Below are 286,176 nucleotides of genomic sequence, written 5' to 3' on the forward strand. Positions count from 1 at the left end.
AAACATGTGTGTGTTGGAGGAAGAATTTAAGGTTGGACCAGTTTTAGCAGAATCGCCAACACTAAAGTCCAACTTGTTTCCAACACAATTTTCCAATGAACACTACAATTTAGTTTGTTTGTCAAGGGCTATATTATTAAAAGTTTGTTACTATTTCAGTAGCCTTTTAAACAAGATAAATGTTTTTATTTTGTTTCAAACCAAATGAGCAAACCGACCTTAATTAAATTTGAACTAACTGTACCGTTCTTTTATCTAGCTCATCAATACCACAATTTTGGTTGGAGTAGTTTGTTTTCTTTTTGTTTTTTTTACACACGTATTGGTCAATGGCGTGAATTATAGGCATGGTGAGCTGATCACATGGCACAGCTTTAAAGCTTTCAGTAGAATGGCATTTTGTTAAGTGCCCAAGCTACTGCTCTAAAGTGACATTTCTCCTGACTTTCTCCAATGGATAAATCAGTGCTGCAGGTCTTTTATAGTAATTCTCAGAACTGATGATTTTCAGTTTTTGGGTGAATGATATTTTCCCTTCCCCTCAGCATTACAGGCTTCTGTTCTTTATCCACAAAGTTATGAAACACTCACCCACTGTCTCTGTTCCCCCCCAGCCCCCTGTATCAACATTCCCTCACCATTTTTATTTAATCTCTGTTATGAATGGCACCGCACAAGATGTTTTGGTTTACGAGGGCTACAATCTGTTCCAGTGGATTAGGAAAATTCCAGAGTGTAAACCCTCCCTGATGTCTCCTCTTGTATCGTTCATCCCCATCTTTCTCCTCAGGATTATCTGTATCAGAGGAATTTGGAGTGGACTGGACCATCTCCCCAAATAGACCAGACAGCTGTGGAGAGGAGCTGAGCTGAGCTGCCCAGCCTGGATCAAGGGTTCACTGTTAGCAATTTGTGGATGCTCACGAGCCTCTGTGATGCAGTCAGCTTGGCAAAGCAAAACGAAATTTTACATCTGAAAAAAAACATCTTTCATTTACATCTGATCCAGTTAAACATTACTTTAATATCCAGTTAGATACAGCTCTGTTGTTTATAAGCAAGACAGAAATTAGATTCAATGATATAAGGAAATATAAATCACAAACAAGAGAAAAAAAACAACAACATTGCACCAATCTGTAAGTAAGATGCCAGCTTCTCACATTTACACTTTTCATATACCGTCAAATGTATGCAATCAGACTGACGATGTACCTAAAATATTTTTAGAACACATTATAGAGGCCTTACCAGTGTCTAAGGGAAGAAGAGAGCAACACGCGTGACAAAGGCAGGGCGGACAGATCAGAGATGAGCCCAGTCGTTCTGCACCCCTCTATTTAACTGTGCCACCCATTGTCCAGCACCCTCTTTCTTTTTTTTTTTCTACTGGAGGCTATTATTAGGTAAGACCATTTCTCTTTCAGGGCAATCTCGTTCAGTCTGTTTGTCTCTCACAGACACAGCTAAAGCAGAACCAACGACGAAAAGTTTGGAGCCTCACATCCCATGACTGGATGAGCTTGCATGTTAACAATTATTTTAATGATAAAACTACTTACGCTGTCAAAGATGTCAAGAGCACATGTTGTCATGTACAGGAATAGAGTACTAAGATACATAAGAAGCCCCCAAAGTGACACTGAAGGAAAAAATTAAAAAACAAATGTGCTCACCTAATAATTTCTCTCGTGCATGAGAAACTTTCTGTGTTTTTCTTTAGGATCCCCGTAGATACAAAACCGAAATCAAATTTAGTACTTTAAAGGGGCTGTCTCATGCATTTTCCAGGCAAATAATTCCACTTTATAGTAGAATCAAGTAAATGTGTTACCTTCAGTTGCTATAAAATTGCAGTTCAATGTCTTGAAATTGGCCTCCGACTTTTTAAAGTGTAACTAACCCCTCTGAAAGCTAAGCCTGGCCCCTGACTAATTTTGAAAGATTCCAGCATAAAGGGCGCAGCCAAGAGGCACCTACACCTACGCTGCTGTCGGTGGATTTGTATCCACTGAGCATCCGAGACATTCAACAAGGAGTCTGAACCTGCTGAGTCAGTTCTTGAACAGCGATGTAATGTACGAGTACTGACTGGAACAAAGGTTTTGGAGTCTAAGTTTGACTGAGATGTTGTGGTATGGCGTTAAAACAAGCTGTTCATGCCGAAAACCTTCCCCAGTGGTTGAGTTGAATTAAGTAGGTTATTCAAAAACCAGTAGCAAAATTCAAATAGAATACTGATTGCTAGTCACCACAAGTGATTGATGGAAACTGTTTTCACCAGGGGTGGCACAAGCAGCCATCAGGCTTAGGTGAAAAATACTTTTAAAAAAGGGTTTTAAGCAGCTGACATCCAAAACAGCTTTTGGTATTTATTCAGGTCAATGTCTGATATCAAGATACATCTTACTATATTCAATATTCATATTTGATTAAAGGAAAAAAAAAACTACACAAGACAAAAGTAATCTGTTGAGGAGCAAATAATTTTTCAATTTAACATAGGATAGACTGACCTCTAGTGGTCTAACATCGTAACAGAGGCTCATTTTTAAAGCGGAATCCTAGGCAGTCAATTTTTTGACATAGTTGAAAATCCTTTGCCTTAACCAGAGGAGAGTAGAGTAAAAAGGTATTTGGTTAACAGGTTTCTCAAGTACAGACTAATGATCACAACATTTAATCACAACATGTGTATTAAGAAGTTATGTTCAAAATCTGGTTTATTAAAGGCTGTTTTAGTTATAACAATGTTCTTTGTTCAGGGAAGTTAAGAATGTTACTCAAGCAAAAGAAAAAAAGCACAGTGCTGGATAACAACTCCTATTTATATTTTTAGGCAGTTGTAACTATGTAAATATAACTAATTGCTACCCACCTCTGAGCTTAACTTGATGAGTTACTTTATGTAACCGCATGCTAGTGCACATCTTGAACTCCGCAAAGTAAGCAAAGCCTGTGTTAAGGTCTTTAGAAATTTCACAGTGACATGGAAGTACACATTCTCACACACGGTTACTATTTCTAGAAAGCACTGCAAAACTGGCGCCACTGAGCATTTGCGAAAGCCTCGCTGACGTCTTTGTGTGAGTATTTACACCTGTCTCTAAAACAGCCCGACGGCTCATGTGGTTTGGTACAAAGATCCATAAGTGGGTGTCTCCCTGCTTCTCGTCCTGCTCTTCGTCCATCGCTGACGCATGTGGTATGGCTTGCATCGGGGTTTTCCACAGTAACAGGAGTAGTCACAACACAGCCAAGCCTTTATTCCCGGGGAGAAAACACATAAGACACACGCACACACCCACGCACACAAATTTCAAAACTCTTGACTAAATCCCACATGCACAGCAACCCTTAAAGAAACAATAAAAGCCTGTCTCGCAAACAACAGTCTGCGAGTGCTCGGGCCTCGCTGAATTTCATTTTGGGTGTGCTATTGTAGGTGAATATTGTGTGGGTGGGTGTTTGCATGCACATGCCTCTGGCTCACACTGCTCCTCATTAGTCCTGCACACGGCTCTGAACAAAAGGTGTCCACACGCCGACAGACATGCAACTCCACGCTCTGCATTGTTGTGTGTGTGTGTGTGTGTGTCTGTGTGTGTGGACAAATGTGGGGCTTTCTGGAGGCAAAGTTGCTGCCCAACCGGAAACAAATGCGCTTTGAAACGAGTGATCTGACCGTAAAGTGAGTTTTTGTTTAGCGTGAAGAGATTTCTGTCCAGATGTACATACAGTGACTCTTGAAAGTGTAAACATCCATGTTACAATCATAAGGTATAAAAACAAACAAAACAAACAAAAAAAAAACTGGAACAAGAATTAATCATCAATCTTTCAGGAGATAAGATATAAACAACAAAAAGGTTAGATGAATATGACTTAATTGCATTAATTTTATCTAATAGAAGCATGCTTTCATTTCATTTTAGCACAGTCTCCCTATGGCCCACCTTCCATCAGTTACAGATAATCTCATGAAGTTTATTAATCTTCGTATGATTTTTCTGACATTTTCTGAGAAAAGAAGTTTCAAATAATCTTACAGTAGAAAATTACCAATGATCAGAAGAGCACAGATGTTGCTTAGAACTATGATGTTGTGAACTCATTCATTATTAGCGAAAATATGAGCCTGAAATAAAAAAAGAGTATTTTTCCAAAACCGATTGCCGCACCAGACTGAAACCGGTCAGGGAGGACGACGAGAAGACAGTAACACTGAAGGAGCTGCAGCTATTTCCAACAAGTACTGGTTGTGTTCTGGGTCTACATGTTACAACAACCTCTTGTGTTTTCTATATCTGGACAAGGGAGGAAAATTGCAAAACTGCTGTATTCTTTTCCACAGAAAACGTCCAAGGCTGGCTAAAATCTCCCAAAACATTGTGGGAGAATATGTTGTCATCTGAAGAAACCGATCTGGTACCTTTAGACCCATTATGCAAAAAAGTAAGCAGAGAGTCACTAAAACTAATATTAAGTTAAAAATTGGCAGGTGTGTAGACTCCTACCCAAGAGTGAATGCTAAAATTAAATAATAAAAAAAAGTGCTGATTTAATTTTAACAAAATAATATGTTTTGTTTGTAAGCTGAGCTATACAAGAGTAAAAAAAAAAAAAATCAGGTATTTATCCGTCTCAATTCTTTAAATCTCGAAAAGGTGCAATTTCAGCAATGGACCTGTAAAGAAATACATGTAAGAGAAAATGCTTAAGAATGAATTTATTTACATATTTCTAATACTATTCATCAGATCAGCAAACACACTTAAGAGAATCGTCCAAAGGATTCAGGGGGAAAAAAAAAATTCTTCATGTTAAACTTCATGAATGAGTTAAGTCCGTACAAAAAAAAACATTATTCTTCTACTCTAGTGTCAAAATCCTTTAAAGTGACGCTTTAAGTAGCATTTTTGAATCAAGAAGGCACAAAGGGTAAACTATTTTCAAGTTTAACAGTTTCTAATGTTTTTAAATCTTCCAGAAGTCTCTGAATGGTTCATTTATGACAAACAAAAATTACCATCACAGTAAAAACTTCAAACAGTTGTACGTGTTCCTGGTCCTGTTATCCATCGTCACTGTTGGGTCTTCCTCACATCCCAGGATGCTGTGCAGAAAAGAAACAAAACAGAAGATGTGGGAATCCCTCCTCACCTTCTATTAGTCCCAAACGGAGGAGGAAGGGAGTCTGAAAAACAGGGGGGGCGGGGGGGGGAACAACATTTTTAAGAGCTATTACTTAAATTAGATTTTTAACATTCGGGCAGCTGATGATCTGCAAGCGTACGCTCACTTATTTTACACTGTTACCACAGCAACACAGTTAATTTGGGCGCTTGGCTCCAGCGAGCTCGCTTAAGGAAGCGTTGCTGTGGATTCCTGATCTGTGAGCTCATAGTTCAGACTTTCAGACTCTCGGTTCACTTGAGCTTTCAGGCACTGGTTTCAGTATATAACTAGAATGTGACATGAATGTTGAAAACTAAAAAAAAATAAATAAAAACATACATTGTTTTGCCTACATTTTTCTTCATAAGCATAAAAGAAATTGTGTGAACGTGTGTCTCGGTGCGTATGTTTAAAAATACCCCACTGCCTGCTGAGGGAGAGGCAAGCAGATGTTATTCTGGAGTCTTGCATTGCATCGTAATTATGTCCTCGAGTCAGAGTGGTTTGTGTCCTCAGAAGACCGATGACCATAGTAAAAAAAAAAAACAAAACCCACTGAGATCTGTGACTGGGAGTGACTAGAGCAACCATGTCAGGAACTTGGTGAAAGACTGTCAGATATTTGTTACCTTACTCCCAAGTGTCTGAGTGTTTGCATTTGAATAAACAGTTGGATGCATCAGTGTTTGCTGGTTTTCAGGTTGTTGGCAGCAGAACTTTTGCTATTAGGAAGGAGGAAAAAAGAAAACTTTGATTCAACAGCTTCTGATGAAATGAACTCTTTGACCATGAGTGGGTGTGGTGATGTAATGTTACACACATGACACACCTTAATTAGTAGCTCACAGATAGAAATATATTTTAAATATCCTTCGTAACTGGGCACATACCGCAGGGTATTGCTTTGGAAATTCGTTATCAAACACTTCCTTGGATGGAAAATGTAAGAGATGAAAATAAAAAAATAAAAAAATTATATACAGCCTTGATTGTGTTCATGCAATTAAGAATCACACGATAAGTTCAATAACCAACATTTTTATTCATACCTTTTCTATTGATTGTACCTTCCAAAATAAGCCAGAGAAGACTGGAAAACTGTCTTCCGGCTGTATGGAAGATAGAGTCAGGATGCACTGCCCATTGCTCCAGCTGTCACTGTGAACCACTGTTCAGTTACATGAAAATGGGCCAATACATTAACATTGTGTGTGCCCCTTTTTCTAATAGGGCCCTCGGGCAACATGTCATTAAGACTCGTTTAAAAACTCAGTTTGTAAAGCGGTGGTAAGACATGGGTTCCAACTGGAGCCTTCGGGTTCTCGAGCCAAATGTTGCTTTTGGTCTCAATGACTTGATGTAAAAATCAAACCAAAACAGCATAACCATAAGCAACACCCTTGTGCATCATAGAAAACAAAAATAATGATAACGTCCAATTAAAAGACTGCTCCCACCACTTTGTTGACCTTCACCACTGTTGGTCTTACCGTGCAGTCAGAGCACTTCATCCTCCCCGGTGCTGCCCAAGGGCGCCGTGTACAGGTGCCGGGTCCTCCCGGTCCGCAGGGCCTGCTGGTTCTTGTATCGGACCAACGCCAAGGCGATCTCCGCGTTCCACAGCGTGCCTTCCTGCGCGCACCGAAAGTCTATTTCCTTCCCTTTAGCCATGACCACTGTGAAGTAGACCATCTCTCGCTTGTACTCCACGCACTCCACCGTTTCCATGCGTTCAAAGCGCAGCTCCTTAGCTCTGGAGCTCCACGCCGACCCGGGAGCATCACTGCCTCTGGCTTTGTAGCTGAGCAGGCGGAGCCCTTCCTCCGTGAGCACGCAGCGCTTCTTCTTCCACAGCTGGAGAAGCCCGCTGCTGCGCTTCTCCAGCAGCCCATCTCTTATGACTTTCACCGGGAAGGACATGACCTAAACCGCACGAAGAGACTCACGGCGTCTAGTCTTCAGCAGATGAATCCATTCACTTTCAGTTTAAAGCTCCTCACAAAAACATAGCGGCGTCAGACTAGCCTGACTCTGTGGATAATAACAACCTTCTGTTCAGCCTATACGTAGTGTCAGCTCACCGTGCGTGGAGGTTGGCTGGCTGGTCTGCCCAGATATGTTTGGACATGCCCGACTCCACTGTGGACCTTCACCCACTTCAGCTCCAGCACCCCGCCTCCTCGCCGCTGACGGGAAGAGGAGAAGAGATCCGGGCTGTTTGTGAAACTCACTCCTGAGTGATGTGCGTGCGTGAGAGAGTTGTTGTGAATGAACAGTTACACAGGTACGTGGACTCGTCACGCCGCTTCCCTTCCCTTCCGAAATTTTCCCGGTTGATGAAACTTTGAAATGAAAAATACGTCGTTCAGCATGCTGCTAATCATAGCCTTCTCACTTTCTAATCACAGTGTAGGAATACGGACAGGAATGTGAGTGGGACGCTTGAAATTGTTTTGGATTTGTGGAGAGAAAGAAAGAGACGATACGGGACGAAACATGTTTAAATGAACACGGGAAATGCGTCATTCACTTTTTACGTTTTGGAAAAGCTCTATCTACAAAGGAAAGGAAAAAAAGACACGACACATTTTTAATATAAAGGTGCTTTAATGTATGTGTTTCATGTTACAAATTAAACACACTATTGAATACTGCCCAAAAAAAAAGATACATTAACACTTTTTAAAATCATTTTCAATCCAACCATAAAAAACTGGTTCTTTCTGGCATTCCCCACATTATGACAGTAGAGATATATTGTTATTCTCTCATTTTGACAACATACAGAATTCATCTCATGCGATCATCTGAGTAGAATGAGGAGGTCATGACAGTGTTATGAGAAAAATGTATGAAATGTGCAGAAAGCATTTTGTTTAAATGCGAAGACATCCACCCAACCTGGCTGTTTTTATTTGTATTCCTGTGCATGCATATAGTGATAAGCTGTATTTGTTACACTAAGCTGTTTCATTTTTAAGTATAAAATGTACACAGACGGGGAGTATTTTACTGCATTTAATTTCTGAATTTTATTGAAAACCAAACATGTAACTCTGAACCAAAGATAATTCAAAGCATTAGTTCAATCACTGTACAGCCAATATTGAATACCTATAAGGTGTGATGCACAATATCGGCCCTTTCCAAGACTAAATCTTTGGTCCTACTCAAGCTCATTTTATTTCAGGTCCAAAAAGTTGTCATCAACATTTGTATTACAGGCTGGACACTAAAAACAAGGCTTAGGATTAAATAGCGTTTGTGTTTGTGTGGTGATTTTTGTAATGCAGTATCACATTGAAGGATGCATCCTCCATGCAACCTGCCCTGTGCTGGCATAGAAAGCAGCTCGGTACAATGGAGACGTGACTCGGATCTCACTGGGTGTGGGCCAGCGCCCCTGCTCCTAGTCCATACCCAAATCCCTTGGGACCAAAGTTTTTGCCGTAGCAGCCTGTTAGAAACAAAAACAGTGTCATCAGTTTACACTAGATCAGCATCAATTTCAGATCACTGACTAAAGGCTCATAGCAGACTTTTATCTTTGCTTTTTATTGGCACCCCTGGTAAAGGTGAGTATAAAAGCGTTAAAATAAATTAAATTTTCATTTGAGTACAATCAGAGGAGAAACAAAAACAATTAAGAACATTTTTTTTCCTTGGGGGAAAAATAAACTTTGGCACTGTGCTCCTGGAAAATAAAGCAATTTTAAAGATTCATATTTCTGGGATGTTTAACTGAAATGGGGAGAGCGGGCATTTTCAAGGAGGTTTAAGTTATAAGTAAATGAAAACACAAAGTATGAAAATAGGCACCCCAACATTTTTTTTCTATCCTTAATTTCTCGCTGTAATAAATTATTTAGTGTTATTTCAGTTATTCAGTGTGATTCCACATGCAAACGCTCGGGGGCGCTGGTCGCATTGGTGGCATAGAGAAGATTGAGCACACAGAAGAAGAAACCGCGTTACATGCTGAAGGAAGCTCAATGTGTGTCTCTTCTGTATCACAGGTCAGTAAAAATGTATTTTGATGCATATATATTAGTTATCTTTAAAAGTTGAAGAGGTTATTAAATCGAGCATCAACTAATGGGTCACGCCATTCAGTTTGTGGTTAGAACACAGACATTTCTGAAAACTAATTAATGCTAGCGAACTTTCTACGTGTTTTAGCTAGCAGAGGGGCTGAAGGACTGAGTTCACTTAGAATTGATGGGGTTTTACATATTTCCAAATGCTTCTCAAACAAAATATGATATTTTGGTCTCTTTATTTGTAAAATGGATGCTTCTTTATGGGTTATTGCAAAAACCAGAGAAACAATATTGATATCCAGTGAGTAAGTAATGGGTGCCTGTATGTGAAGTTATGTGTCAAACTCCTGCAATCACAGGAGTTTGAAGGGCCGGTGTCCTGAAGGGCCGGTGTCCTGCAACTTTTAGATGTGCCTCTGCTGCACCATACCTGAATAGAGTAATTAGGTCGTTAGCAAGGCTCTGGAGAACTGATCTACATAAAGAGGAGGTAATTAAGCCATTTCACTCCAGTGTTTTGTACCTGTGGCACATCTAAAAACTGCAGGACACCGGCCCTTAAGGACTGGAGTTTGACACCTGTTTATTAAAGGAACATTACACCTTTTCAGTTTAGTACAGTTAAAAGCTAACATTCTTAAATATTAAAGTATATTTAGAGTACAAGTTGTAAAAGCTACTAAAATAGTTAAAAGCACAACACAGTTAAAAATACAATAGGTCTGAGAAACATGGTGTTAAAACACCAACTAAAAAAGCTAATGTGGTTTATAGAATTAAAAGCCATCTGTGAATAGATTTTTTTCATTTGATAAAATTCATAACGTTGAATGGATCATGTTAAAATAATTCTTGTTCTGTTTAAAATAATATCATAGCCATGTACTGAATTTAAGAGTTATCCCTTGCAGTTACTCATTGATACCTGAAGTGTTGCATATAGAATATGTTTATTACACAGAAGAAGATTAAACCTTCCTGTTAGATGCTAAAGGAAGCTAAACTTGTGTTTCATCGTTTCTGTCACAGTGTCACACATTGAGAGAACAATATTTCAACATTACCCTCAGCCCATCCAAGGTTGGCAGGTAACATAACCATGACTATTATTAGTGTTATGTACTTGAAAGTAACTGTCACATTAGTGAGCCCTCTGCTGTTTTATTGTGGTTATTACAACTCAAAGAAAACAAAATGAAATGTGACAATGTATGCTCTGGTAGGGAGCCTCATAATGAGGCAATATTTATATTGCTCTTGGCAATGTTTGACTTTAATTGCTTGTTTAAAGAAGTTCTTGGTTCTGTTTTTGCTGGGGTCAAGCCTGGACTGCACATGCTGCTGCTATGGAAGAAACATAGTCTCATTAGACTCTCACTTTTTGAGACATTGCATTTTGTGACACCGAATTTTTGTCCCGTGAAATTATGCATATGATATTTTTTCCACTTTGTCTGGTGTCTAATTATCAAAGAAGCATAATTAGCAAAAAAATGCCACTGGGCTCAATCTAGTGCTGATTTCTTTGGCTTAGGTAACCAGAAGGTCACCACCACATTTACAGGTGAAATTCAAAATTCATATACATAATTGCACAGGATAAAAATTCAGTGTTATAAATTCAAAATTAGCTATATGAGTTCAAAATTCAGTCTCTAATAAAACTGATGAAGACAGCCTCCGTAACCATGTATGTTTATTTTATTTTTTTATAATAGACTAAAACTCAACCAAGCTGGGATTTCTTGATATGTTCTGCTAGAGTACTGCAATAACCTACTTATAGAACAAAGTCGATCACATGTTGTGAAAATACATAGTGAAAGCCCTACATTTTTTGTCTTGTTTAATCAACTTTTTTTTATAAATGCAGGGCTTTGGTTTATGCCAGAAGATGAATTTTCTCTCTTCCTTCTTTGTTGTTCTTTACTATTGTGAAAAAAACCCAATGCATTGACGTACACCAAGATAGAAATATGTTTGGAATTATTAGTTCAACAATCTCCCTCCTCTGGATATTCTTATGCATCGTTCTTCATGACCAGTCATTTGTCCTTCTCTTCTTTTTGTTAGTTTTTTTTTCTTTTATGAAATCACTGAGCTTGAAAACAGGCTGTATTTAAAGGTAAGGCATAAATCTGCTTCATGTTGCCTTTGATGTCCTGTGAATATTGCTTTTGATAGTAAAAAGCAAAAATGTTCAAAATATCAATTCACTCTTGAACCGTCAGAAAGAAGTCTTCCTTCAGTACCAATATATGGTTAATTTTTTTTACACAAGTATGGTTGATGAGGGAATTTAAAGCTTTGTAATTGTATTTTCTAATTTTGTTGAAGACATGGATTTTACCTTTACAGTAGATTTCTCCATCCTTGTCAGCTAGTGTGGTTGACTCCAGGCTCTTCCCACATGTGGCGCAGGTGAAACACCCAATCTTATGCCAGGACTGGAAATAGGAAAATAATTAATATAAAAATAGTCATTTACTTGCATGTTTCTGCATATGTTAGGTTTTCTTACACTCCCTGCTCCGATCACTTTCTCAGCAGCATAAACAGCCTTGCCACAGCGGGGGCACTTGTCTGACCCTCCGAACTTCTGAGCCATCTTAGAGGGGTTTGCGTTTGTGGTCGGACGATGAGGGGCAGGCCTGATGGAAGAAGAGGACAAAAAACTGTTGATGAAGAGCCTAAAACCGACATCCAGAATTTAATATGTGCATTACTCACGTTTCATGTGTAATACCCAATGATTCTCCTTTGTCCATGCTAAGGGTCCCTGCACCCTGGCCATAGCCATAGCCTTTTGGCCCATACTTCTTGCCGTAGCATGCTTTGCAGTAGACTTCATCCATATGGACCGCAACAGTTGTGCTGTCCAAGTTCTTCCCACACACCACTACACAAATAATAACATTCACAGACAGGCAGAAATGCTTATATTATTGTTTTGCATATTTGTGTGTTTTAAATGTGTTTAGACAGGCCCCTAACTTCTTCCTTATATGGCACAACGTTTCTGAAGAAACATGTCCACATCTAAATTCCATTGCAGGAATGCCTGATAACAAAGTGGGAACACAAATATTGCAAATATCATCTGAAGGCCATGAACCCTCACCGATGGACTGATTTTGCTACTGCAGTTTGAAATCTAAAGTTTAATATCAGTACATGAGACCAAAAGGTAAAAAGACATGCTTTAATTTCTTTTAAGAATTTTGAGGTGTGACTTGCATATTACAAAAAATAAAGGTTTAATCAATTAAATAAATAAGGGAATCAGTTTTGTGGTTTCCATAACTACAATCAGAGGAAACAACAAATAGTGTACTCACTGCACAGGAAGCAGGACTTGTGGAAGCTCCGTTTGTCACACAAGACTTCCTCAGCAAAGTAAACTGTCTTCGAACAGCGGCCACATTTATTTCCTCCTCCCAAAGGCATTCTTGGAAATGAAAGAAAACTGAAAATAAGGTCAACTGGTCGGATTGGGCTCATTAAAAGTTTGTTGAAATTAGTGTCGTATATGGATACCGACAAAAGAGAGAGAGAAAAAAAGACCATATATTGTTTTATAGTGGAAAAACTATCTCAGGTTAATGTTATTGATTTTGCAGAAAGGTCTGGCTGGTTGCTTTATTTTAATTTATTTTCTCAGATAGGTGGCAACAAGCAGATACCTTTAAAGATTGGGCACCTTAATGAATCTTAAAAAATACAAAATTGTTAACTGCTCTCTGTTGGAAAAGAGAATAAACATGATATAAAATGGCTTGTATCTTATATCTATTTCTAAAGGAAATAGTTAATGTCTCAATTTCAATGCCTGTAAAAGGAAATCATCTGTAGAAGCAAAACAGATGGATTGGAGGACTAATAAATTTGACCAAACCATTTTTATTTTATGTAAAGCACATTTAAGCTATACTCGGTTGTCTGTAATTCTGGTTTTATTCAAGACTGTAATTTCATGCCTGCCAGTTTACTGTGGCCTCTGTGAAAGAAAAGCAAACCAGTAATGGAAAGTCTAGGAAAGGTTGTGCTAAATGTGAACAGATGAAAGTTCCTCTGTTGGAAAAGCAGACAAAGTTGGTGTGAGCATTATGTGAACCATTACTTTTTAAGGAATTTCAAAGCTTTTCAGAATGTAAAAGACTCTGGCATCCAGCCTGTTTCCACCCTGAGCTTTTCCCGGCACGACCCTCCCAATCAATCCTTGTGTATCCACTTCCACATTCCTGACTGTGTAAACCCTCCCACCTCTCTGCCCTTGGTTCACATCATGTCCTGACTGACTGGCTTGTTTTACATCCCTCTGCCCTGTTTGTTTATTTCAGAAGGATGTGCCATTGCTCAAATATCACTTCCTTTTCTCTGATCAGTTAAGGGAGCGAAGCTTTTAGTCACTTCCTATAACCCTGAACACACTTCCTGTTCTTTCAGAGCAAGTCATTTCATGATGAACTCTTTTGACCAAACCCAGGACAGTCGGCTCCCAAACTAAGTAGGACTTACAAAATGCTGTTGATTTGAATGTAATTTTATTGCATAGCAAAGCTATATGTGAAAGACTGTTTAATGCCTTGATGTTGATGTTCTATCATTATAAGCATCAAATTATTTTTAGTGGAATTAGTTTACTTACTCTGACAAAGTTTGGCAAGAGCTGCTTTAAACCGCTCTTTGCCATGATCAAAATCATGATATAAATGGCGTATTATTCATTAAATCAAACTTATTGAATAAAATTCAACATATACTAAGGGTAGTTTAGGTAATGTATGCTTTCTTATATAATTTATGATCTTGACTTTTGGCTTTGGGTTCTAAAAAAACACCTCGCAAAATTAGGCACAAATAGGCCCAAGCAGGGAAACAAAATTAGCATTTCAGAATATTAAAACAATAGACGGAGTAATTAAATTGAGCTTCTTTGTGATTTTACAGCAGTTTTATAATGGTAGATTGAGAGGAAGCGGCTAGACGCTTGGACCTCAGACAGGTACCATGGTGCAACAACATTCCAGTTTCTATCCTCTGGATCAGGTTTGCAAGTCATAAGGAGAAGGGGATTCTGCTTTTGAACATGCCAAGAAAGAAGTTAGGTTCAGCTGGAGGTTTCTTCCTTTTTAAAGGGTATTTTTCTTTCCACTGTCGCCACATTCATGCTCATCATTAAGTTTTGGTGCAAGCTATGAAGACCTGATGCAATTAAGTGTCTGCGGTCACCAAATGTGCATTTAAGAAGAGAAATTGCTACGAAGTGGGACATGATGCAGTAGGCTGGGGCCGGGCTTTCTTAGAAAGCTTTTTACCAGCTGGCAAAATAAACTGAACTTGACTGTAATTTTGTATAACTGAAATTGAGTTGAAATTTTTGTGACTTAAATCTGCCTATATGATTGGATTAATTGGAGTATATATTTCTGCTTATAGACTGTATCGGTTTGTTTTGTAAACTAGTTGAGATGGCATTTATTTTTGAATAAGCCCTATAACTAAATTAAGTGAATTACTTACAATTCCAGAATAAAGATCCACTGAAATTCTGAGAACATCATACATGACTACAATATGAGCACTGAGGACTAAAAGTCAACAACCTTCCACTGGGTTTTGTGTCTTACTCCTTAGGACAGACTCTTCCCCTCTTTACAACACATTTGATTTAAACCAATAGATCATTAACAATCCTTTGGTTATCTTGGTGACCTGTTCAGCATGTAATTCAATCATTTGTAACAGGATCTGGTGCAGGGCCACATGTGCAGGTGAACGGATCCAGACAATCAGGGTTGGGAAAGCTGATTTAGAGAATCATGCTGAATTGGAGTACTAGTACATGTTGGTGGTTTAACACTGCAAGTTTAAACATGTAGCTGCACAGTCAGCGGGCGTGGGAGTGCGGACAGCTACAAATCAGGAAGCTTGCTCATAAATTACACGTGGATTCATCTGACTTTTGTGAGATTACTTCCCCTTGCTCCCTGCTTTATGATTTGCAGATATATGTCATAGCTTTCTGTTAGTATTTTCAGTAACCTATAACTTTGATATCTGTTTCCTCTGCTTATTTTCAGTATATCTTAATCATGTTATAGCGAAGACTATGTGACTAGAACCAAACATACATAAGACGATAGATATGTTTGAAAACAAAAAAGAAAAAAGCCTTGCTCACCTAAAGTTGGTAGATGTTGTAGGTCTGAGCCGTAGGATGAAAAGAAGTTGGATGCAGCCCCAGTGCAGGAGGGTGTGTCCAGGAAACCAGTCGTTTAAAGCAGTATGCAGTTACTGCTCTTTTAGTTGAAGAACAAATCTAGGTTATGTGTGTTTTACTGTGTTTCCCAGTAGCGGAAGTCAAATCAAAAAGAAGTTATGTTCTCTTCTTCAATGCTCGTCCAGATGTGCTGAAAGGGAGGAGCTTCAGTTGTTGTGGCTTCAATGTGCAAAGTACTGAGGAAGAGGGACGTTTCTGGGTAACTCGACAAGCGAGAGAGTCAGAGTGAAAGTAGGTGGGATCAGGGGTGATTAGGAGAGGTAGTGGTTTGCCGTGTTTCAAAGAGGAATTTACATTTTCTGTGTTTAAAAAAATTAAAGGTGCTTTAAAAGTGTAAATTATTCTTGTAAATTCCAGTATTTACATCTCAGTATTACAAAAAATTCAGACTGTGTGGTGAGGTTCTCTTAAGAGGCAATGACTTGTAAATATCTGACCTGCATTAGATAACTTTTTGATCATATTCATAGCAAAGGTTTGTGTTGAGATTTTAAAGCTTATTTAAGTGAAGCAATGTTAAAACCAGGTTGCTCAAATATGGATGGGTAGGAATAAGGAAAAGCTCACTCAAGCAACTTAGTATATAATAAAACATTAGCATTTTTCTTATCAAAGGAGGAAATATTTATTACAGATGGATATAGAAATGAAGTATTTTATCTAATATTAGCCATACAAGCAAAAACAAGAAAACTTTAGACAGCAAAAAATGTTAAACGCTGTACACAAACTCAAATAAATTATCTCCAACATTTAATAAACAGCAGAAGGTGAGCTATCAGAACAGACATACATAAAACCTATTTAAGGTTCACTTGCATGTTCAGTGATATGGTCAAATTACAGTACAAATGATAATTCATGAATGTTGACTGCAACAACATAAGAGTTTGATTATACTGGATTTAACTTTATTCTGAAATAACTTCTAAATGATGCAAAAGTCAAGGAAAAATCCAAATATTTGTAGTATTGATGGAAAAAAGAAAACTATTGAAACTGCTTTGCTTGTTTTTTATTTTTATTTTTTAAGAGCGTTTTGGAAGTAAAGGCAGTTTATGTCAAATTTACTACGTCATTAAACAGTCATAAAGGCTCATTAGCAGAACGGCAACTGCTACACTGCCATACATCTGTTTGCTATTTGTGGCATTTAGTGCTGGCTGCTCTGAAAACATGCTGAGCTGATGGATGCTGTCAAACTCTTAATTTGTCTGCTGAAACAAAACATAATCAGGGAACTAAATCACTCCTGAAGCATAGAAAATGTAAAATATATTTCAAAAATCTTTAGTAATCAGAACATAAGTGATAGCGATACTGGATTTTTCCTCTTTAACGTGTGTAAGTGTGAAATATTCACAGTGAAATAAACCATAATTCAAGTTTTACAACTCAAAAGGTCCTAGACTTTCATATCTGCTTAGAAAATGCTTATAAATAAAAAAAATTCAGTAGTATTTATTTTACTTTTGACTTCTGGCTGTGTGTGATTTACAACTTTAAGTTGTGTGATTTACAACTTTAAGTTGTGTGAAGCCAGTCAAAATCTTGGTTTATCCTGTTTTGCTGACACCAAGGTTCAGGCACAGTAGCACCATCTGGTGGTGACAGTACTGTCAAGCATAAAGCTAGAGACTCATTAAGCTGATGGGACCTTTGTAATGGAGGATTACGCTCATAAAGAAAGTCTCTGTTATCACAGAAAACCTTTAAATTAATCTAAAATTAACTAATTTGTCACGTTTGTAAGTTTTTTGTGTTTTGATGTAGATATTTTATTTAGACCACACATGTGAGGCCCCGGGGCTCCAGACAGTCAACATGTTGAAATTGCACCCCCCCGCCCCCTTTTTATTTTTTTCGTCAGTCTGCTCCTCAGTGTGATGGTGACACAAGTGTCCCTTTGTCAAAACAGCGTCTGTCTCAGAGTCGGTCTCTCCCGGGAGGGGACATGCCCTAGGGGACATCAGAAGATTAGCTATGACATTAACTCCCCCACCCTCACCCCTGCATCCAACCCTCCTCAACACACACAAACTGATAGTCACTGCAGACGCTTGCACACCACTACCCATAATCCTCTGTTACAAGTCACTTCCCATTTTCATAAAACACAGGGACAAAGCAACAGATCATGTGAGAGTGTTGTCTTTTTTCGTACTTGTGGTTGCAGAAGTTTTACAGTTTTTATTCATGTGCTTGGAGCTGAAGGAAACAGGAGAGCAGCGCCTGGTGATGATATTAGGATTGATAGGTGAGTAACAAATGGATCATTACCAGCAGAGCATCTCACATTAGTATGAAGAAACATGAGAGGGTAGAGCGAGGAGGTCATGTGTATTGTACAGTATGCATGTTGGGGGAGGGGCCGTTCATTGCGTAGGACCTAGTGTGTTCTGAAAGCAAGCATCACTTCATCATGCCTGGCTGAGCAGCTTTATGTTTATTTGCATAATGGCTTTCAATGAGCAGATACTCCATTATGCTTACGTCTCCATGTTGGGGGCTTATAGACCAAGTAAGAGTCTGATCGATATGTTATCAGTTAGAGAGCTTCAAGACCAGTCAAGCAGGGATGAGCCAACACACAAACACAACTGTAAGCAAAAAGAAAAGGGTTAGAGTCTTAGAAATCATATTTATCAGAAGATGTTGGAAATTGTGCTTTGCAATAGGGATTGCTACCTATTGATTTATTGGATATTATAGCTGCCATTAAATATGCTACATGGGGACCGAGTGCCAGTGTGCAAAACTGAAGCCAGCAAAGCAGAAATATGAGATGGGAGACAATACAGAGTCACAGGGAGGGAGTGAGACACGGAGACCCAGAGCAAAACACAAATGTGGCTTTACACAGAACTATAATTGAAGACAGGAAAAGATCCCACAAGAAAAGAAAATTACAAAATAACTAGGTTTCTCAGAGAGATTGTAAATACAAAGATGTAATTTGGAAGGGCAGTTGTAAAAGCTCATGGGAAGTACAATTTCAAATATTTAAAGTTTTTCGTCTGTGAACGAGATACAGTGGTTACACGGTAGTTTGTTGCTCAAGATCGAAGCGCATTTTCAGTGTCCGGCGACAGGGTCAGAGACTTCAAGCTTTGTCGCCACACAGTCTTTATGAGAAGAAATTTAACATATAGCTTGTAGTCAGTCGATTATGTATGAACTTGTTTGAAAAAACAAACCATATTAAATTCACAAAATCCACAAAATGCTACTGCATTCACACAATCCACAATTTCCTTCCTTTGGTTTCAAGTCCTTTTGAGATCCCAGAGAAAGTGACAAGAGTTTCACCAGACCATCTGAGGAATGGAGTAGCAGAGGGCTGCCCTTGTCCCACTTGTTGCTGCACACTGGCTGTACAGTTGGCTTAAACAACCTCCCTTCACCCAAGAAGCACACGTTCATAAATAAGGAGACATTTTCAAAATGGGAACAAGGAACAGCAGAATTTAAATAGGAGGTGTTGAACAGGGAGTTTACATCTTGTAACAATGACAACTGGAGCGAATGAATGTGCAGCAGTGGTGTGGGAGCATGAGCTGAAGGTCCTAGACAGAATAGTTGGAAATTGCATAGGAATTATGGGAAGCAGGGGTTTAAATGAACTTTGAATGACTTCATAATGAAAAAAAAAAAGAAAACTGGAAATCAGAGACAAGTGCAGCAATCAAGCAGATGGCAAGTACTCTAATTAATGAGCTATTTCAAGCTTGCTTGACTTGTGTTGCTTTATAAAGAATAATTCATTCTTCCCAGTTCGCTCTGCTGTCTGCTGCAGTCCAAAGTCTCTGTGATGCAAATTTCACCGTCTGTACACGTTTCCCAGGTTCCACTTAGGATCTATACAAACATGTGCATGCTGGATAGATTTTTATGACTGCATTAGAGGCACACGCTGACGGAACCAAAACAGTTCCAGTTAGAGGGTGGTAAAAAAAACAAACAAAAAAAACAGCAGATAATAAAAACCACAGGTTAGGTGGTAAACAAAATAGGAAACACAAAAATTTAGCTTATATAAAGGAAATAAAGTGAGGAGAAATCTGCTGTTTTTCAAGAGAGTTGCTAGTTTAGCTCTTGGTAACAAGAAGAATACAAAATCTGCTTTCATATTCTGATGAGACATCTCTGTCTATTGTTTCTTGCTCTTTTCATCTCCTCTGAGAAGACAGCATTCAAATAAGAACATTTATCGCCTCCTATGAGGCGTTGTTGACAACATTGTTCCGCTAAGCTAAAAAGTGGCTCATCATGAGTCATGTGCGTACACAGAGTGGAGCGCAAAGTCCTTAAATATCAGAACAGCCAAAAAGGTCAAATATATTCTGCACAACGAACAGGTTTATTTGAAAACTGCTAAGAAATTTAGCAGATCTTTATTCTATTTTCCTATCAAGATTCTATTTATATATTAAAATAATCAATAGTCTTACTGGTATTCTTAGTTTAACTGCAATAATCGATATGTTTTGTTATGTTAGTACGCCAGCTGATGTTTTATGCTGATGGGGGTACAATGTTTTCCCTGCTCATATCACTTCTCCTTTCTTCCTGGTTGTGTCTCCCTTGTTTCTCATTTGCCCCTCCCTTTCATTAGTAGAGTGGGACAAAACAGAGTGATGGATGGAGAGACTGTCCCTCTCCTCCAGCTTTTCAGTACATAAAGACATCAGGTGTCTAAGTATAATCATGAGTTTGCATCAGCTGATCTCCTTTTAACCCAGTTTGTTGTCTCTCTCTTTCTCTCTTTCTCTTTATTCCCTCTTCAGCAATTAGATCATGAAAATCTGATGATTGGGGTCAGGTTTTTCACATTTCTAGCCACATCTGCTTTAATTATCATATGCTACTCAGACTATTGAGGTTAAATCTGTCTCGCTCACACGCAGACACGAATACGCACGTGCACGCACACACAGCAATACACTCATCCAGCTAATGCACCAGCCTGCCTTTGCTAGCTGGGTTTATATTTCACTGCTGAGAGGGAGGGACTCCAGCCAACAGGTCCATTACTCAGACTGAGGGAGAGAGAGAGACAGATATTGTAATGATGAGAGAGAGGTAGAGGCGGGGACATGGCTGCAGGCGTACTGCGGCAGCAGCGGAGCGGCATGACGTGATAGAAGGTGAGATTATAGACACAAATACACATGTACGCCGGCCAGCCTCACAAAAGTAGACGGAGGCAAAGAAAGGCAGACACTCAGCCAGGCACAAGAAGAGTGAGAGAGGGTAAGTCGAGCCATATCCTCATTTTACTTACTTACACTTCATATCTTTACATTTTTTTTTAGTTAATTTTGATGTTTCGTGGTCTTTCTTGTTTGGTGACAGTGTAAACAGAGATAATTATAAGTTTTCTCTTTTGAGAGTGAATGCGTTCACAGTGGCGTGACTGTCGGGAATAAAGTGAAAAGATGGGAGAAAGCAGTGCTTGGTTGGAAGAAAAGCTGGCGAGTTGGGGGGATTTTATGACCAGGGGTGACTGGATCAGCTTGAGTCAGCATTATAGAGCCCCCATGACTCTGTTCTGTATACTTTGTATGCATGCAGTGGCATAGGTTACTCCCGATGAGCAGTGGTGGGTTTTTGAGATGATGGATATGGCTCACCACTTGGGGTGCCATTGGAGACACAAGGTTATCCATCAGTTGCATCCCAAACAAGTCAATTTTCTGTTGCTTCTTTGCATATCTTGTCAATGAGTAGCACACTCTGAAAACACAGTATGGCCGTACCCAAAAGCAGGCAGTTCTTAATTAAATGGATATTTTACAGTTTTTTTTTTTTTAAATCAAGAATGTAGTTGATTTTTGTAGTTTAAAAATCGTAAAATAAAATAATAAAACAAGTCAAACCTGAAGTGTTTAGATTGTTTAAATTTAAGAAACAGTGTGGGATTTACAAAACATTTATTCTATTGTTGACCTACAAACATGGAACATATTTTGTTTTATATTATGAATTATCTGAACAATATTATTAACCAGTGTGTAAAATGTGAAAAGTGTAACATGATCAAGCTGTAGTTGATTGATTCTACACTAAATATTGGTTTGTGGGTTATTAAAAAGCTACATTTATTGAAAATTCCTTACATAGTGAGAATTAATACAAAACAAGGTCTTACTTTTTTTTTTTTTACTTCCTCATAATTGTGGTATGTCACAGTTTTTTGAATACATTTGGTTGTATTGAGAGGTAATTGTTGGAAAAAGCAGAAGGGTTCTCCATCCATGAAAACAAGAACTTCCACTGCTGAAATAAGTGTTGAATGATGAGTGGATGAAAGGCACCAAATTTGTTTGCAGAAGTAGATGTTTACACTTTGTGTGACCTGGTTGTGTTTCATCCTGTTAAATTTGCGAGTGAATGTTTTGCTTCTCTTTATATGACGAGAAGTGTGCTGTAAATAAATAAGATCTAGTGTGTTTTTTTAGTGGCGTTGGGTGACTATTCATCATTGATCTATGCTTTGTTTTCTGTTGTGTCTTCAAAAAAGTCTGCCAGCAGAACTCATGGATTGTCTTCAACACAACACACCATAAACCAAAAATACTGCTGTGTGTTAGCCTTTATTGAATATGAAAGATAAAGTGTCATCGTGGTTCATTGTTGATCAAATCTCTCCATTTGGGTCACTGAGTCACGATCACATAAACAGACCTCGACTCATTCTTCAGTCCTTTTGTTTTTTTACATCCACAAATTATTATTTTTTTTTATGCCAGCAGATGAGAACATTGATTTCAGACACAAAAGTGACTTTGAAAATGAGTCATCTTGGTATGTTTGCTGGTGATTTGCTGGATTTGTCATTCCTATTTGTCACAGCTTCCTGTGTTGGGGAATGGTGAAGGAGAGTGAACCAATGAGAGAGCAGCGACGAGGATGCAACTGTGATCCAGGAAAAAACAGACCATTGTTCCTGGGAAGTAGAAGAAGTGTGACCTCCCTCCACTTGCCAGCTCTCTCTGCGCTCGGCCCGGCGGCACATCGAGGAACTCGGAAGCCCATTGACAAGTAAGGTATTCATGTGAGACTCAAAGTCTTGTTAATTTTAGCATAAAGGTCTTATTAGGTTTAGGTAGTGTTATTCTTGGAGTTTGGTCACTTTTTCCGAAAGAAAACTCTCAAACCCAAGAACTTTCTTTTCTCTGTTCTTCAGTGGTTCTCATTGTATTCTTCTCACTGCAATTTGTTTTAGTTAATATTTCATTGGACTGTATGTTGATGTGCAAACAATAGTACCTTCTGCAGTCTCAGACTTTGTGACACAGACGAGCACAGAGGCATCGCCAATGTTCTTCATTTCAGACAGAGAGGGCTGTGTTACCACCTCATGTATTGATTTTGTGATGAGTCAGAGAGTGTGCATCACAAGGGGGAGCATGTGTTTGTTTTATTTTATTTTATTTTTTTCTCGTGAGAGCGTATACATGTCTCTTTGATCCAACATACAGTAACTCATTTACGTTGGAGCTCATTGCCATGGCAGACGAGCTGAAACGATGTAGTGTTCTTCTAAAGTTCAAATGTAAGGTCCTGGATGTCAGGCCTGTCATATTTTTCTTGTTTTAAACAAAAGTCATATCTACTGCTGCTCTTTTTTTTCTGAAAAGGTCAAACATGCTCTTAGGCAGGTAATCAATTGAATTATATTTCTTAAGAGGTAATTGAAAAGGACAGAAGCTTAGCAGTGAAGCAAGTCATTTACTGCCTATTGCAATTTCACAGAATATCCAGCAGATGTCAGCACTATACTGACATAAAGAGTTAGGGTTGTTCACTGGTCAGTAGCTAAAAATTATGACAACTCTAAAGGATTATTTAAATAAAAAAAAACCCTGTACAATACTTGTTTATGTTGTTCCTTAATGTGAAGAAATTTTCAATAAATGTTGAGGGAATATAGGTGCTTGTCTAAAAGCAGACATTCAGAGTGCTTCATATGTTTTTAAGGACATTAATTGACAATTTGCAGAATATAATGATGAATCTTGGTGATGGCTAACGTGCGAACTAAACGATGATGAAACAATCTGAGGCTGGCAGGCAGAGAAGGAGGAGAAGAACCATTTCTGCAGTGGCACAGGCTCTGTCAAAGATCGTCAGATACAGAAGACGGCAACGTTTTCTGTTTTCAGGTTTCAGTGTTTTATGACAGGCAAAATACAGAAATCTGGCAATGAGCTGAGTTAACACTGGAGCAGGTATCCTGTACAGTGATGAGATAATAGACTGCAGCTGAGCCAGGTGGTTTCTTGGTGCTGCCATTCCCAAAAAAGCACAAAGATGGATGGGGGGGGAAAATGCAAACTACAACACTAGGAAATTAGTTCTGGACAAAGTAGAAAGCTGTCGGTGATCACATAACGTTTCCCTTAAAAAAATACATTCCAATATGATTACTTTCTCATATATTGATAAAGATTCAGTTGCATGAGGAAGTTGGTGCAATCTTTTCTTTTTCTTTGTCTCTTCCTACATTTTTGCTGAAAACCACATGGACAATTAGAACAATTAAAACCAAACAGTATTTTGTAATTTTGATGGAAGCTATTCTTGGACACCAAAGAGTACTGCATTACAGAAAAATAACATGATTCATCCAGTATTGTATTTTTCTTTACTTACTCATGGTCAGCGCAGGAGCAATCTAATTTTCACAAAAACTGGCAGCAAATAAGTGATTGGTTGGGATAGAAAATGTACAAAATTTACTGGCCTAGTTATTTATTTCACAACAGAAATTACAAGCGATTCAGATGTGTAGGATTTGTGTAACATTTTGATTATTTCCCTTGAAAAGTAAGGGACCGATGCATACATAAATTCTCTACACTTTCTCTCATGAGTTGTGTTGGAATCTGCTCAAGGGTTCACAAAATTTCAATCTTTTAGTCACAAATAGAACGAAAATGTCAGCAGATGAACGGGGCAACTACTAATCCAACAGGATGATTCTGAATGTCTTCAGTAGTAAAAATAAATCTTAAACTTGTAAGCAAAGTATTTTCAGTAAACTGTCTGATAACTAAAACAGATTTCTGATTTTCTCTAATTTATCTTATTGACCTATATCCTCTGTTATAATCTCTCTCTCTCTCTAACTCTCTATCTCATTCACTCACAGCCACGCATGTACAAACATAGTTGATCTAATAGCAGCAGCTGAGCCTCTGCACTGCATGTTGGGCTGATGTACCAGAATGACCCCGCCGTCTCCCCAGGGAAAGGCCAATTTCCATACAGATAGACACAGAGTCAGGCTGCACCTGTGCTCTTGGAAACCCTTGTTGGACTTCTATTAGATGGGGAGAAATTCTGATGCTTGTTAGTGCCGTGCACCTCCCTAGAGGAAAAAGTGAGGAGGGGAGAGAAGGAGAGGGACAGATATAGTTATCTGGGGATCTGGAGAAATGAGAAAATGAGAATGGAGGGGCACATCTGTCTACTGTTACCTCCTGCTTCATCACTGATGATGTCATTAATGTCAATTACCAGTGATATAGGATGACCCAAAAAGAAATAATCCAATTTCTCCAGTTCTTAAATAAAAGTGTCTCAAAGTTTATTCAGAATTTGAGAGTTTCCACAAAAAAGGCTGAAGTGACTGAGAACTGTGCTTGTTTTTGTTGTCCAATATATGACAGTGTAATTAGAGACACACACAGTTAAAAATGCTGTCAAAGCTATAGATCAGTCATTTTGATAATTCTTTATTTTACGAACAAATGCTATCTAAAATCAGATTAAGCACAAATCTATATTCATTTGACTCGGTAGCTGCTCTTTTTACACAACCTCACATTGACTGACCACTAGGTCAGCATTTCGGTGGGTCGTCCAGTGTGCTGCTGAAGTCTCAATCTGAAATGCTTAACGAATAGAGCAGGTTTCCAGACAGAACAGTAGGTCTATTTGTGTTATTGTTTGATGCAGTCTTGTGAAAGTGTTTTGCTAAACTTTCAGTTTCCAAGACTTTTCATGTTGCAACCCTTCTATCCCTCTTACAACTGCTTATCTAGTTAAAGTTTCAACAGCATACAGTGATAACATCTGAAATAGTTCCGTGTGAATTGCAACTCTGTTTCAAAAGATGAGACGGAGGAATTGTCAGAAAAAAATAAAACTGGCTTACTCCATCTGTCAGTGGCACAACACTGATGTTTATGTATCTTATGTTACTCTGAAGACGCTGTCTAGACTGATGAAGATTCACTCACCTCAGAATGCTGGACTCTTACTGAGGCTGAAATGGAAGAACTGTTTGGTCATTTTACTGAGCAATCGCGCTGACTATAGAGTGCTGAAGATTCTGCACATGATGGCCTGGCAATCATTCACCATGGGGAAACAACAGGATTGTAAAGCAAATGGAAAAAACAGCCGACTTCGTCATTAGAGAGTTGCACTCTAAATTTGCAGCCTTCGTAGAAAAACACACAATACATATACCAGGAGCACATCATAAATTATGCACAAACCTAAAATATGTAGTTGAATGAGATTTTTAAAATGTATTGATTTCTTTGCACATGGCCCCGTAAAAAATAAATTTTTTGATTCACCAACAGACTTAGCCAAAAAAAAAAAAAAAACAATGTGAAATTTATCAAAAAGTTTAACTCATGATTTAGTCAAAGTCAAACTTCTTGTCAGGTTAATTTTGATCAGTTGGATCTTTTGTGAAATATTAACATAGTTCAATTACGCGCTAAAGTATAACCAGACCTTCCCAGAAAGGTCTTCTGGCTAATGATTTGGTGTGGAACCCTCCCTTCTGCCCTTTGATTCATCGGCCTTTCATCTCTTTATGCAGGTCGCAATGAGCGGAGGAATCAATGTGAAATCAGCCCCCCGTGGGCCTTCCTCCTCAGGAATCCCCCTCCCCCGCAGCCTTGTGACCAACTCTCCAAAAACAGACTCCCGTCGCCAAGCTTGTGACTTGCCCAGGCCCTCAGTGCAGACCCCAAAACACAGCCCTACACATACACCCACTCACTCTCCCTCACTCCGTCCACGAAACTCCGGTATTCCTGGGCCTTCCTCTTGGGAACGCCTGAAAGACGGGGGCATGAAAAATCAACTCTACCACCGGAGTCATGTGTCACGTTCAGCCTACAGCAGCCCGGTGGTCCAGCGCAGATTACCATCGCCACACTCCAAGGACACATTGGATCTTCAAAAACCTGTTCCATCTCACATCATGCATGATGGGAATCATAACAGAAGAACCATCATTAATAAGAACCAAGCCAACAACCTGCATCCAGCTTTCCGTTTCAGAGGAGGTGAAAACTCCAACACAACTCAGGAAATGAGTCAAAATACGTTGGCAAGAGGAGGAAATCCCCCTAAACAGCAACCAGTCGAAGCCAGCATTGTAAAAAATGGGAACCTTCGGCCCGGTACCGCTCAGTCAGGCTCCAAACACACTTTTAGAAGTCACAGTGGCTCCACAAGTCAGTCAGACGAAGAGATGGGGACTCCAGAGGACAGCAGTTCAGCATCTTCTCCTGATCCTCTCCCACTTCCACTCATCACATTTGCCATGCCAGTAATATCCAGTGTTTATGAACAGGAACACCACCTGCCCAAGGACTCTACAGAGACACACACAACCAGAGTCAACATGGCAGCTGTGGCTCCATTCAGCTACAGGTAACAGAAATTTTTTTTTACGCCTATCACAGCTCACCACCTTGCAAATGTACGGACTCCTTTTAGCTTTTAGACATTTTTTCTGGTTGCAACCACAAACAAGCATATTTTACTGTAATTTTATTTAACAGACAAAAAAAATCTGGAAATTAAAGGAAATATATACCTAACTCGTGCAATCACACAATTTTCACAAATACAAATCTGAACAGTTTGTATAATCTCCTATAGTATTAATTACAGCTACAAGGATTTTGGGGTGGGGCTGCCCAAGTCCAGTCCTGATCAGCTGCTGTCCTGCAACTTCTAGATTCATCCCTTCTCCTATAAACCCAAGTCAAATATATGGATCATTAAGATAGCCTGGCTGAAATACTAAATTAACATTAACAGGTGTCTCGTTCAGCTTGGTTCTTCTACTTTTGTTAAACTTTCGCAGCATTGCAGACAAACGTTAGCGAATGGGTAAAGTTTTAAAATTCAACACAGTCCACACCTACAGGAAGCAACCACTTCTGTATGAAGCTAAGCATAGCAAGGGGCTGGTTTTTACCAGGCTGCTGTTTAGATGGCTCTCGAGAACTGGACTTGGGTACCCCTGTCCTAACTAAGATGATCTCTGCAAACAATGGTTAGTTTTATTTTGGGTTAGTTAAAATAAAGTTGGTTATTTTGGTTAGGCTGAATACCAATGCATATAAAAAATTTTTATATCTCATCACTGTGTTATTAGTTCTCTTTTGCGTCCTCGTGCTCACCATTAGTTCTCTCTGGTTATGAATACATGCTGACTACTACCTGGAAGAATCTAGACCAGACTCAGAGGCTTGTTCAGTCATTTCAGGCTAATTTAATTCAACAGAATCACCTCCAGAGATGCATCATTGTTGTGCTTGCATAAACACACCCTTCCACTTTTCCAAAGCAGAGCCATAGTTATTGTCTTCAGGTCCAGGCCTTACTCAGATTGATGTTCTCACTCAGATGCAGGTTACTGTGATAAGTGATTAAAAATATACATAGATTTTTTATTTATTTATTTATTTATTTTACTTTTTTAGGTTTAAAAAGACTTTCTGTATTTGTATATGTATGTTAAATTGTGGAGGATAATGTGTAAGTATGTTCCTCAGTTGAAAACAATATTTGAGTGTACTGAACTGTTTTGAATGAATTTACATGTTCAGTAACTGAAATGTTCAACGGTTATATGTGTTTGGCAGGCTGAGGATACAGGAGAGCGACTTCTCTCTGGAGGAACTGAGTGACTGCTCATCTGGATCTATTGAAGTCTGCTGTGATGACCTAACAACAGGTTAGAGACATTATTAAAATTATACATTTAGAAATTCAGGACATCAGTATTACGTTTAGGAAACCATGCAGATAATCACACCTACTAATTTCTGTATTAATAAAAATGATCTTGGTTCATAGAAAAGAGTAACTTTCATTTCTATACTGGCAGTCGTCTTGTCTAATATCAAGAGATCAGTTATTAGGATTCATGTCATTATTGGAAGTTTTCCTGTTTTATAAATCCTGTCAGTGTACCGCTATCTACCCGACTCATGCTGCTGGCAATTAAGACATGTATAAAACCTTCTATGAGGTTTCTACCAGCTGGTTGTGAAAAGGGTGTGGGGTGGGGGCTGGTCTTTTGGGCCAGTCATGGTCTTTAAAAAGGCCTCTGGCTGTCTTTGGGCCTTGATTGTGGTCTTGTAATTGGTCCCTAGCAGGCGTTAGAAACAGAACCGAAGTGTTAGTCCTCTGAAGCTGCATTTATACAGAGGGTGGACTGACATCGTAATCACTGTAATTTAGATTGCAGAGGAAGGGAGGGAAATAGGTCGGAGGGTAAAGATTTTAGGCAAGTGGGAGATGGAAAGAGAAGTGCGCAGAGGGACAGCGGATGATGGATCTCATTTTGTTCACAAAGGTCAGAGTGAAAAACGGCACAACTCTGCAGCAGAACGAGCATACAGTTCAGCGCTTTTAAATAGATGTTGTAATTGTTTAAATGGTGGTCCCCACTGAATACGAGTTATTTTCCTTGCAGGTTCTGTTTTCCATATGATTGCATTCACACAGATTCAATCAGAGGTAACATGATCAGCTCGCCTATCTGAGGCTTTAATGAAGATCTGAACATTTAATGTGATTGTGGCACCAGGTGGTCTTTCAATTAGAGCGCAGACCTTCCGACCTTAACTCTCTCCAGAACAGTATTTGAGTGTACATTTGTACCTGTGTATGGAGTGTGTCTGTGTGTTAATGTGCGTCTGTGTGGCAGCACACAGATGGTATTTGAAAAGATAAATGTGATGTGGACTCGGTATCATTTTTCATCTCCCAGCAAGGGAATGGCTTGAACGTCCCTGTGGACATTCTAAAGGTCTGTCAGTCTATAGGAGTGGATATCTCTCTGTTATTCACACGTTGTGCAGACAGAAACAGAAGCTGTGGAGATTATAAGGATACAATTAATTACCAACATCAACAAATCTGTGATAAATATACATAGACAGTGACAATTGTGCAAGCTTACATTTTATGCATTTTTGTACCATGCTGTTAAAGCTCCTGCATAGTCTAACGGATACTGCTTCAGGGATCTACCACTGCCTCTACTCTTGGACAGTTCATAATCCTCTTTGGCCAATCCAATCAAGGGGAGACATATGCCATGTTGGTGTTGGACAGTGATGAGTGGTTTAGTAGCTTTCTGGAGATGATCAGACAAAAGAATGGATAAGACTATTTGCTCACTCATCCCCAGGAGGAGTAATCACTGTTTATGGTTTAATGCCATTCCTCTCACCGTGTTTCATCCAAGCATTGAGCTTTCAGGAGTTCTGTACTCAAACTTCAGCAAAGTCAAAGTTACGACGCATCTAAAGAAGTTGAACCAAAGTTGAAAACATAACACAAATGAAATGTACACAATTTATCCATGCCAGCCATACAAGATGATGATATTGTATCTCTCACTCTTTTTGGCCGTTTTGTCTAGAAGAACCTGTTCACCAATAGATATTGTATGTCACTATGTGTGCCTCTGGATTGATTAATTTCAAACGCATAGCAGTTACTATAATACATTATTTATATAGGCATTTTTGCAAAGCAGCCATGTTGGATGTTTAGGTCAGGTTGCTTTTGCAGTCAGAAATATTAATTCAGCAGGTAATTTTGTGTTATTTCACAGTGGAAAAGGTGACTTCTAAGTGCAAATACTGCAGTGCTCTAATATATCGAGCATGAAAGAAGAGCCTCCCCCAGGGCGGCTTTGGCCCACACTAACTACCAACACATAGCCTCCGCGTCGTCTTATCTCCATTTCTGCTGCTTTCTTCCTGCAACCCTTTCCCCCCAGGGAAAGGTTCCTTATAACAAAGGAAGCAAGGGTTAATGCACAGCTGCATTACAGAACAGGAGATGAAGGAGGAAAGCATGGAGAGAGATGGGTAAATTAAGGAATGGGTGAATGATTACACACACAGGATCTTTCTTGACCTGTGGGATGACTCCCAACCCAGGCAGTCTAATTAAGTTATTCATGTGTGTAACCCCCTCAATTTGGGACACACAGAAAGACACTCAAAAGTGAAATCACAAAGACATCTCTCTGTGTCACATTAATAACCCATGACAAAGCATGTTCACATGCCAGAATATAAACACACACTGTGGATTTGCAACCAATAAATTTCAACGTTTATTTTGATATACACATTTATAATATACTTAAAGATCCCACTGACAAACTGTTGTAACCAGGCAACCATTGCTGGTAGCAGAGCATTATGGGATACCCCAGGAAAGAGTCCTGAGAATGTCGACACTGGGGATTTGGCCAGAGACCATCTCTACAATTTCTTTTTTAAAAATAAACATGTAAGGTACAAATTCTCATCCATCACATACTTCTCTGCATGGCAGCTGATGTTTGTTTTTTTTCCTGCTCTCAGCTGGTGTGTGACTCATGATGAGTTTGTGCCGTCCACCCAGAGGGAGAGAATGTTTTATTTTATTTTTTTTAAACAAGATTAACATTCATGCTGCAGGAGTTGGCTGCTTGTATGACTGATACAGTCTCACTTTTGACACTGAAAGCTGGATTACTGAAATGCTTAAGCTGGTGACTCATGGAGCTCATCATCAGTGGTCAGTGTAACTACTAGACTAGAGATTTGTCACTGCTGGAAAAACCCTCTTTGTTATTCAAGCAACATTATTCTACCCCAAAGGAGGAAGCCACGTACTGTATGCATCAACCAGACCGCTGTTTTAAGTGTTTTGTGTGTAAACAGGACATTAATAACCATGCCGGGGTGTTTGTGTGGTCCAAGAGTGTGTATGTGAGAGCAGTCCCTTGTGTATGTGTGTCAGTGTGCCGTTGTTCTTTGCGTCCTGTGGACCCCCTCTGTTTTGCATGTTCGCGGACACAAGCAAACGTCGGAGGAGAGGTGAGGCATTGAGGCAGGATATCCCTTCTCTGTCTTACGAGCTTCCTTTGGTCCTCTGGCTCACATACTGAGATCCTTCCTCACCAGTTCCCTTCCACATCTCACTCTTACTCATTGCTTTGTTTCTGCGAAGAAAACTCCACTGATGGTGAACATCATAAGACTGAGTGGGAAAATTACACGAATCTTCAATTCACACTGCTTTATTGTAAAACTGAAGGAATATTGCTTTATGTGACGAAGATGGGATCTTGAGTGACATCAACAAACCAAAATGTGTGTCTGACTGTTTAGCAAAGCACCATTGTCAACTATCCCAAACTTTTTCAATGAGATTTTGATCATGGGAACATGTAGACCTCTCCAAAACAGGCATGTGATTGTCCTGGAAGGAGTCAGACAGGCATTTGGAACTGCAGAGTGTCTTGTTGAGAGACCCAGTCATCACTGCCCTTAGTCAAGAAGGAAGAACTCTACAATTTATCCACATATCCAGCTGCAGTCTTGGGACTGCACAGCTCTATTGTTCTTTTGAAGGAAAAATCTCCATTGTCTGCCTGACTATAGTCTTGTTGTCTTTCAACAGAAACTGTTGTGCTCATCCTTATCTCCCGCAGTTGGTGTGCGCAGGACAGGGTGTATTCTGGACAGGTTACCAGTCCATTGCAGGACACCTTCAGGATCATTTTTTAAATTTAATGTCTCACTGCATAAGACTTACTGGCAGCAAAGGTGCCTTGCACCTTTATTCTGAATCTCAACAATCCATGCTCAAAAACAGAAATCTATTTGCCTTTGCCATTAGCATAAACAGAGGAAAAGCTTGGGCAAAAAAATCAGATGAAAACTCTGGACTTAAACGTCCAATCAGTTGATGAACAGCCTGAGTTTAAAAACAGCTTTCAGGCAATTTCCTTGATCCTATTTGTTTATGTATTCACTTCTGGTTCCTTCTTCTACTTTTTACACATTTAAGTTATGATCTATAATTCAACAGCACAAAATGTGAAATTAAAATCCTTCCAGTCCTTTTTCTTTTGATGTGCTGTCTTTTTGATTCTCAAACAGGCTTCTAGCCTCTCAGTCCCCCCCTTTTCTCTCCTCCTTTAAATCCCACAACTTTTTGTTCTCTTATTTGCACACAAAAAGGCAAAACAAAAGCAACGGAGAGGTGGTGGATGACAAAAGTGAGTGGGTGAAAGTGAGAACACATGCCATCTGCTAAGCCTAAATGAGACTCTTTTCTTTTATATTTAGGTTTGAGGCGCTTTGATGCAGTTGCTTCCAAATCTTCTGTACTGCTCTGTCCTCTCAGTACTTTTCCTTTCAAGGCCCAAGGCCTTGTATAACTTTGTAAACATGCGTATAATGAACCATTCAGTGCATCTCAGTGAGTCCTTCTTCACATGACTGCTCTGTTGAAATATAGTGGCGAATTTGTTTCACACTGGTTAAAAATGCTAAGGCAAATATACTCATGCGAAGGAGCGAGCCACTGACCACTTTCTCCACGTCTGCCAGCCTTGCTGTCTCTTTGCCGCTATTTGACCCTGTGCATTCTATCTACTATCTAATTTTACTTGTCAGTCATACCTTTCATTACCTTTTTCCAGTAAATACCTTTAGCCATTTATGGAAATGTTCAAAATATTACGGCAATTTAAAACAAAAGTGTTCACATGCATCGCTCTAAAATATGCTGAGGGTACGAGGCTGCTACATGCTGGATGTCAGGGCTAATATTTAGGACTGGCACTCATTACACTCCGAAACTATTAGCTACTTTGATGTCAGGGCCAGATTGCTCAGGTCTGAGAGGCCGTCTTAGTATATGTGTGTTTGTGTACAGCAGCACTGAAAAGTACTCATGAGCCTGGAACTTTTTCATGTTTTGTCACAATGTAAGCAACGACTATTTCTTATCTGACAGACCAGTATAATGTAGTGTATAGCTGCATGTTTTTCAAAATTGGTTACACTCTGAAAGCTTCGCTTGTATATATTTAGCCGTCTTTAATCTGGTAACCATAAAGCAAATCCAATGTAACCAACGACTTCCAGAGGTTTTCTAATTAGTAAACAGAGTCCATGTGTGTGCAATTTACTGCCCATATGTATCCAGCCGTTTTGTGTAGTTGCTCATTCGAGAACATTAGAGAACAAAACAGCATCAAGAAAACCAAGCAACCAATCAGACGGGTCTGGTTAATACTAGGGTTAGGGTATGAAACGGTACAGGACAGGACTTCGTACGAAAACTTGCATAGCTGCCAACTTAAACTGACAGCTCAGGTGAGGAGAGCATTGTACCTTCCAGTACAATGACAAGAAAAGCATTCTATTCTATTTTATTTTATATTAATTAGGGAAGCAGCAAAGATGGCTGTGGCGTCTCTGAGGGAGATGTGGGGATCCAGAGTCTGATAACATAACAACTCTAAGTCGTGCCCTCCAAAAGAATCTGACAACTATGGTGATAAGAGGAAAAACAGAGTAAAAAGAAAGTCATAAGTAGTCCTCCTTTTAGATTTGTCACAAGACATGTAGGGTAGTATGAGTCCTTTTGCAATGCACTGTATGTGTGTGCTTGTACGGGCACACTTTGAGACTAAGCAGAAAGAAAGTGGAACAATAATCTCTAAGTCTAAATCAACCATATATTAAAGCGATTAGACTGTGGAGCCAGAGAGACGAGTGTTTTTGAACAAACGGGTATCTGTGCACTGCTAATGCAAAACTTTACTTGTGTACATATGTGTGTGTTTGTAAGAGCACCGACTCGTGTCTTTTCCCTGAATGGGTCTGTGCAACACACAGAGCAATCTTGTATGTGGCCACTTGCTTCTCACTAGCCTTAATCCTTCATCAGGGAAGTATAAGAGCTGATGTACAGCACCTAATAGCCTTAAATTACAACCCTCACAAATTCGCCGCACCCCCCACTAGCTCAGAGAGCTCATATAGCTGTCACCGCACAGCCCAGGCTTCACTGTGGCAAAACCACTCCAACATTGGTCCTTTATTAAACCTTGCTACCACTAATTAATGGAATGGCCTCCACACAATAAAACAGCCTCTGTATGCCTACGTCTTCATCCACACTCCTTTACTACACACCCTGACTCAAGGCCAAACGGACTTTAGGCCAGAGAAAAAACAAAACAAAAAAACATGCATTGTAATGTGTTTTTAGTGTTGTTTTGTAGGTTCAGTCCAAACCCGTTTGAACCGTTTTTAAATTAACTCTCTGCTACTGAGGTGAAATGTCAGCAAACAGGCTTGTTTTCACTCTGATTTTGTATTAACCGATTTATGCAAATGCAACAAGAACCAGCTCCTTTTTTGCCGTTTGGGTGCCTGATAAGATCCTGGCTGTAGGCATTGCTACTTGCAGATTGAACAAAGGAACACACCTACCATTAAGCACCAAAGATGTGAATGCTTTGTCCGTTAGATGATCACGATGCACACAGGATGCATTAGTGCTCAAAAATGGACTGCATGCAGATATATACTGATAGTGAGTGCCTTATTATTGACTTACAGATCATTTTGTGCTCCATCAGCATTGTAATAGACATTGTAAAGTACAATGTGTGAAAACACTGTAAATTGTTTCCTGTTTTGTTCTGGTTAACTTTGTTTTAAATTATTTGGCATTTATTATGCTTTCAGGGAAGTATATAGTTTTTAAGGTTATCAGAACATTTGCAAATTGCTTTGAGTATTTTTCTTTCAGTCACAGCATCCACACTGAGGAGAGTTGTTCCCAGTGCAGTCTGGTAGACATATAATGATAGTTTCCATACATAAGCAGACTGGAAAGCATTTGTGAGGCTGTCCTCACCTAGACGAGAAATTGTGTAGAGTGTTAACATGGGCATGTTAACTAGGGTGAAACAAGGTCTGGTGTCCAAGATCTAGTCTTCTCTGTGAAGAGAAAAAAAAATTAGTAGACTGGGGAGGAAGAAAATAATTCGTTCTCTTGTCTGGGTTGGAATGTCTAGAGTAATAAGATGATATGGTGAACACTAACCAATTCCCTCCACTGGAGCTCTTACTTCTCTGGTCCTGTCTCATCAATGTGACACACTTGTGGAAGACACATTCATACACAGGCATGGGGGAATACAGATAAAAACACACACTCTTAGGTTCTCTCTCTCTTTCCCTCAAACACACACACACACACACACACACACACACACACACACACACACACACACAGTTTTTACATCACTGAGGCGATGACTTTGTAATCTTGAGGCATGCACGAAACTGTACGATATCAATTTAATAGCTTGTGTATCTGCATTGGCCGGATGGAGTAGGTGGGGTAAAACGGGAAGTCGGCAAAGATGCAATGAGAGATAAGTGATGTGAGGCAGGTGAGGTAATGTAATGACAAATTCAGTTCTATAAGTTATTAGTTGTGGCTTAGTAAGTCACAGAAATGATCTTAGTTTTTACTTGATTTACATCCAATTACTAATTTCTGGGTCTTTAGCGGCTGGACAATAAACTCCTCATCAAAACGGGTGTTGACGTAGGACAAGGTGAAGGGGAGAATTAATTCTACACAAAACGTTTCATATCTCGTAAAGCCCTCATTGTTTCCCATTCACTGGTGAGCAGCGTAGCACAGCCTCTGCAGTGTATTTTGGAAACGGAGGATGGAGCGGTGAATCAGCCAGTAGGAGGGGAGACCACGCGAGTGACAACATGAAGGAAGGAGGGAAGGAAGCAACGAGGAGGATGAAGGAAAGGAGGGTGAATGAGCTGCCGGGGGAAGAGTGAGCAACGCAGTGAGAGAGGGAGAGGCAGAGGGAGGAGAGAAAGAGGAAGAGGGGGGTGTCGTTGGTGCTGCTGCGACTGTTTCTCCTGTCAGTCGGCTGCTGGTCGCCTGCCGAACAGGAGGTAGTACAGAGCAAGACAGAGGTACCCTGAAGGGACATTGAGGTAGCGTCTGGCCAGGTTTTCATCTGTGTTGCGCAGGCAGTCGTGGATACGCTTGTAGCTAGTGGATTTTGGTGCTGAATAAGGATCTGGAAATCCATGGATTATCATCAGCAGTGAGTACAACTGTCACTCTACTAACCCACTCATCATTTTTAGCAAAGAAGTGAACCCACAGTCTCACACTGCAGGGAGTCTGGCTCACTCAGTCATGACCCTGGGGTAAAAGGGGGCGACAACCAGTCAGCCTTTGTGTCTTTACGCATTTCTTTGTCCCCTTCTTTTCTCTGGTTCCTTTAATCAGCTGGTACGTGTGCATTTCTGAGTGGATGACTGATGCTGTTGCTTTTCTTCCTACAGGAGGGATGCTGGAGGCTAATGTGGCTAACATTAGCATGACGGCTAAGCCCAGAGAGCTGGATCTAAGGTCTGCAGCTGTCTCCTGTCAGGATACTTCAGCCCAGCCCATGGCATCCAGGAAGCCACAGGCTAAGCCCTCTGCATTGCCCCAGGCACCTTCACGTCCTTCAGGGTCAGAGCTCAAAGTGTATCGGCCCAACTCCGGCTCGATCCCTATTCCAATACCTAATCCGTCTGGGCTCCGCAAGCAACGATCACTTGGCAACTTGTGTGTGCTCACCGACGCTGAGAAGAAGCTGCACCTGCACCAATCCCCTCGATGGAACGATGATGCAAGCCGTCATGGAGCAGGGTCAAACAAAGTCGGACAGACCAAGGCAGGTCAAGCAGGTGGCGGGAGACCACCTCTCTCTCGGACACTTTCAAAGTCAGAACAGTCTCTATTCCAGGGTAAGCCCAAATCCTTTGGCTCCCCGGCAGTAGCTTCAAACATGGGTAAGCCGAGTCGAATCCCGGCTCCTGGTAAACCACGGGGACCTTACGCCGAGGTGAAGCCAATCAGTAAAGCCTCCGAAGTGAACCCAGGTACAGACTCTGCCGAACAGCTTCTCAAAGCTAACTCCAATGGAACTGGGAGTGCTGGCACCAATGGCAAGAAACCTGGCGAGAAAGGTAAATCTGGAGCTCAGCTATCGGAGGAAAAGAAGGAGAAGAAGGGGACAGACGGAGAGAATGACAAGAGTTTTCTGAAGGTGGACCCAGAGTTAGTGGTGACTGTTCTTGGAGACCTGGAGCAGCTTCTCTTTAGCCAAATGCTGGGTAAGTGCATTGCAGCTTTACTCTCCACACCTAAACCCGTCCTTTCACCTCCGACTGCATGAACTAGCACAATTCGGCTCCATATCATTGCTGAAGCAAGCATTTCTAGAGAGCTGACATTGTTTTGTTGCGCAGCAGCAGAGTGGTTTGTCCTGGTCTCAACTGACCCAGTGCCACAGTGATCTAGATTTATATTAAACCCTCTCAATAGGTTCTCTCCCTCTCATTTTCAGACTTCAGATGAGCAAATCTGAAGCCTGTGACAGCAAATATCATGCATTATTGTAAGCAGCTTTTAGGAGGCATCGTATCCCTTCATGTCTTCTGGCTCCCACTAAAACCAGCCATTCGTTAATAAATGCCGTGTGAGTGGGACTCGTGGGGTGTGTGTTTTCATTCAGTAAATAAAACGGCTGCACATCGAGCCAGGCTCTGGTCACAGTGGGCCACATATTTAGCTTCGCTGCACCCCTCCCTCAACCCCACCCCTTCCCCGTCCACGTCTATTGATCTCCAGGCCACTGACAGATGGTCACTATCCACCCCACTCCAATGTCCTCCCCCTGTTTCCGAGGGCAACGTGTGGGAGGAGAGAGTGGAATCGTAGCGGGTGGCTGCATGGGCAGGTAGTTGTCTGCCGTGGATGTAAACAAGTTGCGGTCATTCGGATGTGCTGCTTTATCCTAAGCCTTAGCCACTGGAGGTGTACTGTGAGAATAATGACTGTGTTTATCATTATTGCGCTGAACTAAAACCTTTCACCCATTACTCATTTATAGACAGTCTCTGAAATTCTGTGTTGGGCTATTGCTCATTCTCTTTTCATCCATCCCTCTCAGTGGGAGAAGATCGCATCTTAATTTACAGGAAGTGGGGGGAAAGAGAGAGACTAGTGAAGTCTTGACAAAAATTAAAAAAATAATTCTGCTCATTTTCAAACCCTCTGCCATCTTGCCTCTGCATTTCGTCCTTTTCTCTTCAGTAGCTTGTCTCCTGCAGCAGAGCCTAAAATCCCAGCCAGGATGACCTTGCCCCTGCCGGCCTCAGTGTGTTGTTTCTCTGGATGCTGTTTTGTGTGTGGATGCTGCGTACATGTGTGTGACCTTGTTTGCTGTTGTGAAGTTACTGGCGAGACCCTCATTAAGCGGACAGGTAGGGAGGATAAGGTTAAAAAGAGAGAAAATCCTCCACAGCACTGAGCTTAACAAGAGAAAAAGGAAAAGGCAGAACCATTTCACAATGTCAAACAAATGTAGAAAGATTTTTTTTTTAAATGGATAAAAGGCATCAGTGATTTCACTCTAAATTGAGCAATGTGAACTTTAACCAATAACATTTGCTGAATTAACCTACTTAACTTGCTGTTAAAATTTGGCCACTAGGAAATACTGATTATTCATCTGATGTTAAGCTTAACGTTGGAAAGATGTCAAACAATTAACATCTTTCAGATCCGAGCCATTCACATCTGATAGATCAATACTAAAAATTTCATGGGATTATTTGAGTTTTCAAAGGACGAGACCAGGATCACAAAACCAAAGGCGAGTTGCATGTAATCTGGCAGCATTAGCAGACAATTATTTAACTATTTGCTTAAGTTTGCTGGTGTAGTTTTAGCCGACCAATGGCAATAAAAATGTACTTTTACCTCATGGCCTTTTCAGTGCTTTTTGTCACTTTGATAAGAAATAGAACTCTCTCACCATTACGTTTCTCCAAAAGTTTACGTTTAGGATGCACAATGGCATTTAGAGTAAGAAAAACACCATTAATAAGACAAACTATCCTACTGAATAGAAGCAATACCAATTGACCTAAAATTAACGTCTACCAGGAATCTTCCATCAGCGGGTCATTGCTCTCTGCTACGACCTCCAAGAAGGTGGATCACAAAATCACAGCATTTACAGAGGACATTGTGTGCTTGTGTGTGTGCGCAAATGCGTGTTTGCGTGAATTTGCATGTGTGTGCTGAAGAGAGGTTAATCGTAACTTGCCCTGTAGCTTTGCAGCTGTGGGCCCCTCCTTTATCGTATCTGCTTCTCCATTTCCGGCGGGACTCTCGGCTAATTGGGTTCTGTTCTGTCATCGGAAGATAGATTATGGATGCTCAGTGGATCTACACCTTCCATTCTCTATGCAGTCTGACCTCTTATTTCGCTTACTGGGAATATGAATATGCTGGCACAGGATATTTTACTGGAGAAGAAAATTATAACAAACAAATCTGTTACGCTAACTGTTATCCGTAGGGAGTAGAAATCTGCCCGTACTTTTTGCATGTCATATTGTGTGACATCTGGCGACATCCTATGTGACACTGTCCTTTTGAGGTTAGCCTGCAGTAATGGATAAGTATGATGTGGAATGCCAGTGAGGTTGTATAACCAAACACAATCTTCTGTGTATTTAAAAAAAATAAAACTCCCCTCCTAAGCACATTGGAGAAAGACAAAGAAATAACAATCTAAATTTCTTGCAAGGTCAGGATTAGTTTCTGTCATATTTGTTTATCTTTAATCAGACATGTTTTACCACTGGGTGATTAGCAGCTTTTCATTTATTGGATTTAGGGAACTATTTGACTAATCTGTGCACGTGAGGAAGCTTTAGGTTCTGGAGGTCTTTCCTCCAAATCCAGAATGTATTTTAGAATCTTCTGAGAGCAGATTTAGAGTTAAGGCTGGATGTGGAGGATAGAGAGGATGAACACTACTTGTGAAACTCTGCCACCATAATGAATAAACTTGAAATGCTTTAATAGTTATTTTAAAGCTCTGAACCTCAGATGTCTTCCACTAATGACCCTCGTGGTCCAATCCAGCTCCCATAATGAGGCACGATGGAGAGGGTAAAGCTCCCTGAAGCACTAGCCTCTCTCAGCATGGGGCAGGAATAGTTTAGAGCGAATCCCGGCTAAGACACCAACCAAGCTTCCGGATTAAGCCTCACATAAAGATAATGAGAAGATGTAGCTCCCCCTCCCCACCCATTCGCCTAATCACAGATCTATCACCGTGGAAAAGACCATCCATACAGACTGAAATGAATTAAAGCTTAAAGTCATCAGGGCATCTGTTTGGTTGGAGATTTAGGCATTTAGGCAAGTAGGTTAGAAGATTGGAGAACCTCTGGTGATCACATGTGCCTCTAAGTTAAATTTCTCCGTACTCCTTTACAGACTCATAGTAACCAAACAAGTGGTGTGTTGTACATATTTGAATATGTATGTTTGCTAAAAGGGTATTAAACTAAGAAAATATGCAAGTTCTGCTTTTTATTGTGCTGTTTTTCTCTTGGTGAAATGTCCGTCTGAAATTTATATAAAATCAATTCAGTTCAATTCAAGACGCTACAAAAACAAAATGTGACACAAGTTGCACATGGATGCTCAGGAAGCTTCCTCTGTTAACAGAGTGCATGTTTTTTTACACTGACACTGAATTGTGTATCAATTTGTCTGTTTGGTTGATTTTCTTCCCCTGACTCTTATTATGGAAAAATAAGCCCCAGAGAGAAACCAACAAGAGCTTTAACAAGAACACAAATACAGTAGTTTGAAGGGGGTTGCCGGAAAATATTATCAAATCACTGTAGCCTCCTCGGTCCAAAGTACGCTCAGGCATCAATGCAGAATGTGTGCCATGTTCGGTCACACATGCACTCTCCTCCTCTTATTCCTCAGGGGGTTTTTTTTGACCGTGACAGGGTACTTTCCATAGTCAGTTCCTCCATTGTGATTGGAGTGCTGAGTCTCTAATGTGATGCCGGGAGTGGCCGGGGCCATGCGGGGCTGCCCTGGTTCTGCCCCGGGCTTTGCTGAGTGAACGATTCATGGGAGTTGTCCTTTAATAGAGGAGCTGGTGACAACCCAAATAAAAACAAATGCCAACAGGAAAGTGACGAATAAAACATACTTTTCTCTTCCCGTCTTTCTCTTCCTCCCTTTCAAGTTTGATGCGAGTTGACGGCCAGCGGTGTTCTGCCACCAGTCACACAGCAGAGAGGATATTTCTGGCACGAGGGTTTCAGGAAGTGGACAGAGAACATCTTTTAAGCATAACAGAGAAGTTGTTGCCAGGATTATTCATAAATTAAAGGACTGTTTACATGCATGGTAGCATTTATGTTTAGGCTCATTGTCTTTCGTCACTTCAGTAGTGCTGTGTATGTTTGTTTGTGTTTAGATGTGGGTTTAAATGCTCTGTGGTCAGTCTGTAAAGACTTAATGCAGAGACCATTGCATTAGTGTAGTCTACTTCCTGCCATCCTCCTCCTAAATCATATTAGTACTCAGTGTGTTTTTGTCTCATCAGCTCTCACTTCAATAAAAGTTGCACAGCTACAATCCTCTCATTTCTATTGTGCCATGTTGAAAACAGAAAGCTTACATCAGCTGTTATTTTTCCATCTTAAATCCTGAAATTTGTGATTCACTCCTTAAAAGAAAATTCCCTTGAAATGCCTTTCTTTAAAATACCAGGGAAATTAAATTCAGATGTTCCTGAGACAACATTGTGAACAAACTAGTACAAATACTCCAAAAATGTGCTTTGGGAGTTAATAACGTATTTTATGATCATACCAATACCTTACTCTTGCACTTACAATTACTGATTTTTTAAATTTTTATTTGGTAGATCTTTGCTCAGCACAACGTCTACATAAATCCAGTAAAATACTACCTACTAATATGCAAAACCCATTTACACAAAGAGTAGGGGGTTATAATGTGAGGGGTTGTGGTAAATTTATGATCCAAGCAAGCAGTATCAACTACTAGGAAAAGTGTTAAGATCTTGGGTTGTTTTGATGTTTTGATCATTTAATTAATGTTTAACAGGACACAAGATGTCCTGTTAAACATTTCCAACAAATCATCCAGGGGAAACATCAGCCATTAACCATATGCATGTTCCACAATCATATAAGAGAAGATACTATTTTCGAGATGTCTTCAAGTCCAAGTCTTGAGGGTCAGTGTCCTGCAACTTTTAGACATATCTCTATGTCAACACACCTGAGCCAAGTAATGAGATCACTTGCAGAATTCAAGAGAAGTTGACTCCAAATTGAGGTAATTCAACTATTAGATTCAGGTGTGTGGAACCAAAGGCACATCGAAGTCGGCCCGCAAGCCTGGAAGAAGCATAATGCTTTAGGAATGATTCTGTCCAGCAGAAACATGAAGCTAGGTCAAAATTAATTGCATAACTAATTTGATAGATAAAGGGAATCCCTGGGTTCACCTGCCATCAGGACAACAACCCTATAAAGGTCCTTTATAGGACAACAACCCTGCACTGGAAAGGTGCAGGGTTTCCACTTTTCCAGGTGGAATGCACTGAAAAGAACTGTACTGGAAAGGTTTAGATCATTCATGCAATAAAAAACTCCAGACAAAGTCCATGTCTAAATCTGATTGAGAACTTGTGGCAAAATGTAGAACTTGATGTTCCCAGATCCCAATCTAACCGAGCGTGAGACATTTTGTATTGAAGAATGGGGGATAAAAATAAATCTCTGTGGATCCGTGTTGTGTGGAACAAAGGGACTTTACAAAATGGATAACATCAGGAAGAAACATCATGTGAAAACATAGAAACAACATCTCAAGACATCAGCCCGGGAGATAAAAGTTAATTTAAATGTTTTTTTGTTGTTTTTTTTTTCAAATAGATTGTGACACTACCAAACTAGTTACAAAGTAAAGGACAACAAAGTCAGTGTTTCTTTTTTGTTCAGTCAGTTAGTGATGCTTCTCTACATTTCTTCAAAGTTGTAGTCTGATGGGAAAAATATGACTAATACAAAAAAAATAATAATTTTGGTCAGAAATGAATGTACGCAGATCCAAAAATAGCCACTGTGCGATCTACATCTGCTCTGGCACCTGTTATAACATGTTTAGAGATGGTTTCTCCAAATCAAATATTTATCCAAGCATTTTGTTCCCTTGTTTAGTATGTGCATCTGTAACACTTTAGTAGAGACACTGACTTGTTGTCATCACTTCCCACCACCTCGTTAAGAGTCCAGGCGAGTGCAGGCTGTGTGTCTGACATGTGCGAGGAAAGCTGCAGCTGCTTGAAGAGCATTGTGAAAAAAATAGTTCCTCAGGAAGGAACCCTCTTGAACAAAAACACACCCAAACATTGCCACACATCTGCGTGAGCTGGTCAGGTTATAGTATTGTGCTTTTGCATGGATGTGCTTGGAAAAAAGGAAAAAAAAAAGCTTGTAAATAAATGTAGTTGATAATCTCTTTTATTGCAGCACTTGCCTTATGTTAAAAAATGTCTGTTCCTAAACTGACAGTACCATCCTTCGAAGCAACGGCTGCCATAAAGTGTTTACATGTAGTGGCAATGAGCTTTTAATGCAGGACGACTCTTGGCTACTCTTCTAAAAAACAAAAGAGGTGAACAAAATTAATTTCAAATCCTGAAGCACCAAAACAACCCTGGACTATCATTCTTAAAAAATAATGGTGAAAGTTATTTCACTGTGTGATGCGTTTTATTTTGAAATACTGTTTGGTATTTGGTACAGATCTTCCAGAATGTTCTGGTTTAGTCTCATCAGTCCAGAGAATAATTTCCCAAAAGTCATGTCAATTGTCACAATGTCTTTTGGAAAATATGAGAGGGGCCTTTATGATCTCTGGTCACCAATGGTTTTGGTCTTGGAACTTGTTCAAGGATGTCATTTTTGCCCATTCGCTCTAATTCTTTAAGGCTGACCTTAGCCAAGACAAATGAGGCATAGAGTAGCATAGCTTTTTGTGTGTGTGTGTGTGATCTAAGGATGGCATGTTGATGTACTCAAAGTATTTATTTATATATTTTTTTCTCCTTCACTGTTGACTATTGTTCTGTGTTTTGTTCATTTACAAATAGTTGCTACTATTGTGATTTGTTGGTCTCCCAAAACCATAGAAATGATTTTGCAACTGGACTTCGTTCTCATCTGTTCTTGAAATTATTCACACCAGGGGCTGATGTGTTGCTTTCTGAGATCGTTCAGAAATAAGAAGTGCTTTCGGGCAGAGTTTGGTAAGATCCTTATCGTCATTTCATGAAAGTAAACTTGTCTTAAGTCATTTAAAGCCTCCTTATCTTAACTCCTCCCATAAGCGGATAGCACAGTGGGTTTTAAGCAGATAGAGCTGTAGTTAAGAAGATATGCCAAGTGTATTTTAAGTATATATGCTTGTGTTTGTATCCACATTTGGAGAGCTAGGCTTTGGCAGCAATACAACCTGGTCTGAGGAGATTTAGATTTGTAGGTTTAACTTGTGGATTTGCTTTTTTTTTTTTTTTTCCAAATTCAGATTTGTGATCGGGATGTCTCAATTATGACTGCCCAAAACTCTGCAGCTGTGCTTCGAAGGCTCCTGGATAAGGATTTCCAATTTTAAATGGATTCCACATTCACTGGCTCACTGGTGTACTTTCCTTCTCTCGACCATGTACACGCTTAAACCTTCTGTCATGGCAAGACCTTTGCATCATTTATGACCAACAACTGTTTAGATTTAATACACACAGATGCTGCTGTTTGTCCTGATGCACTGATTAGCTGGTCTTGTTGGATATCGGAGGATATCATCAAATGCTCCAATATCCTGTTTCTACATCTTGGTGTAGCAGAGGAACGTCGGTGTGTGTTTCCGTGCGTCGATATGCATTCGGTGTGTGTTTGCTACTCCCCTCCAGATGAGCAGGAATCGCTGTATTTTGTAATGCTTCCTGTTTTGCAAGCTGTCTGAGGTCAGCTGACAGCTGCAGTGCTAGGCAGAGACAAAACAAACAGAAAAGCAGGAAGCATGAATATTTTAGCTATGGTTTTGTCGTACATGGAAAGAAACATATTTAATGAGTGCATCATAGCTGTTTGCTATCATTTTGAAACAGAAATAACACACCAGTTGTTACGTGTCACTGAAGTGGGGTACTGCAATGGCTGTTTTTGTAGCTCACAAACTCTCACTTCCCTTGTGAAAAATTTAAAAAAGTATGTGGAAGGAAGTGCAGGTGCTGCAGAGCGAAGCTGAGCTGCAGCCATCCATCATCCAGTAAGTGCTGCTGTGGCCTGAGGACGGCTGCTGTGACTCTAACATATGTGCACACACACACACAGACAGGACATGGACAGATAACCTCCGGAGGGAAAGAGGGAAAGAATAGAAATGGGGGCCATTACTCATCCTTTCATTCATATTCAACAAAAAAATATCTTTCTGACGAGGGACACACACCCACACACATGTTCTTGCACAGGTAAGAAAATGTCATGCCACTAAAAAAACAAAAAAAGATTAGTTTCACAAGGACAGAAGCCATTAGTACATCTTTGGGGAGTTTGTTTCTAATGGAGAGGAGATTCGAGTCAAACCAGAGGAAGCCAAGTAGGCATTTTCTCGCTTTTACTTTCCCACATGCTCTTTCTGCTAGCCACAAAATGAAATACTTTACCTCTTTTTTCTATTCCCATCTGCTTCACAAATGACACGTCTTCAGTTGGAATGTCCTGATCAAGGCATTTTGTAATAAATGGGATCAGTCTTCCTGAAAAACCCACCTTCCAATACCTGCTGTTGCTAGCATATAACACTAGCCTGAGAGCCATACTGCCATTTTTCCCCGGCCAGTTTTTGAAAACATTAATGTGAACCTAGATTCATTAATGTGCAGCCATGTATTTGTACAATATGTGACGGTGCACAACGTACCAAGGGATAAATGAGCCCTTTGTTTCAAACACAGCAGACTACAATGAAGAGTGCAACCATGTTAAAAACTGAAGTTAAAGTGGACGTCAAAAAACACAGACAGAGATGTCCTTCCGGTGTTTTATGAAATTTGTTTATACGGATTAATTAATGTCATATCCATGTAAAATAAAGAACTTATCATCAAAGTGGCACATTAAAATGTGAGCAACACAGAGAATTTCGCCAGTGTTATTTCTCATTTTGTTGAGTATTCCATACATTTAATAAGACTTTCTATGTATTTTTCCTACACCTGATAATGCTGGAAAATTCATTTTGTTCACAGACAAAAAAATAAAAAATGCTCTCAAAAATTAAATACAGCAGAATGTCTCCCATTATTTCCAATAAAGTTGATGAAGAAAATATTTTTTTTCTTGTAATATTTTTTCTGAAGTCTGCCCTGCACTGCAGCATATTATTAAAAATCAAAGAAAGCTAGTCAATAACTTGGTATTCATTCCTGTTGAAGCATTGCTTCTGTCTTCATTGAAAAACAAAAGAAAACAAAATCTTCATCACGAGTCGTGTTACCTGACAGTTGATATCGCAGACAAATTATATGTTGTCCAAATAGAAATAATTCAAATAAAACAGGCTGATGTACTTCCAAGTAAAAGTGATACGATTCTCTTAATTTTTTTTTCTTTTTTGCCTGAAAGCATTCTTCCATTAGGATGCACAGACAGCCCTGGAGAACCTGCCTGCACTTACAAGGGCACTCTCATTCCAACATGCTGACTCTCATTTCAACAGTCTTGAGTTGTCCATTAAGAAAGGCACCTTAGCAGGTTCCTTAGAGCCTCTGTGGAGCTTTATCTTGTTTATGTGCATGAATCCAGAAGAGACAGGTGGAAACAGTGCCCTAGCACATGCAGACGTGCACAGAAATACTTCCACACAGCAGAGAGAAACTCAGTTTAAACCAGATCAGTGTAAATCATCTGCACCCCAGGGGAGCTGCCAGGATTTGACAGGGATATTTGCATCCCTAATTCTCTCACTGGCACCCTCCCCACCTCGCTCCACATGCCAGCTGGGGCCACCGGGACCAGAGCACGGGCGGGACAGGAAGAGTCTCACAGACATGCAATCACAAACGCACTCGTACGTCTACACAGAGGATCACACACAATAACACAGACCATAGCTAATCAATTTGACAGCATTGTTAAACAAAGCTCCCATTTAGGGTAATTAGAATTGCACAATTAAAGCCCACATGCGTGTGTCACGCTTTGTCTGCGTTTGCGTGCGTTTCAGACGCTTTGTTCCAGATTAATCTCAGTGTGATCACATTATCAACTCTGAACGTCCTTAAGCTGTGAAGAGTTTTTTTTTTTTTTTTGTTTTTCTGAATTTGCACGGTACGAGTCTTTATCACATCCCCACTTTCCATCTGGAAAAAACAAAACAAAAAAACAAATTTTTAGAGTTTTTATGTTTTCCGTCATCTAGTGTCTGTAGTGTGTGTGTATTTGAGTTGCGTGTTTGGATTATAAAGTCATCATCATGTCCTATTTGTTCTTGATGTGCAGCCTGATCAATTTTATTTGTCACTTTTTTTTCTTTGAGAACAAATCAATCCAGTTACATTTGGTCCAAGTATCTATTAGATTGTCTGTAGCTTTGAAAGAGAGGAGGCCAACTAACTATTCATACACAAATGTGTCCATCGGGTAAGTGTGCAGCTGTTGTTGGGATTGACACTTCCAGCACCTCGTTATTTTCCCTCCTCTCTCATTAGGATGACCTCTTACTCTTCTCCTCCTCATTAACCATCTGGGATTCTTCGCAGGAGTGTTATTTAACATTCATTGGGCAAAACATTTTCCTGTTTTAGAGTTGTAGCCTCAAAGTAAATCTTCATCACCTTTGAGTTTGCACTGCACCTGAAAATGTGGCGCGGTCCTTTTCCAAACATTGATCAGGCAGCTAAGAAGAAGCTTGACTCCAGTCAGCTAGCTTGATAGCTAGCTAACATTAGAAATAAATTACCGACGTAAAAATATGGAAAATTAAAATTGATGCTTTAAAATATCTTCTAAGAATGGGGAGAAGATGGCCTTAAAGGGATCCCCTTATTTATTTTGCCATGTGGCATTTTCCTGTGGCTAAGTAATATGTTTTGTTGTGCAGGTTTGGGAGTCAGCTGGCTTGGACTAATAGTCTATTGAACTCAACCTCGGGGATAAACAGACAGCCCTGTATCTGACCTTCATAACACTTCTGTTTCCACCATCTCATTTCACATAAACATACTCTGGAGAGTTGAGGCAAGCAGGGGTGAAGGTTAAACGATGCAGCAGAGGTGTCCTGATTAGTTCCTACCTAAAAGAGATGCTTTTTTTCCCCCTCTGTTGGAAGGGTGTAATAAAGAGAGTGTTGGGTGTCTTGTGATAGTATTAAAATGGAGAAACATTCATAACGATCTTTCATGAAAGAAAAAAAAAGTTATATATGAACATTAGAGCTTTTGCTTTAGAAGTCCTAGCGTTTTGTTATTTTAATGGCTCTACATGTTTGTTTGTTGTTTTTTGTTTTTTTGTTTTTTTTGACATATTATTTTCATCTAATCCATCCCTGCTTGCAGTCTGTTTGAGGACAGGCCCACACACTCCCTCATGTTACTGTAAACCATTCATCTATGTGGTTCTGTTTGAGCAGATTGCAACCGATTTAAAAGGGATGGCACAGAATCCAGTGTGTCTGCTACTGAGGCTATTTGATTATAGATTTTGGTTTAGTCCACCATGGATAGAAGTGGCAGAATGCTCAGACTGTTCAGGGAAAGTGAGATCCATACAGCCATCCAGGCAGATGACAAAGCTGTTTGGTTGGAACTCATATGGGTTAAGGTTTCTCTTCTGTCTTTTTAATCTGTTTCATGATTTGTTTATTTTTGCTCTGCTGTTTAGAAAAATACCTGTTCACACTGCCGGCAAAAGTGTTAATCAATATTGAACGTTTTCACATTTTACATTATAAGACATATTTTGCATGAACATTAAGTTCAACTTTACAATAATAATAATAATAATAATAATAATACACTACTCTGTGTTGGGTTTGTTATAATGTGACAAAATGTGCAAAAGATTCAAGGGAATGAGAACCATTATTACCCATAGAGCTACCTGAGAGTTTTGGTTACGAGGCAGATGTATTAAACATGTCACTGTGTTCAAGGTGTTCCCTTAGGCTGAATAAGAATGTCATATTTGGTGTTATGTCACTCATCCTCTTCATACATGTAATTGGGAGTTTTGCACCCTGACAGATCCAGAGTCTCAAAGGAAAAGGACGGTGCAAAATGTGCTGGACCTTCGTCAGAACCTGGAGGAAACCATGACCAGCCTGAGAGGGGTTCAGCTCAGCCACAGGTCAGCCACTCCAAAATCCCAAAACACACGCACGCACACACGCGCAGATGCACAATCTAATGGGAAAAGAATGCTAAAAATGAAACGCACACACCAGAATCTTTATTGACATTTCAACCATAGTGTTGCATAAGGTGGTGAGCAGCCTGTGGGAACGCAGATCAATATCAGTTTCCCCATTCGACCTACAGCAGTCAGTCTGTCACCCACATCTTGCAATGAGTGTCGTTTGAATTGTTGTTACAAAACAGAATTAATTAAAAGAATGACCTCAAAGCTAGTCTTTCCTTTGAACGGTTGAAAGAATTGTATCTCGACAAGCGTCGATGCTTGGACTGATTGAATTTAAGTGTGTCGGGATGTCCTTTTCCTTCCATTGGTTCCTGTGCCAGTTTCAGTGTTTAATGTGTCCTTGTCCTTCAGAGCTTCCTTTCCATCCGTTCGTCTTTGCATTCCTCCAGTATGCATCCTTTCCCTGTCTCTCAGCGGGAGCACTCCACGTGTAGAGCAGCTCAGCAGATGGTTCCCTGCTGGAATACATTTCCTCTGCCGTTCATATTTTTATTGCACTGTGATAACCTTTAGTCAGCAAATACTGACTTTGCTTTAAGACCCAGAGTCTGCCTCAGAAAGTTTCATGCGCAAATAGGATGTCATATATCCTATGTGAACTGGAGATTTGTATGTATTAAACAAAAGGATTCCCCCGAAAAGCTAATTAGTGCATTTCACATCATTTACCTTCTATTTCGTAAACATGTAACACACAAAAAAGGCTTTTAAAACCCATTCCAACAAGAGGATCGTTGCTTCTTCATGCTTAGCCATGTGGCCTTTCATTCAGAAATGTTTTACAGTATTTTTTACGAGGACGTTTCTGTATCCTGCAGACAAGATTAATTTTAATGCAGCGGGCAAATGCAAATGCCGTGACACAGCGTGAGCGCTTGTAACTTTTAAAATGCTAATTCTCATCATTCTCAGACCAGGCACTAAGTAGTGATGTGCTGTGCCGTACTACTTTGGCACACAGTGAGTTTTTACTGATGCATACAAAATGTTTCCTGGCATAAAATGATTGTGACACAGTGTGCAGTTATCAGTGTTGAGCCATATGAAGGCATGTTTGCTTACAGGAAAACAGCAACAAAAACCTGTCCATTATGCCTCTGCATGTGGAATTATTCTAAGGTGAGCTCAAAGCAAACACATATGCACAGCAGAGTAATCCCTAAGCCTTTTAAAGCCGATACAAAGCATCTTATAGTGAGGTTTGGATGAGAAGGGGATACATCCTCCGTAACGGGAAGAAATCATGAGTTTCTGGTAGGTGGAAGATGTTTATTTTTAAATACAGTGAGTTTCAGCAATATCATAAATGAATTGGTCCATGAAAATCTATCTGAAGAGAAACTGCTTCATTTCCTGGGGAGCTTTCTTTATGCTACGTGAAAGATTCAAAATTTGATGCGAAAATTAACTACAACAATCGAAATACAAAATGTCAGAAGAGATTGCCTAAATCTAAATTATAATGCCTAAATTTTTATGTTGGAGAGAGTAGAGAAAACGGACATGAGTCCAATATCAGTGAGCACGCTGATGACTCAGGTTACCTCTGGCTTTTTCACCTTTAAAGGACCCATATTAGATGTCCAGTAACCTCCAGGTCAAGCATTTGACTCTCAGTTCAGCTGACCACTTGGTTTTGGCACAAACAGCAGTTCAGTCTGGCTTGAAGCAAACAACTGATGCTGTTACTTCTGGCACGGGTCAGTGAAGGTCTAGATCGATAAAAAAATAAAAATAGCTAAAACCTCCTAAATAATGTCACTGGATTAGGCTGAGGCTTAACTCTATAAGCATGCACAGAGGCTATAGCGTCTTATAAAATCTTCACGTACTTTACACAAAACACATGATGCGAGGACTTTTACCTTAGCATTGACCCTTACCTTACCTTCAATCCACATGAGTGGATTACTTGGATAAGAAGGTGCTTAGATCTATGATGTGGACCCCAGGAAGAGTAGCCATTGTTACAGCAATGGCTAGTGGGGATCCAAACAAACAAATAAAAGATCTCCCTCATCTCAGTTCCACAGTGGACTTCATGTCCACAGTACAGTCACATTATCTGACAAAACATCAGCCAATCAAGGTTGCGTACTCACAATGTGTTGGGATGCTGAGCTCTCATCAGGACAGATGAGTAAATTAATCAACTTTTTGACCTTTTTGTTTGTCTCCCATCCAGCAGCTGTGTGGAGGGGACCATCAACTATGACAGCGATGAAGCTGCTGCCTTCTCAATCTCTAGCCTCTCCAACCGCTCCTCTCCTCTGTCGTGGCGCCACGGCCAAGCAAGCCCCCGTCTACAGGCCGGCGACGCCCCATCCACAGGAAGCGCCCCATCTGACGTTCCCCTCCGCCTCAGCCAGACCTCACGCGTCCACCTCATAGAAGACTTGGAGGATTCGGATCCGTCTCTCCTGAAGGGAGATTACCTCAGTGACGGCGATCTTGGGGGCAAGAATCCAAACGATGACTATGAAGACGATGGCGACGACGACGATGACGACGATATTGATGACTTGGAGAACGGGTGAGTGTTTGCTCTGTAGTTTTAAAACCCCGTTTCTAACCGCACCTCTTTGTTTTGACCATAAATAATGAAGCAGGACCATGTAATTCCTGTAACAAATCACAGTCCCACCACCCTCTCTTGCTTGTTTTTCATGTCAGATGTTTCCCCTGCTCAAATTTGAGAGCAGCCCTCTGGCAGCATCAGGGAATGTTGTCACCATTTCCATGGCCCCATGGAGAGATCCTCCCATTATTGAGCTGGCTGGGGTTGCTAACAGGCTTCCACATGGAGCACCCTGCTGAACAAGCTAGAACACAGAAATCTTTAGAAAACTGGTAACTAATTCACATCCACAGTCAGATAAACATGTTCTGACTTAATCTCTAACAAGATTCGGTTGTATTCATTTGTCGTTCTGGATGTTGACTACCATAACATTGTGACCTGAAAAAGTGAACATAAGGTGTTTGTTCAGAGCCTAATCACTAGAACAGGTCACAAGAGGATAAATCACCACGATAGCTGCATATATATGCATATATTGGAACATATATAAGAATAATATCTCCATCAGTACTGCACCAATCAGAGGAAAGCCTGCCAACGTTTCTATGCCTCACGTCTTCTACAATAGACAGAGGTTAAGAGCTTGAAAGGATAAAACAGAATAACTTTACTGTAATACAGTTCACCTTCCTGGTGGCTACTACTTCAGTTTTCTCCTTTGCCTACTAATGATGAAATGCATGATTTGATATTCTGTTCCAGAAATAGTTGGGTCTGAAACATCAAAAAAATTCAAATGGTGAAGAAATGACCAGCACCATTAAATAAAGTCTAGTTCTGTGTTGTAGAAGTCTGAGTAATTGGCTAGCATCCCTTTATAGAAAAAAAAAAAAAAGATTCTTGATAAATGTGAATATTTTCCCTGCAGACTCAAGTTTCATCATGAAGACTGGTGTGACATCTTAGCTTGTTCATGGTGTGTTTGCTGTTCAGAGAAAAGATCCACTTTTTGAGTTCTCCACCAGTCAATCAAAGCCAGTCAAAAAAAATAAAAAATCAAATTTCAGTCACTTTTTAATAATCCACCCATTCGTTCACCATTCAAGAGACAGCAGAAAACACTGGAGAGATCCTCAGTCCATCCCAGGACAACACAGACACACACAGAACAAACAAGCACACACACACACACACACTTTCACTCCTGAGAACAATTAAAAGTAACCACTGGACTGAAGAAGCCAAAGTATCCAAAGAGAAGGCAAAACATACAAACTCCATAGAAAGGCCCCTTGCTGGGTTTTAAACCCACAACTTGCAAACTTTTGCTCCACCATTAAGCCTGCACTTTTAGTCACTACAGAATAAAGACAGTATAGTTTTTGGAGATCTGCTGAAAATGATCTAAGCTGTGCTCCTTCGGTGATCTTTCACTACTTGCTCAAAATGTACGATTCTGCATTTTTCGCACAACTTTAGAAGCAGAGTCATGTTTCAGTGACCGACTCTGAGGACGCCGAACAAAAACACAATATCTCATTGTGAGCTTGGATTCTGGCTGCGTGTTTGTCAGCTGCAGTCAGAGTTCGTCCAAGCAAACTGGGAAAAAAAGAAAAAGCCCCTTACAGGCCACAACTCGACATCTCCACGGTAATCACAAAAATGCACCCCCAGTCACAGTAAAAACAGTTGCGACACACACAGTTTAAACCCCTGTAGAGGTGCTTTGTTGCAGGTCACCAATAAGGTTATACAAAGTTTCTTTGAGGAGGCCAAACCACTAGGCCAATGTTCTACAAGGGAAAGAAAAAGAGTTTGGGACAGAGAAATGTCAAACAACAGCGCTATAAACAGATTGATAGGCCTGTAGACGAAAGGAAAACACATAGACTTTTATCTCTCTTTTTCTTCTATTTAAGGGAAATTTATGACTGAGATTGTCATATATTCGCTTAGAGGGCACTCATCTTTGGTCTAAAGTGCAATATTATTTTATTATAGCAAGTACACTACATATTTATACAACTGGCATTTATTAAAGTCAAAATAGAGTTAGGAATCTGAGCAACTTCCCAAAGTTGTAACTTTCTTTGCATGTTTTACCACAAACATCCACTTCTGAATATATTTGGTTAGTAGTTTGTGCATTTTATTGCTCTCTTGCAAAACCGCACATAAAGAGCTAAATAGCTTCCTAATTTTGCGCCTTAACTCATATATGTTTCCCACTAGAGGGCAGACTGGTGCTGCCGTTCCCCTATTCCCTGATGAGGTCCCTCCTCCCTGACAAATTGTCTGGGTGCATTCCTGTTGAATCCTCTCCATTTTCGCATAATTTCTTGCATATCCTGCTTCATCATGCATTCAGACACCAGCAGCATCGTACACAGGCCACCGTACTCTTCCACATCTCATCTCGGTATATATTATACATAGGATTTCCCTCAATGCATAACTCATTTCCTTGTCAGGGTAATTCATACCTTCTCGCTTTGTGTTGAAAGGGAAATTATATGGAGGGCAAATTATGTGAGTTTGTCAATAAACAGAGCTTTGATTTGACTCTGTATTCACCATGACTCACTAAAGTTAAGACATGACTCACACTCACATGCAGAGGTAAACTTACTGTGACTATAACATGACCGGACTCCGCACAGACCCCATATACTTTCTGACACACAGCCTGAGTCACGATTCCTTCTACCAGTTATTAGTTTCTTTTCTGTTTTTGAAGTCAGGACCTCAACTCTTAAGATGAATTCTTCCTCCATCTGGATCCAGGAACCTTCACAGTCCGTCACGCACTCTTATTCACATACGAGTCATTTTTACCGGGAAACACTGACAGGGTAGAGTATGACAAGATTCCTTTGTTTATGTCTGGGAACTTGAAGGATATTATGTTTAAAAAAATGTACCTTATGTTCACAGTAAAGTATCCCTTATGAATGTGGTGCTTTTGTAAAAGGAAATGCTTAAAAGTCAGAAAATATGTAAGTGCAAGGGAAGCTTTCTTATTCAAACAGAGTAAAAGTGAGCAAACAAAAACAAAAAAGAATAACTATTTTAGGCTTTATGAAGAAAAGTTGTCAACATTTGGTCTCCAGAGTGGATCAGAACTTAAGACAACATATCGGTGAAGCATTTTTATTAGTTATTTCAGGAAGAGCGATATGATCCTCCAGTGCTCATCTAACATATAGATCCGATCGGTAGAATCTAATGCAGTTGAAGATGGCACAAAAAAATTCTGTGTGCAAATTAGACACTGAATGCATTTGGATAGTAACACAGACCTCAAGCCTGATAAAAGGGAAATCTGGAATTGCTCAACACATAGCCACCCAAATTGCTCAGCTGAGTTATACACCACAACCTTTTGGTTTCAGTCCCAGTAACATTCTCTAAAAGCACACTGAGGCACAAGCTTACCTAATCAACTCTTACAGTGTGAACAACATGATCCATTATAAGTTCCTGGCTGGGTGTTTATGGATGAATAATGTTCTGAAAGAGGACGATACAAAGGTTAAAAACCTTAATTCCACAGGAAAACACAGATTTGTTTGATGAACAAGATAACAGTAATTGTCTGTGATTCAGTTTTGCAAACCATGCATGCAGTTTTGTTTCAATGCTCCTGCAAATTGTTTGTAGCATGGCTTGTTAGGGGTGTGGTAGATGTAAACTCACAGATGGTTCACCAACAACAGGCATCAGGAGTTAAGTTTAGTCAAGGCCTAAGATACAGATCATTTATAATGCCTCGAGCAGGAGCCTGACCCATTTTGTAGGGGCGAGACTGGGCGTTCTCTGTTTTTAATGTACCTCATTCATTAGCAGAAATTTCACAGTGTAATGTCACAAAGAATAATCACCAAAATTACTATTTAAAAAAAAAAAAATCTTATGTGGGTGAAGGTGGTTTTGAAATAGCCATTGGCGATGATATTTTGCTTATGTAAGCAATTTGTTTTGTGTATATTTTTTGAAAAGCTGCAAGATTTAGTGATTATTGCTTCCACTGTGACATGACGGCAGGTTTATACTCTGGTTAAACCTCCACTTGCAACACCCTGACTCGAATTCTTAAATAAATATAGGAAAAATAACATGGCACATTAGGTTATCACAAATGAATAAGTGAATGATTTTTGTGTATGAAGCACAGAAAAACAACATTTTCACCAAAATTTCTGAGATTTCCCCACTGCTTAGAGGAGTCCCAGTGACACCAGGCAGGAGCAACTCTCTGTAGGCCCAGGTGTGTCATATGCCACTGAAATCAGCCTTGAGCCCGAAGAACAAAACAAATACAGACCACCTACTGGTGGGGTCATCACCCACCACACACCGCACCCACTGAAATCCACTTGGTTGTAACAAACACTATTGATTTGCAATTGTTGTTGTTCGAGTGCTGATGAGAGACTTTACATACACACATCCAAAGGTCAAATATACCATGAGCATGTGGCTCATTTTCTGCCCCGGTAGCTGCAGACGCTTTAGCTCATGGATGGAAGAGCACTCATCCCCAACACCAGAGAGAAGGAGAGGTTGGTTCACTGCACTAAGTGCCTGAATTATGAGAGCATTTGTTGTGGAGCAAGACAAACATACACATTCAGAGACACAAACACGACTCCCTGAAGCAGAGTCTGGTTGGTGAAGTACGTGCCTGCGGTGCCACATACAGTACTTGGTAGAAATAACAGAACTGAGCTGGTTCATGTTATGTGTCAGCGCTGCACTGTATAGAGAAGTGAAACAGAAATAAGCTTTTTTTTTTTTTTTTAGTCTGCAACTGACGTGTTCCTGGAAATAGTGGTGCCTGGAATAAGTTTAGATATCATCGGCAGGTTATTTCGGCCTTGTGACCAAATGTGATTGAATGTAAATGTTCAAGCTTTTGTAGTTGAGTCTAACTTTTTGTCTTATGTTTAAATCTTACCTTTAGTGTTCTGCACCATATAAAGTCATTGATTCCATTAAACTTGTGTCACATGCACCTGTGGTTGTGTTTGTGTAGGAACAAAGTGTGTTCTTAATATTTCGATACTCTGACCCCACCTACTGGCCAAACAGCAAGACTCTTCTCCCAGACACCGTTGTAAATTTAATGGTCTCACTGGTAATAAGCTGGTGAGAGACTCGCTGCAAACCTGCTCACAGTGTGACTTTCATGTAGGTTTTCTCTCATCTGTGATCTTTGAACTTTGACTCCTTCTGCAGTCAAGTTACAGACCACCTCCCATACAAAAACAGCACAGCCCACTCCCACACTCTGAATGTTATTATAAGTAAGGCTGTAATCAGAGTGTGCCGTTACGACATAGGGCAGTAATCAAATCTTGATCGCATTTAAAATAAAGGCTACACGTGCTTTGAGTTCTTTAAAATGAAGCTGACGTTTCACATAGTGAGATCAAGCTCCTAACCATAACTCTTTGTAACATCTCCCATCAACTCTATTTAAGAAAAGACTATCATTTTGTTTATGGCAGACTGATATCCATGCTTGTGTGCAACTGTCTGTCAGAGGTGGTGCAGTTTGCATGAAATGTTGATGAGAGGCAGACTGGGATGTGGTTCAGGGGGGTAAAGATGGGTTATGTGTCGGATACCTGCTCCTCTGTGGGAACTGTCTGCCTCTGTGTGCCACTCTATTGGCTCTGTCTGCTCCGTGTGGCGTGTAATCAATTACTTTTGCTGTCATTGCTGAAAGAACTCGACTCAATGGGGAAGACCGCGCTGCCTTTGTTCCAGCACGTGTGGACCCAAACAGTAGAGGGAACACCCAGGAAGAACACACACACACACACACACACACACACACACACACACACACACACACACACACACACACACACACAAAGAGAGATACACTAAAAGCTTTTTTTTTTTTTATTAGCCGATTAAAAGAGTCTCACATCATCACTTGCGCGTATAAACAAAGTCATATGGAGATTTCTTTGTCACCGACTATGGCACCCTGCCTTCCATATAAAGCGAGTTCATTTTAAACTGGCTAAGCATGAAAGTAGCACTTTTGCAGCATGATAATGTCACCATATGTAGTTCATATAAAAATGCTGAGTGTGCATTTAACTCTACTGTTCATCTGTCAGACTATTTTTTTTTTTCAGCGATGATGTAACCAGCTCCAGCTATAGCAGCAGGAGGTCTTTGACAAACACTAATGACATTAATCTGTTTGTCTGCTACAGCGGCACACACACACACACACACACACACGCACGCACACACACACACACACACACATTTGTGTTGCTATCTTTGTGGGGACTTTCCATTGACTTCCATTCATTTCTACAGCCTAAACCTTACCTTTACCCTTTTCCTAACCCTAACCATCACATACCTAATCGCAACCCTATCCAAAACTCAATTCATACCTTAGTCCTAACTCTGACCCCTGACCCAAAAACAGGGTTTCCCCTCGTGGGGACCAGGCTCCGGTCCCCACGAGGAGGGATTGGTCCCCACAATGTAGTATATGTCAGGAAAATCGTCCCCACAAGGTATTACAAACAAACGCACACACACACACACGCACGCACACATTGGCACATACACTCAGCCATTTTCTGAAACACTGTTGGTGATTTAATGAAGATTAAGATGTGGGGATTCAGAGGGATGTTCACGATAAGCTATTCATTTGTCCATCATGCGTCCGTGTTCTGCTTTTTCATAACCGAGTTGTAGGTTCAACAGGTGAAGGATGGTAACCTGGATAACCCCTGAAAAAGAGATTTTATTTCAAGTCACTTGCTAGTAAAATAATGGATAAATAACAAATTTTAAAAAATCCCTCTCTCACACTTTAAGCCCATTCTAGGGGGTCCCAGTGGATTCTCAGGCATATTAAGTCACTCAAGTGGATTCTGTATGAGAGTTTCACCTAATGGATCTGACCCTTTGTCTTCACAAACAGACAAACAGGCAAGGTGAAATATAAGACAGCTCTCCGATAATTCCAAGGTTTTATATTTCAGGACATAAAAAAGTCTGGTCCTTACTAGTGCTTAAAATTAGTTGAATATGTCCTCAAAAGAACAATTGTGCATGTCATTGTACACCATGTCATTAAAAGAAGTTTGCGAAGACTAAACACACCTAATGATTCAATACCAGTTGAACCACTTTTGGCAACGACTACGCAAAGAAAACATATGTACCTAAAGAGGAGGCCCTAAAAGAGCTGTGTGTACTCAAAATTCTTTGCCGCCGTTTGTCATTGGCAGACATTTGTTTCAGTAAACCTCTGAGCATTTTGCAGTTTTATTATGTACGTATATGAATTTGTCCTGTTGTGAAACCCAGTTTAAGGAAAACCCCGGTTCTCTCGTTTGCGCTGGATTCTCTGAGGATTCAGAAGCTGGATCTTCCAAGTTCCCAGTCACGCTCGAAATGAGTGTGACATCGTTCCCACATCTGAGCTTCTGAGATTTAAAAATGCATCATTGGTTCTAGAACACACTGAAATTGTTGGAATCTACGATCCCATCGTTCTGATGCACCTGAAAGTTACTCTGGGGTGAAATGCAGCTTTTTTTTTTTCTCTTTTTGTTTTTTTTTTTGCAATTTTCCAAATCCAACACGTAATGCCATGTTTTGCATTTTTTCTAGAGAGAAAGGAGCCTTCCTCTGACAACTTTTCTGATAACATTTATTGTGCTGAGACATGACAAGTTTTGCATTTATTGCTTGAGTGTTTTTTTTAAGTCACTGAGCAGCAGAGATAACATGCTGAGTCATCAATAACTGAGAAGAGTGGAAAGAGATTGCGAATATTTTCCGTTGATGAAGTAGCTTTCTCACAGTATCTCAAACTGTTTAACTGCTTCATAAGACATTGCAATGTCACTGCCTTTAACTTGTATTTATTTTTATTTAAATGAGAAATAACAGAATATGTCACACACTGATTTAGGGGCTGTATTTGACCTTTTCTTAAGAGTTAGTTTTGTGTTATATTATTCATTACATATCAGATGTGTTTCCTTTTTCCTACCGAAATATTAATGTCCACCTTATCTTCTGTCAGTAGTTGGAAGAAGACGTGACTTGTACTCCCTGGATGTATTTAGTTTGACCACATTCCATCTTATGATTGTGAAACGAGCTGTTGAGCAACAAACACGTGTTTTGGACCGCAGCTTGGGAACTGCATTTAAAACTACTCTCACAATTTTATTTGGAAGGCAAGAAAACATTGGAGAAAACTTTGGCTACAAGAAAAAAAATAATGTGCATAAAGATATTTGGACAGCATTTTGTATTCCTTCTCAAAGCTCTGTGTAAAAATATTTTGTCATGGTAGAATGCGTTTTTTTATTATTATTTTACTTTACCTGCCTGTTCTCTGCAAAGGAAGAAAAAAAAGTGTTTTTTTTTTTTTGTTTCTTTTTTTTTCCATTTGAGTCCTAGGAACTGTTGCTTAGGTACCCCCTTTCTTCACCGCTCATGCTGAGCCGTGGTAAATCCTTACGGGGACGCTATGGCATAATCCCCCATAATCCCTGGCTTCCTCTCATGGCAGGGTTTTGAAAAGCGCTAGAGAACTCAAGGACGTCTGCAAGGACAATCTGAGTTTTTGGGAGGCAGAGGGTGTGTGTGTGTGGGGGGGGGGAGTGGGGAGTTCCAGGACCCCCACAAAGTTCAGAAGGATGTGTTTCGGTGTCAACAATCCATGCAAAAGAAAAGAACTACATGGGATGGTGTTGGCGAGTGAGTTCATCTCTTTCATTTTACAGAGGTCAGAATGTCACAGCTTTTGGCCGATGAGTAAACCCGACCCCTTTCCTTGAAGGAAAGAGACGAATCTTCATCTTCCTGGAGCTGTTTTTGATTTGCGTTACTTTCCTTCCTTTCGATGGAATCACACTTGACCTACAGCGGGAGAGGAAAGGGTCCTATGACCTGAAAACAACAGCCGGCAGTGAACATGACACTAAACCAACAAGCTCAGATATGAACCAATGGACCTGACATCATTCAGTCAACAAACTTTTTCATTTGAGTCTCCTCTGAGGGGAACATGTCATGAAGAGCTCTACAAAGAAATTCTGATTGGGGAATTCACACATTACCAATAGCTTTCTGACATTCCTCTCTAAAGTTCGGTCTTTCCGCATGGAGTTCGCAAGTTCTCCTCGTGGGTTCTCTCCAGGTACTCCAGCTTCCTCCCATAGTCCAAAAACACAAGTGTTAAGTCAGTTGATCACTCTAAACGGTTAATTTACTCTAAACAAAATTTAAAAAACATAATTTTCATGTTGCCTTTTTTATATATTCATGTTTGAAGTGTCTTCATTGCGAGTAAAGTAGAACCAAAGTCAGATTCCTTGTTTGTTTCCTACACTTGGCTAGTAAAGATGCTTCTTATTCTCAAAGAACTACCAATACATTGGAGAACTTATTCTAAAAGTTGGCACAGATTTGGTGAAAACTTGATTGCATCTCTTGAGATTTGATCAGAAATTCCTGTGCGATTTCATTCTCACTTTTTTATTTTGACCTAAATCTTGTTTTCAGTGTCAAACTTGTGCTTCTCGTAGTTTATTTATGATCAGGTTCTGTTTCTAAAGGTTTGGTTCCCAAAGTAAAACATATCCTTCCCTACCCAAACCCACTATATACACACACACACACACACACACACACACACACACACACACACACACACACACACACACACACACGCATACACATGTTATACCCTCTTTTTAAGCTTGCGCTCACTGTTTTACACTCTCTTACGTCTATACTGCATTCAGAGAACATGCTGAGTTCATATATAGGGGGTAAATTAAACTCTTCTGTTTACAAAAAAGATCTTTGGAAGCCTTGAAAGCTTTGCATCGAAGCCCCTTTAAATCAGCCCTACCTATGTGCCAACACACGCATGTACACATGCAATTTTAACGGCAAACTCCAAGTCTTGGATTCCTAACAGCAGGGTGTGACGGGGGTGTGTGATGCGCATAAGAATCGCCCCTGCTTTCCTCCCATTGACTCCCACCGTGCTATTCTCTGGAGCCGTTTCAACATTCGTCACACACTTTTCCTTCTGACCCCCTGCCATCATCCTCCCTTCCTGCTCTCCCCATTACATTATTCCTTAATCTTATCCTTTCAAGCATGTGCGGCACTGAAAATTCTCTCGTTAGCAGACTTTAGGTTGAACTGGCTGCAGAAACCTCTTGAGCTGCATTTGAACTTTTTGGGCTTTTTCTCCGTTAGGAAGGAAAGCATCTTTGAAGTCAAGTCCCACCGCTCCTTGTTCTTAACAGAACAAAACCTTTCATGAAGTTATTCTTCCCCTTTCACTCAAAGTAAATAAGGCTCTTTTTGTGGCACTGACATGGAGGGTCCCTCAATCAACCACAAGAGTACTTCTTTAGACACGTAGAGAGAGAGAGAACTCAAAAATACTTTTGGTAGCAGGAACTTTGAAACCACCTTTTAGTGTTCCAACCCTGAGTGTGAAGCTGCAAGAGCTGCTCAGTTTGTAAGAGAGTTTTCTGGCCTGAGTTTGGGGGGGTGGGAGGGAGTTCTGGTTTGTAAAGTGTAGTTGGGCAACATTCATTCCCACAAAGCAAGATGAAGGTTTGTCAGCAAATGTACTCTGGAGCTGTTTAGTGGCAGTAGACTAAACGATTGGCTTAGAGTCTCTCAGAAGTCCTTCTACGGTCATGTCATCCAACCACAATAAAAAGCCCATTGGTAGTTAAATGTTAGAAATACAAAAAGAAATGTTGAATATGCTCTGATGCTGTTTTGAGTGGGACGGTGCTTTTTCAGTGTGCTGGCAGGCACGAGGAAAGGTTTGGCATTCATCACCAACAATATAATCACATTGACAGTCTGTCGGGTCGGGCTCACTCCTACAGGACTCTGCTTTGGTATTTCTGATCCCTGTAAACACAACTTAAGTCAGCTGTGCCATAAGATGGTGTTTTGAAATAGATTGTATTTTTTTCTACCATTTCTTAGGTACGGGGATGGTTTCTTACAGCTCTACAAAAAAAAAATGGAATGCAAGAAAAAAAAAAGACCTCTGGATATCTGTTTGCATATTCCCCCTAAAGAGTTTTCTGTTTCCCTGCATGCCTCTCTGCTTTCAGGTACGTGTGAGCGCCACAAGTCTGCCAAAGTCCTTGTCCAACTAGCTGAAACATGCAGAAAAGTGATATTTTCGACAGCCTGAATGTTTCACACGATCATGGCCTGCTCAAGGCTAAGCGGAATATTTACGGCATGACACGAAGCCTTGAAAATGTCGACTGTAAAAACAGGTTGGCATTATAGCTGATGTGCTGTCCCGTCTTGTATATGGGCGTCTCTGATGCTGTCACGGGTATGACTAGATGAAGCCACGAGGCCTATCACAATAAGACGGTGTCTCAGTGACAGAATGATGTGGCTTTAATTAATAGATCAATCTGTCATGGTATGTATTCACCTTTTCTTGGCTGGCGCAACCTTCAAAGCTCAGTCATATTTGTAGCTATTGGCAGAGCGCAAAACCAGCTGGAGCGTTGGAACAAGCTCAAATCGAGAGATGAAATCCAATGAAAATCCCCACGACACTGAAGTCTGTTTGGCAAACCTTTTCTTACTTTTTATCATTTCTGCAATTCCTAGATGCATACTTTATTGATTACATGCACAAATTAGATCACATTGCAGGTGAAAAATCACAGCAAACTTTTATTCTGCCTTTTTGAAGTGACAGATAAAAACAAGGCATTTTATTTCCACCTTTTCAGCAGTAGGAAACTTTCCAGTGCTAATGTTTGATCCCTTTGCTCACTTAGCTTAGTAATTAAAATCCTTTTTCTTTGCATTCTTGAGAATTTTTTTTTAGATTCTTGGATATTTAAATCTGTTGAGAGCATTGAAACTTACTACATTAATATTTGCAAAAGTAACTTTCAAAGAAATTAAATCGTCATGTCTTTTAAACCCTATCTCTACTATTTGTACACATGTATAAACTGATGCTTTTGCCAATTCTTGCAAAATATCTCAGTCTCAGACTGCATAGAGAGCGTCTCTGAACATCAGTTTGCAGCTCGTTGAACAGCTTCTCGATTAGATTTAGGTTTGAACGTTGACTGCTTGTACAACACATTAAAAACGCTTTGATTTTATACCAAGGATGCACATTATAGCTGTGATATTTTAGGCATTTTAACATATCGTCATATCAGTCCAACCAACAAAGCAAATAAAGATATGGATGCAGTAAAGGACTATAACACCAAAATAAATATTGGATATCAATATTAGCCCAAATTAAAATTTTGCTGCATCCCTATTGTAAGCTCTGTCGCCTTCTTAAAATGTAACAAACTGCAAACAAAACTTCTTTAAACGATGATATTGTTCTTTGCACTTTTTCCATAAAGACCAGATTTGTGGTTGGCACAGCAAATAGGTGTCCAACAAAAAGTTAGCAAATAAAGTTTAAAAGGATTCCTCGCAGAGAAAAAGAGCACCGGGTCAAAAAGAAACTTTTGTCAGTTGTTGTGGAAGTGAAGCTACATGTGTGGATATGAAAAGCTCGAGGTGATGTAGTGAGAATGTTTTTAACTGACTTTGAATGTTAGTCTGGCTGCTGAAGGGATGCGAGCAACAACTTGGCCTGCGATGGGAAGAGTTTTCCAGTTGAATAGATGTGTGTGTGTTTGGGATGAATTTGTACATGTTTTCATTCGGTTTGCAGCTGAGCTCACACGCTGCATGGGAATCTGCAAGTATCTGTCTGTGTGTGTTCCTGGTGTGATAAGAGGGATGAGCTTTCCCAGGTCTGCTGTTTCTTTCATCAGTGGGGGAGTGGGGAGGGGGGGGTGACAGGTTCCCAGGGTCGTAGGGATGACCCTGCCTGTACACTGTCATTACATAGTTACGTCACCAACTAATTATACTGCAAACAGAAACCTTGAAAATGAGCACTAAGGTTTTAGACGGTGAGTGGAGGAAGGCAGCTGTGAAAAAGCCAGATAGCCCTGGATGAGTCCGAGGCAAATAAACAGAGCTGGAGACACAGAGGGCATGTCTGGACGTGAGTCAGAGGTTGAAGTCGAAGCTTGCCAAGCAGACGGAGCGCCGTCCAGCTGGCCTTTCCAGAAACTCGGATCAGAGCTGACGTGAATAAAAGCATTTGCTCGCACTGATTGAAAGACGACTGAAAGTGTGTCAGCATGAATGTTTGTGTGCAGGAAAAGTTTCTGTTTACCTCTCGTATTAACACCAGGCAACGGGAGTGGCAGGAGCTCCATACACCTGCAGTTCAGCATGCCAATGTGCCAGTCACTCTGCAGTCGCTCTGTGTGCCCACCTGGCTCTGCGTGGGACAAGTGAGCAGTAGAATCCCGTCTTTGTTTATCCCACATTTAACATTTAAACAGGGAGATTTAGGGATTTCTTTTTTTTTTTCTTTTTTTTTTTTTTTTTGCCCCCCTCTATGGACATTTTCCAAACTTTCCCTTTCTGTCTCTTGTCTTTCTTGCACTCACCCTTCCTTCTCCTTAATAAAAAGACACTGTTAATTAGCTCCATCTCCCTCCTCCTTCCCGTGCCTCTCTAACTCTTCATTCACTTATTGAACGGAGCCAGCAGACAGGCAGATCTATTCACAGGGGTCCACTCAGTACTGAAAGTGTTTGAACACCACTGGATGTTGGGAAGGGGCCGAGCTCGCGGGAGTGGATACATGATACCCAGACTATTGCTTTGTGATTCTCCTGAAGGCAATACACACTTTGTTACACGAGAAACAATGGAGTCATTTAACCTACGCACTTCATTACGACGTGATTTGAGGTCTCTTTGTGGCACCAATGGTTTGGCTATTAGCCAACACTGGTTCCACATAGCCAGCGACTGCTTAGGAAATATTTCTGTAAAGTTGAAAAGATGCTGAAGTTGCCAGAGAGATTATTCTTTCCCCTGCAAAGCCCACATTATTAAATATTTTATGTGACGATCACTGCAGTTATTTTAAGGACTATATCAGCCTTAAGCAAGCAAGAATATTTCAAATATTTTACAACATAAATTGTATTCACAATTATATATTTGTACAGTCACCACAGAAATTATTCATTCATTTATAATATAACAGTTTATCCTAAAAAAAGAAACAAAAAGAAAAAAAACAAGATGAAAGTTGCTCAGAAAAATGAACATTAAATATGTTGGTTTTGTTTGCTCTCATCAGTAGTGTCCAGTTTGTCCTGATCCTCTTCAAATGTGTACTGTTGTTGTTAAATCTTTTCCTCAAATCCATTCAGTTTTCTCCACACATCAATATTTTACTGTAGCCATGCAGACTATAACTTTTAAAGAACGAATTGAACTTAAAAGTAGTGACTGAAAAGGAAAACCCTGTATATCAATAAATATAACTCTGGTGGCCTTGTGCATGAGATGTTACCAGAGGCATGAAAGCTCTGAAATGAAATAAAACTCACCATATACCATACAACATGCTATATTTGAAGATCACTGTTGATGAAAAGTCTGGCTGGTGTCTTTAGATTTGAAATGACTCCTTGACAAAGCTGCTCTATGTGCAAAATACATCAAATGTGGGATTTCCGAGACAGACAATTACGCAAAATACATAAGAGATTGCCAAATATTTTTGGGGTGTCATAACCAAGGTCTGCGCATACATTTTATGTATTGCGTTATGTTTTAGTAGCTTTTTTACATCTTTTGCAGAATTAAAGTAATAAAGTCGGTTTATGTTAAAGTAGAGTGCAGTTTTCACTGTACCGCAGTACGAATGGGGTCAGCGAGCTGCACAGATTTGAGATTTAGTGTCAACCCGTCATGTCGCTTTCGGGGAATTTGATGACTCTGTGCTTATCCTGTGGCTGGATGCGCGCTGGAAGCTCTGTGCGGTTTTAGCAGCGGGCGCAGCTGCTGGCGATCAGTGAAACGGTGCCGACGGAGGAGAGGAAGAGGAATTTGGGGTGTTGCCTTTTTATCTGTCCTCCCTCTGCCCCTCCTTTCGGTACCGTGAGTGCAAGAGAGAGAGAGAAAGAGAGAGAGGGAGGGAGTGAGTGAGTGAGTGAGTGAGTGGAGGCACTGCGGGTGAGTGTCAGTCAACGCTGCTGACTCTTACAGGCGGTTCCCTGGTTGTCAGTGGAGAGACAGCCCACCGGGTCTCTCTTCCATTAGAGCCACAGAGGCGGGATATGCTGAACGGGAACAAAGCAGCGTGAGAGCTGGATGGTAGCAGAATGAGCGGGCGCGTTTTGAATGGGAAAATGCTGCAGCTGTCGGCTCCGCAGCGCGCAGGGAGGACAATGCACTTTCTGTCAAGGTAAATAGATGCGACCCGCGAGAACGTGTGTGTGTGTGTGTGTGTGTGTGTGTGTGTGTGTGTGTGTGTGTGTGTGTGTGTGTGTGTGTGTGTGTGTGTGTTTGACCGAGTGCTGGAAGGGAAACTAATTTACACATTAGTGACATTGGCTTTTATCCACGCATATGTGAGCCGTGTGAGCGCGGTGAGTGTGCTGCAGAGGTTCCGGCGGAGTCGGTGCGTAAAAATGAGCAGCAGCATGTCTCATTCATAAAACTCCCAACAGCTGCATGCTGGCAGGTTTTGCTATTGTGACTGACGGGATAATTGTGTGACGGTCTTCTAATAAGCATGTGGATGCATGGACGGTTCTTCTGTAGTGCAGTATGTAGATAAATCAAGCAGACATCAGTGCGCAAAGCCACCAGCTCTGTCTTTAATACCATGCTGGCCGGCAGACATCCGAAAGCAGATTACTGCCAACACATTAACACAGTAATCTAAATCATCTAATGATGCTGAAGTGTGCAGAGTGCGCACGCTCTTAAAAATGCGTGTGCACAATGACGGATCCATTGTTTTATTTATTCTAGGATGGCAACTAGTTGCTGATGGTGGTGGGTGCGCGCAGGATCTCCACCAGTTAGTAGACTGTCAGGTATGAGTGGGTGTGTTCGTATTGATCCGCTGCAGAACCGAGCCGCATTCTTCTGAAAGGCTGACCTACATTTCTCTCCCTGCGTCTGCAGTGATTGGGTGAAATATAGCAAGCCTCCTTTTAAATCATCCTGACGCCCACCCTATTACTTAAGAGTATGCATTGGCATATAGAGTGGGCTAATGTAGAGCAGCTTATATGAATAAGCTGTTGATTGGAATGGATAAGAAAATAAAGCGGGGATCATATAGTTGACTGATTGTACAACATAGGAGGAAGGGGAGGATATTATTGATACAGTTTGAAAATTTAGGAGTCGGCTTTGTTCATGTGGGTTAACCCACTGATCACTTGAACCACTTAAAGTCATATGGTACAATTTTAATGCATCATTTTTGACTTTTATATGATAAACCAACATAAAGTGCATAATTGTGAAGTGGAAGTATGACACATGAATGAAATAATGTATCGTTGTACGTCTAGATTTATATTCACAAATATAAATCTGAAAATATAAGAATGCATGGTATTTTTTAAGAAGATGCATGCACTCCACATACCACAAGAGGGAATTTCTTTTTAGAAAATCCTTGAGTTGCTCAAGAGCCTCTTTGTTGCTTTGCTAATTAATGCTCTCCTTGGTAGGTTTGTGAGGAGAGTTTGATGGTTCTGTCCTGGTTTTTTTTGTTGTTGTTCCATTTTTTATTTTCATTGTGGGATGTTGGAACATTAAATAGAACAGTGCTCCATTTAATTTTAAAGCGTGAGATTTTTATAACACTGCAGTAAAATTGTTCACACTTTTATCCCTGCTGTGTTCCTTGGTTTGATGTAGCTGGTTGGTTATTAATGATATCTAACAACCCTCCTTTTTTTTGTTTTATTCATGACAAAATGCAAAAACCTGCATTAATTTCATAGCTATACACTACTTCATTTGTTGCTTAAATGGAGTATAAATTTATAATGGCAAATTATAAATTTCTTCACAAGGCGTAGTTTAATACAGAATGTTAACAAAGCCTTTCAGAGACCTTCAAGCGTCAGCCTGTGCTTCGCCGTGTAGGTTGTTCTTATCTCTGTTTTGGCGCTGGACACGTGTGCTTAAACAGACTGGCTGAAAAAATGGCTGATAAACTGTAAAATAATTGTAATCTGGCACAAAACAAGCATACGCCCTTCAAACTGTCACCAAGTTCTATGAGGGTATGCTTTCGCTCTTATACGTCAGGGTGTCTGCACAGACACACTAAACATGCACCATTACCTAATCATATCAAGCCAACACCGAGATTTGGTTAGCTCAGTTATCATATATTAAGGGCCATCCAACACAAGCTCATTGCGTCGCTTCGTGTGCGACCGCATACATGTGGTGTCATCTGAACGCTAAGCAAACAGCCTGCTCAGCATGAACTACCACATACCCAGAACCACCCACTGTTCACAACCTTAATAACACATTTACAAATGATTTACATCAACAATTCATGTTTTTTCACACCCTAATATGGTATTGTTTATTCAAATGAAAATGTGGCATCATCACTTTAAAAAAGGATCACGACTGATAAATAATGGTGTTGTTAGTAACACTTAGGACTGAAGATCCTCTTAGTCATATTTTCTTCAGCATTTTTTTTTTTTTACATACTGTATGCGAATGCTGCATTGAACTGCATTACAATGAAAAGGTGACTATGAAGCACTTAGCAGATGTAGTGAATAAATCAATGCAAGTAATTATTGTTGGATCAAAAGAAGAATAATCACAAGGCTTCAGCTGTTACATCTGAATATTCCTGAAATCAGGACTCAGACCTGAACCTTCAGAGGTGCATAAACACAATTACAAAGTCGGCCTTCTGTCACCTAACAAACATTTCCAAAACAATGTCTCGGCAAGATCTTGAAACAGTCCATCCATATGTTTAAAATTAGTAGGAATGATGACTGCAACAGTGTCCTCACGGGTCTTCTTAGAAAGTCAGACTGCTGCATCCGATCCAGAACGCTGCTGCTCGTGTTCTTTCTAAAACTAGGAAAATGGAGCTCATCGCCTCTGTCCTAAAGTCCTTACACCAACTGCCTGGAGCTCAGAGAATAGACTTCGACTTACTTTTACCGGTGAATTGAATTTTACCACCCCAAAAAAATTGTTTTTTTGTCAAACTGCTTTCGCAGAACCAGAACCGCACATGGAGAAGCCGCATTTCATGATTTTATTCTCCTCTAAACAAACTTCTAGAAAACTGCAAAACGGCTGGAACCACGAGTCCCTTTAAATCAAGGTTAAAACCCCTTTTGTTTAAAATTGCCTTTCTTTCATGACGAGAACATCATGGTTTCGGTTTGGATTGCAACTTTTTTCATTTTCCTCATTATTTTGCAACTGCAGTGCAATTTATTTTTTGTTTAGTTGTTGTGGGGATGCTTTTATCATGTAAAGCACTTGGAAATGCTTTGTTATTGAAGAGTGCTATGCAAATAAACTTCACTAGAAATAGCTCAAGACAGGGGAAGAGCCAAAGATTTTAGGACACGAGGCATCCTGCGATAGTCTTGCTGTTTTGTGAGTAGGTTTATTTTTGTTACGCTGCCTACGAGATCATTAGGGAGACCTCAGAGTGCTTCAACAGATGCTTGTAACCTGCTTTCATCAGACACATACTCTTCTTATTTTATTGTACACACAGGAGCCGGCGTTCACAGACAGTGTTCATATTTTCATGAGGTTGGACCCTCCTGTGGTTTAGTGTGTTTCTCTGGTAGATCAAAGCCGAAGCAGGAGTGAACGCAGACAACGGTGCACCTTAACTGGCAGTTGGGGATGAGGGGAAAAGCTTTGAGGCGAACATAAACAGTCATGCTGAAAAGTGACCTCAGGATATAAATTTAACTGGACACTAAAGTCCCTCTCATGAAGATTCGGGAAAATGTTAAAAACTCAGAGAATATCTTGCAGTGGAGATGAAGTAAGAGGGTTGCCCAAACTCGATTTGTCGTTCTCTCCTTGGCCGTGCGTGCTTTTGGAGTGGTATGCTTATATGCATCTCCATATGTTGAAGGATTAGGGAGTGGAAACCAAGAATACACTCCCTGGAATGTAAAGTGTATGTTTTGGGTGTCCAGAGGGTAAGGAATGTCTGCTAAGCTCACTTTAAGTGGCCGACGAATGCGCATTTCTTGGGAGGGACAGCAGGTGATGGGTGCACCTCCCGTTCGATACTACATATGTGGTCACATGACACGAACACAGACAAAAACAGACAGTCGCGCAACAAATTGTCTGTGCTTTCACAACCATGAATGTTTTATGTGGGGCCTGCTTTATCTGAGCCTGCAGAGGTAGAAGAGAGTCTCAGCTCCAGTCAATTCAGTCTTTTCTCTTTAGCTAATGTTAGGGCAACCTTTGGCAGGTGCTGGACTTCAAGTTAGATTTGTAGTCTGATATTCTGCCAGTTTATTTGACTCTTTTTTTATGCAGATGTGTCAAGCATTTTCCTCATCAAAATAAAGAGTCATGCATAATTGTTCGATCTCAACTCTAATAAAAATATCTACTTTTTTTTAGTATGATTGATTTTAATATTTGACTTTTAAAGAGATTTCTTGGCACAAGGTCAGTGTATCGCAAACAGCTTTTTAGTTGCTGCCAGTGTGATTTTATCTATTTGGGTAAGTCTGAGTCTGTTAACAACAGAGATGAAGACATTTCCAATTTTACTGACCGTCACCAGAGGCCGGATGGTCATAACCCTCCACCTGAAAAAAAAAAAAAAAAAAAAAAAACTCATTGCTTTTCACAAACATCGCCAAATCATTGGTATCCACGAGCCTCTTTCTTTTCAGCAAAGTTTCCACTCCGAAACAGTTGCAGATAAAAACAAAACAGACCCCATCATATATTCCTTTCTTCGGTTTTGCTCCACTGATTGCCTACGATCTTCCTTTGCGAGCAAAAGTGATTAAAAATGATATTCGAAAAGATTTACAATGTCACAGCAATTCCCAGGATGCTGCATGTTTGCTGTGATGTGCTTCTTATTATTTCCTTTTCCAGTGTTATCATGTTTGTTTTTATCTCCATGTGTTTGCTGCTTGGTTTAAATTGTTGCCAGCTCTGCTACTTCTCTCTTGGTTCTGTTGATTAAAAGGCAGCTGCTCGTGGGAACACTTGTGTTTGTTCTTTAGCACATGTCTCGGACTGTCTTCTGCACAGCTGCTTTAAGTTAACAGCAACCTGGAAGAAATATGCTTTATTCAAAAAATGAAACCTCCCAGTCTGTCTTCTCCTTCCTTTACTCCCTCTTACTTTCTCTTTTTTTCCCCTCCTCCCCTTTTTTCTCTTTTGAACCAAAACATCCGCTCTGCGCCGTTATTTTACATAGCCGTTAAGTCAGCTGACGTATCTGGATGGAGGCCAGAGGTAATTCTATCCCGAGAGCCAACCCCTGTCCCGGGCGTCTGTGTGCCGGTATTCCCCCCTTTGAGCTCCTCCCTGGTTCTTCGGCGTTGAGTTTTGGGCTGAGAAGCTCCCCGCCCTGCAACCCAGACTGAACTACTTATGTAGGTGATTTAAAAGGCCATTCGAAGTTGTCCCAGGAGTGCTGTCCTTCTTCTACTTCCTGCTCTTTAGTGAAGAAGAGAGGAACTTTAGAGATCAGAGGTTAATGGGTTATTATAGATCGTTGCCGGTCTTCTCCTCTAACACTCTTCAGAGTTGTTCAGTTCTCTTTGACTTCTGCTGTTCTTACTTCAGGGTTTCCATCAGTGTGTTGTAAGTTCGGCACGTCACCAGGCTAAGCATTGTGTGTTTATTTATTAAAGTTTTTTTATGCTCCATTAACAGTGACGGGTTAAAGAGTCTCTTTAGTTGTGAATGTGTAGGGAGACTGAGGTCAAGTGTCTTTTTTTTTTTTTTTATCCACTGGAACGCCGTAACCACTGTCTGTCTTTACGTATCTACGCTTTAACAAATTCAGCGAATAAAGTGACAAATCACAGATAGAGGATCAGAACATTTGGACAAATTAATTAGGATGAAACAATTGAAGTGCCAAAAAATCTTAATTAAATCTTTTTGATGTTTGTCTTTTTTAAGACTTTATAACTGGAAGCACGGTGTTGCCGTGCTTAGCAGGTTTTCTGGGTGAAACTCTCTACTTACTTATAACTATCACTGTAAGTTAAGTTTAAAGTGCGTTGTTTGTATTGTGACAGATTTTTAAATCTCTGCACCAGACCTGTTTAGACCAGAAGAGACGTAATCTTCAAACTTTGACCCTGGCTGGCAAGATTAACTACAGGGATCTTAGACCAAGAAGAGATAAAAGAGACGAATTTGCCTTTCAAGGTATCTGCTACTTGCTTCCTCCAGTTTATCCTTTTTTGGCCTTACGATTTGAGAGGATCAAGATGACCCAATGATCAACAGTTGTGCCTTTCTGTTTTTTTTTTTTTTTTTGTTCCAAGCGTGTTGCCTTGTTCAGTATTCCTTAAAAAAGGGTTGAGTTGTTCTGGTGTTGTCAGATGTCCTGCGTCTTGTCATGGAAAACCAGTGGTATAAAGCCAACATAAACAATCTATACAGACTGAGTTGCAAAGAGCTGCAAAGAGACTAAGTCACTAACTCCCTTGCCAAACAAGGTTTTTTTTCCCACCTTTAAGCTGTAGTAGTCCTTTGTTTGTCTGTCTGATCTACAACCCTCCACCATACGGAGAAAACCGCATTTGACTGACCAGGATTTCTGTTAAATCCGGTTTTCCACTCGCAGAAAGCAAATAAGCCTCTGTGGAATGTGTCACCGTCTTTGTGAAGGAAAACCTGGAAGAGTAATGGACCTCAATATTCCTCCATGCACAATCACACCTCGGAGGCAGCTCTCAGTGGAGCAACAAGCGACTTTATCAAAACTGCAATTCTGCTCCGCGTCTTATATCACACACTTCTGACAGCTAATCCAAGCGCAGCGCAGGGCGCAGCAGCAGTTGTGTGTGCTGAACCTTGAGGCCATCGCTGTCAGCCGCAAGCACGTAAAACATAATCTCTTCTCATTGTCCATTTAGGGATGAATCTTCCGTAGTTTCCACGCACACCTCTAGCTGTGGCCACTGGCACGACCTGATCCTGGTGGCAGATGGAATTAACAGTAATTGTGAGCTCATTAACTTCAGCCTGTGCTGTAATCCCCTGTAATACCCAAATACTGCTGGGTGTGTGCATGGGTGTGTGTGCATGCGTATGTGAGTAGACAAAAGGCTGCTAAAACTGCTGCGACGCATTGTTCCATCGCACAATGTGGAAGCACAACAGGGAGGAAGTAATAAATAATACCAAAGAGGAAATCGCTTGTAAACTGAAATGTAGGGATGTATGCACAGTCTTAAATTTAGACTTAATCTGGCATTTAACTGGGCCAGTGATTTACTGTCGATGCATAAAACTACAGTGCGACACAGTGACTGTGTTGGAATTTTAATTAAAAGTATCTCTAATTAACAGAGTTGTTGTTAATTGCCTAGCAAATGCCCCAAGCCTCCAAACAGCATGGCGTCATTTATAAAAAAAAAATCAGTAGGATCGGATTATATCAGCGAGTAAATGTTTGCACAGCATGTGTCGCTGCGATTATTTAGTAGGAAAACAGTATGACTCTAAATGGTGCTGAAATCACATTTGTATGGGTAAATGTCAAATACATTTTTTTACAACATGATTTAAAGCTGCTGGATATCTGAATGAGATCACTGAAGGCTTGTCTTAAAGCTCCGAAGACACAACAGTTTGGAAATTCTTCCCAGTCCATGTACGGTCCTGCAGAGGAAGATTATCCTGTGCAGAAAACCGAATCTTAAAAAACGTTTTTGATCTTAAGGTCATGGAAAGGTTCACATCTCTGACTGGAAATATAATAATGTTACAGTCTGTTACACTTATCCACCAAGGTGATTCACAGATCGGGGTACGTGTGTGTGTGTGTTATTGTTTCCTGGTGATAAGCTGATGAAGCGGTCCAAGCACCCATATTGTTAGCCATCTGTGCACACGGTTGCACCATATTTCACCTCCTTTTTTTTTTTTTTTTTCCAGGTAGCTCATGTGTATTTAAAAATTTGACCAAAGCTTTTGAGCATCAATGTCTTGTTTATTTTTTTTTCTTCTTTCCCAAATCATCTTCAATTTCAGGATGATTGTACTGGTGCAAAAAAATATAAAAATAAAAAAGCAGCAAAATTAGGTGCGGCCGGTCATGACCTCTGCTGCAAATGAGTCATTTAGTTTTTTGTGTGCGCTTAAGTGTGTTTGCATTGCAGTCCCTGTGGCTGTTTGTGAGCATGTAGTCGGTTGGTGTCAGATCCTGTTTTACGTGTCTAGGCTGAAACCGGCAGAGGATGTTGAAGCAGCCGCTTCTCATAGCGACAGTTCACATTTCATTTCTTGTTTTTATTTTTTATGGTTGACCTCGGTTCAGCTAATCTACTTTGCTTTAGGGTTTATCAGACTTTGTGAGCGCCATAAACAGTTGTCCTCAGGCACCTGATGTATGGGAGGATGTAGTGTCCGAAGCGGTGTGGTGAATGTTTGGCTTTCCAAAAAAAGGCTTATTTAATCTCCCTACAGACTGACTAGAGAAATGCCTGCACTACAGATACAACATACCGCATCAGAGCTCCTGTCTTCCATCAGAAACAGATTTAGAAACTTAAAATACTTTAGTAACCTTAACATGCACACCCCCTAGTGCTTTGTTTGGACCGCCCAGTAAAGCCCTATTGGTGCCCTACTTTCCGTTTACCTCAAAAGACCCAACCAGGAGCAACATCTGACTTTGCCATTTTGGGCTCTGCCATGTGTGACACTGGGGGATTTTAATAGAAATGGAAAGTTCCTGTCCTCTGTAGGACTGCAGAGTTTCCATCCATTTACACACGTTCGATTGGAAAGTCACAGGAAAAATATCACCCTGGTTTGAAAGTGTTTAACTCGATGAAAGGACTAAAAGTTGATTCGCGCCAGGTCTGTTTTATTATGTTTAAATAATCCAGAGCCATAAAATCTGCAAATCTTTGACTTGCTTTATTTTGTCATTTCTCCTAACCGACCCTTTCTATCTTCTATTCTTATCTGATCTGGCGTGGTCTGACAAGTTTTACCAAGACCTCTTGCCCGCTCATGATTAGCAATACTGGCATTTCTGCCACCTCCCAGGTTCTCAAACCGTGGTACAGATACCACTGGTGGTACTTTGGTTGCCTTTAGACGTACGTGGAAGTACAATTAATAATCATAATCACCTGTTGACAGCGCTAACTTTCAAATTCGAGTCTTGTTACAGCATAAACACCTTTTTTATTTCCCTTTATACAACAACAAAACAATCAGGAAAAGACCAAGTCGTGCCATAACTGAATTTTAAAATCTTTTTTTAGTATGGTGGTACCTAAAAATTTCATTATTTACTGAGGTGGTACATGATAGACTTTGTGAACCACTCTTCTGTGACATTCATTGTCATTATTAAGTCATTATAGCCTGAGCTGCTATCTGCTTTCAAACCTCTGCTACATATTATCAGAGAAGGTAAATTTGAATATGTTTACTTGTTTCTGAGTGATTTTTGACTGTTCTTTATGTCTTGATGTGGATAAAAAACCCAGACACAGACTAACTTATGGAAACCCCTTTTAAATATCATGCACAAACTGCAGTCTCCTCTGATATAAAGGGAATTTTAATGGTCACAAAATGGTTCCAGGGTTTTCTAAACAGTTAAGGAACAATTTCTGTTCAGTTACTGCTAATGTTTGCTCAGGTTGCAAGCTTATCATCTGAGACTATAAAATCTGCTGTTGGAGGCCTGGCTGTTTTTCAAGCCCCACACATCACAGGCCAACATGCCTTCTCTCTGCCATGTTTTTTTTTTTTTTTTTAATTATCTCAGCTAGAGCTACTGTATTTTATTAACTGTATTTCAATACAATAGGAAAGTCAGACACAGGAATGAGCTCTCACAATAGACAACAAAAAAAAAAACCCTTGCTTCGAGATTTGAACAATTATCTCCACAGAACAAAGACGCTTCTTAATGAATGACAGCCATTCAGCGCAGCAGTAGCTATTTGTCCGTTCTCTTAATGGCTCGTGAAGTCAACAGTGTTTGTGTGGGTGTGGCTGGTCGTTCTTATCTGCAGACTGTACGGGAAACAAAGAAACATCCTTTTTGTAAAAGGATGATATTTTGAATGTGATCAGTACATGTCTTTTATATGTATTTTTAAATAAAATGAAAAAAAAAATGGGTCAATCGTATCCGGAGCAATCAACCTGTTAGCTTTTCATTTAAAGGTGGGATCATATGTTGCAGGCAAAGACTTGTGTGAATCTTTTTCTTATTGTGGCTGTCAGGTGAGCTGATACATGGCAGCAATAACATGCAACTCAACCTAATTGACAATTATTGTATCTTAAATCAAATCAACATTGATTTTCCTTTGTCTCACAGTATTACAGTGACGGGGTTCCATTTTTATTGCCCAGATCCCTTTGCTTTCCTCCCAGCTGTGTTTTGTTTAACTTATGATATATTTAATGCTCTGAAAATGTATAGAATAATACGTGTTTTCAATAAACCTTTAGCGTTATCATTTTTATAAGATGTTTTTTTTTTTCTTCCAGGCATTTAAATTTGAGTTTCTTTGCTGCTTCCATGTAAGGAACAAGTCTTAGCCTAATGGGCTATAAAAATATGACAGGGAAGTTTCTTAAGCAGTGTTTAATGTAAAACTCTCTGCTAAAAAGTTCATACTGATGAATGTGGTGCTAACATTATCTGCCCAGCTGCTGCAGCAAATGAGGAAGATGATGTGGACCTGGAAGACGTTTTTAATACAGAAAGCAGCTCTTCGCTGAGATCACGACATTCGGAGAAAAAAAAAAAGGGGGGAAGTGTGCTTCAAAAACAGCCTATTTTTCCAATGCAGCTCTTTCTCTTTTATACCTTTCTTTTTATACCCTCTTTGCACGCCACTTCGCCCTCGTGTCTGCGTAGTTCATCAGGTTCTTTTAAAACCCAGTCGGTATTTTTATCTCATTTAGTGGAGGACTAAGTAAAGTTAGCTTGCAGTGACTCCACAATGGTTCCACAATCTGCTCTACACTAATGGAAGATTTTTTTTTTTTTTGGTAGAAAATTATAAATTCAGTCATTTCCAAGACACTTTGTGTTAAGATAAACCTGTATAAGAGGCTTTGGACCCTCCACAGTCGACTTCTAAGAGATTTTAATACTATGGTTGAACAGTTCATTCAGTCACGTGAGGAGGTTTGGAGAACTTTTTAAAAAACCGTAACAGACATTGATGTCTTTGTTCCTCTTGGCTCTCAAAATGCATCAACTCCAATTAATTTCTTGTGTTGTAAAGACTCATAAAACAAACATGTAAAGAAATCTCCATCCTTGATTGATTTTTTTTTTCACTGTTAAAGTTAGCACAGTCCCCTTTTTTCTTTTTTCTTCATCACCTACATGATAAATATACTTGGCAGATTCTCTTTATAATATCTGACCCCTGACCTCGCCTCTGTCTTGTGGGCTTCCTGTGTTCACGTCAGTCAGCTTTGTGACACCAAACTCAGCAGAGAAGCCGTTTGATCTGTTTTCCATCAGACGTGAATTATTCAACAAAAAGGGCGCTGGCACTCCAAACCATGCTGGGGAGGCCAATTGCTCTGAGGCCTTTGACAGAATATGGGAAAAAAGACGTGTCAGTAGGAAAACAAGACTGTTTGTCTCACAGCAGTGACTCTTTTTCATTGAAGTAAAATTGAGTCTCAAAACATGTCAAACTAGCTGGTCATTAACAAATTTTTCACTTATATTAAACACAATAAATTGTTTTTAGATGTCACTTAAAGAGTGACATGGCTTTTATGACTACTGTTATAAAATGCTAACATGAAGCATCGTTGTTAGATGCTTTGTTTATTAAAAACACCTCATTGCAGCTAGCTCTACCGCAGTGCTAATGTTGGCTTGTGCAGGAACCGGTGGAGTCACTGTTTTATCTCTGCAATTTTTTTTTATATCCTCTCCACAACTAACACCTAACTCTATTTTTTTAGCATGGGGAACGCAGTTTTTTTTTTTTTTTTTTTTTTTACTCTCTAAGAAACTGCACCTTCACTTCAAGAGTGCAGGCGGTTTGTTTGTTAGCAACCAAAGGGTGGTTGGTGGGTGAAACAGCCTCCCCCTTTTTCCTATGCAAATGAGACTGTCTGGCACTTTAAAACCAACTGTGAGCTGTTCTGGGTAGCTTTTGTGTTGTCTATCGAGATTCTGGGGAAATGGTGTGAAAAAAATTGTTTCAAATTTGTTTATATATCACGTTCCCAATAGCACAACCTGCCTTACAAATGCTTTATAAATGAAGTGATTTAAAAAAAAAACATGCTTCTTCAGTCTATTTGCTTTTCTATCCTTTGAAATAATAGAATAGAAACATCCTTTATTGTCCCTTAGTGGGGAACTCCTGATTTATTTCTGGTGCATTTCCTAAATTTGACCCATTTCTGACTAAAAATGTTAAGACTGGCTTGACGAACATCCATTTCTGTCATAAACCATTGTCTGATCTTTTCTGCGTATAAGATATCCACAGGCTAGACGTGGCCGGCCCGTAGTTCCTCCCCCATCTCCGATCATCCCCGATCAACTCCCCTCCAGGCCACAGTGTGACCCATTCAGGCACCCAACTGGAAGCCCACAGCGCTTTCTCTCCCTCCTTCCTCCCCTCTGCAGCCGGACTGTATATGACCTCATTCTGTTCCAACTGGCTTTACAGTGCAGTTTGTCTTCGGTTCTAAGACCAATTGACCCTTGCAAAACACAGTCCCGCCCCCTGACTTCCTAAATGTGACCTATTTATTGTAAACAAGCTCATTTTAATAAAACCCATCAGTACGTGTTACAACTAAGCCATCCTCTTTGACCCCACTCGATTGTCCCCAAAATCCCCAAAGTCAGTATTCCTAGCTAATATTTGCTGTTGCATTGGTTCGATTGCTGTATTTTAGGGAGGAAAACTGATTCCTCAATCAAAACTTCATAGAAATTGTTGTTTTCTTTTGTAAACAAAAAAGAAATCATAAACTAACCTTAAAAAAAGTTCTAGTTCATTATCAGACTGGATGGGCATAGGCAACAGGTCAGCAGGGGCTCCCACAAGCTTTTGAATTCTCTCACAAAATATAAATCTTAACACATCATATTTCAGTTTAAGCTTAGTTTATTTATATGGCTCCAATTAACGAAAGAAGTCAGCTCAAAGCACTTAGCAAGACAAGCAGATTCAGTTTATATGCAGAAAATAACCAAAACAATTCAGACGTGTGACAGATTTAGATTCAATTAAATGCATTCCAGTTTGTTCTGAATTATTAAACACTGCAGTCAATTTTAGCTTATTATGTCAATCGGTAAGAAATGTGTCTGCTTAAGGAATCCCAGCAAATGACGTCGAGTCATTGACTTTGCTGCAATTTCACCTCCTCATCAAGCAGGTCGCACAGTGGATGACACATTGTTTTTGTTAACATTGCAGTAAAGACTTCCTTTTAACAAGAAGAAAACTTCCAACGCAACCAGAGTCAACGTGACTTGGAGTTGAATGTAAATATTTTTTTCAATAGATTTTTTTTGAAGAACATTTTAGCAATTTGACTGAAGCTTAACTGTCTTGCTTTAACAAATCATCATATGCACATTGTACTAAAATAGCCCCATGAAAATGATCGAGCATGTACAAAATAAATGACGTTAGTAATGGTGCAGTGGCTTATGAGTGACGCATTGTAAGTCGATTCCTAATTATGATTCGGCTTTGGTTCCCAAACTTGCTTGTGTTAGCTCAAGATGCAGCACTGCTGAGGCTCCAGATAACAAAACTGATTCCTAATTCCCAATAAAGTTCTTTATTTTTTATTTATCACTTTGTATAAACACTCACTGGCTGATTTAGTAAGACGATATCCTCAGTATAATCTTTTTTTGAACAGTGGATTGACTTAGGAGCCACAAAACGGTGCTGCATGCGGTCGTGGGTGCAGGCGTCAGTGTGGGCTCCTCAGTGCTATTTTTGAGAGTGTGGGTTGAGATTTTGTCAATAGCGCTCCAAATTTCAGTGCTGCAGATAGTTAACGCAGCATGTAAGCCGGATATGTAGAGCACTCTGCTTTCCAAACGGGGCCTCTGAACACTTACTACCGAGCGAGATATCTGGTATTAAGTGTTAATCAATTAAAGGAAGTGGAGTAGATGTTTTAAAGCTTGTAATTGTTATCACTGATCAGTGTATACAGAAAATCAGAAACATCGTCTCCATTTGATGTCTGGACTGAGGACTCTTTGAAAAAATGTTAATTCTTAATTTGTATGTTTCAGTAAACTCTCCTTTTGTATCCAGTCATCTTGTGAGAATTTCAACAGTGTTACTTCTCCAAAATGTTTCTTTTTTGAAGATGATCCAACATACTTAAATACACAGAACACAGATGTTACCTGACTGCTTTCTTTGCCCTTGTTCTGTGTTTCTCAGTTGGGATGAGAGCAGTTCCATCAGCAGTGGCCTGAGTGACGGCTCAGACAACCTGAGCTCTGAAGAGTTCAACACGAGTCCCACTCTCAACTCCCTCCCTACCACTCCCATTGGCTCACGCAGGAACTCAGCCATGGTGGTAAGAGACACAAACCATCTATCTGATAAAGAGCGACAAGCATTCTGCATGTGTGTTTGTGTCGGTACTGATTGAGCTGCTAATCCACTGAGAGTTACTGATCATGATCTGAGTCCTGTGTAGGAAAAAATAAATAAATAAGAGTAAGGAAAAGGAGAACACTGATTTAGGAGATGCAGCCCATTAAGTAGTCCACAGACACACACACCCTTAATATCTCTGGCATATTTATTGTCCGCATTATCTGCAGCGATCGATGTTTGCTGCGACAGACACTCTGCATGACGGGCAGCCGCATTTTTCCTCATGGTTCCTTTGTAGGGTGCAGCAGTTAGGAGCTGCTAAAGGCATCAAGCTCTTATGTTTAACATTTAGTCATTTTTCTTTCAAGAGCCTGTTAACTCTGATTAATGAGTAGACTTTAATCAGCGCCGATTGCTTTGTAGAAAACTCCATATGAAGCAGCTGCACAGCTTTGAAGCTTTTATTTAAGGGTTCCAAGTTTAGATTTTGCCTAGTCAGCCGGTCTAGACATTGCATTAAACTTGTGTACGCTGCCCTTTTGTCCCAGTGAAATGTTTCAGCTTGTTAAAAACAAATTACATATATCAATCAAATAATGATTTTAGAAAAAAAACATATATTGGAGGGGGTGGGGGTAACTGTATGCTTTTTCATACAGTTTCATACAGGCTGTTTTAGATATAGTTTAAAAGTTAAAAATCTAGAAGAAATCTATATAGTCTGATTATCTGCAGTTAGAAAGCAACAACTGTTTTCTAGATGAAATTATTGTTTTCTAATGTATAGATGCGAAGTAGCTCTGCTGTGGACAACTGTCCTGTTGTCCCCACAAAGTGGAGGATTGAAGTATTTGCTAAGACCCCTGTGGAGCTCCTTGGACCTAAATACGTGTGTGTGTGTTGTCTTAGACCGCCTGATTTAGGTCACACCTCCGCAGTGTGGCGAGTCTGACTAATGTGGTGCGATTTCAGAAGCAGAGAGACAGCGATAGACAGAGGGCGGTAGAAAGAGAGAGGATATATCAGTGTAACCATAGCAACCGCAGCACACGGATGCAGGGAGTGCGAGTCTTTGTCTGTTCGCGTATATACCAAAGGACAGGTCTAGAGCGCAGCCGTCTGTCCGCACACACACCCATGCAGGACCATCTGCACTCCTGCAACCGGGCCAACGAGCCGGAAGAAACTCGGCGCCTCCCACCACGCCTAGGCACAGGAGTCATGGCAACCACTAGACCCCGTGGCATCATCACCATGGCAACCTTGCATCGCATCATTATGCACCCCACAAAGTCTAATACACATGGCTCCTTGTCTCCTCGTCCCCAAATCCATGCGCTGGTCTGTTTGGCCTGTTTTAATTTCCATCTCTAACATAAAACCTTTTAAGGTCAGCAGTGCGATTTCTCTCATTTCGACATGTTTGTTGACAACATACACGTTATAGCAACTTGTATTTCCAGTCCGTCTCCGTATTTGTGCAGTGTTCCTCTCCGTATCTCTCTATCTCTGTGCGTTGTTGATATTTTGCTGCTTGTACAGATAGGCATCTCACAGCTTCTGCTTCAGTCATCAGTTGATGTGTTTGAGGAAATGACAGTGTTTTATCAGCAAGCTGAACATGCAGCACCAGCTCAGGGTTTTCTCTGGTAATATGACTCTGGCTGTGGGTTATGTTGTTTTCATAAAAAAAAAAAAAAAAAAAGGTATTTAGCAATCTGAATCCCGTGGGAATCGCGGGGTGTGTGTGTGTGTGATGTTCTAAACTGACAGACAAACCCTCTCACACACATTCAGAAACTTTCTGATGAATTGTGTAACTGGTTAATCTTCGCACACACACAAAAGCATAGACAGAAACTTGCCTGACTTGATGACGGACCTGATATTTCTTCTCCCTCATTTTTAGCATTGATGTTCTTCCGTTCTGGATTATGTTCAGACCGGACAAGGCTGTCTGGTTTCTTTGTGTAGGACAAAAGTGTTTAACAGTTTCTATGATTTAGTGTTCATGTGTGTGCGTGTCTAATGTTTTGTTGCATTGTTTCTCTTGTAGCTGTCACCCTGCACCGCATTTAGAGACGAATAAACAGAAGATGCAAAAGTATTTAGAGTACAAAGTTGACACATCACTAAATGTTTTTTTTAGCTTGATTGATTTGGATGAGTTATTCTGTTCAGGAGTCATCAAGATGAGTCAGCGAGTCCGGTTAGGGTTCACTCCTCTTTAAGTGGGACTCTAAGCCTATAAAGTGTGGTTTATCTTCTTAAAAACAGCTTGAGTCAATGTCCACCTTTTAAAGAACTTTAGATAAAATGTCTGGGATACATATCCACATATATGTTACATGTTTCGAAACATATTTTGTTCGTGTTTTGTTCATTTTGCACCTGAAACGTAAAAAGAAAGACGTTCGGTGCATATTCAGCACCAGGTTATGGGTCACTCTTTCAAAACGTTTTCTGTGTTTTCAATTTTAATGAATGAGTGCATCCATATCTGCTATTGAGAAAAAAGTTAGTTGATGTGATTTCTCTTACTATCTAAAAAAGACATAGGTAGTCATTTTTAATTTCAAGAATACTTTAGATTTTTCATGAAAACTTCAGTCAATTTTTTTTTTTGTAAATTAGAATGAATTTACAAAAAACTTCACTGGAGCAAAGAAAGAACATATATATTGAATTGGTTGACTGGAATGTGGTTATAGTGGATCAGTTCTTTAATTTTTGTCAAAATAGAAAATGTAAATATGATCTGTTTCTTCAGTGCTGCACACCTTGTCTTTTGTGGGTGTGTGATTCAACAGTTTAGCAGGACAAAAACACACTCACAAGTAAAAGCCTAGTGAAGGTCACAAGTAAATACTGTTTTCTTGTTGTGAGATAATACACATTCCTTTCTCAGACCTTCCTGAGGCAAGTTGCCACTATGCGTGTTTGTGTTTTGCTCTGTAGATGCGCACAGATGCAGAGAAGAGATCTCTGGTGGAAAGCGGTTTGTCTTGGGACTCTGACGACAGCAAGCCCGGTCGCAAAAGCAGCAGCTCCTTCGACACGGGAAGCTTGAAGTCTGAGTCGGCCAACAAGTGGAAAGGAGAGAAGGGTGAGCTGAAGAAACCGCAGACCATCAGTCAGGGACATGGGCTGAAGAAAGGGAGAAACCCACCTGTGGGAGTCACGTCCCCGATCACGCACACCTCCCAGAGCGGCCTCAAAGTAGCAGGTGAGTTCTGGAGCAAATGGCAAAGTAAAATATACTGTTGAATTAACTTGAACAGATGGGCTGATTTCTCCAGCTTTCTGTTAATTCTCCTTTCTTTCTAGCTGTCTTACACCCACACATTTTGCGGACACACTCCCTGTCTTTGTGAGACACATTCACCCGCAGCTGCAGCCCACCCTCTGGGCCAGAAAGTGGTGCCATGTATCAAATGCCCATCACCACCCACACCCATCCTGCCAGCCAAACACACAGCAACAGTGCTTTTTTTTTTTTTTTCCGCCTTATATCCCCTACAATTCCAGCTCTATTTTTGGTGTTGCACAGAGCGAATTTTTAACTTTGAAATCAAGACTTTAGGATATGTGTCTATGCAGTCATCTGAGCTTGTGCCAGCCTTAAAAAGTTTCCCCGTTCACACGCATGAAGAACACAATGGTGGGGATTGTGCAGCTGCCTGTTAAGCACACCATCTGTGTGCTGTTTATGTACGCACACACACACACGCTCACCCAATAGATGAACAAAACAACAGGATACATTAGTAACGATGCTCTGTGCAGTTTGGATGTGCAAACAGCCGTCCCTCTGTGGGACTGTCCTGTGTTTGCGCTGCCAGCTGTTGAAATGAAAGATATGACAAACAAGTGTGCTGGGCCAGCCTGTGATCTGTGTGTGCCAGGCTTTTATTGTTATTGGATGGGAATCTGCCAACATCGCCATTTATTTTACCCCCTACGTTTGAGACAGTAAATATTCAGAAGATGAGGCCAGATAAAAGCAGATTTTTTTTTTTTGCTCACCAGAAGAAGAAAAAAAAAGTAACTTGCAGAAATTTGCAAATTTACCACCATGAGAAAATGAGACGAATCAAAATAGTGTATTCACGGCACAGTTTATGACTGAGGTTTGGCAAAAGTCTTTGTTTCTGTCTGCCATTGATTTGTAAATGTCTTTATCATTACTGAAGAAATGTTAAACAAAAGGGGGAAAAAACTTAGATAATACAAGTTTAGAGTAAATAAAAATACACTTTTCTAGAGATGTTCTTCTTTCAGCTAAATATACATTGATAATTTCACATAGAGAGAGACTTTAAAGCATACTTTGCTTTTGTACTCTGAGAAATGAATGTTGTCAATAAACATATTCATATATTTATATAGATATTTTTGATTAATGTGTGGGTCATGAACAGCTTTATAAGTTCAATAATTCCTGATGAACTCTAAAGCTTCAGCTCTGTCTTCTACTTTGCTAACCAGACTGCAAACTTGCAGGAATCGGTCATATCAGTGCTCAGCTGCTCAACACGAGCCTGAACAATGCTTGTTAAAAACCCTTCAGATAAATGCAGTCTTGCAAAACAGCTCATTAACAATCACGGCAAAGTTTGGAGAAGAGGCCAGCTGTGTTGTTAATAGCAGGATTAGATCTGAATGAGGGTGACGGTTTTGAGTGAAAGACAAGTTAAATATATCGTCACAATATAGCCTGTAAACTCTTTAAAATTGTAGCTTTCTATGTTGAGTCAGTTTGCTTAAAGGTTCAAAATGTCAGTGTTGTGGATGTCGTAAAGAGTCTGGAATACATATGTAACGCAGGCCTTTTCTGTCGGGACATGTAGTAATTCAGGGTCTCTTCTGCTTGAGTCATATAGTTGGGGTGTCTGTGAATCAACCGTCTTTATGCTGAAGCTAATACACACGCCCGGGCTCCGTCTGTGTATTTCACTGCAACTAGTGTGTTCCTTCATTCAAATGTTCTTGGAACAAGTCGCTTTGTGGTTGCACAATGGATTTAGTTTATGACTTGACACATAAACCCAATTTTCCCATTTACATTAGAACTCCAGGAGTAATCTCTTGTCAGTGTCATTATCTGAACACGGGGAACTGTGAGTTTGTGTTGGGATGGGGTGGGGGGTGTGAAAGCTGTTCAAATATGTGTGTATGTATGTGTGTGTGTGTGTGTGTGTGTGTGTGTGTGTGTGTGTGTGTGTGTCTTTTGTGGGTTTCTAAATACTTTTAAATAACTCCAGATGTCCACAGGCTGCATGCTGGCGGGCCTCGTGCAACAGCACTTCTTCGACTCTGTTAACGACTGGTTTATAAACCTCACATAATGACTCCCATTAGATACGAATCATGAGTGTAAGGAGTAAGGACTTTGTGTGGGTGGTGGATACAGAGGAGCCTTCCTGTGTCAAATAGATTATTTTTCTCTGTAACGTCCAAGCAAATCCAATTAATCTGTATGTTGAGAAATGTGAGAAAAGGTATCAAAATCTCCTTCCTTTTACCTGCTTTTTATCACCAAAGGACTTCTCAAGTATAGAATTTTAAGTTAAACTGAGATTTTTTGTTGGTTTTTTTTTTTTCCATACAGACGAGTTACTTTTCCATGCCATGCTGCTCATATTCATCCCAGCACTTCACAGCTGGGACATTTAGAAATGAACTAACTGGAAAGCTGAAACACTTACTGGAAACTGACAACTATTTTAGGTCATCATGATGGAAAAGAGGAGTAACGGTGTGATAACAGTGTGTGTGGCTGTAGCCTGGCCAGCTAGCTAAAGTTCTGCTGAAACAGGGATTCGGCTTTATCAGCAGACAGTCAGACCTTTTAGGGCTTCAGATTAGATATCATGTCCTTTTGTAGAGCGGTTAGTCTCAGTCTTCACACCCAACCTTCTTGATTCTGTTGAAAGTCATCGCTGTTGTTTTTCCAACCGTAGGTTCTGTGAAGTCAGATGGGAAGCCCCTGGATAAATCCCGGCTAGCAGTGAAGGCTTCGGGACTTCAGCGCTCGTCCTCTGATGCGGGTAAAGACCATCGAAATGGCACTGGAAGCGGTGAGCAGCGAAAACCCCCATCTGGCCTGGTCAGGCCTTCAGCTGGTGGGAATTTCGGCTTCAAGAAGACCCCCACGTCTACCAGCAGCACTGCAAACAATCCCAGCACACCCACTGTTGGGAATTCAGGCGTCAGCTCCTTGCCCAGCGGCTCGGCAGCTGTGGGGAAGATTCCCAAAACATCTGGTATTCCCGTTAAGCCATGTACAGGTGGTGGAGGACGTAAGACAAGTCTGGATGTTTCAAACAGTGACCAAAGCGGCTTTCTGTCTTCAAATGCCAGAACCTCTCTTCAGTACCGCTCCCTGCCTCGTCCTGCAAAGACCAGCACCCTGACGCTGACCAGGCCGAGCTCAGCTCGCCCAATGAGCACCACCATGGACACTAGCTCTGGGCTAACAAAGCCTTCAACAACATTGCCGCAGGGCTCTAAGCTCAAGGAACCCGGCTCAGGACTAAGTTCTGGTAAGACTGGAGGACGTGGGATTCCCAGTCCCAGTCCTGTCAACCAAACTGACAGAGAAAAGGAGAAAGAGAGAGCCAAAGCTAAAGCAGTAGTGTCAGACTCTGAGTGTGGAAATGGGCCTTTGAAGGGTAATCCTGCTCAGACCCCTTCAGAGAATGGAGGGAAGCTTCATGGGCTCAGACCGCCCAGCAGTATCAAGGGCGTGGATCTGTCTTCACCCAACACCCAGAGGTATTCATACTCCTGTGCTCTGATTTACTCATCCATTTTTACATGCACTTTAACAAATCGTTACGTAACTGCTGCAACATTATCATTGTCTTTCCATCAGGTTGTCTGGGGTACGCAGTCTGGCAAAGCCTCCATCCATGGCCCAACTCGACAAGCTGAACTCCAATAGTCTGGACATAGATGTTCAGGACGGTCTTCCTCCAAAGATCCCTCCCTACTCTAAGCTCCAAGAACGTTCAAGCTCCCCAGGAATGTCAACGAGCCCCTGTCTGACCCCCAGCCCCGCACCTATACTCAATGTGAACTCCTCAGCCTGCTTTTCCGGCTCCGGCATTGGCCTGGGACCGAGGCAGGTCACTTCTCTCGGTGTTGGCGGGAATGAAGGCAGCACCTCTCCCCTGCTCTACCCTCGCACATCAGGACTACATCGCAGTTTGGAGAGTCTGCCCTTACAGATGAGTCTGGCTCCAGAACCCCAGGAGAGGGATAAAGAGAGGGTGAGGGGCACCTTCGGGAGAAGCACCAATGCCTTAGAGTCTCAAGACAAAGACCGAGAAGTGGACAGAGACCCTCCTTCTAGCTGGAGCTCTGGGAGTAAAGCCTCAATCACACTCAAAGACAGGTCAGTCAACTCCTGCTGAAATATAATCAGTAGATTTGTCATATTCTGTTTTACCTCAAAAAGACTTAATAAAAAAAACCCCCGGCAATCTAGCCCCACCTTCTGGTCAGTTCTGGAAGTGATAGACAAAGAACTCCTATATTCTCAAACTTCATGTTCAAACATCCAAATCATATTTCTGGGTGATGTTAAGAGCCAATGAATAAACAAATCCCTTTTTTAAAACTATTAAACTGGTTTAGTATAGTAGGCAAGATAATTGACCCTTGAGATGCACAATTGTTTTACTGAGAGCCTAATTTTTGAATATAAAACATGAGGAATTTTAACTGAAACATGATTGACTAATGGGTCTTTTTTTTACACAAAGATAAATAAATAAATTGAATGTGAAGTTCAAACTGTGGTAAGACTTACAGAAAATAATCAGTTATAATCTGTAGCAACCTACTGTGAAGAGTTGTGCCCACTCCTGTAAGCCAGTGTCCCACAAAGCCCTTTTACTGTGAACATTGGTGTAAACTGTACACTCACACCCAGATTGTTGAGAAACTCGAGAGCTGTTTGATCAAATCCACTGGTTATACAATTTCACATTTTTACAATTCCATTTATATTTTCTGTGCCACAGACTGGATGGACTACACATTGGATCCAGAGTCTAGACTTTGACACTTGTTGATTTAGGATCTTGTAGAGTACAACTTGAACCACAGGAAATTCAAATGTTTCCATTAACAAATTAAGCAGACAGGTAGCTAGATCCAATGTCCTGTTCATGTAGACGCAGGTGTGAAACTGTGGCAACTGCAAAACACTAGGAAGTTTTTATACCTGTATGTCTTAAGCATGTCCCAATTTGAATTTGAAAATGAACTTTGAAAATGGCTTTTGTTGTTAATCCACTGTTTTGTTTTGTTTTTTTGGTCAAAAGAGAAAATAATAATGAGCAAGGTGCTTAAATATTAGTGAATTTTATTTATTGTTTTTATTTTATTTGTTATTTTTAATAGCCATGGAGTCATTTTTTTCTTCTGTGGAAACCGTTGATATTTTTAAATGAAAAGCCGTAAAAACAAGTAAATTTAACCTGCTACGCACATGTACACATTAACGAGCTGCTGAGACGTTATTACCACAGGCCTGTTATCAGTGCTAAACCAGCAGCTCTGATTGTAGTCATAATTACTGGCTGCCACAAGCTGCCTGCCAGTCGTATTTCGCCTCTTTGTGCCTGTTCCTGAGAGCTCAATAAGTCCCTGCACTGGTGCTCGCATAACGACTTTCTTTCATTTCCACAGTTCCCAGAGAGACAGAAACACACTGCCAAAGAAAGGTTTAAGGTATGTGAGTTCACACACAGAGTTATTCTCTTAAATCCACAGCTTGGTTTATCCCTGTGTTCAGGATCTATACGGACTCTATGGTACAGGCTACTTTATTACTCAGGAGATACCCAATGCTGTTGTGTGGGTGTTTGTAGCCATGCCTTGGTGCAAGGGCGTAGGTTCGGTCTAAGTTTTGGTGGGGACCTTGACCCCCCCCGGCAGCACAGTGAAATGCCCAAGAGCACCGAACATTTTTGAGAAGGGGGGGGAAACCACATTGGCTTAATAACCCCCTCCCCCCAACCATAACCATATCATACATCTTGTGTATACAACCAGATACAGTCATACTCAGCAGATCAGTTCAAGAACACTTTACTTTTTCCTTTACAAAATTCAGCAAACGTTACAAGATCAAAAGAAATATCCTCTGGATACAGCAAACACAATTGCAGATAAGAAGAAATCAATAATAAAATAAAAAAGAAAAAATATTACATAATTAACAGACCTATTCTACCTCACATTCAGTGCTGACCTTACTAAACACCGGACTTTACAACAAATGCGTTGCGTGATAGATATCTAACTTATGGGTCCACTCACTGTACTTACAGCCGACGTAGCGAAATGACTTCTAATGTCTGTCCTTTTCTTTTTTGGTGGCGACATGGTCTCGGAGACTCAGAAGGAGACGCGTGTGCCCAGCTAGCCGCCGCCTTTTGCAGCTAATCAAAGAACGTCCGACGATTCAACTGACTCCCCCTCCCCCCGACAGCACCGTTCCGACACGGTCTCGGAGGCTCATAATAAATGTCAAACTAAGAAGCTTCCGTTCCGCGCACCGCCTGTTGCTGCTAATCAAAGATCGTAGATCCACGTTCTTTGAGCCAATATGGCAAAAATTGGTCGGGACTTTTTCATATCCTGTGAATATTGGTCGGGACATGTCCCTACCGTCCCTACCCAAACCTACGCCCATGCCTTGGTGTGGCTGTGCTGATATGCGATTAGACAATCGAAACAGTGAACTGCACCAGTGTGTCTTCCATCCTGAGCGAAATGTTTTGTGTCTCGAAACGTTTTTATTAAACATTGATTTCCCATAAATGGGGGCATGGGAGTTATTCTTGTAGCCATTTCTTAAACTATTTCTTGTTATTCTGATTTGAACTGCTATTAATACAAATGTGCCTCTGTGTCACATGGTATAATAAACAATTGTTTCTGAATTTGCAGTCTCCCTCCCCCTTAAAAAATGCACATAAATTATAGGTTGGCTTTAACTGGAAAAACAAAAACAAAACAAAACAGTCTTTTGGTGCAGATTATGCTACTACATCAAAAAGTCAGGTTTATTTTAAAGCTTTATCCATATCCTGTTTAGTGGGTTGTAAGGCATCATTTTTGACCATTAAGCACAAAAGCATTTTTATTTGATTCCCAAAAAATGTCATTTTGAAGCTCCAAGCCTTCTCTATCAGCTTTGGGTGGCTGACTTTTTCCGCTCTCGTTTCAGTTTCAGTGGACCCTCTCAGCCCGAGGAGGAAGCAAAAGAGAAAGGAGAGAGGAGACACTCGCATACCGTCCTCAGTATGACGGACTCCCTCACCCTCCCACTGCTGTCCTCACCCACCTCCCTGCCCCGCGCCTCGAAGACCAGTATGGGTCTGTATCAAACACCAGCTAATATTTTGCACCATCTAGCAGGAGCTCCGCGTTATTTTTGACAAATATTTTTTCTATATCTCTGCTGTCACAACAGTGCCCAGCCCCGTAGGCGGACCCAACAGGATGACCCGGTCCAACAGCATCCCGACACAAGACGCCTCCATGGAGCTCTACAGCGCGTCGCCGCTGGGCAGCACCATGTCCCTGGCCGAACGTCCGCGCAGCATGGGGATGGTTCGCTCTGGATCCTTCAGGGACAGGGAGCCCAATGATGAAGGTGAAGCACTAGATTACTTTCGCGGTTTATTTATCAACGTAATCTACGTGCAGCGTTTTCTTAACTTTGTCTCTCTTCACGTTCACTTCCCAGTTCATGGGTCTGTTCTCTCCCTGGCCTCAAACGCCTCGTCGAGCTACTCTTCGGTGAGTGTGGGCAGCGTGCAGAATCAGGTAGATACAGATTAGTTTTTTTTTTTGGTATGAATGTTGGTTTGGAAGGTGGAGGAAGTTATGCTTTTTTTTTTTTTTCTTGCTTCATGCTTTAAACAGCGCACACCTGAGATAATGATCAGTACCTTATTTAGTCTCCTATGCTTTCCTTTCCTCTCCACTTCTCTCCTACCCCCGCTGTCCTCTCTAACTTCTTGACTTTGATTCCCTCCTTCCCGAGGCTGAGGAAAGGATTCAGGGGGAGGTGAGTGTTTTCTTCACAGCCTAGTCACGCTCGCTGTCTCATCTCCTTCTTTTTCCCCTTTCATCCATCAATCCCATCCTTGTCGTTTTTGAGTAAACAAGTCGCCTCATCATTCTTTGGTCACCATCTTTTCATGTATTGAGTAATATGTCAGACACTCTTAAAGTGATGCTTTAAATCATATAATTTAAGGTCTATTTTAATTTTTTTTTTTTTCAACACAGCAAATCCGCATGTTAAGGAGAGAGCTGGAGTCATCGCAGGAGAAGGTTTCCAATCTGACCACACAGCTAACAGCGAATGTATGTATCATGTCTGTTACCGTCTGCCGCATAACTTTCTAGCCTTGTTTTACAAAAAAAAAAAAAAAAAAAAAAAGCATCTTTAGTATCATCTTCGCTGACATTTGGTAACTGGTTCCTTCTGCCTAATGTCAGTCAGCGCTCCGACAGACATTTAGGCATAGCTTTGTACAAAACACGAGTCATCTACGCCTTCCTTTGAGATATGTACAGACCTTGTTAAAACCAGAACAAATGCTCCAAACGCAGAATTTTGGTGAACTGGATAAATGAGATGACTTGTTTTATTATTTTTGCTAGCCTTGCATTACAGAGCAGAACACAATTTTCTCTCCTCTCTTAGGCCATAAAGGAAAAGATTGGAAAAGAGGTGGATATTGCAAAATGGCTTCCCGTTCAACCTTTGTGTCCTTCAACGATTTAAAGGAGAGCAATCTAGCTGAACAATGTCTAAATTATGTTCTGCCGTTTTAGACTTAAAAATTAACGCTGTGCACATATCCTCTCTGTGACAACTACTTAGAAACTTTATTTTAAGATTTTCATCTTTTGTGAACAGGCAAACCTAGTGGCTGCCTTCGAGCAAAGCCTGGCCCTGATGACAGCTCGGCTGCAGAGTCTGTCGATAAGCCATGAACAAAAGGTACCATTCCAGCTGCACTTTCAAACTCAAACACACACAAAACAGATTCCAACACCACACTTATCTAAAGAGCAGCGAGCTTAACGAGCCGGAGCTCCGTGAGGCGACTTTGATCACAGCCTGCAGCAGGAGCTAAATGTGGATTAGAGGCCGGGCAATCGGGAACAAATAGTATGGAAGAAAGATGTGGAAAACGAATAAAAAAAACCCACTTTTTAAGTTGAACAGACGAGCATGCATGTGCACCTGCAGCTCCGGCCCTTCACTCCTGTGTCTAGTTTGGGTTTAAATGAACTCGTCACTGCCTGAGGCTGTGCTTGATATAAGGGCATGCATGAGGAGTCTCTCGGAGATCATCACGCCTTGCTGCTTCTTCTGAAAGTCCGGTCTGTACCGGACCAGAAAAGTCTTTGTTGTAAGTGCCAGTGCAGTGACCTGTGCAGATCAGCATGGAGCTCAGCACCGTCTAACCTTGAGATGGGCCGGGTGGCTCCACTGAGAGCAAAGGGGCCATCAGCTTTAGAAGAAAACAAGCAGAGCAGAAACACTCAGTTCATCTGGAGCCTCTGTCTTATTACTGAAACCTTTGGGGAAGATTACACACAGTCTCATCATGGCTGTCTGACTTTACTTCAGTGTCAATGTAAGCATCGTTTACATCAGCACATTAAACTACCTCTCTGAATTTAAACAACAGAAGTTGCACCAAAATGCTGCAATGTTGGGACAAAACTAAATGTAATATTCATTACTTTGCAAAAAAAAAAAAAAAAAAACATAGCGAGAAATCAGCTGGACCAAATAAAACTTTAAAGTTTTTCCAGGACTTCAGCATAGCTCCACTGATTTGGCGCTTTGTCATTCAGAACACAGATAAAACAAAAATCTGTTGGTGTTTGACTCCTGCACATTCAGACAACTTCGTTAATCCTCGTTGGTAATTCATTTACAGTCCACAATTTAATACATTCACCTCTAACATGCATCCACTAACCAAGACTGGAAACTAATTTTGTCCTCTGAAATATTTGTGCAGGACTCAGAGCTGGTGGAGCTGCGGGAGACGATCGAAGCCCTGAAGACCAGGAATGAAGAAGCGCAGGCCGTCATACACGGAGCCTTAAACAGCCAAGACAACATGAAAGGTTTGTAGATCAACCAGGCAGTCGCTCCATGCATGCCTTTCTCCCTCCTCCGCTTCCTCCTCAAAACTGTTGTGACTAACTTCAAGCTTCCTTTCTTTCAGACCTTCGCATCCGACGTCAGAACTCATGTGAGAGCATCTCCAGTCTGAACAGCTTGACCAGCATGTCGAGCGTGGGCAGCTTGAAAGATCAAGACGCAAAGAAGAAGAAGAAGAAGAGCTGGGTAAGGAGTGGGACTTCAAAAGCGGTGTTTTTTTTTGTTTGTTTTGTTTTTAACTCACAGCTTGTTTTATTTATTTTTTTTGGTGAACTTCATCCTCAAAAAAAAAAAAAAATTAAAAAAAAGACTGAGCAGCATGGTTGACCACTGTCTCCCTCCTTTGTGTTGTGTTATTTGGCCCTTTCAGGTTTTTGAGGTAAGTGTTGTCACCGTGTGATCATACAAACTCCTATAATTTCCGTCCACACAGCATGATGGGTCGTCTGAACTACAGTTCCTTCATCTCTGCTGATTGACTTGCTGCTCTGCAGATCAATGCTCTGGCCCTGATCTTCAACTGTTTCATTAAATCGATGGTTATGAATCAGTCGTGAGAGGCAAGCAGCAGACATGATGTGCATTTAAAATAATTAACCACCGCTCAGATGACTGTCATTAGATGTGCTTAAGTGTGTTTCTCCTCATTTACGTGATTAACTTGAGTCGTATTCTTCGGAATAAATGTGAGAAGTTATTAATTTGATCAACGTGGAAATTATGTCTAGTTACTCAGCAGTTTGCTTATAAAATTAAGCAAAAAAAAATTTAAGGGAATAGTTTGTCATTTTAGAGAAATGGGTTTCCTTTTGAATTTATTTAAGACGCTCAGAGCAGTTAATCAAATCAATCCATTGTCTGTTTTATAATTAAAAGAGTAAAAAATGCAGTACCTGTTTGAGAACCGATCGCTGTGGTGTGGTGTAATTGCCAATTGTCCTTATTCAAAAATTTCCACAGATTTTCTTTGTTTTAGATTCCTTCTTTCAAAATAATAATAAAAAAAATATATAATCTGATTAATTGCAATTTTTAAACCAGTCGCACACACAATCCTTTACAGTCAAACATATTCCTTTGGTGTTTGAAAGCATAGAATATATTGGAAAACTTCGTCAACTTTGTACGTAATGTATAGCAATAACAGGTAATTAAGCAGCATAATCAGCAAATCCCACAGTTTTATCCCATTTTCAACTGAAAGGTGTTTAGATCATTTAAATTTACATCATTAAAACAAGGCTTAAATGTTGTAGGGGTGGCAGTGAAGTAGAAACATTGTTGAGTACCACAAAAGAAGATGGAGTTTCTGTCACAGCCATTCCTTATTGTTGTGTCTTTTAAGTCATCCGAAAAAGTTTGTGGAAGTCTGGCTTTAGCTGCTAATCACATTTTGCATTCTACGACAGATGTGTGGGACGGTGATGTCTACCATCACATTATTTACCCACGAAGGCATTTTTTACTGTGAGAGGGAAACACAGCTGTGTGACTGTGGTATTAGGAGTAAGATTTGTAGAATTCCTTATTTTCAGCTATGTTTTAAAGCTATTTTTCACATGAAAATAGATTAAATTTAAAAAAACGAAAATCCCAAACTGTTGCAAACTATTATATTTCTACAAATTGAAATCATTGATTATATTTGACTTAAGTACAGGCTCATAATATGACATCCAACTCAACGTCATTTGGCTCCGGCTGGAAAACACATTTGAACTTTGTTAGAAGTTTGAGATTCTATTTACAGGTAATCTGGTAATTATTTTGTGAATGTCTACTGCCCCCTACTGTTTCCCCCGAAACGCATACAATTACACAACATTTAAAAACAAAGGTGTTAACAAATTGAAAATGCAAGCACAACTGAGTTTGGTAACTTTACTCACTGTTCTTTTTTTAACTCGAGGATTTTTTTTCTAAAAAAAAAAAAATTCTAAATATAGATAAGGCCAATGGAAAGATATTAATGTCTGGGTTACATGCAGTACATGTGGGGTTTTCCACTGCAGCATCTGAAAAATGACAAACTTGTCCCTTAATGTGAAGCATGTCTGTATTTATTTAACTCTTAACTCTTTTTCAATCCCCAGAGTTATTAAATGTCGTTTCCTGTCTGATTGACTTTCTGCGTTTGCTTCCATGTGTCTGTGCAGCTGAGGAGCTCCTTCAACAAGGCTTTCAGTATCAAAAAAGGCTCCAAAACCTACTCAGACATCGAGGAAATCGCCACCCCCGACTCCTCAGCTCCCAACTCGCCGAAGATGGCTCACGAGGGAGGAGAAGTGGGCGAGGACCTGCCTTCGTCGCTGAAAATGTCAGCATCCGCCACGTCTTCCATGTAAGTAAACATGTAAGCAAACGGGTTTGAAGCAATTTTTTTTAAAAAATGCCTTTGTGGGTTTCTGGTTATGATGTTTCTCTGGTTATTTTGTAGGATCATGGAAACAGTGGAAGAGGGGGACAATGGCGAAAAAGCGGTATCAGAGTTACGGTCTGAACTCTGGGAGAAAGAGAGGAAGCTGACAGACATCCGTCTGGAGGCCTTAAGCTCTGCCCATCAGCTGGAGCAGCTCCGAGAGGCCATGAACAACATGCAGGTTTGCGTTTCAGGAATTCTGCTGGTTGATTTTGTTGTTTTTTGTCTGTATGGTTTGAAGCTAAAACTTAATCTATTTGTGCTCTAGTCCACCGTGGACAACCTAAAGGCAGAAAACGACCACTTGAAAACAGGAAGTAATTTCCCTGTCTCCGGCCCGGGTCCCACCTCCTCCACCTCTCAGCCGTCGGGGCTGGCTTCTCTCCTGGGGCCTTCTGGGAATCCGCCGATGAGCATGTCCCTCACCAAGTCCTTCAGCCTAAGCTTAAATGATTGTAAAGCTCCAGGTAAAGAACAAAAAAGAAACCCCAGTCAACATTCAGCTCTTGCAATTTCTTTGATAATCTAATATAACTGTTTGCTTCTTTCTGTCAGAAGTGTCTTCTTGTGACTTGCTAAGTACGTCGTCTCAGCATGAAGAGGTCTGCGCAAAAGTCCTGGTTCGCACCGGAGACCAAGTGGAGGTAAATTCATAAAAACCCTTCCAACGGCAACAAACACAGATATTATCGGGGTTTTTATTTCAGAGCAATCTGTGCGCTCTTCTGCGTCCTCAGGACAGGAAACAGCTGCAGGAGTTCTGCCTGGGCTCAGTGACAATCAGCCAACGAACTGACTGGACCTGCCTCGACTCCCTCGTTGCTAAGACCTTTCAAGTGAGTCTAAATTTAGCATTTTGCTCGATATTCAACCAAAGGGTTTTGCTCTAAATAATGTAGCTGAGTATTAATGGCGACATTCTTTTCTTTTATTGCTCAGGACTACTTGAGTCAAGTGGACCCGACAGGAAGCCTGGGTTTGACCTGCGACTCTCTGCACATGTACCAGCTGAACCAAGGAGTGCAGAGGACAATAGGGGGGGACGGGCCTCAGGTCTTGCCCCATCAATGCCTCGGCAGTGGCCCAGTTCAAATTTTTGCAACCTTGAAAGGTGAGCAGTACATGTTCTGTGGTTGATTTTTGTTGTTTTTAAATATCGACAAAGACAATTTAAGAATAAGTATAATGGCTGACAACAGGGCTAAAACAGCTGATTGGTTTAAATGTGATGAATGAATTATTAAACATAATCGTCAACTGATTTAGTAGTTTATTAATTGTTTAGTTTACTGACTAATTGCAATAAGAACAAAATATTCAGTAACAGCAGTAATTAAGTCAAAACTGTGGAAAAAAATAAATACATATTTTATTTGAAAAAAAAATTATAATAATTGTCTGTAAATGTATTCTACCCAGAACGTCTCCAGTGGCATAGTTTTAATTTCACCTGGTTAAAATTTGGTAAAAAAAGGAAGAAAAAAAAATCTCCCATTAAGCACATTTCTCTATCCAATTATTAATTGGTTAATCCAAATACATAGATCAGTTCTAACCTGTATTGATAAGTAAAGCAGAGAGGGCTGAGCTTTTAACATGTTGATGGTAGAAGTATATATTTTTTTTATTTTCAGATGTATCCTTTGCTACAAATGATCAAAAGAAATCCTGTCACAGCATTTGAGACAATGAAATGTTTATTTTATTGCTATATTTATTTTAAAAACTGTTGGATTATTTGTATGTTTTATGTATTTCTAGTGTTGTATAAAATAAGCTTAAGTGGATAAATGAAAAATCTACAGAATGTGCCAATTCTTTTAGCGTCAGAATAATCCTCACTTTATTTTTACAGAAATAATCCACAGTTGCTGCCATTCACCATTTCAGCCGGTTTTACGGTAAATGTAAAAACTTCTAAAACTCCACGGGTTCCTTTCCAGGTCTCAGAGAAAAAAGTGTCGATTCGCTGGTGTTTGAGACTCTGATACCGAAGCCCATGATGCTGCACTACATCAGTCTGCTAATGAAGCACAGACGCCTGGTTCTCTCCGGACCCAGCGGGACGGGAAAGACATATCTGGCCCAGCATCTGGCCCACTACCTCCTGCAGCGGAGCCAGATCGACACGTCGGACAGCGACCACGAGTCGTGCGTGTTGGGTCGCTGTGCTGCCGTCACCTTCAACATGCACCGGCAGTCACAGAAGGTAAAACACACCTTTGAGCTATTTTTAACAGCTACGCTCGCTGAAAAATTACACACGTTAGCTTGTTGTTGTCGTCTCGCTTGAGAAATAGTCGTATTTCCTCACATTTGCAGGATTTGCAGTTGTACCTGTCAAATCTGGCAAATCAGATTGACAGAGAGAGCGGAGGAGAGGTGCCACTGGTTGTTGTCATAGACGATATCAGCGATTCGGCAGCCATCACTGAGCTCGTCAACGGAGCCCTCACTTGCAAGTATCACAAATGGTAGGTGCTCGGTTTATCGGACGTAGGATGTTACCGGAGAGCGACGCTGTTTGCTGAAAGTTAAACGTCTCATCTCGGATTGTCTCTTAGTCCTTACATTATTGGAACAACCAATCAGCCTGTGAGGATGACGTCTAATCACGGCCTGCACCTTAGCTTCAGGTGAGCACATGAAATTCACGATATCGCCTCTGGATTTCTGACAGCATGGGTTGCAAAATAAGCATTTCTTTAAAACTTGCAATAGGATGGTTACATTCTCCAATAACGTGGAGCCAGCCAATGGGTTCCTGCTGAGGTATCTGCACCGTAAAGCCGTGGAGGCCCACCAGGAGGAGGAGCGTGACCCGACGCACCGCCAGACACTCCTGCGTGTCCTCGACTGGATCCCTCAGCTCTGGTACCACCTGCACGCCTTCTTGGAGAAACACAGCACCTCAGACTTTCTCATAGGTGAGACAAGGTGTATTCTGGTTTAAACCGGACCTGGTTTTGTTGTTTTATTGAGGAGGGTAAGCAGGGGTTTGACTACACGGATTGCCTCCTGCAGGTCCCTGCTTCTTCCTGTCATGCCCAGTGTCAGTAGCAGAGTTCAGGCAGTGGTTCATTGACCTGTGGAACCACTCCATCATACCGTACCTCCAAGAGGGAGCCAAAGACGGCATCAAGGTGAGCAAACGCTGACTTCCCAAGTGTAAAACTTGCCGTATAGATGTGTAAAAATATAATTCCTGCAACAACAGCCTGTTCTCTGTCTGTCCTCCAAGGTGCATGGTCAGAAAGCAGTGTGGGAGGACCCCGTGGAGTGGGTGAGAGGCACTCTGCCATGGCCAAATGCACAGCAGGACCAGGCCAGGCTCTTTCACCTCCCTCCTCCCAGCATTGGGCTGCCCAGTGAGGAGAAGAAGCCCCCCAAAGATACACCTCCACCCAGCACTCTGGAGTCAGACCCTCTGGTGAGTTAACAGTCCTTACTGCTGCTATAATTACTAATGGAGTAGTTTAGAGACAGGTGAGCCCAAAGGACTCGTAACCCTGACAGGTTTGGATTCATAAGTTTAACCTTAACCTTGAAGACAGGCGTCTCATAAAATATGACAATGTAAAAGCAAAATAAAACACAGGAAAATACTGGTTTTATTTATATTTTATCAAAAATAGCATGTCAAAAATGACATTAAAATGAGTACAAATAAATGCTTTACCCTACCCTGGGATGATCTTGTCTCTTCATCAGACCTTTGACCTTTCTATCAAATAATCTTAAGCAAAAGAATAAATAAAAAAAAACCTTCTTTAAAAATAGAGTAAATTATTTGCATCTACTGTGGTTGCTTTAAAGAATAGACGGTGTGTACATGTTGATGTTATTTTGTAGAAAGATCAATGTGGCTTCAAGAAACTGTGGGAAGGACAATTACACATTTTCTCACAGCTTGCACATTAATTGAAGGTGCTTAACATTATATTTTCACAAAGCTGTTAACCAAACTGATTAGTCAGTGTAGAAAGGCCTCATGCAAAACTAACAAATCATATGTCCTAGTCAAATACTTAAGAGATATTTCACGATGAATTTTACACACGCAAAAGTAAATTTTTGAAAACAACCTTGTCGACTGACGCTTTGATTTTCTCAACCTGCCTCCCAGATGGCCATGTTGCTGAAGCTTCAGGAGTCTGCCAACTATATCGAGTCTCCAGAGAGGGAAGGCTGCCTGGATCCCAGTCTGCAGACTACACTCTGAGCCGATGGCAGCGTGGATCAAAGGAGAGTTTAAAGGACTCTGGAGTGAATATTATAGTGTGCTCAGTGAGCAGCTTCAATTTAAAGCTAGCTGTAAAGATGGGGGTGGGGGGAGGGTTATGAACTAAGGGTTTTCTCTGCCCTGCTTCCGAGGGACTGGGAATACAAACCGACGTCGGAAAGAAAATGTGATGATCAGACATGGTTCTTCCTCTTGCCTTGGTGTCCCAGATTGATTGGGTTTTTGTTTAATCTGCAAGTGCATGGTGAAAGGAAATGTTATGATGCAAAATATTACCTGTAATCCCAACCATCAAGACTCATTTGTTTCCTTTTAATTCTGTTGAAACGACCGTTTTGTTTTTTTGTTTGTTTGGGGTTTTTTTTTTACAGCTACTGGTGCTCACAGGTTTTCGTTGAAGGCAGGCACTTCACTTCAGCCGATTGTGTTAGCGGATTCCCCCCGTGAGTTGGACCGTCACTGGACATAAGGCCAAAATGCACTTTATTTTCTACTTGCGAAAAGGGGACTTGGAGAAAGAGCTTTGTCAGTGAATGTGGTGAAAGAGGGGTTGCCGGTATAGCCAAAAAGTGCAGTTCATGGATAAATCCTGCAGATGGCAGCCTCTGCCAGGTCCTGCCTCATTGGTGGACTTTGTCCTTGCAAAGGTGCTCGCCAGATTACGACACACGTGAAAACGCATTTATGAACATAGCCTTGAATGTTTCTCTACTTTTTTTTTTTTTATAATTTTCTCGCTTACTGTTGATCAGTTTGCCAAGCTGTGGAGATGTAAAAGGAACGTGCATGGATGACTAATGACATGACTCTTCAATTAATCAGTGGCTTAAAGTTGGCAATTTCACAACCGCAGAAGTGAAACACGGACACAAACACAGCTTGTTGATCAAGTTTACCGTCTCTGACTATGCTTGCGTGCAGTATGTTCTCTATTTAGATCACTTTAAAAACACACAGCTGTGTTGCAAAAAAAAAAAAAAAAACAGCTAAAGATGCTGATTTTGTAGGATTTTGTACTCGAGTCACCTTCATCCATCGCCTCACCTACTTTCTGAACAGACAACACACATTTAAAAATGAGAGCTAGTGACAGAAAGGTACGCTGTGTTTGTGACTTCTGGGTTGTTATTCACATATGATCTTGCGAGGGGAAGTGGAGAGCAGCTGTTTTAAAAAAGAAACAAAGCATAAATAGTTTCCTTCCTCTTTTCATTTGTTTTTTTATATCATGAGATTTTATCTGAACTCAAAAAGAAGTCTCCACACACGTATTAAGTTATGAGAATTAAGTTTAAAGTTGTTTGTAATTTTTTTTTTTGTGCACAAATTATGTTAGTAACAGTATTTATTGCTCATATCTTGACTGTTATGAGATAAAGGACGGTGGAGGAGGAGAAGCAAAGTGCTGGTAATGGAGAACTACGTGCTCCCCCACCTCAACCCTGATGTACCTCAGACTGCCATATTTGGTCAACGTTCCCCTGATTCCCTTTGAAGGTGTAAAAGTAAAGACGTGATGCCTAAAAGTCTATCTGTGCCTGAAATACAGTCGGGCCTAAAGCTCCTCTCAAGCTGCTTGCTGCCACCAGGAGGCCTCGGTTTGGAGGAGACGTCCTCTGAACCACTCTGATGTCGCTTTAAAACGGTGACCTGATGTTTGGGTGCTTAGTGGCTTATTGGTCCTGTGGGTGAGCTGTTAGAGAACACGACAGGTATCGGCGTATGAGAATGTGTACCACGACTGGGCTGTTTGTGTGCAATTTGACACAGTTTGACCCCAGAGACTGAGAGACTTGTGGCAAGTGGTGAGATGTGAGAATATTCCTATCATTCGTTGGACCTACTGCAATTCAACCGTATCATAGCAAAGAGTTTTGATAACTGGAAATCTTCCTTTTTTCTTTTTTTCTTTTTTTTTTTTGCCTTTTTTTAACAACAGAAATGTGTTTGTCTTTTTGTTTCGCTTTTCTTAGAATATTTGTAAAGTTTTCTTTCTCTTTTGTACATGAATGACATCACCGTTGTGAACACTGTACATAGCCACTGCATCTGCGACAATCATTGAAGCGAAGAGAGATCAAAGAAAAGCTTTGCCCGTTGATGCAGAAAATGAGCATCCTGTTTTTTCTTTTCTTGTCTTTTTTTTTTGTCTTCCTCCTGCAGGAAGGAGCACTTGGATTAAAAGACTTCATGAAATGTCATGTCTCTATAGTCGCATCAGATTCCATATGTCTATCTTTAAGCACTGGACATAATAAAATCATGTCATTTTTCACACCTTTGACTGTTGGTTGGATGGCTGCACTTTATTACCCACTAGGGGGCGTCACACATTTGTGACTCTTGTTATTTTTTTTACTTTTTCCTATTGTTTTAGAATAAGATGCTAGGTCAGGTTTTCACTTGATTCATTGCATGTGCAGGATTCAAAAACTTTGAACATTTGTACTTTCATGCAGAAAAATAATAAACCAAACACAGTTACGTTAACAGCTTCACAATAAAGTAACCGAACAAAAGCAACTATAAAGCAGCGTAAGTATATGAGAAAAACTAAATCAGGGGGAAAAATGAAGTTCACCCTAAATATTATTCAATTCAATACGTTCTAAATTTTAAAACCACTCCATTATGCTGTTCACAAACAGCCTTGGAAGCATCGGACTGAGCTTGGCACATCCATCTATTTGCTAATTGCTGCTGCCACTAGTTTGAAGGAACCGAGCGGAGAAAGCATAAGGTAGAGGTCCATAGAAATAGGTGGCGCTTTGTGAGTGGAAGTGTTTAGGCACCTCCAATGGCTGCCACAGGAGGCTCAAGGATTTCTCAAACATGAATGAAAGACTCAAAACACAGGTATGTTTTTCACGCAGGAATAACGTGATATTAATCTCACAATAGTTGATTTTACATAATACTGCTCCTTTAAATAACATAATTTTCCAACTTAAATGAAAACCTAGACTCAAAAAGGAGTATATATGTGGATGCATACGGAATTGTATGTGAACTTGAGTTTCCATTTATTTTCTTGGTTTTATGCTGTAGCCTTTCCAGTCTCTTATATGGAAGAAGACGTGCAGACATAAAGATGGGGCTGTGAAGAGGAGGTGGGTGAGGAGATGGGTGGAGTTACCCCACCACCGCGCTCTTCCCCCCCCCCCCCCCACATACTCTAAGTATATATAAATTTCACTGGGGACTCCGTTCCACCCTCATACAGACTCTATCAGTGTGTCAGCAATGCCGAGTAAACCTGCACCTATGAAAAAGCCTCCAGCCAAAAAGGCTGCAGAGAAAGCACCTGAGCCTGCTCCGGAACCTGAACCCGCCCCACCTGCTGAGGCTCCACCTGCTGAGGCTCCAGCCGAGGGGGACGTGGCTCCCGCTGCCCCGACCGACGACAGCCCTACAACTGAGGAAGCTGCTCCAGGTAAAACAAAAACAATAAAAATCCTCCAAGTAGAAGTTAGGGAAAGCCTTATTTGTGTATTATTTTTTTTTTACAATGAAAGTAATAATGCATTTTTGTTCCAACTATATTGTGCAGCTTTTAAGATGTCAAAGGATCTGAACATTCATCTGAACATTGCAACACAAAGTACAAGTGGTTTCGGTCAACATTTTTGGGGGGGTTTCACACAGTAAAATATATTCATTTTTTTCTTGTTCAGCATCAGTTCTCATCACCAAACCTCAGCGGTTATTCTTGACATTGGTGGGTTTCATAGAGTGGCTTATGCAGGATTTGGTTGCTAATCTCATTAAGCATCAGAGTGACAGGGAAACAAAATGTTCCCACATAAACTGTAATGCAGAATGAATGATTACCGAAAGGACAGTAAGACACTGTGTGTCATATTTGTAACATTTTATAGTATCACATTTCATTGTACACATATCCAAAATGCCCACTATTCATCTTTTAGAACAAAAAAATAACAAATGTCTATTCTATTAGAAATTTACTGTGCTTTTATAGATTCAACCATTTCTCTAATGCTCTTGCTGCTGCTTTGCTTCAATAGCTCCAGTTTTGAACAAATGACCAAGAATTTTTTTTTTTAAATTAAAACATGGAATAATTGTCACTAACTGACTTTCTTGAATGGGATTTGAATGCTAGCTGCTGCTCCCATTGCTGAAGACAGTGTTGTGCTTCCTGCTGCAGATGCTCCAATAGATGCTGGTAAACATAAAATATAATCACCTTCATACGCAAAATATGCTTTGTGCAAGAAATAATGATGCAAATGGTCATGTGATTTGTGCTGCATTTAAGTGTACAAGTTTGACATCTGGAGAAGATTTAGAAAGCAGGCTAAGATCTCACTATGTGGAGTAGAGGTTGTTGGTAAACCTTTGGCTTGTTTAATTCCAGCTGCTCCAGCAGAAGTTGCTGCAGTTGAGGAACCAACTAAAGCCCCCACACCCCCTCCTCCTGCAGGTAACCTGACAATACCTGACAACTTGCTGTGCAACAAGTTTTATTATTATTTTTGTGTGTGCGCGTGTGTGTGTTATTCTTGTTTAGACTTCTTGTACTGGAACCCCCATTACTGGCCAAGCTGCTTATGTAGTCTGAAGGTACAAACGCTGAAATATTTGTAACTAGAGACTCCAGAAAGATCTACAAAGGTCAACAATATTCACCCCAATGTCGCCAACTTAGCTACTTTGTCGCTATACAACTCTGGAAAAGTTGTATATGTTTGAGTAAATTGAACATTGTCCTTTGATTCTATGTACTACTGACAACATGATTCTGAAATTCCAAGCAAAAATCTAGTATTTATTAGCAGGAAATCAGAAATGTATAAAGTACTCGGGGACCACTTCTTTATTATTACACATCCACATTTGTAGAATACGGAACAAATCGCGTCCCGTATCCTGTCGTACTGGCTCAGGAGAGCACTCAACTCCTCTGAAAGACTCTGCAGGTCTTCGGATCGCTTTTCAATGCACAGATGTGCCCTTCTCAAGTTCATCCGAAGCCTCAGAAGTCTTTGTTTCAGTGTCTGTCGAGCTACTTCCAGGCAATGCACCTCAGCTCTCATGTCCTCATGTTTAAGCTGTGTGCTTTCTTGCTCTGCACGAAGAGACATGATTTGAGCTTGAAGTGCATCGTTCTCACTTGCTAGCATGTCACAGTTAGCTTGCAAAACCGATTGCCTGGATCTCCTGCCAGGTTTGGAGCACTCGATGGTTCTTCTGAGATCTTCCACCAACTGGTGAAGGTCGTTGTTTTCTATCTCCAATTCGTCAGGGGTCGTGTCGTCAGAACTTTTGTCCGTCGGCAGGCTAGTCTGGTCTTCAGGCTTACATCGATAACAGCCACGGTGTGCCATGTTTTAAATTAAATCAACTGTGTTTTTGAAAAACAGAATAAAACAACAGGACTTTTTCTTCCTACTTTGTTTCCTCGACAATAGAGGGACTGTCCTGTTTCCTGCACCCCAGAGGGAGAGGGTGTGTGTGCGTGTGTCTACTTTGGCTGCTTTCTCACTTTTAGTCCAGCAGTTGAACAGTTTTAGTGGAGTGATGCACTAAAAAATGGTCAGGTATGGAAAAAACAACAACAAAGCAAAACAAAAAACAAACTCAAAGGATTGATGTCTATATATTTCAGCTGCGTCAATCATTTCTGTGATCATAGGTATATAAGGGCAAGTAGTTTACTTTTGCAAACATTTGTGAAAGACAGGGTTGTTCTCGCGAGCTCACTGAAATCCAGAGTAGCACCGACATAATAAATCCGACTAATCGTATCTTTCACAAACCCCTTCACACCTACCACTGAGTGACCGCAGTCATTATGTGGGTCATTAAGTGGATCCTGGTAGGTTCATTAAAAGTGGAACCTATACCACTGCAGTGGTAGGTTCCTGGCAACAAGTTCAGTCGTCTGATTTCTTGGCTATTAAATATCCCACCAGCATCAACTGTGACATTATAACAAGGTGGAAACAAATGGGAATGACAGCAACCCAGCCAGATGCTCAGGTCCATGATGCACAAAGGTTGCCAACTTTATTCAATGTTACCGCAGACATCCAAACTCCATGTTCTTAGCTCAAGACTTCATGACAGCAGCACGATTCATTCCATCACCAGATGCAATGCAGGCACCATGCAGAGATATATAGCATTGTGCCAAGTGCTAACTAGCTTTGTCAAATAAAGCTAGTTAGCTTTAATTAAAATGTGGACATTTTTTTATGCACATTTAACTTACTTTTAAGCAACACATTTATTGCACTCAATGGCTTCATCTTTGTCTCCCAGTTGCAATTTGTCTGTTTGTTTGTAACTAAATACAATTTTTTAGCGATTAAGCTCTAGGGTTTCAAACAAATTGGATATTTGAAAGGACACACTGTAAGAAAAGTAATACTGGCCATGTAAGCATGTTGTGAAAACTGGAAAATTGCTCCCTACAGCTCGTCTTTCTGTCTTTCTAATCCACTTATGCCTCACAGTCCCCAGCAGCGCTCCTCTGGATGTGGCTGTAGATGACGTGAATGACACCAGCCTCACCGTCAAGTGGAAAACACCGGAGAATGTTGGTAGCTCCGGCTTGAGTGGATACACTGTCGAGTACCGCAAGGATGGAAGTAAGTGTACAAAGAGTGTGTGTGTGTGTGTGTGTTTATGCGTGAGGCCGCACCTGTCCCCAGAGTGTCAGGAGGCAGATAAGATTTGTTGCCGGGCCCAGACCGAATACGGCCGACACAAGTTGACCGGCTGTCGCTGTATCCTTTGACACTGCTTTTAGAAGTGCTCCTTTGCTCAGATGACAGCATGCCGTCTAAGGTTTCATCGTGTTGGTTCTTACTGTACCTTCCTCTTGGACAGGTTGTTTGCAGAATTGTGTCAACAGGTGATAAACTAATAAAAGTGTCCAATAAATGTTCAGAAGGAGAACCCAATTTTTGTGGATATATTTCAAAGTGATTTTTGGTGCAATCACCACATAGAACTAGAAGTGAAAATCGACCCATGCTGACGCAGAATATGTTCCTCCGCAGCAACCGACTGGATTGTAGCTAATGCGGAGTTGACCGTGGCTGACCGCTGCTGTATCAGAAACCTGGCAGCCGGAGACCTGCTGCATGTCCGCGTTGTGGCTGTAAACCCAGGTGGCCGCAGTGAACCTGGGCTGCTTCCAGAGCCGGTGCCTATCCGGGAGATTGGCGGTGAGTTACTGGTAGGCTTAGACAATTTACGGTGAAAGAACTTCTTTTTTTTTCTTTTTTTTTTTCATTTGACTCTTTGCAGCTTCACATAAGTTTATTCTATTAGAGAAGAAACGCTAGCTAAATTTAGCTGTTTCTTTTAAACTTTTTTTTTTTTCCCCCTGGACACAATTGTATCATTACAAAATATTTTTTGCACACAGCCACTTTCTTAAGAATTTCCTTGGTGTTTAACTCATTTATGACTTATCTGTTGAGTTTCCTCTGATAGTTGTAACATATGACCTATCCTTAAAATACTCGTGTTGCAAACAGAGAGGCGGTATGAAGTGCCGGCGTCTGATGGGTTGCACAGATGTAAAGACGTAAATCCTACGGGTGCTGACAAGAGCTTTCACTGGTTGTAGATCAAACTGTCACTTGAATGTCCCCGAAAGTAGTTGCATTTTTTATTGATAACGACACTTTTTTAAAATGAATTTAATCAGGAGCAGCAAACTATGATCATCATATCCTAAAGAATGAACACGGTGAAAAAAAAGAAAAGCCTTCATGTGTGAAAAGAAAATAAATTTAAAAAAAAATCCAGATTTATACAAAATTAACACAAATGGATGTGGATGTAAACATCATCCCTGCTGAAAGTGACAAGTGAAAACTCCATCTGCCGAGCTGGGTGGCTGCCGCGGGGGGAGACTCTAGCTTTACGATGGCTGGCACTATCGGTCTCAAGGGTTGATTTATGGTCAGTCTCAGTCAGGCAAAGGAAAACATTTGGGTAATGAGCCTTTTGGCTGCCGTGCCACTCACCAACAGGGCCTCGTCAGTGCAGATTCACAGCCCATTTATTTATGGGACTGCTGCTCTAGCTGTCCTTATATCTCACTTTGGCCTAATGACATCATTCATGCAAAGTAAATAGATTCAGCCTATGCAACAGTTGAGGGGTTTGTCTTTCTAGCAGCATGTGGTCATCTGCAAAAATAGCTGTATTGTTTTTCCAGGATGTTAAGATAAAATGAGAAGGTGATATTTTGCACAAGTGAAACATTTTATTGAAATAGGATTTGACTAAATCTCTAACTAAATTCTCCGATTAATCAACCTGTGTGTGTGTGTGAGGCCGTTTCAAACATTTCCTTAAATCTACATCAGAACTGAAAGGAAACGTGTGTATTTTTAAAAAGTGCTTACTTTGTAAGAGAGGCGACTCTGAACCAGCAGAAGTGCTAATCTTTCCTGAGGTCTTTCCATTTCGCAGAGTGGTACGGTGATAAGGATCAGGACGTATATTGTATTTCATGTATTTCAGAACTCTCCAAGCTGCTCACTGTAGGTAAAAAAAAAGTCTTTTAGAAAAGTTTTTTTTAACTTTTACACAATGTTAAAATGTCTTTCTTTCTCCCTCTCTCCCTTTGTACATGTATATGACTAACAATTGATATATCTATTGTGAGTCTATTGCTCAAAATTAGACTCACAGTCTCCCAAAACATGCAATGAATGTAAAACCTAAGGAATATAAAAATGTTCCACTGTCGTGTTTGAAAGCGCACAAGTCATTGTTAAGATTGACAAGTGTCGTTTGGGACCGCAGACTCCACCGCGGCATTTTGAAAGGGTGTCAAAATGTGTTGACCCGCCTAACTTATCCACTTTCAGAGACGGAGCTTTCTGTCCCCGGGCGTATTTCCTGGTTGTGGTTCAACCCACCGGGAACCCGGAGAAACCTCTGAGGGACACATACGGTCATCAAAACAAAAGCGTTGGCCAGTGGAGGGAAGCGAAACATGAGCCTAATTGATGGATTGTGGGTGGCTTGTCAGTGTTAATTTCAGCTCTGTGTTAGACACGCATTGACATGCACAGGCCGATGAAAACAGACTGTCCTACATGTGCAGAAAGCCTCCTCCAACATAGACACTTTATCCCCAGACAAAGACAGATTACACATTGTTTATAGTCCAACCCGGCGGCTGGTAGATGTTGCAATGCTTCGCAACGCTTCTGGGCATTCCTGGCAGGTTTGGTAATTAGTGGGGCTCAGCGTTTGAGCTGCATCTCGGGGGGGGGGCAGACTTGAGCTTCCTGAGAAATGATGGCTTCCGTCGCCAAATCCCAGCTTGATATGGTGACAAATGTAAGGATAAAGAGTGAAGAGACGTGCGGGGTCGCCGACAGAGAACATGGGGCAGCGCGAGGAAGGACTGATGAGGTGTGAGAGAGGACATTTTGAGTTGATCTGTAGAAACGGCACAGGGTTTCATGTGTCATCTAAACCCATCAGGCTTTTGAGGTATCTGCTACTTGTGCAGAATCACGGGAGGGATGCTCTTCCTGATCCTTGGCGCCCAACCTGAACAAATTAGCCAGCGTGGGAGCTGCATAGGTGTTCCACAAATTCCCACCCATGATGTCATTTCATCCCTGTCATAGTATCCAAATAAAAGTGCAACTGCGCATGTTTTACCTCTATTTAGCTGCGACATTTGACCTCGCTGAGGAGTTATACATTATGACGTCTTCTTGCCTTTGCACATAGTGTAGAGGAGAGAGGTGTGTGAGGGTTCAGCCAAGGTTTTCTTCTCACCAAAGCTATTTTGGGCTCTGCTGGATGAAAGGTCTTCCTCTTTTGCATCTCCTTGCCCAGATACAGTAGTTTTGATTAGCCATTCAGAAACTGTGTCGCTCGGGAATGTTACTGTAACTTCATTATGAGTGTGGGATTTTAATTCTTTTTCCTAAAGCACAGAAAAAAAGCGTACAATTTCACCCTTTTTTCTATTTACCATAGATATATGGTAAATTGGGACAGAGTTTGTATGAAGTGTTTTATTTGCATTTGTATATTTCACAACATATCGAATAAAACTGGGAAAATTTCTCACAGCAATAGACTCTCCCAAAACATTAAACATTTTTTAACTTGAGCAATATTATGTTTTTTTCACTTTCATGTTTGAAAGTATTTTGTTTTCATTTTATATTAATTTTCATATCAAAACCTGACAGCAGCACACTCAGTCATTCTCCTGTGTGAGCTTTGCCTCACTATGTCTGGTCTATTTATGTCTCGTTGACTTGCCGTTTTGAGGCGACGTGTTCCCCGCAGACCTGAAGAGGGAACACTAAACACATTCCAGCTGTCACAAAGAATAGTAGAATAATATTTGAGTAGTTTGTAGCAGTAATAAGTAAATGGATAACCAGAAAAGAAAAAAAAAACATAGTTGTCTCAATTTTTCAGACAGACCCAAGATCCGCTTGCCTCGTTTGCTCAGGTCCCGCTATGTAGGGAAAGTCGGACAGCAGATCAACCTGGTCATCCCGTTCGTTGTAAGCTAGCAACTCATACTAAAGCCAACAGATCATACTAGGGCATAAAAGAGAGAGGGAAAAACTAAAGCTGTATTTTGTGTTTCTCCTTCGTTTTCCGATCCGTGAGGGGAAGCCCAAGCCTGCAGTGTCATGGCTGAAGGATGGACAGCCTTTGGACACCAAGAGGGTCAACATCAGGAACAGCGACAGGGACAGCATCTTGTTCATCCGCAGTGCTCAGAGGGAGGACTCTGGCGTTTACGAGATGACGCTGAAAGTGGAAAGCATTGAAGACAAAACAACCATCACCCTTCAGATTGTAGGTCAGTCTTATGCTCCGTGTCTTCCTTTGACAATCCCACCAACCATTCCGGCTTCTGGCTGCTGCTGTTAAATAATAAAAAAAAAACACATGTTAAAGACACACTTGACCTTTGACTTTAAACTGCCTTGTAAACTACTTGGCTGCGGTCTGCCCCGTCAACGTTTTACTGACCCTCATTTCTGTCCTCAGACCTCCCCGGTCCACCTGCCAGTGTTAAGCTAGTCGATGCGTGGGGCTTCAATGCTGCCCTGGAATGGACTCCTCCAAAGGACAACGGCAACTCAGCTATCACTGGATACACGGTCCAAAAGGCCGACAAGAAGACCGGGGTATGACTCCAGCAGCGGCACGTTTAAAGAGAAAAATTAACAAATAGAAAAAAAAACAGCAAAGGTGAGTCTTATTTTACATGCACACCACTCTGAAGCAAACAACCCGCCATGTGTCCACTGACAGGAATGGTTCACGGTACTGGAGCACTACCACAGATTAACTGCCACTGTCTCAGACCTCATCATGGGTAACTCATACCTGTTCAGGGTGTTTTCCGAGAACCAAGTGGGGAGGAGTGAGAACGGTGCTGTTACCAAGACTGCAGCAACAATCCAGAAAACAGGTAACTTTTGTAGACGCATGTTGTACCATCATGACTCTACGTAAGCGTTTTTACGTGGGTGTAGCTTTACAGACAGGCACGCAGCGCTTGCAGCTTTATTAAGGAACAGCAGTTAGTCACCCAGAGTCGAAAGTGAGTGCTGGAGGAGTGAAAATGACCTTGGCACTGTTTTAAAATCTAAGCGGGTGCTTCTCTTGGATGGCGTTCAAGTAAAACTGAGATTAATTTTTAGAGCCCGAAAAACCATAAAGGCCTCTGACAGAGCTGTGAGTGCATGTGCAGGGATGTGTTTTACACCTAATCCTGTCAAAAAACTTTATTAGATTCTCAACACCAGGCTGTATGATGGATGTAGGCAGTGTTCGTTGATGCTCTTCTCTGTTGTGGGAAAGCATACAGCATATCAACTTATTGCACTGCACCATTTGGTTTAATACAGTCACTGCTTTGTTTTGTAACTTATGTTGTGCTTAAAGAGAAAGAAATGAATGGCTGAGCCTCTTATTTGTCAAATCGATCTCTCAGTCTAGGATTTTGTTTCCCTGTTTGAGGTTTTTGTTAGTAAAATAATCTCACAGTATATGCTCTAATAAGACTTAATACTAGCCAGAATCCATAAAGTTGTTTTGCATATAAATTAGTGGTCTGTTTCTTATGTATTGTGGCTTGAAATTGATATTTAACGCACAAATTTTATGCAATGCATTAAAGTGTCCTTTGCCTATCCTATACACAGATGCAATGATGGTTGTGTGTGTAACATAGGTATTGTCTACAAACCTCCCGAGTACCAGGAACACGACTTCAGCGAGGCACCAAAGTTTACCACGCCCCTCATCGACCGTGCAGCCACTGTGGGATACACGACCAAGCTGCTGTGTTCTGTTCGAGGATGCCCCAAGGTCAGAGATCTAGTAAAATCCTGGCTAAATGTTTGCTCCTTCTTCAAAGAACGATCAATCAAACAATACTCCACATGGAAAGGGACTGCAACGTTTCATTTAAGCATTGTTGTGCAAAAGCAATTGCATCAACATGTGTTATAATACACTCCTGTAAGGTGTTTATTTTTTGCTTTTTGCAATAACCTTTGCTTCGTGGGACTACTTTTATTTTCTGCCGTGGATCCTGCAGCCTGTTGAGCGCCGCTTGAGAAGGTACAGCAGAGAGGTATCTCCAGTAGACCGATAAGATGTTCTGCTGTCTCTGATAGAGTTTTCATGTATGGAGGAAGGGGTTACATTAGTGGCCCTAAGAGGAACACAAAGAGAAGACGGTGATAAGATGCTATGTCTACATAGATGTTCTGCTTTTTCCCTGGAGGTCCTATTTTTACCTCCCGTTCAGACTGCAGCGTACTTCCCTTATCAGTGTTAATGACAGTCACTGTGCATCTGCTCTCACGGAGGTGGGAGAGACAGGTGTCTTTGGGTAACCAGTTATCTCTGCCATTTAAATGAGATTAAGTCGACATACATGCTTGGAGTTGTTTGAGGTTGTACTTAGGCACAAATAGCACTTTGATCCATCTTTCTATTGTATCCACATAGCAACAAATTTAGAATTACAATGAGAGTAGCAGTTGTACATTTGGTCCTCTTGAACTGATATCCAAGCAGTTTATTAGCGAAAAACAAAATAAAACATGCATTGTTTGCGTGTTGCAGAAATATTCATGCTCTTTAAGATTTTTTCATAAGTATTTCTTCACTTTCCAACCACAAACTTCATTGTATTTTACTAGGATTTTATGTGATAGACTGACAGATGCATTTGGAAAGCTCTCTACTCCTTGTTTTGCAGAAGTTGTGGAATAATACTTGGTATGTAAAAGAGACAGGCACAAACAATAGATGCACAAAAGATTAGGAAGTTCACTATAAGGTCGCACTCTTCCAGATGAAAAGAATGAACTTCTACAGCTTAATGTAAAATTTAACCCCATACCTCACATTGGTAGAAATAGTCTGTACAAGTGTTTTACGATGAGATGCCAGGCAGATTTTTCATCATAGCATCATTGCAGGTTCCCAACATTATAATAATAATAATAAAGCAATTTGGACATTGAAGAAGAATTAGTGGAGATGTTTTGCCGAAAAAGCACAGAACCTCAAATAACGAAAAAGAGATGCAGCTCATCGGCCTCCGACTGGTTAACTTAAAGATAACCGGTCCGAATGCAGTGACGGACAAATGAACGACAATCTTAATTGTCTTCCATTTGTTTTGAAGCCCAAGATCGAGTGGATGAAAAACCAAATGATCATTGGAAACGACCCCAAGTTTCGTCAGATTTCCAACCAGGGCATCTGCTCCCTGGAGATCCGCAAGCCCTGCAGCTTCGATGGCGGTGTGTACACTTGCAGAGCCAAGAACGCCCAGGGAGAAGCCATGGTCTCCTGCAAGCTGGAGGTCAAACGTATGTGTTACCAAAAAATACATTCAAGATTTTCCAGACTTGCATTGTTGAAAAAAAAAAAAAAAAAACTCTAAATGTAAACTCATTCATATCAAATAACGGACTAAAATTTCCTCTCTCTCCAAACAGAGGTTCTTCTTTCGGAGATTCAAAAATAAAAAGGGAGATAAGAAAAAAAAGGTAAGGATTACAATAAAGAAGAAAATGAAAATAAGCACATACAAATGATAAAAGCAGAACAGAGAAACAAATGAAACTAAATGAACTCATTCGACCCGAGTCAGTCGAGCAAAACTCTCTTTTGTGTTTCAGAGGCCATTATTGTTTAATGTTTGAAAATAATAGAATAATTTACATAACATCACATCTACACGTTTAAAAATGTCTTTAAGAATCTGTTCTACAGGTCAGATTACAAATTCAAACTCATAAATGTATATTTCCCAGCATCACCAGGTTTGCCTCCTCCTCTTCTCAACTCTCCTTTAAACCTTTCTTCTCTGTAAATGCTTTCCACGTTTGGTCCTACTTCTAGACGTGGTAATGTGGCACAGATTAATCAAAGTCAAATGAAATACCAAATTGGATGTTTTTCAGCTTTTCACCTTATAATACTTGGAAAATAAACCTCTTGCCTTTCAGTCGGTGCAATGCAAGTATATTTAAATTCACTTCTGAAAGGCTTATCTGCACACATTTTCCCACTAACAGAATGCAACTTGAACAAATTTTAGTTCCAGGCTGCTAAAAAAACAACCAATTACAATGAACTACCAGATAATGACATAACTATGCTCTGGTGCGCTGCTGATAAGATGCATAAACCTGAACGAACTTGCAGCTTTAAGTCTTTAAATCTAAAAATCGAGGTAAACTTTATGATCTACATGCATCTTCTCTTTTCATTGAGTGATGTTGATCTTAGTTGATGGGAATTTACTTGTCAAGTCCTTGTTTTGTCTTCACAAAGATCAGCGCATGTTGCAACATGCATCGACTGTGCAATGTTCTGTCTTACGAAAGCAAAGGGTAACCAAAAGTGAAAAAAAAAAACAACAACAACAACAAAAAAACACATGTCATGTGTTTTTTGTGAACTTAAATACAAACCTAAGGATATAGGATGATAACCTACAAAATTACAGAGTGGCTGTCACTAACATTTAAAGAAAAAAAAAACTGCAATGTTTTTAATAAGAGCTAAATCAGTTCAAAACAGATTTGCAGCTAAATGTATTGAACACATAAAAGGCATGATGAAATGTCAGCTTCATTATGGTCCACTTCCTATTTTTATTTATGAAACTCAGTAAATTTCTAATGAATCCAAACCAGTGATAATTTTTATAACGCACTCTACTTTTAACATGCTGCAAATTCAAAAGCAAAAAAATCAAGTTGGAATAAAAATAACCTTTAAACTAGAAACTCATGTTCGTAAGAGCGATACGCCATGACTGGAGAACAACAAAAGGGGGCCGACTGAATGAGGCTGGGAGTGTTCACACCACACCGCATATTAGGTTGAGTCTAGAAGTTCACGGCTTTCTTCTTGTGAAAACGTGACTCCAAAACGTAATCTGTCCCCGAAATACTGCAGCCACGTTAGAAAGTGTCACCAGGATGTGTGTCCATTCAGAGTAGCCGTACATGGCAGGCAGCCTTAGAGGGACAAAGGGTTAGACGGGGAGCGCCTTCGAGTGGGAAGGCATCAGTGATGTCAGAACAGCGATCCGCGGCTTCTAAAAATGACTCCAGATGATCTGGCACACAGCCCAACTCATCACATTACCATGAGTTGACAGGCTGAGTGGAGCGCAAGCGAGAAGAGGGAAGAAGAGGCTAAGAGGGCAGAAACAGAACCAGATAATCCTCGGTGGAAAGCGCACGCTGGACCTGGCCTTTAGAAATCCACTTTCATGTTTAGCAGAGCATTCTCAGCTGAAGTGATTCTTAACACCTCGTGAACCCGTTTAACTCATGTCTTTATCGTCTTTTCCATCAGTAATTTAAATGAGCAGCAGATGCCTGGGTCTTAAGGTGAGTTCGCGGCATGCATCTATTTTGTACGTTAACAATCACATCATGGACCATCTCTCTCTCCTGATGGAGAAAGAAAGCCAATGAATGGTTTAATGTTGAATCGTCCAAAATCACAGAGCTTGAGAACTTTGAATCATTTTACTACTTCCTCACTATGTCTTATCTAACATTTCTTCCAGAGTGTAAGTGAGTGAAGATACTGCAGATGGCTGTGCAGAAGCACGTAGACGACGAAGACGGAGACAGAACGACATGCCAACATCCGTATATTTATTTGAACACTAAACATCCGGACTGTCCCTCTGCTTAAAAAGTGCAAGACAAACATACATTACACCAACTCTTTCCATCTCATTTGGACGAACCTGTTTTCGACAGAGATGTATGCAAAACTGAATGTAAAGCTTTTTTTTTTCCAGCTTGTGTGTAGATTTTTAACAAGCAATAAAACAAAACCAGTTCATCAGATGCAATAACTCATGTTAATAAAAAAAAAGCATATTTTATTACAAGCTCGTGTGGGATTCTTTATTTGCTTCAAAATAAATGTGTTGAATTTATCAATATTGGCAGTTTGGGCACCTGTGCACACAGTCATCATCTGCTAACACCTGGTTTAATGAAGATGGAATTTCTGTGCTTGAATGGCCAGCAAACATCCCATAAAGAATTGTTGTGCAAAGAGAGGTTTGGCTATTGAACAGCAATTTAAAAAGTATGTCATTTTGATCAGAATTACCTGATTACCAAGAACTAATAGCCAGAAGCTCCCAATCTCTCTCAATTATTGTTTTGTGAAGTTTGGTAGTATGGATAGGTAGCATAGATCCTATAGATGAAGGATGAAGGATGGTTTGTTCTCAAACAGATTGATTTGGACATGTGTTGAGGTTTAAATGGAAGTAAGCGCTGCTGTTCTTTGTACTACACAGACCAAGCACATAAGAAATAATAAAATGTTTTCTTCCGTAAGTGTGTGCCATATAAATGTATTTTTCAGTATATTGCATATTTCATTCATTTACAAAAGCAATGCTATGTAAATTAAAGGGAGTAAGAAGAAACCTGACTTCAACAAATATGAACTGTGAGATTAAGGTTTCAACTAGCATGTTTATTTTTTTTTCCCTATGTAATTCTATCCTTTCAAAATAATTTTTGTGACTGTGATAAAGTGAAGTTGCACACAGCAGCCATGGTGGCTTCAGAAAAGACCAACGGCAAAGTTACTGTACAAATGTGACGAGTGAATGTGGGCTTTACTTACTGGAATCATTTAGATAAATATGTAAACATGTTCTTCTATGTTTAAATATTTTTTCTCTCCAAGCATTGCACCTCTAAATATTACTGACACAACAGCGTACTTCGCGTACTCGATTAAACAGAAGTTGTGGTTTTGTCAGTATTAAATTTAAAAATGTAGAACTTAAATTATAACTTTAACCTTAAAAAAACAAGCAGAAGTCATGCTGTTAATACTGCTTGAGGATGCATTTAGTGCACTTATAGATAGTGACATTTCATACAATGAAACCTGATCATTTGGGGAGTGTAACTCACAACGTTTAAACTGTAAAGTATGATTGTGAATTAATAAACTTCCACATCACCAACTGTTTCAGACTAAAACCTCCCATTAGGAAGTGACATGTGCTTTTCTGTGCGACACTGACACCTTGTGGTTCATTTGAAAATTTGCGTAAATTGGCAGGGGAACAGAAACCTGCTACATTCGGAAACATCTCTGACAGATAGGAAGTTGTTTCTGAGCAACTTGAGCAGCAATCACATCAAACGCAACGCAGCAGGGTTACTGTTCATCGTACTGCATGTGTACATTAAAAGTAATATACGTGTTACAATAAGAAATAAGCAAATGTGTTGAGGGTTTTTCTCTTAATCGCACTTATTGGTTCTTCTTTCCGCTAAAAAAAAAAAAAAAAAAAAAACTGACGCACAGTCTGTGGTTTGTGTGAGAGCTTTTTTTTTTTTTTTTTTTTTTTTTTTTACCCGTAGTTTCCGCTTAAACCTAAATGAGGTTGCAGGTACCATGATTAAAAGATCTCTAAAGCTGTACCCAGACCCAGATTGGTTTTAGAAAATGCTATGGTTTACTCATCTTTGTTACCAGCATTCATAAAAATTCTTTCTATTAACAAGAATGAATAATGCTATATATATATATATATATACATATATATATATATATATATATATATATATATATATATATATATATATATATATATATATATATAACTTCCCGTGTGTCGCTAAAACAGTTCAAAGTCAATTCGACACCATAAAGCTGATTGAGCTGCTCTCAATCAGCTTCTTCAATACTGACAGTAAATTCAGCGTCAGAATCATCAAAATATCAGTTCTTTCAATTCCTCAAACTCTGTCGGTTTTCATCACAAATCAGCATGAGCATTCTGAATGCGGTACGCCAGCACATTTCCTGTTTCTTTAGCAACATGAACCAAAAAAAAAAAAAGAAAAGAAAAGAAAAGCAGATGTCAGAGTGACAGGAAAGCTGCTTTCCTGAGGTGAGATCAGAAGTGAAGTTTTTTTTTTTTTTTTTTTTTGCACACACCCTTCTCGGGCTGCAAGCTTATTTCCTCTACTTCACTTCGGTGCATGGCAGTTAAATGACTCAGCTCAGCAAGACAACCTCCACATGTGAGACTCAATGGAAAATGTTGCTTCTTCAAGTCTTCACACTCATATGTAAGTTTCTCAACATTTGAAATCAAATCATTTATATTGGCAAAGATTGTTAGAGACTATAACTGCATATTTTTTATCTCTCTCTTATGTGATCGAACAGATCTGACCTCTGTCTGTGCAGCTCAGGATGGAACTAGTAAGAATGAACAATCTGTCTAACCGTTCTGCGTTGATCAGATATTTCGATGGCAGTTTAGCATTGTGTTCCTATTTCCTTTTGGGTTTCTGTTTTAAACTGAAATGCACACAGAATATTCTTGCGTTTTGCTCCGCTGTTGTGAACTACTTTATAAAATGCGCATTGTACATTTGATATTTTTAGGTTAGATACTGACTAAAGTAACACTCAGGAACTAAACAAGAGGAACATGAAGTACTTTATTGTCATGGGTTTGGCAGTCACAACATTTAGACAGCAGCTGCTCTTTGTGCGCTCTGAGCTCCCTCATGTAAAACCTAATAGTTATTATTTATAACGTTTTTAGTTCATTTCTAAACCACTTTGTACATTTAACTTTGGAGTTTATATTTAACTGGTTTGACTGAAGCTAGTTACTTGTGTTCCTAACTCAGATTTTCCTGTATCTGCAACATTAGATTTTATCTTCTTTCCATTTCCATTCCATTCACATTTCTTGAAAAAACTATATGACATTCAAGTAAACTTGATAATTGCAACTAACTCTCAGTACCTTAGTTGCCCTTTACAGTCTTAATTTTCCACCACTTACAGGATTTGCTTTTTAAATCCACCATTCATGTAGATAAAACCAGAATCCTGATTTATCCTGAAATTTGACGTCTCCTCTCCCTTCCACTAGCAATCTCAAGTCTGGATGAAACCACTCCTGTGCCAGCAACCACCTACAGTGAGATTTTTAAACTTTTTTTTTTTTCAATCTTGCACTTTGTATCAATGATGTGGTGATCTTTCAAGTTTTAAATGGTTATGCTTTATAATATGAAATAAAACATTGAAAATGTACCGTTATGGTGTCGAATTGACTTTGAACTGTTTTAGCGACACACGGGAAGTTAGAAATGACACACAGGAAATGACATATCGCTGAATAGGTCATCAAAGCTGTATACCAGAAATGTTGGCTTTCAAATCTCCATAAAATAATTTTAGCATTTTGAATCAATAACAAAGTGTAAGGTTTTTTTTTTAATATATAATTTTCTTTTAATACGTCTCATTTATTTTCAGATCCTCCTGAGCCTTCCCTGCAGCTGACTTCAGCTTTCTCAGAAGTTTTCACATCTGAGAAAGTGGTCTTAAAATGTAGTATCAGTAGCAGCTCTGGCTGGACCTTCATCTGGGAGAAAGATGGAAAACGCCTGTCTCAAAATGCAGATATTTCTTTTCACGATTCAGAGCTTACAATAACTGCAAATAGTATAGATCTTTCTGGAAAATATGCCTGCAGAGGAGAGGAGCAGGGAAAAGGTCGCAGTAGCAAAAATAGTCAACCGATTGTGGTGCGAGTTAATGGTAAGTTTTTATGTCTATTACCACTATTTGTGTTAAAGATATTGTTTTTTTTATATCTGGTACAAAGACCAGCGACCAGCGACAGTTACTGAAAACGATAAAGGAGCATATGCTTGCCAAGCCAAGCTTAAATCCAAACTTTTCAGCTCTGGATTCAGCAACACAACAAATCTAAATGTTTATTGTGAGTTTCCATCATCTGTCTATTATTATGTAATATTTGCATGAATGCAAAAAGAGACTGTGTCCAATATCTAAAACATTTTCTGCATCTAAACTTAACAGACATGGTGTATTGTTTAAAGCTGGTTTTTATGGAGTACCCCGAGGCTCAGTTTTTGGTCTTAAACTAAAACTTTCCACACCTACCATTATGCGGTTTCATCAGGAGATACACCATCAATATTCATAGCAATATTGATGACACACTCTGTGTTGCCGTTTCTCAAAACTCATAATCCTGACTCATAATATCCACTCATGGATGACAGATAATTTTTTTCAACTCAGTCTTTTCTGAAGATTGATGTGTTAACAACCCACTTTAAAGTTGGTCTGCACTACTTTACAGATTAATTGTGTCCAGACGCCCTCTATTCAAAATTCTGAATTTTTATTGGTGTCATTTTGAGTACTCTTGAATCAAAAGCCTGCTTGAAAACTCTTGCTTTTTTTTTCTTCTTTTCAAATAGCCAACAATCCAAAGCTCACTCTAAGCAGAAGTCCAAACTTTGACAGATTCTATCCTGGAGAATCAATCAGCTTCGCATGCAACGTCGATGTCACCTCTGCATGGGAATATCAGTGGTATAAGGATGGGGCACAAATCACAGACGCCAACGTTAACACCTATAAAATAGACTCTCTGAAGCCTTCCGACAAGGGACAGTACCACTGCAAAGTCCAGAGAGGCAAAGGCCCATTTTATGAGAGTGACAAGGAATCAGTACAAGTTGATGGTAAGCTCTCATTGTATGCTCAGTTTGTAGTGGGATTGGAATTCTTCGCAAGCAATATGAAAATTTTGCTAATATTTTTCTTCATTTTCAGAACCACCTATCCCTACTTTAAGCCTGGAGACCCCCTGGTCAGATGTGTTTTTATCTGAAGTATTGAAATTTAATTGTAGAGTACCTAGCGCCGATTGGACACTTGCTTGGTACAAAGATCAAAAAGACCTGAGTAAAGAGGGACCATCTCTCGAGATCCCTTCTGTCGAACAAAACGATGGAGGAGAATACACCTGCAAAGCCCGGCTGAAATCCAGAGGAGTCACATCTGGATCAAGTAACCCAAAAGTTATCACTGTGCATGGTGAGTTTTTATGCCTAGCCTTAATTTTCACATATTGCAAAAATCATGAACACAATGCAATTTGAAATTTGTCAAATAAATCCTGAGCTTACCTGCAGCGTAGTTAAGTGTCACAACAATGTGAATTTCACCAACAGAGAGTATCTTAGAGATGGCTGGTTAGGTCTTTGGAGTCTTACAGTAACTAGAATATAGCTGTGAAAATATTTACAACTAGAAGAGATGGAAAAACTCTTGCGAATAATTACAATATATTGGTCATCTAAAATGTACTATTAGATTACTATGACGTCCTTCGAAAAACATTATTTACTTCAATATGCTTTTCTATTTTAGATAACATCATTAGTTCACCATATTACGAACTACCTCAGTCCTCTCTGTTTACCTTTTATCATGTTGTCACTGTGTTTTATCTTTAACATCTCATGTCTGTGTGGTGTCTTTTATGATTTTGTTTTTTTGTTTTTATGATGCGTAGCACTTTCAACTGCTTTGATGTGCTATACAAATAAGTTTAGTTGATTGATTGATTGATTGATTGATTGATTGATTGATTGATTGATTGATTGATTGATTGATTGATTGATTGATTGATTGATTGATTGAAGTCCCCTATCAATGTTAGATGAAATTCAAAGTTTTGAATTGCTTTACCAGCTAACATGTCATTTTACCAGAGAAGAAGTAAGACTTCTTATCCATTCAGTTGTTGGCAAGTTGTTGTTAGTAATATTTCTCAGTGGTGTAAATTCCTTGCTGCATGCTTGGTATACATTTAAAATCATATATTTACATCTATACATTTTATTTAAAAAAGACACAACCAGGTAATTAATGCTACAACAATTATTAAAGAAAAAAAAGGACATGAAAGCTAAGAGACGTATAATTAAAGTTTAAAAAAGTTAGGGACAATACAGTGTGTCTAAACAAAGTCAAATATAATTTCATACAAGTTAGGGAGAGGACCGGCAGTGTTTCTTATTGTCAACCAACAATTACTTCTAACATCAGTGACATATGTGGAATAAATAAAAATAAATATTAGAGAATCAACCCCAACAATCAGATTCAAATGGATGGAGGAGTGCTTGTTCCTGTTACTTTTGATACAGTGAAGTCTAAGCTGGAACTTTGCGTGTAAAGGACGAGCGCTCTCAGCAAGAATGGCACTAGTTTTTCTCATTATGTGTCTATTGAACTGTAAGTGTGCGTTGTTCAACTCCCAGGATCTCATTACTCATATCCATTCCTCCACTACCTGCATTTCTGACTTAAAACATCAGGTCTGTCAGGAGGAATGGATGGAAAACTCCAACAAACTGTTGTGAGAAGCTTGTAGAAGCCCACCCAAAATGTTTGCTCCTATTCTTACAGTTTAATGGCGATTCTACCAAATAAAAAGAAAATGCTTGCAAACTTCTACAAATAAAAATTCATAAAACAAAAATCCCTCTTTCCTTATTGTGACATTTAGACATAATTTTGGCAGTCCCAGCTGCTCTAAAACAGGAGCTTAGATTGATTTAAAGACAGATCGTGAAAAAATAAATCAATATTTAAATATATGGTTTCAATTGTTTTTTGTTTTTTTGTACTAAACAGACAAAATTCTAGAGTTAAATTGTACCCACATAAACTGAAATCATTCACAGTATGTCTCAAGAAACAGACAGTCAAACCATGCTACAGCCACATTACATTGCGTGCAATCTTTTCACATGATTGTTTCTGAAAATACTTCTGGTAATACCTCTTACTGTTCGTTGTTGCTATGACATAACCCAAACAACTAGAGCTTTCTGAGCGTGTTGGTTTCTTGACAACCGTAGCATACGGGATGAAACACTGCAGCCCACACCCGGCTCTAACCCACACAGTTACTTGTTCAAAGGTGTGAAATAGATTCTGAGAGTGTATCAGCATTACGATTCAACACCACTCTATGGTATGAGGTTGTATCCAAAACAAATAGGAGAGAACATACCTGTGCTAATGGCAACGATATGAAGAGGTGAATACTCTGGGCAAACAGACAGCAAACATTAAAACCGTGGTAGAAAATGTAACATTTGGATATGTATTTGCAATGGTATTTTTAAGACTATGACAAAAATGTGATCATTATTTTTCCAAAGTAAGGTTGCTGGATGAAAACCAGTCTCATATCCACTCTAAAATAAATATTACTGAATAAACTTAAATATTCTTGAAAAGCTGATTAATTGTAGTTTCTCAATTGCAAGAATTAAATTAATCTATGCAATATAGATCAAATATAAGCAGATATTCAAAGTATTTAATTTGACAAATGTTAACAACTATGACTTATGGCTGTTGAAAGCTCAGTTTCTCTGAGAATTAGAATGATACAAAAAAAAAAAAAAGCAGTGTTGCCCTGCAACGGACCGGCAGCACTGTGTAAGTGTACTCTGCCTCTCACACAATAACCACTGGAGATGAGCTCCAACTCACACCCGACCAAACTGTTAACCATGCAGCTCAAACTTTCTGAGTTCAAAGGTAGACCCCATTTTCAGTTTTAACAAAAACCTAAATCGTTTTAAGAGTACATCTGTATCAACTCTTCTGGTGGGTCAAATCTGTATGTTTCTTGAATTTGGTCACACAACACATGAGTTAAATTTGAAGTACCTCGTTTAGCCTTCGGGCCACACTTTGTGCAGTGCTGGCCTACACAGTCATGGGGGAAACGGCTGACTCAACGGTTCTGCAGCAGACAGTGCATAGGCACTCTCCACTGGGAGGATGAGCCACAAAAGGTCATTGGTAAAAAAGATGACTGTTGGCAGAGTTTTGTATTCAAGCATAGTATTGGACAGCTGCGTGTAATGAGGATATGCAGCAGCAGTAACAGCAGGATCAAGCAGCAAAGCCAATTCAAATATTTCCAGGATATTTACAATATGTTTATTCACAGTAAGAGTCAGCGAATTAAGGGCATATCCAGGTTAGGACAGATATCCCTTGTCCTGTGCCATCAGAACATCAGAAGCATATTGGAATTGGCATTTTGTTCGAAAGTCAAGGCACAGAATCAAAGATGAAGTCCAGGGTCAAAGGTTTTGAGACTTGTTTTAAAGGAACTCAGTGTGTCAGCTGTTTCATTTATTTAGGTCCACCTGTATAGTACGACTTAGTTCGCTCTTTGTTCAGTATGTAGTTGTTATGTTGATGACATTTTCCTTATTCTTTCTTCCTTCTCAACAGACAAGCCCAAACCTGTTCTTACCAGAAGTCCAGCCTTTTCTCCAATGTACCCTAGAGAATCGATCACCTTCACATGCACTGTTGATATGTACCCTGCATGGGAATATGAGTTGTATCATAATGGGGTCAAACAGCAATCATCCAGCAGTAAAACAATTGCAGTTGGTTCTGTGACCCTTGATGGCAGAGGAGAGTACCGATGCCTTGCTAAGAGAGGCCAGCTGAGAACAGATTACAGTGACCCTGTTTCCCTGGACGTCTCTGGTAAGCACATAATTATACATGTCCTCTGTCACCAGACACATTTAATGCATGCAACTGTACCAATACAACATCGATACGGTTTCAGTCGTAGTGGTACAACTGCGCCTTCCCATAAATATTTGATGCGTAGATAAACATTTTATAACTTCAAAATAAATCTTCATTAGAAGATGTTTTTGTGACACATTCTTGCAGACCCACCAAAGCCAATCCTGAAGCTGCTGAGCCCCTGGTCAGATGTTTATGAAAACGAGGTCTTGAAGTTTAGCTGTGAAGTGAGCAGTTCTGAGTGGACCGTCGTATGGCACAGAAATCAAAATCCAATTGCAAATGAAAACGGGTTAGAGCTCAACATCGCAGCTGCCAAAGTGAGCGATCGAGGGGAGTACTCCTGCAAAGCTCAACAAAAGCACAGGGGAGTGAGCTCTGCATCCAGCAACACATCTACTGTGTCCGTTTATGGTAAGCTTAAAAGCATCTATAATATTACGCAGATCTAACTTTACATTAAAAATACACATTTTTAGTATTTTTACAATGTTAGATCTGATTCCTTTACATTAAAAATAGTATTTGCATAAAAATTCATCTCTTGGAACTTCTTATGTAATTTTTCATAAAGTCAAACTAAAGGAAAAACAAAGAAATGCACTAAATTGCATCAAATTGCTGCATCATCACCCTTTTTGTGTACAGGAGCAATAACATATTCTGTATTGTCTTTCTTTCTATAGACAAGTTACCGACACCCACATTAAGCAGAGATCTGAGTTTTAGCCCAATGTATATTGGAGAAACTGTGAAATTAAAATGCACAGTAAGTGTTTCCTCTGGCTGGAGTTATCACTGGTACAAAGATGGAAACAATCTGAACAAATCTGGCAAAGAGCTAAGCATAAACCTGACTCTTTCTGATCATGGAAAATATTCTTGCAAAGCCAAAAGAGGAGAAAAAACATCAACAGGACCTAGTAATGAATTACAACTGGATGTTCGAGGTAAGTAATTGGAGGTGAAAAGCCCATTGTTTCTTTTAAAGTTTTAAAGTTGCCATTTTGGATTTTGTCGAGCCCCCTGGGCTTTAGTTTTAGTAAACCATGGAGTTTCCGCTTTTCATGCCTTTTTAATATGTTGAAACAGGATGTTGTGGTGTGAGCTTAATTCTCAGAGGAACGCCTCAGTGTGGGCAATGTGTGTGTTTATGCGTGTGTGGGTGTGTGCGTGTGTGAGGGTGTGTGCGTGTGTGTGTGTGTGTGTGTGTGCGTGTGTGTGTGTGTGCGTGCGTGTGTTTGTGTGTAGGTGGAGTTCTTTAGGAAAGATTAGGTGATGTATCTTCAGGCTTGAAGTCACAGGAGTTAAATTATAGAAACGGAAATTGTGAGATAACTGAGATAGCAAAGGGGTGAAAATGTTTAGAAAAAGTGATAAACCATATAATGATGCAATTATATAAAAGTTGTTTCCCCTCCTTCCCCGTTCTACATTATTTCCTTTCTATGACTGAAGAAACAAGAATTGATAGCTCTGAATAGATGCACTTTTATCACTGCTGTTTTCATTACTAGCTGTACTGTGATTTCATGAGTGTAACGGAAAAGTTCACAGAACAACAGGTCTGGCCTAATTGCATAAACCAAATTAGGTTAAATGTTTTTTTCTTTCAATCACCACAAACAGGATGTCAATAATGGTTAATGTATCTCTTTGTCATTAGAAATTCCCGTTCCATTACTGAGTCAAAAAACACAGTGGCTGGATGTGTTCCCTTCCGAGAGCGTGCAGCTGAGCTGCAGGATGGAGGGAAGTTCTGGCTGGACATTCATATGGTACAAAGATTCAAAGGAGTATCATGAAGGCTCTGTCACTAATAGTGAAGCGGAAGGCATTCTTTCCATCAGTCAAGCTTCATCCTCACACCGTGGAAAATACCGCTGCTCAGGAAAACTGACGGGCAGGACTGTCAGCAGCTCCCGCAGCTCTCCAGTCGAGCTTACAGTCTATGGTGAGATGTCGTCATGTCTGCTCTTGAAGCCACTTGTGATGTCATTGTATGAGAAGTTATAAAAGTGACTTTGGCAGGTTAAGGACAGTAATTTCAAGGAAATAGATGAACAGTTTTTAAAATATCTCTATTTTTGTCATGAACCAATCTGCATCTAACCTCATAAAAGACTGGGAAGTGAATGTTTTACACGAATGAAAGATGGTGCTTTGCAAAAGTATTCATACCCTGTGATCTTATCCACATTTTGTCATTTTGAATGTTGTTTTACTGTCATTAAGACCCCTAATGGCTATTTTAACTTTAGGAAACTAGAGCGTTTCCGTTTTTCATGCCTTCTTATGCTGAACCACGATGTTGTGGTGTGAGAATAATTCTCCAAAGAATGCCTCAGTGTGGGCGGTGCGTTTATGTTGGAGGAGTTCTTTAGGAAGGATTAGGCGATGTACCTTCAGGTACAGGAGTTAAATCATAGAAATGGAAATTTTGAAGCTGCATGCTAGTTGAGATATCAGAAGGGTGAAAATATTTGAACAGAAAGGAAATGTGATCAGTCATTAAACAATGCAATTATATACAAGTTTTGATTAACAACAGAGTTTCTGCGGGTTTTAATAATTCAATTTAATAGTTTTTAACACACTATAGGTGAGGTGGAAAACTAACAATGAGCACACAATGGTAATACATCCACAATGTGTTACTCTAACCATCTTTCCTCCATCCTCCAGCAGAGGGAAAAATGGAAAAATGGGAATTGTGGAAGAAATTATGGAAGAAAATTTGTAGGATGACTTGAGAATGAGTGCGAGATTTATTTCTAGCCGAACATATAGCCAAAGCACCAAAATGTTAGCAAATGATTTATATCAAGTTACTAAAACTCAAAGTCTAAACCAAAGATCAATTGAGAATCATTGGTGACCAATGTTCGTAGATGCTCCCCACTCTGAATGAGCTTCACCTCAAGCTCATTCAGCTTGAGTTCAAGCCGTCAGTTCTATTATGCAAAGAACTGACAGAAATGTATAAAAAAGAGATTAACTAAATTGCATAAAATTGCTACATCAAATAAAAAGTCACTGATTCTGCTGCATCACCGTTTTTGCGCACAGTAGCAGTAACATATTCTGAATTGTCTTTCTTTCTATAGACAAGTTACCGACACCCACATTAAGCAGAGATCCGATTTTTACCCCAATGTTTACTGGAGAAACTGTGAAATTAAGATGCACATTAAGTGTTTCTTCTGGCTGGAGTTATCACTGGTACAAAGATGGAAACAAGCTGAGTAGATCTGGCAAAGAGCTAAGCATAAACCTGACTCTTTCTGATAATGGAGGATATTCTTGCGAAGCCAAAAGAGGTGAAAAAACATCAACAGGACCTAGTAATGAATTACAACTGGATGTTCGAGGTAAGTCATTGGAGGTGAAAAGCCCATAGTTTCTTTTAAAGTTTTAAAGTTGCCATTTTGAATTTTGTGTTGAAATTATTAAGATCCCATATGGCTGGTTTACCTTTAGAAAACCAGAGAGTTTCTGCTTTTCATGCGTTCTTGGTATGTCGATCCACGATGTTGTGGCGTGAGCATAATTCTCCAAAGAACGCCTCAGTGTGGGCGGTGCGGGTATGTTGGTGCAGTTTTTAGGAAATATTAGGTGATGTGTCTTCAAGGTTTGAAGTCATAGGATTTAAATCATAGAAATACATTTGGTTAGAGTGAATGATGAAAATAGATGAAGCTACACGCATGGGAATTATGGAAGAAAATTTGTAGGAGGCTGCACAGATTTAATTCCTAGCTTCACATTCGTCCCACGAACCAAAATGTTAGCAAATGATTTATATCCAGTTACTAAAACTCAAAGTCTAAACCAAAGATCAATTGAGAATCATTGGTGACCAATGTTCGTAGATGCTCCCCACTCTGAATGAGCTTCACCTCAAGCTCATTCAGCTTGAGTTGAAGCCGTCAGTTCTATTATGCAAAGAACTGACAGAAATGTATAAAAAAGAGATTAACTAAATTGCATAAAATTGCTACATCAAATAAAAAGTCTCTGATTCTGCTGCATCACCTTTTTTGCGCACAGTAGCACTAACATATTCTGAATTGTCATTCTTTCTATAGACAAGTTACCGACACCCACATTAAGCAGAGATCCGATTTTTACCCCAATGTTTACTGGAGAAACTGTGAAATTAAAATGCACAGTAAATGTTTCTTCTGGCTGGAGTTACCAGTGGTACAAAGATGGAAACAAGCTGAGCAAACTTGGCGAAGAGTTAGACAAAAGCCTGACTCTTTCTGATAATGGAGGATATTCTTGCGAAGCCAAAAGAGGTGAAAAAACATCAACAGGACCTAGTAATGAATTACAACTGGATGTTCGAGGTAAGTCATTGGAGGTGAAAAGCCCATAGTTTCTTTTAAAGTTTTAAAGTTGCCATTTTGAATTTTGTGTTGAAATTATTAAGATCCCATATGGCTGGTTTACCTTTAGAAAACCAGAGAGTTTCTGCTTTTCATGCGTTCTTGGTATGTCGATCCACGATGTTGTGGCGTGAGCATAATTCTCCAAAGAACGCCTCAGTGTGGGCGGTGCGGGTATGTTGGTGCAGTTTTTAGGAAATATTAGGTGATGTGTCTTCAAGGTTTGAAGTCATAGGATTTAAATCATAGAAATACAGTTGGTTAGAGTGAATGATGAAAATAGATGAAGCTACACGCATGGGAATTATGGAAGAAAATTTGTAGGAGGCTGCACAGATTTAATTCCTAGCTTCACATTCGTCCCACGAACCAAAATGATAGCAAATGTTTTAATCCAATAATTTTGATGTGTCAGAAAGACTAAGACCAAAGATCAATTGAGAATCTGTGGTGACTGATGTTCATAGATGCTTCCCCCCTCTTGACTGAGCTTGAACTACTATGCAAAGAAGAAGAGAATCTCTGAAAACATGTGTGACTGTTTGACTCAACGATTGCTGAGTCAAACAGATTTTTCAAAATTTCGTCAGGCTTTTATTTTCCCTTAAATTAGATCCTCTGTTGTTTCCCCACCTAATGTAAACTTAGCAGTAAGGTACCCACACTCCTATATAAGTTATTCTTCCTGCTATTTTACATCTTCTCTGCTATTATTGTGAAATTTCAGATGGAAAACCAAACGTCACACTGCTGCAGAATCCCTCGGATAAGTTGATGCACACGGGTGATCGGATTTCCTTCACCTGTCATGTCAATGTCTCCTCCGGATGGAAATACGTATGGTACAAAGACAGCAATCCATTGAAGTCAACTATAAACTTTCACCAAATTGCTTCTGCTAAGACGTCAGACAGTGGATCATATAAATGCCGAGTTGAAAGGCAAACACCAACAACATTTTCCTCAGAGAGTGGGGATGTAGAACTTAAAATTGACGGTGTGTTTTAATCTTGATTCTTTAGCTTAGTGTATTGTTAAACATGTTATATCACATCTATGACTGTGTTTGTTGCAGAGCGCCCAAAGGCCAATATAGTCCTCTTAACTTCTTGGTCTGAGGTATTTTCCACTGACAGCTTAACGCTACAATGTGACGTGATGGGCAGTTCAGACTCGTGGAACTATACATGGTAATGACACAAATGAATAAATGGTCTTTTTTTTTATTTGTATAGTTTAACCCTCTATGGCATACCGTTGCCCTCAGGCAACAAACCACAAATCTGTCCCTCACGTTGCTCCTTTGTGTTATTTTTGGGGTTTGATGATTTAAAATACCTCCAGACACATTTCTGTCCAAATAAAATAGGTATTGAGGTCCATGTGACCTTTTATTTAGAAGAGGAGCAGTCCTTTTCATGAAGCGAAGGTGCATGCTACACCTTGCCTCCTACCTGTAAGTTATACATCACTTTTCTTCATGTTTAAATTTGGGACACTCTAACTAAAAATATTTTCATATCTGTGAATATGTAAAGAAGCATTATAGATCATTTCAAGACAATTTTTTAAATTATTTATATGCAAAAACTGTGTTTTTTTGTTTGTTGCCTCAGGGCAACATTGTGCAGTTAGGGCCCTTCTGTGCAGACAATATTATTCTAATGTGATGATATTCAATTTATTACAAAATAATTATCAGAGCCAATTTATGTACTTTATTATTGACTAACAGCAACAGGAGATGGATGCAAGATCATTTCATGGACAAAGGGTGCATGGTTCAGAAGTTGGGGTCATTTCCAATGAAAACATGAGGATCCATTGTACAACCATTATTTCATTGTTTGTTTATCCTCAAAACTGACTTCAGTCCCAAAGGGTGAAGAGCTGGTCATCAATGAACAAATGGCCCCATTCCAAGGCAGGCAAAGACTGAAGCAATACCTGCCAAACCCAAAAATATGGGTTTGCAGGGAACTTCATATGGCTGGTGCAGATGGTGTTCCTTACAACCTATACAGAGCGAGTTGTGCAACCACCAAATCTACCAGATATGGGAGCTGATGAAAATATTATCCTGTGCTTGGCTCAAATTCTAACAAAGAATCAGAACTTCAAACTCTTATAAAAAGAACCTGCAGCCCTAACTATAGTGACTGATGTGAATCTGGTCGCTACAACCCATAGATAATCAGATAAACAGGTGGTGAATCCCAGGTACGCCAATAATCAAGTGTCAAAAATGTGATACACAATTTTTTCACATCAGCAAGAAATTCCTTCCTGATGTTTAGCATATAATGGGGAAAAAGACTAATTTCAACATCCTTAGTGATTCTAACTCTGCCAAACATACCCATGTACAAACACACAAATGCTCGTTTTAGTCATTTGCGCAAATGTACCATTCATTAATGAAAGTTAGTCGTTTATTTTATATTTGGTGAGTTGGAACCATGTCTGATTTATTTTTGTCAAAAAAAGTGTTTTTATGAATATAGTTTTTGTTTGATTTGTATTTCATTTCTCATAATCACTGTAGAAAACTTTGCATTTTAGACCCCTTGTAGCGCAATGTTGCCCTGAGGCAACAAACCCAAATCCGGTTCCGGGAGGCATCAGGGTCCAATTTTATGATTGATATGTAATTAAGGGCCAATAAGCTCCCAAAAAATGCAGGAAAATATTTTTTCCCCAAAAAAACAAAAAGTCATGCCATAGAGGGTTAAAATGCATTTCCATTGTAACAAATTCTCTAAAATGACTCCAACAGGTATAAAGAGGGCATTAATGTCAGTCAGTCGACCTCATCAAAATATAAGGTCACGCCAAATAATGACCCAGAGCAGAGCTCATACACTTGTGAGGGCATTCGCAACGAGAGACCACTGTCTTCAGTACGCAGCGACTCCTACAGAACCAAGAACCTACGTGAGCATAACTCACTCATTGATTTTCACCTTGAAATATTTTACCCTTGTTGTTGTTTTTTTTATTATTGTTTGTTTGTGTTTTATGCAATTTGTAGTTTTAAAGAGGAGGATCCTTCTTTCCATCTCCGGTTGCCTTTTCTTTGGCATCATAGCTGTTTTCATTGGATGCGTTGCCCTAAGAATCTGTCGTAAACCAGGTTTGGGATTTTTACATTTACAATTTGTTAATGTCCCATATACTGACTTAGAAGTGTTAGTCATCACTGATTCCCTTTAGCTTTTCTAGCTGAATTGAACACAAGGCCAGTCACAGCTAATGTACCCGATCAGTCAGGCCAGTGCAGCCGACTGGTCAAACAGAAACCACTTCCGACTAAAGCATCTTAAAGCTTTTGTTAAGCTATGTGTTAACATAGGTTGAACACCACAAACAAAGCCAATGTAGCTGCTGGTGAAGGCCAATAGTTATTTAAAATTTATGTGACCCCAATTTCTGGTAAGATGTGACACACAAAAGCCACTAGGCTTTTTTTTTTTTTTTACTTTTAACTTTTTGTTATTGTCACACAGTTGCTGCAGATGACAAGCAAGAGGAGACCAATCTGTTTCTCACCATGGCTCAGTTAAAGGACCGAAATGGTAGGTAGAGCCCAGATTGTGTGGTTTGGTGGGTGTAGATAACCTTTTGTGTGAAAGTGCTACATAACGCCCCTGCAGATGACTGAGTTCAAGATGATTTCTTTTTAAAAGGGATTTTTATCAGCTCACACATTTAAGTTTGTGTCATACTGGAATGCGTCTTTAAACGTTTAGGTTTCAATTCCTTCCCATCTTCTGCTACAGATGCACCCTGTCCTTTGGTTGAGTACATCACTGATGCAGATGTGAATCCACCTGCCAAAGGTAATATATAAAGATCTGATGTTTTGCAGATTAGTCCAGACTGTGGAAACAAGCAAAAACCAAGCAGAGGATAGAGAATAGTTCTTCTTTGGTTCCTAAAACGAGTTTCTCACCTCATTGCTAATGATAATTTTCTTTTATCTGGTGTGAAGAAGGGGAGGAAAACGGCACAAGCTGCAGTGAAGAAACCCCTCTCCCGATAACGTCGCCGGATGAGCAAGGTATTTCTTTGTAAACTACAAAACAACTCTCTAGTAAGACAGCACAAAACATTTCTGACACGTCTTTCTGCACCTTTGTTTTCAGCTGCGACAACCAACGGGAAAGAGACGACAGAGAATGGTGGCGGGATGGTTTCCTTCCTGCAGTGAATTACTAGAGACGACCCTAAAATGTTATTCACTGGTGGTTACATATATTTGTCAGACAACTTATTACAGCACAACAAACTCAGCTTTCGAGTTAGCAAACTAGCGATTTATCATTATGACATGAAATGGTGTAAATAGCATGATCAGGCAAATGGATTTATTTAATGGTCAGCACTTTCAGATTTGGCAAATGAAACTGTGTAGATTTCTTTTTTTATTATTACTTTACTTAAATAACCTAGTAAAAAAAATGTAGAGTTGTGAATATTTTTTAGCGCACCTTCGCTTCTTTCAGTTCATGGTTCAGTTCTCCAAAAAGACACCAGATGTCAGTATAACTTCTTCCAGTTTTGTTTTTAATATTTTTTTTAATGGTTCATGACTGAATGTATTTTGCATTGCTTTGCAGCGTGTTTGATATATTTATCTACAAATCGTGTACCTTCATGTATTCATTTTTAAAAATAAGAAGTAGAAAATGTTGCCACAAGTGCTCATTCTGTTAAAAATGTATCCGCAGCGTCAAATGTGACAGCAAAAAAAAAAAGAAGAAATAAAAAACAAAAAAACAAAGTGATGATTTCACAAGCAGGCTGCATCAGTCAGGTTGAACCTGCAGACAGTAATGAGACAGGAAATCCACATGGAGTTATTATCCAGATAGACAATCAAAAAAAAAACAATCAAATTTCATGATATCACTCACTCACATCTACTTCAGGATATCGGTCAGTCTCTCCACATAATACTCATAGTTCTCCTGGCAATCCTCCCACGGTGTAAAGCTCTCGCCCTCCTGTTCCACATACATTTCCCAAACATGCTGGAAGTCAATGGGCTTCATCATCCGCAGCTTGCAGCCGGCTCTTGCCAGGGCCTTCAGGCCTTCCACTATCTCCGGCTCCTCCCATTCGAAGAGACGGGAGCAGAATATGGAGAGGCGCAGCTTCTTGCGCTGCTGGAGGATGTTGGCCAACTTGGCGGCACAAGCGACGCAGGGGCTGGATGAAACGTACCATGTCACGTCATATTCCGTAGAGGAGTTTGGGAGAACCTGGAAAAAAATAATGCAGGTTGGGTGTGTGATGGCATGAAAATAGAAAATAAAAAAAATAAAAAATATGATTTGATATGAGGGTAATGTTTTTGCTTTGACTCCAAGGGGGTGAAAAAATAAAAAGAACACTTTGGAGTTTTTAAATAATTTGGATGATTAAAGTTCCAGCAAGGGCAAGTCTTGACTAGTAAAGGCTAGCTCCCTAATTAAAACATCAGGTGCCCACTGGGAAACACCTGGACTCAGGTTTTCCAGTCCACAGGTGCATCTCAATAAACCAGAATACAATCAAAACATTTAATTCAACACTTTCAGTCTAAAAATTAAATTTATATTTTATACAGATTCATTATGCAGAGAGTGGTATGGTTATACCAACAATTATCCATACCTTTGGTAGATTTAGATTTAATTTTTTTTTGCATTGAACCAAGAATTTTGTCAACAAGATAATGGAAAAATATAATTTATCTCTTGTTATTTGAACTAGAACATCTAGATAAAAACTATTTAAACCTTTCCCAATGAAAAATCTTTATGGGTATTAGAAAAATCTAATCTTTCTTATAATTGCCTTACTGTAACAAATGTGCTCCCTTCATAGCTTCTCAATCAGAGTCAAGTCAAGACCAGGGCTGGGTGAGTCCAAATAAACAATATTAGACTCAGCTCAGGGTTCTAGAAGAAATTCTAGTTCATGCATTAGCATTATAAGCACTTATATTTGGTTTGGGATCTTTCTGCATGCCTCAATGTGATGAACTGTTGAGATGTTTAGGAAGTAAAATATCCCTTCAGCTCACCTACACTGTTGGCTTTAGTGTCTCACGTGTTCCCTTTCACAATGCTCCTTAAATTCCTGGGTTTCTCCAGAAAAGCTGCCCTGCAGTTTATTAGTTGACCTCTGTGCTGACTTTGGACCGACATTGGCAGATGGCTCGGCTTTCAAATGATCAGCGATTGTGGAAAGTTCATGCTGGACCTTGTGCAACTTCTCTCAGATTCTGGGGAGTTTGATTTCCAAATGAGCAACAGCGTAGATGTTTAGATTGTATATATGTGTCCATATGAGATGTTTAGAGAGAAAAATGATGCTGAATGTCACAAAAAGAGATCTGCTGTAAGTGCACTGCACAGGTGTGGGTGGGTCATTTTGTGGTCTCGCATTACAGAGTTTCTTAAATTAGAATGGCAGGCAGACCATTCAGCTATCAGATTTTCCTTTTTCTGACAAGAAATCACGTATTTACTTTGGGATTTAGACAGTCTCTCAGTTATCCAAGTTGAATATGTGACATTTGACCTGGTGCTGATGTATTTGAGTTCTGCTTTCGTAATTTAGGTCCAAACTCACTTGACTAAATTCATAAATTTGACATTATAGTAGAAAATGAACCAAATTGTGTGTCTTTCCTGCACTATTGCTTCGTGTTTGTGCTGTATCCCCTCAAATGATCTCACTGCATGACCAAACGGCTTGAGTCTGTTTTTGTTCACTGACTAAAACGAGATAACTCTCCCCCTTGATTGGATTTAAATTGCTTTTAGTGTGTTTATTTTCTCAACTTTATAGAAGTATGCAAGATCAGATTATGCTGAACTGAATTGAACTAAACTACGTTGGATTTGATCAAGGGGAGGAGATTAAATTAGAATGAATTGGATTAAATGAAATTGGATTATTTGTAATATGTATTCATATTTACTTTCTTTTTTTTTAGGAGCCCTGAGGTGACTTTTCCTGTCAGATGATGCTTTACAAACAAAACTTGAGTTGAATTACTTTCAGGTTTTGCCACACAGGAACATTGTGATGTCAGAAGGATGAATGGATGAAAATTAAAATATGAATAAAGATTGAAGAATTATCAAAAGAGAAAAGAAACATAATATGAGAAGATTACTTCTACAAGTACATATTTATTGTAAGCAAATGTCAGCCACATGGGTTATACTAATGGAAACTAAGTGAAGGTTATGACCAAGCATCTTTGGATGAACAACAAATAAAAGACAGAATGTTACAGATGTAAAACCATTTTTGAGGACAATTTGCAAAATATATTAGAAAAGTAGAACATTTTCATACTGGAATTTGTCCATAAGGTTCTTAAGCAGGAAAAGCACAGTTCGCTTTTGGGTTTATTGTCATTAAACACCCTACTTGAATAAAAAAAAAAATTGAAACAAAAATAGGACAATTTTATTTTATTTTTTTACTTATACCAAAAACATTAATCTGTTTTTTTTTTCTGGCGATGAGGGCATCTTGTCGCATTTTGATTTTGCATGCCACTGCAGCGCTAAAGGCCTGCACTTGAGCTTTTTTATCACCTGCTGGAAGAAGGCCTCCTCAGCGTGGGCTGTGGCATGTTCGTCCTCCATGTAGCCCTTCAGAGGCTCTGCGTTGCCTCCCGCTGTGTCCACTCTGAAACACAGGAGCGTTTTGTTCCTGCCCGATGAATACTCCACGTTCCTGAACTGAAACTTGAAGTAGAACGGGCTCATCCTCTCCCTGATAGACAGACAGTAAGAGTTATCACCGCATCGGACGCAGAGTGTGTTTGCTCATCAAGGAATTCGCAAACTACCGGTTCACAATAATACCGGTTCCTTCTGACTGTTAGAGATACATCACTCTGTTATATTGTCACATAAAGTCTCCATCAGTATACTAGGTAACTAATCTGATATGTGTCACATTCTCTCTTTGCTTTGCGCCATTAATCTGTCATGATGCATACAAACAGCCAGATGGTCTCACGTAAAGATCTACTACTTTGATAATAAAATGTCTCAAACAACAGAGATTGGGGAACAGATGCTGGGTATAATGATATGGCCAAACTTGGTGTTTGCATGACTCATCTCTATTTTTACTGTTAGGAAGTTAAGAGACAGCAGGTGCAAATGACTCGTATCCCGCCTCACTAAAAAAACCAAAAAAAAAAACTGTGTTTCCAAACTACTAATCAGAATACAGCCAGAAATCTCACTCACCCAGTGACAATTTCAAAAGGAGGCAGCTCAATGGGCTGAAACTCTCCATTATCCTCACTGTTATTTGCTGCTGCCCCTGTTGCCCCTTCGCTTTCACCGTTTGTCTTGCTCTCGTCGGTCCTCTGCGGCTCCGGGGTGTTCTCTTGCTTTTTGCTGAGCTTGTCTGTTGTTTTTACAGCCTTCTCTTTGGCCTTTTCCTTGTCCTCCTTCTCATTTGCTTTGGTTTCTGGCGCTTTCTCCTTCCTACGAACGCCTAACCGGCTGGTTCTGTCGGCCATGATGGTGTGGAAGTAGGTTGGAGTGTTGGGAAAAGAGACGATGCGACAGAAATAGATAGAGGGAGAGAGTCAGTGCAAGTGGGGTGATAACCCTAGAGCAGTTACAGAAATAGACCCCATTGTGTGCTGAGTTAGGAGTCAGGCATGTGCATGTCTGGTCTGGTGCTGGGCCAGGCAGCTCAGTTAGCTGAGCCCTCTCCACCCCCTTTCCCATGGCCTGGCTAAGAAAAGGCCAAAGGGCGGATCACGACAGAGTAAATGTGTATGGTAGGGAGAAGATTTTTTTTTTTTTTTTTGTTAATTCTGCCACCTTTCACACAGTTGCCAAAGCAAACAGAGAAACATACACAAACTCTGTTCCATCTTTAATCCTTCAGCCGTTCTATCTGTCAACAGGCAGGCAACAGGCACGTTATTAATAACATTGCTTGGCTGCACATATGGGGTAACCGGGGTTATTTCGATACCGAGCGCAACTTTTTTTCTTGGTGCCAACTCTGAAGTCCTGCAGCGCATCAGGCATTATGGAGGCCACCTAAAGGGCACTAAAAACAGGAGCGTATTTGGAGCAAGGTATAGTTTGAACAAACACAATGTGCGTGGAGTGCAGAGTGGTCCTATACGCGTATGCGCCTGTGAGCAATCAATCTATGAAATCACCCCGCATTGAGGGGAGGACCAGTTTGATGAGGGTGCGTGTGTGTGTGTGTGTATTTGTGCAGATGGAAAATGTCTCCCTGCACTGCAGATATAATAACTTGAGGGGAAAGAGAGAGAGAAAGAGAGAGAGAGAGAGAGGCAAGAGGAGTAAAGCGAGGCGGGGGCAGTTCAATTACAATTTCCTTCCCTCCCTCTGTCTAGCTCTCTGCCAAGTAATTCATTTCTGAGGCAATTACCAATAGGGCCGCATCCCGGTCCCGGTCGCCTAACTCAAATGGATGAGCTGTCACAGCCCAGGGGAGTGAGGGAGGCAGGGAGGGCGCAGGCAGGAGAGACGCTTCAAGCTGCTCCAGATACAATCACAAACAACAACAACACACCCAGAGCGCGAGCATTTGTAGCACATCTCCGAGATGAACACAATCACACATCCCATGCACATATCTCGGCTGCCACATCTTCATCTGCAGGGGGCGTCCTGTGGTGGTAATCATTTAGATCGCAGCAACCTCTGATAATAATTATCCGTGAAGGAATTCGTTCTGAAGTGGTTTCTCAGCAGAAACGACAGCGGCTGTGCTGAAACAAAGCTACTTCTGCGTGTGGTCACTTTCCAGACTTGCTGATTTTAATCTTTGCTGTAACTTAAGAACATCCCCCTTCTAGCGGGGCCCATTTGTGAGCCTACCTGATGGTGAGAAGAAAGCTGATCTGTTGGCTGTTACAGCCGCCTGCCTGCTGACTCAAATTTTATTTTAACGGCACTATTACAATTACCTCGCCTCCCCGCCGGCCCATCCCCGAATAAAGGATAACGCACTCTGATACAGTCAGGGCTCTTCAAAGCGGACGTGAGGCCATTGCTGTGACGTGAGTCAAAGCAAAGCCTGTTTTAGAATAAAACAGAAAAGATAAATTGGAGCATACCTACATTCTTATTATATGTTTAAACATTTAAAGGCTCTTCATTCTACTTTTATTTAATCGTTTTTGACAAAACATACCTCAGTGTTTAAAACTGAAATGCCTTTATTCTCATGTCCTGGTGTTAAGGTTTACAGTAATTGAGGGAAAGAATGAAGGGATGTATATTTTGATTTGCAGTGAATGCAATCCTTTTCAGGTAACAATGAAGCAATGACCAGCAGCCAGTAGAGTAGCTGTACATACAATCACGGAGAAAACAAGCCTTACTGTCAATGTAATATTGGGGAAATTTAATTTATCCTTGCTCCTTGTGTAGGATTTAAGAAGGGAAGCTGTACTCGTTTAATCACAAGCATTGATATGCAGTATATATTTAATGTAAAGCAAGGTTTATTGCCTGCATAAAAGCAGTTTTGGCAGACTGCAAAGACTTTAAAGAAGCAATTGTTTCTTACCCATCAATCTGAGAAAGGTCACCCGGCAATTTATAAATACATTAACATCCATCGTTTCCAAATTGAGAAAAAAAAATCATTCACACATGGAAAGCATTTAAGACACTTTCTAACTATCGAATGCAAATTGTACCAACGTCCAGGAGTTATATCTCAGATTTCACTGACAGAAAAGCTGGTTTCTGGAGGTTGAGTAGCTGGGGTTGTTTTCCACTTAAAAACACCCACCAGAATCTGACCGATCGCACAATAACTTTGGATGCAGAGGGGGGATGAAAAGTTCGCGAGGGAGATTGTGACAGGAAGGGGTGGATGATTTAAGGCTGAAAACAAAATGGCGCAATTTTTACCACGCAACTGTGACAACGAAAACCAAAGAGTGGGTCAGGATTCAACAACAGCGATATTAGAAATTGTTAAAATTTTATAGAAAACAATTAAATGTAGTTATTCCCTAATTCCTAAAGTTGGTTGCAGAAGCTTTTAGATCACAGTGTAAACTGATGTTTTATCATGACTGTTTGGACAGCAAATACACTTTTGTTCTCTCCTGACTGTAAGCAAAACTCCAGCAGATAATTCACTAAGCGAAGGTTGGAAACAGACAATAGGAAGTTGGTGGTCGTCTGCAGACCCTGAAACGGCAAAATAAGGACAGACGGAGTGAGTATTTTAGTCTTGATCTGATCTCAGACGTTTCAACAGTTCATGGTGTGAAAACCCATATGCAGAATATCCACATCTAAAACCATACTTAAGAAAGGAAGCTAGTTATTTCAGTCTCAAAATAACAGGTGTGTAATTTACTACGTTGCTCACTCAGGTCTCTTCACAGCGACAAATGTTTTTTATTAAAGAAGTCACGTTTCTAAAACCGAAAACCCTCTGGTTGCTCTTCTGATAAAACATGGCTGACTCATAGCTTTAAGTCCACAACAATTTGTAGTTGGCTTTGAGGTAGATGAGTGTCTCCAAGTTCTTTGGTAGGAGGTGGCCTCTCTCTGGCAACAGGAGGCGCCTGGCTGCAGAGAAGATATTCTCCACCACAGTGTCACAAGCAGGTATGGTAAATGCTCTTTTGGCTACTTGAGCTAGCAGAGGAAAGTCAATGGTTTTACGGCGCCAGTAATGCAAAGCCTCTTCATCCGTGGGCTCCTCGTGAAGGTAGACAGATAACTCCTGTTCCAGGCTTTTAGCCTGTGTCGTGGGTCTCTGCTTGATAAAAGAGAACAATTTGCAGGGGCGAGACAACGAGGAGACCGGGGATGGCGATGGAGTAGGAAGAGTTTGGGACTGAGGGCTACTGTCTGTGTTGAGGTCGGCCGGGGGAGAGGCTGTGGAATGTTTGGATAATTCCTCTAGGAGAACTTGCTTGTGCCAGTCGGGGTTGCTGCTCCAAGTAAGTTTAAACTGGGGGTCCAGGGTGGTCGCAGTAATGTACAAGGGGTTTTCCAGGATCGGAGCCAGAAGGCGTTCCAGGGACTGCTTTAGGCCGAGCAGGAGACCGGGGCAGTGGGGAGTTGATGTCTCAGAGAGGTGCTTACGCAGGCCAAGAACACAAGGCAGAGCCAAACTGATGGACACGTGCCTGTCCGGCTGGGTGTCTCTCTGTGCGTCTCTGTGCACCATGTCCCAGGCCTCAGTGAAGGGCTCCAAAATGTCAATGAGTTCCCTCAGCAGGGCTCTTTCTGAGCTACTCAACGCTACCTCCCCGGGACCGCTCACCTCCTCCAGGAACTCCACTGAATCCAACAGCCGCCGCAAGACCTGTAGGGAAAAAAAGTGAAGAAACGAAACAGCTATGAGTTCATATGTCAATAAATTTGCATTATTGATGGACACATGCACATTTTAATCGTACTGTTTCTGGTACATCTAAACACTATTAGTTATATGAAAGGGTAGGTGTGTTGCACTGTCAATTATTGACAATCTAAACTCTTATAATCGCATTATCTCAATATAAAAAATATGTTACGGTGTATGAAGACTACGTGAAGAGTCTATTCTGATTGGAAATCCACATTTTTGAAGTTTAAAGATTTCACTGTCTCTGAAACGGGTTCTGCCAGCGTCTCATTTTGCGAAAAGGAGGATTTTACTCTCCAAAGCCGCCCACTACTCTGTGATGTCTAAGGTTGAAATCAAATTAAAGATTCAATGCAATCCACTGGTTTTCTTTATTTAGACCTTTTATGACTTGGCATTATATAAATGTAATTATATGGAATTAGATTACAGTGAAAGACTAATCTTAATTGGATTGGATGGGATTGAATTGGACTGGATAGCATTCGACAGGATTGGATTGTGGCTTAATCAGATTGTCTATAATTGTACTTGAATTTAAACCAGTTTTGATCCTCCGTAAAGCACTCTCAGAAACATTTTGTTGGTGTATGCAAAAATAAATTGCCTTCATTAAACAGAAGGGAAGCTAAAATATGGTGAAATATGTTAATATTTAAGTTCCTTTATTCATGATCGTAATACTATTACTTGCCTTAAGTTGAGCAGCCCAGTCTGTAGCAGTATCGTGAAGGTTTCGGGTTCCCCCGGGCAACCACCCGTCAAACAGCTGGATGAGTTTCTCGGGAGGTACAGCGGAGGTAATGTAGTTATAGAAACGTGCGACCTTGGTCAAGGTAGAGGAAATTTGTGGGGAGGAGCGCAACCCCTCCCTGACACATTGTTCCAGAGAGCGAGAGAAACAGTCTACCCGACAAACGCTCAAACCCTGCTCCCATGACTCCCCCCAGTCTTCCTCCTCTCCATTACACTCGTGGCCATTACTGATCCACTGCTCTGCGTTGTTTCCGTTGTCCAGCACTTGATCTGTTGGATCATCATCTTGGCCGTTGGTAAGAACAGGTGGAAGCAGGAAGCCAGGAAGACAACATGGCCTCGCCGTCGCCGGAAAAGGGTCCGCAACGACGCAAAATGCTCTCCCTGACACGCCGTGAGAATGACACACTTCGTCAAAATCCGCCAGCACACGGCTCGCCGAGCTGCTGCAAGTCAGTGGGAGGCAGGCCAGGAGAGCAGAACGTATCTGCCAGTCAGATGCAAGATAATGGCAGGTAACACCGAGGTACCTGCAAAAGAAAGAGAAAGAAGTAGGCCACACAGTTGGGCAATCTAACCATGCTGCTGGTTTATTTTTGTTTTTAGGGTTTAAGTTGCCAACTCACCCTGAAGCAGTTTGAGTTTGGCTCCTCCAGAGATCTAAGCTGAGACTGAGGGTGTGTGCTGATGCTACGGCCTGACGTGTAGCCAGCTGAGCCTGGTAAGCGTAGGCAGGGAGAAGCTGTCCCTGGATGTAGTGCTGGGGCTCAGGAGTGTAACGGGGCTCCAGGAGCTGGAGCAACTCCCTGAAGCCCTGATTTTCCACAATAGACACCGGCTGCAGATCATGCACGATCATCTTAGCTATTGCCTCGGAGATGAGAACCTACCGTAATCCCAAAAAGAAAGAAAGTGTCAAACTTTACATTTTGTACTCACTTTGGATTTCATTGCTCTGCTCCATTTGAGGGGTTTCAGAGGGAGCGTTATTTCAAGGGGTGACAGACATTAACACATACCTGACGGGGGTCATGTCTGTCAAACTTAGTCACCCCTGCTCCAGGGCCCCCGCCTCCCTCAAGGGTGCCCACTCCTCCAACACTCACTAGGGCTCCTCCCCCTGTTCCAGTTGTTACAGGGAGTGTGAAGCGGGGGTTTCCTCCATTGGTTGTGAAACTGTGCAGGCAGGCAGAGGAATAACCCTCTCTCTTCATATCCTTCCTTTTCACAAAGTCATCATACATAGCTGGGTGTTTACGCTGAATGGGGGAGAAACAGGTGTTATTGGATAACATGCTTAATATGTCATATGTGTGTGTGTCAGAGAACAGCATGAAAGTGTAAATTTTAGTGGAGAAATGAATAAACTCTCAATAAAAGCAACAGTCTGTCTTTGCTGATCCAGCAACTGAAGAGACATTGGACCAGCTGATCACACCGGACACCATTTATTTATTTCTGCAATAGCATTTTTGACACATTACCTTAAGATGTGTAACGAAGTTGGACGTAACGCTCCGTTTCGCCTGGATTCTGGTGCCACAAGCCTTACAGTTGGACTCGATTTTACCATTTTCCCCCTCGAACACAATATTGAAATAATCCAGGATAGACACTTTCGAAACTGACGCCATTGGAGCGAACAGCTGCTCTGCTCCGGAGTGAAATCAGCTGGCGGTCCGAGTCCGAGGAATCAGCCTCACCTCGCCCCAGATCATGAGCGCAGGCAAGCCGTCGTGTTTACATCCCAGAACCCCCCACCCCGCTCACCTCACCCCGGTATCACGCGTAGAAAAATGATCGCTCCACAGACACAAAGCTAATTGAACTGGAAGGGCTCCCGTTGCTTGCGCATCCAAAATAGGCCACGGTCGAGCTACACAAGCAGCAGCAGCAGCAGCGGCGGATGTCTGGAAACATCAATAACATAACCGTGAGGCAACATCCGTGCTTCCAGCGCTCCCATCCGCCGCTCGGACGCAAGTGAAGCGGAGACAGAGCGAAGAGCTTCATGGAGGAGGGAGACACACAGCACTGACCCGCTGTGGTCGATATAGCCGATCTGGATCAGGATGTGCAGCGCAGGTCATGCGTTTTCATACATTCGTCAAATGATAAAAATGTGGTTTATTTGAACTTTTTTTAGTTTTTTTTTTTTCAATGAGGCAAACTAACCAATACAGTTTCAACTAAAAAAAAAAAAAGACGAAGTAGCTATGGCTTGAAATCAAAATTACACAGGATTGTCCAATAAATTTATAGCCTCACTATTTTGATAAATGTTCCTTGACGAGTTTGCAGACTTTTAGCTATTAATGACATCCTGGCATAATTTCGACTGAATTTCTGACCACGTTTCTATGCGATATTGACAGAGGTAGTTTGAATTTCTTAGACATGGTATTTTGAACATAAATTGGCAGCCGGTATGAGTTTGAGCTATATATTTTAAGTTAGGCCTTTTAAGATTAAGAATGCAGTAGCCCATCTACTTACAGACACAAAATGGCAGGAACACATACCTCCAGTTATGACTTCTTTCCATTGCATAGGTACAATCAACTCGAGCTTTTATTGTTGTTGCCTAAAGTTTTTCTTTAACTTTCCCAGATCTAAACTAAAATAGTATAAAGGCAATCAAGGATTTACCATTTTTGAAGTTGCTCTACCAAAATTATACAAGTTTACCACTCAAAATAAGGAGGGCTGAGAATATTCTGTGTTTAAAATGAATGCTTAAGATAAATTTTACTTTTTGGCTTTTAATTCTAAGAGTCACTGCTAGAACAAATAACATTCCCTTACTTTTATTACATGATTTACAATGTTTTCATGCATTATGTGTGTAGAGACTGTTTTGTAAAGCACTTTTGTCAACTTGTGTTTCATATCAAATGAAAGACCTAACAGACATTTAGTGAAAAGAATCTTGATGAATTTTTGAGATTGTTATTTTGTTGGAATAATAATTTTAAAAAAATTATCAAGACCAAATGCTGTGCAACTGGAAGAATTCACCATGTCCGTTATACGACATCAGGGGTCTGTACTTTGACATATGAGGGCTGTTTTGAGAGCAAAAGGGAAGATGCTTTTAAGAAGATAGTGATCATGATGTGTGATCAATGTACAAAGCTGTACAATTGATACCATGTTTAAACCAAATAAGAATGAATCATATAAAGCAATTCAGTAAAAAGTTTCATTCAGCATCACTAATTTACCTACAAATAAATATTTGTAATCAGGGAAGAAACATTACAAAATGTTACACCAGCATGTCATCCTAACAATTGCATCATTATTTACCTTAATGGTAAAGGGATATAAAATATTTGAACACAAAATGTAGTTGATTCCACATTTATTTAAGCTGTGATGACAATTTGTTAGAATGTTCACAAGTCTTGGTCAAATTTACAAACTACAACACATTTATATACAAACTCAAATAAGCTACATATTTGCACTAACAACATGGAAAATTAATGAACAATAATTAATGAAGCAGGAACTGTCCAGCCTGTGATTTCCATCTTTAAATCCAGCAATAACTTCTTAAATAATCTGATTCTGACGTTGTGATCTACAAACTCTCATTTGCTGAAGGAACATCCTCTTCTTTCTCATTTAATCCAGCAGAGGCGTTCGCTTCAGGACCAGTGGAGCCGTCATTGTTTCTCAAGTCGTGCTTCAGCTCCTGTCTGGCATTTAAAACCACGATCTGGAGAGCTGCAATCTCTGCTGAAAGCTCTATGACTGCAATGGAACAGACAGGAGAAACTCAATTAAGAACCACAAATTATTCAATGGAATTTATATTTATATTATACAATCGTCATGGATCCAAAGGTCCATGTTTTCAAATATTCTCGCTAATATACCAGTGTGTGTTTAATAAGCTGTACATTGTGAATGCACAACAACGCTTTGGCAAAAATGTCCTATATTTTAAGCCATACCTTGTTTGAACGATGACTGTGCTTGTTTTAGAGACTGCGGCACCAAAATCCCAAACCACTTTAGTGGGTCCTGCTGAGGATTATGGTCTCTTTTCCTGCCTGGGTTTACCTCAGGAGATTTTTCACTGCTCATATCTTCACTTGTCTTTTTTTCTGCTGTATCACTTTTTGTAGTTTTTCTTCGCCTGATGCCTGTGAAATAAAAATAAAAGAGTGAAGTCTAAAAGAAAAAGGTTTATAGTAGATATTGCCAGAACACATTTTTCTCAGTGCATCACCTTCTTCTTGAGGTCCAATGTCCTCTATTGGGGTTGGTTCTTTTACAAATTCGTCATTGCATTTTTGTGACGATCTTTCTGCGCAGAATTCTACCTTGTCATTCTGCAAGGTTCTGGTACACAGAAATACACAAAACAAAAAGTTAGCGGAAACTGAAAATGCAAAAACTTTGACTTTAAGAACATTTACTTTATTATTCCCCACCTAACATGCACAGAAACCAGTGGCTCCATCTCGTTTGCAAACTGAAGAGCAGAAACCTGCTTGTTTCCCATAGAATAACGGGCCTTGCTTATGGAGAACCACCCCTACGTAGAAGTGGAGAACAGAAGTAAAAATATAAGAATCAATACAAGAGTACAGTGGAAAAATTCATAAAATACTAAATTGTCCTGATTTAAATCGTTTTAAATATTGTTCTGCAATATCTAGCAAGCTTTGGTTAACAGCTTAGTTCATTACACAAACTAATAGCTTAAAAACAAATACAATTGCTTCTGAAAATTATAAATTTTTTAGAGTGCGAATGTGGATGCACATTGTGTCATTTTTCTACCTGCTCGATGAGTGAGTTCAGAGTCTTTCGTTTCTCCTCCAGTAACTCGAGCTGATCCATAAAATAAAGCAGCTTTTCATCCAATAAAAGACAAGATTCTTCTTCTCTCAATACACCCATGACGGCTGTTCAGAAAGAAATGTTTTCCGTACAGTTTATATCTCGGCTACCATCAACACCAGATCCACTCAAGACGACGCGTACAACTTCCGTATAGGTGTCACATGACATCGTAAGTCACATGACTGCATTTTTCCTCTGCCACAGAGAAGTGTATAATTAACCACATGTCTATGATTAAACTTGCCAACTTTGTGAATATTTAGCAGCATAAGAAAAATATTTTCAGTGTTACGTGATGAGAAACAGCTTATATCGGCAGTAAAAAAAAAATTAAAGTTCGACATGAAATATGTGGTTTTCAATTTTTATATCTTTATCACATAACGACGTACTTAATTAAGTAAAGGTAAAATATTATGGCCAAATATCTACAATTTCAATATTTTTAAAAACATCAGAAGAAACAAAACGAGTTCCCATACCGGGAGTCGAACCCGGGCCGCCTGGGTGAAAACCAGGAATCCTAACCGCTAGACCATATGGGACTTATATCAGCAATAGTAACATGGGACTTACTAGACAGTTACTGTTACACTCTGTAGCTGCCATGAGGCAGTAGATTTGGACCTGTACGCATTTCATGTCCCTCACCCTTGCTGTCTACTGCGCTACAATCCTCAGTCCACACCCTCATAACCCAACAACGGACAGCTCCATAAATTTCGCTAATGACAGCTCTGTCACTGTGCTACCTCCGTCATTATAATTGATACTGCAGCACACCATTCAAGTTTGAATGGTAAAAAAAAATGAACGACGTGAAAAACATTTTTATAAAATGTATCTACTGCAGCTATAATCTTTGCATTTGTAAAGTCTTTCTGCAACTGTGACTTCCATCTGATAAACGGGTGAAATTTAACTACAAAGCTTGTTCATGCCACAGTAAGCTTTACTCCTTCTATGTGTACCTTCAGGCTTTTTTCGAATAGTCTTTCTGTAAGTTAAACATTTTTTATAAATTACCCGTGAACTTTACTTCCTGATTTACTTCACTCGTCCCCGAGATCATACACCTAGGTTCATAAAGCCAGCTAGTAAAGTACATTTCAGATCCCCCAGTAGCTCGCCGTGATCGTATAGTGGTTAGTACTCTGCGTTGTGGCCGCAGCAACCCCGGTTCGAATCCGGGTCACGGCAGGGTTAAAATCCCTGACACGGCTTGGGGGTAACATTTTTTGCTAAAATTTGTCTGACTACATAAGTGAAGATTGTACTGTTCATAAAGAAACTAGTAGTATTAAATTGTATCTTCGTGTGTGTGTTTACGTTTCCTGCACATATGTAGTCTCAGTGACTTACTTTAGCCCCATTATGACTTATTTAATATCAAATCTTAATTAAGTACATCCCCAACTCACTGCTCGATGAGCAACAGAATTCTGAAACTGTTCCTCAGTTTCAAATTTGCAGTTTCAGGATTCTTGTGAATCTGTCATGGTCTGCCGTCTAAGCGTGCTTTTTCTTGTTCTTTTTTTTTTTTAATCAAAAGGAGGAGGGTATTTGGCAAAGAATGGCTCCTGTTCATTGGTTGTTTTCGTAAGCAAAGTCCATGTTCCGAGACAAGGAGCCAATCATCTGAACCGTCAGATCGAATGCACGTTTTCATGCGTTCGGCCCCAGCAATTACAGGTTTTCCATTGGTGTTTGTAATCGTGAGTTACCGCCCCCCAACTTGACAGACTTCCGTGTTTGTGCTCACGCGTCACACTTTCATGTGGAGCAGTTGGGAATCTGCTGGATATTAATTTTGATTTTGCCCAGTCTTCAGACATTCTTACAAAAACAGTGTGGCTGGTCCATAACATTGTTAGCATATCTGGTGAGTTGAACCAGCTGATACCAGCTTTTATTTATTTATTTTTTTCATTTATTCTCTTGAACTCTGACTCTGAAAGATCTGAGAGCTGGAATTGCTTTTCAGTAAGGGTAGTAATATTTAAAATGATCACATCTGTATTAATAATAATAATAATAATAATAAAGAAAATTCTGTCTTCAAATAGATAATGGATGCCTCCTCAGCAAAAATAACTCCTCATCCTTTCTGGCCCCGGGACCTGGTGATCCCCTCCTATGTGGCTAATGATCGGTCCATGTCAGAGATTCTGGTGTTTCTCTTTTCTGTCTCTGGGGCTTTTCTACTTGTAACCTGGCTGATCACTGGGATCGCTGGCAGGCTGGGAACATGGAGGCGTCTGGCCGTCTGCTGGTTTGCCGTTTGCGGATTCATCCATAGCGTTATCGAGGGATGGTTTTGTCTTTATTATGACATTTTACCAGGGGATCAGAGCTTCCTATCACAACTGTGTAAGTATCGCCATAAGAACAAACACAAAGAAAACCATGTCAGACATGTGTTCTTGATTTTGAAGGTAATATGTATTCTGTTTCCCTCTCTCAGGGAAGGAGTACTCCAAAGGGGACAGTAGATATATCATGTGAGTCACAATCATTTTAAAAACACTGATTAAAAAAATATACATAAGTAAAATATAAAACTGAGGTGATATGGTAAGCTATTGCTGTTTTTTTAATCCTTATTTAGAGCTGATAACTTCACAGTTTGTATGGAGACCGTGACTGCTGCCTTCTGGGGTCCGTTCAGTTTTTGGACCGTTTATTCCTTTATATCTACCAAGTCCTACAGATTTGTTCTGCAGCTGATCATTTCACTCGGTAAGAAGCTCTAAGAACTATAAAAAACAATGTTTATATAATGCTCGAGTTTCTCATATTTACACGTTGTGCCTAAATACATATTCTGTCACCAGGTCAGCTATACGGAGCAGTGCTGTACTTCTTCACGGAGCACAGAGATGGTTATGTTCACAGCGAGTTCGGACATCCAATCTACTTCTGGTTCTACTTTGTCTTCATGAATTTTCTGTGGATCGCCATTCCTCTGGTGCTCATTGTGGATGCGTGGAGACAGCTATCAGCAGCCCAGTCACTTTCAGACAGCTCGAAGACACAGAAGGTTAAAAGGAAGTAATGTTTGACGAGCCGTCAAAATGGGACATACAGAAAATGCATTTTAAAAGTTTAACAAATGCAAACTATCTGTATGTTGCAATATTGATCTAATTGTCAAAAAAGTGCCAGCAAACTATGTAATATCTGTTAATCAGCAGATATTAAAGCTTATGTTGATTAAGTGAGTATGATCTGCTATGACATATGACGGCACGTCTCTGCTGCTTGTGGAATATTCTGTGTGCACGAACAACTCCGTCCGTACCAGGCTCGGTCTGCACCTGCAGCTGCAAAATCTCGGAATAACAACTCCTTGTTAGGAAGTAGGTCTGATGAATTGAAACCAAAATCATTTTAGTTACTTGAGCACACCGTGCTGGAATATTCCAAAAGCAGTGTATTGTGCAGCTTCGGTGTGTCTTAAATCTGTATAACTGCGGGTAATCATAATGTATACCTCACCTTGCGGCATCTTTGTATGCATTTTTGTTGTTGGAGCTCCAAAGGTGCCATTGCATTTTATTAAAGTTTGGTTGATTTTGTCTTCGATTTCTCACATCACGAACCTTGGGGGAGGGGGGGGGACATGTGTGACCGTCTTCGATATAACCAAGCTATCTGAGGTCAAATAGCTCAAATATCTCCTATCTCAATGACTGCTGGAGATAGGCACCAGCCCCTTTGCAGTTATGCAACGATCATCATGTTCTGATAATGAAGGGATGAGTAGTGCATTCTTACAAGTGGCAAAATCCTTGCCTTCTTATGCAAAGGGAGGCTGATAAGGCTGATTAGCTTTAGTACCATCTATGTTTTAGAGTCACTATTCAGTTCTTCTGATTCTTGCACTTTATAGTGCAAATTAGATTTTTGGGGGGCAAATATTTCTTTTTTTTTTTGGCTCTACTGACATTTGAATCGACAAGAAAGTGGGTTGTAAGAGAGAGGCTGAAGACGTGGCAAAGGTCAACAGCCCAGGATTCAAACCTGTAGATGGGTTACGCACTTTACTCCTACACCACCACCATGACTAATATTTTGAATAACTTACAATTATCTGATGCCTCTTCATAGTAATGCTGACTCCATGACAACTGTAAATACAAAAATTGACAAAGAAAATCAGATTTATCACTGTGGAATATTTAGTCCAACACTTCACTTTTTACCACTGAGGTTATAAAACTGATCACATTTGAGTATTTGTGTTTTATTTCCATATGCATTTGGAAAGAAAACACTGGATCAAATTTACACATGAAAATTTAAACTATGAATTTTCATAGGTTTGTGACCTCTAATGAGATCCAAATTATAAGAGAAAAAGGTACTATAAAAACGGTGTTTACTGAAACTATCATTAAATTTGAAAAGCATGGTAGCGATGTGCAGGAGTTGGTGAAAAACCTTAAACGTTTACAAAATGGAGGGCTGGATTTATGGAAACCTTTCGAGCAGTTTCCTCAAAAGTAGGTCATCTGAGCAGACTACGCAACCTGACGATGTCACGCGTCTTGGTATATCGAATCAAGGCCTTACCAAACCCGCACGCCGAAATAGCTCAGTTGGGAGAGCGTTAGACTGAAGATCTAAAGGTCCCTGGTTCGATCCCGGGTTTCGGCATTTTGCTATTGCGTTCAGTTTTGTTAATTTCTTGCGCCATCTTGTGGCCAGACACCGAACACTGTAGACATTCATTAAAGGCGACCATTTTACGACAATGAGCTCAGTCAGTCGTTCGTTTGGTTGAATATTTATTATGCCAACCTCCATTCAAGGAGATCACACATATTTGCAGTTATAAGGCTTCACTTTGTAACAGAGGTCATGTCATAATTGCACTTCAGATCTAATTATGAGGAAAAACATTATTAGAATTATAACATTCTATCTTTAGCTAAACATTTTACTGAGTCTCAATCCCAGCTGCACATTTCTCTCCTTTTCTCTACTCATTATCTCTTTGAGCGCCTTCACAGCAGCAGGCAGGTCCGGCTGGATTTCCAGCAGTTTCTTAAATGCCTCTTTGGCCTCATCCAGCTCGTTCAACTTCTGGCACGCCTGGCCCAGGCGGTACCAGGCCTTGGAGGCGCCAGGTTCGAGCTGAGTCGCTTTAGCAGCATTGTCCCTGGCTCGCTGTGGTTGGTTTAATTTCAGCTGGCACAGAGACAAGTTGGAGTGAAGCTCAGCTTTCTTGATTTTAAGCTGATCAGATGAAGGGATCTGATGCGTTTCTTCCAAAGAGTTTGTGTCTTCCGCCTCTCCAACGAGGCCACAAAGGGGGATGAGGAGCTTGAGGGCCCGGCTGTAGCTGTCCGTTGCTCCCCATATGTCCCCGCTCCTGAATCTACCGCCACCTCGCTCCTTGTGCAATTTCACCCACTCCCATCTTTCAGTGGGGGTCATCTCCCAGGATTCCTTTCCTGGAGTGAACGCTTGGAGCTCCACAGTGGCAACGAGAGGAAGGTCTCCATACGAAGGCTGGTGAGGAGAGGCTTCTGGTCCAGTTCCAATGGGTATAAGTTGTATCTGAGCAATTAGACACAGTGATTAGACCTGTGATGAAACTGACAGAACAGATTTAACTTCATTTAATGGGGTGGGGGGGACTCTCTAAATCCAGTATCCCTAGAACATCCAATCTTACCTCACATTTCTCCCCTGCTCTCATCCCCTCCAAACATGCCTCAGTGATATCGCACTGACCCTCCCCCAGCCTCAGCGTTGTCCAATCACCCAGCGGCACCTGCAGCACAGCATCCTGACGCCGCAGAATTGGAGTCGGCACCAAATCTGTAGCAGCAGTGACTGCCATCTTCTCATTTTCTTTTGTAGATGGAGGCCCATCGGAGTCATCGGTCTGAGCTTTGAGCTGCACTTTGACGCGACACAGTGAGCCCAACTTCGGACACCGATTAGTTAGACAAGCTACGGGGAAAGAAAGAGAAAACGAGTTTGAAAAACATGCGCCTGTACACAGAAATAGTGTACTGCTAAATATTAGTCATATTAAAAATGTTAAATTATAAGTAGAGATGCTAAAAAATAAAAAAAAAATCAGCTGTTGACCAGAATTGGTCAAATTTCAACTTGATCAAACCTGACTCCAAGACTAGTGGATTGGGAATATCCAAAATCTAGTTACTTCCTCTCTTTAAAAATAAAAGCAAAAATATTTTTTTTCACAGTTTTTCCCACAAATGTTTCCTCTTTTCCTAATACAATTGATTCCTTGTGACTAATTATTCTATTGCTAGATGGGGGAAAAAAAGTCAATACTGCGCTTATACGTTTCCAACATTGTAATCAACAGGTTACAGTACTATAAAAACTAGACATTCGAAATAGGCCACAAAATTCTGATCAGGGAAACTGCAACTAAAAGGAATGTCCTACATGCATCATCTGCTGTATTGGAAGAGATTTGTTGAGTCCACTCATGCGTCTCATTTCGCTGAACCCTCCAGAGGCCTCCGGGACACACAGAAACCCAGGAGGCGACATCAACAGCTTCTTGTTTATCGGGCTGCATTTCTGTCATGTCAACAGGCTCCATCACTGCGTGGAAAAAATATACAGACAAAATATAAAGATAAACAATTAGTTGTATTCATCTCTATTTTTAGATCATATTAAAAAGATTAAAAATATTTGGAAAAAAAATGGCAAAGCTCCTGTTTTGAGGGAAAGTACAATTCCAGCTTCAGACACTGATGTATTTATGTAATCAATGGCAAAAAGAAAAAAAAAGTGTTTTTTTATTTTATTTTACTATTATTATTAGAAATAATAATAGTAGTCTTATTAGTCTAGTATTATTAGTCTGGAAAACATAAAAAGTCTTATCAGTTTTCTCACGTGTTGTTACTAGAGCCATGTTTGAATGAAAGCTTTTTCTTTTAGAAGCAGTAATTTATAGCCATAATATAAGATTAACAAAAAAACATCCATGACATGTTATTATATAAAACGAAAATGGTAAGTTAGTTTGACTGGTACTAGATTTTATTTTTTTGGGGGGTGGGGGGCGAAAAGCGCAGTGCTTTAGCAAAACGGCAGAGCAAAATAATAATAATAATAATATATTTTAAAAAGTCACACAAAGTTACCATACTACCACAACCACATAATGTCACTATTTGTTTGCATGGCTAAAATATAAGGTTAGGTATTGTAACAAGTTATCCACAGGGTTATTTGCGCGTTTTTGTAAGCGTTTATTATTGCACACGGTGAATTATATTATGCAGCTTTTTGTTTAGAGCAACACGAGCACAGAGAAGCGTACTAAACAACCTGCATTTCATCACTCTGGAAAAGAGTCGGACCTCTGGACTCCAAACACCCACCTTATCCCACACAGAGGAGTCAGTTTCCCCGTCCTTCACACAGTAACACTCCCGCAGCTTGTACCGGATAAATATTAATAACAAAAGCTCTTCTTAGCGCCCTGTCTGCCTCTTTCTCTTTGTGTTAGAGGCTGGCGTCCAGCTACACAATGTGTAGCACACAGTGTGGTGAGGATCATTACTGCCCTCTATCGAGCTGGAGTCTTCTTTCTGTTATATCAAAGGGAATTCAGACATTGGTAGCATATTTTCCTCTTTAACGCTACAGTTTCCATTTCCATATCTATAATGCCATTATGTGTTTCCAGAAAAAAAAAAAAAAATAAATAAATAAATAAATAAAACTAAAAAACACTATAGCCTTTTGAAATAATCCTAAACTTATAAAGTTCGCCTGTAAAACATCTTTTCTGCTTTTCTAGCAGATGTACATAACAAGACTACATTGTGAGTCAGCCACTACAAAGGAAAAACAAAAAAATTGGTAAATTTATTATACAGAGTTTTATGCTAGAAAGATTGTTGCTTAACAATCCTTTAAAGGCTGCAGTGATGCCTGCTTTTAGCTCTGATGCCTAACATGTTTTTCTTCCTCTAAAATTTTGAACAGATTCCTAGGTACATTATATATTTAAACGACGGTTTATTTAGAAATGACCTTTTGCCCCTAACCCTTCTTGAATTGGTCGAGAAGTCACTTTCCGATTTCTTGACAAGTTTCAAGTCTTGTCCAATTATCTGGTACTCTAATTTTCTAAGAAACTATTATGATCTTCATAAAATAAGCACATGAACTATAATGATACTAGTTTTTCTTTTTAAGTGGAATAAAATTCCTCTTTGGATTTCATTATTTTAACTTATTAAGGTACATACCTGGATATAAAGATTAATGTCAAAGATCAGAATTCGTTGAATTTGCTTGATTTCAGTAAGAAAATAATAATAATAATAGTTTAGCAATGTTAACATTTAGTAAGATGACAACATTTTTTTATGTAAATGTAAAGAAGGTATTAAAGGCAAATAAAGAATGACAAAGAAGCTTGAACAAATTTGTTGAAAAACATTAATTTCCAGTAGGGGTCGCTCTCTACTCACTCATTTGACAACATGACCCCTCACAGAACATTGCATATTGTCGGCACAGGCTGGTGTATGTCTACATATGTGTTGTTTTCAAAAGCATCTTTGTCCTCCTGACACATGCACCCATATGCAAAGTAAGGAGAACATTTTGGAGTGAATACATTTTTAGAGTGGTTTAGTGGACAGTAAAGGGGCCTGATGAATATACAAAATAGGGGCCCCAGTTGCTTAGAACTGGGGATGACCAGAACCAGCTGGTCAGCAGACTTATGTGACTGAGCAGGACTGCAGCGGTGGAGAAGCTCAGCGAAGTGAGGCGGGGTAAGGCTGTTTAAAATCATAAAATCAAACAGAAAGATTTTAAAATGAACTCTAAAATACCCGGGCAGTCAGGTAATGTGCTCTCTGTTCCTGTTCAGAGGCACTCAGCAGCACTCTGCACCAGATGCAGACCGGTGAGTGAGGACTGGCTGATTCAGAGGTAAAATAAATTTGCAGTGATCCAAGCTGCGATAAAATGAAGGTATCAATTATTGTTGCCTTGAATACGAATTCATTAAAATGCAAAAATTGTAGGGCCATCCAAACTTGAATAAAGATAAGTCAGAGGTTTAGGCTTCACCTTGCCTTAGAGACACAACAATCTAAGGCAATAGTAAGCATGGCAATGGTATAAAATATAGTGTTTTCTATAGAAACTCTGGAAGACCACATAGATAGAAGCTTCAAAACAAGTTTTATTTGTATACTGCCAAGTGAGAGTCTTTGCTAATGCAATGGAAGACAAACTGATGGCTATTTTGCACATTATCAGGGATGCTAATAATGTGAGTTTTCGTCTGACTTCCCCAGTGGTGCTATTATAAAATATAACTGCTGGTTTAGGTGAGCATGTACCTGGTTCTGTGAAGTACGCAATAGTCGCTCAGAGGCCACAGTTTCAGTTGTTGGATCAAGCAAAGAGCTGCAACACCAGCAGCCAGAGCTTCAGACTAATGGAAGGTGTTCAGCCAGAGGGATTCAACACTCTTCCAGAGAAGACGGCTGTAACTGGTTGAAATTGACAGTTGGACATGCGAAGCATAGTGTGTCTACTCTTCTGCGTTTTTCTGTCACGTAGTATCAAATGAAAGTCACACTAGGCGACAGACACTTACACACACTCACACACACACACACACACGCACACACACACACAGCCGCGACCCAGGCCACAATGACACCAGCTCCTAAACAGATCTGGCTTCAAGAATGTTGATTCCTCATAGTGTAAGCAGCACATTCTACAGTGGCTGCATGTGTGCGCTGGACTGCGTTGGACACTTTAACTGCATCTAGAGTTACTGCCGCTGGGCTGTTTGTTGTCTATGAGCGACCTGAAGAGAGAACTCGGACTTTAGAGCATAAACTGAAGCCAGAGAATGTGCTGATGCTCTGCAATCTAGAAAAACTCAAGAATCATCAAAGCAATTTAGATTTCTTCTACCGGTTTTTATTTTATTAGGGTTTCCAGACTAGGTGAGGATCAGAGCTGGTCGGCTAATAAAAGTCACAGAAATTACACAGTTGAGAGTGACATATCTAAGCAAATGGCACTGTGAAAGTGCAATCATGTCTTCAGTACCACTTTTCAAAAGATACAATCACAACTTGACTCAAGTCAGAGTCATCTGAATATCTGATGTTTGAGCAGCTGTAATTAAAATGTGAACAAATTATAGTGTTTCTGTTGCAAAAATAGGAACTGTTAATGTTTCGACTGTGCACATACTATTGTTTTCTGGCTCCAAATGGATACACTTTTTGCAGCTGATTAATATAATCCAGGTAATGTTTTGTATGACTCCTCTTTGAGTTATACAATATCTGAAAACCTGACATGTGTCAAAACAAAACTGATTTCCAGTCGGGTAATCCACCGAATAGCTGCCATTCCAAGAGACGCATGGCTCTTTGATATTTCTTCACTGCCTCGATAGGAAACCTAAAAAGCCCAACATGCTCATCTGTTTGTTGTCTTCTAACAATATGGGAAAACCTGACATTAAGAGTGGGCAAATTAGTTTCATTTGAAGCATAACGGCGATCTTAAAGTCTATTAAACCGTTTCTCTGGTCTCTTGGGGGCACAGTTCTAGAGCTGGAGTATTTGGACAGGAACCCACTGAGGGGAGGAGATGGCTATCTGGAGCTGCAGGGCAGACTGTGGATGGCAGGAGCTTTGGGTTTTATTTAGTGAACGTGCAGAAACTGTTTTTCTATGAGGAAACCTGCGGAGATGCTTGGGACAATGTTTCTATATGTGTTTCTGCGTGTGGGTGCAGTTCGGTGTGTGATTAGAGATAGTCTCCATTAGGCTTCTCTGTATGCATGTTAGCACACATCTGGATATACTTTTGCCTCTACAGTTATACCTTCATAACCAACGGCCTTATGTGTGACCCTTTAATGCTTTCCAAGACTTTGAGATAAAATCAGTTACCGACTGCCATATCTCCACACCAGTGCCATCTGTTCTTATCCTCCAAGTTTTCTTTTTTTTTCAATCATTTGTTGATTTTTTATTTTTTCTTTGGTTGTCAGTAATAGTGGTAACAGTTCCAGTTTTGGCTTGACAGTGTACGCTCAGTCAAAACACCCATGAAGACTTTACTGCTTTGTTAAGGTGAGGATTTGCCTGTGTGAGGTCCAGACTGTTAACACTGTACAGGTGGGACCCTCGCATCTCTACTTTAAAGAGCAGCTTAACTCAACATGATCAGAAATCCTCGGGTCAGTTCCAATTTGTTCAGGTCTAAGGTTTAGATCGGGGTATGAGGTCCGCAGAAGGGGGTGAGCGGCTCAAATTCAGACCAGCCTGGAGTCAGAGTAACACTTAGCATCACAGCTCCCGGTAGGTGTGACTGTAAATGTTTATCATGTTAAGCTTTGAAAGGATTTTTGAACGTCTTGGAGTTTTGTTGAGCACAAACACAGTGAATGAGTGCATACCTAAATGTTTTACACAGTGACCTTGAAGGTTAAGCAACACAGCTGAAGCTACGCGTTAAACTCGACGTAAACTAAAGGTTCATGTCCTACCTAAAAGAAAAAAGAAAAAAAAAATTTGGAAGATAGTGTTGATTTCTTTCTACATCCTGTTTGTATTGTTACTGTATGAGAGAGTCTGTGTGTGTGGCCAGAGAGTGAGTCCAGCTGTGGGGTTTCAGATGCAGTAAAGACAACTGGAATGAACCCACACCTTAAAATGTCACCTCAAAATGATGTCACATACATAATTCTAACGCACACAAAAGCTTTTAATAATACTTCTCACCATTTCATATTTCATGGCACTGCAGAATGTTGCAGTTTCCATAGTAATTGGGTCAAATGCCGACTCCATCTTGTAACCCAAGAGTGTCTTTGGTCAACCCTGTTGTGACTTAATGAGGGTAACTCAAGACATAAACAACTATGGCTAAGTATGCACAATCAAAGGATGTCGTGAGCGATTTCAGGGAAGATTTGAGTGATTTATCCACAATTTTGGAGGGTGAAACTAGACTGAGTGATGAAGAACAGGAAGCTGGTTTAACTGAAGAACTGCAACCTATTTATTAGAGCCATATAGTTCAGGAAGCAACCACGACACCAACATTTTTGGGGAGGAAGGGTCCGACGGCTGAACATCGGTCCAGTCCATATCACACGATGGTAATTAACAGATCTATGTAAAGAATAAATATTCATCTTTAATTCTGGTTTAATTCAATTAATCCAGTGACATTGCAGGAACTGGTTCAACTTCTGCATGTGTTCCAACATATGAGTCGTCTGAGCATGGCCTTCAGTAACCAGCCTTTCTTTTCCTCTCGTTTCCAAGTCTTGACTTCGATTTTTCTGCTTCTGAAATTTTACAGTTCTAAAATGTATTTGTTTCAGAAAAACAGTGAAGATTATTTCTGCTTTATTGGAAATTTGATTTGAATAAAAGGTGTCGCTCTAAAGAACCGGGTTTGATCAATATCTGCAAAAGTAGCCTGTACGTTTATAAACACTTTTAGGTACCTCATAAAATTCAGATTTTCATAAATGCAATTTGTAGAGACCTTGGAATGCCACATTTACTGGTAGAAAAAGCATTTTAGATAGTCTTAGCTTTTATTCTGTCTTGCAATACCTAATTTAATACCTTCAGGCTTCAAATCTCGAAGTCTTTGTGATGTTATTTTTTTTGCAGCTTTTTGCTGAAACAAAATTCATCATGTGAAGGTTTTAAGGTTGTGAAGCATAAATGTCAGGTTGGATACCTTTCCGGAGCCTCCTGTATCCTGGATGAAGAAATAGGGCAGTATAAAAAGTGGACAAAACCAAACAGGGCAGCCCACCTATCTCAGTCCAACATGCGGCGGGCAGATGTACGCTCTCAGAGTACAAAAGGTAGATTTAAATAGGAGCCAGCTGATTTTAATGCTTTTTCCCGAAAACCGGTCGTCATATTGTCTGTTGCTCCATCTTTTGCTTATCTTTGCAGACACCTACTGCTAATTCTCTCTCGTCGTTGACCTATGACTCCATGCCCATACTTTTTCACATCCACGCCCACCTCTCTTTTGTTCTGCTCCGGGCGGGTGTATGTGTGGTAGATTTCAGAGGTGCAGGTAGAAAATAAATCCATAGCAGCTCTGACATCTCACAGTTTCTGGTTCCCATTTGGTCCAATGTCCTGCAATCAGTCACTTTTGCTCTTCGCCCTTCATTCTTCATTGTTCTCATTCTGAAGACGTCTCCAAAAAAATTGGGAAATTTCTCGAGTTACACTAAAAAAAAAAAAAAAAAAAAATGCAATGGATATCATGTGTTCAGAAAAAAAGAGGTATCCACACCAATAAAATAAAGTCTGATCATCACTTCTTTGTAATTTATTACACCTTGTAGGCAGCAGTGTTAAACTGACAAACATATTTAATGATAACATGAGCCAACTTGGAGTGGATTGTTGCTGCCAGCTGCTAGCTCGGTCCAGAGGGGAACGAGTTCCTTCATGGTTCTTTCATCTATGTGCCTATCAGCTTGATCAGTGAAGCCACTTAATGTGGACATGTGTTTCTTTGTGCTATCGGAGTGCTAAGAGGCACAAACACACACGCACACACACACACACACGCACACACACACACACACACATGCATCGTGAACAAGGAAGCGAGCATCTGTTTTAAATCGCTTGCAGAACGGATCACCGATTAGGTAGTCTTTAGGATTTACAGGAGCTTTAATGTGATCTTCATGCAACACCATTTAAATTCTGATGCATTTGCTCCCTTTTTCTTGTATGTGGCTACTAAATTAAAACAAATGTTTAGATATTTTTGAACCGGAGAGCCCATTTAACAAATTAGATTTTAACTGAAAGGAAAATCTACGTCTAAATCTAAAGTACAGCTTATGAATGAAGGAATAACCAGATGTATAAAAGGGATAGTCCAGGATTTTTGAAGAGCCACTTTTAATTCTATGAATGCGTTTGTGTATTTCTGTCTCCAGACGCTCAGTGCTTTCTCAGTGATTCGATTATAAATGTAAATTACTTAATTATAGACATATGTGGCTTGATTTATTTGCAGATGTGGACAGGTTTTTACAGACATCTGATGAGAATTTCACATCAGTTGATTTTTTTTTCTCTAACACTTATTTTATCTGCAGTATTTGATCTCCGTGGTACAATCAGGAACACAGCAACTACAGTCATGGTTATTATACGGTTTTAACCTTTTTTTTTATTTGCAGTGCAATATTTTGATAGCAAACATACAAATTTTACAGTTTTCTTTTAGAAAAAGTATGAAAATAATATAAGCGCACTCAAGAGAAAGAATCGAGCTGAGTGATCCAAACAATTAATAGTTGCAGAACCTTAAAGGAGCTATGCCTCAACTTAGTCTTACAGCATATTATATCTTGGGAAATCATGAGAGTACCAGTCAATTGTGACAATGCTTTCTGTTACCCCATCCGTCCATTTTAGTCCGCTTATCCGGGTTGGGTCGCTGGGGTAACAGGATAAATGGAGGTCCAGACTTCCCTTTCTCCAGCCACTTGGGTCGGCTCCTCTGGGGGAATCCCAAGACGTTCTCAGGCCAGCCTAGAAACATATTCCCACCAACATGTCCTGGGTCTTCCTAAGGATCTCCTGCCACTTTACAATCCATTCATAGATGGCGGCATCCATTTTTTACTTTCATACACAGAGAATTGCTGAGTACAAAGTGTGCATGTGGATCACTTTGGAGTCAAAACTCACAAGTCTGATTTCATTCTGTATTATGAATAACCACATTTAAAAAAAAAAAGGATTTAAGCAAAAGCACTTTCTTTTTAGATTTAAATCATGCGACTAAAACTATTTTTAGTAGAAGTATTAAAATAAAATATGCTGGGCAATTAAACAAACTGCTTCAGCAAACATTTTAGGACTAGTATAGTAGCGATATGTCAGCAGTTTCTTAACTGGTACTTTTGAATTGAGGTAAAACTATGGAAAATGTGGTGTTAGCAAGACATGAGCCAAACCATAAGTCATATGGTGGTAGTTAGACTGATTCTCTTATGAGACCTCTTTAATCCTCCAAAGTGAGGTCACTCTGACCGCCGCTCACAGGTAAGATGATGCTTACTAGCAACCGTTCAACACAACCTCTCTAGAAGTATTCTCTTTTAAGATTGTCTTAAAGGGCCATTGTTGTGCACAGATGTCATCCTGTAAATAGGCCTACTGCTTGTGGCAGGAATGTGGGCTTTATCAAAGCCCCTTGATGACCGCTGGTATTGCAGAAGCTGAAAGAAGTGGGGGTGACCACCATGTTGGAGTCCTACCTCCCAGCGTGTGTATATATGTGTGGGGTGTCTGTGGTACAGAATGCCTGAAACCAAACTAAAATTGATTTTTATACGCTTGTCGCTAAAAGGAGCCAGATGTGGCTGCCTACTGGGAGCTCGCTATCGAAACTAGCTTATATACTCTTTTTTTTTTTTTTTTCATTTCTTTAATGAGCTGTGGAGATGCACTTCGATGTGTATGCATTATTGAGTAAAAACCAATGAGCCACAACAGCATTAGTTTAACTCCTTATCTGTTCTAAAGATGGCAAGCCTTTGCTTGCTTTTTCTGGAAGCAGTAAACACAGGGAACCTCTTGCATTTGTTGGAGTGGAAATTTGCATGATTTTAGCACATAAATAATAACTTGTAAATAAAAATTCCAATATAGAAGAACTTCTCATTACTTGATCGGCCAATCTGTCAAAACCATTGAGCTATGCACAGGTTCATAAAACCTAAATGAGAGGTGAAGCACTCATATTCAGAATTAGAACGTAAGAAAATATTTGCTTGGTATACATTAAAGATATGTATACTTGAGATTTGTTTTAATGCATTTATTAAGTTATATACACTGAGGTACAACATGTTAGAAACTAAATAATGTTTTACCAGAATATTGTTGTCTAATATGAAGCTGAAAGTCATATATTAACACAGAATGAATAAAACACACAACCACAATTAGACAATTTGTTTCCTCTTTCATTTCAGTTAAGATTGATGAAATTATTGCCATTTGCTGAACGCCACAATAGCAACAAAGCTACTAGTGAATTGTTGATACACAATTCACTGGTATTTGGTTTGATTGCATTTAAACCTTATGATTTGGGTCAAATGTTTTAGCTTTTGCAGCAGCTTCCTGGAGTTTTTTTTTTTTTTTTTTTTCCCCATTCCCACTTTAACTGCTCAACTGGTGTTACTGATTCAGGTTTGCAGGCTGCCTTTCTGGCACAAAACGCTAGAACTCTTCCCAGTTTTTTTTATGACCATTCAGAGTTTTTAAGCCATTTTGTAACTGATTTGATCGTAATCATATCCTCTTTATCTAATTGACCCATTAGTGCCCAAGCTTTAACATCCTGGCTGATATCTTCAAATCTTGCGTCAATATTTCCAAATGCTGTTTTTTTCCTCATGATGGCATCTATTTAGTAAAGAGTATTAGTCATTATGGCTCAACAACAAATTATATTCCCCAGAGCAGATTTTATATAGCAGTACTTTAAAGGAACATGTGTGGCTGGGCCGTTTTTAATAAAATGACTGAAATGGAAAGAGTGTAACAAATATATTAAGACAATAGACCAAGTAAATGAAACACTCATGGAAATCTAGTAAAGGTAAAAACAAAAACTATTTCTGACAAAAATATATACTTTATATATTATATATACTTTTTCTTTTTTCCCCCTGTTGAAGTTTAATTTCTCTTAAAGTAGGTACCAGTACCTGCTCTATCTATCACAGTATCTAGAAAACATAACCCATTACTGTTTTCATAGTGCTGATTGTAATATATATATATATATATATATATATATATATATATATATATATATATATATATATATATATATATATATATATATATATATATATATATATATATATATATATAAAGCTAATTGTGTAAAGGGGGTGCCATGCAAAATTGATTGATTGCTTTGATTTTTTCATGCATGTTTGACGAATCTTCAAATCTACTGTGGCAGCCACATTCTACAGCTCCTCCAGACTAGTGGCAGCAGCACTTTGCAATTAGGTGTAACTGTGAGTCCGCTCCTCAGTCCAACACTGCTGAGAACATTTGTAAAGGGCATAATGGATAGGCATGATTGTGATGACCTACTGAGTGGAAAGAGCAGTAGCTTCTGAAAGAGACAGAAGTCAATTTCAAGCCATCAAATTGCAAAATCTAATTTCTTTTAAGTCATGTTTGATATAGACAGTATTTTTCATAAAAATCGAAGGTAAAATAGCCACTTGATTTGCTTGTACCATAAAACGGCACTACGTTCCCGGGAAAATACACAATGCTACCCTTTTAACAAAACATACAAGCTTTATAGATCAGTTGAGAAAAAGCAAAGGGGCAGCATCTGAGAAAAGAAGGAGTGTTAATTGAAAGCGAATGTGTCTATTCTGGCGGTTGGTCAGAGATGGGCTGGGGTCCCACTTGGCTGCTACTTCAAAGATACTGCCCGCCTAACTCCAGCGCACCTGCAGCCAGTTAAACCCTGCTCTCATCGCTCAGGACATAGAGAGATCTCTCTCACGGTTAGAGCCTTCATCGCTTTTTTTTCCTGCCAAAGGCCACAATGGTCCATACTTAGGAATTCAGTTTAAGATACTGCACACCCTTCAGGGTAGATCTGAGCGATAGTTTCACTCGGGATGATAAACCACAAGATTAGCGTCACCTCCATCATTGTTCACACAGATATAAAGCCGACACGGGATGGAATGGTACCCTCACCGTTTTATCATAATGTCATGAAATGATAAAACAATGCGCCCATCCCTCATTGATTGATTAATCAATTTTTATTCAGTTTAATGTGCCATTCTCAGGTCTGTTCATTGTCTGGCCTTTGGAATCAAAAATAATAATAGTAATAAACAGTGGACAGCTGATTTAGATTGTACATCTTCGCATTGTTCAACCAGATCATTTATTATTTATTATTTTATTATTTTGCATTTACCGATAAGGTTTGTGTTTATAGTTTCTACACAAGAAAAATAAAATACAATAAGTAATCAATAAACAACAGCACATGCAATCTATCTAAAAACACATATTCAAAGTACCACAATGGAATCAAACCATAGAAAGTGTGAAGAATTATTGAAAATGTCACAGCCTATAAATTTAAAACAGCACAGTGGAAGAAAAGAACTAATATTTTTGATCAATTCTCACCAAATATTGAAAAGTACAATTGTCCCTGAACTATGGTAAGAGAAAAAAACTTAAGAGAGATTTTGAAATCTGACAGCCTTTACATGCACCTTTGATGCCTTACAACGCAGCAAGAAAACGGCCAAATTAGAGGCAATTCAGACTAATTACATATCCACTGTGATGCACATCAAACTCTCTGATGACCAGTCCAAATCAAACATCATGGATAAACTGCAACTGATGCCAGCAGGCTGCCTCACACTGCACCCAAGATCCAGACATATGCTTCCACCAGGACAGCAAAACCACCACAACCTCCCTGAAGACGTTTTCTATAGTCTTAATCCAGTGTGACCAGGGCCTCAAGCAGTGATCTACCACAGGCTTCTCTGTAAATAACCACAGACCCCTCTGTCAGTGATAGCGTAATGCAAAGAAGATGGTAGTTTAGAGGTTTAAAACATAGCTTTTACATTTCAATTCTGGCATTGGTGTTGTTTTAAAATAGCAAAAGTTTTTTTTTTTTTTTCTGCTTTACCAAGACAAAGATGCAAAGAGAGTTGACGGGTAACATATTGCCGCGCCGTAACTACTCCACAAAACCTCAGTTTAAAATCGAATTTATTTGAGGTTTCTGGAATATGCACATTGTCACTTTCAGTTTTTATCTGAGACGACATTATTTATTTTGTCGGTGTGCAAATGCGCTAAGAAAAGCTGCCGTTCCTTTAAGAGTCGTGATTTTGTGGACGGCTGCATGAAACAATTTTGCTAATTTAGAAGCTGTCGCAATGAATGGCAGTGATTAATTTTCACCATTCATTCACAATTTCCTCATAATATGACATGAGGTTTCATATTATGAGTAGATCTAAAACCAGAATGGTTCCTTTCATGCAACTTTTTTTAACCTTGGCTGTGATTACAACCTGATTTGTGTCACTGGGACATTTAAAGATAAAACACAGTGTTGGCATGGATCTCTTTAAAATAATTAAACACACAACAAGTTTCCAAAGAGGTAAATATAGGTCACACGCCATGTGACCCGCTGTGTTCGTCACACAGACAGGGCCCTACTAAAACAGGAAACTACTCAGCATTTACTCAGTTCTTGTCAGAAAGAAGCAGCGGCAGTGTTTGTGCTGTAAAGCTGAGCAGCATCAATTGAGGTAAATTTCAACTATCATTCTTTTTTTTTTTACAATATTTACTTATTTGGCTTTCTATAAATTGCACACTATTATAAAACCAAAAACATAGAAGTTATTGTTAAGTTAAAGATGACTGGATGTTTCGAGTGTCAAAACGGCAACTATGACCTGAATGCTCCTTTGATGTTGTCTCTATCACTCGCTCTATTCTAAGTCTTGCTGTGCGTATGTGTGTGAGAGCCTGTGCACATTCGTGGACATGAACTTTTTTTCTGGTGAAGCATGACGGCATCTTCCAGCAACGCCGTAACCTTCTGTTATAGTGTAGTCAGGACGACATCCTTGGACCCATAGTCTGTTCACGAGTTTTATCAAATCCATTGATGGCAGGCTATTCCAAGGATAAAGTAAGAAAGGCTCGCAAGTATGCCAGGCATTCATTCCCCCCGGTGGAGGCCAACTATGACGTAACATGAGTGTACATAATCTAGAATATCCACATGTGAGAGCAAGTCATTATTATTTCTCTTTTAGAGACGGATGTTCCCTCAGCGGAAATTTCTGAAATCGCACTTTTCAGGGTGAAACACGGTCGACGAGAGGCTCAGACGACACGCACTTACGTGCCAGCCAGTCGGTTCAGAAGCTTCTGACGTTCCAGCACCACTGTATTCGTTCAAAGCACTTTACCTCTGTCGGCAGATCTAAATTTACAGGACAATAAATTATTGAGGCTCTGGATTTCTGGCGCACACATTGGGGCCTGGCAAAGACTAAATATTTTTTAAGGTCTGTGTTGTAATCTGGCTTTAAGTTAGCTTCACATATACACCTACACCAATACCAAATGATTTTCATTTGATAATTATGGGAATATGCTTTCAGGCTTGGCTGTTTTACCCTCAGAGCTCATTTATAAAATAAATTGTGTCCCGTTAAAATTAAACATGAGTCTAATTAGGTGTTAAAACACATGGAATAACCACGGTGTATATTCTGATCACAGTTGAGGTCTTGTGGCTCCATTAATGGGGGATTTACTCAAATTAGTAGAAATAAAAGGCGCTGTTTTGCAAATATCAACATCCAGGGATACACAGTCGAAACCAGATGTTCACAAACATTTTATAAAGAAGACCCCTAAGCACTTTTCTAACATTAAAAAGACAAAATGCTTTCCGTTTTATCTCAATTCAAATTTGCAAACTGCAAGGACACTGTCAAATGTTCCCCTCTTTAATTATTTTCTTCTAAATGGGAGGTTTACGTGAAAGATCACTTCCACGAATGGTTTGCAAATGCTCAAGGCGTTCCCCCTGCAGATATTAGCCATGATGCAACATGAGAGGCAAAATCTATAATAAGATCGTAGTTTGTCTTCAAACAATTTTGGCAAAAGCCCAAATTATTCTTAAAAAAATCACCCTTGCTGTGATTTTAGCCTCAGATAGAGTAATTCCCAGCATTAGGCCTAAAAGGGGGAGCGGCTTTTGGTGTGCAGTTGAAGACATTAATTGGTTCAAGAAGCATGCAGTTACTCTGTTACAGAGGTGAACACAGAAGAAAAGCAGAAGTCCTGGTGAACATGCAGGCTGAAGATGGTAGAGGTGTCATTACCCCACAGTGAAAGGAGTTACGTACTGCGATGCGTTGAACTGTCACACAGAGAGAAAGAAGCCTTTACTCCCAAAGTAACTATTTTGACATAGGAAAAAGGGGAGGAAGATTGGAAACCAGAGAAAAACGTCCAATTGAGAAGTACTCGGGTGGCGGGCGTCTTGTCGAGAGCGAGATTTGCTGCGGGAGGGACCGGCGCGTCATGAGGAAAGAAGATTGTGTGAAAATATTGAAACATCCATGGGCATCAGCCAGAAAGTTAAAGCATCAGCAAAAATGGCTTGTTCAACTAAATAACGAGCAAATTAATTTGTGTGTTTGAGGCATTCTTTCTTACACATGTGGTCGGAGTAAAACTACAAGGGGAGAATTTGGATGAGTTCGACGTACCGCTTCCCTTTTCCCCTCAACCCGCTTGTCACATCATTGTGGGAACTCGGCCAGACCTGACTGGGAGCTGCCGTTCCTACCAGACGCTCGGTGGGATATGAATACTTACTGAGCTCATCTCTGGACTGGTGACTCATGGCATCACACAGTATAATCCCCACAGAAAGGACACATTACTAAGCCATTAGTCCAGCTCTCCCATCTAAACCGAATGCCTTTATATTCCTAGCTGCAACCCTACTGTCAGATCTAATCCTGAGTAACTCGAACGTATAAACATTAAGATCCCGCATCGCTGTAAATTTCATCTTTATCCCCGTTTCTCTCCAGTACGTAGTTTAAACAGCGCAACCCGAATCAGTACTTTTCCTCTGCGGAGACAGCTGTCAGATTGAACCCGGCACATCAAGGTAAACTTTTCATCCGTCTGACAAGGAGGCACTTGACTTTGTTATTGTTTATGGAGAGAAAGCTGGAGTCAAGTTCTCTGGCGAGGGGAGAGACACAGGAGTTCCAGCTACGGCCCCAGGAGGGAGAGCATAACTCAGATGTGTTTGTACTACCCTAATTCCTTTTGATTTAGCAGAAAACAGCATGCCAAGCTGCAGCGCGCAAAAATCCTCCAAAGCCTGAGCTCCTCTGTCTCACCTTGCTGACTTTCACAAACCTTCACCCCATGCTGCCCTCTGCGTAACGCCTGTGTTCTTTTTTCTGCGAAAATTGTGAAAATTAGGTTTGTTCTGTCAGCAGCAGCAGCCTGTCTGGTTGGGCTATAAGCAGAAACACTAAAGTCCCTAAGAAGCTTAGCTTTAACACTGGCTTTGGCATAAACACTGAGGCTGTTTTCACAAGCGTTTGAAGACGTAGCACTTCGCAACAGCTTTCCTTAAGTCTAATAGTTTCAATTCCGACAGGGATTTTCCTGATTTGTTTGCTTGTTCATTAGTATTAATGGGGTCACCTGAATCAACTGCGGCGTTCTCCACCCAGGATTAGTTAAAAAAAATTAAATAAAATAAAAATTGTCAGAAAGCAGTGGATTGTGTTTGCTTTAGAACATAATTTCTGACTTTTAGGAGCAGATTGTAATTTCTCAGATGTTGTTGAAGGATGAAAATAATCCCAAATCTGATGATGGCGAGTTCAAAGCTGCTATAAATGGACCAGCAAAAATTGGGCAGAGGGCAAGGATGGTTGTAGGAGGAGAAATTTGTATCTGTGTGTGTGTGTGTGCGTGTGTGTGTGCGTGTGTGTGTGTGTGTGTGTGTGTGTGTGTGTGTGTGTGTGTGTGTGTGGCTGAGCACTCTCAGCATTCTGCCTCACACATATGGTTCATATTTAGGCCATGATGCTGATCCAATGGACAAGTTGGCACGGTTTTCTTGGTTCTTGGTTCTACATTCCCAGCTTTTTTCTCACATTTTAACCTTAGAAGAACTATACAAGGGGCATGAATGCAAGTTCAAGTGGTGTTTAAATACGCATTTGTTTTATAACATACGCCACTGAATGACTGAACTTCTTTTAATATCAATGACATTAGCTCCTAATGTTGCTCTGCTTTGTTTGTCACCCTTGCTGTGATTCTTGCTGTCCGTACCTTGGCATCTCAGCCGTTTTTATGTTCTCACAATTGTTGTGATCTATATATTTTGTTGCTAGAAGCTGAAGCCACAAGAATACACATTTAATTACATTTGTCTCTTTTTAAATGGCTGGTTACATGAGGTAATGATATAAGCATAATGCCTTGCAGAAATTACTTATTTATTTATTTTTTTTTTTTTTTTACATTTTATCAACATAAAACCACAAAATTGAATGTATTTTATTGGATTATGATCTGATAAACCAAAACAATATAGCACATAATGGCAGGGGATCTCTGATTTATTTTACCAACACATCTGAAAATTAGCTCCCTTTAGTAAAGTCCATCTGTCTGTAATTTTAGCTCAGTTTAAGTATATTTGCTCTTTTAAGGCCTCAGAGGTTTTGGAGATAATATTAATGTACAAACAGCATCATAAAGACCGAGGAAAACTAAGACTGCAGCACATTACGCTCTGCACAACATCCCCGTAGCGACACATGGTGGTGGCAGCATCATGCTTTAGAGATGTTTTTGTTCAGCACAGAAGGTGGCAATGCAAAAAGTGAAAAACTGTTAAAGACTGTAAGTCAGGGCTAAAATTACACAACCTTAGCATGAAATATGTTCATGTTTTAGTCCAGACCAGAATCCTTTTGAAACTTTTCTGCCTCCTTCTCTCTGAAGACTTAAAAATGAACATTCACAGAATCTCTCCATCCCACCTGGATGAGGTCGAACCATTATTGCAAAGCACATTGGACATCATTTCAGTCTGTAAACGTGTCAAGCTGCAAGATGCACACACAAGACTTTCTGCTGCAACAGCAAAAATAAATGCATGCCGTGGATTTTTACGCTCACTTTTCTCTGTCCCTTAACAATAACGAGCCTCTATCTGATTCTATGGAATAAAACCCTGATAAAATTCGTCGAAGTCCCAGTGTTTCCATTTATATTGAATGCATTTATATGTTAGTCAACACCTTTTGTGTTATTTAATAATTGCCCTTAATGCATTTTCAGCTCAAGATCGTCACATCAGCAGCGTCATCACTCTTTTAGCTCACCTTTCTCCTTCCGTCCTTTTAAACATCTCGATCTTCGCCAAACCCTGTAACCTCTGCTTCCACCCAATGAGGGAGGGGAGCTGTCCGCGGCGAGCCCTCCCTCATCTTTTTCTCTCTCCTCCTCTCCCCCTCAACTCGGACTCTATCCACCGTGCGCTAATAAAGGAGAGCATCCGACCCAGCGTGGAGTCCCGCAGCAGACTGGGGAGCGGCCACTTCAACTCTGCAAACTTTGACTCCTGTCCTTACTCTCAACGCACTGTCCCAGCTTCTGGTATAAGGACAAAACAGCAGGATCAGACCAAGGGGGGAATTGAGAGCAGGGCCGCAACCGGCTTCGCTTGTGCCCCTCCCGCCCCGCTTCGTCAGGTAAGGCTCCGGGTTGGCAGCCAGAGGTTCTCAGGGGAGGGTCTGGTGCGCACATGGCACCGCGAACGCGCTCCTCCATCTGCTGACAGCCGCACAACACGGGGAATCACACTCTGGATAATGAGGCCTTCCAACTTTTTTAACTCCATAACTCAAAACAAAACTTAACAAGCTCTCACATCTGGAATAAGGATTTATCTCTCCTTCCCCTTCTTTACCGGTGGGGGGGCAAAAAATAAAAAAAATAAAATAAAAAAAAGACAGGAGTCATGCTGGGTTTAAGCAGGATTCTAGGCCTCCGTCCAGCTCGGATTCACCGCGGTGGTTCTCCGGGAGCCGGACTGTCACCCGGGCCTTCTTCGTGTCAGAACCAAGGTGCCAGCTCAAGGATGTACTGTGCGTGTCTGCTGCTGTTGCTGCTCGTCACGCCTCGCGTGGACTCTTCTTGGTGGTGAGTGCGCATCCATCACACAGACCTAGTCTTATCACCCACGCGATTCACTGGAGCCGTTTGTTTTTATTTCCGAGACGGACAGTTAGATAATTTTGTGTATCAAACCCCTAACAGGGATAAATTGCGCTGGAATGAATTTAAATAACCACGTTTTTAATGTTTATACCCAATAAGGGATTATTCAATTTTTTTATGTTTTTGTTGTTGTTGTTATTTGTCGCCATGGCTCCTCAACAAGTAATTTAAAACATAAATACGTTTTAATATATATTTTAAAATCATATAAAATTTTACACTTGGAAGTATTATTTTACAAGTAAATGGAAGCAAAAACACTCGTAGTGTTTTTAAATCATAATTTCGTCAAATTCTTAATGACGTGTCTCCAAAAACAGGAGCCAAGAAACTCGCCGGGGTGTGAAAGAAATTATGAGTTTGTGAATGAGATTCGAGCGTTTTTCGAAGGTGAGCCTGCCCGCTTTTCGTGTCAGTTTGTTGGCCCTGCCGCGTTGAGCAGTAATAATGATTACGATAATAATACCGGCGCTTTGCTTTGCGCGTAATTTATCTCAGCGTCGTTGGCTAAGCTCGCGCTGCTCAGCTGGAGCGGCAAACTCCGGTCATTAATTCACCAGGTAGCAGCCACCTTCTGTATCTGCGTCACACGCAGATGACTTTACCAATGTTAAAGCTCGGACGACGTTACATAAGAGAAGACGTTCGTGTGTGAGAGTAGAGGGAGTGTGTGTGTGTGTGTGTGTGTGTTGGTGTCTGTGCTGGAATGTCTAGTTTGTGTTGATTATGGGAGAAGGCATTGTGGAGGGAACAGGTGTTATTCCTTTTTTATTATTATTATTTTGGGGGATTAGAAGGTCCTCCTGCAGAAAATCCTGTTTCTGCCACCTAAAAAAAATAACATTAGTTAAAAATAAATGATATTTTAGATAACTTTGATTACTTTTTTTTGTCATATAAGTTGAGAGATTGAGTGCAGCTCTTCTATTTTCTTCATTCAGAATGTAAATGTTTCCAGTTAAATAATTATTAACCTACATTTCCTGCAAATTTGAAGACCGCTCCTCTTACAAATTTCTTTTAACAAGTCAATGTATGACTAGTGTGTCAAAACTGTTGTAGGCTTGTATTATCTCAGACTGATAAACTCGAGTAAAACCACAATAACTTCAAGGTGTCTAATGCATCAAAAAGATAAAACATAGATATATTATATAATCTGAATGATTTAAGTTTAAACAGAAAGCTACAATTATTTATAAAGTTGCTTTTTGGGAGGTAATTTGAGTGCCATTTTGCTCTGTTCTGATCCAGAGCAACAAAAGCAAAGCAAGCTGGTTGGCTGTTGTCCTCTAGCTGACCTGCAATCAGACTCCTTATAGAAATTGCTTGATTTGCATCATGGATTACCAATTGTAGTTTCAAGACGGTATTAAATTAGTATGTGTGATGAGTGGTAGTCTTCTGTTTTCATTGCCATGAATGTCTGTTTTTTTTTTCATTACATATTTCCAAATTGACAGCAGACTTATTTCAATCACCTTACAAGCAGTGCACAGCTCCCAGAGAGGGAGGGGCAACGCTCTGTTATTCTGACACTTTGTTTGGCATCAGGATTTTTAACTGTAGAAAAATAAAACTGAAGGTTTTGGTGGTGTTAAAAACTCTGTTGTACATTAGAACCCAGCCATTCCAACTCTGATCTTTTTCTCGAGATCCAGCAATGATAGCTTCATGGCTGATTTCTGAGTTTTGCATAGCTACCAATTTTATCCCATTGGGATTTTTCTTGAAGAGCAACAGCTGCATTCAAAATATTTCTTTCTATGCTTCCTGCTGTGAGCAGTTAACAGTTATTTGTATCAGGTGATGTGACATGCTTTGCTTGAAAGAACAGTCACTGTAAAATGTGGTCTGTAACAGAAAGCATTTAGGGTTTGCATTTTAAGTTATCTTTAGCTTTAGCTTATATTTGAAATTAGCATAGCTATTTTCAAAAGTAAACATCAATGTCAATGTACCTGAAGAACACAGATGCTTAATTTAACGGAATGATCTCCAAAGACTTTTAGCTTTCCAAAGCCAACATAACAGACGTGGAAAACTCAAGAGAATAGAAAAATGTAAGAAAGGCATTAAACATCAGAAAACTCCTTTCAACTTATAAAAAAAGTCCACCATGAAACCAGCAAAACTGCAAAACTTTGAACATGGTTTTGGAGCAAGATGGCAATGCCGCACAATGAAGTCTATCTCTGCTGCTGGGACCTGAACGAACAGCCAAAAAGCCTCTGAATACACGACAGTGCAGAGTAGAAACACTACAGTTTCTTTTTAAGCAACTCCTGATGTCTCAGGGTATTTTAGCAACTCACTTTCTTCCTTTGTGTGGACATCTTCCACACTGAAGAGTGTTGCTGGCACGTGTGCATCACACATGCTCATATTTTGCTGCTCAATGATCAGATGAAAGACTGTATTTTTGAGTTTTACAACAGATTTTCACCTTAAGGGCCCAGACAAGTAGAAAACAAGTAGATTTTAGCCACCAGCCAAATTCTTCACCTTGTGTTTTCCTACTGCCCTGGTATACTCAGAAGTTTTAACACCATGTTATTTTTGACCTTTGGGTAATGATTTACTGTCCACAAACCCTCCTTTCTCTTAGAGAGCTACACTGAGAAAAAATTAGGTGTGAAGCATTTCCTTTGATGGGTGTACAACTCTTCTCCTTCCTCTCTAATCCCACTCAGGGGAGTAGTGAGTCTCTAGAGACTAGCTTCTCCTCAGCCTTATACAAGAGGGCGATAAAGCTACAAGCTCCCTTGCCTTCCCTGATCCATCAACCACCCCCCTACAGCCATAAGTCTGTAAGACGTCTCATGTACAGACATAAAAAGAGTTCACTTGCCCAGAAAGTTCACTTTGGGCAACCTCAACAAAGTGTCTTGGGAAGATACTGTAAAAGTCCGCTTTATTTGGACATTTGACGACCCTTCTGGTTAGGTAAAAGCAATTAAGCAAAAGGCAGAAGAGAATAAAGTGAATAAAGTTTGACAGGGTTATTGGACTCTGCGGACTTAGAGCTCTGATTTGTGACAACGTGATTTCGACTGGGAAATGTTTAAACACACATACACTCACAGGTCTTGTGCAGAGAGGTTAAGTGCTTATTTATTTGGAGAGTGGAGTAAATGGTTTCCACTCCCCTCCTACTCGCAAACCTTAAACTGTTAAGTGTAGTGAACTCTGACTCACAGGGGGCTTGTTTCGGTAGCTTTTCTTCATGCCTCTCTCCTCTTTGCGTCCTCTTGAGAACACACATTCAAGTCGAAACTACATGAAGCAGTCAGCTGTGGGACGCCACCAATCGTCGTGTCCTAACCATTTCATAGTGATATTAGAATTGACGTGGAAGATTACTGATCGCTTAATGCAGCATCTCCAAACTTTATTATTTCTGGCACTCTCAGGTACATCGGGGCTCTGGGAGCTCGCGTAATCTGTGACAACATCCCCGGCCTGGTGAACAAACAGCGGCAGCTCTGCCAGCGCCACCCAGACATCATGCAGGCCATCGGTGAGGGCACCAAGGAGTGGATCAGAGAGTGCCAACACCAGTTCAGACACCATCGGTGGAACTGCAGCACACTGGACCGCGATCACACCGTCTTTGGACGTGTCTTGCTCCGGAGTAAGTCTCTTGAGTGTACAAAAAAAAAAAAAAAAAAAAACTGCTTGGTGAAGCTGAGACCCTTCTTTCTTTGACCCTATATGTTCGCCCTTTTTCTACATCCTCTTGCGTTCTGCAGGCTATGCTAAGTCTGCATGGTGGCCCATTTGTTAGCACAGTTCACATACAGCAAGAAGGCAATGAATTTGAGTCCCAGCTCTTTCCGTTCTGCTTGGTGTTGGAATATTTTTCCAGTGCACGCTCTGTTTTGTTTTCTTCCCCTCACACTCCACAAACATGCAAAGTTAACTGGCTACAATAGTTTCGCTTGGTGAGCTTCACAAGTGTGATTCCCTGTAGACCTTTAAGAGCTAAGTGGCTGTAGCAGATGGATGGATGGATGGATGGATGGATGGATGGATGGATGGATGGATGGATGGATGGATGGATGGATGGATGGATGGATGGATGGATGGATGGATGGATGGATGGATGGATGGATGGATGGATGGATGGATGGATGGCAGAGCTGAGCAGGAGGGTCTGAAGATTCAGCAACAAAGAGTTGATTTCTGCAACCGTATTGTTTCCAAATGATACACCACAACTTAAGAATTTGATGTGTTTTTTAAAATCATCCATTTGTACATGTGCGGAAGAATTGTCGTTTTAAGTGCTCATCACACATATATAGTCTCACAATAGCAGGACCAGGCAGATTCTAGTTGGTTAAGATAAAACTTGAATGTAACTAAAATGACGAATGTAAAAAAAGATAAATAAATAAGGATGAAGGATTAATAGGTTGATTCGTTTTCTCTTCCCTTCACATCGTTTTGTTTTTCTGTAGTTTTTGTCATTCTGCTAACAACCCATGACTTACAGTCAGTTTTTGTAGCTCTGTTATTCCTCAGGGTAGAAAAATTTGGTCATGCGACTCCAATGCATATTATCAACCAACAGGAGGTCAGTCAGTTATTTTATTTCTGTGCGGGTCACAGTTTGCAATGTTTTAAGCAAGTAAGTTGACCCAAATAGGATCAAAGCCACGGTCAATGAAAAATGGTTAACATAAAACCTTTAGCAAAAAAAAGAACAGTTAAATTGAAATATGTTTAAAATTCCTGTATGTTCATAAATATTTATCTTCATAATTCAGTGAAACAGTTACTCATAAAAAAAAAATCCTCTACGTGGCTACAAAACAATTTATTTACAAACACAAAATGAAAGTAGTAAGGCATGGAATTGTCAAAGGCGTGAACAGGCTCTGAATAGATAATCTATTATTCTTTGTTATATCAGAACCATGCATGCAGAAGATTCTGAACAGAGTCAGCATCATTTGGAGTTACCACAGAATACGGGTTGCAAATAGTATTCCTCACAACGATTTGTTTTCCAGCAAGCTCCTTTGCAGCTCTTTAAGATGTTAGATTCAGTCGTAAGAAAAAAAAAAAAAAAAAAAAGAATGTGTCAGTGTCCTTATATCTAGATTTTGACGTCAGTGACTTCCTACAGATTGTTATTGGGCCCGGGCCAACCATCTCAAGCATGTGTGGGGGCCGTCGCAGAACGGCGGAAAGTGAAAGATATGAAGACACTCACCCTGCCTGTAAGGCTGCGTGTGTGCGGCAGGGGGAACGGAGGGGTGAGAGGAATAAACAGTAATGTAGATGTAAATATTTAGAGAGATATTCTCACTGTCAGGCAAAGAGCGCAGTTTTGAAAGATGACCAGCGATGCCCTCGTCACTGCTCTCCCACATGCATCCCGTCTGCATCCTCTGCCCCCAACTCCTCACCTCGGAGAGTAAACGGGACACTTTGGCGAATATACAGTACGAGCGGTTTGCTCGCTGCAGACTACACTACGATGTTGGCTTAGTGCTTGTGTGCTCTTTCCTTTTGTTTTTCTTAAAAAAGTTAACAAATACTTACATTTTTTAGGCTTTTAAAAATACAGAACATAAGTTTAAAAGACAAAAAAAAACACCAAGTGAAGTGAAGGACACACACACACACACACACACACAGATCGACAAATTGCACACTTGGTCAGATGTTCAAAGATGCAAAATATATTTTTGGTATGCAGCCAGTGTAAACAGCTGTATAGGGTAGAATATAGGCTCATGAGGCCCCCAAAAATCAAAACCTTATCTGGTTTGAACTGGAGATTTTAGATAAGAAGATGACAGATAGGACAAAAATTCAGCTGAGACACATTGCAAGTCAACAACGTTTAAAATGAAGGTTTAAACCCTCGGGAGCTGAATGTGTTTTGGAAGTGACATGCAAATCTATTTATTACACGTCTGTATATGATAAAATTACATGAACCCCTGAGAGCAGTGCTAAGGAAATGGGTTGCCTGAATAAAAAAAAAAAAAAAAGAATTCATCATTCATAAATTCCTGTGTAAATATTAGGTGTTGATTTCTCTTCACTGCACACGAATAGCTTCCAAGCGGGACAAGAGGAAACGCTCTGTGCTCGCAGCGTGTCAGGACGTGTTTGCATGAAAATTCAACGTGATTTTAAAACAAACAGCTGAAAATTCAGATATTATTTTTGTCATGTTCCAAATTACTGGCACTGGGCCACAAAATTTCAAAATTTGCTCGTGTGTACGCGATAAACTGAATGGACAAACTTTTCTTAAACGTTGTAACCTGCTGTAGTCAACAGAGAAAAACTCGCGGCCTTATCTAGGGACTGGAGTTTTTCTGTCATTGTAGAAACCAGCTTTAAACGCGTTCTTATTGTGTTTCAGTTTAAGAGAGTAAAGGTTAACTTTGATCCCTTTTGCTATGTTTTAGGCCACTTTGCTCACAGAGACACTGCAAAAAGCAACCGTGACCGATCACATCATAAAAATGTCCTTTTGTATTTGGCCGCACGATGCATGAGTCATGTCCTGGGGAGCCGGCAAAGAACAGATGAGCGGTGCAATGGTAGATAATGTTCTCATGACATCACCCTGGTGCTGATAAATGGGGTATCACTGTGTCTGTATTTAAACAATTTATGTGAGCAGGGGAGAGCCCCACAGCGAGGATTATTTCCATGATAATATTTAAACAGAGCTGCTCTTCACTCCACATCGGGGCTGATTTACTCTGTCAGCTGCACCTTCATGTCCTCATGGCTCACAACCAGGTCTTGTCAAGGCACCGTGTGCATCTCTGGAAGTGTAGCATGTGCCGCTCCGCTGTTGTTTTTTTGTTTTTTTTTTGTTCATTAAGGATTTATTGCATGCTGCGAGTGAGTGACCGCGCCACCTGTACTCAGCTGTACTCAGAAACTTCTACATTTGTATCCTTCCCTCTCAGGCAGTCGTGAAGCAGCTTTCGTCTACGCCATCTCCTCGGCGGGAGTCGTGTATGCGCTGACCCGTGCCTGCAGCCAGGGGGAGCTGAAGCTGTGTAACTGCGACCCCCTCCGGCGGGGGCGAGCTAACGACGGGAAAGGAGATTTTGACTGGGGCGGATGCAGCGATAACGTCAACTACGGGATCAAATTTGCCAAAACCTTCATCGATGCCAAAGAGCGACCCATCCGGGACGGCCGGGCACTCATGAACCTCCACAACAACCGCTGCGGCCGAACAGTGAGTGGATGATTTCCATATGAAAGTCATTTGATTTTGATGGTTTAAATAAAACGACTCAATACTAAATAAGTAAAATGTTGATAACTGCTACTTACTTTGGGCACTTTTGTCTCATGTACCATATTATTTACGCACAAATGTACACCAGAAGCTTTAATTAAAATAAAAATATTTTGTATTTATTGAAAATTTTCAGATAAATATGGGCAAGAGACTGGATTTCTTAAACGTTTAAACATTGTTTTATTTTCTTTTTTCTTTTGCAACGCTGTACACAAATTAAATCAGAAATAAACAAAACATTAAGCGTCTTTAGCTTCAGCATTGATATGTTTTTTGTTTGGTACATATGAGATGCTTATATATATATATATATATATATATATATATATATATATATATATATATATATTTCAATGTGCATGTCCATCTTGTTCTTGAACTTCGATCAGCAGGGATGCGTTCCTGAAACGGCATCTCAGTCTTTGGTTTTAAATCATCAGACTTTACTTTCATTGAACGTAAAAGATCTGTTCATCTTGATTAATATACATATGAATTACACCGGCAATGTTACAAAACACCAGTGCTGTTGAACTCAAATTTATAATAAATATAAGCAGCTGAAGGCTAGTGCTTATTTTTACCTGTTTATGGCTTCACACGCACAGGTGAGTCTAAATCAAGTCCAGCCTTTGAGCTCTACCAAAACGCACCTTGCAGCTCTCTCCTCTCCTCTCTCCAACAGAACTGAATCAAATGGCTCGTCAGCAGATTTTAGGTCTGCAGAGGCCTGATAACGACCCATTAATTTGATTCATTTGGTTATTAAAAATCCTTGCTCAAATGCTTCTTAATTTTCTAGCTTGCTGCCTTATTTATACGCCTAGGATCAAGCTTTTATTTCGAGGACAAGCATCTGCAGTGAAATTTAACTCTGCGTGCTGTAGCTGGCGTTACACGCAATCTTAAAGCTCTACTCAAAATCGGAGCATATTATTAATTTTTTTTTTTTTTTTTACAACATAGAAGACAGATGAAAGTCAGCAATGAAGAGGAAAATAATTATAGACGGCCTTAAACATTTTGCAAGACATTAAATCAAATGCGATACCGATCGAAACAAACACTAATGAAACGCCAAACTTCTTCGCGCAGGCGGTGAAGCGCTTCATGAACATGGAGTGTAAATGTCACGGCGTGAGCGGCTCCTGCACGCTGCGGACCTGCTGGATGGCCCTGTCGGACTTCAGGAAGACGGGCGACTACCTGCGGAGGAAGTACAACGGGGCCGTGGAGGTGATCATGAATCAGGACGGGACAGGCTTCACTGTGGCCAACAAAGCCTTCAGGAAGGCCACCAAGAATGATCTGGTGTACTTTGAGAACTCTCCGGATTATTGCCTCCAAGACAAAGCAGCAGGTAGGACTGCGGAGGCGAGGAGGGGGTGGAAGACAGAGGGGCTGTTTCTCGTGGATGTTGATGGATTGCCCAGGCTCTCTTATGTTTTAGAGGTGCTATTTATGTGTTTTGTGTATGCTCATGCATGACTAGTGTGTTTTGTGGTCATGAATGTCAGTGTGCGGGTGTATGCGTGTGTGCGTGTGTGTGTGTGTGTGTGTGTGTGTGTGTGTGTGTGTGTGTGTGTGTGTGTGTAATAGTAGTCAGATAACACAGCAGGCCTCCCCTGTGATGTTGGTGGAAGCTAATATCCTTGTACCCTGAGGACATGGTTGTTCTGTGACCACCTGACCTCTGTCAGTCTGTCAATTCTCTCTCTCACACACACATGCGCACACACACACACACACACGCACACACACAACCTTGTGGTGAGGAGACGTCTTGATTCCTCTTTAAACAATGAACCTGATCATACACGACTGTTTCAAACTGACCGGGTGATGGATGAAGAACGGTTGGACAGTATTTGACGACGTTACGTTGAAGCTTTTTCCAGCTTTTCCATGCACTCTCTCATCTTGTCTCCCTGCCTCTCTGTCCCTTCATCCACCCTCCCCCTGTCATTCTCACCTTCTCAGTGGAATCCACAGCCTAGGGACACAAGCAGCTAATTAAAAAAAAAAAAAAAGAAAGAAAGAAAAAAAAAGTCACTTCTCTGTGTCTGTCACAGTCTTTCTCCCTCTCTGTCTGTCTGAGCTAAGCGTAGCTTGAGGGCAGAGTGGGCCTCCGAGTGTGAGAGCCTGTCTGTCTGTCACGCTCCACTGTCCATTTAACCCTCACACACACACACAGAGGTGCTTCAAAGGGAGCAGTGGCTTGGGAAAGGCAGTGTAACTACAGGCCGCTCTACCAACACCGCATAGTTGTGTGTGTGGGTCTGTTGTTGTACAGGCCGCTTGTTGTGATAGGTAGCAGTTCAAACAGGGAGCTTCTCACACCAAACATGAGAGCTAATCTCTGTGGGGATGACATCCACATAAGACATGGACAATGTGCCGCTGCGCTGAGTGGTAGCCTGGCTGCTAAGCGCTACGAGGCATTCATCGCCGCTGACGAGCGTTTTAAATTGATTTGGCATCATAACAGCACATACTGAAACTCAAAGCACCTAAACGCCGTCAGATTCACTCGCTTTACCAGAAATGTAAAAGTTTCAGCTGTGTTGTTCTACTGCTTTTAGCTGCTCTCAGTTAGTGACATTTTTTTTTTTTTTTTTTTTTTTTTTTGCGGTTTATATCTTTTTCTAGACTAAGATAAGCTGTCTAAATCCGATTGAGAGCCTTTACTCTTTGTTATGGAAGCGTCAGTAAACTGCTTGGTCTGTATTAGATATTGCAAATAGGTAATACTTTACGTTCTTATTCATGTGATTCTTAAAAGGGTGATTCTTAAATTCTCTCAAGTCAGACTAATGGATTCTCCCAGGATTTCTGCAATATGAAGGTCATCACCTTCGCAGCAAAGACTGATAAGATCTGGGTCAACAGAACTAAGAAAAAGGAGAAGGGAAAATTTAGCGGCTAAGGATCAAAAAGAGTAGCAGATCTGGGAATTGCAGTGTGAGAAATAGCAGTAAAACTTTGGTGTGTCCTGATGAACATTCAAAAAGAAGACAGTGCCTGGCAAAACTTTTACTGCTTTGCATCTAAATATAGTCAAATGCAGACATAACTTGAACTTGTAGGGACATAAAGATTTGCAGCTGTTACTCCAAGAAAAGGTGGTTCTACAACGTATCGAATCGGGAAGCTACATACATAATTACGGCACACTTTTCAGTTTTTTTTATCTGTAGAAGGAATGCTTCACAATTATGCACTGCTTTGGTTCGACCATGCACACAAGTTCCTGATAAAATTCATTGAAGTTTGTGACAAAATGTGAAATTTTTTGATATTTTCCCAAGGCACTGTGTGTCTTCATTTCTTTAGGAAGACAGATAAGTAAACTCTCAAACTCTCTGCGCAGGTTCTCTGGGCACCGCTGGACGGGTCTGCAACAAGACATCGCGTGGCACCGACGGCTGTGAGGTCATGTGCTGCGGGAGAGGCTACGACACCACCCGAGTCATGCAAATCACAAAGTGCGAGTGCAAGTTCAAATGGTGCTGCGCGGTGGAGTGCAAGGACTGCGAGGAGGCCGTGGACATACACACGTGCAAGGCCCCTAAGCGAGCAGAGTGGTTGGACAAGACCTGAGGCCGCGCTGCTCCTCTGTTCCCGTCAAACGCAGCCCCACCCGACACCCCTTCGCAGGACATCATGTAGAAAAAAAGTGGCATTCTGGAAATGTCTGTCCAAAAGTGCTATGCATCTCCGCCCCGACCTTGTCTCCTCATTGCATGGCTTTTTTTTTTCTTTCTGTTTTTTTTTTTATTATTATTATTTGTTGTTTTTTACTTGTTTGTGAAAGCACTAAGACTCCATTATCCATCGTAATGAGTCAACACATATTAGCTCCTGTTTGTGAATGTCTGTGTGATTAAACCTGCTGGGATCAGATGTCAGTGATAACAACTTGGCTTCAAACACAGATTCGGCCCAGACGACCTGCTTCTGGTGTGTGGTACTGCTACTTTTCAAATGGTCTGCTGCTTTCATGATTCTTCAAAGACAGATGTTACTTGAGACTCGAAACATATCCAGTATTGTTAATGGCATCATATCATATATTCACATAACTTTGCTTTGTTTATGTTTGTTTGTTTTGTTTTGGGATACGGGGGGGAGGGTAATGAGGATTATCTTTTGGGATAAAAACAAAACAAAAAGCATACTTGGTTGGACTGTGGACAGTACCTTGGAAAGTGCAATTCAAGATGTCTAAACATGGCAACACGTTGCCGGACAAGCGTCCAGGAAGAGGACTGCTAGAGGAAAAGGAGATGGACAACCAGAGGAATTTTAAAATAATGGACAAATGCATCACTGGAGCATAGAGTGACACTGTGTAGAAAGGACAGACAAAAAGGAGGAAAATGAAAAACAAAAACTGTTTATAGTGGATTATTTAAATTGTAAAGTGTTGTTTCATTCCTCATCTGTTGATGAGACTGCACTACATTGGCTGATGCAAGGAGAGAGAAGAGCACTTGCATTACTGTGATTATACAGTGAGTTTTAGTCTTTTTGTGTGTGTGTGTGTGTGTGTGTGTGTCTGTGTGCGCGTGCGCGCGCGTGCGTGTGCGTGTGTATGTGTGATTAGAAAAACCTGCTGCTGAGAAGAAGACAAAGAAACCGAGGCGTTTATGGGTCACACATCAACCACGTCACCCACAGATTTCACCTTTCTGCTCTTGAGCTTGCTTGTATAACATTTTGTATTACGCTCTATCTAAACAGATGTTCATATAAAATATATGGTGAATTAGTTGTTGCTGCTTGGTTTTGTTTTTGTCCAGTCACATATATCAAATAATGGGCAAATGATGGCAAATCAGTCCTGATGAGACCAAAACAAAGAGCAATTATATATTTGTAATTTTTCATTGCTGTCACATAAAATGTGAAAGAAGTACTAATATTACAAACTGCAGTATTATGCGACTATTTTAAACTTTAAACAAAGTCTTATTGTTTTCCAAATCTGACTCCAAGGTACCGGGCTTTCTGTTTACAGTGGTATTGATCATAGTTTTTCCCAGCCTGACTGAGTTTTCGGCCTCGTAATGAGCTAAGGGTCAAAGAAACTCATCCACCATTAGTTTATTAATATATTGTGTTCCAGATTTTCAGCTAGCAGTCCGTAAAGAACTATTTAACTGGGTACTGAACAGTGTATGGTAAACATTTTATTTCTTATTCTCCGTCATAAAGCTGCGTATCTGTTTCTTTACTACGGGGATAAGCAGTTATTTGTAAATAATTTTGCTTCCATAGAAAATGTGCCATACATCATTCGATGCTTAGCTTTGAAAATCTCCTTATTGGAACTGTTTGAAACATTCATGAGCTTTGCAGGGATGTTATACATACAGTTCATATCTGTCACTGTATATGTAAGCAAGCTGTACTCCAATATCAACATAATGACCTTAATAAGTCTCATCATGCAAATGATTTGTCTGCACCTATTAGGATTTACTATTCTTGGCGTTCTAAGTGCCTAAAGTAGCTCCGAACATAACTTCCTTCATCCTGACGGCATTTAACAATGAGTTTGACACCCTTGATCCCAATATGCATGCACTATATGAAACAGGAATTCATCATGAATGATGCACATAATTCATAAACCTGACAGAACTTAATGCTTCACAAAATGTGCTCATTTTGTTTATGTTTAGCTAGATTTTAAGGTGTTCACATGTATAAAGAAGGTAGAAAACTGTTTAGCAGCCGTTTTTTTTTTGTATTTTTCAAAGAATTAACAATAGATATGGCAACAAATTGAGTTTTAGCAAGAAGTTGTTGGTTTTAAATTATTATTTTAAATTGAATCTAACCAAAGATTCAATTTAAAATAGCTTCTTAGTTGTGTATATGTTAGCACTGATCCACCAATCCACCCCTTGAATGTAGAAGCTATGTGATGCATGACTGAAACTTAAGTCACCATTGAACGGCTTTAAAAGAAACAAAACAAAAAAAAAAGTCCCCCAAAAGGTTAAGAAGTTGAACTTTCAATGACTGAGAAGAGTGAAAAAGTTAAGAAAAAACTTGAAAGACCCCCTAAATGAAGCATAATTATTGATCAAACCTAATATATATATATGTATATATATATATATATATATATAAAATAATAGAGAGATGACCCAAGACCTGTATGCAGAACTGTATTTCAGCAGTAAAAGGTTGGTTATGTGTGGATCAGGGTGAGGAGTGTTGTGTCAGTCAAGGAGAGGGAAGTGTTTTATTAAAGACCCAGCCTAAAAACCCCAGCCCCTGCTCTCCCACCCTCCACCCCCATCCACCTCCCTGTGTGGAATTCCAGGTGGGTCCCAGGCTAATGACTAGATGGCTGTAATTACCCAGGGCTGTTGATAGCTGGAGATGGGACATGGTCGTGCCACAGAGGGCCTAGTGTGGGCTCCTACTGGGACCACATTTAATCAAAGGCTTCTTGGGCGGCTTATCACAGGGAATACTTTCCAGCAATCTTCTCAGCCTCAGCCCCCTCTGCTTCCCAGACTCCAGTTGATTCTTTTTCTCGTTTGAGTCCAAAGACCCCCAGTCTAGAAAATATATCGCACACAAGCAGTGAAGGAAAACGCCAAAGGATTCCTTAAAATGTTTTTGAGACTCACACAATTCAGTCACCAACTTCTTTTCTTTTTTTTTTTTTTACAAAGGTTTTTGTAACACCTCACTGAGTTCTGGTGATAAAGTCATCTCTCCTTGGAACAGGAGACCTGAAGTAAAGAGCCAGAAGAAATGTTATCCTAAGTAAAAAGCTGGTTATTAAAATTCTCCTTCACGGTACAGGAAGAGAAGCCTGACATGATTTACGACAGTGGTTTCCAAACATTTTCTGCGCCCCCCCACCCCCCTATGGATTACAAATGGCTGTCTGGTTAAAACGATGCGTGTGACGGGGGGGGGGGGCATCGACTTTTTTGGGGGCAAAATGAATGTACGTAGCTGAAAATAGACACCAACATCGGTAGCCTACAAGGTACTTGTTAAGCTTAAGGTTCTGTATTGATATTAGCTAGTCATCTTTTAGCTAACATTACCTGCATCCAGCAGCTTTACTCAACTCAGTCGGTTAGTTTGGAGGGAAAAACTGTGAAAAGGTCTTTGCGTTTTGCTGGTTTGCTGCCGTGATTCTAACACACCTGTAGCTCCGCACAGCAGCAGCAGGTCTCCTTCACAGGTGTAAACCCAGCGCGAGCGTCGTAGTGCTCATGTTGCGTTTAAAGGCGGCTCGGAAAAACAGGTTACAACATGTTAACAACGGATTAAACAACGGATTAAACTGCTGATAAAAGTGACAGAGGACACAAATATGGGAAGTGTAGAAGCCTCTACTGTATCAAATTGACATAGGAATAACAGAGAGTTGGCCATTCTAAGGTAAAAACCCAGCGCATTCAGTGTTCATGTTTTGTTTTTTCATCCAGACGGCTTCCCGCGCCCCCCCTGCAATGACACGGCGCGCCCCACAGTTTGGGAACCTCTGATTTACGACTTACCTGTTATCCTGCAAGCCTTATTTCCCCTGAAAGAGCCGTCAACATCCCCAAAGTGGTCTTTAAATAGCTACAAGAGGCCAATATCATTAGATAAGCTTTATTGCCTTTCCCAAGAGTAATATTATCAAGCCGCACTAGTGAGACTATAGTGCCAGTGTCCTGCGGTCATTCCCATCCGTGTTCTGAATGCCAAGCCGAGAGCGTTCCCGCCGCCGCCGCAGACAAACCATTAGTCTCAGCAACTCGCAGACAATGTTGGGACAGCGAGGTGGTGGAGGAGAGGCAGAGCAGACGAAATGAGGACACAAGAGTGACATCGAACAGCCGATGTGTTTGTTTTCCATCGCAGAGAGGAATCATTGCATAAAAGAGGTAGGCCAACTTTTCTAGGCTAAAAATAAAGAGGAACATGTCGGAACAGCTGCAGATGATCGTCGGCCTTTCGCCTCCCCTGCATAAATTTTCTAAGAAACTAAATAAGAACAGTTCTTATTTAGGGAAAAATGTCAAAGACAAAAGGTGTGCCATAACCTTGTTGCATGATTGCTCACGCCCTTGAAGCATCTTTTGACACCACATTTCAAGAGTTCCTCACATTAATCAGGTTTAATTTAAGCAATAAAGAAAAGTGAAATTCAGTCAAAAGGTGATTCAACACGGTGTTGGTTGAACATGTTGAACACTTGTGCAATTGGGTTACTGCACTTTATTTCTTTTTTCTCCCAACCAGATTTGTTTGCATTGAATTGTCTTCAGCCCATTTGCGTGGCTTTGTAACAGGGATTTGATCCGTTTTCATATCCACTCTAACTTCCAGGCTCCGGCGCTGCATAATTTCCAGATCTTTCACCACACCTGCCATTGTGTCATGATGCAAAGGCAATACAGACGAATGTGTTGCTTCATTCCAGTTCGACTATTCATAACACAGACGGAGCAAACATTTGTTCGACATTATCACAATTATTTAGAACTGTGCCAGTCTTCTTTTTTTCTTTTCTTTTTTTGCTCTAGATCTTGTTCTCACTCTTGGCTCCGTCGGTGTCTCAAATCTGACAGTAAAAGAAGATTTATGAAAGTTACGTCAAGGCTGCAACGCATGTCAGTCTGGGCAGTCCTTGCCAAATGACAAGTCTGAGAATAGAGATCGGACTCCAGGATTACGTCCACATCCATGCATGCGCGTACATGCATACTCCACGTCCGACACAGAACTCGGCCAAGCAAGAGGATTATAACATTTGGTTCGTTCCCTACTGGAAGACAAGAAGTGCAACACAGCGACAGGAAATAGAATAAGTCAAAATAGCTCACGTAGGGATGAAAACGTTACTTAGCGAGTCTTTTTTTTGCAGCAGACGCTAATCTAAGTTGAGCCTTATCCCCCGTGATTCATCATCATTACCAGCTCCATCTGGTGCTCATCCCTCTGACCGCCTCTTTCCTCCTTCCTGCCCCTGATGCAGGTATTTGTAAGCGGGAGTCGGCCTCGTCTAGGTGGTCGGAGCGTCAGCCATGCGATCTGTTTTGCACACACAGACACATGTATACACCTGCAGGCTAAGACAGAAGGACCTCACCTATCACTTGTCTGGTCGAAGCTTCAGAATGTTAAAAGTGTTTCTGCTCTGTCACTCACTGTTCGCGACCAGATAGCACACAAATACATAAGTCTGTGCGTGCATGTGTGCAGTTGGGTTAGTTTACCCCTCAGGGCCAACACAACCTTTGTCTTCCTGCTGTCTTTTTTTTTTTTTTTTTTTTGTGGGGTAAAGTTGACAGGGGTGTAGGCTGGTGAGGTCAGGGGTCATAGAGTTTAGGTATATCTGCAGAGAAAGCCTTCAGCTGCGGCATAAATGACCATCTCTGATCTGGTGCCTGTTGACACCTTCTAAACACCCGCAGCTTGCGCTCTGGCTGGCTGGCGGTGAGGTGCAGTGATTTAGAAGAGCACCTGCTTGGCCGGGTTTAGATCTGGCACGCAATGAGTCAACCTTTCTCGTAATGCTGGAGCTGGAAGTGAGTTTCTGTCAAACAGAAAGGATCCAAGAAGATTAAATGGCAATGAGAAATGGCAAAGCAAGCGAGCAAGTGCCGCATGGATAGGCTGAAAATATGGATGTGTTTTCTGTTCCCGGCAGCACATTTTGTCCAGTTCTCTCCACCGGAGCTTCAGTTTTCTAATGCTGCTGCTGTTTTGTCTCACAAGATAACTGCAAAACATTTAACTTCAAACTTTTCATAAATTGTTGTATAGGTATCCTCAAGCAACCTCTTAATTGTGGTAGATAACATGGTGGACGGTGAACTGGACAGGTTAGGCCTTTTTTTCTGACTCTAGGGTTATGCCTTTCATTTAGACAAAAATAAAAACCTACAGTAGGCCAGTGATGACTTCAGGACTCTTTTGGAGGCTTGCTGTCTGAGTTCAGAGAGTTCAGAGTATTTGTGTGGATGGCCAGGGGTGTCCTAATTGATTGCGCACCACATATTACATTGTTATTTTGCATTTTACAGAAAGTTATGATAATCTCCTTTGGTTGTTGTCGCGCAGTTTCATCAAAAATAATTACATTTAACATCCGTGTGCCCAGATATGTCAGAAAAACAGACGTGTCTTAGATTTTTCCCAGCTATATGATGGCGCTTGACTGTAAAGCATAAAGAATTAGCTGAAAGCCTTTTAAGAAAAATAAAGTCATGCATCCTGATGATAAAGAATTGCAATCATCCACTAGAAAAACCGAATGCACGGACTTGTTTTTTTTTTTTTTTTTGTCTTGTTTTTTTTTTTCAGCATCACCTAGCATAAGATATTTGCTGCATAAACAAACGTGTTCGTTTGCGGCGCAGATTTTCTGCTGCACGGGGTGTGGAGCCGTTGTGAGGCAAGGGCTTCATATGCATGCGATGGTGCTAGAGTGTTTATCTAACTCCCTGTGTGGGAATTTACAGACACACCTCACGAAGGCACAAACAACGGTGACCTAGAAAAATAGTCGAAATTCCAGCAACATACCAGAGAATCTAGGGGTTTGCGCTGACAATGCAGACGCGAGGCAGAGGTGTGGGAAACAGAGGAGATAGAGGGTCAGGGTCAGCTTGTGTAGGCCTCACAGACGCAGATACCAGTGAGTGATACCAGCTGACACGTTCTGATGCTGACACTAACAGCGATACCGCGGCTACCTGAGTGACACTGATAGATAGCGCAGAGCCATCCCAGACTGCAAGCCAGAAGTGATTCTTATGAATTTTTAGAAAGCAATTCTGACGTCTTCAGACTTCTACTGGTGGGGGGGGACATAAAAAATACATTTGTTTTAAAATCACATGGATTTCAAGCCCTGTGTGGTAAATAAGTCAAAAGCTTCTTCTGTGATGTCTACCTGCACCCAGACTTAATTCACAATTGTGTATTTGTTGTTGCTTCAAGTAGACTAAATGGTGTTTATCGCATCACTGGAGCCAGTACACCACTCTCAGTCTCCGAGACTCCTCACCTTTGAAAACACAAACCGACCAAAGATACACACAGACTCACTTGTACGACAGATCTCGAACTCGTCCCACAAACAAACACACTCCATGTGGAATGCGGGAGGCTGTTTTGTTTGTGTTTCGAGGTGCAGCTTTCGCTGGTTTTTATTGCTTCGGAGTATGTATTTGGCATCGTAAAGCCTCGGGAAGGTCCTTATGTCTTCCTGGTTTTTTCACGTACACCCAGGAGTAGTAACTGTTTCCTTTGACTAGGCTTCGCGTTGTAGCAGGCAGCAAGGCTGGACATCATGAGTAAGGACACGGTACAGTAGCCTGAGTCGCTCGGTAAACAGTGGTAAACACAGCGAGCGCTCGGAATGACATGGCCGAATGTGGCAAACATTTACACCGAGCTGCCACTGGAACAATATCATTTCAGTTTTGCTATAAAGCACTGTGCTAACTGAAACAACAGAAGGGAACTCATCTGTCCCTCTGTGTGTTCAGAGAGCCTCTCGCTGTCTTTAGAAAATATAATTAAATCGTTGATAGTGGTGCTTTTGTAAAAGTTTAGTTGTGCTCTAAGAGGTTTTAAGACCCAGATCTCATGGATTCAGAATATTTGCAAAAGTAAGTCAACAACTAGCTAAAGTCTGTGTAATTCACTGGAATTGTATGTGAGACACCAGCACAAAATGGTGCATACGTGTGAAGTGGAAGAAAAATGATACACGGAAAGTCGGAAATTTGTTGTCTCCCTTCGCGTTCAGCCCCTTTACTCTGATACCCCTAAATAAATACAGTGTTACAATTCATCTTCAGCAGCCATCTAATTAGTAAACTCATGTATAATTTAATCATGTATATAGATCTGTTCTGTGAAGGCCTCAGAGATTTCTTTGAGAACGTTACTGAACAAGCAAAATCAGCAACTCTAAGGAACTGTTAGTCGTGCACATCACAAATATGTCCCTTATACGCAAGTATAATTTGCTACATCTAGGCTGTGTCCGATTGTCCTTCCTGAAAAGAACCGAATCCAGAATCCAGCAATGATGCCAATTCTTTTGATTGTATGGCATTTTCTTTTTTTAAAACTGTGACTGAAAGCAAATACTGCAAACACTACAGAACGCACTGTAAATGTAAACCAACTTAAAATCACAAGATAAAAATGATGAAGTTAGAAAAATAATCTATCTTAGTAACGCAAGGGCTAATTCTTTAAACTACACAGAGAAGATGGCACAACCACGTAAATGACAGAAGTGCAAAACAAACACAAGAGAGAAGAGCTTCGTGGAAAAGGGAAGCGAATGAACTGCAGCGGTGTCCCAATGTCTGAATGAACTGTGGTATTTCAATTACACTGCGTTAAACCGAGCAGTGGAGACACGCATTGTTTTGGCAATAACATTTTGCATCCAAGTTTCTTTCAGTTACTACAGCCAACTTCTGACACTGTTTTGATCCACCTCAGAAGGGAGATTTGCTCCTCTTGTGCAGAGAATGTGGAGGAGGGAGAAGCGTAGGTGTGCTTGCCAGATTGCACATATATGGCGCGAAAGCACTATAAATCACTCATGCGATATGTTTTGCGTGGTTTTAAAGCGCTGTGTTTGTGCAATGTTTATGCTGATTCAAAGATATCCCCCATTCAAATACAGATACTTCAAAGTTAAATGAACATTTCAGGCTACTCAAAGAGAGGTTCTGTCAGCATCTAAGGTGACGTACAGAAGATAATTGTCCCAGCACTTAAATAAAACACAGAAGTCTATCTAGAGGGGTGAGCATGATTGGTTTCTGCATATTTTTGGGATCTGGCATTAGATTTCCCAGATCGTTCTTATCTTCTAGGCTGCAGATCAGCGTTCTGTTTTTGTAGATAACGTTCCCTGATTCCGGACTGCGGCTTCCACCTGATCTCTGCCCACTCCAACAACGGAGCCGAGAATGTGATTAAACGTGGTAAACTAAGACGAATACAGTATTTATTCAGGTTGGTACACATCAATAACCATAGAGTGCAAAACTAAAAAGGGTGGAAATATATATTCAGAATGGATTTTGAATGAACTGCGCTCAACTTTGGGAGAAGAGAAAATAGAGATTTAAATCAGACACAATTGTGTCAGTTTCGGAGTATTTTCACTCAGGTTGTTGGATTGTCCAAAAATTCAAATTCTGCCAAACACTTTTATACTCAGCACAGGCGGCTGGACTGTGCCGAGTTGGAAAAAACAAAATACAGACTTTTTGCTTTGTAATTTAAAGTCAACATAATATGAACTACAGAAGACGAAGATAAACTGGCAGATGACTGAGATAATTTAGAGTCCAACAAAAAGGTCCTAGCTCCCTACAAGGGCTATTCTTAGATAGATTTAAGCCACTTTGTGTCTGACTTGGTCCTGATCCATGCATTGGAAATTCCAGGGGAGGGACACCAACTCCAAAATCCTACCCTGGCTCCCAAAGATGTTCCTTCACCGGAAACCCACTAGAGAGAGAGAGTGGAGGAGAAAGGCAGACCATGACCAAGTGATAACCAAGGTAAACCAAGTGTTGATTAAAGAGAATAAAGAACCCAACGCTTACATGAATGATCAACAAAGGCAGCAAATGAATTGAAACACATGGCAAATAATGTAACACAAGAGGGATCAGGGGCATGGGAACATGGTGGTAAATCAATAGGAGACTCCAGGGAGGAATGGCTGAAAACAGAGACCCGGTGGGACAGAGACAGGGAATGGGTGAGTCTGATTAACTGAAAGTGAAACATCTGTGTGGACACCATGAGGCTATTTGGACACCAGAATGAAGGACATGTTTGATGTAAATCAAAACAGCATTCCAGGAAATTATCTTAATGCCAGTTGTGAAGCATTTAGATTGAGGCGATATACTTTGGTAATGCTTTGTTGTAGCTCATTTAACCTACAGTATACTCTACCGTGTGTCAGCGGGTACCTGATAAAAATATGAGACCATAAAAAGCACAACAACGTTAAAAGTGATAGAGAGCTTGACCCTGCAACACAATAACCCCAAACATGAAAGTAAATTCACCATTTACTGTGTAAAAACTAAAAAAAAAAAAATGTTGGATAAAATCCCACATTTGATTTGAACTCGCTGAGATGTTGTGAGGTGACCTGAGTGGGCTGAACATGCAGGAAACCCCTCAGACATCTGACAGTTGATCCTGACGTGTGACAAACTTTCTCTCTCTAATGCCAAAGACAGTCCAACTGGGGTACGACTAGATTTTAAAGGGTAGCGTGCTCTAATTTGTTGGTCAGCCGGGTTTCCGTTTCATTTCGTTGCATGTAATTTCCTTCCCCAGACATTAAAAACAAGATTAGACGTGAAAATGATTAATTACTTAATTCCGTACCCTAATTTTGTTCACAGATGACATGTAGCACGTAAACAGGACCGTTGCGTGTTTCATGTTGAGGTAAAATGCTGGTGCTTAAGATGATCTTGTTCTCTATGGGCTCTTTCGCTGTTCCGAAGTGACGCTCCCATTTTTATTATTGGCTCGGAGCGCCGCATCTGTCAAGTGTTTGAAATGGGATAGTTTGGACAAGAATAAACATCAGTCTAATGTGTTTATCAGACACCAAAGCACACACCAACAGCTGTTTATCCAACAGAGAACCCGATCACATACAACAACAACAACAGCAGCCAGAGGAACATGCAATGTGATGGAGCCATACACTGAAAGGGTAGGTGATTTTGAAGGTGTTTTTTATTATTATTATTATTGTTTCGCATGTGTGCGCTGGGCGGTTCTGGCGGTATAAGCTGCCGTAGGATGCTTTCCAATTCTCTAATTTAGACTAAAAAGAGTGATGAAGTGAAAGGCATGCTTGAAAGATTTCCCACTTTTTATTTTTTTTAAATTTTTTTTAAATGAACTCAATTCCTCAGTATCAGACGTCTCGCAAAGCTGCATGGAGACTTTGCGCTTCACACAAGAAAGACATCACGTGACCTTCCTTCACATCCTCCATCCACCTCATTTTTCTTTGTTATCTAGTCCTGCTGCTACTTAAGTGAGGTAATATCGACAGTAGTTCACCAAAGGGAAGAAGCAGAGTACAGTTGCAAGCGGTTTTTTGAGAAAGAAGCGCTTTCCAGCTCAAGCAGACGGAAAACGTGAGTCTTTGTCCTCACACAAACTCGGCGAGGAGCTTCAGGGACGTGCCCTGCCAGATTTTATAAGTTACAGCTGTTAGACGTAGCACAAACTCTTTGGTTTCATCATTCTCACTTTCAGCCATCTGCGCGTCCTGCCAAAAATGCAAATATGCACCATAGGCGAGACAAACATGCACCTTTGCCATCTGCATCCTGGTCGCCATCTTCCTCCCTTCAGCTCCCTTCTGTACATCCATCACACATACATCAGTATTTATGCATGTGTGGGTCTAGAGTCACTGTTTCTCTTTTTCTTTGTGTTTTACACTTAGACTTGTGTTTCCTCTTTGTAATTTGGTATTAAGCATTTCTGTTTTCTCTTCACCTATTTGTTTTTTTAATACACATTTTTTGTTATTCCTTACCCAGCCTTTTGGTGAACAAAATTATGTAATCCATTGTGCTAGATTGCATGCTGACCATGTGTCAATTCGTTTGTTTGAGAACTGGTAATTAAGTTAAAGTAGCATGTGAATAGTTGTGTGTCTTTGATGGACTGGTGACCAGTTCCGTGAGAACCTGGCCTGTTCAATGACTGCAGGACAAATGCGCCAACGCAAGCTCCTCCCATCAACTCGGCACCGGACAAAATGGTTACAGTAAATTATTGAGTAGACGTAGGTTAGTTTGATCCCAGTTACTGAAAACAAAACAAAAAAATGACTTAAAAAGAGACGTCACTATTGAAACGAGACGTTACAGGGTTGTGAACTGCAGTAGGTGAATATGCGCAATTCATTATTTCTGTACTTTTTTATCTTGTTTTTGACTTGAAACAACAGTTACCTTTTACCTGATAGACTTGATCTGTTTGTTGTGACGACATTAAACAAAATGCTGTTTAACTCTGAGGGATTGTTAACTAAGTCACTTCCAGCAGCAATCTTTGCAACTGTCTGTAATTTCTTATTGCTAACACTACAATGACCTCAAAATATCCTGGTATGGCGTCCCCTACAAGATGCTGCCCTGGGTGGTTGCCCAAGTCCCCCGTATCAGAAACCCCCACTTCTTGGACTGATGTTAAGACACAGGAGTTGGAGCTGTGCACCACTTTTTCCCTGCTTGACTATTTCTAAGACTCTCCTTCGGTGTGAGAAAGGTGAGTGGAGTTTGACCACTTCACTAGTGTCTGGACTCAGACGTGAGTGAGATGCAAGAGGCACCTGGCTCGCGATTGGACGAGACAAGTCCACTTCAGCGAACTCAATGGGACACTTCAGTACACGCGAGCTGTCTGGTGGCCTATCTTGGCTGACAGATAACGCAACAAAACTGCGTTTGATGCAGACGCACTAATCTAAGTCGGTCGTCTCCACGCTAAGTACGACCATTTAGACCTGAGATACTGTATTCAGCAACAGGACATCGTTCCGGTGCATGTTTGTGTTGTGTGTGCAGTGGCTGCACTAGCAGCGACAGAGACGGATGAGGTGTCTGAGAGGGACAGATGGCCTTTTAACCGGCCTCCACTCACTCATTGACTGAGATAAAGTGCAGCATTCACTCACACACCTCCGCATGGACACACACACACACACACACACTATCAAAGATCGTCTTACCAGTTTTGCAAAAGAAACATTAACGAAAAGGCCGGAGTTAAAATTCACACATGCGTCGACATTCTCAAACAAAAACAGGACAAAAAAAAAAAAAAAAGGATGGCATTTACTGTATTCAAATTGCAAAAGTAAAACATTACCTCTCCCCGATATTGTCTCCACAATGGACTTTCCGACTTTCACCAGAGAATTGCTCTCAGTTACGGTGAGCTTTTGCTCCCAGGTCTCAGTGTTTCCGGATGACCTCAGTGGCCCGGGCAGCCTGTCTATTAGAGAGTCGGGGCTATTAGACCATCAGAAAGTGGGAGCATCCCCTCTTGCTATGGTGATAAGATCAAGGCATTCCGACAGCCAAAGCGGTCATTACCCTGTGCTTTAGCCCGTAATGCGCCTCCATTTAAACACCCCGTTTCCATGGTGCTGCAGCTGTGGCCGTTTAAGCCATTTATTGGTCCCTGTGGATCGCCAACACACATGGACAAAAAACACACAAACACATGGATGTGTCTTTAAATGAATATGCACATATGTACATTTCCATCAAAGCGACACAAGCTGGGCGACACAGGGTGTTCGTGTGGGGTCTGAGGTTGTGCCTGAGTCCCATTAGATACAGTAAGAAAATCTTACTGAGTTAGCCAGTGGACAGAGTTTAGCTTTAACCTCAGATGTGGTCAAACACATCGACAGAAAGACAGAAACACACACAAACAGATCCACACACAGCGTAAGCAAACACCTCCGCTTGTTCGGAAGATTTTCTGTCAAACAAACCTAGGCCGAGGAGTTTTGAAGCCACACTTGGCCAGGAAGACTTATTCTGTCTACTTAGGTACTATAAAATTACATTTGTGCTCATTTCACTTTATTTTTAATCTTCACGTCTGTAGTTTATTAGGTTTTATGACCTACGCTTTATTTGATCCTACCTATTTCTCGTTTTCGATGTAACTCCTGTTTGTTTAAAAAGTGTTATGTAAATAAAGTTGACATCAACATTTATCCTTGAACATAAATCATGTCATTTATCATTGACATATCATTTATTAGTAGTGATTTAGAGCTATGTCATCAGTGTTCAACCCATTATTTTATTGTTTTGGAGATTAGACTCACTGTGCTGATAAAAATGTTTAATCTACTGAGCAGATGCATGAAAGTTTTGGCTCTCTTGGGTCTTAAAGAGGAGCCATAAAAAGGGTATAAAACCAAAGTGTCCAAACTTATGTATGCATCCTAATTGTTGAAGCTTTTTCTATGTAGTTAACATTTTTCCCCGTGCATGCTTGTTTTCAATTGATTTGCACAATATATGGGTTTCATGAAAGGTGAAACAAAGTTAGAAATCAATTGCTATTCTAAACTAATGTCTTAAATCACGAGACAACTTGACAATTTGAAAGGAGTGAGTACATTTTTAATATTCACTTCAAATAGAATATCTTATATATCTGCTTTAAAACCTAATGCTGAGCTTAAATGTTTCAAATGTTGGCATAACAACAACATTTTAGTGGTTATTTTCACTATTTCCGGAATGAACAAAGGACAAAATGTTACCGTTTGAGGGCATATCAAACCAACATTTTTTTGAGGTAGAGTTCAGAAACTTCAACTTTCTCTGTGAAGTTAGTTGCCTTAATTTGTTTTCTGTCTTATACAAACAAATTTGAGCATTCATGACGTTATAAAATATGCCATAAATTGATTTAACTTTGGATAGAATACACCTATGATGTTGTAAAAACATTTATATTACATACGGCATAACTGCTGTTTAGGAGAACAATCAAGATTTTATGATCTCTGAAAAACTGGTATAAATGATAACTAGAGCCTCCAATCTTTCTGTTGTCACAGCACAAAGCAAGAAACTTCATCTGACAAAGAAGACTCTCAGCACAGTGTGAGCATAGACACAGGAATTGCCTCACAAATCAGCAACAGGTTGCTTATTTTACAGTTTGTTGAACTTGTTTTATTTATAAGAGGAGGGGGACGTTAGGGGCTAGAAAACAAGCAGGGCCTGCTTCTTCTGCACATGCTGAGGAAAAATGAGTCTGTGTTTCCCTCTGGTGGAGAAATAGAAAACAAACACAAGTCAAACTGCAGTCTTTAATTGCTGAGGAAATCTTGTGCCGAAGATGTTTTTTTTGAAACATACCAGACGCAATGAAAGTTTTAGCTTCATTTTTTAGCTTCTCAAAATGTATAGACTTAATAGACTGACATGAATGAAAGTAATAAGACAGAGTATTAGGGCCATTAAAAGTAGACAAAAAAGAAAGAGTACATTTCTGTTAAGAAACTCAGAAAATTTGGTATTAATCTGAAAACTTTTCTAGAAAAAAACCCAGACATTTCTGAGCTTCAAAAGTCAAAAATATGCAAGAAAAAACTCTGAAATTTTGAGACAAATCCCTAATATCTGAGTTAGAAATACTTAATCTCTATTCAGTGACATATTGTAATATGTAAAAATCTCCTCTTTTTAAACTGTGTTGACTGGTTTCTATAATGATGTTTTACTTTCTTTACCCACCAGACTTGGTCTTATTGAAATAAAGCAAAGGGTGATTAATTTGCTCTCTATTGTAACCATCAGGCCCACGATGGGTTTTTACAATAGATTCTGATTGTTTTTCTTTCAAATAACCCAAAGTCGTGTCATGTTCAGGAGCTGATTGATTCGTTGCACCACTTGTTTCTGAATCACATCAGATTTCCTGACAATAACCCAACAATACCTCAAACTTTGTTACTATCACATATAGATGTACAGTCAGGGTATTTGTCAGCATTATGCAGCTATTGTCTTTTTTGTAAAAGTTTATAAGAACAAAAATTGGTTATTTGCCTTGGCTGGAATTATACAGCATTAAATAAATGTGAAATCAGTGCAGTAAGATTAATTCACTAAATCTATTTCTGCATAAACTGTTGCCACAAAAGTTGGACTCACTTGGTTTTCAGTCTTATGCCCATTTTTATCCTTATCATTATTTATTGGGTTTAGAAGAGACTAATCAACATTTTTTTTTCTTATAAGAGAGATATACACTTTACATATTTCATATTTTACCCCAACTTGAGAAATTTATTTTTTGAAAACAAAACCTTTTGGTCACAGGGTAACACTCCAGACGTTTTTCTTACTGGCCCAAGTGAGGTCCTCCTGACTCATCCCTGATTCATGAGCTGAAGTCCATGTCTGTGTGTTAGTTATTAAAGCAATAACTCCTGATCTCCAAATCTCCAAACTCTTTAACTGGCTTTGATTCGCAGTCCTTTCAACGTTCTCGTGATCTCTGCTGCTTGTGCAAGTTTTCCATACAGGTTTTCCTTCCAGTCAACTTTCCCGTGATCTTTTCAACCAGTCAACCCGGCTCCTTGTGGAGAGTGTCAATGACTGTACTAAATCACGTGAATAGCAATCAGCTGCTTTTCACGTGATTATGTAAAATTATATATTCTATTTTTTATTTGTGTTATGTAAAGTTAAAATATTCAGAGAAACTGAATTTTGGATTTTTAAAACGCCTCATAAGTCATTTGACATCTACGAATCTCCAAGATGTGTCTATCTATGGATACACATTCTATAGATAGATTAGATTCTAGTTGCTGACGTGGTCACGGGCGTTTAACTTATTGCTTTATGTATGATATCCGACTTTACAGTGCTGTTTACAAAGTTAGGTTTCGTTTCTTCGCACTGGACAGTGTTTGGGTGTGCCTGTTGTAACATCAGGCCTCGCCCTGTTCTTTAATAGTCGTTTTGTTCCGTCAGACTCACCCGGACACCGCCCGTGTGGAGTGCCAATGAACAACAGAGCGAACGAACCTCTCTGGGTTTTCCTCCAGGTTGCAATTCTATGAATTCATCTACATCCGTATACAGAGAGACTCAGTGGACCTACTTGACTTATTTTGTGTTAGCTTGATCAGCCATCATGGTTAAAATGAGCTTACGCGCACTTTGCCAAATCGGACTGGACTTTTTCGAGTTTCTAAACGAGACCGAACGAACGTCCATCACGGACCGGCTCCAGCTGAGAGACATTTATAACAACGAGTTCAGGAGAAGGTGAGCACATAAACCCATACACACATACGCGCTACTAATTCACGGAGAGTAGACATTTACTTTGTTTTTATTTTATTTATTTATTTGTTCCGTTGTAGAACCCCAGGAACCAAAGACCCAAACTTTGGTTCAGTGCTTCACGCTCTCAAAGTGTGTAATAAAATAACCAGACGGAAAGACAACATACGCTTCACACCAGCGGTTCGTAAATTTGTCTGTTGGCATGTATGCCTTTTTTTCTTTTTCTTTCTTTTTTCTTTTCTTTTTTTTTTTTTTTTTTTTTTTGCCAAGTTGAAAATAAAATATTTAAAGACGTTTAATTTTAAATTTACAAACTTAATGGTTTCATAGTAGTGCGAGGTTGAGGCCAAAAGTTCGAGCATCCACACTAATTTGTTAGCGTAACAGCAGACTTAGAGTTCTATTTGGATCTGTCTATGTAAGAACTATGACATTTACAACATAAGAATAACAATACTAAAAAACAAATACCATGCTTAGATTAAAAAGTAAAGTACTGCAGAGTACTTTACTTTTTAGTTAGAAAATTAGCTGATCCAACTGATTTAGAAATGAAAAATGTACAAGATGTGCATAGAAACAGCAGCAGACTATTTACAAAGAAAGAGAAACTTATTTGAAGGGGGTTGAATAAGACTGTCGTGACACTGTCATAAACATGACATAACACCTGTCATGAACATCACTAAGTCTTCATGAATATTTATGACTGCTGTCATAAAGTGTCATTCGGTAAATTATGACACTTTTAATACAAAGTTGACATTATTCAAAATGTCTTTGTTATGACAACTTGACATTAACCAAGAAATCATTACTGTTTAAACTTTACCTTTAATAACATAAAGTTACCTAATTTTTAAAGTGCAATCAGTGATACTTTTATAACAAATTTATATCAGCAATGATTTCTTGGTTAATGTCAAGTTGTCGTAACAAAGACATTTTGAATAATGCCAACTTTGTATTAAAAGTGTCATAATTTACCGAATGACGCTTTATGACAACAGTCATAAATATTCATGAAGGCTTATTCATGTTCATGACAGGTGTTATGTCATCTTTATGACAGTGTCATGTCAGTCTTATTCAACCCCCTTCAAATAAAGTGTTAACTTTTGTGCAAACAGGGTTTTACAAATAACAACAGAAATTGTATTGAAATTAGAAAAGGCTATAAATTCTTACCCGTGCTGGGAGGAAGGGTCTGCAGTGAAGCTCCTTTGTGCACCTTGTCTAACTGCTTCCTCACAGCAGTTAGATAAGCTGCTGCTTCAACAAACGGCACCAAAGAAGATGGCTCAAAAAATGCCATCATTTATTTATTTATTTATTTGTTTGTTTATTTATTTATTTATTTATTTATTTTTTACATATAAAAAGTTTTCTTTTTATTGGTCTAATATAATAAGAGAGCAATGCTGTATTTAGGGTATTCACTTTACAGACTGCAGCATATTTTACTTGAAGATGTAAGAATCTCTAAATGTAAAGCCAGCACCCAACCAGAACCAGTGTTTCATTGCCTCTCACGTAGGTAATCTGTGTCTCTTTGTTACCATAAAACAAAAGAACAACAGTTGACTAAATCTCTGCAGGTCAGAGATCAGTACCTGGACCAGTGGCACACACCCAGGCACACACCCAGGACCCATCAGGCTCAACCCAACCGGAGGGCGAGCCTTGAGCCCGGACCTGACTCCAGCTCTGCAGACGATGCAGAGACTGGAGTCAGAGCTCGGAGAAAACTGGCCAGCAATCTGATGAGCAAACTGAGAGTGGACGGGTAACTGGACAAAGTTCTCTTCTTGCATTCTTGTGAATGTTTCTTTTTTTTTTTTCTGCTTCCTTTTTAATACTTTCCATATCTCAGTCCTCACAAATCCTTTTACTACTTTGCTTGGCAGAGTAGTAAAACTGTATCTAAACGAGGACACAAAGTAAAATGAAATCCCTGCTGTCAGAGCAGACATCCTTACTAAACTCTGACTAATCTAGCGAACACCCTGCTGTCTCTTGTACAGTTATTTTCTAACCTTTGCTCGTTTTGGATCCTCAGATATCTCGCCATGTTGATCACTGATAAACATGGAATCAGTATCACTGCAGACTCTCCTTTCGAGAATGGCAAACTTGTCCTGTGTGTACAAAACACATTGGAGGTATGAATGCTTCTTGACATCTGTCCTTGTCTGGCTGGCATCTAATCTATTGACATTTCATAACTCCAAAGCCCTTTAATTTTATTTATTTATTTTTATTGTTTTACTAGTATGTGGTCAAGCTGAATGTGAAAAACACTGGACCTCAGTCTGTGTATTTCACCTACTATACTCCGCTGCACTGGCTTCGGTACCTTAGTCTGTCTGATGAAAAGAGCGTAACCAAGCGGAGTCCCCAGTTTCTGAATCCAGGTGAGGTTTTCAAACAAGTTTATTTTTATTTACATAGATGATTAAAAAAAACAAAAAAACCATAAAGGGTGTAACAAAACCGGTTACCTATTTTGCTCTGTTCTCAGGTGACAGCTATGAAATCGAGGTCCGCTTCCGCTGTGAACTGGTCGGATTTTTTCCGGCTACGCTGGCATTTGAATTCAAACCAGATCTGGAGCCCGCCACCGCTGCTTTCCACATCGTGCGCATCATCGAGGCCCGGTGCATAACTTCGTTAGGACTGGAGCTCGCTCCCGTGGCTCCCTACAAGCCTCGCTCCCTCCCAGCGTTCACCCCTGACCTTATATACAGGATCATTGACGGGCAGCCACCAGAGGGGTACGAACCTTTACCCAGCTCATTCTTACTAAATATATATTTATGCGAACGCCGAAAAATTGATAAGTGCACTTATTTTTTTAAAGATATCAAAATATTTTATAAAAGTTAGGTTGAAGAAGAAGACATTATTGGGAACTGTTGCTTGGATTAGCCACTCTCTTGAGTTGAGGATGTGTAAGAAACCGTAAATAATAAAAAAAAAATCAACTTGTGTTTGTATTTTGTGAGAAAATAACAGCATGATTGCATTATGTCTGCACATTTCAGCGTGAGGTCAAAAGTGGAGAGTTTTAATAAGGATTGTGATTATTATGAAAATGCATATGTTGGTTTATGTTGTACCTGAAATGTAGAGAGAGAAAAAATCCTGACAGAATTGAATCACCGTGGATCCACACTGACTAGGATGCAGCAAATGCTCTTTTTTTTTTTAAGAAACCATTTCTGCTTTGCTCCCAACTTTACCAAATTGTGTCTGTTTTTTTTTTCTTTGTTCCCCTAACAGGCTCTCTGATATGCGGCTGCGATACGTGGTTGAGTTAAAACCGTATCGTATTCCACCGTACATGAACCAGCTCATCAGTCAGCTGAAGCAGCGCTATCTCTTCAGTGACAAAAAGTAAATACGCACGAGATTGAGCACTAAAAAAAGTAAACAAAGATATTGGTTAAAATATGTCCAACCATTTATTTTTTATTTGAAGGAAGCTCTTGGAGAGTCCTTTGAGTTGGGAGAATTACACCGAGAAATTCCAGACGCTGCTGTACCTGGAGGAACTTCAGATGGAGTTCGACATCAGGAGATACAACATTCCAAACGAAGACACAGAGTTCGCTCAGCTAAAAAGAGACACACACAACCCAAGACTTCTTGTTCTGGAGGTATAACTGCAATCCAGTCGCTGGGATCAGATATAATAGAAAATTGTATTGCCTCTGAAGTAAAGGGTTGACCTTTGTACTTTTGAGCTTCCGACATCTGCCAGTCTTGGCCAGGGTTCTCAGTGAGATTGTCCAGGTGAAATAAAGGTTAACAAAAAAACGATCATGGTCCTGACTGGTGTTATGTCATGTTTAAGACAGTGTCGTCATGTCAGTTTTTAAATAAAGTGTTACCGAAAATGTTAGCCGTGTTAAATCAACAGCATTGTCCAGAAACCTTATGTTGCTACTTAAATGAACTAACTTTATTCTCTTAGTCAACTTTAGTTTAATTCAACAAAATCAGTGAAATGTGACTTTTTGTTCTCCTCCCAGGTGCCCGGTGTCTCTGAGAACCGCCCCTCTGTGCTGCGGGGGGATTCGCTGCTGGTGTACCCCCAGGGAGAAAAGGAAGTGAAGTACCGTGGTTATGTGCACAGCGTGCAGCTGGACAGCGTCAGACTGGGCTTCTCCCCGGAGTAAGACTGAGACGCTCAGTAACAAAGACAGAGACGAGCAGTAGTCCACGACTCTGACCGAGCTTCCTCTCTCTGTTTCATCGCAGGTTGCTGAATCGATACATGAGCGGCAAAGACTTCAGCTTGATTGAAGGGATAAAGTTCAACGTTGAGTTCACCTTCAACCGCCTGACTCTGCGTCTCCAGCACAGAGCTGCAGAATTCGCAAGGACCCACAAACTGAGCAGTGTGCTGTTTCCTGCTGCACCCCCGATGCCACGCGAGAAACCCGACCTCCCCAGACTCAAGTAAGCATCTCTATATGTATAACTCTCTTTTTTCCTCCCCTTAGTTTGCACAAAAGACACACGTTTCAGCTCAAGCACGCTGTGAACTTAAAGTTCAGCCTCAATGATGTTACACTAAATAAAAGATAAGTGGGGACAGACACTATGGAGGCATTTTAAAGGATACCTCCTTCATGATACTGCTCAACCAGTATCATCAGAATAGTCTCAACAAAGACAGTGTTGACGCAGGCTAAGCATTTCTACAACAACAATCAGGGGTCTCCTTGAACACAACTCGTATCGGGCATGGGAGTATGTCTGTTCCTCAAGGTAAGAATCAGTCTGCTTGTGCTCACTGTGAGAGAGGAGGTCAAAAACAGACTGTGTGGGTGAGGTCAAGCTGCTGGTACTGCACTATGGACACAATTCCTTCCCTTTTTCTGTTTCCCCGACAGGCTGTTTGATTATCAGCTGGAGAAAAACCCAGAGCAGTATCAAGCTGTGCAGCACATTGTTGCCGGTTCATCCAGACCTGCGCCGTATCTTGTGTTTGGCCCACCAGGAACAGGTGAAACAAACAAGTAGAAATGTGTTTGTGTAATTCATGTCTATGTTGTGATTTAAAAACGAACAAAAAAGATTGAAATTACAGCAGTTGTCATTTCTGCTGACTCTCCACATGTTGAAATGTTTAAGGGTAATGATCTTTATGCTATACTAAGAAAAGATTCTGCATATAATGATGCAAGTTTCTTCCATACATAATGGAAATAATGCATATAAAAGACCTTCATGACACTTGCCTGTGTACTCCCAATATTGTATTGCAGGAATCATGTTATGTTAACTGAATACAATTAGGGTAAAGCAGAAACAAAACGGTGTGAAACGTAAAAAGATGTGAAAACCTGAAGTTACTATTCTGCCGCTGCTTCATTTCAGCAGACTGAGGCATTGCAGCTTCGGTATGTACTTTTACTCTTTTTTTTTTTTAAATATCATTTTGAATTTCACGGCCTGTTAAGGTAAAACCGTCACTTTGGTGGAGGCCATCAAGCAGATCGAGAAGACCCAGACGTTCTGCCACATCCTGGCCTGCGCTCCCTCCAACAGCGCCGCTGATCTGTTGTGCAGCAAGATTCGCGGGCATGTAGACGAGCACAAAGTCTACCGAGTGTACGCCAGCAGCCGGGACCCAAAACTCGTCCCTGAGCACCTGAAGGTCAGCGCTGACTGGCAGTTCAACTCACTCACTTATTTTTGTTGAACATCTCATTCTTGGCCAAAAATCAACGTTTAGAATCATTCCTGCAGCTTCTGTTTGGGACAATGCACTTGTTCTGTCTTACTGTTGTCATACTGTTGACGCCTCTGCATTCATATATGTTTGTGGTTGTGTTGCTCCACAGGGATGCTCCAACCTCCTAGGGGATTCTTATATTTTTCCTGCAAAAGAGGAGCTGATGGAGTTTAGAATAATTGTCACCACCCTGCTAACTGCTGGAAGGTAGAGAATGACTTTCAGAACTAAATAGTTTTGCTAATCTTCACTTTTTCTGCCTATATTCTAACCAAAAGTCACCAACATTTAACGTCACAAATGGATTTCGACAATGTGATTTTCTGCCTGTTTCAATGTTGCAGGTTTGTGTCGGGCGACATTCCTCCTGGACATTTCACTCACATTTTTGTGGACGAGGCTGGACACGCCGTGGAGACGGAGTGTTTGGTCCCCCTGGCAGGTAACAGAGAACAGTCTGGAGCTTTTTCTTTAATGGGATTTAGTTTTATTGACGGTTCTTTTAACATGTTTTGCTTTTTTTTTCTATGTCACATAGGATTGCTAAACACTGAGACTGGACAGCTTGTCCTAGCTGGAGACCCCAAGCAGCTTGGACCCATCCTCAGGTCTCCTTTTGCTCTGAAATACGAAATGGGTAAGAAGTGGAGATGGACTGATCAGAGATTTTGTGGTCAATATCCAATCTCTGATTATGTAAAGCCCTGACTTAATAATACCAATTTCACTTAAAAACTAAATGCTTTTTTTAAATACTTTCTTCCCATATTGAAATCTAACATTCTTAACAAAATGTATAAAGCGAAAAAAAAAAAAAAGTATCTTTCAAAACTTGCCAAAAGTTACAGAGCTTTGAGCTTGTTTATTGTATTTATTTATTGTATTTGCACAAATGTAGAAGTTGGCATTTTGCTTCAAAATCTATAAGAACTTTGGATTATTTAAATTTAGAAAATAGACACCTTTTAAATTGTATGGCAAATTTAGAAAATACAACATTTCGAAACAAAGACAACTGACAGAGACTCTGCATCATCTTACATTAGGGATTAACAAAGTTATCAAAATCAATGCTGCACATGTCAGGCATCAGTAGACCTGTACCTTAACTAGGACACTTCCAAAAGATTGCCAAAAGGATGAAGCTGAGCAATTTTGGTGTAATATGTTCAGCATCCTGACATAAGTTTGATCTCTCACAACATTCAAAAGTAGCAATCTGAAGAAACAGCCAGCATGCTAGTGAGTTCACCAGTTATTTCTGGTTCCAGTAACCACTTAATTTATTCAGCATCTCCTGTAGAAACAGCCGGGTTTTTTTTTTTTTTTTTTTAAGCGACATTTCAGACGACTGTCACTCTAAAATAAAGCTTACTTTGAAATGTATTGTTTGAAATACTGTGCCGTCTGCAGGGATGTCCCTCTTGGAGCGCTTGATGACCAATTTCCCTCTTTACCTGAAGAATGACGGCGTCTACAACAACTGCTACGTGACCAAGCTGCTGCGCAACTACAGGTGAGTGAGAACGCAACGCTCAATGTGGCGGAAAGAATCTGCCCGGGTTTTCAGAAGACACTTTCTAATGCGTCTCTTCCAGGTCGCATCCTGCCATCCTCAAGATTCCCAATGAGCTCTTCTACGAAGGAGAGCTGCAGGCGTGTGCCGAGGAGTATTCGCGCAACTTCTACTGCGGATGGGAATACCTTCCAAAGCCGGTATTTACTCACACAGAGCGAAGTGCACTTAGAAGCAGCTGAATTAGAAATCAAACTTTTCTGCCAGACGTCACAAAGTTGTTGCCTGACTTTGCGATTTCATGATGCTGTCGCTCAAGAAAGTTGCTTTTCTGTTGCTGCGTTGAACTTGAATTCTTGTATTGCGGTCTCGGGACCGGTGAAAATGTTTGTTTCTGACTTCTGATTGGGTAGAATAGAAATAGATATTAAATAATAAATATATATGGTAACAAATTTGTTAATAGGCAAGTTGAATACCAGTAATCCCCCCCAAAAAAATTCACTAAATGTATCAAACTATTACACTTTAATTCTTAGTATGAAAACATATCAAGATAGCATGTTCATCATTCACTTCATTTTGAATTTAGAGAAAAGAGAGGGACTTACAGATGAAGAAAAATATTCATTTTGGTATACTATCACAAAAATCTGCTGAAGAGAAATGTTTTACTCCATGTGCCACACATTCACAGCTGGGTGGTACTACGCTGGTATTTGACAAGGACTCAAACCTCAGAGTTTTAGCAGAGCGACATCATACAAGGACACTCAAACCTCTAAAATAGCCATTTTAAAATTCACCTACGTTTCTGTAGTTTTCGGGTTGTCCAGTCGGATCTCGTCACTCCGCCGTTGGCAGACAAAGTCGGACATGTGTCGCTGGCCCAGCGAAGAATTTTGCTTCCTGGGTCTTTCTTTCCAGGTCTCCAGTTGACTCTGGCCGTGCACGGATTCAGCGCGTCTTCCTCTGCCTGACAGCGGGGGGTTGAGAGATCAAACTAAAAATCACAATAATACTGATTAACATTAGACTGAATATGAAATAAAGTAATAACAAAATGATAATACCAAAAATCTCTATCACTACCGTTTATGGACACAGCTGATGCTAAAGCTCACCTCTCCCTCATAAGAGGAGATAGAAAATGTGAGATAAAAAAAAAAGACATGAATATTGATACTGTCATCAGAAGTAGTATTTCGATTACGTGTCCTCCTTGCACTTTACAGACTAAGTTAGATTCAAACTACCTCTATCAAGATGAAAACTAGCTCAAAAAGAATATGAAAGGTTTGTTTTGCTGGGATTGATGCAGATGGACTTATGAATCAAACGTTTGTGGTAAAATAGAAAGTTCCTTCCTACCAAAATACCGTATTTCACTGACTGAAGTGTTTTCATTTAGAAGCTATGTGGAAACTGAGCTTTCTGTAATCTTGGTTTCCAGCAGGGATTCAGGTTATTTTAACAGTGTTCTTCTGTGTATCTTTCAGGACTTCCCAGTGATTTTTCATGGGGTTGCTGGTCTTGATGCTCGTGAATCCACCAGCCCTTCGTTCTTCAATGTTGCAGAAGTGGAGGTGTTAATGGACTACGTGAGAAAACTCCTGCAGTCGCAAGGGAAGAAAGGAGTGGCTAAAATTGCTCCCAAAGACATAGGCATCATCGCCCCCTACAGGAAGCAGGTGTGAAGTGTTTCCAAAGACAATCGATGATGACCGCTTGATTTCTAGAACATAAATGGCCGTTCTAAAATGAACGCCTGTCCGGCGTTGAAAACACTGAATCGTACTGCTGTTTTATTTCTTTGTATAACACAGGTTCAGAAAATCCGACAAGCCTTGGATAAAGTTGGGAAGGACTTAAAATGTAAAGACATGAGCAATCTGAAGGTAACAATTTTTCCCTCTACGATGTGAGGAGATTATGGGGGAACAGGAGCTTTAAAAGTTTATAGTACTGAGTTTATAAAAGGGGGGGTAAAGTTCCAGGAGGCATCCTGACCGGACACCAGAGCCACCTTAACTGGCTGCTTTTGATGCAGAGCGGCTACAAAAGCACATAAGAGAATAATTTCTATTCAAAGCAGCTATTGATCCAGTCAGTGATGCTGGATTGCTGTTAGTTTAAATTGTGTGTGTGTGTGTGTGTGTGTCAGGTTGGTTCAGTGGAGGAGTTCCAAGGCCAGGAGAGGAGAGTAATCCTGGTTTCCGCCGTTAGAAGCAGCGCCAACTACATGGACTTTGACAAAAAGTTCAGCCTGGGCTTCATCAAGAATGAGAAGGTAACTAAAACACACACACACATGAGGCGCGCTCGCCTCAAATGTCCACACGTCGTCCTGACTCTTTGTTTGTCCAGAGGTTCAACGTGGCCGTGACTCGAGCCAAAGCTCTGCTGATCGTGGTGGGAAACCCCCTAATGTTGAGCGCAGACCCTAACTGGGCCAGGTACGTCTCTCGGTCTCACATTACAGAAGCTAAATCATAGATTATATCGAATAAAATTAATTTAGCTTTTTTTTTTCCTGTCTCTTCTCCGCAGCTTCATCGAGTACTGCAAAGAAGAGGGAGGCTACAGCGGTTTCTCGCATGCTGAGGAAGACGAGGAGATGATCGTGGCCAAACTGTCTGAGCTCTACATCAGCATCGAGGCTGAAAGTAAAACACGTTTCATCTGTCTTTTTAAATTAAATTAAATAAGGAGCTGTGTTATTATTTAAACATTGCTTCTGAATGTTTCTCCATCCCAGTAATGTCACTCTCAGTTGAGACTCCTGAGAGTGTTGTTCAACAGCAACTGGACCCCGAGTGGAGGAGTGACATGTGAGCAGCAGAGAGAGGAAGAGAGAAAGAGGGCAACTACCTGGGAAACTTGAAGAGCATCAATGCATTACAAATGTCCGGGATAAAAATTACTGTTCAATATTAATGATCAGAAACAATGTCAGCATTCAAGTGATATTATCCAGAAGCATATTTTGAAGATCAACATTTAGCCAAAGACCGGAGGACAGAGGAATTGTACCAATAAGAGCTCAACTGCTAACCACTGCAAACATTAGCTTCCGATTACAACATCATGACGACTAAAGAGTTACGTGAAATTCAGGGACGTTCTTCTCAGGTTTGATCCGTTTAACTTAATCACTGCTTTTTTTTTTTTTAAAAATTGAGAAAATACTTTTTGTTGAATCATTGTTGAACTGCTTTGTTTAAAAACCTATATTTGCTAAATTAACTTGAACCACTGTCTTTAATAAAAAGTACTGTGAAACATGAAATTGCTCACCAAGTTCTTGTGGCCATGCAAAGAAACTGGAGTGCATTTGATTTGGATTTTATCTGATATACAAAATACAAAGTACTAATTAAGTATGAAGAGATGGGGAAAAAAGACACGATTTGTATTTCTAGAAATCAGAAAACTGTTGTGCATTTGTATTCAGATGCATTTAAACTTTCCCACATATTCTGAGTAAGATTCATTACCTCGACAGCGCAACCGAGATGAAAAATTAGTCAAGGTAACGAGTTTCAAAAATATTTTATTAACACGTTCATCTCATCCAGACAAAAACAATCCTCTCCTGTTTGCAAAGCGTTTTGTACAATCAACATTTTCTCTGAAGCTATGCATTAGACATTTAACACCCGGCCCAAATGTGCAGGAATTATTTCTAGGCCGTCTACTTTCAAATCTCTGAATCTAAATGTATAAAACAGGCGACTATCAGTTTGCAATGATGACAATAAAAGAAACAGAAAGGGGTTCATGGATTTTAAGGTGGACTGATAGAAAAAACACAAACTGTAGAGTAATAAACCGGTTTAAGGAATAGACATGCGCATATATGATGCGTCAAAGAATTAAAAATCTGATCTAGAGAGAAAAACCTGTTTATGTTAGTGCATATAACAGAAAATTTAAAAAAAACTTGGCCGACAGAAGTGTTGCTGCTGAGCAAGAGATGGCACTGCTCTTCTAAATAGACCAAAATTGCATATTAAAATGGCTGTAAACAGAATGCATTCATCTTCAGAAAATCTTTTACACAGTAATGAAGCAACTGTATCCTGGATCTGAAACAGAACTGAGATCAGAGGAGGCTGGCCTGGTGGAGGGAAAGCATTGGTCATGTCTGTCAGAGCCAGAGGAGTGCAACTGCTAGCATTGTCCTCAACAATACAGCACTGTCTGCAGTGCCAGTTTAAGCCGTCGCCATTACTGGGAGGGACCAGCGTGCCGTCCAAAGCCTCTCCTTCCAAATCCTGTCTGCTCTTTCAGTGTACTTCTGTATGCTGGGCTTAATTAGGTGTGAACAGGTTCTAAATTTAGTCTCTTGCAGAACGGCAAATGGTGAAAAACAGCTTGGCAGACGCAGCACTTGGTGGCATACAAGTTTTAGAGTACAAAACAAATAGTGGCACAATGCAGATAACCGCAACAGAATCTGGTGTATAAAAGGAAACCAAGTGGTACATGGAGAAGCAGAAGGAAGCAAATCTAAAGGGGAAAAAAAGGAAGAGAAAAAACAAAACATTCAATGCTGAAGGAGAAACAATGACGGGGCAGGAAGAGCACATGACCCTTCTCTGTAAACAGAATCATGACACGCAAGCAGAAGGCATGGCATTTTTAAAGAATAATGCATATTTAAATACAAACATACATTCATACAGAAAGACGGGTTCAATCCGTCACATAAAGCAGACGGGTGTGCTGGTTACAGGAAACAGCAGGATAGGAGCAGGAAGTTGGAAAGAAAACATTTAATAATAACTGATTTGTTTTGCTTTTAAACAGGTGTGGCAGTCTCTCATATACGCCTGCATCTGTGGAGTAAGTACAGTCTATGGAAGCCACGGATTTAAGGTGTCGAAGTTTGTTCTGCGTGTCTGGGAGGGTCCTCCCTCAAATGCTCATCAGCCAGCAGATACAGACTCCTCACAGTAACTGGCAGCCGCCCCGCTTCTTGCGCTTGCGGACCTGCAGCGCTGCTCTGGTAGCCATCTCAAACACTTCCCGCACGCCGTCCTTAGTCTTGGCTGAGCACTCCAGGTAGCCAAAGGCACCGATGCGTTGTGCCATGTCTTTGCCCTCCTCAGACTTGACAGGCTCCTGGAAAAGGAGGGTTAAATGTTAAATGTAAAAACGTTAATACGTGGAAAATGGTAAATGCTGGAATACTTGTCATCTGTTGTAGTCGGCGTATTACTTCACCTGTTTCATTTTGGTCAACTCCCTGCGTGTATGTTCATCGTTTCTAAGGTCCTTCTTGTTGCCCACAAGGATGATGGGGACGTTGGGACAGAAGTGCTTTACTTCAGGGGTCCATTTCTCAGGAATGTTCTCTGAAAAAAAAAAAATAAATAAATTGTGATGCATGAGTTTAGAGTTCCAGCAAAGTGCATGCCAATTTCTTTTCCTGCCAAAGAGTGGGAGAAGTTTCCCTTGTGACAGTACAAACAATCATCAAGAAGTCACTGACCCCCTGGCTGATATGCGCTCATTCTTTGGAAGGATGGTACCAAATGAGGCTCTATCCACGTCACAAAAACTGTACTTACATTCTCTCATGAATCGAAGCGTACAGCTCAAGTATTTCAGGATAGAAGGTGGGAAATAAATTAGTTTGCTCCAAAAAAATTTGTTAACTAATTTACCTAAACTTTATTTTCAAAGGATGAAAATTAAATTAGGTTTTTTCCATTAACCCTATATTTAACAACTGGTGCAGTGGACAGTCAATATATGCCTTACCTAAACTGTCAGGGCTGTCTATGGAGAAGCACATAAGTATAACGTCGGTGTCAGGGTAGGAGAGAGGCCGCAGCCGGTCATAATCCTCCTGGCCAGCAGTATCCCACAGCGCCAATTCCACCTGCACAACAGAGAGACAGGACAAGAAGGCTGCTAAAAATCTGCAGCTGACTGGAAACTGAACTACGAAAGAGGATCACAACAAACAAAATCAGTATTGACGAGAGCAGAAGTAAAATTCCTTTGCTACTAGCTCTATAAAGCAACTTCTCAGTGGTAGAGGAAGTTCCCACAGGCTTGGGCTGTTAATCAAAGTGGCGGCAGTCCCAGAGAGCCTGACCTGCTCTTGATAAAATAAATGTCCTGCAAAAATCATTTTCAAAACCTCAGCAGTAGAACTACCAATTTTAGAACATGGTAGCCTGGAACTGTCAGTGCAAGCAAAATTAACCAAGCCTCAGCTGCATCGCATCACACAGTGTTTCTTGCAATGCACTTTGCTGGTCTTATTAAACAGATCTTACACTTCAATAGCATCTAAAACGGAAGCTAAAATCTGGGTGTAAACAGGATTAATGGTACCTTAGAGACCAACCATCTGGACATTAGTAAGGTCTTATGAAATCTGTTTTATTACATTTTCAAATTCCATTCCCCCTGCATCCCAACTTCCAGTTTTTCCACATTAATTTTTCTGAATTAGAATTTTCCATCTTAACCATATTTATTAACCTAAAAAATTTTACGCAATGGTCCTATATTTGAGCCAGACAACAAAAAAAGCAATAACCTAGCATTCCTTTAGTGTATGCTACACTAAAGCCGTTAATATGGCAAGAGATGCAACAGAGAAGGATAAGAGAAAAAGGACAAAATGAACAAAAAGAGAATTTAGTCACAGCTATGATAAATGAGATTAAACTGAATGGTTTTTAAATGTCTTCAACTGAAGCATTAACATGACAAGAAATGTAGTTAATCTCACATGCAGCACCACTTCCTGAATAATTTTCCATGCTTTTGTATACGTTTTTCCTTCAAGCTCAGTTAGAGAGGAAAAAAAAACAAAAAAAAACAGTGGAAGTAAAACTGCTGGAAACAAGAGCAGCTAACAAACTAGAGCTGCGCATTAGACAAGACCTGCAGTCAAGCTCATAAGTAAAAGCCCTCCAACCCCACTTAAAAAAAGAAAAAAGTATAAATCCCAAAAATTTGGAGCATGTAAGGAGGAATTTTTCCCACCTCACTTTATTAAAAGAAAAGCGAGTAATCAGGCTCTTAAACTGATAAAACATGACTTTTTTTCCCCCTTAATATATGTGGTGTAAATTCAATTTTACATCACAGAACAATGGAAAAAGGCCCTGACATCAGATTTTGCAGCACAGGAAACGGGAAAAGGAAATTAGTCATGATCTACAAGGAGGGTGAGGGAGTGTTTGGTGGGAACTGAACCCTACACAGGAAGGTGGCAAAGATTCAATTCCTGTTGTTGGCCAGAGATGTGTCCCTTGAAAACAATGAAATGCCCCAAAGAGCTTTGCTAACAATACACACCTATAGCCATTAATCAAAATCGCACGTGGTTCACATCCAACAAGGTCAGGAGTGTCGCATAAAACTGCCTGCTCTGAACATCACTTCTAATCACAGGTCAAAGGAAAACTGAAATCAGTATCTTCCACTAAAACCCAACAGTGCTCTATGTGAAGTCAAAAAAAAAAAAAAGAATGATGTCATTGCTTGTGTATGTAGCTTGTCTGGTGGTGACTATTTTTTGCAGGGTAACAGGATCGATCAAATTATTTTTCAGTTTAAACTCATCAAGAGCCGCCGTTAAAATCTCGAAGAGGAATATAAAAAAAATACAATTAAGCTGCACATAAATTTAAATGTCCGAGATTTAAAATACAAAATACCTGTTTGCCATCAACTTCAATGTCAGCGATGTAGTTCTCAAATACGGTGGGGACGTAGACCTCTGGGAACTGATCCTTGCTGAACACGATGAGGAGGCAGGTCTTCCCACACGCACCATCTCCAACTATCACCAGCTTCTTCCTGATTGCAGCCATCTAGAAGCAACAAAGATTTATCTTTAGGTTCAGGTTTGACGGAGTGTAAACCATACAGAGATAGTGGTTTCAAACAAGTGACGAACGAGAAGCAATGCAACCATAAATGGCGAGAAGAGACAGGAAAAACAGGGGGGGGAGCGGGGGAAGATGACCCTTGTCTGTTTAAGAGCTGCACCTCTTCCTGTTCCTGGGTTGTGAGCAGTCTATGGGCCTGGAAGCGCCACATGCTGCTCCATCTTTACATACCAGTACAGGAGGGATTAACAGCCCCCTTGGATTTTCTCTGACACAGCATTATCGATCACATTCGTTTCCCCTACACATTTCTCTACTGTCTGAGAGAGATGTGTGAATGCAACATCAGTGTTGCTTGCCAGAGAAATTGTGATGTCACCACGGATCAATTCTCATGTCCCACATGCTGATAATGGAGAAATGGCAAAATGAGGCAATGCTCTGGCTGTTTAACAGATTCATTATCTGCTACAAATCTCCAACTCTGATTCACACATGCAGTCATTTATAAAATCATAACTGATAAATAAGAGAGAACCAGAACATTCAAAGCATCACTGCTGGTTCTCATCAGCACAAAGATGTTAAAGTAACTTTTGTACGCTTGTAAGAGCTTGTTGTCATCGGGATGCTTAGTTAAAAGAAATCCCCTTCAGGGGATTATAACCAATAGCTACTAATTATTTAATTTTAACAGCTAATTTAGAGCAACTAGTATAGTTAAACCTACAAAGAAGTTGGAGAGAAAAACAAAATAAAAAAATAAAGCCCTGTATACACACCATTAGTCCTCAATGCAAACATCACATTACTGTGAATTATGGCCCCTAGTCCCATTTAAAAAAAAAAGTCTGCTCCATCTTAGCTCCTCAAGAAGCCATGTTGTTTCTAACAGTGCAGTTGAGTGAGATGCTAGTTCAGATCAGGAAAAGTTGGAGCCTCGTCTTGAATGCCAGATTAGACAAAAAACGGCTTCATTTCCTAAGAGTAAGGTAAGAGCTAAAATGACAAAAAGATAAATAAATGCTCAAGTTAATATCTGAACTTTAAGTTGATTTTTTTAAATTAGGGCTGCACCAATAAATTGGTCCCAATTTCCTTAATTTTGGGAGATTGATGATTGGTCGATACGTAATGAGGCTGATCTCATTTGCCTCTGCAAAGGTTTAAAAATCAGCCACTGTTCTCTGTTGCTCTGCCATGAGAGAGGGCTGGCAGATGGATAAACCCACCAGGTCATGTCTGCCATTTGTAAGTTTCTTGCTATATTTAATAACATTTCAGACAAAACTATTTGTATCGGTCAAAATAAGCAGGTCAAGCTTTTTAAAAATTGACAATCGGCTAGAAAACTCCAATAAGTGCACCACAATTTTTTTTTCTTTAAAGTTTGATTTTAATGTTTGTTCATCAACCAAGCTGTTCGGGCATCCTGTGGAAGAACCTTACGACGGTGTCAAACGTTGCCAAGTTCTGAACCGCAGCGCTCCTTTTCAATACAACATGAGAAACAACCTTGGTTAGCATTTTATTTCTACACATTAAATCAGGCCAGTGTACCATCAGATAGTCTGGAGAGAGCCACCTGTTCTCTGTGATAGCAGGCTGCTGCTACTCCATACATCATACTGACATTGCCAGAGGGAAGCTCCACATTCAGAAACAAACCCACTGGACTGGCAGCCGACACCAGAAGCTTCATAAAGAAAATGAGGCTGCTCCCGCACACTGAGTAATGCGCTACCAAACGTAGTTTACGGATGTCAGCAGCTGTCACACCAGGCTCCCCGCTGTTATAGCAGCACGACAAAGCACACATTAGGGGTAGTGGCCGTTTTACTTTGGATAAATGCAAATCTGAAGCGTTTCCACTGTTCTGGGACAAGGAAGAGCACAGATCCAAAGTACTATTTTCCACAGTCTGTGTCAGTCACTATGTATGCTCAAACATCCTTAAAATTATGTAGCATGCAACACATCACTTATGTGCTGACAAGAGTCAAACATAAAAACGCATAAAAGAGCATATGAAAAAGGTGTGACTCAGTCACTGGGATGTGTATTTTAAACTGTAAACATTGGTAGATTATTCTTTGCAAATAACGTATAAAAGTAAGATTTTTTTTTAACGCAAAATTTATCCTTAAATTGCATTTCAGCTCACCAGAAGAGATCAGAAGTGCATAACATTTTGCATTCACAGTAAAGCAAAGGGTTGTATAGGCTTCATAGCATTTCCTGGTCTTCTTCTGTTGACCATCATCACTTGTCTCTCAAAAACTTCTCCCTCTCTCCTCTTTCATGTTTGTAAACTGGTGTGACTCTGTAAGTTACTTCTTCCACTGGGTTGAACAGGCAGCCTGTTTGCTAGTTTGAGAACTGCTGCCACCTAGTGACTGGAGGCTTGTGTTTAATTCATATTTAAGCATGAATAAAAACACTGATGCCAAAAACAATCCTTCAGTCTCCCACGCCCGGCCCACTACGGCCTTAATGCCGATCTCAGGAGAATTCCTTTTTTGGTGGCTGAAATGTTGAAGATAAGCCAAAGCGGTGCGAACATTATATCTTGAAAATGACAATAGATCAAAACTTAGTTGACATTTACAAAAATGTTAAACACTGAAAACTACAATGAACTCAAATCAGCTTGTAGAGTCCAAGGAAAAAAGGAATACTATTCAAAAATCAAAGTTTCAGCTTATATGGAAAAATGTTAACATGCATAAATATTTTAACTGTAGATCACCATATAGCCATGGAGGTGAAAACCACTTCTAAGTTATTTGAACCAGGCCACAACTCGACAAATCAGATTAACATTAAGGACATTCTGAATAATGAATCATAATTACTAACAGCATCTGTATAATTGCTTCCCAAATACAAAAGCTAGATGCTTATTAGAAAAAACACGTTCTCCCGCCTTGCATGACTCTCCCTGAAATGGAAAGGGAGCAGGGGGCAAAGTCATCATTCCCAGTACATGTGGCATAGATTCCTCATTTCTCCACAATGGCAGGTTGTGAACTGCCACAGGTGGTAACACATTAGCCAGGCTTGCTCACTGGAGGTAACAAGGGTCAAAAATAGCACGGAAACTAGCTCTGGGTGGCTACAGAGCTTTGTACAAATACTTCCTCCTTATGAGCTCCAAATCAATCTGCCAGCCAGGAACTTAAACCCAGTGAAAACCAACCCTGAAAAATCATTTATATAACCTACATTTCTTTTCTCAGCTTGCCAATCTCTGACCATAAAGTTGTAATCTTGACATTCCACTGTTTTTTAAACCACATTTTTCAACTGTTTTAGCTCATAGTGAAAAAAAAAAAGTTTTAAAATTGAATTGAAACTTTCTCGGGATACATTAAAGCTTTTTGGATGAGCTTTTAATTGATGGAATAGGGAAAACCTGCCTTATCAGACTATTGTTAAAGTGGCTGAGCAAATGTGTTCAGGATTTAAGAGCAAGAAGCAAAGTCTGTACAGGCTAGATATGAATGGTCCAAAACACAAATCTTAACTATTTAAAGAGTCAACAATCTGATCTGACAATATTAGGAAGCTGTAAATAAAGACACTGGACAAAACGCATCTGATCAAATGAAAATACAAATATGTCTCAGGCAGTTTCACTAAAAAGTCAGTCAATTAAGTTTAATATTTCATGGTCAACAGAACCCATCCTCCTGAAATCCCTCTAGGTCAAAATTGTGCTCAAGCTGTAAAAGGTGATTCTGTTGACAAGTTATACTACACAAAAAATTAATTAAAAATAAATAAAACTCATTAACATACAAGTTATTTATAAAAGAATGATTAATAACTTATGAAATTTTTTTGAGTAGTTAGTTTGAGAAGGTGCAAAAAAACTGCAAGCGCATTGACTCAAAAAAAAAAAAAAAAAAAAAAAAGAAAAAGAAAAAAGAGTGGGAGTAAGTTTTTGCCGCCGACTGGCTTCAAGTTTATCCAACTTGGCAGTTTGGACAGCAATGCTCTGACCTGCTGCATGTAGATAAAACAAGCTTATATCGTTTCATGGGTATTGCTCAATATTGTCAACATTGGCCTCAAAACTGCCATCAGTGTATCTGTAGTTACGAGCAATTTTTAAAGGGGATCTCAGGTATTTGTGTTTTAGTTATTTACACAGGCAGATGTGATCCCCACTGTGCAATACTGGGTGTACTGCACTTAATTGTTTTCCAAAATGACAATACACTTGAAATACAATTTTCCTAATTCCTATTGGACATTTTAAACAAACAGAAATTACTTAACACAAAGGCTTTGTGTAACTTTCCTCTGAAACTGCTCAATTAGGGCAATCCAGGCTCACTGTAGAGTAATTTAAGGAGCAAACCTGCTTGGCTTGCAAAGGATAAATAAGCACCACAGAGCTGCTTATTGTTCAAATAAAATCTAAAAGAACACAGTTCTAGAGGTTTGCCAATTCAAAACATAATATATTTACCTCCCCATTAATAACAACAAAACATACTTCTACTATAACTTAGGCAACACGAGAGAAGTCAAACACACATTTTGAAGGTTGAATCTAATTCTAGACCATCTACACCCATTCAAGATCGAGGCTGTGGAGGTTGAAGTCAAAGAACCAAGTTGGAGCTCAAAATAGGACAGAACTACTGAGACTCCTGCTGTCCAATTCATCAGAGTACAGCTCAGCTGAAAGTATACAGAAAAAAAAAAACTAAACTATCACACAGAATTATCTGTTCAGCTGCCACTCAAAGTTCTGGTTTCAGTTCAAACAAACTGAAAAAGTCCCAGATTGTAGGGGAATGAAGCAGATGAGAGGCAGTCAAAAGGAAAGTATCGAGCACTGCAGCACCAGCAGATCAAGGGCAACAAAAATGCAATATGCATGCCTCTAATATTTCTCGAGTGTATCTAAACAAGGGGTTAAATATGAATGTGGGAGAAGGAAACATTATGACATGAAACAGAGGAGGAATAAATTATGCACAGTTTGCCATCAACTAAAAAGATATGACTATACAGACTTAGAGAAGTTAAAACACCCGTGAGTACAGCACCCTGTTCTCTATTCCGTTTGCCCCATGATGTCACCATCTGGGGGCAAATATTATGAATTCTTAGCTAGTTCCAGCCCTCATTATGCAAAAAAAATAAAACTATATGCAGCACAAATGAAAGCTGACATCTGTGAGCAGCCTCAGCTTATTCATGGCGTCCTAATTCCAGTCTATTTAGAGCTGCCCTTAAAGAAACGTTTCAAGAATTGCATTTCTTGAATCGAGAGCTGATATTTTTCAGGCACTCCATTTTTTTTTTTTTTTTTACTGTAAAATACGCTTCAGCTGCATCAGCTCCTTAAAAGAACACAGGCCTCCCAGGAAATCTGGTCTGATGAAAAGCTGCCTACGCAAACCTGGGACAGGATATGGTGGTGTATTGTTTTTGAACACCTTGTCTGATAAACATCGATAAGTTAACAATGTGCAGACTTGCAGCCCTCCACAGACTACGACTGAGCAATAAAGGATGGGGGGAAAATTAGAGTGAACAATCACTCTTCTGTCAGTGCATGACTTAGTAAAAGTCTGCATGTTGCCAAGAATTGAGAGCTTGTAGTATAGTTCCTAAGCTCTTTATAATAATAATAATAATTTTAAAAAAAAAGACGGTACATATAACTTCAGAGAAATGACATGCCAAAGTCAAACTACTAAAATATCACAGATGCATATCCTGATCCACAATAGTCCTTTATAAAGGAGGTCATATGCCTGACCTCAATAATGCAGACAGCATTTAGAGTTAACAGCAAGAGCTTGAAATGAATTTTAACCACTGATTAGACAAACCTTAAACTCAATTTAACTATTTATGAAAGGCAGAATTATTTCATGTCAGTTGATTAACAGATAAGTGTTCAAAGACCATCAACAGAAAAAGATAAGTCCACATTTCACTTGTGTGTGGAAAAAAAAAAAAGAAAAGAAAAATCAATTGACCCACTGGAACAGAGGTGTCCAAAGTGCAGCCATTTACAACCCTTGAACACAAGAAAGGCATAAATTTGGTTAGACTGAATCCAAAGGGGAGAAAAATACGGAAAAGGATTAGGGCCACTGGAAAAAAAGAAAAAAAAAATCTAACTTTAATCTCAGAATTCTGACTTTTTTTTTCCTCAGAATTCTGAGATTAAAGTCAGAACTGTTTTTTTTTCCCCCAGTGGCCCTAATCCTCTTCTGTAGAAAAAAAGATACAAAATTCCTAACATAAAAAATGTTAAGACAAGGGAAAAAGTATTTAGTCTTTTAATAGCTATGTGTTTGCTTTTAATTTAATAATCTGGACCATTATCCTCCGTCAGGCTGCCCCAGGGCAGCTGTAGCCACTATCCAGTAGCTGGCCACCATCAGCGTGTTCATGTGTGAGTGAATAACTGAGGCCAAGTCCAAACATAGCCAGTTATGTAGGAAACCAAATAGATTTGAATGCGATTTGGCCTTTCATCGACTCATAGACTGTTTAATGTCACTAAAAATGATTAAATTCCAACCAAAGTGGCATTTAAGATTTCTCTTTATTTGCACTTGCATGTCTACATTAGTGCATGCAGTGGAGGGGGAAAAAAATGGCTGTTGTCAGAGAGGTGCTGATTTTTACTTTGGTTCAGACACTTTCTGCTCGTTTATTTTTACAAGCCCGACTGCACCAACACATACAACACAGGGAGAAAGAGTGCTTGGAGGTCATTCGTTTTACACCAGCTAGGCCTCATAAATATGGATGCACAATGCCGATCATTGTTCACATACTTGCTTGAACACAATTCCCAGTCAACATCGTCTTGCGTTTTGTTTATTTTACATTTTCGCATTTAAAAGTTAAGCATCTCTGTCTGTCCAGACAAATTAACTTCCTGGTGCCATGTTTCATTCCTAACAGGAAGTCATGATTGTTTTGAAGGATGTATGCGTGGATGAACATTTTTCTTAAACTGATCCCGTGTGCATGATATTTTTTCCAAACAATGTAAAATTTTGATATTTGTTTTTATAAATATCAAAATTATCACTGATCATGATAAAGCGCTATACAAAGCTATTTACCATTGGACACCGAGTGACCATTACTGAAAAACACACCTTTTACACGAACCCCTATTTTAAACTTTGCTAAACAAAACAAGAGTGAGGTATATACTGCTTATATTGCTAAAACACCCCACCCCCCAAAAATATACAAATAAACCTGAAATATTTTAGAAATTGCAGACATTGCAAAAAGTGAAAGCAACATACATTTTAAATCATAGAGATTATCTTGCAATTCTGTAATTTTTTTCACACATAGCTACATCCAAAAGTATCTTTATCAAAGATATTATAGAAACCCTAACTCCCCCTCAAAACATTTAGAAAGTCAAAATCTAAATCAGTAAGTCTGACCTCAAAGAAATTGAATCAATATAACACAATCACTGAAATCATCAATTTTAGCTATTTTTTTGCCATCTTGTATTAAATTAAAACCCCTTGCATGCTAAATTGTGGCATTAAAAAAAAAGTTAAATCCGTAGAAATCACATAACAGCTCCTACCAATTCCCACCATAGTCAGGAGCATTTAATTCTCTAAATTGGAAATGACATCCTTCACTGGAGGAGCTCTGATTTTGTTCTCCATGTCCGCATACCACTGGGTAAAAATCCCCCTGTCCAAGTTCTGCTGGTTAAAATGTAAAGACATACTTTCACGGACATATCATACAAACATCTAATCACAAACAAGCCAATAGCGTTAGGAAGGATAACATCCGGCGCATTCATGTGGATCAGCCCGGGAACAAACATGGGAGTAACCCAGCCGAAGCACATCAGCAATTCTGCAGGTTTGACTTTGGTTCACGACAAACACCAGGAGTGCAGTTTTGTTATGGAGAACATGCCAAGACAAGGGAACAAGCTGCTGTGAGAGATGAGGGTCTGCGCTACTGGAGCTGAGCAGCATAACAAGGGTGTGGTGGCTCGGAGAAAGGAATTTCCTCGGGACAGACCTAATGTTTTATCACTTACAACAGACGAACAGGACAGACTTTGACCCCATAGCCAAATAAGAAAGAAAGTCGACCATTTTGAAGGTAGTTTCGATTATTCTGCTCTCCAGGAATTATGTCAATTATTATAGGAAAAACACATAGTTCCCAGTCTCTGTCGACTTGTCAAGCAGGTTTTCAATAAGAAACCGAAAATAAAGTTCTGTGTATTTTTGCCCGCACCAAGGAGTGCAAGAGGGTCCATTTTCGTCCACAGCGGAACTCCCTCCAGTTAATTAAAGTACGCAATGAGGTAAGACATGTAGAAACTGTGTAAAGCTAAATAAACTAGGAATGCCGATGTACGCAGTGTCCTTCGCGTGGACAAACAGGTGTGTCCCCGGCTTACGGCGTCTCTCCTTTACCCCTTATTTTTTCCAAGTCTGCCGAGCAAACCTCGGAAGCCGTGTAAAAAGAAAAAAAAACAAAAAAAACTTCTCACCAAGTAACAGGTTTCAACTCGCCGAGCTGCTGCTGCTGGTATTTCGACTCATTAACGTGTCCCCTGGAGCGGCGCCGCTTAAACCAAACACTTTCCCCGATACAACAAACTGATGTTAAGGACTGCATACACCGCTCGCAATGCCTCGGCTAGATAACGCAGCAATAATGAACATTTAAACCTTACCTCTCCCAAAAGACTGTGCCTTCAGCTAACCAATTCCTCCGTGTTTTCTGTTTGACTGTTGTCCTAATATCCCAGAAGCTAATCAGTGCGATTGGCCGAACAGCAGCAGTCAAACTGATACTCCTTTTGGATCCTCCCATTGTGCTGCGTTTGAAATGCACTCGTAGAGTCACCACTCCCGTCGAGGAACAAGTAAACAAACAATAAATACATAAATATTACTCTCTGATTATGTAATGAAACGATAAAATTTAATCATGTGTTATTTATTTTAATTATTTTAACATGGTCAAGCAGAGCTGTTTTGCGTCAGGTCGAGCGAAGTACTACGTTCTTGAAGTAGAGCACTCAAAATTCCTAGCTGCACACAAATGGAGCACAAAATCCTGATCATTTCATATTCACGCGCTTGCTCTCTATTGGCCGAAATCATTTAACAGTTCGACGTCCCCTCCTCTTTACGGTTAAAGTACAATGACATAATTTATTTACAAGGCTGTATATTTTAACTAATAATCCTTATTTAACAGGAACCCTCATTTTCATTTCCACTTTCGTCACCTTATTATTAACATTACCAATTGTTGTTGTTATTGTTTTATGTTTCTTGTGTAAGGAAATTGACTTTGACCCAAGTACTATTCTCCCACAGAGCAACAGGAAACCACGCAACAGGGATTTGAGCTTTTTAACATGCCATTCTCCCAGTGAGGTCGTAAGTTCAGTCCCCCTCTCAGTACACTGCGGCACACTGTTGTAATACAGCAACATTGGCTTCAGGGTAAGAGGAACATTTCCACTAACAGTAGGGACATTATTAGACCACAGTGGTTTACCACAGGAACTCCTATATCAGAACTTCGTTATTCTAAGTCAGTTCAGGAAGTTTTATTAGACTGAAAGAAAATAAGTCATTGGACAAGATTCCCTGGAGCATCGATGTTAAAACTAAGCCTTTTAAGATTAGGATCAAAATCTTTATCATTATGTTGAGTCCGTAGATATTCTTTATTCTGATGCCTTACTCGTAAACTATACAGTCCTTCACAGTTTTAATAATGATATATGTCTTTGGTAGTTACATAAATGGTCCCTCTCAGTGCCACAAGGCGCTATGCTATTTCTGTGGATTATCTTTTTAGACTGGACCTTCTGATTTGAGTAAGCAGATTTTAGAATGTCTGAGGTGGTACTAGAGAGTTTGAGGAAAAAATATGCAAGAGGATTTGTAACAGTTCTCTGTTGCTGTATTTGGCACAAAAGCTTACATTGACTCACCCTTTTAATCTACAAACATGGGCAATTTTTTTGGCACCTCCGGTAATAATGTGTAAAAAGCCTTTACTTTATTTTATCTTAATGGTCATTGGTCACATAAAAATAAAAAATGTAACATCCTAATCAAAAAAAACTTTTGCTACATATAATAGGGCTTAAAGAAGCAGTAATGTGTGTTTTCCAGCCACATAGTATCATTTTATTGCACAATAAAGTAATTATGTGACTTCAGTTGTTATAAAAATGCTGTAAATATCAGATATGACATCTATCAGATATGACACTTCGAAGAAATTTGACTTTGTAATTTAACACCTTGAAATTGGGCCTCTGTCTCTTTAACAAAGTCCTGCTCTTTCCAACACTGCACTTTCAGGAAGTTATCACAACATTGCTCCTCTTTTTAACCTTTTAATATTGTTTTTACCAGCAATGTTCTGAGAAGTAGCTTCGATAATGAGCTCAGCACAGATGTGCAGTTCCACCAGGTGTTTGGAAATTGCTACTGGCTCAACTGAAGGCTGAGTGGGAGATACCTGGGAGAGGGGTTCTCTGTAATATGGAAACTCGGACGTTCAAAAGTTGCAACACCAAGGAGGAGCTTCTGCAAGGATTATGGTAGGTTATGTACCTCAGTTATCTTGGTCCTCTTCTGTCATGTTGTTTCCCCTTTTATTGGTTTTTATTGGTCTCATGTTCTCTCGTTATTCCCTGTGTATTTAACCTCACCTGTGTGCTTTATTTCCTGCTGTATCTTTGTCATTTATTAGTCAGCTTTGTGTCTTATGGTCACCTACCTGTTCCACTTGTTTGAACCCTTGTGTCTGACTGGACTTTCCTCACAGGTTTGAAGGCATTAAAGAAAATCACTTACTATTTGCTGGGACTTCCATCGCGCTTCTTTTTTTCTACAAAGCCGAATCATGATAGCTTTGTCCTTCAAGATGGCTGCCACAAGAAAGTAAAGAATTTCTGAAAGATGCATGACAAAACCAAATCAAAAATCCATGCATGTTTTTGAGAATAAAACATTATAGCATGATCTGAAGCTCAAAAAAGTTGATGTTTCTTTACTACCCCTTTAACAAAATAACCTGTGCCACAGTTGTTGGTACTCTGACAACCTTAAAATAAATATAGCAAATGTTTTTTTTATTATTGTTGTAGAATCTAGTCAATATTGAGAACTTCAGAACTGATGGTTTAGTGATAACTTAATAAAGATATGAGTATCTTCAACCAATGGAGCTAGACAAGAACCAATAATAATTACAATCGTTTTTCACCTGTTGTTTTGCATGCCAGTTACATTAGTACATTCCATTTCATTAATACAACCGACCACACATTTTTCCATAAACATTTCAAGTTACTCAAACATACTTCAATCTTGGTTACTAACCTTTTTTTCTTGTCGACTGAAACTAAAATTGAGCTGTTTTTTATTCTTTGTACTGTATTGCTATCCTTTTCTGTGTATGTCGGTTAACCGTTTCATGTAGAATTGCATTCCGTCACCATAGCAACACTCACAAGGAAGTTACCAAAATAAAAGCACATAACCTCAACAGTTTATAATAAACAAAGGTACTTTTACTCAGTTGGCCTTTACAGTTATTACTTTACTTTTTGAAGGTACATATGTCATGTCATAGAGGCCCAATTCTGTGACCAACTGGCTAGTTTGGACAAGGACCACACACAAAAGGAAATATGGAAAGGGAGGAAATAAAAATATCTTATTGTTGCTGTTAGAAAAGAGTGACAGCATGAGGTCTCCATAACAACCATGAAAGACTATCAACATACCAATCAGCTGTTAGAGGAGCATACCTGGAAAAAACATTTTCTGTCTCACTATCACTAAAAGTCTAAATTAGTAGAGTTTGCTGAACTCTACTTAGATTTTAACTGCAACAATGTCCTTTGGTAAGAAGACTCTGCTAAGATCGGACTTTTCAACCACAAGCACTGGTTTCATTTGACCTGAATCAAAGAATGAATAACTGGAAATATGCCCATTGTCAAGTACGGTGGACGTTATCAGCCTGTGTTTCCCTTCCAAAACCTTTTCCTGAAGGTATGATAACATGAATTATTTAATATTTTAAATAAAAAAAATCTGATTAAATTCATCAATAAACTGAAAGCTGTTGTCAGTGGGATTTTGAGCTGGATGATGACTTTTTGGGGGGCAAAATGAATGTACGTAACTGAAAATAGACACCAACATCGGTAGCCTACAAGGTACTTGTTAAGCTTAAGGTTCTGTATTGATATTAGCTAGTCATCTTTTAGCTAACATTACCTGCATCCAACAGCTTTACTCAACTCAGTCGGTTAGTTTGGAGGGAAAAACTGTGAAAAGGTCTTTGCGTTTTGCTGGTTTGCTGCCGTGATTCTAACACAAACCTACGTAGCTCCGCCCAGCAGCAGCAGGTCTCCTTCACAGGTGTAAACCCAGCGCGAGCGTTGTAGCGCTCATGTTGCGTTTAAAGGCGGCTCGGAAAAACAGGTTACAACATGTTAACAACGGATTAAACAGTTTTAACTGGTGATAAAAGTGACAGAGGACACAAATATGGGAAGTGTGGAAGCCTCTACTGTATCAAATTGACATAGGAATAACAGAGAGCTGGCCATTCTAAGGTAAAAACCCAGCGCATTCAGTGTTCATGTTTTGTTTTGTTTTTTTCATCCAGACGGCTTCCTGCGCCCCCCCTGCAATGACACGGCGCCCCCCCCCAGGGGCGCGCCCCACAGTTTGGGAACCTCTGGTTTAAGGCATTCCTCTGTGTGAAGTTCAACACAGTACAGAACAATTTCTCTAAAAATCAGGTCGCTCTGGCCCACATGTCCTAAACTGACTTCCCATATCTGAAGGAATAAGAGTTACTTCTCCTGCCACTGAACAAGTTCTACTGCTATTAAGTTATGTTTAGGGACTAGTTACAGCAATTTGCTCTGGTTCTTGCTGAGATTTTCTGATGAATTCCTTCTGATTAACCACCCTGTCTGGGTACTTTCTGTAATGTTTTTCATTGGCTTCCTTGCTTTTGTGGACACTTAGAAACACTCTGATAAAACACAACAAATGTCATGAAATATCTCTATCGCAATTTTGATGCAATGTAAAGAAAACACAGAAAATGCCATAGCTTGTTCTTGCCTTCCCCCAGGATTCTCAAGCTCAGGCAACAAAATCTCCTTTTCCTCATATTTCGTACTCTAAAAACATACCTCCTGCAGGATACTCCCTACTGAGAAGTATGTGTGAGCAGCAATCGTAAGGGATCATTTAGAAATTGTCCTCATACTCGACTAAACATGTCCAGTTTTAAGACTTGTAAACTTTTGCTCCATATGTCGCAGAAATTGAAACACTTGCGGACTTTCCGACAAGTCAAAAACATGTTTTTACACTCTTTCCTGCATTGTCAACATTAGCTAATAAAGTCATTAAAGAGATCAAGTTCTGAATCATTTGGTTAGTTGTAGAAAAAAAAAGGCAAATGAAAAGTCTCACGGAGGTAATAGCATGACGGCGTTATGAAATGGAACCGTGAGAACAAGAAAACAGTAGTCTTGGTGCTGTGTCTAAAAATATGTTTTCAAATTCCATTCAAATTCAAAAATACTCTTGCATTTCTGAATTCAGCAATTGAATGTCGTAACAATTAAATGTTGTAACTCATATTTAAAAATTCTTCTGAGTTATTTTAGTGGTTAAAGTATAGAAAAACAGTAAATATTTTTGCACAAGTCTACACGAGAGAGATGATGCAAATCTCTGAATCTTCCTGAGGATGCCCTGCAGTCTGTGGTCTTTTTTGTGGAATTGCTGGATGTCTCAGACCTGATTCCCTAATAACATTTGTTCTGACCTGTCTGGTTGGCAGTTATATGCAAGGCATCAATAAACAAATATATATTTTGAGAAAAAGCTCATGGGCGCTGGAGTCATTTCAGACGTACTGGCACAAAGAATTAAATGCTTGACAATGCAACAGAAAAACACATTTGAGAGTTATATTTTCAAAGTGAAATTGTTGGTGAGACAAGCCTGAGCCAGAGATTAAACTACTAATCCTCCATTTGAACAACAGTCTCACTGTGGACTGAACTAAATCTGAGTTATTTCATCAGCTTATAAACAGAATGAAAAAATAAAATAACATATGTCAACGTGGCAGATTAAATGTATCTTGCTCTTCATGAAAATATGAATTTCTCATTTAAAATTTAAAGTAATTGCTAATTTAAAACCTCTGAGCACTTTTTAACAAGATAAAAAAAAATCTCCTTTTTTTTCTTTTTGCAATCTTTCCTGCCCTGTTCCAAATCTGGTCTTTTTCCTATTTCTGTTAGTTCTGTTAGGGGCTTTAATTGTTAAAAGAAGAGTTATAAGTTCTCTTCCAGGTAGATAATGAAGAAAAGCTAACGTGAGAAATATATGGCTCTCATCATTTTCTTCAGAACTTTCAATGTAGCATTTTAGAACAGACAAAGGCTTTAGTTTTTCTGTGCCACATTTTCTGTGTCACAAGGTGAAAGAACGATGTCCTAGAAAGCTATTTTAATGTGAAATTTAAAGGACATCTCCTAGTTAGATTTAACCCCGACTATATACGTAACTTTTTTTTTTTTTTTTTTTTTACATTGTTACTGGAGGCTAACTAATGCCAGCCAGAGTCTTTTGACCACAGTCTCTTGTGGTTAAAAGATTTCAATTATTGTCTTTTCTCAGTTTAAAAGCAGATAATAAAAAGTGATTCAGCCCTTTATGTCATTAGGGCATGCCTGTACTCAAATGAACTGAATAGATTAATCAGGATTTGTGGAAAAATGATTGAACGTCATCTGCAAAAGCGCTGAAATTTTCCCAGCAAATTCTGATGTAAATACTTGATTCTTGTTGTATCTGTTAAGACATACTGCCCTCGTACCTTATTGTGGTCATTTATTCCTAAGAAAAAGGCTTAATTGAAAGAATAATGAACCAATGACGCACAAGGACGTTCTGTATCAAAAACTGCACAATGACTGAACGTTTTGATTCTTAAGGCTCATTTTATTGTAATTCTGTGGTCTTGCTCAGAGTGCTTTCTCCCTCAGGGCAAATGAAAATACCAATAAAATCTTTGTGAAAACTAAAGTTGGCATTTATGATCTCATTCAACTGTTCCCTTATATGGATCAGCAAACGCAGAAAACAAGGAAACAGGCTGGAGGCTTATGTGGACCACTGAGTCACTCTTCATGTCCCGGAGGAAGTTTACTCAGGAGCTGCTTTACTTGATGTCCTCAGCTCACCCTTACGTCAGCGATAAGCTGAACGGTGTGGAAATGCTGACACCTAGTGGTGTTACACGAATACTACAGTTGACACCCACAAGAAAAGGACGGTAAGGTCTAGTAAACAATATATTAAGCTCAGGCAATTATTCAGATTACAGTAGTTCAAAAAGTTTTTATCTAGGCAGATAAAAACTCATCCTTAACCATTGTGTTGAGAGCGTGTAGTGACAGTAGACAACAAAAATGAATTATCAGTATGAAGGATTGCTATAAAGTAGATGATACCATTCTATCGTTTTACTGTCATGCTCATCCAGGTGTTTGGAATGCTGCCAGTCAATGACTTAATGCAACCTGCTGGATTCAGAAGCCTTTTTAAACTAATTTGAATAACTAACTAAGCTATTCAATTAGAACGTATGTCTGATTTAATTGAAATATTCTTTTTTGCTAAGTTTCTCCAGATTATATTTAGTGAATTGGCGCTATGTAAATAAAACTGAATTGAATGAATATTTTGAAATAGCCAAGCCAAAGTGCAGTTGAAACACTTGGGATGCTGTGATATAACCGTAAACAAGCCGTTCCTGGTTTAAAACCCTCCAATGTGGCTAAACATTAAAAAAAATTAATAATAATAATATGCACGGTAAAGTGGACCAAAATTTCCATAATCTAACAAAATATTGCCAGTAAGTTACACACATGACGGCAGTTGTTTTCGCTGCACCAGCACCTATTAGTTTCAGGGAGTAATTACTTTTTCACAGTGACTGGTTTGAATTGCTCCCCCCCCCCCCGCCTTGATAAATGAAGCCACCATTTGGAAACAGTTTTTTTTTTTTTTCTTTTATTCTTACTGGCTTGCTCTGCACTGTTATAAAATGTGTCTGATGAACAGCAGCATTTAAAAGGCTTGTATGCTCAACCAAGAGTTGGGTTCAGTTTTTCATTTTCGGGGTCAGAAGATGAAAACTTCGGAAAGCCCTTCAGTGCAATATCTGAAAATAGAAGTCAGGACCTGCTAGACCACTAGAGGGCCTTCACATGCCACAGACTGAGATCTACCCTTGTGGATATGTGTTGATCTTTCATGGTGTAAGCCTTCACGGTGAAGTGTTCGACATAAGATAATACTTTGAACAAGACTAGTTTGAATATGCTCCACTTTCTACATGCCTTCTTTCAGAACACAGGAAGTTTGGGGATTAAAAAAACAAAAAAAAAAATAAAACTAGGCCACTTTCCAGTAGAAAGAATCACATTCCTCCACATTATGACATTTTTAACCATCGACCTCGTCTTCCACCTCCTACTCGCGCTTGAAGCTGATTTTTCTTCAAAACACTGCTATTAGTGGCAGAAAATGTGGGCTTCCTGTTTCTCTTGTCTCTAAAGTGTCTTTTATCTTGGCTCCCTCTGGTGTATTTTTCCTCAGTATAAGCTTAAGTCGGTTGAGAAAAAGAGACTGCTGGGAAAGGAGGAAAAAAAAAAAATCTGTGGAAATCCCCCCCACCCCCTGCTGCCGCTCGTTTAAAATGCTCCCAAACGTGCGGCCGGTGGTCAGTGCAGGTTCGCCATTAATCACTAGGGTGTGTTGTCATAAGGGAGGAGGGGGGTGTGGGGGGGAGTAAGTGAGGCGGTCGGGAAGCAGGTGGGAGGGTGTGATACAGGGAGGGCGAGGAGGACGGATGAATGAATGCAGTGTAGTGTCTTCAAGCAGTGGGCTGAAGCAGCTTCAGTGGCTGTTTTTTTCCACAGTGACGCCTCTATAGACACACATAGCACTGCTTGGCTGGAACGAGTCGTAGTTGGAAGACAATTTAAATTTGAATGACTTTGTTTGAAAGGGTTTTTGAAAACACCACAAAAAAGGACAGAATCGACACAGTTTAAGAAATAGCGTAAGTTTTGTTGCAGTCCACCCGAGTCAGAAACCTAACTGTGCGGCTTCGGTATGCAAAGCTGAAGGCGTGGATCTTTGCTTGTGTTTGTGTATGTTGATCCATAGATCCATGGGGCATCGATAATACTTCCCAATGTTCCTAGTGCTTTATGGGGTTCTCAGACTTCTCCTATCTCTACTTAAGTTCAGCATAAACTTGACAAACGCATCCGCGGAAAACTTTTTTCCTCCACCGTTTTTTTTCCCTCCCCCCTATCTGATCCCATCCCGATAAGAACTAAAGCTGTTTATGAGATTTAGAGAAGAAAAGAGAGAAAAACAGGAAAAAAAAAACTGAGAATGAGACAGGATTAAAAAAGATTTAGAGAAGAAGTCCGACATATTCCTATCCCAAAACAGGCCGCGTGGAACGAAGTAATCCAGGATTTTTTTGGTGTGTGTGTGGGTTTTATTTTTTCCTAAAAGGCTTTTGGATTTGAAGCGGCTGTTGCATTACAAGGCATGTATCTCAGCAGATTGTACACATGACCTTGTTGTCCTGCTGTTCATATTGGTGGTGGTGGGTGAGTGGACAAGATACGAAAGAAAACGAGCAAAAGAAAAACAGACGAAGAGATGCTTGCTTTTGCGTTTGGAACATCTACAAAATAAATACTGGCTGTTGCTCAAAATACCTTTTTGGTTTGGGTGCTTTCACCACTGAATATTTAAAAAAGCTTCGGGAACAAGTCCTTTCGCACCCTCTCAAGTTGCACAGCGAGAGCCGTCCAGCTGGCTTGCGTATCTTTCTCCTCCTGCGGGATAACTGACTCTTCTCCCCGTTGATATCATCACCATGAGGTGTCATCTTCTTCTTCTTCTTCTTCCAAAAGCAGCTCATTTGACAAAATGTGTTTTCTCTACGGTTGTCTTTGCAGTTAATTTATACCAGAATCTTAAATAGTCTAGATTTTATCAGAGGAAAGATGATTACCAGTTTTTACCAAAGACATTTATAGATAATTTCAGTTACTTCTTGCAACTTCAGCAAGCGACTGCTCCTTTGTTTCATCTGCTCAGCAATATGTGTTGAAACAAATTGGTGTGCAGTTCTGAAGTGAAAATAAAAAAATGGTACATACTTTTCACTTTTACTGTACAAAACAATGTCAAAGAATGCAACAGGCAGTTTTAGAGGATATTTGCTGTGTCCGCTGCATGCTGGTTTATGACAAACTATGAGGCCCCGTTACGGCCATGTTGAGGACTGAGGCCTCCGTACTTGGGTTGCATGCTCTATCCCAGCTGCACCACTGCTGTGCCCAATGTTGGTGCATTTCTGAAGAGGACAATCTGTTCCTGATAAGGTGTCCCCGTTACTCTTCTGATTCATGTATTTTAGTGAACCACCTGACAAAGAGGCAGAATGACGTGCCGTTTTAAGAACAGACGAAGCACCAGTGAGTGCTCTCAACCTCTTTTTATTTTCTCCTCTCAGATCCAGAGCACGTCTGTTAAAGTGAGGTCTACGTTAGCAGGAACTTGTACAGGAAGTACCTTTACGTTTCACCTCAGCAGGAAACACATTAATTGTTGCCACGTTGTGCTACGGCTTGGCTAATACATTTTGGGATGAAAGCAGAAATAAGACGATGCGAGGACATGGCAGCGGCAATTAAATTAATCTAAATTAAAATATAATAATGTAATTTTAAACTTAATTTAAATATTTAATATTTGAAACTACTTGGCTTACAGGCCTTGAGGTGGTGTAAACTGATCGGTATTCTGAATGAGTCAGAGAGCTCAGAAATAACAAGTCTTTGGCATTTTTTGATTTCTGGTGTGAAAATCATGTGCCGTTGCTTTGAGCGCTGCAACATCTCTCCTGTTTTCTTTTTTCTTTTCCCTTTTTACTCACTATTTTTATTCACTTGAAAATTGCAGAGAATTTTGAATTTGTTATAAACTTTTACAAAGTCAGTGAAGAAAAGTGTTTTTTTTTTGTTGTTGTTTTTTTTGTAACATTTTTGATTAAGCAGAAATATATAAAACAAGACAATCCCCGGCTTGTTCAGACAAACCTGGGAAGATAAAGTCATTCAAAAATAAATTGGAAGCATCCAGAGTTCTTTCATCTGCTGCAAACTTTAGGTATGGGAACAGCAGAAGGACAAAAATCTTTCTCTGTTTTTGTACTGCAGTGATATTTAGTGTGGAAAGCAAGAGCAGAGCAGATTTTACTAATGTTTTGAAGTTCACTTCCACTTCCTGCTTGTTCTTCCTAATAGGTACGTCAGTGAAGCTGCACAAATAATATTTGGAAACGTGTTATTTTGCAGTCAGGTAACATCTTTGGTACAATAACTTAGAATTTGACAATAGATATGAACAGAAAACTTCGAACTTACGTATGACTTACAAAGTAATTGTCCAACCACTGGTTTCTACAAGGTTCATCTGAGGAACCTGAGTATATTGTACATCATATACTCAAACATTTCCATACAAATGTAGAAAGTGTTTTAAAAAGCAGAGGGCAGTGAATGTAGCACCATATTAGCAAATCTTAAAAATTTGGATCTCGGCAGCTGTTTTCTGCAAAAACCTCCGTGAGATAGTAGACATAAACTAGTGAAAGAGGCAGACGTGACAACAAGAAAATGCAGCTGTTTTTTTTGTTGTTGTTTTTTTAAGCTGCAAGCAGAGCATCACAGGCGTCCTTTTCTCCAGCATCATTGCGGTGGTCCTCCTGGATGATCGCCAGGTGCTGCCATCGCATCTCTTTCATCTTGTCAATCAAGCTGTCAGACGGCTCCGGAGACGAAGGCTTAACAATTGCCTGCAGGCCACATGCTATCGTGGACTGGCTTCCCCTGGAGAAAGGCACTTATAGCTGTGGTTTGAACAGTCACAGGAAGGTAGGAGGTGTGGCGTGATGCTTTCTGAAAAAAGACAGGCAAAGAAGAGAGATGAAGATGATCATACTTCCCCACAGTTGTCAGACATCATTTGAAAAGAGCAAAAAAATAAAGAGAGAGAGAGAGAGAGGGAGAGAGAGAGAGAGATTATTGTTTTGCGAAAGGACCTCACTCTGCAGATGACATGTAAAAAGTGAATGGATGATGCTGAAAGTGGACGAGTGAAAGGTGTGTCTGAGAGTTGTAATGTAAGTTTAGTGGAGCTAACTGTAGAGCAGTTACTGCTAATGAGGGTCTCGAGCAAGACTTAGCGGCTTTCATGCTGCGATGCAAGACCATCAATTAAGAATGAGGGTGGAGAGTGGCCTTTCATGCTCATCATGTCTTTGAAGGAATTACTTCGTTTGAACATTTTACATCTTTGAGTGAAATGAGTCAAGCAGAGCAGGGGGAGAGAAAGAGTTAAGCTGGAGGCCCCCTGCTGCTATCTGAGATAAAGTGTTTTCTGCTGAGGGCAGCTCTGTCTTTACACCAAACTCAAATTATGTGATCTACGATGAAAGTATTCTACTGCTATTTCTTGTGATAATCATATAATGTTGCAGAATTTGAGCTCTGAGTTTTTATTTATTTATTTATTTATTTATTTATTTATTTATTTTTGCACATTCCTCTTTGATCTCCTGCAGAAAAGAAATTGAACACACTTGGAGTTTTTGGTTTCGGAAAACAACAGATTGCACAACTAAATAGCAAAACATGGATACATATCCATATCACACATACCAGATTTTGTCTGCAAAAACTTTTTAAAGTCATCTAGCCTGCCTATAAATATATATATATTTTACATAACTCCTAATTAAATGCGTTAAAGTTTGAGGGTATAACGAGCGTGCTGTGAGAAAGTTAAATACTTTTGCAAGGAACTGTAACTGCAAAGGAGAATAACATTGAGAAAGACAGCGGGTGAAGCTGGAAAGAGAGATGGAGGCTAGATAGAAAAACTGCTCAGAAAATAAATAAGTCAGCCAGTAACAATAACAGTGACAGAAATAGCTTCCAGTTGCTGTCTTTCACATGCTAATGTTGGAGCTTTTGCAATCCTGGAGACGACATGTCTCTCTGTATATCGACATATCTGCTTATTGTTGTGAAGTTACCATATAACTTGGATTTACATGGTAACTTTTAGTAAAATGTCCAGTTAGTGGGCTCTTTAAGAAAGTTGCCCAATTTTTCTAAAATTGTCATTGTATTGCAGAACAATAGCAGAATGAAATGACATTGTTTTGCCATTTATGATATGTACATGCATGTTCGGAATAATTAGGTCTGAATTGTACAAGATATATCAGCTGAATAACATGCCAAACAATCTTGATCTAAAAAATACTGGAAAAGGAAAATAAAATATTTTTTCTTCCTGATTGTGTCAACTAAGTCAACTAAGCAACAATAAAAGGCAAAAGAAAAACATAAAAAGCTCTGACTCTTATTTCATTTATTTTTCTAACAAAAGCCTTTTTTTTATTTAGCAATCATAACTTTAAAAATATCTTCATTATGTTTTTACATAGCTATGAATTTATCTAATTTAGAGTGATGGTCATGATTTTAATTCCCATACAGAACAAGTCAATGGACTGGCGACGTTTTTTTTTTTTTTTTTTTTTTAGAGTTGCACTTAGAAAAAATACAAAGACAGCAAAACTGTCTTTGTATTCAAGACCAATTTAAGACCACAGAATTACAACAAAATGAGCCTTAATAGCAAAGCCTTAAACCAAGCAGCTCTGTGACAACTATGAAAGAACTGGTGGGCATTGAGCAATTTTTTCTTTTGGACATGAACAAAAATAGGAAATCAGTCTTTCATTATTTAAAATGTTTAGAAAAAAAAAAAACTTCTCCCTCTGAGGTTTTGACAGCTGCCAAACAATGCACTGTCTATTATAATTAATTGCTCTGATGATTATGAGTATTAGCACAGAGCCGTGTGGTAAAATCCGCATGTCTCTGCAGATTATCTCCTGGTCCTGTAGCATTTGTCTCCATTTCAGCTGACTTAGTGAGCTGACTGAGGGAAATGTATGACAAATGAATTTGATTGGACTATTCTGAGCTTCTCTATTATAATGTTCAAATGGCTCTGTGTGTGTGTGTGTGTGTGTGTGTGTGTGCGTGCGTGTGTGCGTGTGCGTGTGTGAGTGAGTGCTGGCATGTGCCACTCCACGCGCGCACACAGCATGTTGCTCCAAGGCTGTCATGTGATCAGCAAAGCCTCTCTCGGAGAGAATTGACTATCTATTCTGTAACAGAAATGCACAGAGGTCTCCGATTGGCACACGTTTAAATCCCTTTTTGAGTCACTGGGAGACCATCAACTGTGGTGTACGTCTTCGGGTGTGTGAATACATGTGAGGGAAAGGTTGCATGTGGGTAAATGCCACCAATCCCAAGTGAATTAGGATGATTTTTGAGGGCTTCCAAGCAGCTCTGGGACGTTGCATGCATGTGAGTCGCTTGTTTGTTATCTCCCCGTCCACATGCTGACTTTTAACTGTGCTGCCAGGGAGCAGAACAGAAGAATAATCCCCTGGTTGGGTTATTCAGGTTATCCAAGATACAACAGTGTTACTTTGGCAAGAAAGAGAAGAACCAAGAAGCACGGCGAGAAGATCATCAAAAGGCAAAAAGAGCTGGAAAAAATAAAGAAAAAGAGAGAGAGGGCAGTGAGGAGGGTGTTGAAAGTACAAGAAATAGGGCAGAAAGGAGATGTGAGATCATGGATATACACTGTTGGTCAGAGTAACAGATTAGCTCACTGGGTGAAATGATGTATGACCGCATGTGCACAATCACAGCCCTGTCTTCGGATCAATTGTTCTGTCACATGTGTGGGCAACCATACATCATCGGCTCGATTACATCTCAAACACATATGGAACTTCAGCCGTGCTTTGTGCTGTGCTTTACAAACAGGAGTCTCTCTGCGGTGTGACTTCATGTCGGCTCCTGTCTGTCCGATTCTCCTGCACAACACAGGCAGTCGCACTTTACAGCCCGGTTCGGCTTTGCTTCTTCAAATGAACTGCAGTGGCCAGAGTCACTTGTTGGGAGTAAACTTCTTTGGGCAGCTAGGGTCATTTCAGCCAGTGGAAAACACACCCACACACGCACGCACGCACACTCACCCACACACACACACACACACACACACACACACACACACACACACACACACACACACACACACACACACACACACACACACACACACACGAAAACAAGGAGGCACTTCTGTTTGCATAGTGACAATCTGCCACTCTGCTCCTGTTGGTCAGGTAGGCTGAGATCAGATTAATGTGAACTTCTCACAGCTGAGAGGGACTCGCTCACACAGATCAGAGATACATCTTAATAGGTCACAGACTTTAGGATTTCCCTTTACTCCAACCAGTGGCAGTTTTTGATATGGGAAACAAGGCTATCTGTCCAGGTCAGCACATCCAGGGGTGCCACATGGCAAAAAAAAAAAAAAAAAAAAAAGCCCCAAATTAATTTTCTAACCTCATGATGCAGGCCACATTTATTTAGAACAGAGAGGTTACTTTCATTGCTCTTGATTATTGCTTTACAGAATGTGTAGGTAACTTGCCAGACGCTTTCATCCATCTTTTATTAATACTATACCAGATGCCATCATGAAACCTAAAAATGAAATGAACACACATCAGCACACGCCCACTCCCTAACAACTTTCATGAAAAGCTACTCTCATGAAAGTTTCATTGGTTTGCCAGATGCATCCGTAGAACATATTGAATGTTTTTATGCAAGTTACCTAATGAATCAATTCTTGTGACCTATCAGGATATTTGTAGAATTTGCAAGATACTTTCATTAAACTGTCATAGACATCATCTAAGCACTGTAGGAAAATACCAATTTTAATGTAGGACATTGAACTCGGTTGGAATAACATTTGAAACCAATTATTCTGTGCTAAATTTTAGAGGTATTTAGCTGTTTTTTTTTATTTATTTTTTTAGAAGTATGCACTGATTACTTGTTTAATTATTCTCGGTAGACAGTATTCTAAATTAGAACTATTTGGAAGTGATAAAATCTTAATTCTCTACTTGAAAAAATGTGTTTTCTTAGCATTAGACCTCTACCTCTTAAAGTAAGATCAAATGCTTAATGAAAAGAATAGTTTGTTTGTTTTTTTTCATCAAAAAACTATTGTATGGTTACATGAAAGCAAAAGCAATGTGTGCCATTGTGGCTAAAAGGAGAAAACTTTTTATTGTATTTATACAAACAATAAAAAAACTAATTCAGAATTTCTGAGAATTGTTTTTTGTATCTGGCTCTAAGACATCATCTGATCATTTACATAGTAAGAAGGCTCTTTATTGAGGTGTTAGGGAGTGGGCGTGCACTGATGTGTGTTGGACAGTAAAAGGAGGTTCTTGCCCAGGGCGTGATTCTTGCAAGAACCCCCCACTCTGTATCCAGCTTCCAAACTCCTCGGGGCATTCCTGATGCACCTAAATTAGTTTGCGTGTGTGCGTGTTTGTATTGTGTTTCGACATTAGCCCATGCCTCTTTCTGTCTGACTACCAGGGCACACTGACAGATGATGAATAATATCATGTATCCCACACGTCCTTGCGCAGCCCATCTGGCTCTAGTCACATTAGTGTACAGTATCGTTTAGGGCTTGCTGCATACGCCTTGCTTCTATGGACACATGTTTCCGCATCAGTCCGCTAGGGGGCGGTGCACCACTATCACAGCTTACAGCAAACGCTCCACATCTTCCAGGCAGGACAAACAGGAGCGCATCAGCAGTCTGCGTGACGCCCCGACACAATCGCACCTCTGTCCCGCCACCGGCTGCGGTGTCCTCACTTTCTTCTCGAGGAATAAAAAGAAGATTCCCCCACGCCAAATAAAAGCCCATTTAGGGCGTTTCCATCATATTAACATGGCTTAGGGAACTTTCTTGTGTGAAAGAGGAGAAGAGAAACGGAACTTTCAGGGATCCTTCATTCAGCAGCGGATCGGTCGCAGAGGGCAGCAGGCTTGGTTTCAAGGCAGGAGGGTCAGAGCTTCCTGTCTTTTCACCTCATCTCCGCATATTCCGACGCGTGGATGGTATGGTGTAACTTTCCTGCTCTGTGCCAGAAAGGAGCCGCTTCACGGTGTAAGCGCAGAGGGCATGCGAGAATCTCCTCCGTCTCGGATAGTGGAGTGGCTATGAGGAAAGAGGTTCACCTGCTGGGTTAACAGAACAGGACCACACCGCACCAACAGGTAAGGATTTCTGGGTAACCTCCACACTTTTCACAGAGGGAGGGAAGGGGGTGCATTTTATGCGCTTTTTATTTACTGCCTGCAAAGTGAGCGTGATAAAAAGTCATGAACGCCGCACATCTGCTCCGCATGAATACAAACTGCATCACAGCTTTTCAGCTTAAGTCTATTAAGTCTGCCAATGGAACGGATTGCATCTTATTCTGACCGTGTTAGGGGATATAAATGGAGAGGATTTTATGGAAGAGTTGCTGAGGGAAAAAAAAGGGAGGGGGGGTAAAAAAAGGGGGGGGGTAGGCATTCTGCTGCCCTGCAATCAGCTTCATTTAGACAGTGGTGATTTTACAGAGAAGACAAATGATTGCGGTTGTTTCAGGTGTTGCACCGCTTATCGGAAGGCTCCCCTAGCTCTTTCTTTCTCACTCGGACGCACGCGCACACACAAATGAGCGCACGCGCACTCCCTCTTGATTGCCACGCAGGTGAGGTAGCTGTATGGCGTCTGCGGGCACGTGTTATATATTTATCGGCGGAGCCGGCCTGTCTCGGTTCTTTATCTCTTTAGTTGATTCGTTCAATAGATATGAGCTGTACCAAAAGGTTGGACCGGGTATTCATGCATTTATTTGCGCTGTGTTTCTTCGACACACTCTCACTTGTCTTATAACCAAGCCTGAATCTGACGCTCTTGAAACACTTTAACTTATTGATATTGAGTTGCCATTCAATGTATTTAAGCATCTCTACTCTTGAACGTTCTCGCATTTTTGTCACAGAATAGGTAAACGTCGGTAAGTTTATTCAGATTTGATGTAACAGCCTTAGCTTTGACAGGGCCATTTTAGCACATTTAACACTTTGATCCAAATTATTCATCATTCTTTTTCAGCCTCTTAACTTTTTTCTTTTTACAGGACTGTACTGTAATTATTTCCATCCATCTTTCCATCAACCATGACCAGCTTGCCCCCACAGCATGATGATGCCACCCCCCATCATTCTGGGTGGCCATGTTGTGCAGTGCTAGTTTTTCTTTCAATACACAGAATTCTGCCTACAGCCTAAGTTCAATTTTGGTCTCATTTGTTTAGACTATCTTTTTCCACATGTTTGATAGTGCGCCCTGCAAACCTCGAGGTAAACTGCAAATGGTACCTTAACGTCTAGAATTACTTTTTTCCTGCCACTTCTCCGTAAAGTACAGGGTTGTGGAATGCATGACTGAAACAGATATTCTTACATGATAGATCTCTGGAACACCTAAAGATGAGGTGTGTTCAAGACCAGAATTTTTTTTTTTCCTTTACTTGAGGTGGTGAGAACAATAATTTCATTTCCCAATGATGTTTCCTGCACAAACATCATTGGGACCTGTGACTCTAGCATAAGTCAGTGAAGTAAGCATGCCCACTTTACATTTCTTACCCGTCACAGTGTACCTGTTGGGCATCACACTAGAAAGAAACTCTGTTGGGATGTCAAGAAGAAGCTACAAGAACTATCAAACCACAGCTGCCAGAAAAGAATGATGTCATTTTCGCTCTTGCAGCCTTGGCAAAGAGAAGAAACATTTTTTGCAGACTATGTTTGGGCCATTAGGCTGCTAACCTTGCTCACCCAGTAAGAGTAGGTGTACAATCATTTTTTGGTAAGTTTGCAGGTGTGCCACTTTATGGATTGAACAGCGGTTTGTGAGAATGTTTGGTGCTTAGGATAGAGTTTTACAATATAATTTAGCTTTAAAATGTCCACAACACTATCTCTGAGTTCTCTGGTATGTAGCTTGGTCTTCACAATGCTGCTTGTTCGCTAACAAACATGTCAAACCTTCACAGAATAACTTTATTGTGAAACTAAATGACACACATCTGAAATCTGTTTAGAACTTAGGTTAGTTCTGAAGGCAACTGAATTGATTTAGTGATATCAGATTAAATGGGGCTAATTACAGGTAGACATTAGATTTTGATGTGCCATTTCATGATTATGCAACTTTTTGTGAATTTGTTGAAAAAAACAAACAAAAAGAAAAAAAAGTGGTTGTAATGTGTCAAGATGCTGAAAAATTCAAGTGGCAAGAATGCCTTTGCAAGGCACAGAATATGAGAATTTACACTGCGTAACATCCTTCTTGTTATTTTCAGCTCAGGCCACAAAAGCCAAGGCATCTGTGCTTTGAAGCCGCTATTTGAACAAAACTGTATATAATTTTTGGACATGCTCCAGACTTGACTGACAGGAAGGAAAAGCAGTAGGGAGGTGGCGAGCGGAACAGCCGCAGAGATTGGATTGGATTTCTGGGTGTTTATAGAGAGATACTCAAATGCATTATTGGAAAGAAATATGTGGCCGCTCACTGGTAGCTTTCAGAAATGGCTCAAATGTATTTTTAATGCGGCCACAGAGCAAAATAAATCACAATACACTGTTAGTGTCACGAGCTTATTCAATAAACAGTTTCTGGTTTTGTGCTCACATTATTAATCACAGGCACGCAAATGCTGCAACGAGAGAAGGTAGAGGTTGGAAAGGGAGCAAATGTATTGGGAAACAAGATTAAAAAACAAGACTGTAGGGTGGGGGAACTGATTTTTATTTTTTCAAGTAATATTTGAGGATTGGTTTTAATTTACTTTAGCTGCAAAGGTTTGGAAATGTGTTATTGAGGACATATTTGGGAAAAACACTAGGCACTGAGTTACATTGAATAAATGGTTTACAATAAGTATTAATGACATGAATGTCATCGGCTAATAGGGACAGAAAAGTTCACTTGTGTTCATTTAGCTTATGGGGAACTCTTATCAGATATTGATAAAGTATGAAAAGTTGCAAACTTGATGAGGCCAGAGTATAAGGAATTACATTAAATATACAAATGACTTGCCTTTTGTATATGATTGGACTATTTTTGTATATTTTGTAATGCTTTTATTGCCATTAGGTTTGCCTAACACTGGTTTGCTGTTGCTCTTTCATCAGAAAATCCTTTCAGATTTCATCAGTCATTCTTGGTAAACACCAATCAGTTTTGGTACTTACCAAACACATTATAAGCACATGTGAGCGCCCTCCTGTGGGTAAAAATTGCAATTGCCTGTAACTGATGTGTTCTTAATCAGAATGTATTTGTAAATAATGTCCATCTGTGAAAGATTGGCACAAATACCATTATTATTACATCCTTGTTGTTAGCTATCTTATTTCACAGACAGGTTATGCCCTGGATTGTGTGTTATTTACTTGCCAGCCTTGGAGCATATTTACCTTGAAACCACTAAAGTGTTTATTAAAATGATTTGTTTACTTAGACAAACCTGAAATACTTTTCACCTCTAACTTAACAGGAAAATAGAAGGCATCACTGAATACCGTGTGGGATTGGGCTGGAAGTGGGTGACTTACACTAGCCTATCTGTTTATTTGCATAGAGAGTGGGGAAGTAGCTCCGATCTCATGTGGTCACCGGAGATGCACGTGGAGATGCATTTCAGTGCCAGGTGTAAAGTGACCCGCTCGGATCTGTCCACTTATGGCCACCCAAGACAAATATAAAACTAGATTCGAACAAGATCTGCAACATTGCTAAAAACAACCTCTTTAAAAATCTCACGTTTTTGTTAAGGTAAGAAACTGCTTCTAGTACTTCTGGTGCATACATTTTCTATATCCACTTCTTCCTTGCCTGGGTCGTTGGGGGTGCTGGTGTCTATCTCTAGCTGCCATTGGGCGAGAGGTAAACCCTGGACATGTCACCGGTTCATCACGACAACACAAAGACGTAATAGGCAAAGAACCACACACACAGACAGACTCATATACCTAAAGACAATATACAGAGACCAATTGACCCACCAGTTATGTTTTTGAACTGTGGTGGGAAGCCAGAGTACCTGAGGAGAACTCAGACATGCATGGGGAGAACATGAAAACTCAGAAAAACTGCAGGACTTTCCTGTAAAAAGGCAACAGTAATACCACTCTCATAACACCACTTTATTTACATGCAGTAAATACCACGTCAGAAGAGGAAAACTGCATGACATATCACACCGTGCCATAAGAAGTAATAAAAAAAAATGCAGCTCTTTTACAACTTAAAGCTTGCTGATTGATTCCTGGGCTCAGATTGGGCACCGGAAAAATCCTGGTTGTTTTCATTTTTCTAGCCATTCAATTGGACATTTTTCACTGTTCTAGTGAAAGTATAGTTTGTCTCACAAAGTTACTTTATCGGCTGCACTTAACAAAAAAGAGTGTTATCCACTATGGGCCCTGGATATGAAGATAGATTTACACCCTGTATTCTTGAGACGCTCATTTTGATGTAATTACAGTGTTACAAAAGTCTGCAAGTGTTGGCTGGGAAAATACAAAAAGCACTGAAGAATCCTTCACTACTGGTAACCTTTATTTATTTTTTTTGGTAGGACTTTAAGTACTGGGGAAAAAGAGAAACACTGACAGAGTGACAGATAAGATACAAATGTTTTTTTTAAAGTACTGTACAATCACAATGACTGCTAATGATGATAATAACTGCTAATGAGTTAGCATCTGCTTGCAAGCTTCTTAACACTGATAAACACTAAAACTGCTTCACAGTTTTTAATGAGTCCGAACATCATTTATTCATCGCATCCTTAATACTGGGATTGATAAAATCTTTGAGGGATTAATCCAAACTGAACAGATTTTTCAAAAAAGTCTGTTTTGAGATTTTTGTAGCCTTAATTCTGTTTTAACACCACAAAACAGAGCATGTCAAATAGTAATTAGTAATTTATTATGAGTAATAACTTAGTGTCAGGACCAACTTAGAATCAGAAAAGCATAGAAACTGAAAAGCATGGCTCTGTCAAACCTGGATTTAGTTAACAGATTCAGATAACAGATTCTTTAAGACACAGTTAGCAATTTATATGCTTTTTCCCCTGTCAAAACAAGCAAACAAACAGACAAAAAAAGCTACATACTTGTTAGTTTTCTTTCTTTTTTTAAAAAATTTGTCTTGTAAACCCAACATTGTGTAATATCTTATTTTTTGAGTTGGCTATATCATCATCATTCCTCTCCTTTGGTCCAAAATCTCCTCCTGTTCGTATTGTCTGGACATTTGAAAAGAACTTGTTTACTCACTACTTGTGCATTCTGCATGAAGCTTTAAGAAGTTAACAAAATGATGTGGTATTTAATCTTTTGAAAGATATTGATATATGTATTTCACTGCTTTATATCTTCTTGTGTACCTTTAACTCTCTTTCTCACACACACACATACACATACATCTCCCTTTGCAGCATTTCCCTCACTCTTTCCTTTATCCATCTTTTCTCCCAATAAGCCTTTTGGGCCGTAAGAGTAATGTCAAGGCTCCACTGCAAAGAAAGACAACAAAAAGAGGGGAATATTTTAAAAGAGAAGACACCGTGAAAAAGAACAAACAGAAGAAGAAAACTGTAGCCTGGCGATTGATTCCTACGCAATTCCACTCTATTCTCATCTCCTTTCTGTGCTCTGTCTGGGACAACCAGAGCTCAGTTTCTATGGTTGAATTTCAACCGGGTGAATCAGCAAAGAGAAGGAGGAGTCGTGAACCAAGAAGTTGATTTTCTGCACTGTTTCAGAATTGTAGTCTGCCATGGCTGTAGTTTGGCAGTTGCAGCAAAGGAAGCAAACACGTTTGTCACTCTTCCAAACATTGAGCCCTTAAAGCCGGAATAGGAAGAACGCTTAAGTTATTTGATTGCTGGCAAAGATGTTGCAGCTCTACTCCCCACATTGTTTTCAGCGCACACAATTTCTGGTAGGCGTCAAAGCGTCGGAACTGCCGCATTACAAACTTCATGGTCAAATTTTAGGGGTTGGGTAACATGTAAAACCTTACCACAATCCACGCCTCCAGGAAGCAATCATTTCTCGACAGCAGAGAGCACAGACCCTCTGTAAGAAGCAAAGCATACAACAAGGGGCTGGCTTTTACCAGGCTACGATAACTGCACCTTGTGTCCTATAAAAAGAGACATTTCTCTTTGGCCACCTAAATACATTAACCTCTGCTTAATTAAAAGAGAAATGGTGTTGAGTAAAAACGAAACAGAAATGAAAGACATTGACAGAAGCAGACAAGCAAGTCCACAAGGGATAAAGAGAAAGAAATAAAAAGCATGTCCCATAAAAGGTTGCGCTGTATTTCATTGGCCATCACCAGAAGCCGTTTGTGGTCAGTTGAGGCCCATCAGAGACGAGTAGCCACTCTAAATGTGTGTAACCCACATAAAGAAATTGTTTCTAGAAGATTGGACCCCGTAAATTCATTCTTAGCCCTCAGCCTTGTTGTTATCCCTCCCCCCACAGGTGATTTATAACATCCAAACAGCCATATATCGTTACATCCTTTCCTCGCTTTTAAACTACAAAGGCACTCGCGCACACCCACTTGCTCATACATGCCTGCTTTTGCACCCAATACTTCCATCAGGCAATACTCTTTCACACAATGAAATGCACTCTTTTGCTTTGCTCCAGAATGGCTTGTGTGGCTCAGTAACAGTGACAGCTGCAACAGCATCAGTGCCTGCTGTGGAACAGGACATCAGAAGAGAGAAACAGCATCAGATGCTGCGCGTACAACTCTAGGATTACCTTAGCCTGAACAAACTCCATTACTGCATCTATTACCCAGGTACACACAGACTGGGGGAAAAAGCACTTTGCAGATCTAATGTTTATCCAGCACCTCTAAGCCCCACTCCGCTTCCCTTGACTAGCACAGCAATGACGGAGAGGAGACCAGAGGAGAGAGCAAGAGCATCATTGGGGAGAAATATTGAGCTTTAATTTGACACAATGCAGTGTTTTCATTTACGTTCTTTGTAGGCGCGAGGGTTCTCCCACTCAGACCACTCAGCTAACCATTCACAACAGAGTGGGTCACCATCAGAGACTGAGCATAAGCAAACTATGACAGAGTCCACTGCTAAAAATGTTTCTGTAATACCTCAATCCTGAAATACACCACTCCTGGTCAGAAACAATCAATCAGAGCCAGGAGGAAGGTCTTAGCGCCATCAATCAGGCTCATGCATTCGCTGCTAAATCTGCTAATGGTGGAGAAACAACTTACCGCTAACGAAAAACTGCTTTTCCACCATCATTGGTTGCCATGCTCACTAGTCTTAGCATTCACGGCAGGTTCTGCTATCGGGAAGAGCCTGTAGTGTAACAGAGAGCAATGGGATGGGTATCAGCAGGGTATACACAAGCATGACTGACACCGCTAAGACCCTCCTCCTAGCTCTGCTTGATTGTTTCTGACCAAACTGTATTTTTGTAATTAGCGCTGGCAGCACTGGGAGAAGGCAGAGGACCTCGATTTTTCCCCCCACAGATTATCTGTCTCTTTCTGATAGTTTTAACAAATATGGGGGGAAAAAAACATGTATATTTTTAAAAAGTTACATATTGCAATTTTAAATGTTCAAGTTTTGACATTCTGCCAGAGAGGGATTGCTGTTTCTTAATACACATTTAACAGGCATTTTTATCAAGTACACCATGCTAGTACCAGATTGTACCAGATTGAATCCCGTTTTGCCTTAAAAACTCCCGTTATTTTGTTTGTGGTGTTGACTTAAGATTTATGACCATGTTGACATGATAGCGTCACTCAGCTGGTCCATATTTCTCAGCTGTATGCCCCCGAAGCAAATCTCGTGTTTTGCTTCAGGGGTACACATTGAGATCTGGTGAACCTGGAGGCCATTGGGGTGCAGTGAACCCATTGTCAACCACAGACCAGTCTGAGATGACTTGGTGCATTATTCTGCTGTAAGTAACCATTGCAACATGAAAAAACTGTGGTCATAAACAGATGGAAACAGCAAGCAACAATACTGATGTAGGCAGTGTGCCAATTAAGGAATGCACAGCTGGTACTAAAGGGCCCAGAGTCTTGAGAAAGTATCCCCAACACCATTACTCCACCATCAGCAGTGTGAACTATTGATACCTTTCTATTTTTAAAGCATCTAATTCTGGAGAGTAAATGTTTCTCTACATGGAATCTCTACCTGGTATTCATTAATATACTTTGGAATATTGAAAACCCAGGATTGTTCTTTAAGTGACTGAAGTACAATGGTGCATTTGTCGCGTGCAAGTGTTGTGAGGCCTGTGTGTTTGAGCTGCACACATTACAATGCTGAATGTCTTGTGGCTACAGTAGAAGTGGCTATGTAGAAGGTTAATAAGGGAGAAAAAGGGCTGCATTTAGTGCGAGCAGAAAAGCTGTAAGACTGTGTTTATGTTTGTTTAAGTCTGAGGTGAGTGATGAACTGCCTCGTGTCTGAGCTGAACATCATCCATCACCCTTGTTAGTAACTCTGGGGTCCTGTCATTACATGTTTCCCTTCATTTACACTGCTAATAGCCATCTCTCCTGGCCAAACCCTGCACTGTCTCACTCTGAAACCCTCCTCCAATCTCCCCCTCTCCCTGCTAAAAAGTAAACTTTTCTTCATCCAAGCGAATGCATCACTGAGTTCATTGGTGAAAAATTCAAGAAACAATACAGGTTGAGCATTACATTCTGCTACTTATTCCACTTATTACATTCAGTTTGGTGCTAAAACAAGGCATTTGTAAGCTTTGTTTGGAAGGTTAATAGCACAGCACTGAATTAATTATGATCAAGTCACCACGTGACGGATGTGTGGTTTTCAGAGGATGTCAATAAGCTTTCGTCTGGAAAGAAACAGACTTTGACTCACACTTGGAATGGCCAGCTGGGGGAGCTCTACCGGTCAAATCTTCAGATTTTGTCATTTGTAAACAATATGTTTATATATTTGACAAGGCCACATTTTGCACTGTTAATTTTGATGGTAATTTGTCTGTCTGAAAATAAACTGCACAGAATAAACTCAACTGAGACTGCCCTGTCCACTTTATAGCAACTGTCTATTTTTCAAGAAAATAAATCTGAAAACAGCTGAAGATATTTAAGAATTTTTTGTTTTGCTTTGTGTGTTACTTCCCCCCCAACTTTCTGTAATGATTTCAGTGGTATTTGTCTTCGCAAGGATGTGTTTGCTTTAATGCCAGGGCTCAGTGACAGATTACCGGCCACATTCCAGAACCGGCAGTGAATGCAGCTGTTCCATGGTAGGTAAATTCACGTTGTTCAGGTGAGCTATCATTGCTATTATAGCAGCCCACTTGCCGTGACATATTGTGGCTTATTAGGAAAGCAATTCGATTTGTAGATTCTGGCGTGGCCATAGGTTTCGCTAATGACTCTGCAGTGACAGGACTCTCTGCCAGTTTGTCAGCTGAGAGGTGGTCCTGCTTTCAGCAGCCGTTGTAAACAAAGCAGTGCAGGCACTGTATCTTTGGCAGTGTCAGTTCTGACTCATTATGGCTAATGGCAAAGAAGAGCCGTTAACCAGGAGTCAGAGCTATGTCACACATGAATCAATTGCGCTCCTTTCTTCATCATTAACCAGGCATCAATCACTGTGGCCATTAGGCCGGCAATTTAGGGGCTCACGTTTTTTTGTTGTTGTTGTTTTTATGTCTCTGTGTGTATCCTTTCTACACTTTTACTAAGTGCGAAGGGAACTCTCTGGGGTCATCTTAAGAAGTAGAGGAAGTTACATTTAAGCCCAAAATTATTCATACATGTTTCAGATTCAGACTTATTTTTCATTCAACCAAGAAGTTTGTTTTTCATAGGAACTAACAGAAGCATCTCTCAATAGACAGTAAAGTAATGTTAAAAATATTACACATTTTATTATAATTAATAATAATTCATGTTTCTATTTACGGCCTTCTCAGAAATCAGTGGACAAAGCCTACTTATAATTGCTGACCAGCATTTTGTGTGTTTCTAATGGCATTTTGATTATTTGTTTTAGATGAGCTTGAAATATTTCAGGTTGGAAGACCTTCTCAGCCATAATCCAAATGTTTAGCTCCTTTCAAAGATCAGATGCATGTTGGGAAAGTGTGGGCTGCTCTGAAATGTTAATATTCTTCCAGTCAGAAGAAACACGCTGATAATGCTACAAGATAACCTAAATCTGCCAGGGCTGTGAATAATCTTGGCCATAACTGTATGTTCATTGATCAGAACTTACGTGGCCGATCGGTGAAGTTTTGACCTGCATTCAGACTATAATATACGAATAAGACAGACAGGGAGAGACTGTGTTAATGAATAATAATAATAATAATAATAACAACAACAATAACAATAATAATAATAGTCAGTTTTATTTATAATGATAAAGATCTGACTGTTCACGTTCCAAACAACCACAGGACCAATCAAGTTGAAAATATCCTGATGATTCCGGTCATCATCCAGTTTTCCAGCTCATTTCTAGTTCCCAGTGAACTCAGACAGCATTGAGTACAAAGACTGTTGTAAAGTCTCTCACTCACCCTCTCTGTCCTATCTTTCTTTATTAGTTTCCCTTTTTTGTGCTTGGTTGTAGCCCAGGGCCTGTTCTACTGGTTGGCTGTGTTTATCTGTGTATGCCCTTTTATCTTGTAGTCTTTGATTATTTTCTTACAAGTGGAACCACCAGCTATTTTACAGCTGCCTCATTAGGTTGTCAGGCAAGCCCACAGTGCCTGCAATTATGTCTAATTATGCAATTATGAATCCAATATAAAGTGTTATATATACTGTAGTCGGGTATATTTGAGCTCAAACACACGCAGCAGTAATTATTGCAGTTTGGTGGGTGGTTTTGTGCAGGGATAATAATACCGATAAAGGAGACGGTGGAGAAACGAACCGACACAGATTGTATTACTTTTATACCCACATAGCAACAAGTGGAAGCTGTAAGACTTTCTGCATCCGCACTAGCTGTATGGTTTTCAGAGTTGGGCCAAAGTTGTGTGAGATGGATATTTTTTTTATATTGTGTAAATTTTGAACACAATGACAGAGACTTTGCATAAACTCTTAATTTCTTTCCCTCTTTCAAGATTTACATGTACGAAACCAAACTTTACAAGAAAGAAATTTATGACACAAAAACGTATATATATATATATTTTTGTTTGTTTTTTTTTTGTTTGTTTTTTTTTGTTTTTATTGTTTTTTTTGTTTGTTTTAGAACACTTTGTTTTTTTCAAGGAATATATTCAGAGCTCATTCAGAGTGCAGTTTTTAAAAGTCGTTGCGGCTCTTGTGGCCTTTATTCAAAAGCATCTGAACAGGAACATGAGCATATAGAGAAGTAGAGGACATGCAGTAAAAGGCCCGGGGCTCGAACCCGGGGACGATGGCACCGAGGAATGCAGCCCGTCGTCCCGCTGTCGGGCATTTTAGCAATGCTTTCTGCATTCTACTTCAGCGACTGAACAACTTTCACTAACACATTGTTAGTGTCTTGTCTGTCACTTTGTCGACATGTATTGGTTCAAATGATTTAAGAATAGTTGGGATATTTTCTATTCCAAGCCATGCTGACTGCATCTGGCTGCTACTCGCAACATAGCTGTTACCTGAATGACAAATATTATGACGTTTTAATATATTTAGATATATTTTTGCATCCGTTATTTAACTCAGTAAAATATGTTTTTAAAATTGTAAATCCCTTTCTTAAGAGAGACCTGACAAAAGGTAGATGTGATTATTTTTGTTGTTGCCAAAATCACTTAAAATTTTTTTTTTAATTTTAGGGAGAGCATTATTGCAAAGTATTTAGTTGTGGGGCTAAATACATAAACACACTGAACCTTTGGATTTTTATTTGTAAAAGATTTAAATGATTCTACCTCACAATCATGTGTCATATTTTGTTGGTCCACTACAAAAAAAAAAATAGCGCTCCATAAATATATTGTTATGACAATACGACAAAATGTGAGAGAGCCTCAAAACATTTGTAAAGCACTGTAGAAGCGCGCGTGCATCAGAGACGTTCTGTAATGAAGCAACTTTAGGCTTTAGTCATTAATGATGCAGTCTGACGAGAAAGAGGAAACACCTTGTTAAAGGGAGCTGAGGGATGCCTCTTCTAATCTCTACAAGTTCAGCCTTCCAGCACAGCTTTTCTGTTCTTCCACCAGACACGTTTTACACCAGCACCTCAAATAGATGAGATTAAAAAAAAAAAAAAAAAAAAAAGCTTGTTGGAAGAGGAATATGAGCTACTGTAGGTGATGCTTCAGTGTGTCATGTTCCTCCACAGATGCTATTGAGAACAGAGAGCAAGGCTGCAGGACAACCTGCATGTCTCTGTGTGCGTGTGTGTGTGTGCGAGAGAGAGAGAGAGAGAGAGAGAGAGATAGGGATGACAGTAATACAAGCACTATCCGACACCCTCCTCCCAGGGATCACATCCTAAAAGCAGCTTCTCTTACTAATCCCATCCTAATGTGTCCAATATTATGACACTGCCATTAGCTGCAGCACTCTGAGGCCTCATATATTAGGCAAAAATCAATGTTTTGCACGTGTGCATGAAAATACATGTTCCTTGAGCAGATTTGAACCATTAATGTTTTAAATATTTACATAAATAACTGATCTAAATAAAACGACCCAACACCGATTTTGTGGTTTTATTTGAAAGTTTGTGCTAGTCAATACCGGAAGAAGACATATTTTCAGCACCTGCCTCTATATACTGTATATATATATATATATATATATATATATATATATATATATATTGTTTTTTTTTTGTTTTTTTTACAGAGTGAAGGCCAGAAGAAAATACATTTTAGTCAATTAACAGAGGGAAGAAAAAGACAGCTATTCTACTAAAACACCACAACTTATTTGTGTAATACAAATTCAAAATGATTTTGAACATGAAAAAGGGTGAATATCTAACATTTGCACTGTAACAAGTAGAACTGCACAGCACATTCAATCTCAGCTGTCTTATTAGTGTGTGTGTGTGTGTGTGCAGCATCACCATCTCAAAGGATTGCTTGGCGGCAGTATTTGGAATGATATAATACTTCAAGTATAATGCATTCATTCTGTATGTACCAATAACATATTTGGCCAGTTGGATGCTCTCCAATAGGGCTTACTCCAAATATTTGGGTTTTATCTTAAACTGCTGAGACATTAAGGTTTATGGAGGATGGTGTGGACAGTGCTTCTCGGTTAAGGAAGAAAAGTCTTAGAAAAAAAAAAGAATCATAGTTCAGACAGCCATACAAAATTTTAACAATGGATTCCCAATTACATAGTCGCCTGATGTCATGCAATGCTAATAATAATTAAAATCATGTTATTCCTAAGTATTTCTGCTTTATTCAAGTCAAACGGGTTTAAATCGTCTGTCTCTCAGTGTGTAACACAATATTCTTTCAGGCTGAGCCAGTAACTCTGCCAGCTGTGTGTGTGTGTGTGTGTGTGTGTGTGTATGTGTGTGTGTGTGTGTGCGTGTGCGTGTGTGGTGGACAGAGAGAGAGACTCTGAATGCACAACAAGAATTCTAATTTTAAAGGCATGAATTACCAAAAGACTGCTTTCAATTTGATTGAATCCAGCTTTATTAGCATTCCCCCTGCCTTTATGTGATGAGGCTGTGCCAGCCTTGTGTCCTCTTGTGGGCTGCAGCTGTGGCAGTGAAGGGCACAAAGAGGAGCTTCAGTTGTAATGGTGGTGGTCTTAAAACTCTTGTTTTAAAAAGAGAATAATGGCCGCAGAAATGATTCAGATTTTACTTTTTTTTTTTAAAAACATACCTCATATATATCTTTTTTACTACATTTTCTTTATGGAGCTAAATTAATAAAGGCGTATGCCCTGGATCTAGTTTACAATTAGGTAGCGAAACATTTTTTCCCCTCTCTATGCATGAATCTGTCGGCAGCTTTTTCGCTGCTTTAGCTGGAGCTGAACTGGTTTAACAGCTTTCTCCATATTTTCCTTACTTGTGGCATCCCCAGAAGTGTTCATCTGTAGTTGCAGTTCAACGGAGAGGAATGAAATCAGAAAGACTGCTTTTTATTGTCTGGTCAAAATATTTTAACCTTGTCCATGTCCGCGCCAGATATTCTGTAAAATAAGCCCAATAAGCGACACTTTCAAACATGTCAATTTCTCTAAATCTTAGCTTTCAGTATATTTCTGTGGACTTGACAAAACAAGTCATTTTTGAATAGGAGAAATAATTGCAAAGTCAAGCTCAAAATGACTCACCACTGGCACATTTTAAATTATCATCATTCAATCAAGATGTTTTTATTTGAGTTTAAAAAAAACAAAAAGGTTTCTCTAAACACTATGAAATTAGGGCTGCGCAACATTTAAAAAGCTTGCAATGTGATATTGGAACGTTCTGTGATAATGACACGACTTGTGATGAAGAAATTAACAGCAGACGTATCATTTTGCTTCAAAGCAAACAGGAACTCTATCCGACTTCTGGAGAAAATAAAGTCTAATATTTCCAACTTAACCACACATCTATTTGCCAAAACTGTTGCAACAGTATAACATGATACAGATAATCTGTTAAAAAAAAATGGAGCTAAGGCAACAGTCCAGGTATGTTTGTGATGATGGGAATAACTTTATAACACGTTGTGAAGCTCAACAAAGTCAATTTTACATAACACTACTACTTTAAATCTTGATTCAAGGCTGTCTGATGAAAGTAGTATATCATGTAGTCTTTGGTTACAATATTCTTCGTAAAATCTTATCACCAACGTATTATCTCGCCGCCACACAATTTATGTAGGGAACATCATCCTGGAAGAAAATTAAAGAGTCTTAATTAATGCCATGTACCTGAGGGACAGATCTCACTGTGAGCTGGGGAATTCTTTATTATTGCAATCCTTGAGGTGGAAATTTTCTGCAGAACCTGCGCGCTTTCTGAATGCGGTAATGAGAGCCCTGCATGTTTTGGGCGTGGTGTTAAAGATCCCTGTGCCATCAACCTGCACTTTAAGGAACTGTCCACCGTTCTGAGCAGTTCAGCGCACCGAGCAGTGGGAGATCTGTCCGTGGTGCTGCACGACAAATGCTCTGTCACTGACAAGTAGCGGGAAACGGGGATAAAGACATTGGTCACTTTAATCCACTTGTCATGCATGACATCAGTTTACCAGATCACAGTTTGTGTCACTGATCTGAACGTGTCGAGCCGCATGACGGGAGAGAGCGCCCTGACGTCCGAGGCTCAGGTTTTAGAGTTCAGGCGTTAAAACGACTGATTTCTTTTGCAGACTCTTAACGCTTCAGCCCTAATGGAAACATTGTGCTTTCGAGTATCACCTGACACGGCGTGGTCTTTCGCCGCCCCGTGCGTGTTTTGGGAAAGAGGAGCAAATACCAAGCGACACGGTGTCGTGAAAATCCATCAGACAGAGAGTTGTTTGTTTACGCCGAGAAAGAAGAGACAGGAGGGCAGCAGGGCAGTGAAAAAGAAGGAGGACTGGAGAAACGGGCAAAAAAACAAAAAAAAAAACAAAGGAGTTTCAGAAGAGAAAACCTGAGCGATTATTCACACAGGAAAGACTTATGATAAAATGTGAATTTTATTTTAGCTTAAGTAACTCCCTGTCTTTGGAGATCATTCGAGACCACTTTCCTACTTTTGTGGAACTTCAATATTAAACAAGTTCAACTTCATATAATTTTGAATCTGTTAATGATTGCGATTGTGCATATATTTCCAAAAAATATATATTATGTATGCGCATGGACTTGCAAAGTCATGTTTTGTCCTATTAATGGATACTTTCCATGACTGGATGAAGCTGCACTAATGCATTTTTGTATCCCTCAAATTAGCCCCAAAATGCTTCTTTTTTTTTTTTCTGGTTTGCAAGGTTTTGCGAGGGAATGAAATGGGAGTTTGGTGACGGGGTGTTTACGAGGTTTCTGTGCAACATGAATGCGTGTGGGTGTGTGTGAGAAGGGTAAGCCTAGGGGTAAGCTTTTAGAGGTCTAAGCAGAAGGGTGTGAGTGAGAAGGAGAAGACAGATTTGAGCAGTTATCTTTCCCTGCAGACCTCCTGTCCAGCCTGCCCACACACACACACACGCGCACACACACACACACACACACAATGCTGCGTAAACCAATACACACAAATTTGCCATGAATTTTCCTCATCTGTAATATTTTTTTTTTCTAGCATGGCTTCCTTATGCACATCCCCAGTCCTGTCTAAATGGACTTATTAAATCCAGCTGTAACAAAATGCCTACGCAGATTGAGTCCGCAGGCTCGCCGGCTGTGTTTGTTGTGCAGTAACAGCAGAATCTCTCCACCATACCTCCTATGGCTCATCAGGAACAAGCCCTGAGCTGTGAGCACACAGAACATTGCCTGGGATTGTGGGGCTGATGCTATTTTTGCAGCCAGCAGAGATGAGGGATGTGCTGGGAGAAATCTTAGAATCCCCCCCCCACCACCACCACCACCACCACTTCCCCCCCTTTACTCCCCTCCTTACACCCACCAGACACTTTAATTAGAGTGCTTGCACTTCTTGCTCTCTCACCTGTCTCTTTGTTACAGAAAATAATACATGTTCAGGAGAAGCCGGTAAATGGATAAATGGATTGATAAATTGACTGAGAATACAATTTGTGCAAGCTTTGTTTTTTGTTTTTTTCCCTCTTCTTTTCTCAAAGACAATTGAGCAAATAAAATAAATAAAATAAAGCTCTTCCACGTTGTTTGTGAATGTGTATGCCATGCGAGCACTCAGCACAGAGTTGATGTCAACACAACAAATCAATGCAGAGAATATAGTGGCAATTACTACAGCTGCCTGTAAGTGAACCTAGTGGAACAAACTAACTAATGCATGAATAAATAAGCACAGTGAAATGGAGATGTGTGTGTGCGTACCCGTGCGTGTTTAGGTGTGTGTGTGTGTGTGTGTGTGTGTGTGTGTGGAGACCATTCTGTGGATCGTGGACAGTCCTCCGCGGTGCCAGCCAATTAACGAAGTGTGTAAACCGAGCTCATTAAAGAAACACGGCCTTGGTCACACACACTTTCATAAACATAGTCACACACCAGCATACTGTCAACATCAGAACCTCTCTGATTTCAGGCGCATACATAGGAGGTGAAAAGTTTTCTTGTCTCCAACAGCACACATCTTAGATGATACAAAATGTCTTCTATTGTGTGTGTGTGTGTGTGTGCGTGTGTGTGTGTGTGTGTGCGTGTGCCCTTTCCTGTGTCCATATGTATGTGTCCCTCTGAGTCTGTTTGGACAAGCCATAAAAGATTGATTTAGAGTTGTTGCTTTGAAGCAGCTGCCAAGTGCTGCCTCACTAACCCTGTGTGTAGAGAGAACAAAAGCTTTTCGTGGTCCCCACCTACTAAGCATTCCGCCGTCTCCCTCTGTCTGTCTTCCTCTCCCCACGGCTCTGTTCTTCTTGGCTGTTGTTCTTGTCTTACACTCATCTATTTTAATCCGCCTTCTCCGATTGTCTGACTCTGCCCTTCTGATTTCAAATGTTGGATGAGCGCAGCACAAACACGGGCCTTTCATTTGCTTCGCAGCGTGATAATGTCGAGTCAGGACGACGCGGCTCTGCTGGCAGCTGTGCGGAGCGCCGCTGGTGTGCGTGTCTGCTAACTTTCACCGCTCGGCGAGAGTGTGGAAAAAATAAAAATAAAAAATACAATTCTGTCGCTCGGCCTGATACCGCTGTGGGATATTATTAGTCACTGTGATGAGCGGCTCGATCTGAATGCAAGGTGTGTGTTTTTAGTCTTCAACCGTCTGCTCGTCTCTCTCTCTCTCTCTCTGGTTTCCAATCCACACATGTCTCACTTAAAGTCCACTCAATTTACTCTAATTGAAATCTAACTGGATTAAGAGCCATAAAAGTTAATGAAGAAGCTTTATAAAGCCTCAGAATAGGTTTCCAATTATACTGTGAGATGCTAAATTAAACCTATGAATATCCCTATTAATAGTCACAATCCATTTTATTTAATTGCTGTTTTTTATTTTTATGCATTTATATGTCTTCCTTGAGTCTTTTTCTGATGGGAGTTAAGAAAATGACATAAAGGGGTCTGTATAGTTCCCAAATTAGAAACGTGACCAAATCCATGTGGCATCTATGATAATAGATTTTTAAAATAACAAAGGGGCATTTTTTTTTTTTTAAGGAAATGTGTAAATTTTTCCCAAGCATGAAGTAAATTAAAGAAAGTCTGTGTTATCAAAACTAATAGTAACACTTGTTAAGGACGAGCAAAAGAACAATGTTCTCCTTGTTTTTAGAAATGACAACGGAACTATTACATCCTTTTTCTGATTTATATTTTAATTTCATCCGTGTTTTACAGTCGTGTATGTTTAATATTAGACATGGTCTCCAATCTTGTGCCAAGACCATTTTTTTATTCTACCGTCACGCCACGCTGAGAAGAGGTGAAACGGAGTTAACGTACAGAAAACCATCTCGTCTGTGAGAGTGGCGCCTTGTGGACTGCAGGTCTCTGTAACGCCATTGGATGGTATCTGTGCCACCTGGTTGCTTGTTGACAGGTTATGTTGCTTTTTTTGTTTGTTTGTTTTTTCTCTCTTCCATCATAAATTCTTTAAAATACTTAAATAAATTAAAACTCTAGTGATCAGAAAACTGAAAAGGGGGGAAATAAAACGTCAAAACATATATCCAAATTAATGCAGAAATAATTCACTCGACACAAAATGAAATCAACCTTAGGTATCTCAGCCCGCATGGAAGTTTATCCCTTTTGAATAAAAGGAGTAAAATTGGGAAATTGGGCTTTTTCTTTCCCTTTTCAGTGCTCAATCACGCTACTGTCGTAAAAGATGAATTTACAAGGTTTTTAACACATTTTTGCCAGCGGTGTAAATTGTGTTGGGTTATAAGGGCATTCCGCCTGTCTGACGTTGAGCAGGTATTGGTGTGGAAACATGAAAGAGCTTGTATGACTCTTTACAATATGTGTTTTTTTTTAATTTTTTATTAGTGGAGGCCGATGAGACAAAATAAAGCCATTTCTGTTCATAACACATCTTTATTCACACATTTGAGAAACAGCAAACAGAAATGGTCGGATGAATGGCTTTAACACATTTTTACGTCTCCATAACAATTGGACTGAAAAGTTGATCCTTACGCAGCAGGTGGGGAGGTTTGACTGGAATCCTTGTAATACTGCTGCAAGGAAATCTCGCATTTGTGCTTCTTTTGAGAGCCTGGCTGTGAGCGTGTAATCAAAGAGCCCCCGAGCAAATCCCTCCCCTCTCACCCCCGACCCCTGAGGCAAACATTCATGCATTCACACACACTTTACGCTGCAGTACAGCCTATGAGTCACCCGCAGTTCCAACTGTATACGCTGAACCAAGCAGAATTGATACAGTAGATAAAGGTTTGGAGCAACTCCCATCCATTCATCTACCGTTTGGATCTTCTGCTTGAATCCTTTGCAACGTGACAACAGGAGCTGGCAGATTGTCGGGGCTGTGGGGCCTGGTGAGACGCCAGTAGGGACAGGTGGTGGGAATCTGTTGGAGATTAAACCGCTTGGACACCAGCTAACCCGGCTCACTGTGACCCTGACAGACATGACGCCCTGGCTTCTGGATCCTGCGTGGCAAGTGTCAGGGGTAAGTCGAAGCTTGTCCTCATCTTCCTTTTCCAGGTCACAGATAACTTTGGAGAAGTGGCAGTGGCCCGGACCACAACGCCGTGCAAAGCCAAAGATAAATCTGAGTCTGAATAAAATGAAGAATAAAGAGGTGGCTTGAACTCAATCCTTCTCATAATATATTTGATAAAGAACCCTAAATACGGTTTTTGGCCACCGCCAAGAGGGTGTGGCTCCAATTGTGCTCATAGCGCATGTTTCATTTTGGATTTTCTTATGACCTCAGGCCACAACTGGACCCTCACTGGACCATATATTTGTCCAAGTCTGTGGTGGAAGATAAATAATCATTGGGGGTTCAGTCTATGCTTTCAGATCCAAAGGTCAGATGTTTGATTCGTTGTGAGGGCAGGCTGCCATGAAACTTTTAAAGCTACAAAATTGTGTGACCTATGATTAAAGTTATTTTCTTTTATGAATTATGCATTACTCCAAAACAACAACTACATCCATCCTTGCCAATGCATTTGTTATTTAAGGGCTGGGATGTTGTATTTTCTTTATTAGGCTGTCCAAGCAGCTCACTTCACTCCCTGCAGCTGAATCTAAAATGCTGCTGTGAAAAAAATCAATTTTGACTTCTTTGTTTGTTCTGCTGCAAATCTGAAAGGAGGCTGCAGTGATGTTTGCTGATAAGAATGTGATTTTTTAATAACTTTGAAAAGTTATCAGCGCTCAACACACTGTGTTCTTTGGTCAGATTTCGTCAACTTGGAAACAACAAACGGTCACAAATCTTGTAATAATAATGAACAATTAAACTGGTTAAGATGTTATCTGCTAATTTTGGCTCCGTAATAACGTTATAAGCTTTAAAAAAAAAAAAAAACAAACAAAGCATTTTTCACTTAAGTAAATATCAAATTATCTTCAGAAAGCCACATGTAAATTATTTATAGTGAGGGCGACTGTTCTTGTTGAATAAATATCAAAAGAATGTAGCAAAACATGTTAAATGATGCAACATGAAACTGACTATTTCATAGGAGAGAAAAACCGAAGCAAAACAAATATTGCAATTTGTTCTGCAGACATTAATTTTAATGTTCATCATTATTATATCCTCGCATATCTGCAATTGTCAGTGCAATAGAATGTGCGGTATTTACAATTATTGCTAATTGCATTGCAATATTCACATTAATTTGAAGCTTTTAAAGACTTTTACAGAAGTATGAGGTGGTTGTGTAGCATTTACAATATCAGACGATTCTAATTAAAAAAAGGGGCACAAATTAGAAACCTTTGCTCCCTGCTGAACCTCCAGCCATGAAGGAAACTGCAGAGAGCTGGTATAACTATTGATTCAACAATGCACCGACTTAACCCGCTCTGGCAACAGCAGAGTGGGTTAAGACTGCTGGAATGTAGTCTGAAGAGTGAAATAAAGATTACCTAGCGACTCTGTAGCATGCAACAGGAAACTAAGCAATGAGTTTATTCCGTTTAAATAATCTAATACATGAATGACACTTTGCACCCAGGTGTCTTTTGTAAAAGGTTTAGTCCCACTAAACAAGTGGTAATTGGGCCATAACAGGGAATGTTTGTCCCATTTTAGTTTTCCTCTACCAGTCTAAAGGTTTCCAGTAATAATTTTGTATCTTTTTTAAAACAATATAAACTACAAAGGACACTATTTGAATAACACCCAAATAATCTAGATAATTATTAATTTTTACATTCATTGGGATGTTTCCGGTGTTCTGGACATGATTTTAGTAACATAAGGATGAATTTTTGGAGATTAATTTTAAACACAGCTTGCTAACAGTGTGATTTTATCGTAGTAGACAATGTCATTCCTGCCATTCAGATAATGCTCTTTTTTTTTTTTTTGCAGTTTTCCTTAACATTGCAACGCCCAACGTAAATTCCTGGGACCCAATGATTGGCATCAGTCTTAAAAGTTTTTCACTATTCTTTCTCATGAATGTAGCTCAGACAGTTTGGAGAAATACTTATAACCCTTCTCTGGTCCTGATGTCTTTGGCTTATTGGCTTTCAGTTACTAGACATCTGAAGCTTCAGGGCAACATTCTGCCAAACCTCCCACTTTTTTGTCGCAGTCGCTGACAATCAGTTAATTAAAGTCATTTGATTAGAAGCGCCACGCTGCTACTTTTGCTCTTAAATCTTGCAGAAGCATTAAAGTTGTACTTCGTTTGTCCATGCCTGCACCTACAACGGCTGAACTTGTTTTTTTTTCCCCGTGACGATTGTTATTTCCTTCACGATTGTTATGTTGACGGTCAAAGAACAATATAGGAAGGCAGAGATAGCACTCTCTGAGGCATAACATTTTTAAATACTGCAAAAAACATTTACGAGCAGTAATAACAGAAAACACAGTATATCGTATACGATATATAAAAGTTAGGCGCTGGAGTCGCAGTGCTGTTTTCATTGTATGGATTATATTAGGATAAAATGAAAGACTTCTTGCATATTGGCTCCGGGGAGCTCCATACCACAGCACCCGACAGCTACTCACTCCCGTCTCTCACAAGCCGACCTGCAGATGATTTTCTACACTGTATTTCTTTTGCCATTTAAGGAAATTAATTGTCAGGTTACCAAGGATTTTCTTTTAAAGCAGTCTGTCAACAAGGTCTAAAGGGCCCTTCGAGTGTTGAAGTCTTTATTCTGCTAATACAAATTCAGAAATATACATAAAAATCATTGTGAATAGCCTAAATGTGTCAAAACATGACAGAATTTTAGCAGTGTTGTCTCATTGCCATAAAGCTCTTTTATAAAACGAAAAGAAAAAAATCTATTTTTGCTGGAAACTAATAGGTTTTTATCTACAGTTTTATTTCAATTGCTTAAGCATAATTTTGAAAACGGGGTCCGGTTTTTCATAACACGTCACAAAATTGGTACGACACTGAAGGAATACTTCATCGAAGCTATACGCTTTATTAAAAAAAAAAAAAAAAAAAAATGGTTTTGTAATCAAAATATCAAAAAGGTCCATCATGTGGTTTGATCATCAATTGGCTTTAGTGAGAGGCAGTGTGGTGGTTAGTGTTGACCTGTAAATTGTGGTTGTTGCTGTGGACCCCATCATACCAATGAAGAGACACATCGTCTCAGACAACAATATCTTATTTGGTCCTGGTTTGCTCGTGTCATAATGTAGCGTAATCTGTTAAAAATGTAAGAATGAGCTCAGTGTTGTTAGGACCTAAGTTGACATGATGATGGAGAACTTTATTCTGTGATATGGAAGCACAAAGCGTAACGTTTCCCCCACATTGGCCTGGCTGCACACTGACAGTAACCCTTTGGCCAGTGACATTTCTTCCTTTTCTTCTCATTGTTCTCACATTAAACCCAGCCTCATCGATATCTATGAACGTTTGTTGAAGACAGATGACCTGTTGCCTTTGCAGAGTGTTTTTCGACCTGGTAACTACTCGCCTGTGTGTATGTGCAACTGGTGGCTGTGTTTTACCATTATGTGCTTATATTGGTGCAAATTGGGGCTGGTGCTTTGCTAATTGTAGGACAGTTTTAATATTAGCGTATCAGCAATCATAAAAAAAACAACAAAAAAAAACTGCAAGCATTCTCCTTTTGTGCCGGTGCACCGTTTTCTTTTCCTCTTTTCCATTCTTGCTTGGTTCAGTATGCTGTATCAAATCCGTGCGTGTCACCAGGGAGCTGTAGACCTTTACCTGGTCTAGTCTGGCTGTGTTAAAGGTCAGATATGAGAGGATTTCAGACTCTGGTCTCAGAAGTCAACTCTGCCCACCTCCTGCACCCCGGATTAAGAGGCGAGGAGACGAAGGCTGCCAGGAAATCAGGCTGTCAGAAACAGTCTGCATCTCTGTCGGAGGGGAGACTCCGGGTTTGTGTGAGTGAGCGGCGGAAAGGGGAAAGAAAAACGAGAGACGTGCATGTGTGCTTGTAATATCAATACCCCACTGATCCTCTTTTCCCCGCTGTGGGTCTCTGCACACCTCTGCCTGCCAGATGTGTTTACAGAGAGAGAGAGGGTGTCTCTGGGTGTGTGTGTGTGTAGGTGTGTGTTTGTGCGCGGATGCGTGTTTGTGTAGGTGTGACAGTCAGGTGTGAGTCTGAGTCTCATGGCTGCAGTGAGAGATTTATGTGTTGGCAGGACTGATGCTGTTTATTTTGGCAATATGCTATCAGGAGCTGGCTGTGTGAGATCTGTGAGGTGTGTGTGTGAGTGAGAGAGAGAAAGAGAGAGAGAGAGAGAGAGAGAGAGTCAGATATGTGTGAGTGCTCTGTAGCGCATCTGAGTTGCTGTCGTCCAGAGGACAGCAGTTTGTAATCAGGCTTAATCAGGTGATGTGAATCAATGAGTTAAGTCTGAGTGTGTTATTCTTGAAAAGCTCAGCGGGAATCAGGTTTAATTATGGACCCACCTTTACAAACACACACACAAGCACACAACAGAAAAACACAACAGAGAACTGCTTGTGTGCAGGTGCACACAAGCATTTCTATTTTCCTTGTTCTGGTATTTCATGTCCCAGTGATTCCTTCATTGTTTATCAGCTGTTATTTTTCATAAAGTAGAGAAAGGCACCCCCCAGCTAACTACAGCTGTTAAGATAGCAAGAAATCAGTGAGGGGCAAATGCAAAACTGTCTCTGCAGGGAGTTTCTGCTATGCAACACTGCACATTTATATTGAGAAAAAAAAAATTAATAATGAAATGCTTTTGTTTAAAAGGCCCAAGAAGGGATGCTTGTATTTTTCCACAGTTCTTTGCAATTTGCATATACAAGTAGAACTACAGTAATACATGTTTGCTTCTTGATACGTCTTTAAGAGACTGCAGTAAGCCTATTTCTAAGCAGATGTTTTGACTAGAACCAGTAGGAAAAACTCAGGTAATAACAGCAATAAGCACTCTGCATTTCACTTCGGCTCGGTTCTGTTTCTAGTTTTGGCCCTGCATGTGCACCTGTGCAACATCTTGCACATGTGGTGAGGTAATATAGGATGCGGTTCTCTTTTAACACACCTGACGCATCTTATGTCAAGTCAAAACGCCAACCATAAATTCTGCCTCTTGCATACTCTCTTCTTGCTGATAAGAAAGTTGTGTTACCAGTGTGAAGGAAAAGAAATCTGAACAGAAGGTTTCTTAAGTTTACGTACCAAGCCTTCTGCACTTGTTCACACCTCTGGCATATGTGAATAAAAATCATTAAAACGCATTCATCTGTCATTACAGCTAAATAACTGCAATGTAGGGACACGATTATTTGATTTATTGGCACTTTATCCATAGGGCAACAATTATTATGCCCTGTGTTTTTGTAACTTTCTACAAGCAGGATAGTGCTCAGTGTTCGCATATTACATTTTGTAATGTTATATGTGAATGTATAACACATATAACATTATGGATCTTTGATGATTTTTTTTATTTAAATTGTTCTGGCATCTTTGGAAGAATATAAAAGCATGTGTTGCTTTTTCATGTATTCCAAGTTAGCCTAAAGTCACACCCAACTGGAAACCAAGCAAGTCCAATCTCTGTCTTGTTTCATACACTAAACATCCATCCATCCATTTTCTTTACACCCTTGCCCTTAGTGGAGTCGGGAGGGTTGCTGGTGCCTAACTCCATTCCGGGCGAGAGGCTGGGCCACCCTGGACAGGTCGCCAGTCTGTCGCAGGGCAACACAGAGACAAACAACCAAGCACACACACACTCACTCACACAGGGACAATTAAGAGAAACCACTTAACCTGACAGTCATGTTTTTGGACTGTGGGAGGAAGCTGGAGTACCCGGAGAGAACCCACGCATGCACAGGGAGAACATGCAAACTCCATGCAGAAAGACCCCGGGCCAGGAATCGAACCCAGAACCTTCTTGCTGCAAGGCAACAGCTCTACCCTAAACATATGCACATAAATAATAACCTCAGGTTATTATTTTCTATTTTATTTTTGTATGGCAGTGTGTAGTAATGATAATTTATTTAATGGATTTTACCCATCTTTACAAGGTGAGCTAATAAGGCACTGAATATTATGACCAACAAAACAAAAACATGATTTAAACTTAACATCAACTACCAGGTTGTGTCATTATCACCTGGGTAGGTTAAGCTCACAACAGTGGAAACAGCAGTTTTCTTTGTATACAGATTATTTATTTATTGTTTTTGGAAAAGTCTGGGCAAGTTTACTTGCAAAGCACATTTCAGTAACAAGGTGATTTAAATTGCTTGGTAGAAATAAAGCTTTTAATAACAGTACATTGTACTGGCATAATAACCAAAAATAGGGAAAGATCAGACTAGAAAATCCTAATTAATGTTATAATTAGAAGAGTCAAATGCAATGCTAAACACACGGGTTTGTAGCCTTGACTTTGTAACTTTCCTGGTGTTTGTTCCAGAATACAAACTAAATGCTGCTTCTCCATGTTTGGCTCTGACTTATTGTAGATAAAGAAGCCCTGGGTGGTCTGGAAGGTTTATACAACAATGACAACAGGGATTTAATGACTTTTGGGACGAAACCATTAATTGATTTATAAACTAACAAAAGTCTATTCTCTGAGCTTAGAGGCATCGAGTGTAAGAGCCGCAGACCTGAGGTGATGTGCTTTATTTTCTTATGTTTTAGTAAAAATGTGAGCAGCAGTGTGCTGGATCAGCTTCAGCTGTCTAATTTTAGGCAGACCTAAAGAAGATACTGTTGCAGCAATCGTTAACTAAAATAAACAGGTGGATGAATACTTCAGCATCCTGCAGGGACACAAATATTTTGATCCTGGAAATGCTGTTCAGATGTTAGAAGGTCGATATTATAATTATCTTTATGCGTCTCTGCAAATTCGGGTCTGAGTCCGTCACTGCGCTCAGATTTCGGGCCTGATACAGGAGTTTCTAGTTGTAATGACTAAAGCTGTGTGAGGACTCTTGGTCGCTCCTCCTTTGGTCCAAAAAAAAAAGTTTATTGCCACAGATTAAAGATTTAATTTTTTAAGGTTATGAGCTCTGACTAATTCCAAACTTTCTGTGCCTTCTGTAAAAAAGCTGTGTACTGATTTCTTTGTCTTTAAAGTGAATTATTTTACCTCAGCAGTCGCTGGTGTGTGATGGTGATGGGTTTGTTGTGCTGTAGTTTTGGGATGATTGGCCTTTGTTTGGTTTGATGCACTTTTTCTATTTAGGTCAGCTTTACGCGGACCAGTGCTTCTCATTCTATGTGGTTCAGTTTGCTGTGGCATTGTGCTGGTGAAAAAAAAAAATCACTTATTAATGGTTAATTTTGTTCATTGTAGACTTTTTTTTTTAAATAATAATTTAGAAGTGATGGATTGCATTTTTAAAAGTAAAATGACAAAAAATAAGTGATCATCATTTCAGACTGGCATAAGAAAAGTAAAAAAAAAATAGATGTTTTGTGATGTTCTTAAAGAAACTGAACAAATTATGATTGGTAGCTACTTTTCTTAATTGTTATAATTAGCATTCCCAGCTGTGACGTAGCTAAATCTAAGTATAACATGTTACCAAGACAGCTATACTTAGTAGACTTAAAACACTTTAAATCATTCTCATTAGATTAATAATTCTCATTAGAGGATTATTAAAACACGTATTTGTGGAGCAGTGGCTTTGAGTGGCATGAAAAGGAATAGCATAAATATGTCTTGGATCAGGGAGCTGATGCACTTCATATCGCGTGTGATGTTTGGGAATTATAGTTTTATTTGTGTACCTAATTTGCAGATTCAGAGGTGAAAACAGAGTCAGTCGTAGGAAGCGTCAGACTGGTTCTCGCAGACTAAAAGCTGCCAGAGATCACAGCAAAGGCAGCTGTTATTAAAGCATTATCAGGTTTGAGCGTACAATTATGACTCATAGAGGAAGCTAATATTTGTCAAATGAGGCTTTATTTGGAATTGGCTTCTTGTGGATTTTGAGGGGGGGGGGGGATGCAAATGTCAGAATGTAATGATTTCCTCTCAAACGGAGCTAAATACCAGGATGTAATAAGTCACATTTTTAAATGACTTTTTTTTTTTTTTTTTTTAACTGAATGATTCTGGGCATTTCTTTTCCTGCAGGCTGAAACTATTTCATGTTTTTTTTATGACACAGCTAGAAAAAAAAATAATAATAAAAGTGTGATCTTTGTCCAAGCGCTTTTTATGATAACTCTTTTCTCTAACATTGTGTCCTAATTGAGATTATAGTCCTCGTCATAATCAATGGCAAAGGGTCGCTTTTTGCTTTGTAAATTACTATCAAACGTCATTCACACACTATGGTGAGGGGAGTTGACGCGTTTTATTTATAGATGCGCTTTCTTATCTGCTCGGCATTAATAAACGCAGCCGACGTCTTGTTTGAATCTGCAGTTTGAGTTGATTTTTCTCTTTTCTCCTTGTGACTTATCTGCATTGCACTTTTATTTCATTACATTTCTGTTGGCGTATTTTGAAGAAAGACACTTGACTTTGCACATTTCTTAAATCACATTCTTCTGCGTCTGTGTGTTTGGTGTCTAAACTTGTCAACCTGTGCGTAGTGCGCGTAGTGTGTATTTGAGTGAAATACGTCAAATGTCTAATCCCAGGAGAAGAGAAGCTGTCACAGGAACGCAGGAGAACGGTAATAGATAGGGGTAGAAGGATCTGTTAAAGGTATATAGAGAGAAAAAGAAACATATGGGGGGGGGAATCCCTAGGGAGAAAGCAGTCTGTTCATTAGTAGTGTAGAAATGTTTGTGTGTTTGTATCAAGCCTGAATACTGCTGCTGCTGCTGCTGCTGCTGCTGCTGTTGCGTGTGGGTTACTAACTAGGACACATCTCCCAGAATGAAGCAAAGCCAGATTCAGAACAAGATTTCAGTCCTCAAAGTGTTTCCTTCATCACTTTTTTTCTTCTTCTTCTTCTTATTTGATGCATTCTCCAGCATGAACATCATCATCACTTTTAAACAAGTTCAGCACAGTTTCAGCCAAGAGTACACAGAATATAAATTTATATATAAACGTTAAGTTCACTGGCCTGTCAATTAGCCTGTTTCTCGATAAAAGGCTGGTAGTGTAGGAGTGTTTCCATCTCAGGGGTGAAACCGCAAGCTGAAAGAGGGGAACTCAAGCCGGACCTGGCAGCCATTTGCTTCCCCCCCGCCCCCCCAAGACCACACCACCACCACCTATCCTCAAAATGTCGACCTTTTTGCTTCCTCCACTGAATATTGCATGTCTTTCACTCCCCGGCGCTTTGTATTGTGTTTGCAACAGCGGTTTTTTTAAGACTTTGTTTTCAATTTTTCGAAGCCAGCCATTGTTTTATCCATCCCAAGGCAGATTTTTTTCCCCTCTCTGCTGGCTACAAGCAGGACTACTAAGAAAAACAGATACTGTTATTTATTCATAAGGCAGACATACTTACCTCAGATTGTTCCAAATTGCATTTGTGTTCTTGGGTATTCACACTTCGGTGTTGTGCTGCAGACTGAATTAGATCGGAGGAAGGGAGTCGCCATCAGAGGGACGTCTCTGATGGTGTGTGTGTGTGTGTGTGTGTGTGTGTGAGTGAATGTCCCTGATAGCGTGAGGGAGGGATGTGTTCTATTAGACCAGACCAGTTTTCTGTGATCACAGCTCTGATAAGAATTGTGGGAAACCACAGTCACAACAAGCCACCCTGGAATACCAAGTAGACACACACACACACACACGCACACACACACACACACACGCACACACATCTTCGGAGTGGATCCGTCTTTCTTCCTGGCACACATACGCTCTCACAAACACAGGAGATAAAAAACAAAAAGACACGACGGCGCTTTCACGCATGCAGAAGACGTGTATTGATGCTCAGCCTCCTTTTAGATGTAGCCCAGAATTTGACTTGTGAATATTAACTTTATTTCTTCCAGTATAAAACACATCCTCGGCAACAGACAGTGTGTTGTTTTGCAGGCATGCAGAGCAGTCGCCCATGCATTATGAATGACTTAGTCAGCTTACAGTGATGGTGCTGGAACATCTGCTTCGATTAGCAGGATGTTGCAAACTTAAAGCGCTCTCAGACGGAGTCATGGGAATGGGTTGAACTCCAAAGGTGTTATTACCGCAACTGTCGCACGTGTTACAGTGGAGTCAAATTCGGCAGCTTTTAAAGCATATTACAATGCAAAATGGATGACTCATTGGGACAAATATAGAGCGTTATGTCATAAAAGCATCATTCCACTTACATTGATTTTAAACCGGTCATATGGCTTTAAAATACTATGTGCGAAGTTCTGGCTTGATCTAGAGAAATTCAACTAAGAAAAAAGGCAAATTTTTTTCTGCATATTTATTTAAAAAGCCCATAATTGTGCAGAGAAATCAGCTTGTGACCAGGATCTGATGATCTTCATGGACGGTGTCTTGCTGGTTGGAAACCCCCACAGACCTCTGACTTCAGTGATAAAACCCTTGAAAGTTGTTGCGGAGTAAAGAAAACTCAAAGCTCTGCAAAGTTGCTCACACATTGATGTATCAGGAGCAAACAGTTCATGGAGCTATCTAAGAGGAAACTGATTTTTCAGTTTAAAAAACAAAGTCAGACTTTCATCAGACAACGGGAAGACTCGACACATTACAGCGAGGTTTGCTCTTTTTGCTTGGAAATGCAGAACCAAAAGAGCTTCAGTTTGTAACTCAACTGCTACATTTTGAATCTGAAGAAAGTAAGACAAATGATCTAATTATTATCCGACATTGTTGTAGTATTTGAGAAATATAAACAGGTTTGGAAACCAAAAACAAAACAACAACAACAAAAAAAAAATCTGTCTGATTTAATGAAAGAGAAACTGGTAGAAGGATAGTTATGTGTTGCAACACTGTTTGACCAGATGCCAAAATGCCAATTAAAATAGAATTTACCAAAACAATTATTGCATGTGGTCAAAAACACATGCAATAATAAGATTTTTAAAAGTGACACAAAACAATTGTTTTTATTTTTTTGTGTCTTTGACCATCTGCCTGCACCGCTTTCTTCTCCCTGGCCATGCAGCTCTGGCTCTCCATTATCATGACGGATGAAGCAAAGTGTAAAAAAAAAAAAAAAAAAAAAAAAAAAAAAAAGTCAATAGCTCATACAGATCTGCTGGCAATAAGTTGTGATAGGAGTTCTTTTTTTTTTTTTTTGCCAGTCCCCACATCTGCCAGAGATGCTGGCAGCATTAAAGAGGTTCCTGCTGAGTGGAATTTGCTGTGACAGGATGGATTTCCGTTTGAAGTTCCCATACTGTATAGAAACACAACTCTCCTTGGATCAAGAAACATGCGCTCGTGGTGGGTTACGTTTACAAAACTGTGTTACATACTCATTAAATTGTGCTACTTTGTGGTACAATAAAAGTGTGATGGGGGCTTTTAATGCATGTGTGTGTAACCGGAGTCCATCTGTTGTTAGGGTTGCTGATATGGCAACTGCATCTACGGGGAGCTGAGTTGCACATTACAAGAAGAACACACACACACACACACACACACACACACACACGCATACGCGCGCGCACACACACACATATAAAAGCCTGCACATAATTATCACCTAACGCTTCAGTAACACCACAATTACAGCAAATGATTGTAGAGCCACTCATCACAGGTCCTCTTTTTCATCTCACCTGACCTCCAACAATATCAGCCTTAGACTGCGGGATGAGTACAGAAGACAAAGTGACAAATGCAGAAGAAAAGTGATGAGCCGGGATGGGAGGTTTGGTGGGGTGGGGGGACGCATTCAGTTAAACAATCAACAAAATAATAGGCTGCAGTGAAATAGGGTAGATAGTGAATGGGAAATGATTTACCGATCAGTGGGGTGCGTCGTTATGTGTCTGAATTCATTCATTTATGTATGTGTGTGTCTGGGCAGTTTGCCATCCACCACAGTTTCATACGTTGACCTTATCTGCAGCTTCCTGCGGCATTATTACCATGAGTTATACACCATTACTTATCTACTGCGATCTACAGCTGCCGGCTGTAAAAAGCATACCATGTTTGCACATAAAACCACACAAGGAACATGCGCACAGATAACACACCTAATTCTGGCAACCTGCATGAAAACAGCATGCATAAGTTATATGAGCCAGACTGCGAGGAGAAACAGAGCGCAAGGAGGAGAGACAAAGTTATATAAAGTATGAGAGGAGCAGACATGAGCAGAGGAAAACATTAATGGAGCTGACAGCAGGTCGTTCTGTTAGTGCAACTTCAGTCAGTGCTTCCCTTTAAATCTGTCTCCAAATGAGGATGAAGTGGATTTGACACTGAAGTTTAACCAATTTTTTTTTTTTTTTGCACCACCCTCCATAAATCATGAAGAATCTGTGTGTCGTTTTCTAAACATATAAACCTCGCTGCTGTCAAGTCTTAACGAGTGAGCAAGCGACTTCTAACAAAATAAAGTGAGTAATTTAGCACTTGTGAAAACTTATTTTCAGAGATACAATTGAAAGTGAAGCTAAAACACTTCAAAGCAGCTGAGAAGATTTAATGGATCTACTTTCAACAGCCCAGATCAGGTCACAGGAGCAGCCACTCCAAAAGGAAAGTCTAGACATCCTTCTCTAAAACAAAACTCTTAAGGCCATTCTGGTGAATCCCGAGGCTTTCCCGGGATGAGAGGGACGCACGGTGCCGAAGATAACCTGAGCAAATAGATTATATTACAGGAGTCACTTGTCCTGTGTAAAAAGACTAGACAAAGTGGTTCGGACCACTTTAAGACAAAGTCTTCCGCTCTAGCGGTGCTGTACCAGACATTCATGAACCAGTAAAGAAGCTTGTCAACCACAAACCAGAGCCTTTGGTATCTTGAAAATATGCCCTAGTTAGATTTTAAACCATTTTATCTAATTATTTCAATGTGTATTGTTTACCAATCCTGCTCCTGTGTCGAATGTGTTTCCATTTAAGAAAATCATTCACAATTAAATATTTGTTTCTGCTGACCTCACTTGATAAATTACAACCTTAAACTGAAAGTCATCTTTCACGCACTCCTCACCTCTTCACTTACCAAATTTGTGTATTAAAGATTCCCGTTTAATTCGAATTTGGCTGTTTGACAAGCGTGGCTGCCATGTTCTACATATTTCGGGGACTTCTGTTAGAACAAATTTTAAATAGTGCCGTGTAGTCCTGCGTGTGCCGGCTGAGCCTGATACACATTGGCCTACAGGGACCACCCAAGCAGATGCTTCATTTACAAAATTATGCATGTAGGGCATAGAAATAGGTCTGAACTGGAGGAGATTATAGTTACAGAATGAGACCAGAGAGGACTGCAGCCTTCAGTGAGGCGACTCTATTCCGCTCCAGAATTATTATTTTTTTGTTAGGGAGAGAGTGATGTGGAAAGAAAGAAAGATAAGATATGCCAGTACCCATTTCTGTTAATCTGATTCATTTTTTTTTTTTTTTTTTTTTTTTTTTGCTTAGGTATTCAGGACAGTAACAGAGTTGTGAGGGCGTAGCTATTTATCGCTACCTTGCTTTTACCAGATCGTATCACCAATCAACCTGATATTTTCTTTCATTTTTTTCTCATCTAGCCCCTAAAAAAAAGACATTCCAAATTATCTTTTGCTGTCCATTAACTTTATTGATCGCTCATCTTCTTTTCTAATAACCAGTGCTTGAAATCCATCAGACACATTAATAAATCGAATTTTAAATGTTTTAACCAAGAACCTTATCAAAAAGATGCAGCTTGAAACTTTGTAAACAACTTTAAAAAAAAGAAGAAGTGCAAAGTACAAACGGTGCTTAATTCCACTAACATGAGTAAATTTAACCAGTTAGTTTCCACCCCTGCTTACTGTTCGATCCTGTTCTTGATTTTAATTTGAATTGGCAGAATCTAAACACTTTGGAGTGCTAAGACGGGCTGGTGACCTGTGCCTGGTGTATCTCAGCTTTTCCCCAGTGACGAGGCAACACAGAGACTAAAGAAAAAATCAACCATGAGAAAAGAAGTTACAAATATCTGTCATTCAAGCAAAGAAACTGAATTCAGCAAAGATTAATTTGTTTACTGCATCAGTCAATTTTCTTGTTGGTTACTTAAACTGCAGCCTGGTTGCCATAGCAAAGGAAAAACAATCTATTGTATCTATTAGGTACAATTTCCCCCTTTGTGGTTGTGAGTATAGTTAACTTCACCAATATGCTATAATTAAAGCGTTGTTAAATAGGGCCGTTTTTTGGAAAAGTGATGAAGTATGAAACACAGGGGGTGCAACTGAAAATGAGTACAGAGAGTTGAAAATATGCAGGGTGCAACAATAACCCCATGAAAGAAATCTTTCAAGGTGTTCCTGAGAAATTGGCTTTCCAAGAATGGGACTGAAGAGCATCCTGAGAGCACAATGCTCATGACTGTCGCTTGGCTCAAAGGCTTGAAAACCTCAACTGAAATCTAATTGAGGAAGTCATTTTACCCACTTGGATTACTTTTACTATATATATATATATCAGTGTACTCTCATTCCAGACGCTTCACTTCTCTCCTCAGCAGCACCAAGGGTCATTTGCATTTTCCTTTAATATATTTCTTCAATTCCAAAGCTTTGGAGATTCCTTTGTGCATTTGTTTACTTCAAAGATTTTTTTTCTCCCCGTCATTGCTCAAGAACCTTGAAAAAAATTAAAGCGTTGTCAAAAGTGTAATAGTTGCATAAAAAAAAAAGGCATGTGCCGTGTATTCTACAGAGAGAGGGACTTTGATGTTATTTTCACAGAGTTAAGTCAGCCTACAGCTATGGTGTAACTCATGGTCATAGGTGAGAGATGGCAACTCCATTTTTTTCCTCCTCCCTTTATTGTTGGATGTTGTTGGACTCGCTGGTGAGGGAAAGGCTCAGATTGCGTTTACCGCCTGGATTTTGCACAGTCAGCAGACGCGCCGCAGCAGCCACTTGCCTCAACGTGAGCGGCACAACCTCTGAGCGCGTTTGACCCGAGGATGTTTCAGGGGTAGCGGTGTCGCGTGTACGCAAATGATTGGTGGTGACATCAGGATTGTACCTTCCGGTGCAGTGAGTACTGTGAGCACGGCGATCGGTAGGCACAGATGGGGGCAAGAGAAGGAGAGAGAGCGGCGAAATGAATGGAGTGTGACACCCTTGGGTCGAAACACGCTTCGGGGACGTGTTGGGAACACACTTGAAGCGGCAGCAGCAAAAGCTGATTTGAAAGACGGGAATGTCAAGGCAGTGATGAGCACTCAGCTCAGGTCATGGAATATTGTTAACTAGTAAGACACGAATAAAAGGTTGAGGAACAGTAAGGGTAAATGGCCAAAAGCCTCTCTCTCCACATCTTTTTCTTTCAAACTATCTCTTTTTTGCTCAAGCTTGCACGCACGCGCATAAATGCACATGAGCACACACACGAGCCCATACCCACCCACCCACCATGTTATTGCTGAGTTACCACAATTCTAGTTAAATTGGAGGCTTAATTTGAAGCCAGTGGCTTTTTCTACAGGTCACATTGAGTCAATTTATCCGCAAAAGCCAAACTGTGGGTTTGATTAATGAAACACATGGACATGCTTCTGGCAGGATCAGGGAAGCCTAATCAAGCGAAATCTCTCGAGGTCGCAATTAGGTTTGGAGAGTCCTTGGAGTCCTAACTCTGCCTCCCAAACAAGCCTGTCCATTAATTTGGAAGAATGCAGAGATTTCTCAGACAAATAGTTTTCTTTCCACTTTCTCGCCGAGACACGAACAAGCTCGTCATTCATGGGTTTGTGAAACGCACTGTGTAGTTTCAAGGATGCATACAAGAAGATGCGTAATAATATTCGGTTCATAAGAATGAGGCTTTAGCAGTAATATTGTGAAAACAAAAACAGAAAACTAAAAACCCAATGGTTTTGGTCCCCACAAAAACGCCATAAAAGATTATATACATCCAATTTGGCCAAGCTGTGTAATTTGACTTAAAATGTATATTTTATTCCCCAAGTTTTACATACTTTAAGAAAAACATATCAATTTCCTTATGCCATTGATATAAAGTACATTCTTTGAGTATACTACCATTCATTACAATTTATTTCTAAATTGTAATGTTTAAAAAAAACTCAGAAATTTTAATAGTTAGTTTCAGTCTAGTACTGAAGTTAAAGTTGTTATTCATAAAACAAATGAAAAAAGAAACATATTATTAGATAGTACTTAGTGTTCAAATAAATGAACATTTATCAGAATCAGTTTTCTGGTCATTTTTGACGTTTCCAGATTTGGATGATGACTGACTTCAGAATAAGTTGCTGTTAAACATCATTCTGGGTAATGTTCTCTACATTTTTTAATCTGTTTTAAAATCTCTTTTTCACTTTAAAACAACACCACCTAGAATCTTTTATCTTGTCTTGCTGATGTCATGATTTATAAAGTAAGTTCTTTGGTTCTGCTGTGGCTTCAAATCTGCCATATAAATATGAGTGGAATGATTTGGATATTATCAATAATTATGAGCAATAGTAACAAGTTGATAATAGTACAAAAAAAATCATTTTTTGTCACGAAAAGTGGCTTTTGATTGTTTGGCAGATGCGGGTGGTTCACGAATAAACTCAGGGGTTTAAAACAAACCTTTCACATCTCTGACTTATATAACCTGCATTTGCCTCACCTGATGAAGTTACATACCAACAGTAGCTATATAAATGTTTGAAACCTGCTTTGATGAGAAACGTTGTTGCTTTTTAATATAGGGACATCTCATTCCACACCCTTACCCACTAGTGAAATAAAATCCAGGAGAAAAACATATAGCTGCACACATGCCTCATTTTTTCCTCATTTTAAGGTAGTTGCCTAGCTTTTTTTTTTTTTTACTACTTCAGCATGGAACAAGTTGTGTTTGTCTGTGTCACTCAATGTAAGCTACGAGATGGGAATTTTTGCTTGCAGGATGCCCTCACAGGCCCCAATTTATTGACTGTAAAAGTTCTGCCTTTAGCTGCCAGCCTACCGAGTATTTATGGAATAATGTTCGCTAGACTCCAAGCAGCTACTATAATAAGAACAACTATGCAGCCTTACTCTCTGTCTGTGTGTGAGTGGAGTAAAACAGCAACCCAAACAAATCTGTAATAGTCTACATGACATTTCCTAATAAACCTGTATGATGAAGGTACAAATCACCGCATCGGAAGAATTAAAATTAGCAAGTGCAACATAGATTTTACTGCTGTTGCCCTTGAAACTTGTGAAAGCTAATTTTATTAAAGCTAAATCATGATATTAAAGCTTAACTTCTGCAGTTGGAAAAATTGGCATTTTCCCTCTTGAGCATATTGCAAATTGGGGTGTGTAGACAAAAAGATCAGAGCCATGTGACCAGTCCGTTGTGTGAATTGTTATACCCTTCTAAAATAAGTTTTCTCATGATTGGTCAGGACGTTCAATTTGCTTGTGTCGTCGTGAAATTAAGATTGAGGGAAGCTAACTGGCTAACCAGATGTATGGCACGTCAATCCACCTCGTCGACAGTTTTCAATTGGCTACTGTATATTGAAAGCATGAGGATTTAGCACATTTGATGCTGAGGTACAACTGACCTCAGCATTCATCTGGATTTGTCCCCCAAAACTGCATCTTTTTACAGATGATCTACTGATGTACTTGCATCTTTCATATTCATGCACATCAGTGTTATTTAGTTTGCATTGCTATCTCTAATCCCATCCATATGCACAGGCTGAAGTCAACCCACCACTTATGGCTCTGAGCCTCAGAGCGACATACTGACAGTGTTGTAATGATTGACACTTGAAACGGCAAGTCAGACCGTGACAGACAGTCTATGCGAATAATTGACTACAAGTGTTAAACGTGACATACATTTGTGCTCCACTCCATGCCACCTTAGGTTTTGTAATGCCTGCTTTACTTTTAAGCTGACATTCTGACAGGACATGGGTGGTCCAAGCTGCGATTTCTGAACAATCAGACGTAGTGTATGAGGTGGACCTTTTCTGAATATTTCGTGGCACAGTTTTGTGAAAGAGCCACTTGTAAGCATGATTGTCCTTGTAAAATATTTCCTAAACGGTCCATTCGATGAAAGATTTTTGCCACAAGATTTGTTTTAAGCAAGTTATTCGAGTTACTCAGTGAATCATTTCAGCCCTATGCAGCGTCTTGTCTTGCTCTCTACTGTGAGATGAATCACTTTTTGCTAATTGCTACAGAGACAGAGAAAGCAGGTATCCCATTTTTACAAATGGTTCTGAGGGTGAAAGCTCCTTGAATATTAGTATTTCCACTACATTTTATTCTCAGCCACAGGGAACTTAACTGGAGCCCAAATGCCCCAGAGATGTCTGTCTGGCTTTAGCTAAGATGCATACCTACACACACACACACACACGCACGGACGCATGCACGCACACACACACACACATGCATGCACACACTCAAATACAGACCAAAAGTATGAAGAGGAAACTGATCAGCCGCATGTAGCGGGGAGGGCACTCCAATGGGACTAATTAAAGAGATGGAACAGACTGCAGAAATCATTGGAGAGCACAACTCTTCCTCCAACACCGCTTCTCTCTCTTCTCTCTCTTTTGCTCTTCTGTGTTCAGTTGATGAAAGCAACATTATAAAGGGTCACAACATCCAATGCTGCTTTCTTTGCCTGCATTCGTACCGCAGGATGCGGATCAGAGCAGCCGAGGAACTGTGGTGGCTGCAGCATCCGAAGGCGCTACCAGAAACGCACAATCAGATGTAAACAAGTGGAACACAATTGTTTACAAGCACTTACCGTAAAATTGGATTCCCAAATTCTCTTTGTATTTGTTTGTCGGTGCAGAAAAGTGCTTTTTTTTTTTTTTTGAGTCGGTGCAGATTTGTGTGTGTTTGTTGACGAGTGAGTCACCATTGGCTGCGGAGTCTGATACCGATGAAGACTCAAGCGGTTTAGATGCTATTGATTAGAACCCCCTTGTTTCTGTGCAGTGACAAACACACACACACTTCCCTATCCTCCCCCCCTGCTTTCTGAATCCATTTCTGCATCTCACACCCACTTGTTCTGCGGCAGACAGACCCACAACCAGCCATAATGAAGTGGCACTGCATGATCACAAACACTGCTGTGGGTCTAAATGAGCTGGGGAGGAAGCTGGCAGCGTTTCTGCTTTGTTTCCTAATTATTTACTTCTTGCAGAGCATAGGTGGGAATGGTAGGAAGAGGGCGAGGGGTGGAGGGAGTGATATGGGACAACCGGAGGAGACAAGAGGAGGAGACGAAGGAGAGAGAAGAGGAAAACCGACAATGCATTCGGTTTATGAAAAGCGATCGGCAGTGGCACCTGCAGCAATCCTCAGCTGGGTCTCGTATATGTCAAAACATCGGCCTTGTTTTTCTGCAGAGCCTGTAAGAGATGAATGTTGTTAATCACTTCACGGGTTTTTATTTTTTTGATTCTGTATGCGTGTGTTGGAAAATGTATGATGGACTCTAACTTCATAAAGCCTTGGTCTAGTCTCTCTAGCTGTGCAGATTTTTATTGCTAAAAACTGCCTGTCTGTAACGGCCAGATGAGTCATGCACCAAGCTCCGAACTCAAGCCAGGGTTTAACACACACACTTCCTCAGGGCAAAGAGACGCGCATGCACAGAGAAAGTGTGTGTGTGTGTGTGTGTGTGACTGAACACGGTGCGTGTGCATAGATGGACTCGTACGCTCACACTTGGGTCCAGCCAGGTGTGTGTAATCTCATCCACAACAGAGTTAATCTGCTCACTTTCACAGACCCGCAAAGTTTGGTTTACTCAAATCGGCACAAATCCTTTCAAGAGTGTTTCGCGGAAATGTGCTCTCTTTCTTCTGTGGCACCTTTTCAGAGTTTACAGGGAAAGTAAATGAGCGCTAAACGACGACAAAACACAGAGTCTGGGAAAAATGTTCAGAACTCCTTGAACTTGTTCATCTTTTCTTCACATTGCAACTAAAAACTTTAGTGTATTTCATTGGGGTTTTGTGTGCAGGAATGTTTCTGAAATTCAAAATTATGAAATTGCTTGGAATATATATATATATATATATATATATATATATATATATATATATATATATGTGGAAGTTAAACTTAAAAAAACATCTAGTGTATTGATTCTATCTTTAGACACACTTTAAAAAAAACGCTTTTGACACATTACAAAACATGTTCACACTTTGCTTCCTTTTTATGTTGTTTCCTTTTATTTCCCTCAAGAGGCCCTGCCTGTCGCTTGTCTGCAGATGTAAAGAAACAATGTGCCAGACAAGTGAAGAACAAATATATAATGTGTAATTCTGATGGTATTTTGGGGTATGCTTCTACCAACTTTGATATTTTTACCCTTTTTTGTTCATCTCCGAACATCAACCTTTAAGTCTTGATGGAAATCCTCAATTGGATTTAAGCCAGGACTTTGACTGGGCCGTTTCAACTTCAGAATATGCTTTGATCCAAAACAGTGGTTCTGGATGTTGGCCCTCAGGACCTGTGCTGCATTTTTTTGGTGTTTCCCAGCTGCTACACACCTGACCTAAATGAATAGGTGATTAACAGGCATCAGAGGCAGTTTATGGGATGTTGGGAAGGCAAAGCAATCATTTGAACCAGTTGTGCTTACGCAGGAACAGAAGTAAAACACAAATGACGGTGGACCCTGAGGACTGGGATTAAAAACCACTGATCTCACCACTGGCTGAATGTTTTGGTTTAATGTTTTGGTTTGCTGTCTTCCTGAAGGGCATGCCCCATCACAGTCTCAGACCGCCGACTGGTTTTCTGAGTGTTTTGCCCTGCAGGCCTTGTGTTCTCATCAGCTGACCAGCTTCCCTGGTAACAAAAACCATCCGATAGCAGGAATGGCTTTCCCCAATATGGGATGGTGGTGGCAGCATTATGGTGCAGGGATTCCATGTTTCATTGTTGAGTTTGCCAGAGCACCTTTTTTACACATTTGCTTTGCTCCCTCGCCCCACCCAAAGCGATTATACACGGATTGATACGCCTTGGCACTTTTTATGGCTTCCTAATTTATGCCAAGTTAAATTACACACAGAACAGATGAACTCTGTTTTCTAATTAGGTGACTTCTAGCAGCCACTGGTTGCCCTGGACTTTAATTAGCTGTGCCAGTTAAAGGGCAGAATACAAATGCAAGCCAGAAATTTCTGATATGTTTGTAAGGAAAAGAAAAATAAATGAAATATTAAAAGTTGTGCATTGTTTTCCTTTCACTTTAGAATTAAGCCCCACGTCTGATCTATCATTTTAAATTCCATTTAAACATAACTTTATTATTATTATTATTATTTTTTTTTTTTTTTGAAATAGTGCAAACATTTTTTTTTTAAAGTGTATAGCAAATTATGCTTCAAGACAACACAGCTGGTTGTCTTGAAGCAACCGGCCTGTTTAATTATTTTCTTTTAATAATTAAACAGGAGGCTCTGAAGTGAAGCAATAGCACATTTAGTTAGACTTTACTTGTCAAGAAATGCCCAAAACAAAATCCGCTCTGCCATGTGTGGATGTGGCTTCTCTTTCGACGTGAGCAAGAGAAGCCGCAGAGCAGAAGTGTGTTTGTAGGAGATTTACATCCTCCCAGCACTACTACAGCGCTCTGTTTTTGTTTGTTTGTGAGAATAAATCATGTGGAAGATACAACAGATGGTGAGCCGCTTGTCACTTTGTATGTTTTCGCCTATATTTGCTTTATTCTATTTCTCTTCGTGTCATTTCCTCACACACATGTACACAAAGATACAGACTAAATGGGCCCTCCTGGTGGAGCAGACAGAGAGTTTGCCTGTTGTGGAAGTTTATGTCCTAGTCGGTGCCCAGAATATAAAGTGCTTTATTTCTATGCGTCCCCTCGCTCCGGGTAAACATAGGACAAAATTTAGGTTGGCAAACAGTTTGAAGGTTTGTACCCATCATTGTGCATTACCTACAGTAATATGTCACACAGAAAACAAAATCTGTTTTTAAACTATGTAATTGCTGAATAATAATTAAAAAAATAAAATTCTTGCTTGGATTTCTTTAGTGGTTGCAGAATCATCTTTTTGAGATGTGACGTGTTTTCAGCAGACGGGCTGACGTAGCTGCGGATAAAACAAGTTTGAGAATAATTGGCAGATTTTTTTATTGCAGAAAATTGGAGCCTATCTTTCTTACCTGTAATGTTCAAAACACCAGCTTTTATTAATCTAAATATTTTTTTTTTCTCTGTATTGCATTTGCTCTCTTGCAAATCTTACTGCAAGAGATACTGGTTTAGCTTCAGCATACTGGAGAACAGACAGGAAAAATCGTTTTCATCTTGCATTAATATCTCAAAATACTGTTCTTCATGTAATTATTGTTAAAATTGTTAAATCAAATGTATTGGTATGACTTATCTTGTTACCTATTGTTTTGGCTCAAAATGTCTATGTATAAAGTTTTGTTTGTTTGTTAAAACCCCACCCGGCCTACAGGAGACGCCTACAGTCATGCGAAAATGTCTAGACACCACAATAAATATACAATTATTTTAAATATTCAACTTTTAAAACAAAATGTTTACATGTCAATGTCTAATTTCAGTTTTGACTTATACCTGAACAGAGAGTTAAACAACAACAACAACAAAAAACAACCTTTGCCTCACTTATTAAAACATATGAACAGGGCATCACTCTGTAACAGAGCAACTAATGTTTCAGCTGCATATGTGTGTGTGTGTGTTTTTTTCCTTTTTGCGTGCAAAAAAAAAGCATTTCGTATTCTGATGGCGTCTGCTTTCATCTGCTTCTTACAGAATGCGGGAGCGGGGTCTTTGGATTTGTGGAGTAGGTGTATGGAGTCTTCTGCTATCCCTTTGTCTGACCTCCCTCACACATGCACACAGAAGTCATACAGGTAAATGCGTCTCTGCCTCATCTCTGTTTGTGTGTGTCCTCATTGTAAATATTCCTGTCAGCCAGCGAGCACGCTTTTACGGGACCTACAGTATCGGATCTTTTTGCAGATTACCTCTGCGGGGCGCCTCTCCGGTCAATTTCATTTACGTGTTGTAAAGCTGGAGTGAATAGACTGTGAAGGTCGAGGTCAGATCCCCAGTGA

The 286,176-nt window shown here is 40.1% G+C and overlaps 14 protein-coding genes, 1 long non-coding RNA gene and 3 other non-coding genes across 28 annotated transcripts in view; 10 read left to right on the top strand and 8 right to left on the bottom strand.

The window, feature by feature from the left end:
- Nucleotides 1-2,352: 2,352 nt before the first annotated feature.
- On the bottom strand, nucleotides 2,353-7,684 carry phlda3 (pleckstrin homology-like domain, family A, member 3). 3 transcript variants are annotated; one of them, XM_088007340.1, is made up of 3 exons: nucleotides 6,669-7,684; nucleotides 5,164-5,197; nucleotides 2,353-3,262 (listed from the first exon to the last, which is right to left on the bottom strand). In XM_088007340.1, the coding sequence occupies exon 1, from the start codon at nucleotides 7,096-7,098 to the stop codon at nucleotides 6,676-6,678; it is 423 nt and encodes a 140-aa protein (XP_087863466.1). In that variant the 5' UTR covers nucleotides 7,099-7,684; the 3' UTR covers nucleotides 2,353-3,262; nucleotides 5,164-5,197; nucleotides 6,669-6,675. The 3 variants fall into 3 exon arrangements, with proteins under 3 accessions (XP_087863466.1, XP_087863467.1, XP_087863465.1); XM_088007341.1 differs by lacking the exons at nucleotides 2,353-3,262; nucleotides 5,164-5,197 and adding an exon at nucleotides 4,715-5,116; XM_088007339.1 differs by lacking the exon at nucleotides 2,353-3,262 and having other exon boundaries at nucleotides 4,715-5,197.
- Nucleotides 7,685-7,765: 81 nt separating this feature from the next.
- csrp1a (cysteine and glycine-rich protein 1a) lies at nucleotides 7,766-15,684 on the bottom strand. Its single transcript, XM_014999672.2, has 6 exons — nucleotides 15,403-15,684; nucleotides 12,557-12,666; nucleotides 11,949-12,117; nucleotides 11,740-11,869; nucleotides 11,569-11,665; nucleotides 7,766-8,635 (listed from the first exon to the last, which is right to left on the bottom strand). Exons 2-6 carry the CDS (start codon nucleotides 12,663-12,665, stop codon nucleotides 8,559-8,561), a joined length of 582 nt encoding a protein of 193 aa, XP_014855158.1. The 5' UTR covers nucleotide 12,666; nucleotides 15,403-15,684; the 3' UTR covers nucleotides 7,766-8,558.
- A 4,575-nt stretch (nucleotides 15,685-20,259) lies between these two features.
- nav1a (neuron navigator 1a) lies at nucleotides 20,260-104,477 on the top strand. Of its 5 annotated transcripts, XM_088007344.1 has the most exons (31): nucleotides 20,260-22,545; nucleotides 26,348-27,189; nucleotides 28,413-28,504; nucleotides 36,975-37,793; nucleotides 49,853-49,955; nucleotides 52,216-52,560; nucleotides 82,158-82,296; nucleotides 85,278-85,545; nucleotides 88,283-89,096; nucleotides 89,197-89,718; nucleotides 91,020-91,061; nucleotides 92,566-92,714; nucleotides 92,812-92,994; nucleotides 93,088-93,167; nucleotides 93,636-93,713; nucleotides 94,273-94,356; nucleotides 95,393-95,501; nucleotides 95,603-95,724; nucleotides 97,695-97,879; nucleotides 97,976-98,138; nucleotides 98,226-98,424; nucleotides 98,513-98,601; nucleotides 98,695-98,793; nucleotides 98,897-99,068; nucleotides 99,901-100,166; nucleotides 100,280-100,431; nucleotides 100,522-100,593; nucleotides 100,679-100,884; nucleotides 100,982-101,100; nucleotides 101,199-101,387; nucleotides 102,084-104,477. In XM_088007344.1, exons 2-31 carry the CDS (start codon nucleotides 26,354-26,356, stop codon nucleotides 102,177-102,179), a joined length of 6,792 nt encoding a protein of 2,263 aa, XP_087863470.1. In that variant the 5' UTR covers nucleotides 20,260-22,545; nucleotides 26,348-26,353; the 3' UTR covers nucleotides 102,180-104,477. The 5 variants fall into 5 exon arrangements, with proteins under 5 accessions (XP_087863470.1, XP_087863469.1, XP_087863471.1 ...); XM_088007343.1 differs by lacking the exon at nucleotides 20,260-22,545 and having other exon boundaries at nucleotides 25,595-27,189; nucleotides 98,516-98,601; XM_088007345.1 differs by lacking the exon at nucleotides 20,260-22,545 and having other exon boundaries at nucleotides 25,595-27,189; nucleotides 93,088-93,140.
- Nucleotides 104,478-105,442: 965 nt separating this feature from the next.
- Nucleotides 105,443-118,635, top strand: mybpha (myosin binding protein Ha). The gene is made up of 14 exons (XM_014999439.2): nucleotides 105,443-105,633; nucleotides 106,327-106,389; nucleotides 106,582-106,647; nucleotides 108,683-108,817; nucleotides 109,232-109,399; nucleotides 112,647-112,735; nucleotides 112,845-113,040; nucleotides 113,232-113,371; nucleotides 113,499-113,658; nucleotides 114,424-114,560; nucleotides 115,894-116,080; nucleotides 116,210-116,260; nucleotides 118,086-118,120; nucleotides 118,303-118,635. The coding sequence occupies exons 1-12, from the start codon at nucleotides 105,444-105,446 to the stop codon at nucleotides 116,236-116,238; spliced, it is 1,560 nt and encodes a 519-aa protein (XP_014854925.2). The 5' UTR covers nucleotide 105,443; the 3' UTR covers nucleotides 116,239-116,260; nucleotides 118,086-118,120; nucleotides 118,303-118,635.
- Nucleotides 118,636-120,668: 2,033 nt separating this feature from the next.
- On the top strand, nucleotides 120,669-136,385 carry LOC106925193 (Fc receptor-like protein 5). Of its 4 annotated transcripts, XM_088007348.1 has the most exons (20): nucleotides 120,670-120,856; nucleotides 120,957-120,992; nucleotides 121,678-121,725; nucleotides 122,067-122,351; nucleotides 123,044-123,310; nucleotides 123,402-123,665; nucleotides 126,900-127,163; nucleotides 127,359-127,625; nucleotides 127,898-128,161; nucleotides 128,878-129,165; nucleotides 130,319-130,582; nucleotides 131,300-131,563; nucleotides 132,330-132,599; nucleotides 132,678-132,792; nucleotides 134,379-134,536; nucleotides 134,634-134,735; nucleotides 135,109-135,177; nucleotides 135,382-135,441; nucleotides 135,594-135,662; nucleotides 135,748-136,385. In XM_088007348.1, exons 1-20 carry the CDS (start codon nucleotides 120,778-120,780, stop codon nucleotides 135,810-135,812), a joined length of 3,498 nt encoding a protein of 1,165 aa, XP_087863474.1. In that variant the 5' UTR covers nucleotides 120,670-120,777; the 3' UTR covers nucleotides 135,813-136,385. The 4 variants fall into 4 exon arrangements, with proteins under 4 accessions (XP_087863475.1, XP_087863474.1, XP_014854845.2 ...); XM_088007349.1 differs by lacking the exon at nucleotides 128,878-129,165 and having other exon boundaries at nucleotides 120,669-120,856; XM_014999359.2 differs by lacking the exon at nucleotides 130,319-130,582.
- apobec2b (apolipoprotein B mRNA editing enzyme catalytic subunit 2b) lies at nucleotides 136,148-141,061 on the bottom strand. Its single transcript, XM_088007351.1, has 4 exons — nucleotides 139,870-141,061; nucleotides 139,204-139,384; nucleotides 136,523-136,866; nucleotides 136,148-136,425 (listed from the first exon to the last, which is right to left on the bottom strand). The coding sequence occupies exons 1-3, from the start codon at nucleotides 140,145-140,147 to the stop codon at nucleotides 136,525-136,527; spliced, it is 801 nt and encodes a 266-aa protein (XP_087863477.1). The 5' UTR covers nucleotides 140,148-141,061; the 3' UTR covers nucleotides 136,148-136,425; nucleotides 136,523-136,524.
- Nucleotides 141,062-141,818: 757 nt separating this feature from the next.
- Nucleotides 141,819-147,423, bottom strand: LOC106925207 (zinc finger BED domain-containing protein 4). Its single transcript, XM_014999373.2, has 5 exons — nucleotides 146,239-147,423; nucleotides 145,774-146,013; nucleotides 145,381-145,640; nucleotides 144,693-145,284; nucleotides 141,819-143,956 (listed from the first exon to the last, which is right to left on the bottom strand). The coding sequence occupies exons 1-5, from the start codon at nucleotides 146,386-146,388 to the stop codon at nucleotides 143,114-143,116; spliced, it is 2,085 nt and encodes a 694-aa protein (XP_014854859.2). The 5' UTR covers nucleotides 146,389-147,423; the 3' UTR covers nucleotides 141,819-143,113.
- A 678-nt stretch (nucleotides 147,424-148,101) lies between these two features.
- Nucleotides 148,102-149,775, bottom strand: vma22 (vacuolar ATPase assembly factor VMA22). Its single transcript, XM_014999405.2, has 5 exons — nucleotides 149,552-149,775; nucleotides 149,200-149,303; nucleotides 148,995-149,107; nucleotides 148,717-148,908; nucleotides 148,102-148,513 (listed from the first exon to the last, which is right to left on the bottom strand). The coding sequence occupies exons 1-5, from the start codon at nucleotides 149,669-149,671 to the stop codon at nucleotides 148,341-148,343; spliced, it is 702 nt and encodes a 233-aa protein (XP_014854891.2). The 5' UTR covers nucleotides 149,672-149,775; the 3' UTR covers nucleotides 148,102-148,340.
- Nucleotides 149,776-150,087: 312 nt separating this feature from the next.
- trnae-uuc (transfer RNA glutamic acid (anticodon UUC)) lies at nucleotides 150,088-150,159 on the bottom strand. Its single transcript has one exon. It is a non-coding gene; the product is annotated as a tRNA-Glu (tRNA).
- Nucleotides 150,160-150,742: 583 nt separating this feature from the next.
- trnah-gug (transfer RNA histidin (anticodon GUG)) lies at nucleotides 150,743-150,814 on the top strand. The gene has a single exon. It is a non-coding gene; the product is annotated as a tRNA-His (tRNA).
- Nucleotides 150,815-151,033: 219 nt separating this feature from the next.
- Nucleotides 151,034-153,199, top strand: ebp (EBP cholestenol delta-isomerase). The gene is made up of 5 exons (XM_014999426.2): nucleotides 151,034-151,496; nucleotides 151,681-151,984; nucleotides 152,079-152,115; nucleotides 152,223-152,353; nucleotides 152,449-153,199. The coding sequence occupies exons 2-5, from the start codon at nucleotides 151,684-151,686 to the stop codon at nucleotides 152,667-152,669; spliced, it is 690 nt and encodes a 229-aa protein (XP_014854912.2). The 5' UTR covers nucleotides 151,034-151,496; nucleotides 151,681-151,683; the 3' UTR covers nucleotides 152,670-153,199.
- A 1,001-nt stretch (nucleotides 153,200-154,200) lies between these two features.
- trnaf-gaa (transfer RNA phenylalanine (anticodon GAA)) lies at nucleotides 154,201-154,273 on the top strand. Its single transcript has one exon. It is a non-coding gene; the product is annotated as a tRNA-Phe (tRNA).
- Nucleotides 154,274-154,387: 114 nt separating this feature from the next.
- On the bottom strand, nucleotides 154,388-157,548 carry fkbpl (FKBP prolyl isomerase like). The gene is made up of 4 exons (XM_014999340.2): nucleotides 157,000-157,548; nucleotides 156,047-156,208; nucleotides 155,298-155,578; nucleotides 154,388-155,179 (listed from the first exon to the last, which is right to left on the bottom strand). The coding sequence occupies exons 2-4, from the start codon at nucleotides 156,204-156,206 to the stop codon at nucleotides 154,544-154,546; spliced, it is 1,077 nt and encodes a 358-aa protein (XP_014854826.2). The 5' UTR covers nucleotides 156,207-156,208; nucleotides 157,000-157,548; the 3' UTR covers nucleotides 154,388-154,543.
- A 15,826-nt stretch (nucleotides 157,549-173,374) lies between these two features.
- LOC106925181 (protein Wnt-2b-A) lies at nucleotides 173,375-186,647 on the top strand. The gene is made up of 5 exons (XM_014999325.2): nucleotides 173,375-174,507; nucleotides 177,999-178,219; nucleotides 181,533-181,810; nucleotides 182,972-183,236; nucleotides 185,247-186,647. The coding sequence occupies exons 1-5, from the start codon at nucleotides 174,326-174,328 to the stop codon at nucleotides 185,474-185,476; spliced, it is 1,176 nt and encodes a 391-aa protein (XP_014854811.1). The 5' UTR covers nucleotides 173,375-174,325; the 3' UTR covers nucleotides 185,477-186,647.
- Nucleotides 186,648-202,480: 15,833 nt separating this feature from the next.
- LOC106925172 (putative RNA helicase mov-10-B.1) lies at nucleotides 202,481-213,333 on the top strand. Its single transcript, XM_014999308.2, has 23 exons — nucleotides 202,481-202,761; nucleotides 202,860-202,962; nucleotides 204,381-204,568; nucleotides 204,842-204,944; nucleotides 205,055-205,196; nucleotides 205,304-205,556; nucleotides 206,065-206,178; nucleotides 206,264-206,441; nucleotides 206,817-206,959; nucleotides 207,046-207,246; nucleotides 207,684-207,796; nucleotides 208,254-208,450; nucleotides 208,638-208,735; nucleotides 208,873-208,970; nucleotides 209,067-209,165; nucleotides 209,942-210,044; nucleotides 210,127-210,244; nucleotides 211,544-211,735; nucleotides 211,871-211,942; nucleotides 212,209-212,334; nucleotides 212,412-212,500; nucleotides 212,595-212,710; nucleotides 212,803-213,333. The coding sequence occupies exons 1-23, from the start codon at nucleotides 202,628-202,630 to the stop codon at nucleotides 212,877-212,879; spliced, it is 3,057 nt and encodes a 1,018-aa protein (XP_014854794.2). The 5' UTR covers nucleotides 202,481-202,627; the 3' UTR covers nucleotides 212,880-213,333.
- Nucleotides 213,334-213,579: 246 nt separating this feature from the next.
- Nucleotides 213,580-226,765, bottom strand: LOC106925151 (rho-related GTP-binding protein RhoA-D). Of its 2 annotated transcripts, none has more exons than XM_014999281.2 (5): nucleotides 226,629-226,765; nucleotides 217,733-217,888; nucleotides 215,814-215,934; nucleotides 215,274-215,404; nucleotides 213,580-215,171 (listed from the first exon to the last, which is right to left on the bottom strand). In XM_014999281.2, exons 2-5 carry the CDS (start codon nucleotides 217,886-217,888, stop codon nucleotides 214,998-215,000), a joined length of 582 nt encoding a protein of 193 aa, XP_014854767.1. In that variant the 5' UTR covers nucleotides 226,629-226,765; the 3' UTR covers nucleotides 213,580-214,997. The 2 variants fall into 2 exon arrangements, with proteins under 2 accessions (XP_014854767.1, XP_014854775.1); XM_014999289.2 differs by lacking the exon at nucleotides 226,629-226,765 and adding an exon at nucleotides 226,443-226,572.
- On the top strand, nucleotides 226,007-228,964 carry LOC106925166 (uncharacterized). The gene is made up of 4 exons (XR_001419791.2): nucleotides 226,007-226,253; nucleotides 227,281-227,409; nucleotides 228,337-228,524; nucleotides 228,752-228,964. It is a non-coding gene; the product is annotated as an uncharacterized LOC106925166 (long non-coding RNA).
- Nucleotides 228,965-240,762: 11,798 nt separating this feature from the next.
- Nucleotides 240,763-286,176, top strand: part of LOC106915228 (chemokine-like protein TAFA-2) — a 96,499-nt gene continuing 51,085 nt past the window's right edge. The window contains exons 1-2 of the mRNA XM_088007353.1: nucleotides 240,763-243,335; nucleotides 285,872-285,972. Coding sequence (XP_087863479.1) covers nucleotides 285,873-285,972 — 100 coding nt within the window. The 5' untranslated portion in view covers nucleotides 240,763-243,335; nucleotide 285,872. The remainder of the gene's footprint in view (nucleotides 243,336-285,871; nucleotides 285,973-286,176) is intronic.

This window comes from Poecilia mexicana, unplaced genomic scaffold (genome assembly GCF_051168715.1).
Source record: "Poecilia mexicana isolate PSO_F unplaced genomic scaffold, ASM5116871v1 scaffold_7, whole genome shotgun sequence".
NCBI lineage: Eukaryota > Metazoa > Chordata > Actinopteri > Cyprinodontiformes > Poeciliidae > Poecilia > Poecilia mexicana.

What these genes read in the sequence shown, in the direction of transcription:
- phlda3 (XM_088007340.1), bottom strand. Translation starts at nt 7,098, where the DNA reads ATGTCCTTCCCGGTGAAAGTCATAAGAGATGGGCTGCTGGAGAAGCGC.
- csrp1a (XM_014999672.2), bottom strand. Translation starts at nt 12,665, where the DNA reads ATGCCTTTGGGAGGAGGAAATAAATGTGGCCGCTGTTCGAAGACAGTT. An exon ending in TTGGGTATTACACATGAAAC is followed by an intron (nt 11,870 to 11,948) that starts GTGAGTAATGCA and finishes TTCTTCCATCAG; the next exon opens with GCCTGCCCCTCATCGTCCGA. An exon ending in AAGTGATCGGAGCAGGGAGT is followed by an intron (nt 11,666 to 11,739) that starts GTAAGAAAACCT and finishes TCCTATTTCCAG; the next exon opens with TCCTGGCATAAGATTGGGTG.
- nav1a (XM_088007342.1), top strand. Translation starts at nt 26,342, where the DNA reads ATGCAGGTCGCAATGAGCGGAGGAATCAATGTGAAATCAGCCCCCCGT. An exon ending in CGATAAGCCATGAACAAAAG is followed by an intron (nt 94,357 to 95,392) that starts GTACCATTCCAG and finishes ATATTTGTGCAG; the next exon opens with GACTCAGAGCTGGTGGAGCT. An exon ending in GAGCCAAAGACGGCATCAAG is followed by an intron (nt 101,101 to 101,198) that starts GTGAGCAAACGC and finishes CTGTCCTCCAAG; the next exon opens with GTGCATGGTCAGAAAGCAGT.
- mybpha (XM_014999439.2), top strand. Translation starts at nt 105,444, where the DNA reads ATGCCGAGTAAACCTGCACCTATGAAAAAGCCTCCAGCCAAAAAGGCT. An exon ending in CACACCCCCTCCTCCTGCAG is followed by an intron (nt 106,648 to 108,682) that starts GTAACCTGACAA and finishes TATGCCTCACAG; the next exon opens with TCCCCAGCAGCGCTCCTCTG. An exon ending in AGGCCGACAAGAAGACCGGG is followed by an intron (nt 113,372 to 113,498) that starts GTATGACTCCAG and finishes GTCCACTGACAG; the next exon opens with GAATGGTTCACGGTACTGGA.
- LOC106925193 (XM_088007348.1), top strand. Translation starts at nt 120,778, where the DNA reads ATGACTCAGCTCAGCAAGACAACCTCCACATGTGAGACTCAATGGAAA. An exon ending in ATCTACTGTGTCCGTTTATG is followed by an intron (nt 127,626 to 127,897) that starts GTAAGCTTAAAA and finishes TTCTTTCTATAG; the next exon opens with ACAAGTTACCGACACCCACA. An exon ending in ATTACAACTGGATGTTCGAG is followed by an intron (nt 130,583 to 131,299) that starts GTAAGTCATTGG and finishes TTCTTTCTATAG; the next exon opens with ACAAGTTACCGACACCCACA.
- apobec2b (XM_088007351.1), bottom strand. Translation starts at nt 140,147, where the DNA reads ATGGCCGACAGAACCAGCCGGTTAGGCGTTCGTAGGAAGGAGAAAGCG. An exon ending in CCTTTTGAAATTGTCACTGG is followed by an intron (nt 139,385 to 139,869) that starts GTGAGTGAGATT and finishes TCTGTCTATCAG; the next exon opens with GGAGAGGATGAGCCCGTTCT. An exon ending in AGGAGGCCTTCTTCCAGCAG is followed by an intron (nt 136,867 to 139,203) that starts GTGATAAAAAAG and finishes ATTTTTTTCCAG; the next exon opens with GTTCTCCCAAACTCCTCTAC.
- LOC106925207 (XM_014999373.2), bottom strand. Translation starts at nt 146,388, where the DNA reads ATGGCGTCAGTTTCGAAAGTGTCTATCCTGGATTATTTCAATATTGTG. An exon ending in ACAGACATGACCCCCGTCAG is followed by an intron (nt 145,641 to 145,773) that starts GTATGTGTTAAT and finishes GGATTACGGTAG; the next exon opens with GTTCTCATCTCCGAGGCAAT. An exon ending in CAAACTCAAACTGCTTCAGG is followed by an intron (nt 145,285 to 145,380) that starts GTGAGTTGGCAA and finishes TTTCTTTTGCAG; the next exon opens with GTACCTCGGTGTTACCTGCC.
- vma22 (XM_014999405.2), bottom strand. Translation starts at nt 149,671, where the DNA reads ATGGGTGTATTGAGAGAAGAAGAATCTTGTCTTTTATTGGATGAAAAG. An exon ending in CATTGGACCTCAAGAAGAAG is followed by an intron (nt 148,909 to 148,994) that starts GTGATGCACTGA and finishes TTTATTTCACAG; the next exon opens with GCATCAGGCGAAGAAAAACT. An exon ending in ACAGTCATCGTTCAAACAAG is followed by an intron (nt 148,514 to 148,716) that starts GTATGGCTTAAA and finishes GTTCCATTGCAG; the next exon opens with TCATAGAGCTTTCAGCAGAG.
- ebp (XM_014999426.2), top strand. Translation starts at nt 151,684, where the DNA reads ATGGATGCCTCCTCAGCAAAAATAACTCCTCATCCTTTCTGGCCCCGG. An exon ending in GAGCTTCCTATCACAACTGT is followed by an intron (nt 151,985 to 152,078) that starts GTAAGTATCGCC and finishes TCCCTCTCTCAG; the next exon opens with GGAAGGAGTACTCCAAAGGG. An exon ending in GCAGCTGATCATTTCACTCG is followed by an intron (nt 152,354 to 152,448) that starts GTAAGAAGCTCT and finishes TTCTGTCACCAG; the next exon opens with GTCAGCTATACGGAGCAGTG.
- fkbpl (XM_014999340.2), bottom strand. Translation starts at nt 156,206, where the DNA reads ATGGAGCCTGTTGACATGACAGAAATGCAGCCCGATAAACAAGAAGCT. An exon ending in CAATACAGCAGATGATGCAT is followed by an intron (nt 155,579 to 156,046) that starts GTAGGACATTCC and finishes CTTTCCCCGTAG; the next exon opens with CTTGTCTAACTAATCGGTGT. An exon ending in GAGCAGGGGAGAAATGTGAG is followed by an intron (nt 155,180 to 155,297) that starts GTAAGATTGGAT and finishes CTAATTGCTCAG; the next exon opens with ATACAACTTATACCCATTGG.
- LOC106925181 (XM_014999325.2), top strand. Translation starts at nt 174,326, where the DNA reads ATGCTGGGTTTAAGCAGGATTCTAGGCCTCCGTCCAGCTCGGATTCAC. An exon ending in CGCGTGGACTCTTCTTGGTG is followed by an intron (nt 174,508 to 177,998) that starts GTGAGTGCGCAT and finishes TGGCACTCTCAG; the next exon opens with GTACATCGGGGCTCTGGGAG. An exon ending in CCTCCAAGACAAAGCAGCAG is followed by an intron (nt 183,237 to 185,246) that starts GTAGGACTGCGG and finishes CTCTCTGCGCAG; the next exon opens with GTTCTCTGGGCACCGCTGGA.
- LOC106925172 (XM_014999308.2), top strand. Translation starts at nt 202,628, where the DNA reads ATGGTTAAAATGAGCTTACGCGCACTTTGCCAAATCGGACTGGACTTT. An exon ending in AAGACATGAGCAATCTGAAG is followed by an intron (nt 211,943 to 212,208) that starts GTAACAATTTTT and finishes TGTGTGTGTCAG; the next exon opens with GTTGGTTCAGTGGAGGAGTT. An exon ending in GCAGACCCTAACTGGGCCAG is followed by an intron (nt 212,501 to 212,594) that starts GTACGTCTCTCG and finishes TCTTCTCCGCAG; the next exon opens with CTTCATCGAGTACTGCAAAG.
- LOC106925151 (XM_014999281.2), bottom strand. Translation starts at nt 217,888, where the DNA reads ATGGCTGCAATCAGGAAGAAGCTGGTGATAGTTGGAGATGGTGCGTGT. An exon ending in AGACAGCCCTGACAGTTTAG is followed by an intron (nt 215,405 to 215,813) that starts GTAAGGCATATA and finishes TTTTTTTTTCAG; the next exon opens with AGAACATTCCTGAGAAATGG. An exon ending in AGTTGACCAAAATGAAACAG is followed by an intron (nt 215,172 to 215,273) that starts GTGAAGTAATAC and finishes CTCCTTTTCCAG; the next exon opens with GAGCCTGTCAAGTCTGAGGA.